The 288358-nt window shown below is 43.7% G+C and overlaps 6 protein-coding genes, 1 long non-coding RNA gene and 4 other non-coding genes across 21 annotated transcripts; 6 read left to right on the forward strand and 5 right to left on the reverse strand.

Moving 5' to 3' along the window:
- The first annotated feature begins 4553 nt into the window (after positions 1 to 4553).
- GPM6B (glycoprotein M6B) lies at positions 4554 to 107413 on the forward strand. Of its 6 annotated transcripts, none has more exons than XM_038757310.1 (8): positions 4569 to 4615; positions 82966 to 83085; positions 93851 to 94037; positions 96938 to 97094; positions 99803 to 99974; positions 102428 to 102501; positions 102961 to 103026; positions 105557 to 107413. In XM_038757310.1, the coding sequence occupies exons 1-8, from the start codon at positions 4612 to 4614 to the stop codon at positions 105704 to 105706; spliced, it is 930 nt and encodes a 309-aa protein (XP_038613238.1). In that variant the 5' UTR covers positions 4569 to 4611; the 3' UTR covers positions 105707 to 107413. The 6 variants fall into 6 exon arrangements, with proteins under 6 accessions (XP_038613241.1, XP_038613238.1, XP_038613237.1 ...); XM_038757309.1 differs by lacking the exon at positions 4569 to 4615 and adding an exon at positions 74957 to 75051; XM_038757311.1 differs by lacking the exons at positions 4569 to 4615; positions 105557 to 107413 and adding exons at positions 74957 to 75051; positions 103955 to 105116.
- Positions 52596 to 52733, reverse strand: LOC119937906. The gene has a single exon (XR_005454277.1). It is a non-coding gene; the product is annotated as a small nucleolar RNA SNORA7 (small nucleolar RNA).
- A 2016-nt stretch (positions 107414 to 109429) lies between the features above and the next one.
- Positions 109430 to 145386, reverse strand: OFD1 (OFD1 centriole and centriolar satellite protein). Of its 3 annotated transcripts, none has more exons than XM_038757308.1 (24): positions 145333 to 145386; positions 142106 to 142204; positions 140766 to 140966; positions 139984 to 140052; positions 139864 to 139894; positions 137187 to 137294; positions 135636 to 135772; positions 135165 to 135338; positions 133325 to 133431; positions 126924 to 127043; positions 126177 to 126250; positions 124508 to 124599; positions 123166 to 123355; positions 122069 to 122199; positions 121779 to 121890; positions 119546 to 120055; positions 118619 to 118766; positions 117282 to 117335; positions 114354 to 114451; positions 112018 to 112155; positions 111411 to 111565; positions 110429 to 110590; positions 109865 to 109950; positions 109430 to 109570 (listed from the first exon to the last, which is right to left on the reverse strand). In XM_038757308.1, exons 2-24 carry the CDS (start codon positions 142196 to 142198, stop codon positions 109528 to 109530), a joined length of 3033 nt encoding a protein of 1010 aa, XP_038613236.1. In that variant the 5' UTR covers positions 142199 to 142204; positions 145333 to 145386; the 3' UTR covers positions 109430 to 109527. The 3 variants fall into 3 exon arrangements, with proteins under 3 accessions (XP_038613236.1, XP_038613234.1, XP_038613235.1); XM_038757306.1 differs by having other exon boundaries at positions 119546 to 120157; XM_038757307.1 differs by lacking the exon at positions 117282 to 117335 and having other exon boundaries at positions 119546 to 120157.
- On the forward strand, positions 117134 to 117271 carry LOC119937883. The gene has a single exon (XR_005454254.1). It is a non-coding gene; the product is annotated as a small nucleolar RNA SNORA7 (small nucleolar RNA).
- On the forward strand, positions 120290 to 120421 carry LOC119937897. The gene has a single exon (XR_005454269.1). It is a non-coding gene; the product is annotated as a small nucleolar RNA SNORA7 (small nucleolar RNA).
- On the forward strand, positions 122274 to 122411 carry LOC119937898. Its single transcript, XR_005454270.1, has one exon. It is a non-coding gene; the product is annotated as a small nucleolar RNA SNORA7 (small nucleolar RNA).
- On the forward strand, positions 122673 to 140871 carry LOC119937717. Its single transcript, XR_005454189.1, has 4 exons — positions 122673 to 122712; positions 127468 to 127647; positions 135689 to 135862; positions 140792 to 140871. It is a non-coding gene; the product is annotated as an uncharacterized LOC119937717 (long non-coding RNA).
- Positions 145387 to 146195: 809 nt separating the features above from the next.
- Positions 146196 to 156606, forward strand: TRAPPC2 (trafficking protein particle complex 2). 3 transcript variants are annotated; one of them, XM_038757261.1, is made up of 5 exons: positions 146196 to 146264; positions 151071 to 151182; positions 151800 to 151944; positions 154157 to 154242; positions 155307 to 156606. In XM_038757261.1, the coding sequence occupies exons 2-5, from the start codon at positions 151090 to 151092 to the stop codon at positions 155403 to 155405; spliced, it is 423 nt and encodes a 140-aa protein (XP_038613189.1). In that variant the 5' UTR covers positions 146196 to 146264; positions 151071 to 151089; the 3' UTR covers positions 155406 to 156606. The 3 variants fall into 3 exon arrangements, with proteins under 3 accessions (XP_038613189.1, XP_038613188.1, XP_038613187.1); XM_038757260.1 differs by having other exon boundaries at positions 146259 to 146422; XM_038757259.1 differs by lacking the exon at positions 146196 to 146264 and adding an exon at positions 146433 to 146516.
- Positions 156607 to 159662: 3056 nt separating this feature from the next.
- On the reverse strand, positions 159663 to 173909 carry RAB9A (RAB9A, member RAS oncogene family). 2 transcript variants are annotated; one of them, XM_038757103.1, is made up of 3 exons: positions 173823 to 173909; positions 162036 to 162063; positions 159663 to 160893 (listed from the first exon to the last, which is right to left on the reverse strand). In XM_038757103.1, exon 3 carries the CDS (start codon positions 160862 to 160864, stop codon positions 160259 to 160261), a length of 606 nt encoding a protein of 201 aa, XP_038613031.1. In that variant the 5' UTR covers positions 160865 to 160893; positions 162036 to 162063; positions 173823 to 173909; the 3' UTR covers positions 159663 to 160258. The 2 variants fall into 2 exon arrangements, with proteins under 2 accessions (XP_038613031.1, XP_038613033.1); XM_038757105.1 differs by lacking the exon at positions 173823 to 173909 and adding an exon at positions 166245 to 166263.
- Positions 173910 to 190707: 16798 nt separating this feature from the next.
- TCEANC (transcription elongation factor A N-terminal and central domain containing) lies at positions 190708 to 195004 on the reverse strand. The gene is made up of 2 exons (XM_038757470.1): positions 194970 to 195004; positions 190708 to 191906 (listed from the first exon to the last, which is right to left on the reverse strand). The coding sequence occupies exon 2, from the start codon at positions 191894 to 191896 to the stop codon at positions 190817 to 190819; it is 1080 nt and encodes a 359-aa protein (XP_038613398.1). The 5' UTR covers positions 191897 to 191906; positions 194970 to 195004; the 3' UTR covers positions 190708 to 190816.
- An 8797-nt stretch (positions 195005 to 203801) lies between these two features.
- Positions 203802 to 240103, reverse strand: EGFL6 (EGF like domain multiple 6). Its single transcript, XM_038757124.1, has 12 exons — positions 240012 to 240103; positions 229275 to 229387; positions 227533 to 227625; positions 225005 to 225124; positions 223499 to 223618; positions 221927 to 222061; positions 220040 to 220162; positions 215094 to 215414; positions 211809 to 211889; positions 209364 to 209465; positions 207192 to 207457; positions 203802 to 204654 (listed from the first exon to the last, which is right to left on the reverse strand). Exons 1-12 carry the CDS (start codon positions 240101 to 240103, stop codon positions 204544 to 204546), a joined length of 1677 nt encoding a protein of 558 aa, XP_038613052.1. The 3' UTR covers positions 203802 to 204543.
- Between the last annotated feature and the right edge of the window lie 48255 nt (positions 240104 to 288358).

A 288358-nucleotide genomic window follows, 5' to 3' on the forward strand; every position in this document is an offset into this window, starting at 1 on the left:
AGTGGCAGAACCGGGATTCTGACTTTCAGGCGCGTGCTCTATCCACCATGCCATGCTGCTCTTCACTTAATCCAGTGCTTTGCACACAGTGAGTGCTCAATAAATATGATGGATAAATGAGTGAATGGAGCTATTAACGCCGCTGGAGGTGTTCCATTAGAGAACCCAATGGACATAGGAGGAAAGGAGTGCCCAAGAAGGGTAGCAGTTTCATCATTCATTTGGTAATAAGATAATAATTCTCATAGTGGCATGTGTTACTCACTTACTATGTGCCAAGCGCACTAATCAGATCAGACACAGTCCCTTTCCACAATAATAATAATAATAATAACGGTATTTGTCAAGGGACTCACAGTCTAACTGAGGGATAACCAATACTTCGCCCTCATTTTCCAGATGGGGAAACCGAGGCCCGGCGGAATTAAGTGACTTACCTAGAATCACACGGCAGGCACGGGATGGGAACCCAGGACTCCTGACTCCCTGCGGACCATGGCTCAGTGGAAAGAGGCTGCGGAGTCAGAGGTCCATGGGTTAATAATCATAATGATGGAATTTATTAAGTGCTTACTATGTGCAAAGCACTGTTCCAAGCGTGGGGAGGTTACAAGGTGATCAGGTTGTCCCACGGGGGCCTCACAGTCTTAATCCCCATTTTACAGATGAGGTAACTGAGGCCCAGAGAAGTGAAGTGACTTGCCCAAAGTCACACAGCTGACAATTGGCAGATCCAGGATTTGAACCCATGACCTCTGACTCCAAAGAATCCCGGATCCGCCACTTGACAGCTGTGTGACTTTGGGCAAGTTCATTCATTCATTCATTCAATCGTATTTATTGAGCGCTTACTGTGTGCAGAGCACTGTACTAAGCGCTTGGGAAGTACACTTCACTTCTCTGAGCCTCAGTTCCCGCATCTGTAAAATGGGGATGAAGACTGTGAGCCCCAAGTGGGACAACCTGATCACCTTGTACCCCCGCCCAGCTCTTAGAACTGTGCTTTGCACATAGTAAGCGCTTAACAAATGCCATTATTATTATTTTGACACCTGTCTACATGTTTTGTTTTATTGTCTGTCCCCCTTCTAGACCGTGAGCCAGTTGTTGGGTAGGGACCGTCTCTATGTGTTGCCAACTTGTACTTCCCAAGCGCTTAGTACAGTGCTCTGCACACAGTAAGCGCTCAATACATACGATTGAATGAATGAATTATTATTATTACTGGAGGAGTCCAGTAACAGTGATTATAATGGTATTTGTTAAGCGCTTACTATGTGTCAAGCACTGTTCTAAGCGCTGGGGGGGTACAAGGTGATCAGGTTGTCCCACTAGGGGCTCGCAGCCTTCATCCCCATTTAACAGCTGAGGTACCTGAGGCCCAGAGAAGTGAAGTGACTTGCTCAAGGTCACCCAGCAGACAAGTTGCGGAGTCAGAATTAGAACCCATGACCGGGCTCTTTCCATGGAGCCTCGCTGCTTCAGGAGGCCACAGTGCTCCCTGGCATTGGCAGGCGAGGCCACTGAAGGGTGCAATAATAATAATAATAATAATAATAATAATAATAATAATAATAATGGCATTTATTAAACACTTACTATGTGCAAAGCAGTGTTCTAAGCGCTGAGGGGGTTACAAGGTGATCAGGTTGTCCCACTAGGGGCTCGCATGCTTCATCCCCATTTAACAGCTGAGGTAACTGAGGCCCAGAGAAGTGAAGTGACTTGCTCAAGGTCACCCAGCAGACAAGTGGCGGAGTCGGAATTAGAACCCATGACCGGGCTCTTCCCATGGAGCCTCGTTGCTTCAGGAGGCCACAGTGCTCCCTGGCATCGGCGGGCGAGGCCACTGAAGGGTGCAATAATAATAATAATAATAATAATAATAATAATGGCATTTATTAAACACTTACTATGTGCAAAGCACTGTTCTAAGCGCTGAGGGGGTTACAAGGTGATCAGGTTGTCCCACTAGGGGCTTGCAGCCTTCATCCCCATTTAACAGCTGAGGTACCTGAGGCCCAGAGAAGTGAAGTGACTTGCTCAAGGTCACCCAGCAGACAAGTGGCGGAGTCGGAATTAGAACCCATGACCGGGCTCTTTCCATGGAGCCTCGCTGCTTCAGGAGGCCACAGTGCAACCCTGGCATCGGCGGGCGAGGCCACCGAAGGGTGTAATAATAACAATAATAATAATAATGGCATTTATTAAACACTTACTATGTGCAAAGCACTGTTCTAAGTGCTGAGGGGGTTACAAGGTGATCAGGTTGTCCCACTAGGGGCTCGCAGCCTTCATCCCCATTTAACAGCTGAGGTACCTGAGGCCCAGAGAAGTGAAGTGACTTGCTCAAGGTCACCCAGCAGACAAGTGGCGGAGTCGGAATTAGAACCCATGACCGGGCTCTTTCCATGGCGCCTCGCTGCTTCAGGAGGCCACAGGGCTCCCTGGCATCGGCGGGCGAGGCCACTGAAGGGTGCAATAATAATAATAATAATAATAATAATAATAATGGCATTTATTAAACACTTACTATGTGCAAAGCACTGTTCTAAGCGCTGAGGGGGTTACAAGGTGATCAGGTTGTCCCACTAGGGGCTCGCAGCCTTCATCCCCGTTTAACAGCTGAAGTAACTGAGGCCCAGAGAAGTGAAGTGACTTGCTCAAGGTCACCCAGCAGACAAGTGGCGGAGTCGGAATTAGAACCCATGACCGGGCTCTTTCCATGGCGCCTCGCTGCTTCAGGAGGCCACAGGGCTCCCTGGCATCGGCGGGCGAGGCCACTGAAGGGTGTAATAATAATAATAATAATAATAATAATAATAATAATAATAATAATAATGATGGCATTTATTAAGCACTTACTATGTGCAAAGCACTGTTGTAAGCGCTGGGAAGGTTACCAGGTGATCAGGTTGTCCTACATGGGGCACACAGTCTTAATCCCCATTTTCTGAGGTAACTGAGGTAACATTTTCTGAGGTAACTGAGGCCCAGAGAAGCGAAGTGAGTGGCCCAAAGTCACCCAGCTGACAATTGGCGGAGCCGAGCGGGATTTGAACCCACGACCTCTGACTCCAAAGCCCGGGCTCTTTCCACGGGGCTCCTAAAGGTTTGTAGAGCAAAGCCGGCCGGGCTGGGGGCACGGGGGCGGGGGGGGGGGGGACACTATACTGAGCGCCCCTCACGCTCTCCACGGGCCTGACGGGCCGCCCTCTCCTCAGCCGCCAGGGGGCGGTGGGGGCGGTGACGTCATCGAGCCCCCACCCCCAACGGGCGAGGCGCGGGGGGCGGTGCGAGCGCTCCAGCCTCCGCGCGCCGGCTCCGGCTTCCCGCCCGCTCCTCGGGCCACCCCCCCACCACAGGCCACGCCCCGCTCTGACCACGCCCCGCTTCAGGCCACGCCCCGACGCCGGCTTCCCGCCCGTGCCGTAGGCCACGCCCCCGTTCCGGGCCACGCCCCGACTCTGTGTCCCCGCCCGCTCCTCTGGCCACGCCCCGTCGCCGGCCGCACCCCATTCCCGGCCACGCCCCCTCAGACAGACCACGCCCCCCGCGCTCCCCACGCCCAAACCTCGGGCCACGCCCCCGTTCCAGGCCACTCCCCCGACTCCGGCTCCCGCCCGCGTGATAGGCCACGCCCCATTGCCACGCCCCCGTTCCAGGCCACGCCCCGACTCCGGGTCCCCACCCTCTACTCTGGCCACGCCCCCATCTCTGGTCACGCCCTGTTTCCGGCCACGCCCCTCTGAACAGACCACGCCCCCTGCTCCGGCCACACCCCAATCTCGGACCACGGCCCCGCACCAGGCCACGCCCCCGAGTCCGGCTCCCGCCCGCGAGTTAGGCCACGCCCCTTCGCAACGCCCCCGTTCTAGGCCACGCCCCGACTCCGCCTCCCCTCCCTCTCCTCTGGCCACGCCCCCATCTCCGGCTACGCCCCGCTTCCGGCCACGCCCCTCTAGATGGACCACGCCCCCCGCTCTACCCCCACCCCACTCTCGGACCGCGCCCCCGCTCCAGGCCACGCCCCTCCCCAGCCCCACCCGCGTGTTAGGCCACGCCCCCTCAGGCCACGCCCCGTCCCAGTCCACGCCCCGACCCTGGGTCCCCGCCCTCTCATCTGGCCACGCCCCGTTTCAGTTCACGCGCCAAGCCACGCCCCTTACGAAAGGACCACGCCCCCTGCGCTGTTCGCGCCCCATTCTCGGGCCACGCCCCAGACAGCGCCTTGGGCCACGCCCCCCTTGGCCACGCCCCGACTCCGGCGCTGGCCACGCCCCCGCCCTGGCCGCGCCCAATCACAGTCCACGCCCCCGTTCCAGACCACGCCCCGACCCACCCGCCCTCCCGCGGCTCAGGCCACGCCCCCTTTCAGGCCACGCCCCCCGCTCTAGCCACGCCCCCTCCCCTGGCCACGGCTCTTACTCCGGCTTCCCGCCCACCCCGGGCGACACGTGCGCCCGCGCCCCTCCGCCCCAGCCGCCGGACGGAGCGGCCCGAGCCCCCCCGGAGCCCCCCCGGAGCCCCCCCGGAGCCCCCCCGAAGCCCGGCCGAGCCCCCCCGAAGCCCACCCGAGCCCAGCCGAAGCCTGTCCCGGCCCCCTGAGCCATGGGTAAGCCCCTCTCCGACCCCCCACCCCTCCTCCTCCCACACCGGCCGTGGGCTTTAATTCTACTCGATTTCTATTAGGAACCCGGGCTGGCCAGTCGCAGGTCCTGGGTTCGAATCCCGCCCCCCTCCCTCATTCATCCCGTCGTCTTCCTGGACCGCTTCTCGCGTGCACAGCGCTGGACTGAGCGCCTGGGAAGGACAAGTCGGCAGCGCAGGGACCCCGGGGGACCCCACGGTTGGGTAGGGACCGTCTCTAGATGTTGCCAACTTGTCCTTCCCAAGCGCTTAGTACAGTGCTCTGCACACAGGAAGCGCTCAATAAATACCATTGATTGATTGTGCACGTCACTTAACTGCTCTTTAGCGCTTAGCACAGTGCTCTGCACACAGTAAGCGCCCAATAAATACCATTGATTGATTGTGCACGTCACTTAACTGCTCTTTAGCGCTTAGAACAGTGTTCTGCACACAGTAAGCGCTCAATAAATACCATTGATTGATTGTGCACGTCACTTAACTGCTCTTTAGCGCTTAGAACAGTGCTCTGCACACAGTAAGCGCTCAATAAAGACGATTGATTGATTGTGCACGTCACTTAACTGCTCTTTAGCGCTTAGAACAGCGCTTGGAGCCCACTAAGCGCCGCTTAGTACAGTGCTCTGCGCACAGTAAGCGCTCAATAAATGCGATTGATTGATTAACAGATGCCGTCGTTACCATTTATTTTGTTAGTAGGTTTGGTTTTGTTGTCTGTCTCCCCCTTCTAGACCGTGGGCCCACTGTTGGGTAGGGACTGTCTCTCTATGTTACCAACTTGGACTTGCCAAGCGCTTAGTCCAGTGCTCTGCACACAGTAAGCGCTCAATAAATGCGATTGATTGATTAACAGATGCCGTCGTTACCATTTATTTTATTAGTAGGTTTGGTTTTGTTGTCTGTCTCCCCCCTTCTAGACCGTGGGCCCACTGTTGGGTAGGGACCGTCTCTATATGTTGCCAACTTGGACTTCCCAAGCGCTTAGTACAGTGCTCTGCAATCAATCAATCGTATTTATTGCTCAATAAGCTCAGTAAGCGCTCAATAAATACGATTGATTGATTCAGCGCTTAGAACAGTGCTTGGAACATAGTAAGCGCTTAACAAATGCCGTCGTTACTATTATTATCTTCTCTAAAGCGCTTAGAACAGTGCTTGGAGCACAGTAAGCGCTTAACAAGTGCCGTCATCATTATTATTATTATTATCTTCTCTTCATTGCTTAGAACAGTGCTTGGAGCACAGTAAGCGCTTAACAAATGCCGTCGTTATTATTATTATTATTATTATTATCTTCTCTTCATTGCTTAGAACAGTGCTTGGAACACAGTAAGCGCTTAAATGCTGTCGTTACTATTATCTTCTCTTCAACGCTTAGAACAGTGCTTGGAGCACAGTAAGCACTTAAATGCCGTCGTTGTTATTATTATTATCATCATCATCAATCGTATTTATTGAGCGCTTACTATGTGCAGAGCACTGTACTAAGCGCTTGGGAAGTACAAATTGGCAACATATAGAGATAGTCCCTACCCAACAGTGGGCTCACAGTCTAAAAGTTATCTTATTATCTATCTTATTATCTATCTATCTATAATCTATTATCTATCTTAGTTATCTATTATCTTCTCTTCAGCACTTAGAACGGTGCTTGGAACACAGTAAGCGCTTAACAAATGCCATCGTTATTATTATTATTATTATTATCTTCTCTTCATTGCTTAGAACAGTGCTTGGAACACAGTAAACACTTAACAAATGCCGTCGTTACTATTATTATTATCTTCTCTTCAGCGCTTAGAACAGTGCTTGGAACATAGTAAGAGCTTAATAATAATAATAATGGCATTTGTTAAGCGCTTACTATGTGCAGAGCACTGTTCTAAGCGCTGGGGGGATACAAGGTGATTAAGTTGTCCCACGTGGGGCTCACAGTCTTAATCCCCATTTTACAGATGAGGTAACTGAGGCTCAGAGAGGTTAAGTGACTTGCCCGAGGTCACACAGTAGACATGTGGTGGAGTTGGGATTCGAACCCGTGACCTCTGACTCCAAAGCCCCGTGTTCTTTCCATTGAGCCATGTTGCTGCTTCTTATTATTATCACCTTCTCTTCATTGTTTAGAACAGTGCTTGGAACACAGTAAGCCCTTACCAAATGCCGTCGTTACTATCATTATTACTTCTCTTCAGCACTTAGAATAGTGCCTGGAACACAGTAAGTGCTTAACAAATGCTGTCGTTATTATTATTATTATTGTTTGAGCCTCAGGTAGCTCATCCGTAAAATGGGGATTAAGACTGAGCCCCACGTGGGGCAACCTGACCACCTTGTATCCCCCACAGCGCTTAGAACAGTGCTTGGCACATAGTAAGTGCTTAAATGCCATCGTTATTATTATTCGTATTATTTTCTGAGCCTCAGTTACCTCATCTGTAAAATGGGGATTAAAACTGTGAGCCTCACGTGGGACAACCTGATTACCCTTTATCCGCCCCCCAGTGCTTAGAACAGTGCTTGGCACATAGTAAACGCTTAAATACGATAATTATCATTATATTATGTGTCAGCAATGTGACTTTTGGACAAATAACTTCACTTCTCTGTGCCTCAGTTCCCGCATCTGTAAAATGATTAAAGTGTAAAATGATTAAAACTTTGAGCCTCATGTGGGACAACCTGATTACCCTTTATTTCCCCCCCCCCCCCCAGTGCTTAGAACAGTGCTTGGCACATAGTAAGCACTTAACAAATACGATAATTATAATTATTATATTATGTGTCAGCTGTGTGACTTTTGGGCAAGTCACTAAACTTAGCTGGGCCTCAGTGACCTCAGCTGTAAAATGGGGATTAAGACTGTGAGCCCCACGTGAGGCAAACTGATTACTTTGTATCCCCCCCCCCCCCTGCAGGGTTTAGAACAGTGCTTGGCCCATAGTAAGTGGTTAACGAGTGCCATTATTATTATTATTATTATTCGCTTTCTCTGGGCCAGTTACCTCACCTGTAAAATGGGATGAAGACTGTGAGTCCCACGTGGGACAGCCTGATTACCTTGTATTTCCCCCCAGCGCTTAGAACAGCACTAGGTACGTAGCGCTTAACAAATACCATTATTATTATTATTATTAATTATTCTCTGTGCCTGTTACCTCATCTCTAAAATGGAGGTTAAGACTGTGAGCCCCACGTGGGACAACCTGATTACCTTGTATCTCCCCCAGCACTTAGAACAGTGCTAGGTACATAGTAAACACTTAAAAAATACCATTATTATTATTATTACTATTATTATTCTCTGTGCTTGTTAACTCATTTGTAAAATGGGGATTAAGAGTGTGAGCCCCACGTGGGACAACCTCATGACCTTGTATCCCCCACAGTGCTTAGAACAGGGGTTCGCACATAAGCGCTTAACAAATACCATCATTATTATCATTATTTATTATTATTCATGTCTAATTACTCGCAGTGATGTCAGTCCCCACCCGCCCTCTAGATTGGGAGCCCGTTGTGGGCAGAGATTGTCTCTACTGCTCTGTTGTACTTTCCTACTGTATTGTTGTACTTTTCCAAGCACTCAATATTCATTCAATCATATTGAGTGCTTTCTGTGTGCAGAGCACTGTACTAAGCTCTTGGGAAGTACAGTTCAGCAACAGAGACAATCTCTGCCCACAGCGGGCTCACAGTCTAGAAGGGGGTGGGGGTGGAGTACAGTGCCCTGCACACAGTAATAGTAATAATAATAATAATGATGGTATTAAGCGCTTACTACGTGCCAAGCTCTGTTCTAATCGCTGGGGTAGATACAAGGTAATCAGGTTGTCCCACGTGGGGCTCACAGTCCTAATCCCCATTTTACACGAGGGAACTGAGGCACAGAGAAGTTAAGTGTCCAATAAGTAATAATAATGGCATTTGTTAAGCGCTGACTGTGTCAAGCCCTGTTGTAATCACTGAGGGAGAGTCAAGATAATGAAGTTGTCCCAGGTGGGGCTCACAGGCTTCATCCCCATTTTACAGATGAGGTAACTGAGACCCAGAGAAGTGACTTGCCCAAAGTCACCCAGCTGCCAAGTGGCAGAGTCAGGATTAGAACCCATGACCTCTGACTACTAAGCCCGGGCTCTTTCCATAAAACCGTGCTGCAATAAGTAAGATTGATTGAATGAATCAAGTCTGCCACTGCCAATTGGGTGGACATGTTCCCCCCCCCCCCCTTAGCCCTCTTAGTGCAGAGCACTGTACTAAGCGCTTAGTACAGTGCTCTGCACACAGTAAGTGCTCAATAAATACAATTGATTGATTGATTAGCCCCCTGAAATGATTAAGATCTGGTGGGGGCTGTTTGAGTAAAAGCAGCATCGTTCGTTGGAAATAATAATAATGGTACTTGTTAAGCATTTACTAGGTGGAAAGCACTTTTCTAAGCACTGGAGTAGATATAATTCATTCAATCGTATTGAACGTGTGTTGTGTACAGAGCACTGTACTAAGTGCTCGGAAAGTACAATATTGCAATAGAGAGTCCCTGCCCACAACCAGCTCACAGGGCAGAGGGTGGGGAGATGGGTATCAATATAAATAAATGGAATTAAAGAATATATACATGTGTGTGTGTGTGTGTGTATAGTACAGTGCTCTGCATACAGTAAGTGCTCAGTAAATACGATTGAATGAATGAATATATAAGTGCTGTGGGGTGGGGAGAAGGGGAGAGTGAGTTAATCAAGTTGGAAATGGTGGCAGGCATCTGGCTAATGCACTCCAGCTGTACAAGGTGAAAATCCAGAACCTGGAAACACGTGAGATTCATTCATTCATTCATTCAGTCGTTTTTATTGAGTGCTTACTGTGTGCAGAGCCCTGTACTAAGCGCTTGGAAAGTACAATACAGCAATAGAGACAGTCCCTGTCCCCAACCAGTTCACAGGGCAGAGGGTGGGGAGATGGGTATCAATACAAATAAACAGGTATCAATATAAGTACATAGAATTAAAGAATATATACATGTGTGTATATATATACAAGTGCTTATATATATATATGTGCTGTGGGGAAAGGAGGGGGAGAAGAGTGAGTTAATCAAGTTGGAAATGGTGGGAGTCATCTGGCTAATGCACTCCAGCTGTACAGGGCGAAAATCCAAAACCTGGAAACTCGTGTGATGCATTCAGTCGTATTAATAATAATAATGATGGTATTTGTTGAGTGCTTACTATGTGCAAAGCACTGTTCTAAGCACTGGGAGGTTACAAGGTAATCAGGCTGTCCCACGGGGTACTCTCAGTTTTAATTCCCATTTTACAGATGAGGTCACTGATGCGCTCAGAAAGTACGATACAGCAATAAAGAGAGACAGTCCCTGCCCCCAACCGGTTCACAGGGCAAAGGGTGAGGGAGACAGGTATCAATACAAATAAACAGGCATCAATATAGATAAATAGAATTAAAAAATGTATACATGTGCGTGTATATAATATATATAAGTGCTGTGGGGTGGGGAGAAGGGGAGAGGGAGTTAATCAAGTTGGAAATGGTGGCAGGCATCTGGCTAATGCATTCCAGCTGTACAGAGTGAAAATCCAGAACCTGGAAACTCGTGAGATGCCCGCCTTGTGAATTAAAGCTGGTGGAGGGTTCATCCTGTTATTTCCTAAAGAGCTGAAAACCGGCCAGTCAGTGGAATATCTTTTAACACATGCCGGGTGTTTAAGGGGGAGAAAAAAACAGCGCTTCATAAATAATGACCTGGCATTCACCGCCCTCCAACAACTGGTTTTGTGTGGAATTTGCTTTCTAACCACAATCGCCACGAAAGCCATTTGGGTCTTTCGCAGGACAATTTTAAAGCACCGCTAACGAACAAATTGAAACGGCAGCAGTTAGAAATCAGAAATCAGGAGCGGTGAAATTGAAGTTCAAGGGAAGAATGGTGGTTGGAAGTGCAGGAACAGTCGTCAATCCCCTGTTCTATACACGTTGGGCTCAAAATAAGAAGAGGAATGCGAATTTGGAGTTGAGGCTCTGAATCTCAAAGGAGCATACTCTTGAAAAAGTAAAAACGATTGGGTAGGAGAAGTAAATGCACTCGGAGACTCCTCAGTAGTAACATGTAAATCCTGCAGGTAGCTTTCTCACTTTGCATACCAATGGTTTAATCTTAACTATATTATGCATTTTTATAACAGATCAGATAGAGACGGATGAAATGGGGTAAGCTATTGTGCTAGCGCAATGAGATATGTTGAAGTTGCGTACAACTGCTGAACAAATAAAGTACCAAATACCTAGAGACATGGACTATTGACATCAATTCTGTAATTGAAAGTCAAGTTAACATCTGGTCCAATTCTGGTTTTAAAAAAAAAACCCTCAAACTCTGAGGCCAATTCTCAGGAGTAAATTCAGAAACTAGAAGAGTTCCCCAAGGAGTCTGTAAAGTTACCTTTAGCATTGTCACAGCGTGAACATCACTGCTTATAGAAATGAACTGTCTATGTTAATTTGCTGTACTAAGCTGATTTTGGCAGTGTCCTTAGAATTAATTTGAGGGAGGAAACAAAAGTTTCTCTGTGCCAGAAAGGAAACAAACTAAATTCCTTTGGTTAATGTTGGTAAATGCATTATAAAACAGTGTATTTATTTTTCCAGATGTGTTTAATTAGTGAAAGTATAAATTGATAAATATTTTGTGTGGATTGGATGCTGAAAGAGTTTGGACCTGAGCTTAATCTTGGTGTTTATTCGTATAACAATACTTATCAAGAACTTGAACTATTACATCTGCAAATACTCTGATGTAACAAGCAACAGTATATTGTTGCCTTCACGTTCATGCTAAAACCTTTAAAATATGATTGTACTTTTTAGTTTTCTTTCCTTTAGTAAAGTGCTTGCTTTGATAATTACAATTTAAAGCCCTCCACCACCTTTCCCCTCCTCCCTCATCTCGCTTTTCTTCTTCTACAACCTAGCCCTCACACTTCACTCCTCTAGTGCTAATCTTCTCACTGTGCCTCGATCTTGCCTGTTTTGCCGTCTGCATCACCCTGACTTACTGATGTAGTAATCAAATCCAGGGGGGCTAGGATGAGTGATTGTATTAACAAAGCAGTTTGGATGGAGAGAAAATGGAGGATTTTAGCGATGTTGTGAAGGTGGGACCAACAGGACTTAGCGATGGATTGAATATGTGGGTGGAATGATAGAGAGGAGTCAGGATAACATCAAGGTTGTGGGCTTGTGAGACTGGAAGGATGGTGGTTCTGTCTACAGTGATGGGAATGTCGGGGAGGACAGGGTTTGAGTGGGAAGATGAGATCTGTTTTGAACATGTTAAGGTTGAGGTGACAGGACAGCCAAGTAGTGATATCTGGAAGGCAAGAGGAAAGGTGAGACCCCAGAGAGGAAGATCAGGGTTGGAGATGGAGATTTGGTTGGTAGTTGAAGCCATGGGAACCGAATGAGTTCTCTGAGGGAGTGGGTGTAGATGGAGAATAAAAGGGGACTCGGAACTGAACTAGTATTTATATGTTTCAGGTCTGCTTATTTTGGGAGCTGAGTTGAACATTTTAATTACAAGTAATTTGGCCTCAGTCATGATAATCAGATGTTTTCCATTCAAAGAGAAAAAGTGGCGGAAGGGTGGTGGAGAACGGTGTATTTATTTCAGTAAAGGCAGTGGCATTTTTAAGAGGTTCCAAGTTCCATTTACTTTACAGTGAGAGACCATCCTTTGCTCTGGCCTCAAAGGGTGGTTCAGGAATGTATTTCCACTTGGCATAGTAAGCACCATTGTGTAGCATCTGAATGAAGATGGGTTTGTGCTTTGGTTTTGGTTATTTGTGATCTGCTCCAGTGCTGTAAAACTGTGCTCTCTTCTTTGAAACAGCTGGAGACAAATCCCAAAAGAAAAGAAGTCTCTCTCCCTTCCTATTTTTTTCTAGAAGGGATTTAAGATCTTTTGTGTTGCACAATATTATAAAATCTGATTAGTACTGCTCATTAAAAGCTTGGTTGGGTGCAGCTCCAGGGTCCGGGAATCTCTGCCAATGTGAAATGTGTTCCTCTTAGTCTGGGAGCATGTGTGATGTGAATTTCCTAATGAAAGGAAGGGTCTGGGTTGTCTTATTTCAAATTCACCCTTGAATCCTAAGGACAAGCATAAGTCAACTTTCCTATCCTGTTCCACCTTAGAAAGACTGAACCAATACCAGAGCCAGGAAATAGATGCGTCAAATGAAGGCTTATAGGTTAGGGTCTCTTCTCTTGCCTTTTTGTTCATTCATTCATTCAATCGTATTTACTTATTCATTCATGCAATCGTATTTATTGAGCGCTTACTGTGTGCAGAGCAATGGACTAAGCGCTTGGAAAGTACAAATTGGCAACATATAGAGATGGTCCCTACCCAACAACGGGCTCACAGTCTAATCAGTCAGTCTATCGTATACAGTACCTGAAATATAGTAAGCTCTTAATACCGTTAAAAAAAAACAAAACACAAAACAACAACAACCCATGGCCCCCTCCAAACCCACAGGCCCTAGGACCAGTTCCACCCAGGGTTCATTTCTCTGCAGAGACACACCTGGAAGCTACTTGCTAATCCTGGTTCCCGCCTCTGGCTCTTCCCAACCACAAACCCATTATGTGGTCAGAGGAGAGGAAGGGGTTAGTCCATGGCGGCCTCAGGCTCTGACACTTTACACCACACTCTGGCTTACCTGACCACACCAAGGACTTCTAGGAAAGCGGTCAATGCGCTGCCTGGCACATCAGTGCTTAACAAATACCATAATTATTTATTATTAGGAAAGAGCACCCCATTGCCATTCTGTTTCCCTTACTCATCTCCCAGAGGGGTTCATTATTCCTTTTTTAAGGGTATCGGTTCATTCATTCAGTCTTATTTAATGAGGATGGTATTTGTCAAGCGCTTAGTATGTGTCAAGCACCGTTCTAAGCACTGAGTGCTTACTGTGTGCAAAGCACTGATAAGCGCTTACTATGTGCCAGGCATTGTTCCAAGCCCTGGAGGTCATCCAAGCTCATAATAATGATAGTAATAATTGTGGTACTTAAGTGCTTACTAATAATAATAACGATGGTATTTGTTAAGCGCTTACTATGTGCAAAGCACTGTTATAAGCACTGGGGAGGATACAGGGTGATCAGGTTGTCCCATGTGGGGCTCACAGTCTTCATCCCCATTTTCCAGATGAGGTCACTGAGGCCCAGAGAAGTTAAGTGACCTGCCCAGAGTCACACAGTTGACAAGCGGCGGAGCCGGGATTTGAACCCACATTCCTCTGACTCCCAAGTCCGGGCTCTTTCCGCTGAGACACGGTATTTGCCAAGCACTCTTCTGAGTGCTGGGGTAGATCCCAGCTCGTTGTAATAATTGTGGTATTGTCAAGTGCTCACTGTCTGCCAAGCACTCTTCTAAGCGCTGGCGTGGATCCCAGGTTGGCCACAGTAAGTGCTCAATAAATATATGTATATATATTTATACAGATTTATTACTCTATTTATTTTACTTGTACATATTTACTATTCTATTTATTGTGTTAATGATGTGCATCTAGCTTTATTTCTATTTATTCTGATGACTTGACACCTGTCCACATGTTTTGTCTGTCTCCCCCTTCTAGACTGTGAGCCTGTTGTTGGGTAGGGACCATCTCTGTGTTGCCAACTTGTACTTCCCAAACGCTTAGTACAGTGCTCTGCACACAGTAAGCGCTCAATAAATACTATTGAATGAATGAATGAATAAATATGATTAAATAATAATAATAATGGCATTTATTAAGCACTTACTATGTGCAAAGCACTGTTCTAAGCGCTGAGAAGGTTGCAAGGTGATCAGGTTGTCCCATGGGGGGGGCTCACAGGCTTAATCCCCATTTTACAGATGAGGGAACTGAGGCCCAGAGAAGTGAAGTGACTTGCCCAACATCACACAGCTGACTGTTAGCGGAGCCAGGACTTGAACCCATGACCTCTGACTCCAAAGCCCGTGCTCTTTCCACTGAGCCACGCTGCTTCTCTAAATTAAATGAACGATTAAATGAACGAACGATCCAAGCACATCAGGTTGGACAAAACCCATATCCCCTGTGGGGCGCTCAGTCTTCATCCCCATTTTACAGATGAGGGAAGAGAGGCACCCAGAAGTGAAGTGACTTGCCCATGGTCACACCGCAGTTGCGTTAATTGGGTTCACCAGCGTGATTACCATTCACACCTTGATTGTGGTTGTTATTATTGAGAGAAGCAGCGTGGCTCAGTGGAAAGAGCCCGGGCTTGGGAGTCAGAAGCCATGGGTTTGAATCCTGGCTCTGCTACTTGTCAGCTGTGTGACCTTGGGCAAGCCACGTAACCTCTCTGTGCTTCAGTTACCTCATCTGTGACCAAGACTGTGAGCCCCACGTGGGACAACCTGATCACTTTGTATCCCCCCGGCGCTTAGAACAGTGCTCCGCACATAGTAAGTGCTTAACGAATACCATCATTATTATTGTGGCATTTCTCAAGCATGGTGTCAGGCACTGTTCTAAGCGCTGGGGTAGATGCGGGGTCATCAGGTCGGACGCAATCTCCATCCCACGTATGGCTTACAGCTAAGAAGGAGGGGGAATAGGTACTGAATTACCATTTTACAGCCGAGGAAACTGAGGCCCAGAGAAATGACCTGCCCAAAGTCTTACAGCGACCAATTGCAGAAGACGGGACTAGAGCCCAGGTCCGGGCTTTTCTTTCCTTTATTTTTTTAAAATTATTTGTTTAGCACTGACTATGTGCCAAGCACTGTTCTAAGCACTGGGGCAGATCCAAGCTAATCAGGTTGGACCCAATCCCTGTCCCACATGGGGCTCACACTCTTCACCCCCCATTCAGCGCTTAGTACAGTGCTCTGCACCCAAGAAGCGCTCAATAAATACGACTGAATGAAAGAATTTTCCAGATGAGGGAACCGAGGCCTGGAGAAGCGAAGTGACTTAATAATAATAATAATGATGGCATTTATTAAGTGCTTACTATGTGCAAAGCACTGTTCTAAGCACTGGGGAGATTACAAGGTGATCAGGTTGTCCCACGGGGGGCTCTCAGTCTTAATCCCCATTTTACAGATGAGGCAACTGAGGCCCAGAGAAGTAAAGTGACTTGCCCAAAGTCACACAGCTGACAATTGGCGGAGCTGGGACTTGAATCCATGACCTCTGACTCCAAAGCCCGGGCTCTTTCCATTGAGCCACGCTGCTTCTCAAGTCACGGGTGACTTGCCCACGGTCACCCAGCAGACGAGCGGCGGAGCAGGGATTCAAACCCATATGTCCCTGGTCCCCCTTTACCATTGCCTCCAAACCAACAAGGGGCCTAGTGAAGGCCTTATGGTGGGACTTGCTTTGCTGTTAAGGTTTCTGGAATTCATGGTCCCTGAAATTGTTATCCGAAGACTGGGCGTTGTTTCTAAGACAATAGAGGAGTGGGCAATATCAGGGACTGCAGGTTCCTGGGGTCTAGAGGATGAGACCTGAGACTGCAGCTTCTCCCCCTTCCCTCCCCTCGCACCCTCGTGGGAGAGAAGCCCCTTCTTGCAGAAGTCTTTGGATTTAGATGTTGGCAAGGTTGTGACTGCTTAGACCAAGGATGCCGATGCCCCAAGTCGCTAGGAGACTAGCCCGTAATAATAATGATGGCATTTATTAAGTGCTTACTATGTTACTATGTGCAAAGCGCTGGGTAGGTTACAAGGTGATCAGGTTGTCCCACGGGGGGCTCACAGTCTTCATCCCCATTTTACAGATGAGGTAATTGAGGCCCAGAGAAGTCAAGTGACTTGCCCAAAGTCACACAGCTGACAATTGGCAGAGCTGGGATTTGAACCCACGACCTCTGACTCCGAAGCCCGCACTCTTTCCACTGAGCCACGCTGCTTCAGTCCATACACACCAGTGATGGACTGCTGCTTTACTAGTTGTTGTTTTTTATCAATTACCTTTTTGGTTGTTGTTGTTCAGTGGTGTTTTTCCCCAGTGTGCTTGTCCTCCCCTACCCATTGAGATTGAGCGCCCCTGAGAGCCAGGGACTGAGTCTGAATTAGTATCTTTGCACCATTTCCTAGCACTTAGTACAGTGCTTTACACCAAGGAAGGATGTGGACAGTGACAAAATTATCAGTCAGTAAACAGGATTCATTGAACACCTATGGGTGTACAGAGCACACTGCATTAAGCACTGGAAAGAATGCAATGTAATTTCTTTCATTCATTCATTCAATCGTATTTATTGAGCGCTTACTGTGTGCAGAGCACTGTACTAAGCGCTTGAGAAATACAAGTCGGCAAGCTATAGAGATGATCCCTACCCGTACATACTTATTACTCTATTTTATTTGTACATATTTATTATTCTATTTCATTTCCTCAAGCATCTTATAACCTAGTGTGGGAGAGAGCCGTAAAGTAATTATCAATAGAAGATGGATATGGGGATGAAGAGGTAAAGAAGTATATAGTTGAAAGGAAATAATTATCCCAGAAGTAACTGGAAAAGGGATCCAAGGCCTCACTTCCTTGGGGATGTTGTGGTTTCTTGGCTGCCACCCCCAGTTTGGGCACTGCAGAGTTTGGGGCCAATCACACCTGATCACAGCAGTGGGGGCCAGTGGAGTCATCCCAAATAGGTGGGTGCCCCTCCTGATGATGGTATTTATTAAGCGCTTACTATGTGCAAAGCACTTCTCTAAGCACTGGGGAGGTTACAAGGTAATCAGGTTGTCCCACATGGGGCTCAGTCTTAATCCCCATTTTACAGATGAGGTAACTGAGCCCCAGGGAAGTGAAATGACTTGCCCCAAGTCACACAGCTGACAATTGGTGGAGCCGGGATTTGAACCCATGACCTCTGACTCCAAAGCCCGTGCTCTTTCCACTGAGCCATGCTGCTTCTGGCTCTGGCCACCCCTAGGGATGGAGAGTCCATTGCTGTGATAGGAATCCATTCGCCTGTTTCACGAACCCTACTGATAGGTGTTTTTTATGCAGTGAGTCACTTAACTTCTCTCTGCTTGAGTTTCCCCTTCTGTGAAATAGGGATTAAATACCTACTCTGCTCCTCTTTAGACTCAGAGCCCCAGGTGGAACGGGAACTGTGTCCCAACTTATTGTCCCGTATCTATTCCAGAGTTTATTATAGTACTTGGAATATAGTAAGTGCTTATCAAATACCCCAGTTATTATCATTATTGTTATATAGTGTACATACAAAAATCATTTGCCTCTTTCACTACATGCGCTACTCCTTGGGGAATAAGGAGAGTGGTGATTCTTTACACTTCTCACAAGACAACACAATCATGACAAGATAATGATTAGTAATTTGACCTGAAATTGTTGTAAGAATTTCTCACATGAGTGGTTGTGCCAAGTTTAGAATTGGTCCCTAACCTGTAATCCAGTATTCCCTGATGAAATACCAGGGGCAAATTTACAGGAGGTTTGGTTTGCCCCACTCTGCTATAATGCTGTCACTTGTGTTTTCCGTGTGTCCAGAATGGATGTGGGCGAGAAAGAGCTTCTTTTTCTCTTGGAATTTCTTTTTTAAAATACAGTTAATTTTGTCCTCCCTGGAGGTGGGTATGTATCCCAGAACATTTGATAAATAGTTCTTGTCTAAAAAGGGATGGACTAATCGGGAGGGGAGATGGGGACTCCCAGAAAATCTGCTATTTTGTATGTGTGCCATGGCACCTCTTTTTGTTGAGGAATGTGGTGTTTCGCAACGTCTTGGTGAAAAGGATTAGGCAGTGGAGGGCTTTAGAGACAACTTGGACTTAATCATCTGTTTCTTTAAATGACTAGTTAGGAATGTGCTAAAATGGAAAGGCCAAAGTGAAAGCACTTGAGATGAATTTAAAAAAGCAATGCAGTAATTAAATTTATTTTTGTCGTCAAACGTTTTTAGTTTTCTTATTTAGCATATCCTGACAGTTTCCATAGTAATGAAATAGGATTCAGAGCTCTAGTCTTTAAAGCAATGCATTTTCTTTTGATGAAGAGTTACTGTTACCTTGACAGTTGTCCGTAAAGTCATTTGGAGCTAGGAGGTTAGGACGCGTGTTTCAGAGCAGGCAGGTGAAAGCTGGGATCCTTGGGCAGGGACATTCTGGGTGGCCGGCTGGTCAGCTGGCCGTAGCAGGGAAACTCACTGGGCCATCCTAGTGCCCTTTGTAATCCACCCTCTATATCATGCACTTGACTCTGGGCAGACTTCTAAGTGTCTTGGGAAGATGATTCCAAGGACCATCTCTGTTTTGGTCCCAAATCTTTCTAGAGCAGAAGCAATCTTCAACACCCACAAACATATGCAAAGGATTATTTTGTAAAAGCAAAAGGCACGGGTTTTGAGCCCTCTCTACCACCAATCCTACACGGTGCCACCCTGGGTATCCGTGATATCAACCCCCTGTGTGAGTTAAAGGTTGCATTTCAGTTTTTTTGCCTTCCCCGCTGTTCCACCCCAGCCCCATCCCTTTACGCTGCTGCTGCCCTTCAGATTGACAGTCCTGTATGTAGGAATCAATCAATCAATCGTATTTATTGAGCGCTTACTGTGTGCAGAGCAATGTACTAAGCGCTTGGGAAGTACAAGTTGGCAACATATAGAGACGGTCCCTACCCAACAGTGGGCTCACAGTCTAGAAGGGTCACAGTCTAGAAGGAACAAAGCAGCAAAGGAAGAGCTGTTTTATTTTCAAACTCTGCCTACTATTAATTTAATCCAGTTTATCTGAATGGCCAGCTTGTTCTGGTTTGGTATCGGGGTCCCTAGTGGGTTGGGAAGAGTAATCAGATCCTGGAGGAAGAGTGTGTAGGTGAGAAACGAGATCAGATACAGAAGAAGTAGCATCTCCACTGAAGCTGTCAGGCAAACCCTGGCATCAGTCACGTGCCCGCCAAGGAAGAAAACTGGTTTTAGATCATCAAACTGATCTGCATACACTGTTGGAAATCACCCTGGCAATTTGCTATTTGTTCCATTGAAAATGAGGCTGAAGCCATTTGTCATCAGGAACTTGCAGGGTGAATTTTTTTTCCTCCAAATGGAAAGTTCTGTTCAGTGCAGAGACCTCCACTGAATTTCCCCAAGGAGCAAAGCCCTGTATTTGCATAACTATTCCCGCTTCAAGAATCCTGCATTTAAGCCTTCCTTTCCTGAAAGAAAACTAGATCCACTATCATGTAGAGGAACTTAAATTGGTTCAGTTTTATATGTTATTTGCAAGTCCTTTTCAAAATTTCCTCTGAATGCGCTACTGGTGCATAATGATGGCAAAAGAGAAAACTCTCCTTTTAATGCATGGAGAAGTTATTGCGTACCAGAGGAGGACAGTCTGTCTCCCCATCCTTCTGTCTCCCAGGCCCGTGCTCTGTCCACTGAGGCACGCTGCTTATATGCCTGTGCCACGTAGGCTACACCTTCCTCAAGCAGCATGGCTCAGTGGAAAGAGCACGGGCTTTGGAGTCAGAGGTCATGGATTCAAATCCCGGCTCCACCAATTGTCAGCTGTGTGACTTTGGGCAAGTCACATAATTTCTCTGTGCCTGTTACCTCATCGGTAAAATGGGGATGAAGACTGTGAGCCCCCGTGGGACACCCTGATTATCTTGTAACCTCCCCAGTGCTTAGAACAGTGCTTTGCACACAGTAAGTGCTTAATAAATGCCATCATCATTATTATTATTGAGTGCATTGTCCTTTATACTTCCATCGAGGTAATTCTTTCCACGGAAGAATTCTGTGCTTGAAGTAAATAAGGTGCATTTGGAAATTAGATGCCTAGTCGTCTTTCAGAATGTGTTAACGTAATTGTCTTGAAAGGTCAAAGAGCTGTGTGTGAAGTTTTTATTATACAGTTGCAAAATCGGTAGTCATTCAAGAGAATAAAAACCAGTTTTTCAAAATGGTCATTTCAGTTATTGGCGGCAAGCGTTTCAATCAATGGTACTTATTTCCAGTTTCATCTTGGAAAAAGTCTAAAAAGCATGACATATGCTCTTGGTCTAGGGAGGAAGGAAAAAGTTAGATTTTTAACCGATACATCAGAAAAATGCAGCCAAGATTTTTATAGTAGGATGGAGAAAATGAGGTTATTCCATCTTGGCATTTCTTCTGCTTTAGGTAATGCTACAAGAGAAAACAGAAACTTTTAAGATTGATTCTTGATTAACTCATGTTCCTGTGCAACTAAGTAGAATTATGGACAAGTTTAATTTGAACCTTGTCCATAGTTGCCTACCAAATCATGACAAGATAATGATTAATAATTTGACCTAAAATTGTAGTAAGAAATTCATTTATTCTGGTGGGGAGTTCAAGTCAGAGGAGAGATTAGTGCATCTTGCATTTGGCCTATGTTATATATCAGGACACAAAAATATTCTTGTTCCAAGTAATTTTTCATAATTTTAGAGATTATGTGCAACAGCAGACAAAAATAGTAGGGTTTCCAAGTTATCTTCTGGCAAGCGTGTTTTTATTTAATTGTTCCTTCTGTCTGAAATGACCCCACCATAGGGCTATTCTTCATAATATTTGTATTGGCTTTAGTAATATCTGCACCTTTGCAAGTCATTTAGCTGAAAAGGAGCAGAAAGGTAATCTCTGCCTTGTCATTTCAGGATTCAGGGTCTTGAGCAGTACTTTGGTTTCTGTATTCTAGCAAGATTTCAGCATAATGGAGTTCTTGAAGAAGCTGAAATTTCTAATGGAAAGAGCCTGGTGAAAAGACCTCGGGCCTGAGAGTGAGAAGACCTGTGTTCTAATTCCAGTGCTGATACTTACCTGATGTGTGACCATGGGCAAGTCACTGAACTTTTCTGCACCAATTACCTCATCTGTAAAATGGGAATTCAATGCCTTTTGTCCCAGTGAATGATGTTTGTTCATTCAATCGTATTTTTTGAGCACTTACTGTGTGCAGAGCATGATTGCTTTGTGCAGAGCACTGTATTAAAAGTAGGTATAGACAATACCAGGCCACAAGGAATGTACAGACTAGAAGGGGAGACAGACATTAAAATTAATTCCCGGCAGATATATATATATAAGTGCTGTGGTGCTGGGGGAGGGTTGAATATGGGTTTAAGGGGATCAGGGCCAACTGGAGGGCTTAGATACGGAAGAGATGGCTTAGAGAGGGGGAAGACCTTTTGGAAAAGATGTTATTTAGAAGAGGTTTGAAGAGGGTGAGAGAGGTACCTGTTGGTGAGCCCTTCTAGACTGTGAGCCCACTGTTGGGTAGGGACCGTCTCTATATGTTGCCAACTTGTACTTCCCAAGCGCTTAGTACAGTGCTCTGCACACAGTAAGCGCTCAATAAATACGGTTGGTTGATTTGAGGGGGGAAGGAGATCTAAGCCAGAGGGAGTTTGGCCAGAAAGACAAGATTGAGGTACAGTGAGAAGGTTAGTGTTAATTGGGCTAAGCGTGCAGGTTGGACACCAGCGAGGTAGGCCTCCTGAGAATGGGAGAGCCCATGTGGGACAGGGACTGTGTCCAACCTGATTATCTTGTGTCCACCTCGGCGCTTAGTCCAGTGCTTGACTCATAGCACTCAACAAATGCCAAATTATTGTTGTGGGAGTTGAGAGTTCCAACTTGTGGACTTGGAAGTGACTTGCAACTGCTCCTCTTGCCTGGCCAGCTCCTCTGGGCTAGACAGGTGTCGAGACCAAAGATTCCCTGGGCATCAGGTGAGCTGATTTAGTCTCAAAATGAGAGTGCAAAAAGAGTTCGAGGAATCCTTCTTCAGTTGTGTTTTAGGGCCAGAGTGGAAAGGCTCTGGCAAAAAATGCAATCAGAGGTACCTTAGTCCTGTAGAATTCTCCATCTAAACCCAAATGCCAAAATAGATTCTGACAAGGCTGCTGGCACTAAAATTCAGTAACCACTAAAGGAAGAGTGTTGTAAGAATTTTTATGAGGGATGTTTGAATATCCAGACTTGATCAGAAGTCTCCCCCTTCTAGACTGTGAGCCCGTTGTTGGGTAGGGACCGTCTCTATATGTTGCCAACTTGTACTTCCCAAGCGCCTAGTACAGTGCTCTACACGCAGTAAGCGCTCAATAAATACAAATGAATGAATGAATCAGAAGTAATTATTTTTATTCTTGCACAAAACTGTCAAAATCAATGGTTCTGGTATCTTCAGGATCTCTGGAAATTACCAATGGTAAGAGGTCTCTAAATACTTCATTTTTTTTCTTTTCGATGTTACTTGTGGGTAGTTTAGTTCTTTGGTTAGGACATGGAGATAGTTGATTGTGGAAATGCATTGCTCTACAAAAATGCACACAAAATTCAACTAAGCCTTTTTGCAAGTCTTTTCTTCGTAACTGGATTTTAAGTACTTTCTAAGTGATGAGAATGAGAATTACATCCATCATTTGCATGCAAAATACTCTAAGCAGATTTCTTTACTTGCGCTGAGTCAATTCTTGGCTACTCAAACACACTTGTAGGGCTCTACATTTTTCATTTCCCTGGTGCAAGAATTCTGTCTCCCCTGTTGAAGTGTAAACTCTTTGTGGGCAGGAAATGTGTCCCTTCTCTGTTTGTATTTCCCAAGTGCTTAGTTTGATTCACCGCACCCCAGTAACCTCTCAGTAACATTACTACTATAAAAGGCATATGTAATAGAATGTATGCTCTATACTCTTTGGTAGTCCTTTAATCCATGGCTCCAACTTCTTGGTTTGTAAGTGTAGTTTTCCTAACACAAAAGCAAGCTTATCTTGCTTTTGGAGAAAAGGATTGTAAATGGGGAAGTTCATGTCATTTGATTAATTTAGTTATTATTTTCCTTAAATTTTATAATACCATTCAATTTTGTTCCATTATTGCTCTCATTTAAAACTTTCTCCCAAGCTTTCTCATATTACTCTTATACACACAAAAAACTTTTATTTATTCTGTACTTTTTCCATGTAACTGGCACATGGTGTCCATGAAATAAGAATATAATTTGAGAAAGTATCCCACCTTGAGTACTGTACCGACCTCCCTGCCTCCTCTTTCTCCTCCCTCCAGTCCATACTTCACTCTGCTGCCTAGATCATTTTTCTACAAAAACATTCAGGGCATATCTTCCCCACTTCTCAAAAAGTGGTCACCCATCCACCTTCCGCATCAAACAGAAACTCCTTACCTTCGGATTTAAAGCACTCAATGGCCTTACCCCCTCTTACCTCACCTCGCTACTCTCTTTCTGCAGTCCAGCCCACACTTGGCTCCTTGAATGCCAAACTACTCACTGTATCTTGATTTTGTCTATTTAGCCACCAACCTCTTGCCCACATCCTGCCTCTGGCCTGAAACATCCCCTCTCTTCATAGCTGACAGACAATTCCATTAAAAAAAAAGAATCGACTAATCAATATTAATCTTTTGAATACTTATTCTATATATTATTGAAGTTTGTGATGTTTTCTTATAGCAAGGTAAAAAGTTATGTTATAGTAGATACCAAAACAAAAGTTGGAAAACAGGTGACAGTTTCTAATATATTTTTGTGGTAGTATAAAAAATGTCCCATGTCCGTAGAGTGCAGTATATTGTATTCGGTATGACTGTACAGTATAGGTTCAGTTACATGTTATGATATAAGGGTGCATTATGGTTCCAGTGAAAGTTACTATGCTTTTGTGCTGAGTTTATCTGGCTTCAAAAGAACAGGGATAAGTTTGATTTTGCTATCAAACTTATTTGTATTAGTTAACTTACTCATAATGTATAAATATACATATAGGTCAGTTTGTTCATACTGTATAAATGTTTGATACATCTATTTGATACATTAATCCCTTCAAGATTCTTAATATGGTTTTTGTACCTTGGTATGCAATTTATTTTAACAAATGACAGGTTCTAGGAAATGAGAATAATTTATCCATCAGAGCCAAAGACCTGATGCCTTTAAGGCCCCATATCCTATATGAAAGGTTGTCATGGCAAGAAAATGTCCTGGACATGCCAATTTCAACTTTGTTTTTCAAACTTTAGAAAATATTTGGAGAGTTTTGTCTTTGCCCAGGTTTGAAGTTCTCAAACTGAACTGCCTTTAGCCATTTCCACACCATGATAATCGTACATTGACAGATGTTTGATATTCCTTGTTTTTCCATTTTTCTTTTCTTGATTCCATAAAGTTCCCGTGATAATTAAAAAGGAGAGAGAGGAGGAGGAAAAAAGAGAAAGTTTGTATATCAGAGCCAACACGAATGAATCACTCAGGCCTCCATCCCTGATCTACCCTGCATGTTGTCCTCCCTCGTTTACTCTCCCTGGCACCCACCCACTACCCTCCAGAAGTATGGAAAGATCATCTAAAACTGAGAAAGCTTTTAAAGAGCTGAAGAAATATTTGTGACAGATTCCTTCTCTTAGTATGTTTCAAATGTCTGAGAACCAGCTTGAGAAAGTTCAATCCAAATGTCGTTATTTGAAAATCCCTTTTTGCTTTTAAACAGCGAAAGCCCCTTGAGGGCAGGGGTTTGTGTCTTCTGATTTTTATAATAATAATTATGATCTTTGTTATATTTATTAAGCCCTGCCCATAATGGACTTCCGATTGACTGATTGGTTACTTATGGACAGGATGGCTTTCTTCCCCTTTCACTGGGTTCCACCTCCCAGTTACATGTACCTGAATAATAAATAATAAAGATGGTATTAAGCACCTACTCTGTGCCAAGCACTATTCTAAGCACTGGGTTAGGTACAGGGTAATCAGGTTGTCCCATGTGGGGCTCACAGTCTTAATCCCCATTTTCCAGATGAGGTAAATGAGGCCCAGAGGAGTGAGGTGACTTGCCCAAGGTCACACAGCAGACAAGTAGCAGAGCTGGGATTAGAACACACAACCTCCGACTCCCAAGCCTGTCTCTATCCACTACACCATGCTTTTATAAACCCCAAGTGCACAGTACAGTGTTCTACACAGACTAGGTGCCCAATAAATGCTTCTGATCGGTGGAGTGCCCCAGGGATAATAATAAAATAATAATAATGACATTTGTTAAGCACTTACTATGTGCAAAGCATTGTTCTAAGTGCTGGGGCAGGTACTAGATGATCAGGTTGTCCCATGTGGGGCTCACAATCTTAATCCCCATTTTCCAGATGAGGTAGCTGAGGCCCAGAGAAGTGAAGTGACTTGCCCAAAGTCACACAGCTGACAAGTGGCAGAGTTGGGATTTGTGCCCGGGATCTCTGACTCCAGAGCCCAGGCTCGTGATGTAGAGGAAAGAGCACAAGCCTGGGAGTCAGAGGACCTGGGTTCTAATTCCAGCTCTCCCACTTCAATCAATCGTATCTTTTGAGCAGTGACTATGTGTGGAACACTGTACTAAGCGCTTGGGAGAGCACAGTACAGTAGAGTTAGCAGACATGTTCCTTGCCCATAACAAGCTTACAGCCTAGAGGGGGGATACTCCTTAATGACTTCTGCCAGGTTACTTAACTTCTCTGAACCTGTTTCCTCCTACTATGAGCTACATGTAGGACAGACGGTCTGACCTGATTATTTTGTACTTACCTCAGAGCTTAATATAGTCTTGCTACATAGTAAGCACTTAAGAAATATCACAATTATTACTATTCCCCTTGGAGCTCTGAAGTACTTGGAATATAACCCTTTTGAGGCATTTTCATATTCATTTTAGAGCTGGGATAGCAGAGTTACAGGGTGATCCAGCCCATAGAATAAAGAGTGCAATCCAACTCTTTTAGACTTAACATCTCTGCAATAGCCGGAGAGGTAGGTCAGTCTTCACATACTCTTCTCAGGAAAAAGAGCCCTGCATGCTGTGTCTTAGCTCTTGAATTGAATGAGCTCATTGCCTCAACCAGCTATTTGCCTGGCTAATCACTTAACTTCCCAGGGACTCAGACCCCCATCTGTATAATGGATGACAATATTTTCAAGTTCTTAGAAGAAAGTGATTACATTAAAGCCCGCTGCTGTGTTTCTGTTACTCTTCAGAGTTCTCTAGAAGGGCTATCTTAAAGGTTCTTTTAAGAACTGTCCTATCTACGTACCAGAGTTTATTGTGTACCCTGTAGCGCAATTTCATTTCTTTTGGGTCACCCCGTTTTCTGGAGAGATTGTGAGGTGAGTCAGCAAAGGGAGGTGACTGCTTCATCTCCTCACAATTTATAGTCTGGTATGGGGATCAAGAAAATGGGGATTAAAACTGTGAGCCCCCCGTGGGACAACCTGATCACCTTGTAACCTTCCCAGCGCTTAGAACAGTGCTTTGCACATAGTAAGTGCTTAATAAATGCCATTATTATTATTATTAAGATTCCTGCTCTCTCCACCTAGTAGACTGTGAGTCCTTTGTGGGGCTGAGCCTGATGTCATTATCATTCAATCGTATTTATTGAGCACTTACTGTGTGCGGAGCCCTGTACTAAGCACTAGGGAAGTACAAACCGGCAACGTAGAGATGGTCCCTACCCAACAGCGGACTCACCTACCACAGTGTTTGGTACATAGGAAACACTTGGTAAAGACAGTAATTATAAATTGGTGGGCCAAAGAGATAATATAACAATAATAATGGTATTTATTAAGTGCTTACTATGTGCAAAGCACTGTTCTAAGCGCTGGGGAGGTTACAAGATAATCAGGGTGTCCCACAGAGGGCTCCAAGTCTTAATCCCCATTTTACAGATAAGGTAACTGAGGCACAGAGAAGTTAATGACTTGCCCAAAGTCACACAGCTGACAATTGGTGGAGCCAGGATTTGAACCCATGACCTCTGACTCCAAAGCCCGTGCTCCTTCCACTGAGCCACGCTGCTTCCCTATGGCCTTGCCTTTACAAGGGTCCTTGAAGCAGAATTTTCAACTTGTAGAAAAATATACAAATAAGTAAAAGATAAATCTGGTGAACCCTAATGTAAATTTTCCAAGCTGATAATGAGTCAAACATTGCATTTTTCCATTTGTCCTGTTATGCAGTGATGAGTAGCCAGTCAGGCCCAATAGGATTTGTGGCCCATGATGACTGCAATTTATGTTTAAAACTTTGTTAAAACTAAAGGTTCAAATTTTTTTGAATTTAAAAAAGGACTAGAGAAAATGGGGGAAAAAAGCTGAAATGTGCATTATTTGCTTTTATAAATTCCATTCGCCCACCTCTTTTTAGCAACTGTTTTAGGAATGGAAGTTGAGAAACACAGCATAATATCATGAAATCATTATATCAACTTGCTGCTATATTTAAAACTTGGGCTCTGGAACTTGAGGCAAAATTCCACCCCCAGTTTAATAATGATGCTCCAGAAGGAAAACAAAATGCAGTTCATTTAATGGAATCTATTTTAAGACTTCCTGACTTCCCACTGTACTTGAGAAATTGATGATTATTCAGTGAATGGTGACTACTCACAATAAACACTTCCAGTTACAAGTATGCTTCTCAGAGAGCCCTGAATCCTTTACAATTAACAATAAATACTTAGCCCTTTTCAACCAAAGGTATATAGGCACTTAAAATGTGCCATTAGAAATTATTTCCACTTGAGGATAAAATGCAACATCAATTGTTACTTTCTCAGTGATACATAGGGTGCTAATAGTAAATCAAAGAAGAAACATGGAGTATGTTTAAGAAACCAACCTGGGAATCAGTGCGGGGAGGGAAAGTTGCATTAAAAATGGAAAACTTCATGAAGAAATAACTTCTTTGAGACACTTGGCCAAAACTTTTAATAATAATTATGATGGTATTTGTTAAGCGCTTACTACATGTGAAGCACTGTTCTAAGCACTGGGGGAGGATACAAGGTGATCAGGTTGTCCCATGTGGGGCTCACAGTCTTCATCCCCATTTTACAGATGAGGTAACTGAGACACAGAGAAGTGAAGTAGCTTGCCCAAGGAAACAAAGCAGACAAGTTGCAGAGCCGGGATTAGAACCCACATCCTCTGACTCCCAAGCCCATGCTCCTGCTTTTAAGTTGAAATAGAAAATGCTATGTTCCTTTCTATTTTTCTTTTGAAGACTCCATTTCTGGCTTGTGAAATTCCTAACCTAGTGGAATCCTTTAGAATTGATAGTTACTCTGGTTAAATAGCACTTTAATGGGCATAAATGAACCTTGTTCCTTCAGTTTAAAAACAGGAGATTATTTGGAACGTCTCTTGGTAATTAGTGCTTATAAAACTGACTGCAGTGAAAGTAACTCCAGTATTTCCCCTCAGCAGTTCAGTGTATAAACCTTACAACAACAGCAGAATAATTAGTAATGAGAGTGTACTGGTTCAGGCATTCCCAGAGGGCTAAACTGATATTTATGTTTTTAATTCAAGCATAGGAGCTTTTTAATTGACTTTTGTACCCAAAGTGTTCTGAGTCTATACAGGTTCAATACAGCAGCACCAACTCATGGCTTTACTGTATTCCCGGCCAGGTCAGACCATATTACCTGTGAATCAGTAAAGGTGGAGAAATGGCAGAATCCGTATATGTTGGCGGAGGGGCTGGAAGAGGCCCCCTGAAATGAAAAATGAGATGGCAGGTGTGTTTCAGAATCTGATCTTGGATAAGTCACTGCACTGCTTTGAGGGATCTGACATCCTTTTGGACAGGGGACGTGAGTTAAAAAGTGATGGAGGAGCTGGGAAGGGGTGGAGATGGCTAACACCATCAGGTTTCTAGTGGAAAAATCATATTGGCCATCACACTCTACCAAGCAGAGTACTGCTGGAAAAGATTTGCTATCTGCCCCGAGAAATCGGGGAGGAATTTCTTGTGGCCGGGAAGCGTGTCTGCAGACTCTGCTGTATTGGACTCTCCCAAGTACAATCAATCAATCGTATTTATTGAGTGCTTACTGTGTGCAGAGCACTCTACTAAGCGCTTGGGAAGTACAAGTTGGCAACATATAGAGACGGTCCCTACCCAATAGTGGGCCTTGCACATATTAAGCACTCAGTAAATACCACTGATTGATGGATTAAATGGGACATGGGGTGGGGAGAAGAAGCTCCTTTAATCCTCTCACCAATTGTTATGCCCTGTTCTAGCATATTTCCCATCAAGAATATACCAAAACCCATCTATAAGTTCATCCTATCTATCTGGGTTCCAAAGAGGCTTTGCATGTAAGCTTGGTAAGCAAAGTTGGTCACTGTGGTAAATCCTTCTTCGTTTAAAACCAGTCTTTTAATCACATTTTGCATCGTGACCATTTATAGGAGTTTGTGTTCATAACCTTCCATATCATTTTGTTGTAGAAAGACCATAACTCTCCCTACATATGAAACCCTCCTAAAATTCTACCTCCCACAACAAGCCTTCCCCAATTAGTATCCCAGAACCCTAAGCCATATAATTTCATTGGCCAACTCTAGCGCTTTTGAAGTATTTATGCTCATCCTTAGCACTCACGAATATATGTACACTAAACTTTTTAATTTCACCACTCAAGTTGTAAATATTTTTAGGTTTGTCTTTCTCATTAGAGTGTGAGCGCCTTGTGGGCAGGGAAGACGTCACTTCTTTAATCTCTTTTTCCCAAATGCCTAGTTGCAGTAAGTGGGTGCTCGGTAAAGACTGCTACTGTTTGAGTTTTAACTGGATACTTAACAAATATCTACTGATGCTGACTGTGATTGATCATTTAATAGGAGCATGTTTTCCATTTGTTTTCCCTGAATGCCACGTGGAGAAAATTCAAAGGATTTCAATTTTAATATGTTTTAGGACATTTAGTCGCTTTTCAAATTCAACCTTCCTGGGCAGCTCTGAGGTCAGTTAGGCCTTCTGACTCTTTGTAGCTGTTTTTTCTAAAAGTGTGGCAACTGCTAGGGACTTTCAGTAATTGCAGGGTACAGACATTTCCCATCACCCAGCCACCACCCAGCGAATGACTGTGCTTATTAAGCTGGAAATTATTGCTGAACACTGGATACATTCAGTTTCCAAGGAGATGGTGATCCTTGTGTTTTTCAGAACACAGAAGTGACAAGAAGAATGATGTCAGTCAGTCATATTTATTGAGCACTCACTGTGTGCAGAGTACTGTACTAAGTGCTTGGGAGAGTACAATATAGCAATAAACACACATTCACTGCCCACAACGAGCTTACAGTTTAGAGTGGAAATGTACAATCCTAGAGTGGCAGACTTCCTCCAAGTGTGGGGTATCCCGTATTGCTGTGATTCCCAACCTTCTGTTTTCTACTTCCCTCCTTACAGTCTGTCTATGCGAAGCGGTTAAGCTTTGCTTTTAACGTGTCTGAAAGCTTAAAAGTATAGTGGTCTCTGAAACTAAATTAAGTTCTTTTGCTCTCCCTCTGTTAGAGACATGGTGTCCTAGAAACAGATAGTCTAGGGCCATATTCCATTTTAGAACTGGACCACTAACAGGGGTCTTTAGAATTGAATTTGGCTATTAGCCCAGATTTATTCCAATTTTAACAAATGCTGCTTTGTGCCTCAGCACACTACCCTCCCAACGCCCCGACCCAACTTTGTAACTGGCTGGGGGAGGAGCGGTGGAAAGGGGTGTGCGAACAAAAAACAAAAGCAGTGACTAGAAAGAAAACAGAATGAAAAGAGATGAAGGAAAACAATTCTTCCATAGCAGCTGTTAAAATTTTAAAGAGAAGGAAGACTTCATTCTCAAAAATAACCTCACACATATCTTCCTTTTATTTAAAGCATTTCTGGAATGTTTCTAATTTTTGAGTAATTAAAATGATGTTTTCACAGGCTCTAATTCACTTGCCAACTGTGGCATAATTGAGTTGAGACTAAGACCTTCAGAAACACACCAATTGCTGTGGTCTGGATATTGAACTTTATATTTCAACTTGCTCAGCAAGGATCAGCAAGAGGAGATAATCTTAAATCATATTTCGAGCACTGGATGATATGTATATCGATCAAAAACCTAACAGATGAGAAGCTAAAGGCAGGGGTTAAACTTTGTGGGCTGATAAGAGTTCGGGGCAACAAATACATTCCATACACTTTACAGGTAGCTCTTTTCTCGGATAAATTTTCCATTATGCCATTGGAAGAGGAAAAATGTGAAGAATCCCTCATTAATCACCACCTTTCTGGTCTTGATACCCCACTAAACACTTTAGCGGTTTTGGGTACTTTGTTTAACTGCCTTTTTAAGAATCATTTTATCTTCTACTTACTCTTTTCATTCATTCAATCGTATTTATTGAGCACTTTCTGTGTGCAGAGCACTGTACTAAGCGCTCGGGAAGTACAGGTTGGCAACATAAAGAGACGGTCCCTACCCAACAACGGGCTCACAGTCTAGAAGGGGGAGACAGACAACAAAGCAAAGCATGTGGACAGGTGTCAAGTCATAAGAATAAATAGAAGTAAAGCTAGATGCACATCATTAACAAAATAAATAGAATAGTAGATATGTAGAATATTTTACAAGCCCATTAGACTGCAAACTCTTTTTTTCCTTCTGTTGTATTTTCCTCGGGGTTTAATATTTTGCTCTCCCCATTCAGTAAGTGCCATTGATAATAACATTGATAGTATCAATGAAGAACGTGAGTGGGCTAAGTTTTCTCTTTGAGTATGATGCACTCTGAGGCAGTAATGATAATTGGTTACATTTGTCAGGCACTGACTATGTGCTAAACACTGGGGTAGATAAAATATAACCAGATCAAACACACCCCCTGTTTTAAATGGGGGTTATAATTGACACAGAACAATAGTGGAAGTGCAGTGTGTCAATAATAATAATAATACTGATGGCATTTGTTAAGCGCTTACTATGAGCAAAGCACTGTTCTAAGTACTGGGGAGGTTACAGTGTGATCAGGTTGTCCCATGGGGGGCTCACAGTCTTAATCCCCATTTTACAGATGAGGGAACTGAGGCCCGGAGAAGTGAAGTGACATCCAAAATCACACAGCTGACAGTTGGCAGAGCTGGGGTTTTGGGGTTTGAACCTCTGACTCTAAAGCCCGGGCTCTTTCCACTGAGCCATGCTGCTTCTCAGTCAGTGGTATTTACTGAGTGACTGTTGTGGGCAGGGCATAGTGCTAAATGTTTGGGAGATTACAGTAGAGGTAGACTATAATCCCTGCCCACAAGGATTTATAACTGTAGTTTATAAAGAGAAGGAGAAAGTGCTCAAATGGAGTATGAAAAATGACTTGTATTCTAGTGCAACAGTTGGTTGTTGAGTTGAGAAGTGCTGAGATGATTGTAGGACTAAGAAAAATTAAAGAAAGCCTCCTGGAAGAGGTGGACTTTCAGGAGGACCTTGAAGATGAGGCGAGCTATGGTCTGGTGGATTCTAGGCAGGAGGAGGTGATTATGAGGCAGGAGTCTGGACAGGAGAGGAGAAAAGGAGGCATCACAAAAGTGAGCTTGGGAGGAATAGTAAACTATCACATCGGCATTTCAAGATGACAATGCAAAATCAAGGATTGAGATACCCTCCCCACTTCAAATGGGCCTGCAGGTTTTACCTCTCCCAAGGGAAGACCTGAATGAAGCTTCCAGCCATATAGTTGCCAGTGATTCTTTTCATTCATTGTCATATTTATTGAGTGCTTACTGTGTGCAAAGCACTGTATTACGCGCTTGAGAGAGTAAAATATAACAATAGACACATTCCTTGGCACAATGAGCTGCTTTCCTACCACTACTTTTCAGCAAGGTGGATTTCACTAGGACCCTCTCCTCATACCCATCAGGGCTGCACAGCTGGGGAGTGCTTTGCACACAGTAAGCACTCAATAAATACGATTGAGTGAATTGAATGAGTGGTTCTACTTCCTCCTTGCTGGTCCATGTTCAGGAGACCACAGGAGAGCACTAACCTGTGCACTTCTCAGCCCAGTGGGAAGAATTGAGCTGGCATATGTGCAAGAGCACAGGACTCTTTTCCTCTATCACTTTCTTGTCACTTTTTCTATTGGCATGTTTAAATGTTTGTATTCTTAGTTTAAGATGTAGGCTCTTATTTCATGAGGCAGCCTTGGTAGCAAAGTGAGAAAAACAAAGAGTCTTGATTCGCGCGAGGATATAATGACAATATTCTTCTCTCAGCCGGGTAGTTGGAGACAGATTTCCTTTTCTTTTGTGTCTTTCTGTTTTCAAATAGTTTGGAATTTGGGAGCAAACAAAAGCCCGTCAACAACAATATAGTGGTTCCAAATTTGGTGGGTCAGTGGGTTAAACAGAAGGCATTCTAGAGATAGTAGCTATCAGGAGCTTTTCCTCCACAAGGTAAAGTGATTCAAGAAGACCAGTGTAAAGAATCCTCTTCCTTCTTTCCCTTTTCCATAAACCCCTCTGCCAAAACACTTAATAGAAAAAAAGTTTTACTTTGTTCTGCTGAAAGCGAAGGAGCTCCTGTGGGTTTGATCAGTTGAGGGTTAGAGAGATTATTTTCCTATTCTACCCTCAGGTCTTATAAAGTGCTATCAGAGGCAATCTGGTCTAGTGTAAAAAGCATGAGTCAGGGAGTGAGGAGACGCAGGTTCTTGGTCCTGGTTGTGCCATTGGCCTGCTGGGCGACCTTGGACATTGGCTGTAAAATGTCAGAAAGAAACTTACTCTCCCTACTTCTTGGATTGTGTCTCCCAGTTGGAATAGGAGCTGTATCTGGTTTGATTTCTAGGATCTACCCCAGTTCGTAGCATGGTGCTTAATAAATACCATCATTCTTCTCATGACCCTGAGGATGGTTCAGGGATCGTCTGTTGTAGTGTTGCACCACAGGAAGCTGAGAGCCACAGCCTAGACCCTCCTAGGGACAGCCCAGTCCACTGGTTTCAGTCCCGACTAGGCCGCCACGAGAATGCCGGCAGAGAGGCTGCTTGCAGAACTTGAATCTCGGCCTGTCTCAATCAATCAATCAATCGTGTTTATTGAGTGTTTTCCTTGTGCAGAGCACTGTCCAAAGTGCTTGGGAGACTGAAGTGCAACAGATTTGGTAGACACATTCCCTGCCCACAGTGAGCTCACAGTCCGACAGCCTGGTCAAACCAGATCAATTCTGTTCTTTCTCCTTCACCCCTCACCCCTCTCCATCATCTTACTTTAGCTAGGCTTATGAGTTTGGGGACACCCCAGGGGAAGCCTAGGATCAGCCTGCCTCTCCTCAGCCTTGGGAGCCAGGTTTCTGTAGAGATAGTTTGAACTCCTGATGAGCACAGATCTCACCAAGGGAGCCCTGATCAGGAACAGGACAACTTGAACCCAATCAGTTTGGGACTAATGATGTCAGTAGCGGGGTGGTCTGGAGCAAATCAGTTGCTAAAAGAGTTTGACACTAGGGCTTCAGCTTCCCTTCACCCAGGATTGAGCTTCTAGTAGGTTTGAGCCCAGGAGGGAGTAGTTATTTGTTTTAGAAGCTGGTGTAACTGGCAATGATATCCTAGCTACTTGAATGTGGCTGGAAAGACCCATACCTGACCAACAACCCATGTCACACCGTGTGACGGTCTTTTGTCACAACGGATGTTTTCATCTCTCTTCCCTCCTTTTTAGAGTGTGAACCCAGTGAGGGACAGGGACTGTGTCCATCCTACCTTGTATCTCCCCAGAGCTACAGTGCTAGGCACATAGTAAATGCCTCAAGAATGCCATTATTAGTATTATTTACAACTTCTGGAGACTGCCCCTTTCCACCCTCTTCCAAAATTTGCCAAGGCAACTTTGCATTTGGAGCTGATTTTCGATCATTATCGTCTTTATGTACAACAGCATGGTGCTTGTTCTAAAGATGAACAGCCTTATTCCACAGTATCATCAAAAGCTTACAGGTAGCAAATAATCCAGTTTAGTTTGTGGGGAGGCTACAGAACTTTGAAGTGAAATTATTTATCCAAGTCACCGGAGCAACCTCAATTAGAATCTGTCCATGCTCCTGATTTATGGGTCCTTAAGAAAGTCATCGGATTGGCTTTTGTTTTCTTCTTAGTAACTCCACATCCGGGAAAATGAGGAGAGCATAATTGCCCAGAGGCAAGCAGAAGGAAACCAACTGTTGAGTAGAAAATGAAGTCGATTTTGATTTAATAGTCTACAGTGTTTTGTTTATCTTCTTTTACTGTAGGGTAAGGGAAAGACATTGTGTTTCCACCTGTTTATATGTAATGCTGGTTTGTTAGTCTGCCCTTGTCATGAAGCAGAGAGTGATGTGTGAGTGAACACACGTGAGTATTTTTGGAACAAACTTAGGAAATTCTTCCTGATTATTGACTACAACTTCCAGCTGGGCAGAAAAGAGGTGTTGCATTGTTGAGTAACAGCATTTTAATATTGTTCCTTGGAGTGCTAAAAAAAATATCCTGGGATTCCTGACAACCTTTTTTTGTCACTTTCTCGTGACATTTTAAGGACATCTCTACTTCATATTTCATGAGAACTAAGCCCCACAGTTTGTACCACTAGTTAAAAAAATCAAGGGGGCATTTCATTCATTCATAAAATATGGAACTACTCTGAGATATCTTAAAAAGATAATGCAGCATCCACCAAGGTTGTAATTTTTGTTTTCTTAAAGCCATGGGTGTCTTGCCAGATTTAATTTAGCAGACTAAATAAAATGTCTACGTGGTAACAACATAAGAAACACTCTTCTGGGCTAGACTCATGCTGTCTGTCTGCAAACTCTTTTGTACTCTCCCGAAAACTTAGGCTAGTACTCTGCACTGGTGCTCAATACATACTATTGACATTGACATTCATTTGTAAGGTTAAAGATGTACCTTTTAGCATCTCTAACTTCCCCTCTATTCTTTCTCTATCCAAAAAACGTTTCTTATTTGGAACCTGTAATTAGCTTCATCCAGATGGTATCTGCATACAGTATTTCATTTAAATCATTTTGCCCATTGTACAGTGCACATTAGGTTCACACTAAGAATAGCTTAAGGAGTCTTCCTGCTGGGAAAATGAAAACTGTATGCTTCAGCCCATGTTTAATGCTCCTAAGGAAATCAGATTGCTAATATGACAAGTTTTAGTTGACAGTTCACTACACTAATTACAAAAGATTCGACCTGCAGATGCCATTGTGTCCATGGTGTGTCATTGCTTTGCTGTGGAAAAATACCAAATCTGATTATTAAGAAGCTTAATGTTAACTCTGAACTCTTTTAGCATCATGTTTACTTTTAAAAACTATGTAACTATTCATGTACTTTGGTGATTACTTTGTTAGAGAAGCAGCATGGCTTAATGGAAAGAGCACGGGCTTGGGAGTCAGAGGTCATGGGTTCTAATCCCGGCTCCGCCACTTGTCAGCTGTGTGACTTTGAGCAAGTCACTTAACTTCCCTGGGCCTCAGTTCCCTCATCTGTAAAATGGGGATTAAGACTGTGAGCCCCACGTGGGACAACCTATCACCTTGTATTCCTGCCCAGTGCTTAGAACAGTGCTTTGCACATAGTAAGCTCTTAACAAATACCATCATTATTATTTTAATGAAATCTTTCATCAGTATCTTGTATCTACCCCAGCGCTATGTGCAGTGCTTGGCTCATGGTAAGCACTTAACATATACCATAGTAATTATTATTATCAGGCATGCATTGTGAGTGGATGGTTTGTTTTCAAAGTGATACCTAAAGCTGTAGAATGACATAAGCAGATATCCTATGAGGACCAAGGGTCCAAAGTGACTTTTTCAGTAAGTTTTCTGACCTTACTATTTCTTTTGTAACCGAGAAAGCAACATTGTCATATTTTAAGGAGAGAGAGTGTGTGTTGGCTTCCATATTCACACAGTACTGTCTATGGACCTGTATGTCACTGAAGTTTTTCTGATGGTCTAATGGTTGATTCTAAAGAATACACATTATTTTCCAAAAGATGATTATGGATAGTTGTCACACATTTCACCATATCTTGAAACCTATGCAATTATTTCCACTGACTAACATAGTTATTGTCCAAAATTTGACTTCAGTGTATAGTGAAGTTAAATTTTGGACAATAACCATGCTAGATTATGTGTGTGTGTGTGTGTCTGTGTGTCTGTGTATTTGGAGTTTTTATGATAATTGGTTAGTAAGGAATTTTGCAAACTAGTTATCTGGTGTTAAGAGGCTTGAATAGAAATGTAACAGTTCATTATACCTCTACCTCTAAACAGTTCCTTTCAAAGATTGTGGGTAATGTGTCATCTCATTTGCTTAACAGGGCCACCATCCTAATCATCATTATAATTATCATTGTTTGTAAGGATTCTAATACTGATTAGTATTTACTGAGTGCCTCAGAATGCATATGTTCAATGTGTGTCACCTTATTCAATCTGATTTTTGGAATATGATGGTGGAGAAATGATCACACCCCCAATTACAAAAAACTGGCAGAAGGTACAGAAGTGGAAGTTTCCAAGGAAACCAGTGTTTACTATATAAATAATCACATGAGGCTGTAAGGTCCTTATGGGCAGGGATCATGTGTACCAACTCTGTTGTCCTGTAGTCTCCCAAGTGCTTAATACATTCATTCATTCAGTTGCATTTATTGAACACTTTAGTCTGTGCAGAGCAGAGTACTAAACACTTAGTACAGAGCTCGGCACACAGGAGTGCTCAATAAATGTCAATGACTGATTGCTACTTGAGTTTTCCACAATTTTGGTTTCTGCAAAAATGCCATCCCTGTGAAGTAATAATAATTATTATGGTATTTAAGTACTTACTGTGTGCCAGGCACTATTCTAAGCACTGGAGACCTGGGTGTATAATATCTTCATGTCCAACCTAACTCGCTTGTATCCACCCCAACGTTTAGTGCAATGCCTGGCACATCATAAGCGCTTAACAAATACCACAATTATTACTTTATGCACTCTTCCCTTCACCAAGGATAGGAGGTTGATTTATAAGAAGATTTTTCTTGAGATGATTTAACAGAATGAAAATCTCAGAACTGCCAGTTCACACAGCTTTCTCAGCCTTGACAATCAGGACGCGAGATGCTAAAGACACTTCCAGAAGTTCCTTCTGCCAGGCAAGAAACATCACATCCTGACTTTACCACATTCCCATCATCTCAACTCTCTTTCTGGCAATGGTGGCATCTTATTTAAAAGCTTTCTTGAAGAGATGCAGGAAGATTGTTTGGCATCTCTGCCTCGTTGTGTGTGACCTCACAAAGGCAAGAGGCTGGGTAGTGCAGTAGTATCCAGCGCTTAGAACAGTGCTTTGCACATAGTAAGCGCTTAATAAATGTCATTATTACTATTATTATTATCACTCCTTGACCAATGCCATGTGTGTGCCCACTCCTGTTTCTTCTTATACCAACTCTGTTTTGTGCCAGCCTGTGGATTGTGTTCTGCTGGAACTGACTTGGGTTATGGCTTTGGCCCGGGTTTGGGAGTCAGAGGTCATGGGTTCTAAACCCGGCTCTGCTGCTTGTCAGCTGTGTGACTTTGGGCAGGTCACTTCACTTCTCTATGCCTCAGTTAGCTCTTCTGTAAAATGGGGATTAAGACTGTGAGCCCCATGTGGGTCAACCTGATCACCTTGTATCCTCCCCAGCACTTAGAACAGTGCTTTGCACATAGTAAGCGCTTAACAAATGCCATTATTATTATTAGTGAGGAACATCTGAGATCCAAATGTGAGTAACTTCAATTTAAAGGCCGATCTCAGGTAAGTAGACCAGGTAAGTAGACCTCACCTTGTATCCTCCCCAGCGCTTAGAACAGTGCTTTGCACATAGTAAGCGCTTAATAAATGCCATTATTATTATTATTATTATTATTATTATTATTATTGAGGAACATCTGAGATCCAAATGTGAGTAACTTCAATTTAAATGCCGATCTCAGGTAAGTAGCATCCCCCTTTCTAGCTCACCAAAGACTCAAATATTTTCCCCTCCTTACCTCTCTCCAGATCTGGGAAAGTCATGAGGGAATGAAAAAAATGCCTAACCCAAAATGAGAAGGGAAAGGAGGGAGAACTGAGGAAGATGAGCCTAATAGGGGGATGCTGGGGAAAAGAGAATGAGGAGGAGAAAGAAGGAAAGATCTGGGGAACGGGAAGAGAGGGGGAAAGGGCACAAGGAGGCTATTTTCATTTTCTGCCTTGAAATAGGTGATTTGAAACCCCTGACCCTGGAAGCCCTCCCAATGACCTGGCATCCAGCATTTTCCCAGCCCCCCCCAAGTAGGTCATCAGCCCTGCTGCACATGAAGTTTGCAGAGCTTTTCCCTTCATCTATTGAGGTGGCTGGCCCGCCTGCCGTGGACCAATGTCCTGACTGGTCTATAGATTACCATGGGACCGTGTATTACTTTGAGAAGCCGGACAGCCCAAGCTGGTGCTTGTGTGTGTATGTGTGCATGTGCACGCGTGCACACATGCACACACATACACACGGATCATGAATTCCATTACTTGGCATCTCTTTTTAGAATTGTCAGAGTCTGGAGTACCAGCAAACTATATTAAGCGAAAGAGGCCTCCCTCAGTGACTCCTGGTGAGTCAGTGTTCAGCTAACAAAGCTCCTTTCTCCATTTTTTAAAAATAGAAATTTAGATCAGACTTTCCAATTATCAGTAAAAGGATAATTTTCCATATGAATTCACTGTTGATCCTTACTGTTTAAAAGGATGTGCTCAGGGGCCAAAGCACTCATATTTTTAAGTTAGTCTTGAAATCAAATGTTGCTTATATAACCTACACTGGAAAGTACTGTGAGTCCCTTGAAGAGAGATTTACAGTATGTTACAGGCAAAAAGTTCTGCTTCTAGAAGTTTAAAAGACTGCATTGTCAACCAGGGGTAGCTTAAATTGTCCATTGTCCTGTGATTTCTAGTTTGGCAGTCAGATGCGAATTCACTGTGTGGTGATTGGCAAGCTTTTATTCTGTTTGTTTGTGTCAGGGGTACAGTAATGCTCTATCTGCCATCTACAGCCTACCATTTAACTTCTTGCTACAGTGGTCCCTCCTCTCCTTCCTGTCTTCCATTAGCTTTCCCTTCCCATAATTGAGCCAGATAAAGTTTGGGTTTGCTTTGTCTTGAATTCAATTAAATTTGGTTTTGTAAATTTTCCTCAGTGCCAAAAATAAGCTTCAAATCGGAGACCAGTCAATCATCCAGTACTCATTGAGCCTGCACTGAAAGTACCGCACTGAACTGTATTTCTTTGGGGATGGTTGAGCTTAGAGAAAACTGCAACATGGTCACACTCCCACGAGAAGCAGTGTGGCTTCGTGGAAAGAGCCCAGGCTTGGGAGGCAGAGGTTGTGGGTTCGAATCCTGCCTCCACCACTTGTCAGCTGTGTGACTTTGGGCAAGTCACTTCATTTCTCTGGGCCTCAGTTACCTCATCTGTAAAATGGGGATTAAGACTGTGAGCCCCACGTGAGACAATCTGATAACCTTGTATCTAACCCAGCGCTTAGAACAGTGCTCGGCACAGAGTAAGCGCTTAACAAAAACCATCATTATTATTATTATTGCTATTCGCTTGGTCGGGAGATTAGAGAAGCAGTCTTTTCTGAGTTACGAGTCCCAGGCCTTTTGGATTTTTATCTGCAACACAGCGCAGATGAACAACTGATGAGTGCTTAGAGGCAGAGTAGTGAAGTCAAATGCTGCTTTAAGGTTTTCATATGTTTTCATGTTGGGGCATGGACTCTGTTCCAAAGATAAAGTGCCTTTGTTTATCGACTTCCACAGTGATGCCAATTTCAAGTGTTTAAGAGATAGTGTTTTTTCCATTAGGGAGGGAAGGGAAAGCTCACTTGTTGATCCCGGAAAAACAGTTCACCTTTTCCTGGAGACAGGCTATCTGAGAGCGTTCTCCAGCCTGGGCACCACAGTTTTCCTATCCTACCAAGCCAATTAGTTGGAAGTATTTAAATGTTTTCCCCTTTCTCCACAGTATGTCAGTCAGTGGAATAATACCTTGCATTTGTGGTACAACGCTTTCATTTTCTGAAGTGCTTTCACCTCAGTTACCTCAGAGAAATTGAAAGATTGGGGAAAAACTTATCTCCCCTCCAGACTGTCCTTTTTTTCATGATGGAATTTTTTTTTAATAGCATCTGAGAAATATGAAAAATGCCTCCCTAGGCAGTTATGGTTTTCAAATACTTCTACGGTGGCCCTTTGCTCACCCAGTCACTTCTAATCAATATATAATGTGAAGATATTGATGTTAAACTGCCTAGTATTAGCTAAGTAAAAGAGACTATGATCAGGGGCAGCAGTGTTGTCGAGGAGGGAGAGGAGAAAGGGTAGCCATGATGTAAAGCTACAGAGGAGACAGGAGGTTTGGGACCATTAATAGCTAATTAGGGGAACTTATAGGAGTAGCAATGGGAGAACAAGGAATGAAGTGTTACATAACAAGTGGCCGTAATCTTAGGGATGTGAGAAAAGTTAGAGCTGTTAGAACGTTGTTTCTCTTTATGAGTGTATTATACTTTCCAAACGCTTAGTACAGTGTTGTACACACAGTAAGCGCTCAATAAATGATTGAATGAATGAACATCCCTAACCTTTAGGGTGGCTGCTAGGGAGGCAGATTCTATACTATACTTTTCTCTAGCATCCAGTTGCCTGTTAGAATTTTTTTTTAAAGTGTAATTTTTATGAAATACTTCCTTTTAGGAGATGAACAAATGTAGTCGCATGAGACAGGCAGGGTGAATTCTAAGAAAGGAGCCTATCTGTGTTTTGTTTGCTGACTTGGTGACAGCCATTAAATATGGGGAGACCTAGAGGGTCTGTCAGTTCCAATCAATCAGTGGGATTTATCAAACACTTACTATGTGCAAAGCACTGAACTAAGTACTTGGAGAGTATAATGCCACCTGATTTAGTAACCTCATCAGTAGGTGGGCTTGAAGAATAGAATCGGACCACTTTTGAAGAAGAGCTGGGAATGGTGAGGGCTGCCCTTGGTAAATCGTGGGAAAGTCATTACATAGGGAAGTGGCTCTGTCGTGTTCTGTCCCAAGACCTCAGGTTGAGTGACTTCTATCTCTCTCTTGTCCTTGTCTTTCCATTGGCAGCAAGACGGAAGGAAGGCAGAGATTTGTGTCTTTGGACTTAGGTGAAGGGGGACTAGGGGTGTGGACTGAACTGGATTGTGCATTAGTAGGTCTCAGATCTGGCCGTTTTGTGCATCCTTTTCCGGCTTGAGGAAGGGAGTGGAGGGCCATTGGACATGCGCAAAAGACTCCTGCTTATGCAGTTTTATGGCTCTGGGCCCTCTCTGGGATGAAAAGTTCCGGCAGCCTAAGGGAAACAGTGTTTGTATGCCTTCAAGGGCAAGGGTGCCCAGGCTCCCATTAAAGTTACACTGGGGGTTCAGGGTACATATGAAATGTCTTCCTGGGACTTCCCTAGTGCAAAGTTCTGGCGGGGTGGGGGTGGGGGTCTCCGCCAGAAGGAAATGTTTTAAATTGAGAGGCGTGTTATGATTCCTCTTTCAAGAGGTACCTTGGAAGAAACGGGGCAGACAACGTTATTTTAAGTTCAGTTTTGGCTTTGACCATCAACAGAGAAAAAGAAGCCTCAGTGACCAAATGGAAAAGGATAATCACCTCGTTGGTAGCAAAAGAAAGTGAAAAGTTACATCTTTTTCTTTCCTAGAAAAGAATGCGCTTCCTGTTTGCCATCCCTGAGAGCCTCTGTAGGGCACAATGGTTCAGTGTGTGCAGATTGCGGGAACAAAGACTATAAGAATGGCTCGAGAGGACAGTTTTTTCTGCCAAATATTAGCTCAGTTCAAAATCATGTGACTAGTTCAACGCCTGACTTCTGCTTCCAAAAGCCAAAGAAGGAAAGAAGTCTCCCTAGCACCTTGGGTTGCCATCAACAATATAGAGATCTATATACGCAACACAAATTCATCCAGAGGATGTGTGAATAGATGTGAACACTGGGCATTGTTATTGCTTTGAAAACTTGGGCGGAGCCTGGAATCCTTCTGTATTCTGTTGATGATGGTTATGTTATCTGTTAAGCACTGTATTTGCCAAGTACTGAGCTAAGTGCTGGAATAGATATAAGATAATCAGGTGGTACATAGTCTCTGTCCCACATGGGGCTCACAGTCTGGGTAGGAGGGACAGCAGGTATTTAATCTCCATTTTTCTGACGAGGCAACAGGAGCACAGAGAAGTTATGTGACTGTACCAAGGTCATACAGCTGGTAAGTGGCAGAGCAGAGATTAAAACCCAGGTCCTCTAAGTCCTAGGTCCCTTCTGTTTCAACTAGGTCCCGCTGCTTCTGCAGTATAAGAACTTTATGGTTTGCATTCTGCCATCCTTTTAAGAAGAAAGCCCATCACCATCATCCTTGAGCACCCAGGAATCCGTAGTCTGGTTCTGGTTTGGGAAATGATTCATTGTTGGTATGGAAGTGCCTGGTTTCCTCAGGGATGGAAAATGCTAAATCTCTAATGACAAACTCTTTTCCTAAATTGGGGGTCTTCACTTGAGTTTGGAGTACCTGCCCCTTGAAGTCTTGGCAGCTGTCTGGGCCTCAGGAGTCATAATGCTTCGGAAACCCTTACAGTTCACTGCAGGTCAACTGTATAATGCAGTGAAAACTCCCTGCCTTGGGGGAAATGAGTGGTTATATCCTGGGAGGTGGCTTTGGCTGCGGTGGTCACATTTGCCAAAGTGTTATGGTATAACCGACAGGAGCCAGCCACTAGAATAACTCCATGGACTGGCATTGTCAAGGCCCTGAGAACGATTCATCTTTTGTCTGACAAATTTATAGCCGTTCCATGTTTTCTAGCTCTTTTATTAATGGTTTTACGTAAGGGAAGCCGAGACTGAGTGAAGACTGATTTGAAGACCAAATATTCCCTTTAAAATTGACTCCATATGCATTGCGATGACAGGACTACATAAATTAGCATTCACTTGCCAGTGTGCGCTGAAAAAGACCACGCGTACAACAGTGGGGCTATTCTTTGTTTTGGTTGGAGAAGCAGCATGGCTTAATGGTTAAAGCATGGGCCTGAGAGTCAGAGGACCTGGGTTCTAATCCCGGCTCTGCCACATATCTGCTCTGTGACCTTGGGCAAGTCACTTGAATTCTCTGTGCCTCAGTTTCCTCCACTGTAAAATGGAGATGATACATGTTCTCCCTCCTGTTTAAACTGTGAGCCTTGTGTGGGTTAGAGACTGTCTGACCTGAGTAACTTCATCTACCCCAGCTCTTAGAAGAGTGCTTGGCACATAGTAAGTGCTTAACAAATACCATTTCAAAAAAAGAAAAAAGCCATTCTTATTCTGAATTTCTCCATCTGCTTGTGGACGTTAGAGAGATTTCAGTTAGTTGCCTAAAGGCACTGATTGGGTTAAATTAATCATTAATTAGATAATAATAATGATGGTATTTGTTAAGCACTTACTATGTGCCGAGCACTGTTCTAAGCACGGGGTAGATACAAGGTTATCAGGTTGTCCCATGTGGGGTTTACAATCTTAATCCCTATTTTACAGATGAGGTAACTGAAGCCCAGAGAAGTTGTGACTTGCCCAAAGTCACACAGCTGACATGCAAGTATAATTGTGAGGTTTAAGTGCTGGGGTAGATACAAGATAATCAGATCAGACACAGTCATAGACACAGACATAGTTTGGGTAGAGGGAGGAAAGTAAAGTCCTCCCCATTTTACAGAGGAGGGAAATTAAGCCACAGAGAAGTGAAGTGAACTGCCCATGGTCACACAGCAGGCAAGTGGAAGAACGAGAATTAGGACTCAGGTCCTCTGTATCCCAGGTCCATGCTCTTTCCACCAGGTCATGCTGCTTTTGGAGGGTGAAAATCGTATTTCATCACACGTGAATTAATATGCATTTGAATTAATTTTCAGTAATAAAATTTTAACAAAAAAAAATTTGAAGCCGCACAAACCCAGGAAATGTTGTACTTATAAATGGTAAAGATTGGGAGTATATCAGGATCAAATACAAATCCTTTAAATTACAAACTTCTCTTTCCAATTTAAAGGCCACGTCCAAGAGGCTGGGGACAGTGGACGTCTTATCCCAAATAAATCGATCAGTCATATTTATTGAGCGCTTACTGGGAGCAGAGCACTGTACTAAGTGCTTGAGAGAGTGCAGTTTCATTTCTCAGATGAGAAAACTGAGACACAGAGGAGATAAGGACTAGTCCAAGGTCGCAGAGCAGGCAAATGGCAGAGCCAGGACTAGAACCCATGGCTCATGACTCCCAGGCTTGTCTTCTTTCTGGCAAGCCACACAGCCTCTTTCATGGTTCTAGGAGCAAACTTGCCAGGAGCTCATCCTGTGATCTGATCTGCTGACTCTCCATTCTTAGAGAATGGTTCTTATCTTGGTCTACATTTTAGAAGAAAATTTCAACTCCCATTGTTGTACCAGGCACAGAAGTAGAAGACCTTTTTCCAGCCGTTATACCAACCATTTATATTCGTATTTTATGTTGTAATTATATTCTTATATAGTCTTATTACAATCTTATTAATAATAATAATAATAATAATGGTATTTGTTAAGCGCTTACTATGTGTGAAGCACCGTTCTATGTGCTGGGGGGGATACAAGGTGGTCAGGTTGTCCCATGTGGGGTTCACAGTCTTAATCCCCATTTTACAGATGAGGTAACTGAGGCACAGAGAGGTTGTGACTTGCCCAAAGTCACACAGCAGACAAGTGGCAGAGTTGGGATTAGAACCCGTGACCTAGATTTAGAACATTGAAGGGAAGTAACTATTCTTTTCAAAACGAGTGATAGATTCTATTCGTAGAAATAAGATTGCATCAAATTTTTACTCTGCTTGGAATCTTATTTAATTCCATTCTTTGTATAAAAACAGTAGTCATTATATCCATTGTGCTACAAAAATTGGCAGTTGGATTTATGATGTGTTTTATCGTGTGGTAGGATTAAGTATTCATAAAAAAAAGATAAATATTACTTTTTGAGGAAGTGATGGTGTTCTGTGATTGAAGGGTCTAATCATTTCCATCAGCATTCTGGAGCTCATCGTTATTTTAATTTTAAGAGGGCTTTACAAGGAGCTGCTGAATTGTTACTTAGAGAAGCTTGAAACTAGTGCACTAGGGAAGTATGGATAACAGGGAGAAGTGAGCTTAAGTACCTCTCTCCTATTAGGTGAATTGCAGTGTTCATTTAAATCAATCAATGGTATTTATTGAATGCTTATTTTGTGCAGAGCACTGTACTAAATGCTTGGAAGAATACAACAGAGTTGGTAGATATGTTTCCTGCCCGGAAAAAGCTGACCTTCCAGCGGGGGAGACGGACATAAAAATAAATTATGGCCCTGTACATAAGTGCCGTTGAACTGAGGATGGAGTGAGTATCAAGTGCTTAAATGCACAGGCAACACAGAAGAGAGCGGGAGTAGGGGAAATGAGGGCTTAGTTTTAGTCAGGGCAGGCTTCTTGGTGGAGATGCGATTTTAATAAGGTTTGAAGGTTGCGAGGGTGCTGGTCTTTCATATACCAAGGGGGTTTGAGAAGTTCCAGGCCAGAGGGAGGATGTGGGCAAGGGGTTGGTGACGAGACCAAAGTACGGTGAGTTGGTTGGCATTAGAAGAGCAATGTATGTGGGCTAAGCTGTGCCAGGAAATCACTGAGATACATGGTTAAGCCCTCCTATGCTTCTTGAGGAAAAATAGGAGTGTCTAGTCCATCCACCAGCTAACTCTTAAGTGAAGCTAGTCAGGATAATGGATTTCATCTCAAAGTTTCTTTCCTGGGTTTTTTTTTTCTTTTTAAATCCTTTACCCAAATCCAGTTTTGCATTTAAATTACATTTAGCCTGTTTCTCTGAACATCAGTCCTGATCATGGTTTTCACATTTTTACTCTTTCTTTTGTATAGCAAATCAGGAAACAATTGCACATGTAAAGACTAAAAATATTTTTTTAAGTATTCATTAAGTACTTTACTGTGTGCAGAGCACTGTACTAAGCGCTGGGAGAAAATACCCAGGAGGGAATTAAACAAGATCCCTGTCTCTCACAGTCTAAAAGTTTGAGAGGTGAAGGGATTGGAGACAGACAACACAGGAGTGATGAAACATAAAAAACACAACTTAAACAGGGTGGCCTAGTGGATTGAGCATGGGCCTGGGAGCCAGTAGGACCTTGGTTCTAATCCTGGCTACGCTACTTGTCTGCTTTGTGACCTTGGGCAAGTCATGTAACTTCTTTGGGCCTCAGTTACCTTATCTGTAAAATGGGGATTCAGAGTGTGAACCCACGTGAGACATGTACTGTGTCCGACCTGTTTCCTAGTGCTTAGTTCAGTGCTTGGCATGTAGTAAGTGCTTAACAAATACCATAAAAAAAAATAAAATAGGCAAATGGCCAAAATAAGCCCCAACTCTCAGCAGTGATGGGGAAACCTGAGAGCGTGCAGGAGCAGGGACACTTAGTGGCCGGAAGGAAGGGGACAGTTACAGCCTTTCTTTTCTCAGCAGGGCTGGAAGAAGCCGAGAGTATGTGGAAGCAGCTTTTATTTCCATTTTTGAGTACTGAGGTATTCCAGTTGGTGAGCCTGTGTTTACATAAATCAAAAGTATCATGTTACTGAGCCCCAAACACCTGAATTCAGGACCCACACATCTGGGAGGAAATAGATACTGATAGTGAAAACTTGTTTTGGTAGGTATAGATGTCATCAAGATTCCACAGGCTTCTGGCTGGGTCTTTTAATTCCACTTAATGTTCCTGGTAACCCCAGTCAGTTAGTGGTATTTATTGAGCCCTGGCTCTATGCAGAGCACTGTTCGGAATGCTCAGGGGAGTTCAGTAGAGTTAGAAGACATTATTGGGTAGGGACTGTCTCTATATGTTGCCAACTTGTACTTCCCAAGCGCTTAGTACAGTGCTCTGCACACAGTAAGCGCTCAATAAATACGATTGATTGATTGATTATCCCTGCCAACCTGGGAGCCACAGTAATAGTAGTAACAGCAGTATCAATTGAGCACCCAATTGTTGGCTTGCCAACCAACAGAAGGAGAAAGATGGCGAAAGGGTAGAAAGCAGAATCGGGAATGGGACATAGAGGTCTGATTAAACACAGAGCTTGAATTTGAGAAAGTCTTGGATTCCATAAAGTATTTTATTTCTATGGACAATATATTTTCCAAGACACTTTACCTTCTCTCTTTTCCCATCTCTCCCCGTACTGGGTGGTCTGCTTCAGTCCCTAGGTAGAGTTCCTAAATTCCTTCATTTTTCTCTCCATGGAATACTAGCATCCCTGGTTGGTTTGGTCCAGGAGCCAAGGGAGATTCTTGTTGAAAGTAAAAGCCTCCATCACATAACTGGTTCCAGGGGTTTTGAACAGCCATTAGCAAACACCTCAGTGTAGGGAAGGGGACAGTCTTTAGGTACACATGGTGTAGAATGCGCACAATAGAGTCTTAGTGTAGTGTGACCCAGTTTAAGGGAGCTAGCAACCCATATCCTACAATCATATGAGTAATCACTTGGGAATTTCATCAGGAGTGAAAGAAAAAAAAATTATCTGGTCCCAGAAAGGGCAAAAATTTTTGTGGTATGTGCAAATAAGTCACAGAATTTTGGAACAGCGCTTGCAATGAATTGCTCCGCTTTACAAGTATGAGAAAGGATGGATGCGAGCTGGCCAAGAATGTCACTGCCAAACTTTAGGGAAACCGAATCCTTTCCGCAGAAGCAGGCGAAGGCTTAATCTTTGCCATGGAATTTTCCCTCGTTTGACCCAAATGGATAAAGGAAAACTATTATATAACTCAAACTCTGTAAGAGTTCATCCTTTCTAACTCAACTGGATTTGTCTGGGGGGAAAAAAGCTTCTCCCCCCTCCCTGCCGATTCTCAGAAAAGCAGCATGGTTCAGTGGAAAGAGCCTGGGCTTGGGAGTCAGAGGTCATGGGTTCTAATCCTGGCTCCACCGCTTGTCAGCTGTGTGACTTTGGGCAAGTTACTTCACTTCTCTGTGCCTGTTATCTCATCTGTCAAATGGGCATGAAGACTGAGCCCCATGCAAGACAACCTGATTACCTTATATCCCCTCCAGCGCTTAGAACAGTGCTTGGCATATAGTAAGCGCTTAACAAATGCCATCATTATTATTATTATTATTATTATTACTTAAAGGGCAGGGAAATGTGTCCTTGTGCAAGTGTGTGACCATGGCCCTCATCCCCCTTCTACTTTACAGCATGGCCTAGTGGAAAGAGGAGTAGTAAATAGTATTATTAAGCAATTACTGTGAGCACAGCACCGTACTAAGCACTGGGAGATAATAAGCAAGCAGTAATTAGACACAGTCTCTTATGTCAGGGAGCTTAGAAGAGAGAGAGAGAGAGCCCAGCTGATCAAATCACTCGGGAGGTCATTAAATTTCATACTCTATTTTTCGAGTGGAAGTTCTATTTTTGCACAGTTTGTCACCCCAGTTGTAGGCTCCTTGAGGACAGGAATTTGGATCTTCTGCCTCTCTTTTACTCTCCCAACCACTGTGCTCTCCCCTCAGTCGATACTATTCATTGATTGGGTTCAGCAGGTTTGGCTTCTTTGGGAGGCTAATGGGACAGGGCCTTTGTGTAGCCACATTGGTTCTCCTGCCTGTGGAGGTGAAGTTGAGAAGTGCTGTTGAACTCCAATGGTTTATTTAGGTTCGATTGGAAGTCACAATCCTTGCACTTCCCAGTTATTGCAATTACAAATTCTGTCTTTGAAAATGGCTTTATACGCTCAGCTTTCTGAGAGTCACTTTTATTTCAAATGCTTTTAATGTTTATTGCTATCTAGGATCATTTAGTATCCATTTATTAATTCTGATTACTGAGCATCTACTGGATGCTGAGCACAGTACTAGCCCTTGAGTGAAATACAGTAAACATAAAATGCACAAACTTTGCTCTCTAGGGGTTTCTCATCTCATAGGAAAGACACCCAGATATAAATTATGTACAAGGTGGGAGACGAGGAGGAGGAAGGCTGCAGATCGAACTAGAGAAGCATCTGTTAGAAAAGATGGATAAAGGAATAAATAAGTGAGCAAAAGTGAACAAATACCTAGAGTATGAAGGTGGTTACATCAGTAATGATGAGATGACATAGGCTACTGGGATTTAGTTGAGGAATGTTTTCTTGAGGAGGTGGGATTTCAGGAGGATTGTGAAGTTAGGGAGAGATGTGGTAGTAATAGTAAAGGTGTTTATTGAGCACCCACTGGGTTTTAATGTGCTATATTAAGTGCCCAAGAAAATACAACAGAAGCACAGTACACATTCACTGTCCACCAGGATCTTCCACTCTGAGGAGGAGACCAACAGTAAAATATTTAAAAATGGGGTAATCAGAATAAATTGACTGTGTGATTGAACATGCATATGTGAACAAGTACGGAGGGAGGCTATACATAAATGCATATGGATGTTCTAGAAGTTGCTGATGGGTTGCTGGGACATGGTTTGGGGACTTAATCGGTGAAGACTTATTGGAAGAGGTGGGAGTTTTAGGAGGATTTTGAAATTAGCGAACATTGTGGCCTAGTGGATTTGAAGGGGAAGGTGGAAGGATTTGAGCAATGGATCAGGTGCGGCAGAGGCAGAGAATGGGACAGAAAGAGGATCTTGGAGGAGTAGGGAGCATGACCTGGGAGTAGTGGGTGAAGAGAGCAGATATGTAAGAAAGCTGTTGGACAGTCTCAAAGCTGATGGCCTGGAGTTTCTGCTGAATGTGGAGGGAACTAGGTAGCCAAGGAGGCTAGGGAGAGAGAATGCCAACATTTTTGTAATCAAGTAGCCCTGCAGCTCTGTCTCCTAAACCCTCCTCTCTCACTGCTTTTTTCCTGAAAGAATCTACCTGCTTTGGCATATGTCTCCTCCTTTTTACCAATTCTTTACTGCAGGGGAACTAGAGTAGTAAAAAGAATTGGGTAAAATGTTGAAACATTCTAGTCGTGGAAATAGGATCCTGAAATATAAAGCCTCACTTTTCAGCAGTTTATTTTGCTTTTCCATTTCATTCAAGAAAAGAATGAGAAAGGAAAGGGACAGGACAGAAAGGGAGCAAATTTCTCTGCCTCTTTGCCAGATTCTTCAGTTCTTTTTTCTTTCAATAACTACACATCCGGGGCTTCTGAAAGCCACTGAAATCATTACAGAAAGTTAGTTTCCCAATGGTTGAAATGGTCCATCAGCTTTGCAACTGAAGGTAACCAGAAAAAAGGGCTCAAAGCTCCATTCATCAGCAGCAAAAGGAGTCTATGCCACTTGATGAAGCCAGGGTAGCAGCCGGTGAGGAAAAAGTCTTCGAACTGGCAGTGTGGGACTTCTAAATCATTTTGTTTTATTTTATTTTGGCACAGTTTGGGGTTTCTGCTGCAAATTTGGTCCCTCGTGTCCCTGGGTAAAATTTCCAGTTGTGGGTAGTCTGGCTCAATTTATAATGCACCATAACCTTGGGCCTCCCAGATTAATGTTTTTTTTTTTTAGGAAATGCCAGCTAAAAAATGTGGTAACAGACAAAGCCGTGCTAAAGTATAGTTTTCTTTTTAAGAAAATGAGACCTCAGAACATGAGGAGTAGTGTGGCTTAGTGAATATAACTTCAGTCTTAGGCCGTCGAATCATTTCCGACCCATAGCGACACCACGGACACATCTCTCCCAGGATAGTAATGATGGTATTTGTTAAGCGCTTACTATGTGCAAAGTACAGTTCTAAGCGCTGATGCCCCGCTCTCCTTCAGCAATCGTTCCGGTGGTGGATCCGTAGAGTTTTCTTGGTAAAAATCCAGAAGTGGTTTACCATTGCTGCCTTCCGCCCAGTAAACACGAGTCTCTGCCCTCGACTCTCTCCCGTGCTGCTGCTGCCCAGCATCGGTGAGTTTGACTTGTAGCAGATTGCCTTCGGCTCGCTAGCCACTGCCCAAGCTAGGAATGGAATGGGTAGGCTTCTGCTTGACTCTCCCTCCCGTAGCCGAGACTGGTAGAGGACTGGAAACTCTCCAGGTGTGACCCTGAGAGAGGCGGAGTCAGAGGACCTGGGTTCTAATTCCGGCTTTGCCAGTTCATTTCTGTGTGATCTTGGACAAGTCACTTAACTTATCTGTGCTTCAGTTTCCTCACCTGTAAATTGGGGTTTCAATACCTGTTCTCCCTCCGCCTTAGACTGTGAGCCCTGTGCGGGCCAGGGACTGGGCTGACCTGATCATCTTAAATCTTCGCTGTGCTTAGTACATAGTAAGTGATTAACAAATTCCACAGTTGTTATTGTTTCCTTTTTCTGTGTTTGGAACATATTTAATGGTTTTTGCCATCCCTGAAGGGATGGGCTTGTTTTTAATTTGAGACTTTTCTGCTGGATAATTTTTTCAAGATTTTTTTAAAAAATTGAACAGTATTTAGAAAAATTCCACAAGAGAGAGAAAGGGAAAAATCCAGGAGGGTTTCCATTAAGGCATTTTTTAAAAAACTTTAAAATATGCCTGTGTTCCAACTTCTTATGGGTAAACCTTACCTCCCCCCATTTCTCCATTTGCAGCGATTCATACAAAAATTAACTGAGTAATAACACTGCATGGTAACATTTAACAATTTTTCTTTTCTCCCTTGGAGAAGGAGCATGGCCTAATGGTTAGAGCACAGGCCTGGGAGTCAGAAGGACTTGGGTTCTAATGCCAGCACCACCACTTGTCTGCTGTGCAAACCTAGGGCAAATCAGTTAACCTCTCTGTGCCTTAATCCCTCATCTGCAAAATGGGGATTTAGACTGTGAGCCCTGTGTGGGACAGGGACTTTGTCCAACTTGATTAGCTTGTATCTACCCAAGCACTTAATACAGTGACTGGCACATAGTAAATACCATTTAAAAAAAAAAAAAAAACTAACCCAGCAGTTAGAGGAGCAGTGCATTTGGCAGAAATCTACTCTTCTTCACAACAGCAATCTGGCATTCTTTCAATTTTGCGTTAGTGATTTCCAAGCAATCTGCATAGAGCATACATTTCTAAAGACCTTTCCCATCATTTCTTCCATGTCATAGATAATTTACTGGCAATATTTTCCCCAGAATTAGCTAACATAAAATGCTCATTTCACAGATCTTAGGGATTCCAGAAAACTCAGCTTCTGAAAATTTCCATTCCACAAAATGAAAAGCAGCATGGCCTAGTAGAAGGAGCAGGGCCTTGGGAGTCAGAGGACCAGGTTTGCCATTTGCCTGCCCTGTGACTTGGGGCAAGTCACTTCTCACACTTCGCTCTTCTAATGCCTGCTTGCTCACTGTGCCTCACCCTCATCTATCTCGCTGCTGATCTCTCACCCACATCCCACCCCTGGCATGAAACATCCTCCTTCTTCATAGCCGACCAGTAGTTACTCTCCCCTCCTTCAAAGTCTTCTTGAAGGCACATCTCCTCCAAGAGGCCTTCCCTGCCTTCTTTTCTTTTTCTTCCACTTCCTTCTGTGTTGCCCTGACTTGTTCCCTTTATTCATGCCCCCGTTCCAGCCCCACAGCACTTGTATCTGTAATTTATTTATTTCTATTAATGTCTGTCTCCCCCTCTTGACTGTAAGCTTGTTGTGGGCAGGGAATGTGTCTGTTATATCGTAATCTCCCCAGTGCTTAGTACAGTACTGTGCACACAGTAAGCACTCAATAAATATGATTGATGGATTGATTGAGCCTGCATTTCCCATTTTACAGATGATAACACTGAGGATTAAATGCCCGTTCTCCCTCCCCAATAAACTCTAAGCCCCTGTAGGACAAGGACTTCTGACTTGATTATTATTTATCTATGCCAGCACTTAATATAGTGCCTGGCGTGTAGTAAGTGCTTGATAAGTAGTATTATTATAATGACTATTAACAATAGCAAGAATGATAATAATAATGAAAACCCAAACAAGCAGTGCAACAGAGACAAAATAGAGAATGCTATTAAAGAAATTTTTGCAGGTCTGTTATAAAATGTATGATCTTGCAATCTTTTTTTAAAAAAATATATCTAGTACGAGTATCATTATGTGTATTCATTCATGTTTGTGGATCTCTAGGGAAAGAATAAGGTGATGTTTCTCTTGTTCGAGTTGATACGGCCATCCGTGACCTCATTTTTCTGAGTTAATGTTTCCACATTGTTGTGTTCATTTAGGGAACTCTCTGTAGCTTTATAAAGGAGGAGAATGATCTCTCCCCACTGCTCCCATCTTCCCTTTCCTCACTGTCTTCTGCTGCTGTCTCCCACTGAAACATGAAGCAAGCCATCACTCTTATTTGCCTCTTGGGCTCTGCCCAGTTCTGTGGGAAAAGAAAAGGGGTCATTTTGGGGAAGCAGATAAAAAGCGAGTAAACTTGTTTGAAAATGATTTGGTAATGCCAGACACACATTCCTGCAGCTCCAGCTGGCAAGTAGCAATAGTTCAAGAGAGGCTGTGTACAGTGATTCAAGGCAGCTGACCAATCAAAACATACAACTGCAACCTAAAGTTTAAATCAACAATAGCCCCCCTCTCCCCACCACCCTTCCAAAAACACACATCTCCACTGTTTCCAATAACTAGCTAAGCCATGCTACCATCTTTCTTCTGGCTTTCATTAAAAGCTTTTATCAATTGTATTTATCGAGTGCTTACTGGGCGCTGAGCACTAGACTAAGCTTTTTGAAAGAGTACAATATTATAGTTATATTTTTTCCCTGCCCACAAGGAGCTGACTGTAGATTCATCTAGGTATACCTATCTGTGTAAATCTACTTTATCCCGTAGTATTAAAAAGGCTGACTGAATAATAATAATTGTGGCATTAGATAAGCACTTACTATGCGCTATGTGCTTGAGTAGATATAAAATCAGATCTGACATTATTATCAGTCCCATAAGGGGCTCACAGTCTTAGAGGGAGGCATCTCATACCCATTTTACAGATAAGGAAACTGAAGCATTTCCTTCTTGATTTCATGATAATGAAAAGCCCATTCTACTTGGATAGTATTCTTACCAGAGTTCTATAAGGTAATTTGCTCCCTATTGCTTTAGGTTTAAAATGAGAGGGCATGCATTCTCTTCTCATGTGCATGTTAAATTGCCTCCATTTTATTTTGCCTTTCTGAAATTGTCGCAGTTTTCAGTTATATTTAGTTCTCTTTATGAAAATTGTATTTCATGTACTAGTGCAGTTAAGTGCTGGAATAGTCTCCCTTACAATACTTTTTTGATCAATTAAAGATGAGAACTTAACATAGCTGCATCTTATTGGGTTAAACCAGTGGTGGCAGTAGAAATGGTATTTACTGTCTTCTGAGTCAACACACTGTAATAAGTGCTTTAGAGAAAACAACTATCACTGCCCGTGTTTACATTGTAGTGGGGGAAACAGATGTAAAATACCTGCGAATAGTGAAATCAGGAAAATAGTTGAATATACAATTTGTTACAGACATTAATTTATTTTATTGTCTGTCTCCCCCTTAAGGCTGTAAGCTCTCTGTGACCCGGGAACGTGTCTACCAACTGTTATATTTTACTCTCCCATCACTCTACTCAAAGAGCTCAGTAAATACCATTGATTAATTACAATTGGAGATTGAAATGCACATCAGGGCTCTGGGTAGTTATAAGTAAATAAATGTGTAAGTGCTAGAGAGGGCTGTTGGGGTTGATAGAATTTGGGGTATTGGGAATTAGTCCATCCAGACCAGCGTTCTCACTCCAACAGTGCTTGGACGAATCTTGTGATACTTGCTGTTGTTAACGTTCATTGTTCCAGTTGTGGATATACTACCTAACATCCCTAACTTTCACTCTAATGACCCATCCTGAATCTACCTTTCTTGATCCTCGGCACCCTAACCTTTCCCTCAAATACCCCTAGCCTTCTCTTTAATAACTCACTATGGACAGTTATTTTTCCCCAAGCGCTTCATGAAGATGGTCTGCAGAACATTTTGGAATTCCATATGTTCTTTTCAGATTCATAGCACATCAGTTCCAGAACATGGCACAGTAGCTGAAACACCACAGATCCTTATTCAGAAAGGGTAGGGGTTTTATGTTATCATTTTCTGCTAGAGTACAATCTGTCCTGATATCTGTGCCTCGCTAGTAGTATTTTTGTGGTGGTCTTGTGGTGGTTCGCGGAAGCTGTTCCCAGTATGACCTACTTTACATCTTAACAGCCGAAATGAAATGCTATAATTTGGCCTGTTGCCAGATCTTGTGGTAACAAGCTCAACTGTCTCCCTCCACAGGATCTGACCCCCAAGTCAAAGACCTTCCTGGAGTTCCCGTTAGTCATCTCCTGTTTCCCACTCTTAAGGGTCTACTAGCGAGGAGAAATCTTCCTGTCTGGCTTGCGTATTCATCTGCTCATGCCACATCCTAGGAGAGAGCGAGCACGAGGAGCCATGGTCCACTTCTTTTGGGGTTGGGATAAAGAAGTCTTATATTGCAGTAGGAAGGAGATTGGTTTAGATACTGAATTACAGGTAAAAATCTCATGAAAACAATTACCATTAAGATAGTCACTCACTAAAATGAACTTTGGTAATGACCTGGCCAACTTCCTACTGCTTCTCAGGTCTCCCAACTTCATGGTCTTAAAGCAATCGCAAATGGACTGGAATGAAAGTGTCATGATTCAAAGCCAATGGCTTGTGCCCGCCCCTGGGCCACAGGGGCACTGGTTGTTCTTCCCCTGGTCTGCTGCAGGGTGTGAGCTGGGTTGTTCCATGTGGTACTTTTGTGCGTCCAGCTCGCCCTGTCTTGGCACCCTTCCCTGTGGTTTCCGAAGCTGGGTAGGTGGGACGAGCTGATGGCAGGATCATCATCATCATCAATCGTATTTATTGAGCGCTTACTATGTGCAGAGCACTGTACTAAGCGCTTGGGAAGTACAAATTGGCAACATATAGAGACAGTCCCTACCCAACAGTGGGCTCACAGTCTAAAAGGGGGGTGGCATCGGGCCCTCCGTCCCAACAAGCCCTCTCATCTTGCCCCAGTGGTCTCCACCGTGGGCGGTTTGAGGCAGGAGAGAAGCAGTGCTGGATCCTTTGATGATGGAAATCCTCTGGACTGTAAACTCTTTGTGGGCAGGAAGCAGCTCTACCATTTCTGTTATGTCCTCTCAAGCACATAGAATGGTGCTCTCTACACCCAGTAAGTGCTCAGTAATTACCACTGATTGATTGAAAGTCCATCATCAGGAGGGAAATCACAGGTTTACGGGCTTGTCTCTGTCTCCCACCTCCGCCCCAGTGAGTCCTGAATTGAATTATAACAGATTTTACCATTATTCTCCCCTTTCTTTTCTCCCACATGCCCACCAGGCAGGGAGATTTTAACCATCTGAACAGAGGACATAACGGATGGGCTGCCTCAGGCGGCTGGGATCTTGGAATGTATTTATGATCCTATACCTAAAGATCAAATCTTCCCTGGGAATTTGGATGAAGGGGAGAGAGTTTTGAATTTCTCCAGATCTGTCCTGTAAGATCTATAGGTGCTTTGAAGAGGAAAACAGAATTTACTTTTGGGTGAAACATCTTTGTCATTTTCCTCAGGAATGACAAAAAAAGGATTTTCCTTAAATAAGCATAGGGTGTGCTGTTTCAATTCTCGCTTTTCCCGGTCATCTTGTCTCCATGCAACAGGGAGGCCATCTGTCATTTCTGAGAGACCCACTGGGTAAAATCTGTTTTACTCTTCTCTGCAGTTGGTTGCTGCTGAGAGAACCCTCTTAAGGAAACATAGGGAAGGCACATTACCACCCTACCTCCTTCCCCTGCCCACAGCACCTGTATATATGTTTGTACAGATTTATTACTCTATTTATTTTACTTGTCCATATTTGCTATTCTATTTATTTTGTTAATGATGTGCATTTAGCTTTAATTTTATTTGTTCAGACGACATGACACCTGTCCATGTGTTTTGTTGTCTGTCTCCCCCTTCTAGACTGTGAGCCCATTGTTGGGTAGGGACCGTCTACATATGTTGCCAACTTGTACTTCCCAAGCGCTTAGTACAGTGGTCTGCACACAGTAAGTGCTCAATAAATATGATTGAATGAATGAATTAATTAATTAATATCGCAAATATCGCAGGCAAGAAGGTAAATCAATGATGGTAAGATCTCACTGCAGTTTGGCTGATGCGAGAAGGATAACAAACTAGGGGTAACACCATCACTCCCTCCAGCTCCTCCTGGGCCACAGGCCAGCGTCAATTCATTCATTCATTCAATCGTATTTATTAAGCGCTTACTGTGTGCAAAGCACTGTTCTAAGCGCTGGGGAGGTTACAAGGTGATCAGGTTGTCCCACGGGGGGCTCACAGTCTTAATCCCCATTTTACAGATGAGGTAACTGAGGCACAGAGAAGTTAAGTGACTTGCCCAAAGTCACACAGCTGACAACTGGCGGAGCTGGGATTTGAACCCATGACCTCTGACTCCAAAGCCCATGCTCTTTCCACTGAGCTACGCTGCTTTTCAATGCAGAGAGGCAGCTTGGGAGGGGAGGAGTGAGCAAGGTGTCTTCCTGCAGCCTGGAGGGGAGGGAGTTGAGGGTGGAGAGAGGCAGCTGCCAATCCCCACACAGCTGAAAGCGGGAGGCAGGGGAGGGGGAGACCTCAGCAGTCGGGGGCCAGAAGGGGTGCTTAGCCCAGCTGAGATGAGTGGTGATGCTCTGAGAAAGGGAAATGTGGGTGGCAGGGACTTGGGGTGTGAATGCATGGCATTAGTGTGCAGCTTTAAGCTATGGCATTACTTCCTTCAGTCTGGTGGTCCATCTAGCCCAATAATCCGTTTCCAAAAGTGACAACGAAAAGTGCGTGGAGAACGCGTCTGTCTTCCTCTTGACTAGAGGTGTAACTCTTAACATCCATAATGTTTTCATCTAATATTACACTGTGGACTTCTTGCCCTTAAATACCCTTCAGGAAGGGATATTTTCAGCCCACACATTTAATGTGGCCACAGATGCCAAACACCTACCAGGTGAAAAAGTGGTTCCTTCTGTTTGTTGAGAACGTGCCAATTCCGTTTCCCGGTCCTGCACTCCCTCTTCGTCCCCAGAGTGTTCCTGGTCCAGGTTTCTGTGATCCTGGTGAGATAAGGTCCAGCGAAGGTACAAAGCTCCTCTCTTGCCCCATTTCCTCTCATCCTTACAGGAACTCAGGAGACTTCCAAGGCTATTCCAGCCGTCTCCTTGCGGAAGGAGTGCCGAACAACTCCATGGAGAGGAGGAGGTGGGGAGGGTGAAGAGGGAAAGGCCTCAGAATGAAGGGAAAGGAGTTGGGAAGGAGGGCATAGAGTAGGAAGGAAAGGGAAGTGAGAGAGAGGTGTGGGAGAATAGAAGGGGAGGAATAAATGTTTCTTGGAGTTACAGTGCTAATGAGTGGGTCTCCAGTGGGACAGGGACAGTGGGATATTCAGTCAGTGGTATCTATGGAAAGCTTACTGTATGCAGAGCACTTTAGGCTTGGGAGAGTACAATAGCGTCAGTAGACACAATTTCTGCCCACAAGGAGCTTACAGTCTACGGTTTAGAGAAGCAGCGTGGCTCGGTGGAAAGAGTACGGGCTTGGGAGTCAGAGGTCATGGGTTCTAATCCCGGCTCCGCCACTTGTCTGCTGTGTGACTTTGGGCAAGTCACTTAACTTCTCTGGGCCTCAGTTACCTCATTTGTAAAATGGGGATTAAGACTGTGAACCCCACGTGGGACAACCTGATCACCTTGTATCTATCCCAGCGCTCAGAACAGCACTTGGCACATAGTAAACGCTAAACAGATACCAACATTATTAGAGGTGGAGGACAAACATTAAAATAAATTACAGCTGGGGGAAAAGGGAGAGTATAAGGATCTATACACAAGTGCTGTGGAGCCAAGGATAGGGTAAATATCAAGGGCTTTAAAGCTTACATATCCTTTCCACAGGCTTAGTGGAAGGAGCACGCCATGGAATGCCAATGGTGACTTACTGTCATTGAACATGGGCTATATTTTTACGTGTTCAGTGTAAGTGATGTTTTTCTAATCACTTGCTTCTTGTTTATGGTTGGTTTTGAGTGTTAGTATATTTGTATTTTTATGGTAAATTGGGAAGTTTGGGGGAAAAACACCTATCAGTCAGTTGTATTTATTTAGCATTTGTGCAGAGCATTGTACTAAGCACCTAGGAGAGTACAGAGTAACAATAAAACAGAGTTAGTAGACCTGTTCCCGGCTCACAGTGAACTTACAGTCTGAAGTTATATTTATAATGGAGCATTTAATGTCTTCAGAAGAGATCGTCATTTTAAAACAAAGCTATTTTTAGCCTCGAAGTATGTTGCTTTGTTTGAAATGCTTTTTCTTTGGCTTTCCATGCAGTGTTTCCAACTTCTCCAGGTGTTGTAATGGGGAGAAAGCAACACTTTCTCAGAAATCTCTCTCAGTATACTTCCTGGAAATCTTTACTGCTAAGTGAAGTAGAAAATAATATTGATCAGCACTGAATTCTTTTTGCATTAAATTGGCACACATCTTCGCAACTATTAGCTTCGCAGAGAAACCCCAGGCACTGATTCAGGATTTACCAAAATGTTCCCCTTTAGGATTACAAGGAAAAGGGGAGTGGTTTCGACTGATACTTCCAGTACTTGGGCACATTTGCTCAAGTTTATTAGTCCCAAATTTATGTTTTCTCGCTTTTTTAGGGGGTGTAGTCCAGAGAAGGGTAGATGTATGTAGTGTCAGTACCATAATGTGATCCATATTTTCCTGCTTTTTCTCCCAGTCACATTTCGTTTCTTTGGAGGAAGAGATGGAAAAATATATGTGCCAGGACTTTTCAACACAGGATTCTAGGCTCAGTTAATCCAGGGAAAATTACACAAAGTGACTTTTTTTTACAACTCCACATTTATTGCTATTTGCTCTCTCAAATGCTGCTTTTTTTTATGCTTTTGAAGTGCTTACTATGTGCCAGACACTGTTCTAAGAGCGCTGGGGTAGATATAATTAGGTTGCACACAGACTCAAACCCCACTTTACAGATGTGGTAACTGAGGCATAGAGAAATTACAACTTAATCCAGGTCACACAGTCATGTGGTAGAGCTGAGATTAGAACCCAGGTCTTCTGACTCACAAGTCTCTGCTCTTTCCAGTAGATTATGCTGCTACTTTTGTGAAAAACGCCTTTTTGTCCTTGCAGTTGTTAAGAAGGTGTGAGATGTTCCCTGGTTTCCTGATTTTATCAGATGCTGAACAATTTCAATCCCTGTTTTATCAGCCCAATATAAAAGTGTTGATAGTTTTGTAGGGGATATTTCGGCAACACACTTAGTAATATATTTATCAGTCATGATATGAAATTTATGTTTATTATTTGGAAGTAGATTGGGAACTCCTTGTCTCTTATGGACAAAGTGTAAATAAAGCAAGGTCAGTGAGAAGAGAAAAGTCTAAAATGTGATTCAAAACTTTGAGATTGAAGAAGTGAGCCAGTATTAAAATGCAGTAAAGCCTGCAATTTGGAGGATTATTTCATTTTACCTAAAAGTCTAATCTTGGAAATTGCTCATATCAAGGCATAATCGGCATTTCCGATAAGAGCTCTAATCCACTTTCATTTTTAATAGCTAAAGGATTTGCTAACACTACATTTTCTGTTAAAATGGAGACCGGGGGTATTGTAGCCTAGGAGAAGCAGAGGCGGCACACAATACATGTATTCAAGTTATATGAAAGTGTAAGTGGGATAAAAATGATCATGTCAGTAGAATTTTAAGAAGGGTGTTCGTGCATATCCTGGACAAGTGCTACATTGCAATTTTGGAAAGAGAGAACACTAGTTTTCTTGAGGATAGGAAATTTCACAAGAAGACTTCACGAGTAAATGCAGAATTGAGTTTTACTGTAAATGTAGGGCAGTCGTTTTGGGGAATTTTTTTTCTTTTTTTCAAAAACTCTCCTTTGTGGGGTGTTTAAAAATAGTGGTTTTCATCATTGCATTTCCCACTACCTATGGCCACATGCTGTCATAGAACCTGCAAGTTGTTGTGTCAGTGTATTTCAGAATGGCTTGTTATGGAACTCCTGCTGCTATGACATGTCCATTAAGGAGGTGGTTTGGGTTTGTTTAGGGTGGAATTCTTTTTGTCTTTCAGGTGATGTGTGTGAGTTGAAAATGTAAGCATTTGAATTTTTGAAAATCTTTGCAATGCAGGGTTCTCTGACACCTGAGAGTGACATAGAACAGTGCTTTGCACATAGTAAAGTGCTTAATAAATGCCATTATAATTATTATTATTATATCCAAGGGTTGCTGCAGGGCAAACCCCTACAACCCCCAAAGGCTTGTAATTATTATTTATATAGGGCAAAGAACAATGGTTCGAAACTTGAACAGGAAACCCCTTTGGCTGCTTCTCCACCCAGACACAAACAGCGGTGGTGAGAGCAATGGTCATTACAGTTTTAGTCCCAAGGATCTATGTGAAATATACCCCTTCTGCTGTGGATCTAAGGATAATAATAATAATAGCAATAATAATAATGTTGGTGTTTGTTAAGCGCTTACTATGTGCAAAGCACTGTTCTAAGCACTGGGGTAGATATAAGGTGATCAGATTGTCCCACGTGGGGCTCACAGTCTTCATCCCCATATTACAGATGAGGGAGCTGAGGCCCAGGGAAGTTTAGTGACTTGCCTAAAGTCACACAGCTGATAAGCAGCACAGTTGGGATTTTAACTTAGATGCATAGCAGTGAGTTGTACCATGCCCTTACTTTTCCTTTTCAAGTGGAATTGAAATGAAGAACCTGTAAACCTCTCTGTCTACTGCTGTGGTGAGAATGGGCTTGAAACAAATCTTTGACAATTGTGAACGGTTGAATCATGCATCAAACCCATCAGAGTTGCAGTGCTTCGCAACCCGTCAAAGCTGTGCTTCCAGAGCAGAAAAGGTTGTAACATCTGGGCTTCCCCTGCTGGAGTTGAAGGATCTAACTCTGTCCAATACAGTTCTTTCCACTTCAGTAGTATTTATTGGGCACCTTCTCTACTAAGTGCTTGGGAGAGAAAACGAGTAGAATTGATCCCTGCTCTCTGGGAGCTCGTAATCTACTGTGTGCAGAGCCCTGTGCTGAGTGCTTACTGAGAGCAGAGCACTGTACTAAGCTCTTGGAAGAGTACAGTAATAATAATAATAGCATTTATTAAGCACTTACTATGTGCAAAGCACTGTTCTAAGTGCTGGGGAGGTTACAAGGTGATGAGGTTGTCCCACAGGGGGCTCACAGTCTTAATCCCCATTTTACAGATGAGGGAACCGAGGCCCAGAGAAGTGAAGCGACTTGCCTAAAGTCACACAGCTGACAAGTGGCGGAGCTGGGATTTGAACCCGTGACCTCTGACTCCAAAGCCCGTGCTCTTTCCACTGAGCCACGCTGCAGTAGTAGAGGTACACAGACCTGATCCCCACCTTTGATGACTTTTTTTTTTTATCTAGCAAGATTATAAGCCACTCTATTTTTACAATCTACACCCCTGAGGGAGCAACAGGGATTGCAAAAAGAATATGAGCCAGGAGGTGGCTCTGCTGCCAACGAACAAAGAGCGGGCTTTCATTCCAACTCTCTGAGAAAATACCTTTGCAGCCAGAATCATAAACGGTAAAGCCCTAAAATCTGATGGCTCCACTGCCAAGATTTACGACTGTCAGTTGCATGAGCAGGCGAGAAGATGTACTGCTTTGTTGTCGGACCAGTCCTCCTCCTCCTTGACTGTGTTGTCTTATTTTGTTGTTTTTGGAGGCTGGCTTTTTTTCCTCTTGCCTTTGCCTTGTCTTGTCTCTAACTTCTCAGAACTTCTCCTTTCTAGATTGCAGTGTTCTACGATGGTCCTTCTGTCCCAGTTGCCAGTTCTCAGTTGCGTTGCCCCATTGTCTGAGTCATTGTTCTGATGGATCGTTGGTAGGGATCCTCGATCTTCCTTGCTTTTGGTTGCCCCTTTTCAGCACTCTGTACAAAAGCTCTTTGGGCATCCTTCTACCATTCATTCCCCTCACATGACCCACACAACAAGGTTGTGTCGAGGTGAGTGTAGCTTTAATGCTATTATCCAGACCTTTCTGTCCAGGGACTTTGTCATTTATGATTGTGGCATATCTCTACGTAGTAAGTGGGGCTTGTAAGTCATTGTGGTGCAATTTCTGAAGGACTTGCTGCTTCATTTGTGGTGGGTTGAGATTTCATGTCCTCATAGTGAAAATACTTTGGGTCTGTAGACCGATTTGGCAAGTGACCTCCACACTCCAAAGCTTCCTAAGAGGTGTGCTGGCTATCTTGACTCAAATTTCTGTTTTCTCATCTATTCATTGCATCTTTGGACAGTGTGCTTACATTTAGTTCCGTGTTGAATATTTTTGACTTGTGTAGTCTCTCCGGTGCAGGGAGATGAGTTAATTCAGTCAGTCAATCGGTCAGTCATATGTATTGACCGCTTACTGTGCTCAGAGCACTGTACTAAGCCCTTTATCATCAGTCCATCTCTTGTGTCAACTGTACCAGTAAGGTAAGGTAGGAAGGAGAGACCTGACTGGGTGCCTTAAAGCCAGTGTCTGCTTGATGCAGAGCTGGATGTGCGACCAGTGGATAGTTTGGAGGAGTGGAGAAATAGGGCTTGAATAGTCTTTCAGAAAAATGATCAAAGCAGAAGAGTGAAGGATGGACTGGAGAGGGGAGAGACGAGACAAAAAAATACTCGTGTACATATCCGTAATTGATTTTGCTGTCTATCTCCCCCTCTATATTGTAAGCTCCTTGAGGGCTGGGAAAGTGCTTACCAACTCTGTTTTATTGTACTCTCCTAATTGCTCAGAGTGTTGTGCACACTGTAAGCAGTCCTTAAATACTATTGATTGATTGAAGGTGAGGTTGGATAAATGCTTGGGTCAGCGGGGTAGCAGTTTGGACGGAGTGGAAAGTGTGGATTCTGGAGATGCTTTGAAGGCAGAAACAACAGGATTTGGTGACAGATTGAATATGTGGGTTGATGGAGAGAGATGAGTTGAGGATAGTGCCAAGATTATGGGTTTATGAGATGGGGAGGATGGACGTGTAGCTTACAGTGATGGGAAAATGCAGAGGAGGACAGAACTTGGGTGGGAAGGTGAGGCATTCTATTTTGGACTTGTTTGAAGTGTCAGTGGGACTTCAAAGTAGAGATGTCTCGCAGGCAGGAGGAAATGCAACACTACAGAAAAGGACAGAGGAAGAGACACGTCACTGGAAAGCTAGATTTGGGAATCATTTGCATAGAGATGGTAGTTGAAGCCGCAGGGACTTGGGAACCGTATTGTACCACAAGGCTAAGTGGCCCTCGATTTCTGTAGTGGGCACAGTAGAAAGAGCCAAGATGCAGTCTGAGACTAGATTGGTGGAAGGGATTGGGTTTAAAGGGAAAAAAAAATCAAGAATCATAAATGCTCTTATCCTTGTTGAGAGGGTCCTTGTCATTTTGCAGTGACCAAATGAAAACTTTTCTTGCCGTCATGATTTTCATGCTCTGTTTTGGAAAAGTGAGAGCACTTAAAGATGGGCAGATAATTAAGTTTGAGATCTTGCTGCTGCTAAAAACAGCTTTGCTCTATTCCCACCCCCGCTCTTTTTTTTTTTTTCCAGCCTTCAAAATGCAGAGGCTTAAAAGCCTCTTTTGTACGGAGGGGAACTATGCTAATTCAAAGTCCATTTCCCATCAGAGTCTTTTTTTCTCATGTCATAGTTGAGCTATGAATGATGCTAAAGGGGAACAGGATGGAACTGTGCTTTGGGAGAGCCTGCTGCTGAGCACTGGGCATTGAAAAGCAGGGTGAATGGCCCAGCAGCGTCCGGTCACCCATGGAGATCGCACCGGCTGGTTGCCCAGAGATGAGCTGGGACCTGTGAAGCTGACTCTTCTTGTCTTCTTTCCCCTTTCGAAACAGACCCAAGTGGGGTTCACGCCCCCTGCTTCCCCATTTCGGGCTGCTGTACACTTCGACATGATTCAGTCATTGGGGAGGGGGAGTGATCTGAGGGACTTTAATCCAGGGCTTCAACATCCTTGGCCAGCCCCAAAATAAACAACCAGTCAATCAGTGGTATTTATTGAGCCCTTACTGTGTGCTGAGCACTTGGGAGAGTACTATACCACAGAGTTAGTAGACTTGTTCCCTGCCCACAAAGAGTCTAGAAGGAGTTTACGATCTCAAATAATAATAATAATGATAGCAGCAGCATGGCTTAGTGGATGGAGTACAGGCATGGGAGTCAGAAGAACCTGGGTTCTAATCCGGACTCAACCGCTTGTCTGCTCTGTGACTTTGAGCGAAGTCACTTCTCTGGGCCTCGGTTACCTCATCTGTAAAATAGCGATCAAGTCTGGGAGTCCTCTGTGAGACGGGGACTGTGACCAACCCGATTATCTTGTATCTACCCCAGTGCCTGGCAAGTAGTAAGAACTTAATAAATGCCACAATTATTACTAATGATAATTGTGATATTTAAGCACTTTCTATGCAACAAATGCTATAGTAAGTACTGGGATAAATACAAGATAATCAGGTTGGTCACCGTCCCTGTCCTACATGTGGTTCACAGTCTAAGTGGGAGGGAGAACAGGTATTAAAGAGGAATGTCCATCTGAGAGAAACAAGCAGCTCCTTCGTAAGTGCCGGCAATAGCTTGTCTCCACTGAGACCCTAATTTGAAAAGTATCAGTGACTGCCACCAAGGCCCCATCTTGGCCCGTGTTCGTGATGCTTGGGTTTCTGCTACCACAGTCCACCTCCAAACCAGCCTCACAACTAGAGGTATTCCTGACTTGATTATGACGCTCAAAGGCCAGATTTGGCATTCCACTTCTTGCTAGGCTCTTTCTAAGCCCCTGGTGATTCTCAAGTACTACTAGGGGCTGAACGGGGCAGGCTGGGAGCCAAACTGCCATGGCTGCTGGCCCCACCTTCAGGGCCATGGTAGTAGAGGTCTTCTAAAATAGTTTATCCACCCACACATATGTGCTTGAATATTGGGAAAGCTCCATTTTCTATTGAATTTTCTCAAGACTGTGAAACCAGCGTGATTTAAGGGAGTTGGGGGAGGGATCATCATCATCAATGATATTTATTGAGCACTTAATATGTGCAGAGCACTTGGAAGAGTTAGTACTACAGAGTTGCTAGACCTCGTCCCTGCCCACAATGAGCTTACGTTCTGGTGGTGGAGAAAAAGAGGATCTAGAGCAAGCGGGGACCTCTTTGTGGTTCCGGGGTGTTCTCATCCCAGAATCAGAAATGCGAGCCAAACATCCCCTCACTCCCCTGCAGCCACAGGGAAGAAGGGGAGAGGAGAGGAAGAGGAGAGAGGAGAAGATGGGGGGACAGAGAAGCATAGGACAGTTGGGAAGAGGAGGACAAGAAAAGAACAGAGGAGGGAGAGGGAGAAGCTGATAAAAAGTATAACGGGAAGGGTTTGAGCTAGGACAACAGAGGGGAACAGAGGACTATGGAATGACAAGGAAGAAACACGGAGGCAGCAGTGGAGGGGGAAGGAGAGGAAAAGACAGATGGAGAGAAATGTTAAAATCTCATGCGTGTTTCACAGAAGTCAGCTAGTTTTTCCTACTTATTTTGGTCACTTGGAATCCAGAAAGTGGAGCGCTGGTTCATCCCAGAGCAGTCCAGCATTGCAAATTGCCAGTTGTTTGAGCATGTAAGCACCTATGTCCTTCTCAGCCCTCACCTGCTCTTGGTGACAGAAGGCAGGACTGGCCTTATATGAGCCAAGAAGTTCAACCTCGTCCCCAGTCGGTCTTTCCCCGCATATTGCTGGCCCTTGCTCCGCTGCTGGGGAGCCTTGGGCATCCAGGCTGATGTCTAGCCTTGGCTAGGCCCCACGGTTGGGAAGAGGAGGTCGGGAGCCCCATCTCCGGCTGAGGGAAGCCTTCCTCCTCCAAATCCCAGCCGTCTGCTGGGGGTGGCAGAAGGGGAGCAGTGCCATCCCTTGTGGCTTTCCCAAGACAGGGGCAGTCCGATTTGGCTCAGTTCAGTTCTCTCCTCATCCCTCCTGTCTTCCACAGCTTCCCTTTGGTCATGAATGGGGGTTGTGACTGGTGGCCCGGAGGCACCCCAGGGAGGCCTGGCTATCTTTCTGCCTCAAAGGGACTTGGCATTTCTCTGGGATCTCCAGCACATTTATGCTTGGTCTGATGAAATAGCTCAGTGTAGCAGAGCCTCTGAGCAAGACCTGGGATTTTGTGTAGAAGCCACTGGCCTCAACCAATCCAGACCTCTCCTTCCCCCTCGACTGCTGCCTCCGTGTTACCTCCTTGCCATTCCATAGTCCTCTGTTCCCCTCTGTTATCCTAGCTCAAACCCTTCCCGTTATACTTTTTCTCTGCTTCTCCCTCTCCCTCCTCTGTTCTTTTCCTGTCCTTCTCTTCCCAATTGTCCTATACTTCTTTTTCCCCCATATTCTCCTCTCTCATCTTCCTCTCCTCTCCCCTTCTTCCCTGTGGCTGCAGGGGAATGAGCAGATGTTTGGCTTTCATTTCTGATTCCAGGATGAGAGCATCCCGGAAAGTGGAAAATGGGGCATTAGCAATTCCCACCTGTGGTCAGTGTGTGGGTGGCTTCTGGTCTCCCCAGATGACACCATTTCATTGTCAATGGTACTTTCTGAGCACTTACTCTGGGCAGAGTACTGTACTAAGTGCTTGGGAGAGTAAATAAGCCCTTAGTGGAGTTCTTAGTGCAAGGTAAGCACTCCTTAAATCCCACTGATTGATACAGTAGAGACAATAGTTGGGCTGCACACTTCAGCAACGGGAAGCTCCTCAATTAACTTTGCTCTGGGAACTGAGAACCTGCTTAGTGTTTGGATGTGAAGAGAGATGTGTCAGAATGCTCACCGCTCTCCCCAGGCAACAAAATGAAGCAATGGCCAGTTCTCTCCCTTCACTCACTAGGAAGGTTTTGTCAGCACATCGGAGAAAAGGGGAAGATTTCCAGACTGAAGTACGTCAGGGAGACTGAGGCAGATGAACCTGGGACATTTCCAAACAGACTGCTCTCTCGTAATTGGGGTTTGTGGAGACCAACAGCTGATGCGATGATGATGGTAATGTCTTTAGTAACCCCTGGGACCCGATCCCAACGTGAAGGGCCTTTGCAGCTGTTGTCTTCGAGGCCTTTCCTCTTACGTATTTTCTTCCTCTTCATTCTCCATCCCTTACTCCATCTTCTCTTCTCCTTCCTCCCACCTCTTCCCTTCTCTCTCTTTTCCTTTTCCTCTTCACTACATTCCTCCTCCTCTTCCTTCTCCATGGCCTCTCTATCTTCTTCTTCCCCTAATAGAGCATTTGTAAAATGTTTTAGGTATAATTAACCACATATAAAGCATAATCTTAACCTCTATTCTATACGTACTAAGATATAGGTTTGGTAATAGTTCTTGTATCTTAGCATGTAGTGGTCAGGTGAGGTCCCCAACTGATAGAGGTAAAACTTGGAAATCATGGAAAAAGCAGTTTCCCCCGTATGTTCCTCGATGATTAATGTTCTGCAGGTTGAGGGTCACAGACACTGAACAAACACAGGCCTGGGTTTTGGAGTCAAACCATTCTGAGGGCAGGACCCCGGAGCCAGAGGCACCTTGATGCAAAGTTCCCGGGGCTGCAACTACAATAACTCATTAATCTTCACATCGGCGCTGACTCAGTCTGAGTTAAGCGACGTCTTCTCCAAATGAGGGTGGGAGGGATCCCAGCTGAAACAACATGCCCCGAAGAAAAGGGATTTTGGCAGAGCTACACATTGAGAATGGAAACGTTCAGACTTGCTCGATTGAACGCTGACCTTTCTCCCCGAGGCAGGGACCCGTCCGCTAGTTCTGAATTCGCCAGATTCAGGCACAGTGGAATCTACCCTGAATTTGGATTTTCTAGCTCAGGTCCACCAGCCAGCTAGTTCTCACTTCTCACCGTCAGATGTATTCTTTCAAGACTGTCCACCAGGTTTCTCCCTCTTGCATAGTGGCTCTCTTTTTCTACTACTCACCAGCTTACATTCTTCACTACTCCCCAGGTCAACTAAGAGAACAAACCTTGCCTGGAACTCTCTCCTCTTCCAAATCTGCCAAACCGCAGCTCTCCCGGTCTCCGAGCTTTCCTGAAATTACAGCCCTCCAAGAAACCATCCCCAATTAATGACCAATACCACGTTATATCAACCCAAAAGCCATCCTTAGCATTCGTGTGTTTCAAATCCACCCTCAGCACATATATGTACATATGTAGGTTCAATTAGGCATTCAACTTTTTGTACTCCTGCTGTTAGATCCTTATTCTTGCTCCCATTCCCACAATTGGTAAATAATTAAAGCCTGCCTGTCTCCCACCTTAGAGTGTATGTCTTCGGAGGCAGAGATGGTGTCATCTCGTTCTGGTTACTACAGTACTCACTACACAGTCCAGCGCTTAGAACAGTGCTTTGCACATAGTAAGCACTTAATGCCATCATTATTATTACTCAGTACATACCATGGATTGCATTGTACTAAGTGCTTGAGGGAATGATTTTGCACTCTTTTGCCCTTAGATCTTGTATTTTAACAGGGGAAAGAGAACAGAAATATAGTACATCCCTCTGTGCATTAAAGCCACTGCAAATCAGGCATCAATCAATCATCATCATCAATTGTATTTATTGAGCGCTTACTGTGTGCAGAGCACTGTACTAAGCGCTTGGGAAGTACAAATTGGCAACATATAGAGACAGTCCCTATCCAACAGTGGGCTCACAGTCTAAAAGGGGGAGAAAGAGAACAAAACCAAACATACTAACAAAATAAAATAAATAGAATAGATATGTACAAGTAAAATAAATAGAGTAATAAATATGTACAAACATATATACAGGTGCTGTGGGGAAGGGAAGGAGGTAAGATGGGGGGGATGGAGGGGGGACGAGGGGGAGAGGAAGGAAGGGGCTCAGTCTGGGAAGGCCTCTTGGAGGAGGTGAGCTCTCAGTAGGGCCAATAATCATATTTATTGAGCACTTACTGTGTGCAGAGCACTGTACTAAGTGCTTGGGAAGTACAAGTTGGCAACATATAGAGACGGTCCCTACCCAACAGTGGGCTCACAGTCTAGAAGGGGGAGACAGAGAACAAAACATATGAACAAAATAAAATAAATAGAATAGATATGTACAAGTAAAATAGAGTAATAAATACATACAAACATATATACAGCACACAATACACTATTTAGTGCCTAGAGCAAGGCACTTGTATGTCAGATCCCTGCCTGCAAGCAGCTCCCAGGATGAGGGGGGCAGTTGTACACACACGTTTGAGAAAACACTCACACACACCCCTCTGGAAACCAACACACACGCCACCCCTTTCAGGGAAAACAGGTTTCCAGTGGGCCAGAGACATGTTCAGCCAGCCAGAACGTGCACACACACAAAATCAGAGTGATCACTCTATGTTGTGGAGGAAGGGTAAAACAAGAGAGAAGGCTAGTAGCTTGGCAGCCAGGAGGATCTAACCAGGAGAGGCTTCATGGAGGCCGGAGGAACTGAGCTCTCCTTCAGAGGGGGAAGCGTGTGGTTGGGGGTGTATGAAGAAGTAGGTTACTCTCCCTCTGTTGTCGTAACTACAGGGCTCCCCAGTGCCCTCTGGCCTTGTGTTCTGCCCTCTCCTTGGGACAAGCGCGAGGGAACTTGAGCGTCCCCGTTGTGTGCCCAGTGGTGCCGTCCGCAGCCACTTGGTGAGTCGCAGAAGGGACTGTTGGTACATGACCAGGATGTCAATAGGTGCTGTTCAGAGCTCAACAAAGAGCAACTACTGTTCAATTGCCCTAGGATGTCCCGAGGAGACGAGTTAATTGGGAGCCCTCGGAATAGAGGCCCTTGATGGCTCTTAATGAGGAAACCGAACCCGCAGAGAGGATGATAATTAATTGGATCAGCTGTGTTGCTTGTGATTTATACCTTTATACCAGGGAGGAGTGGGAAAAGGGCTTTAAAATGCTCTTTGAATGCTCCTTGTTTTACCAAGGGGGTAAAAAACCATCGTACTGCGGTGAATGACTGGCAAGCAAAACGCCGACAACATCCCCGGGGATGAGGGGGATTACCAATTATTCTTTCGAAGGGAGGTTTTCCATTAGGAAGTCAATCAGTAGCGTATACTGAGCACCTCCTGCCTGCAGAGAACTGTACTAAGCCCTTGGGTGAGTACAGTTGAGTTAGAAGACATGATCCCTGTGGTCCAGGTTGCATTCATTGATCGAAGCTTGAGTCGTTGTGTTTGTGCTGCTCGGAGGTCATCCGGATGAAGAATAGTTTGATGGGTAACCGTCGAAAGCTTTTCCGGAGGCCCGGCTGGGGCTGCATAAACAGTAACAGAACAAAGCCACAAATGGCTGGAGAAGCAAAGTAGCCTAGTTGAAAGAGCTTGAGCCTAGGAGTCAGAGGATCTGGGTTCCAATCCCAGCTCTGCCACTTACCTGCTGTCTGACTTTGGACGGTTCATCCAACTTCTCTGTGCCTCAGTTTTCTCAGCTGTACAATTTTAAAGTATACAGTTTTCTCAGCGTGTACAGCTGTACGTACTGAGCGGCAGCATGGCTCAGTGGAAAGAGCGCGGGCTTGGGAGTCAGAGGTCATGGGTTCAAATCCCGGCTCCGCCTGTTGTCAGCTGTGTGACTTTTGGCAAGTCACTTAAGTTCTCTGTGCCTCAGTTCCCTCATCTGTAAAATGGGGATTAAGACTGTGAGCCCCCCGTGGGACAACCTGATCACCTTGTAACCTCCCCAGTGCTTAGAACAGTGCTTTGCACATAGTAAGCGCTTAATAAATGCCATTATTATTATTGTTGTGTGAGCCCCATGCGGGACAGGGACTGTGTCCAACCTGCTTCATTTGTGTCTTCCCCAGTGCTTAACAAATACCGTCATCATCATCATCATCATTATTATTATTATTAGAATGTGCGACTCTCTTTGGTCCATACACTGTGTGAGGAGAGCACGTGTGAGAGAAGCAGCCTGGCATAGTGGTAGGGACTGTCTCTATATGTTGCCAGCTTGTACTTCCCAAGCGCTTAGTACAGTGCTCTGCACACAGTAAGCGCTCAATAAATACGATTGATGATGATGATGATGATAGTGGATAGATAGCACGGGCCTCCTGGGAGTCGGAAGGTTGTGTTTTGTAATCCCGGCTCAGTCACTTGTCTGCTGGGTGACCTTGGGCAAGTCACTTGCCTTCTCTGGGCCTCAGCTCCCTCATCTGCAAAATGGGGGTTAAGACTGTGAGCCCTATGTGGGACAGGGACTCTGTCCAACCCCATTTGCTTGTTTCTACCCCTGCTTTTAGTACAGTGCCTGGCACATAGTAAGCGCTTAAAAATACCATTATTATTATGATGATGATTACTTAAGACGGTGGCATTTATCAAATGCTTCCTGTGTGCAGAGCACTGTACTAAACACTTAGGAGAGTAGAGTACAACAAAGTTGGTGAAGAGGATCCCCGCCCGGAGAAAGCGGAGGTGATGGGCAATCCTGCCGGTGTGCTCTGCCAGAGCAGAGGGCACAGGGAATAAATCAAAACGAGCGGCACAATAACCGGGTCCCATGGGAAAGTGAGCCTTGTGATTGTGCGGTGACATACACACTCCTTAGAGACCGTGTCGGAGCCGGGTGAGCTTCATAGCTGAGTCATGCGGCAGGCGGGGAGGGGGCACCTCTTTTCATTCTCATACACTTTCCCTCTTCTGATGTCACAAATCTATTCTTCGCCCCGGAGAATTGATTAACATTCACTGGGAGGCTTTGGAGAGGAGAAAGGAGGGGAGGTTGGGAGCGAGCTGGGGACAGAAGAAAGGGGAGCGAGGGGGGCGGTGGGGAAAGGGTGGTGAGGAAGCCCCTTTGAATGCAGCTGGGATGGGAAGAAACTCCAAACACAATCTGAGCCCAAGGGCTATTTCATAGCTGGGATCCTCTATGACATACGACTGGGTCCCGCGCTCAGCAGGCATCTCTATGGACCAGTAAGCAGAGTGAAATCGAAGCTGACAAGACTTGGGCATCTCGGAGAGGACCGCAACCTACTGTAGCGACGCGCCGAGCTACTCAATCACCGCAGCTGTAAAGAAGAGAGTCAGAAAGAAAGGGGGGCGGGGGGAGAGAGGGTTTGCTTTTGGGGGGAGGGAAGTTGGGGAAGGCATTTTTGGTGGATGGTATGAAGCCAGCCATGGAAACTGCAGCAGAAGAAAACCCAGAACAAAGCCAAGAGAAAAAAGGTATTCCGGGCTCTTAACAATAGCCTGTTTAAATCTTTTCACCCAGGGCGCTTAAAAGGGGTAGGGGTCGTTTGGGTCTGCCTTTTAGAGCAGCTCTTCAACAATTGTTTCTGCATCTTCCAGCTGTCGGAGACCTTTCGCATTCATCTGGAGGCAAATTAATAGGGCAGCGGTCCTTTCCCTCCGCGTTCTTGTTTTCTTCAAACCTACATGCATCACAGTCGGATAGCGGTGTTTTGCAGGGAGGGTGTGCTACTCCACTAGCTTATCACAATGGGTAAATAGGTTGAGGAAGAAATATCTATTAAAAAAAGAGAAAAGCTCTCTAAACACAGCACACTGGGGACGAACGTCTTCGCAGGGTTGGTGATGGAATTGCATGTGATTCTCCGCTAATGTTCAACAGTACCTTTGGTGAAGGGCAAGCCAGGGAGTGAGGGGATGATTTTCCTTTGTCTCTTTGGGCCTTTTGGATATTTCGCCCCGCAATGCTTGGCGGGTTTGGCTTTTTAAAGAAAGGGGCGTAAGGCACAATGGACCATTTTGGTCATCCGTCATAAATGCTGCTTCGATGGGGGCCAGGGGTGGAATGAGAGCTGTGATCAGCTAATGATTTCAATGCAAGAAAATGGCAGGGAGCGGAAAGGTTTAATGAATCTGTGGGCTACAGGTGACTTTACTGACAGAAGTTTAGTGGGCCCAGGATAGATTCAAATCCACAAGAACCATTAGATTATAGCCTTTACCGACCACAGCAAAGTGTATCATTTGCGGACTGGCAGATCATGGAAGATTAGAGTAATACCAATAAGTCCTACGAAGAGATAAATCTCTGGTAGAAAAGAAGTCCTGTTCGCGTTATTTATCCTGTTAACGGCCTTCTGACGGTAGCTAGACAATGGCTGTCTTTAGGCCCCAGTCACAAATATGAATTATTTATCAGCCCATATGGTCCTGGCGAGAGGGCGTAGATTTCAATTTGCCATTTCAGAGTTTCCCTTGTCTAGAACAAATTCATCAAAATTGTTGCATCATTATTTTTTACCAAAGCAAAAAATATCCATCAGAGTGGACAGTTTAGCCCTTTATTTTCCTACATAAATCAAAAGATATTCAAAAACAGTGAAACCTGGCACCAGATCATCATGGATGGAAATGAACCATCAGGGTCCCTGTATTTCCAGTGTTGCCCAATTGAGATCAGACTTAAAGCTCACTGCTGCAGGACTACAGAACCAGGATTTTATCATGCAGGTAGCATGCTTGCCAAATGCACCGAAACGACTCTGATGGAGCCAGCCCTGTTAAGCTCTCTGCCGGGCAGTGGGAGAGGAGAAGGCAAACAGGGAGAAGAGGCAGGGAGGATGGAAAACATGGATTGCATTTAGAAGCTAATCTGTGTACAAGTGTAAATTTTCCCGTTACAAATAGGGAGCATAGAACTATTCATTAATGCAGTTGAGAGCCGTTAGTCTGAATCCATTTTTGACGGGAGTTATATAATATAATCAAAATCAAGGTGGCTTTGAACAAGTTATGCGTCGGTGTCACAATTTTAAAGTATTTGAAGCTTTTTTCCCCATCATGGTAGCAATTTTGGCCATTGCTACATGCTAGGAAGTTTGATTTCATGCAGTCATAGCACCTGTCACAAACCGAAGCCTTTTCCCTGACAACCTGTCCTGGAAAATGAGGGCTGATATAAATCTAGCACTCATGTCGATTGACACAACGATGAGTTTTGAAAGTCTAGAAGCAGAATAGTCTTGTTTTGCTCCCCATGGAAAAGCTGAACTAACTTAGTAAAGTTTTGTCCGATATTTGCCTCAGTGATAAGCACGCCGGGGGTTTGAAGCAGTGTTGAAATTCTGGATGTAGCCACTGCAACCACTGCAAAATGGAGAAGGACAAAAGTCTATCTGCAGACATTATATTGCATGCTTAAGTGCATGAAAGAGGGCACGTAAGTCTCTGGTCCCTAACAATGGCGATGGTGATCATGGTCCAGTCACCATAAATAGTGAACTGGACAAGGTTCTGGTAATTTATCTTCAGTTAGATGAACATGATTATATGCCAACTGCCCAGAGCCAAATCTTACAGAACTACTTGATCTACAGAATTCTGAGTTTCCATTTCAAGAGAAACTAATTATTTTCCTTTTTTGACTATTTAGACTTAGTATATACATACCAGTCACATTCTCTCACAAACTGGGTTGCAGGAGGTATGCAAGTTTATGTTGCCTCTTTTTGAGGTTAAAGGTTAATGAAGTTTTCTAAAGATGGGAGACAGTTGCACACAGAGCATGCATTGTTCTAATTCTTGAACAGATAAACTACTCTTTTTTTTTTCTTTTTTCCCGGGGGGAAGTGATTACCAAATGTAATCCTTTAAATCTTGTCCATAAACATCCATTCTCCTGCTTGGTTCCTCCTCCTTTTCGCTGGCCATTTCCTCCTGGTCAGTGACTGCATTGACTTGGATGTCACATTCTTCCTCTCTCCAATGACCTCGTCGTCCGTCCCCCCCCCCCCCCCCCCCCCCGAGTAGACAGACCCCCAAGGAGTGATTTCTGATGGCCAGCACAATGATTACAAGCCACGTTCAAAATTAAATACTTTTTTTTCAGTCAGGATGACATCAGGTGAGTGACTCCTTTTCCTGTTTCCTCCTCATCCTCCTGCTCTTCTTCCTTCCCCTCCTGTTCCACCTTCTCCTTTCCCTCCTCCTCTTCTTCCTCCTTTCCCTCCTTCCTCTCTTCCTCTACCTCCTCCTTCCCTCTTCTTCTACTTCGTCCCCCTCCTCCTCCATTGCTTCTCTCCCACTTCTTGTTTCCTTCCTCCTTTACTTCTTCTTTCCTTCCTCTTCTACTTCTTTCCTTCCTCCTCTCCTCCTCTTTCCTTCCTCCTCTACTGTTTCTTCCCTTTCTCTTCTACCTCCTCCCCCTCTTCTTCCTCACCCACCTCCTCTTCCTCCTTTCCTCCTTTTTCCCTCCTCCCTCTCCTTCACACCCTCTTCTTTTCCCCTCCTCCTCTTCCCTCTCCACCTCCTCTTCACTCTCCACCTCCTCTTCCTACACTTCCACTTCCTCCTCCCGAGTCGTCCCCCAAGCCAACTTCAACAGGATTCCTAGTCCTCCTGTGGAGTTCATAGTTCTTCACAAAGACTCCCCACTGCCCCACAAACCACCCCCACAAAATGGCTGCTGCCACTTTTACAATCAAAAACTAAACATCACCCAGACAAACTAATAATCCTTAATAAGTGCTGGGGATGTATTTGTTTTTCTTTTATTAAGTTCCTGTAGCCCAGATGACAAGCATCAACAAAATGGTAAAAACCAAAATAGGTGCATGTCTTCGTTTTTCTTTTATTAAGTTCCTGTAGCTCAGATGACAGGCATCAACAGAATGGTAAAAACCAAAATAGGTACCAAGTTCAAATATTTTTTTCAGAGTGATGTGGGTGAATTCAGAGTTGGGGCTGAGAAAGGGCAAATCACTGCATGTGTGACTGTTTCTATCCTGTAGGTGTAACATTAAATCAAACCACAAGGATCGAGGGGCCATTGATTCACTGACATGCAATCAATAGGCAATGGGAAAAGCTACTTTTAATCAGTAACAGAAGGAACACATCACGCTTTGTTAATACGGAGCAGAGGTGCTCATTTTTCGTTTATTTAAACAAGATTTTGAAGTAAATAAAAGTCAACATATGGAATTGTTAGGGAGAACAGTGGTGCCTACTTAGAATGTCAAAGGCAAACCCTAAGGTAGTTTTATGGTATTAGGGCATAAAATGATACCAGATGGAAGTTTCTAAGAGTTGTTAATACAGGTGACAGGTACCAGATTGATTTTTCTAGCCACAGAAAGGTAAAATGTGGAAGTAGCACGCTCAGAAGAAGCATGGCCAACTAGAAAGAGCCTGAGCCTGGGAGCCAGAGGACCAGGGTTCTCATTCCAGCTCCACCACTTGTCTGCTGTGTGACCTTGAGCAAGTCACTTCACTTCTCTATGTCTGTTACCTTATCTTTAAAAGGGGGATTTAAGACTGTCAGCCCTATGTGGGACAAGGGAGTGTGTCCAATCTGGCTCAGTACAGTGCCTGGCACATATTAAGCACTTAATAAATACCCCCCTTCATACCCCCCCCCCCCCCCCGCCCCACCCAAAAACTACAAATACGGCCTTTTAAACGGGGAATTTTTTGTGGAAATGTCATTTGCTCCACTTGTGGAAAAAACCGAGGTGAGAATATAGACTTTTGCCCTTTGATTCAGGTTTTTATTTATTCATTCAATCATATTTATTGAGCGCTTACTGTGTGCAGGGCACTGTACTAAGCACTTGGGAAGTACAGATCGGCCACAGATAGAGACGTTCCCTACCCAACAACGGGCTCACAGTCTAGAAGGGGGAGACGGACAACAAAAGACAAGTAGACTAGATTTAATGCTAGTACCAGAGGGCCTGGCCACGATTCACCATCCACTCTGTCTCATCTTTGCCATTTTATCCAGCTTTCAGATTTTATATGCTTAATTAAGGCGGGAGAGAGGTGAACGGAAGAAAGGAGTAAAACGCTACTTTTTTACCGCAAGATTTCATCTGCGGTGCTTAGCCGAGGTGACCACCGGAAGATAGGACATATGGACCCCCCCTTGAGCGAGTGGGACAGAGTACCAGATGGTGGTGGGCATATGTGGTGGGTATGAGCTGGCTTGGTTTCACAGCTCTGCGTTGAAATCTGAGGTGGAAAAGCTGGCCTATGCCAATCGGTGCAACATTCACTTAGCCCCACTCCTTTCACCTTAAATGTCCCACTCTACCGCAGTTATTCCATTCCCATTGGGAATAGTTCTGCCACCTTTAAGGCATTCAGCGTTGTTTTATCTTCCTTTATTTGACTGGAGTAGAAAATGCTCAGTCTATAATTTTCTAGGCTCCCTAGTTCCTCGTTCTCCTCTCTTCAACACGTCTACGTGGCAATTTAGGCAAAATAAGAAAAACCGAGTGTACCATTCCTCCGGCTGTGTCTGCGAACAGGTGGAAGAGCTGATGATGGCTTTGGCAGTGAAATGAATGCCCTCTTTTATAGACTGGCTTTGCCTTAGAGTTGCTAAAGGATGTACACCATTCTTTGAGCAAATCCCATGTGGAGAGTGTTGTGTGATCCTAACTAGAACAGGAGTTTCCTTCACATAGTGACATATTTAAACGGCAATAGGTAATACTAGAGTGAAGGATGAGCTCTCTCGCAGAATGCAGGAATGCCGTGCTATTTCTGGAGGGTATCGAGCCACGGATTTCTTTTTTTCAGTCAACAGAGACGGTGTCTAGTAAATTCATTCAGTCGTATTTATTGAGCGCTTACTGTGTGCAGAGTAAATAGAATGGTTCTGTAAGAATCAGTTTGCTGTCCTTCCATGCTTGCGGCACAGTAGGACTCCAAGACGTACTTGCAGATTTCTCAGGCTACACTGGGGTGTTACGGCCCTTTCCTAGAAGAAGTGCTCTGCACATAGTAAGCGCTCAATAAATACGATTGATGATGAAGAAGAACCCCAACAAGGATCCAAGAGGAGCCAATTGCGTGGCCAGTGACTGTCATTACCAAGATGGGGTAATGATAGTAGCAATTTTATTATGGTGTTTGTCAAGTGCTTACTCTGTGCCAGGTACTGTACTAACCTCAGATGAGGGAACTGAGGCCCAGAGAAGTGGGTTCTAATCCGGCTCCGTCGCTTGTTTGCCGGGTGACTCTGGGTAAGTCACTTCACCTCTCTGGGCCTCAGTTCCCTCATCTGTCAAATGGGGATTGAGACTGTGAGCCCCACATGGGACAGGGACTGTGTCCAACCTGATTTGCTTGTATCCACCCTAGCTCTTAGTACAGTCCCTGTCACATAGTAAGTGCATAGCAAATACCGTAATCATTATTTTTTTTGTTACGGCCCTCGGCAGCCACCCCAGTCTTGGCCTGGCGCCCCGGTGCACCAGCGGGTAGGGACTGTCTCTATATGTTGCCAACTTGTTCGTCCCAAGCGCTTAGTACAGTGCTCTGCACACAGTAAGTGCTCAATAAATACGATTGATTGCTGAGCGAACTTCCCCTCTCTGCCTCGGGGCCATTTGCCGGAAATGAGAATGACTTTGACCCTTTCTTTGGGGTCAGGACGGATGGGATGTCACCTTCGTCCCGGGGCTCGTTCAGGGCTCAATCTCCCCTTAATGGAACATCAGCACACCCTCCCCGCTTTCATCCCTCCAGGGCCTCGCAGCCCACCGCCCCCAGATTGCTCACAGGCCACAACACATTCAGCTGAACCCTCTGTTCCTGCTGCCGCCACCAACACCCCAAGGCCCCCGGGCTGCTGCAAAATCTTTGCCCGGGCTTGACAAATTGTAGCCTGCTTTTACAGACCGCCTGGGAATCCGTGGGCAATTTGCAATCCCACTGCCCGAGCTCCGGCCCAATAATAATAGTGATAATAATTCTCATGATAATGGTATTAAGCGCTTGTTTTGAGTCAAGCGCTGTACGAAGCGTTGGGGTAGATAAAAAAGTGTCTGCAGATTATATACTTGGCAGCTACCCTGGCAACCCAGTATTCTACCACATGGTCCAATTGAAGATCTCTTGAATCCTGAGGGATTTACAGAGAAGCAGCGTGGCATAGTGGTTAGAGCACTGGCCTGGGAGTTAGGTCACGGGTTCTAATCCCCACTCCGCTACTTCTCTGCTGTGTGACCTTTGGCAAGTCAATAATAATAATAATAATGATGGCATTTGTTAAGCGCTTACTATGCGCAAAGCACTGTTCTAAGCACTGGGGACGATACAAGGTGATCAGGTTGTCCCACCTGGGGCTCACAGTCTTCATCCCCGTTTTACAGATGAGGTAATTGAGGCACAGAGAAGGTAAGCGACTTGCCCAAAGTCACACAGCTGACAAGCAGCAGAGCTGGGATTTGAACCCACGATCTCTGGCTCCCAAGCCCGTGCTCTTTCCACTGAGCCACGCTGATTCTTTGTGCCTCAGTTACCTCATCTGTAAAATGGGGATCGAGACTGTGACGTGGGACAAGGACTGTGTCAAGCCCGATTGGCTTGTATCCAACCCAGCGCTTAACACAGTTCCTGGCATATTGTAAGCATTTAACAAATATCATCATTATTATTATTATTATTATTATAATTATCGCCAGGGGAAACCGATCAGCAGACACCCCCTCCTGCTTACATCTCCTAATGTCGGGGAGGGCTGAAGCTTTAGGTGCTCTCAGTTTACAGATCGCTTCAAGTCTGCGAAGGGATCAGCCACTGACATTGGGGTCCTGGGAAAGCAAAACTATAATTTCCTTATTTCCTTCACCATGGAGAGAACCATGAGTCTTTTCAGCAGGCAAATCTTTAGGCAACTCTGACTCCACAGCTGCCAATAATCATCTGGGTCTGTTGGCTTTAGAGATTTTTAAAATAAAGCAGAAAAGAAAACATTATTGTGAGAAGCCACATATTTGTTCCAGAACAAGTGTCTGCCAGAAGTGGGAGGGGGAGGAAGAGAGGAAAGATTTGGAAGAGAATTTTAATGATCGCTGTGTTTGCAAAAGCCTGGGATGTTTATTTGCTTAATTTAATACAAGAGCGTAGAAGGAGATGTAAACACTAATAATTGCACCAGCAGTGGGGTCTGGACAGTAGAATGGGAACATCTGTATCGGTTGATTTCTTTTTCTTTTTTTTCTTTCCCCTTTGGTTGCTACAGATGGACTATAGTTCAGACACGAGACAACAGCATTTTTTGTTCAGGATGCTTTACTCTCATTTTCAAATAAGCAAATGAATATACTGAGCAGAAGTCATTGCTGGGGACACTGACTTTTTCTCACCTGAAATTGGCAGTGATCACCAGAGGAGAAATGGAAATTGGCAGGTACCGCTGGCTGTACCGGAGCTCAAGGCCACACCACTACCATCGTGGGCCAGCAGTGAGAGGCAGTGTTAGTCCTTTGGGAACACCAGGTAAATAAGTTGTGGGGGTGATTTCTGAATAGAAGCCCGAGGAACTGATTTGCTCTAATGCTTCTGTTTTACCTCCTGTTGTGCTTCGTCCCTTAGACATCACTTATGGATCGTCCGATGTGGGTCTCCCTCCTTCCCCGCACTGTGCTCCGTGGTGGTGTTCGGTAATCCCGCTGATTCCCCGGCCCACCGTTTTGGAAGAGAGCCCGTTGTGTTTATCCCCCCAACCCCACAAACAAGTTTGCCAGGCTGGGTCATGCAGTTACAGGGGCTAACTGACCTGAGCTCAGAAAACAGACTAAATACATGGAAGTACACAGGCAGTCTTTGGGCGCCTCCTGCCAACTGCTCCTTCACCCCGATCCATTTTGAGAGAGAGCCTGCTTTGTTTTGAAAAGAGACAATTTTATCTTGTGGTCCACTGAGAGAGAGGGATGGTTGCTGTAGAATCAAGAGGGAAATAATAATAATAATAATAATAATAATAATAATAATAATAATTGTGGCATTTGCTAAGCTTTTGTGATGTCCCAAGCATTGTGCTAAGGACTGGGGTAGATACGATCAGGGTGGACATGGCTCTGAATTAGAGAAGCAGTGTGGCCTAGTAGATAGAGCATGGCCTAGGAGTCAGAAGGACCTGGGTTCTAATCCCAGCTCTGCCATTTGTCTGCTGTGTCATCTTGGGCATGTCACCTCTCCGTTCCTCAGGTACCTCATCTGTAAAATGGGGATTAAGACTGTGAGCCCCATGTGGGGCACGGGCTATGTCCAACTGATTAGCTTGTGGTGTCTACCCCAGCGCTTAGTACAGTGCCTGGCACATAGTAAGAGCTTAAAAAGTGCCATTAGAAAAATAAGTAAATACCACTGATTGATTGGACCCGTTGACTTAGCCTTGACTGCTGTTTCATCACAGCATGGGTGGCATCTTGGCAAGAGTAATGGTGCTCAGTCAACCAGTGGCATTTATTGGGAGCCTACTTTGGGTAAAGCATGGTGTTAAGTGTTTGGGAGAATACAGTAGATTAGGTAGACAAGATCCCTGTACAGTGGAGCATATATACAGTCAAGCTGGAGAGGCACACAACTAAAATAACTTCCAGGTAGGGGGAAGCAACAGAGTTTCAATTTATGTACATAAGTACTGTGGGAATAAGAGGGTTATGGGGAGCTCAGTGCTTAAGGGGTGAGTATTCTAATGCATAGGTGAGATGGAAGTGTGGAAGTGTCAGTAGGGTGGGAAATAAGAGGGGGAGATGAGGTAATTAGTCCCTTTAGAAAGGTTTTGAAGAGGAGGAGAGAAAGTAGCCTGTCAGATGTAAAGGGGGAGGGAGAGCGAGATTATCCTGAGTAGGTTGGTGTTAAAGGAAGGAAGAGTGTGGGCCGAGTCCTGGTGGGAGAGGAGTGAAGGAAGGAAGCTGGGAGAACTGATTTAGTGCCCTAAAGTGCCTTTAACTCAGAGCAAAACTTTTGGCAGAGTAGTTAACCCCGACTCTCTTCTACCATCCTGCCTCCGCCGAAACCACCGGCCTCCTCGTGCGCTGTGTTCCGATCCGGAATGCCCATTCCGGAATGAGACTGCCGGGGGCAGCTGCCCGATTCCCTGTCTGGGGAGCGGCTTCTTTCCTGGGATTCCTTAAATGGGGACAGGGGGAGACCTGGATATGACAGAGCGCTGGCACTGATTTCCGGGGTCTCGTCACTTTACGGGATGAACTAGGGGGTAATCGCTGGGCAGAGGCCGATTCCAGCAGGTCTCAGTATTCCTAGTTCCTGTTGCAGGTGTGGCGATGTCCTCTCGCTGGGCTTCCCCTTGATTTCCTGCCCATATGAATTCCTTCCATTGGAAACTACCTGCCATAAAAATACAGTGTATCTAAGTTGTGGGATTGAAAAAGCCCCTTGTTTATATTGGAATATTTGGTAGATTTAAAATTCTTTGAAAAATGCAGTTCAGGGGAGGTGGGTTTTAACTATTTTTTTCATGAGTGGACAGTAGGTGGAATTGGATTTTTCAGAGCCTCTGGTCTCTTCCCCCTGCCACCATATTCATCTCCTTTTTGTCTCCTTCTCTGCTAGTTCAGTGGGCAAAGGGAGGGAGATACATCCCGGTATTATTTAGAGCAGCAAAAGCTGTGCTGTTTGTGTGTTAAACAGAGGAATTACATGCAGTCCCACCTTCCCCGGGTACCGGTTGCCTTCCTGTTACGATGTGAATTGGGAGGTAGAGGATTACGTTCAGACCATCAGAGAGAATGGGACCCGGAGGTGGGAAAGAGCGTTGGAGCTTCTCCCAAAGTGCCAGAGCCATTCCCAGAGAGGAAACATAGGCCCGGCGAAAATCGGGCTCTGGGATTTTAAAATTGCTATACTGTTTTGCCTTCTACAGTTCTACTGATGCTGTATAGCTCAACAGTAAGTGTCCATCTTTCATTCATTCAATCGTATTTATTGAGCGCTTGCTGTGTGCAGAGCACTGTACTAAGCGCTTGGGAAGTACAAGTCGGCAACATATAGAGACGGTTCCTACCCAACAGGCTCACAGTCTAGAAGGTGGAGACAGACAACAAAACAAAACATGTAGACAGGTGTCAAAGTCATCAGAACAGGTATAATTAAAGCTATATACACATCATTAACAAAATAAATAGAATAGTAAATATGTACAAGTAAAATAGAGTAATAAATCTGTACATACAAATACAAGTGCTTGTGGGGAGGGGAAGGAGGTAGGGTGGAGAGGAGGAGAGGAAAAGGGGGGTTCAATCTGGGAAGGCCTCCAGGAGGAGGTGAGCTCTCAGTAGGGCTTTGAAGGGAGGAAGAGAGCTAGCTTGGTGGTTGTGCGGAGCGAGGGCATTTCAGGCCGGGGGAAGGACGTGGGCCGGGGTTGATGGCGGGACAGGCGAGAACGAGGCACGGTGAGGAGGTTAGCGGTGGCAGAGGAGCGGAGGGTGCGGGCTGGGCTGGAGAAGGAGAGAAGGGAGGTGAGTTAGGAGGGGACGAGGTGATGGACAGCCTTGAAGCCGAGAGTGAAGAATTTTTGGTTGATTCGTAGGTTGACAGGCAGCCACTGGAGATTTTTGAGGAGGGGAGTAACATGCCCAGAGCATTTCTGCACAAAGATGATCCGGGCAGCAGAGTGAAGTATAGACTGAAGCGGGGAGAGAAAGGAGGATGGGAGATCAGAGAGGAGGCTGATGCAGTAATCCAGTTGGGATAGGATGAGAGATTGAACCAGCAGGGTAGCGGTTTGGATGGAGAGGAAAGGGTGGATCTTGGCGATGTTGCGGAGATGAGACTGGCAGGCTTTGGTGACGGATTGGATCTTAATGGTGTGATTGACCTACTATCTGGATGCTATGTTATTCCCAATAAAGCGTGCCCAGGTCTTCCTGGTACCATGAATTATTTCACTTGGAAGGGAAAAAAGCTTAGCTAATAGGAGGTCTAGGGGACTGTTCCCAGTTTTCTTTTGATGTGGTCTAATTCCTTCTATTGCTGGTACATTTATCACAGCTGTATCAAAGACTAACAGTTTCTCTCTTCTCTGGCCATGTGTTGATTTATTTATTTTTGAGGTATGTTCCTTTTGAAATGGTTGAGATGTTTTCTGTTGTTAGCCACGGTCAGAATGTGTAAATGCTAGCTTAGATCCCAAATCCAAGGCCATGGGGAGCCTGGGTTCTGTTTCCCAGCCTTGGTGACGGTTTCTGGGACCTCCCCGGGCTTTCAAAAGGGATCTGATGGCTTTTGTTTGGGGTCCTGTGCCGGGCCTGGCTGACACAAGGTTGACACACAATACCCTCTCACCTCTTCTTACTGTTTGTTGATGCCTTTAGACCTTTAAACCCACCTGCAGAGGCATTTTTGGTATTTGCGTGGACTTTGTAGCAGATTTGGTTTCTTACTACAACCCAAATCGCACACTTGGCTCCTCTAATGCCAACCGACTCGCTGTACCTTGATCTCAGCGTGGCTTAGTGGAAAGAGCCCGGGCTGGGGACTCAGAGGTCGTGGGTTCTAATCCCGGCTCTGCCACTTGTCAGCTCTGTGACTCTGGGCAAGGCACTTCACTTCTCTGGGCCTCAGTTCCCTCATCTGTAAAATGGGGATTAAGACTGAGCGCCCCACGTGGGACAATCTGATTACCTTGTATCCCCCCCAGCGCTTAGAACAGTGCTTTGCACATAGCGCTTAACAAATACCAAAATTATTATTATTATTATTCTCTGGGCCTCAGTCACCTCATCTGTAAAATGGGGATTAAGACTGATAACCTTATACTTATCCCAGAGCTTAGAACAGTGCTCGGCACATAGTAAGCGCTTAACAAATACCATCATTATTATTATTATTATCACTCCGCTAACCCCTTGCCCTGTAACTTCCTCCCTCTTCACCTGTGACAGACCACCACTCTCCCCATCTACAAAGCCTTATTTAAATCCCATCTCCTCCAAGAGGTCTCCCCCGACTGACACCGTGTCCTCTATTCCCTGTCCCATCGGTGCCAGCTATACATTTGGCTCTGTACCCTCTAAGCACTTGATAGTCACCCCACCCTCAGCCCCACAGCACTTGTGTACACATCCATAATTTATTTATTTGTGTGCATGTATTTCCCCCTCTATTGAACTCTTCCAAGCACTCAGTGTAGTGGTCTGCACACAGTAAATGCTCAATAAATACCTTTGATTAATGATTCAAATCCAAATAGGCCCTCTTTTCAAACCCTGTTTTCCTACTGTAGATAGAAGCAACAGGTTCTCTCTCTTCCCTGCCTCTTTGTGTCTTGGAGAGAGATTGGAGCTGGAATGGCCATCTTGCAGACTTGCTGTGATAATAATGATAATAATAAGTGTTATTTGTTAAGCGTGCGCAATGTGCCAAGAACTAGGGTAGATACAAGATAAGGAGGTCAGACCCAATCTCTGTCCCACATGGGGCTCACAGTCCTGGGTAGGACTGAGAACAGATATTGAATCCCCATTTTCTGGGTGAGGAAACTGAGGCCCAGATCATTTAAGTGACTTGCCCAAGATCACACAGCAGGCAAGTGGCGGAACCAGAATTAGAACCCAGGTCCTCTGATTCCCAAATCTGGGTTCTTTCGTCTAGGCCAAAGTGCTCCTCGTTGCCATGGGTTCATCCTAGGCAAGGCTTCGGGGGCAGTCGCGTGAAGAGGACAGACGGAGCCATAGGTGAGGTGGGGCAATGATCTCTCTGGGGAAGACAGACATTCCCGAAGTCATCTCCATGTCAACTGTTATTAACAAGGAACGACTTGTTCAAGTGTCGTTTTATCCATTCTTTTGCCTTGTGATTGGCTGTCTTCCTCTTCCTTCTCTTTACCCTGTTCCTTCCCTTTTTGAAATATTCAGGCCATGGCGGTGGGTGGGGAGGAGGGGGGAAGCGGGGCGCCGGTTTGGGGAAAGGGAGGCTGTGAGCTTGGACGGGGGGGTCCAGGGGAGGATGTATTTGTGTGGACGGCTAGTAGCATTCATTCCCGAGGGAATAATCTGCACCCTTGTTTAAACTGGCCGTTCTTCTAAGGGTGCGTTAAATCTGTAGCCAGAAACATAGGCAGCTCCGGGCACATCACTGGGCTGTTATTAACTCGTTTCCATGGCAACCTCAGTCCACAAGCCCGAGGACAAAAAATGTTTTTATTCTGCCTGTTGTGTACAAAAGGTTCTAGGGATGCTTTGGACCAAATGAATACTCCCAAGAGCTAGATGCATTGATGTGTTTTATTTTGTGTGTGTGTGTGGTTTAAATGTAACTGCCTCGGGAGTATTTGTACAAATCAAAAAACTGCTACTCTCTATACAGTGGTTGGTTGGCTTAATATTTTGTGTATTTTTAGCACAACAAAATTGTCTCATGTTTTTGGAGTTGTTAAGAATTAGTTTAACAGTGAACCGGCAGCCCAGGCACTGACCGTACAGCTTTCAGGAGGAAATTCTAGTTTAATTATCCAGTTCACGTTTGACGTTATTAACTCGGCTTTTGGTTTGGTGAAGCCTGGGGAGGTTCGTGGCTAAGAAAAGCACTGATCAAAGCTGGAACCTACCTGTGGACTTGTTCAGCTCTCAGTGGTTTTCACTGAGCGCTAGCACTGTGCAGCACACACTGTTCAGAGCACCTGGGAGAGAGAGCAAATAGACTCTAACGATCCTCCTTCCAGCCTGGGGCGGGCACGGCCAGGAGGGAGGGGCATCTGAGAGGCTGGACGACCCAGCTTCGGACCACTCGGAGGGAGAAATGCCATTTCCCCGTTGCCACGGAACTGAGCCCGAGGAGGCGGTCAACTGTCCAGCAGCCTTTTCCCATCAACTTTCCCTGCCCCAAGCTTAAACCAATCGTGGCTGTTGGCAGGCATTGAAAGGGGTTCTCTAGTTGTGCCGCCCCCGGCCGGGAGACCCCGCACGGTGGCCAGGGCTCCGGCGAGCCTTGACCCGGCCAGCTGTAAATAAGCTGCCCGCGGAGGCCGGGACTTGAAAGCGTTGGCTTGAGTTTCAAAATCCGGGAGGAGGAGCGGCTGCTGAGAGGGTGTGATATGTTTGAGTTATCCAGGAGAACTCCCGGATCCTTGGTCTTCCCTGCCGGTTGGCCGGCTAGGCCCACGGCATGGGGTGTCCTGTCTACCGTACAGAAGATCCAAATTGGGAAGTGACCTTTAGCTTTGCTCGGGGGAGAAATTAGTGTTCTTCAGTAGCATCTTTCTTCCAAACCCACTTTGCCTCCTGCTCGGGAGAGCGGCTTTGATGTTCGCTTTGAAGGGAACTGAACACCAGGACCCTCCGGGACCAAAGACTGTGTTGAAATGGCAACAGAACAAGTCGCTGGGCTGAGGACGATCACCCCTAAGGGGTGACTGACACTCAGCTGTTTCTGTCGGAGGAGTCCCGAAGGAACAGGACTTGTACTTGTGGCCGACTGATTTCACGGTACAGCAGAAGGAACCCAGAATCCGAAAGGTTCTCCAGCACTAAGGTTTCCCGGCTCTGCCTCCCGTGATCACCAAAGCATGGATTGCGGGGAGGAAGCGGGGAAGGAGTGCCGAGACTAGGAGCCAGGCTGGCCCTGAAGCCGGTCGGTTTGGCAGGAGTGGGGCGGCGAGGAAGAGGACGGCTGGCAGACCTAGAGAGGAAGGAAAGGGAAGAGGAGGAAGAGGGTCAAAGCTCCTCCAAAATTCGAAGCTTTTTACCCGTCTCTGTGTTAAGTGGGGGTAAAATGAGGGTAAAGTCAATCACTGGTGGTTATTGAGCACCTATTGTTTCTGGAGGACTGTACTAAGCACCTGGGAGAATACAATAAAGTTAGTGGACATGTTCTCTGCCGACAAGGAGCTTCTAGCCAAAGGGATGGGGAGAGGAGGCAAGATAGGGACAGAGCAGGGGGTGTGGGCGCTTCTACCCATCACTCTGTCCACCACCACCAGGCCCAAAGTAGCCCTTCAGGGACTGCAGAAGAGAGACCGGTTGTGCCGAAAACTCCCACCTGTTCAGGAGTGACGGTGGCAACCTCAGCGGAGCCTGAGGGTTTCTGTGCTCCGCTTCCCGCCCCTCAGCCAAAAGCAGGATCCTCAAGCCCGTTCTCACCCCCAACCCTCACCTATGGCCGTTGGCTTTGTCACCTGAACCAAGTTTAGGACTGTACCATCTTACATCTGGTTTTGAACCAGCTTCCAGGTTCAGGCTGTGTGCATTTCACAGACTGCTCTTCTCCAGGCTCATTCCGTATGCTAAACGTGCCGGTCATGGGGGCAAGCAGGATGGTCAGATGATAAGCCTGATGGGCAAATCTTGAGAAGGCCCCTGGGACTTCCTCCTTATTGTTACCTGGAACTTGCAAGGATCATTCACCGTGAGGCCAAAAGGATCTGCCTCTCTCTGGAGGTTCAGCTCCAATTCCTCCGATTGGCATTTCTAGGAGGGGAGATTTTACGGAATGGTGAATTTGGTCAGTTTGATGGGGCCAGGTCAGAGAAGTGGAGACACGAAGCACGTGTGCTCGTAGTGGATTTTCCATCCCGTGTATGAATCCCAGGCACCGGGGACACTGACCTGGCGTAATGCCCTTGCTCCCGAGTAATGAATTGGCATTGATCGCCCTTAAACGTCATAATGTAGTTAAGCTTGAGTTGCTGGAGAATCCATTTACTTAAAGGTCTGGAGACTCTAAACAGATGGTGGGGGCAGGGGCGGTCAGACCCACTGAAGAGTTGCCGTGCTTTATCCCATCATTCTCTTGGCATTTAACTCCTACAGGAAGGAAATGTCTATTTAATTGGGAAGTAACAATTTCTCCCCAAGCCCTTCTTAGATTGCGAGCCCTTTGGGGGCCAGGGACTGTGACCATCCTGACTGCAGTGCTTGGCACGCAGTAAATACTGTTGAATGAATGAAAACCCAAGGCCGGTTTCTGTCAGGGCCTTTCAGGAACTTTAAATCAGCCCCCGGCAGATTGAGCATCTCTAAAGGAGATTTACTTCAGATGTATGTTTGATTCTTGTGGGAGCTTTTCTCCCCAATTTGAGAAGGGTTTCATTTTAGTTGACTTATCAAGTTCTCATGGTGGGTTTTTTTATTTGTTTGTTTTGGGTTAGCTTTTCTCCCCAATTTGAGAAGGGTTTCATTTTAGTTGACTTATCAAGTTCTCATGGTGGGTTTTTTTATTTGTTTGTTTTGGGTTGGGGTTTTTTTTTTTTGGTATTTGTTAAGGGCTTACTATGTTCCAGGCACTAAATGAATTGCCGGAGTAGATAGTAGATAATCAAGTTGGACACAGTCCCTGTTCCACATAGGTCTCCCAGTCTTAATCCCCATTTTAGAGATGAGGTGACTGAGGAAGAGAAGTGACTTACCCAGAGCCATACAGCGGGCACGTGGTAGAGCTGGGATTAGAATGCAGGTCCTCTGGCTCCCAGGCCCGGGCTCTTTCCCCTAGGCCATGGTGCTTCTCATTTTTTCCTATCATGTTTTTAAAGCTGTTTTTCTTTCCCACCTTCAGTATTTTCCTCCACTTGTATGACTTGGGTCCCATGCCTCCAAACGAGTAAAGTATAAGTAAACCAGATCCAATAACTGTCAAATGAGAGCCTAATCATTAACTAGTTGAGGGAATTTTTGTAGCTAACCTGAATGTGAGTATCTGATTGTTAAAGACTGAGCCCATTTACCTTAAGGTTCAAAAATATTAGTTTTCTGAAATTATTATTACTTATTATTATTACTTATTATTAGTAGTAGTAATAGTATAATAACAATAATGGTATTTGTTAAGTGTTATGTGCCAAGCACTGTTCTAAGCACTGGGATAGATAACAAGGTTATCGGATTGTCCCACGTGGGGCTTACAGTCTTAATCCCCATTTTACGGATGAGGTAACTGAGGCTCAGAGAAGTGAAGTGACTTGCCCAAAGTCACACAGCTGACAAGTGGTGGAGCCGGAATTAGAAGCCACAACCCCTGACTCCCAAGCCTGTGCTTTGTCCACGAAACCAGGCTGCTTCTCATTACATTGCACGACAAGAAGTGAACAACAGCATTTGATTCTCCGTAAGGGCAAAGGCTCCGGGAAAGAGCGAAACAGGAGGAATTTGGGATTGGGAACTTCCTTGTGTTCCCACTTTTGGCGAACTCTGCTGCCTCATCACTGCCCATTTTGGATTGTGCCAGGGATCATCATCATCATCATCAATTGTATTTATTGAGCACTTACTATGTGCAGAGCACTGTACTAAGCGCTTGGGAAGTACAAATTGGCAACATATAGAGACAGTCCCTACCCAACAGTGGGCTCACAGTCTAAAAGGGGGAGACAGAGAACAAAACCAAACATACTAACAAAATAAAATAAATAGGATAGATATGTACAAGTAAAATAAATAAATAAATAGAGTAATAAATATGTACAACCATAAGGGATCTGAGCCTTCTACTCCTTCTGCCTTGGGCATAAGAGTTAGGGGGGTTAGGACCCTGAACTGGACAGCAAAGCGTGGCTCAGTGGAAAGAGCACGGGCTTGGGAGTCAGAGATCATGAGTTCAAATCTCGGCTCCGCCAACTGTCAGCTGTGTGACGTTGGGCCTCAGACTTCACTTCTCTGTGCCTCAGTGACCTCATCTGTAAAATGGGGATGAAGACTGTGAGTCGCATGTGGGACAACCTGATTACCTCGTATCCACCCCAGCGCTTAGAACAGTGCTTTGCACATAGTAAGCGCTTAACAAACGCCATCATTATTATTATTATTCAGTTGCCTTAGAGGTTTTCCACAGAAGTCGCTGCCAGTTGAAAAAAAGCAGAGACGGCAGTGTGGCTCATCATCATCAATCATCAATCGTATTTATTATCAATCGGACACTGAACTGGACAGTGAAGCGCGGCTCAGTGGAAAGAGCCCGGGCTTGGGAGTCAGAGGTCATGGGTTCTAATCCCGGCTCCGCCACCCGTCAGCTGTGTGACTTCGGGCAAGTCACTTCACTTCTCTGGGCCTCAGTTCCCTCATACGTAAAATGGGGATTAAGACCGTGAGCCCCACGTGGGACAACCTTGATTACCTTGTATCCCCCCAGCGCATTAGAGTAGTGCTTGGCACATTGTAAGCGCTTAACAAATACCACCATTCAACGTTAGAGAAGAAGAATGAATGTGCTCCCCCCCCCCCCCCCACCCAACACACACACACTCCCTAAGAATCACGTGCTGTTCTGTTCAATGACGGTGCCTTTGTTTTCTCTTTCCTCCGCTCAGGTTGCTTCGAATGCTGCATCAAGTGCCTGGGAGGAGTTCCGTATGCTTCGCTGGTGGCAACGATCCTCTGCTTCTCGGGGGTCGCGCTGTTCTGCGGCTGCGGACACGTGGCGCTCACCGGGACCGTGTCCATCCTGGAGCAGCACTTTTCCACCAACAGCAGTGACCACGCCTTGCTGAGCGAGGTGTAAGTGCCGGGCCAGCCCCTTCCCCCCGGCCCCGGCGGCTCAGCCCCTGTTGTCGGATGAGTTTCAGCTTTCTGTAGCGTGAGGAAAGAGGTTCACCAGGTTGGGAGAGAGGCAGGAGGAAACTGGGATGCGGATCACCCCCCCCCAGTGGAACTGAAACCATGGCATCTGTGTGACTTTGGGCAAATCACTTCACTGTCCCTCAGTTCCCTCATCTGTAAAATGGGGATGAAGACAGTGAGCCCCACGTGGGACAACCTGATTACCTTGTATCCTCCCCAGGGCTTAGAACAGTGCTTTGCACATAGTAAGCGCTTAATAAATGCCATCATCATCATCATCACCCCAGCGCTTAGAATAGTGCTTTGCACATAGTAAGCGCTTAACAAATGCCGTCATTATCGTTATTGCTCAGTTGCATTAGAGGTTTTCCGCAGTATGGCCTAATTGGTGAGAGCCCAGGCCCGGGAGTCACGAGGCCTGGGTTCTAATCCTGACCCTGCCACCACTTGCTTGAGGTGTGGCCTTGTGCAAGTCACTTTTAGCTTCTCTGTATCTGTTTCCTTATCTGTAAAATGGGGATCCCGTGGACTGTAACCCCCATGTGGGACTGGGACTGTGCCTGACCTGATTGCATTTTATCTACCCTAGCGCTTAGTACGGTGTTTTGGCACATAGTAAGTGCTTAACAGATTCCACAGTTATTCATTCATTCAATCGTATTTATTGAGCGCTTACTGTGTGCAGTGCACTGTACTAAGCACTTGGGAAGTACAAGTACATATAGAGACAATCCCTACCCAACAGCAGGCTCACAGTCTAGAAGGGGGAATTTACTAAGTGCTTACTCTGTGCAAAGCACTGTTCTAAGTTATTATAGCTGAGACCTTCAGGAGAGACCTATTCCCCTCCCCAAACCCCCTCCCTCCCCTCCCCTGCCATAATTGGGCCCAGGGGAGGGGTGAGGTGAGTTGGCTGGCTAACATAATCTTTTTTGGTCCCCATGACAAGAAACCATTGCTGGTTTATAAAGAATGTATTCTATCAAGTCAAAACGAAAACTAAGGGACGTGAGTTAGGGTAACTTCCACTAGTCAGAAAAGTATTTGAGGACTTCCACTTATCAAAAGTAATAATAATAATGATTATTATGCTATTTGTTAAGCACTTACTGGGTGCCAAGCACTGTACTATGCACTGGGTAAATACAAGATAATCAGGTTGGATGCAGTCGCTGTCCCACGAGGGGCTCATAATCTAGGGAGGAGAGAGTAGGATTTAATGGTAGAGAAGCAGTGTGGCCCAATGGATAGAGCATGGGCTTGGGAGTCAGAAGTACCTGGGTTCTAATATGGGCTCTGCCACTTTCCTGCTGTTGGACCTTGGCAAGCCACTTAACTTCTCCGTGCCTCAGTTACCTCATCTGCACAATGGGGATTAAGACTGGGAGCCCCTTGTGGGACAGGCGACCTGATTAGCTTCAATCTGTCAGCGCATAGTACAGTGTCTGGCACATAATGAGTGCTTAACAAGTACAAAAAAAAAAAATTCCCATTTTTACAGATAAAAGTTAACAGGCCAAAAGCCGGTTTTAAAGAATCCCAGTTTGGTCAAAGGTTCCACCTCCCAGAACCCGGCCAGAGTAACTGGGAGGAACCGCTGGTCTCCACAAGAAGCGTACGACCATTGCTGGTGAGATGATTTCGGCATACAAGTTTTTGCAAGACGGAGATGTCTTCTCATGACCCCTGTGACCCCTCCTTCCCTTTGTCGTTCTTTCCTTTCAGATTCTTTTCCCCTTGGAATCCTGGAGTTTCATTTGGTCCTTTAGGCCAGAGCCGCTAAGAAAGAAGTGCTTTCAATCAGCCGTATTTTGCATGCCTACTGTGTGCGGAGCATTATACTAAGTACTTGGGAGCTTACAGTAGAATTTGTAGACCCTTCTGGGGACATCCTCCGTTCCTCCGGGCCTTGCCCTTGAGGGGTTTATCTGTGGTTCAGGTTGTTGCTGTTGGCAGGTACCCAAGAAGCCAGTAATGTTTCTCTCCAACGATGCGGTCTAAAATCCAGGGAGCTCACGGGGCCTGTGGGCTTTGTTGCTCTGAGGTAGGTCTGGAGCCCACTCATTTACCGAGAAAATGGGTTTTGAGCACCCCAGACTCCATCCTGTGGACCAAGGTCCTTACCGTGGCCAGAGTGGAACAGATACCACAGCTGCTAACAGCCCTCACTGGGCCTTGCTCGCCTTCCCTTTTCAAATCTTCCGGACCCCAACCTTCCTTATCTTTAAAAACCTTCCGAAATGCTCCCCCTCCTCCGTGACATTCTCCCCAATCACCTTTTCTTCTTCCAGGTCCTCCCTTCTGTCATCTCGGCACTCTTAAGCTCACTATTTCTCCTTGCATCTTTGTACACATTGCTTTTCGACCACTTCTTCCTCCAATTTGTAATTACCATAGTGGCTGTTTCCCCAGCTTGATTGTAAGCTCCTTAATCAATTATGCAAAGGCATTCGCTGAGCGCTTACAGTGTGCAGACTGTTGTACTAAGTGCCTGGGAGAGTACAATAAAATAGAGTCGGCAGACACTATCCCTGCTCTGAAGGAGCCTGCGATGCACTGGGGGAGACGGACAATCTAAAAGTAGGGATCGTTTCTTCTAGCTAGCTCTGTTGTACTCTCCTGAGAACTTAGCACAGTGCACAAAGCAGTACTGAATAAATTGAATTTATTGATGGAAGAGAACTCTCAGGATCCCTTCTATTTCTCACTTGTTCTTTTCAAGGACAAGACTAGGAAGATGGCTTTTAAATAAATAATCTGACCTTAACTAGGAGTTTCTTTATTGCAAAGTGGATGCAAGTTTTCACTTCCTATTTTTTATTTTTTATTTTTTGCAGAATACAGCTGATGCAGTATGTTATCTATGGAATTGCATCCTTTTTCTTCTTGTATGGGATAATTCTGTTGGCGGAAGGCTTTTATACCACAAGTGCCGTGAAGGAACTGCATGGTGAGTTTAAGACGACCGCCTGCGGCCGCTGCATCAGTGGAATGGTGAGTCCAGTTCTGTCATGGGAACCATTTGCTCCACTTCACACTGCCTGGTCCCTGATAACAATAATAGTAATAATAATGACATTTATTTAATAATGACATTTATTAACTTGATGCCAATGCAAGTTTCGTCTAGCATCTCTCCTTCCTACAGTTGGCCAACAGCCATAATAATTATAATTGTGGCACTCTCCAAGCACTTAATTTCTGCAAAGCACTGTACTAGGAACTGGGGTAGATCCAAGATAATCAGGTTGGACACAGCCCCCGTCCCACATGGGGCTCACAGTCTAAGTTGGAGGGAGAACAAGTCTTGCATCCTCATTGTAATAATAATAAAAATAATGGCATTTATTAAGCGCTTACTATGGGCAAAGCACTGTTCTAAGCACTGGGGAGGTCACAAGGTGATCAGGTTGTCCCCCGGGGGGCTCACAGTCTTAATCCCCATTTTACAGATGAGGGAATTGAGGCCCGGAGAAGTGAAGTGACTTGCCCAAAGTCACACAGCTGACAGTTGGCGGAGCTGGGATTTGAACCCATGACCTCCGACTCCAAAGCCCGGGCTCTTTCCACTGAGCCACGCTGCTTCTCTATTATCTACTGATAACGGAGCCAGCCCCCTCCTCCCGCCCAATGTCGTTATAATGCCAAAGGACACTGCCATTGCAGCAAAATTCTTGTTCGCAAGCTATGAACAGGAGAGCCCTCCCCACCCCGACCCCTCAGTGGAATATGTTGCCGGAATACTTGCTCTTTAACGGAGCGATGAACCTGGAAGCGTTGAATTTACTGAGAACATCTCAGAGACAGAGGGCTTCCGGAGAGGCTGTCTCTGGAAGTGTGGGACGTGGTTGTGACTCGGAGTTAAACCCGCAAGTTCCCAGACCAAGATGAGATGAGGCTTTGCACTCTTGCGTCCTTGCCATCATCTCCAAAAAAATCACTTATTGAAGAGACACTAAGAATTAAAATTAAAAAAAAAAAAATCCAACAAACTAGGGAACATGACTCTTCTTCAGGCAGGTTATGGGGTAAACCCTGGACAAGTGAAAAGCAATGCAGGACATGTGGCTCATTGTAGGTTTCTTTCAAGAGATGAGCGATTATTTTGTGTGAAACGCGAGCAAACCAAAGTGTAGACTTCCTTAAATGGACCAGAGAGCGGTTTCAGGTTTCCGTCATCTAAACCCCCTCCCATAATCCAACTTTCTTAATTATGTAACAGCACGACTGTGCCATGTCTGAAAAGTTATAATCATAAGGCTTTTGCCCTCATTCCCATCTCTTGGAAAATGGCAGTACTGAAGTTACACTAAAAGAATTCATGGTCGTCGCCCACATGCTCTCTGGAGGCGTACATTTGGAATATAAATACAGCAATGTTTTTGAGGCAGCTTTTCAAAGCTCTCTGAAAAGTGGTAGTCAAGGCTGAAGGTTATGAAAAAATGTGAAGCAATATGATTCTGTTCTCTGTGAAATCGCCCCCGAGAAAGCGGGGGTGCACGGTGAGGAGGGTTTTTTTTCTTTTTGTCAGGGGCTGCTTGCTTGCAAAGCTGCTCTGAAATGTAAAGATGGAACAAGGCTAAAAGGAAATAAGTATTTTTATTGAATGTGAGGGAGGGGATTATTTTTACGTTTTCAAGCATCCAGCCATCTTTTAGAGTTTAGAATAATTACCACTAGTGAATATACCTTAGGTGTCTTATACTTTAGAAAATCAGTGTGGCCTTGTGGATAGAGCCCAGGCCTGGGAGTCGGAAAGACCTGGGGTTCTAATCCTGGCTCTGCCTCTTGTCTGCTGTGTGACCTTGGGCAACTCACTTCACCTCTCTGTGCTGCAGTTACCTCATCTGTAAAATGGGGATGAATAATACCATGAGCCCTTTGTCAGAAATGGACAGTGTCCAACCTGATTAAACTTTGGAGTCAGAGGTCAGGGGTTCAAATCCCAGCTCTGCCAATTGTCAGCTGTGTGCCTTTGGGCAGGTCACTTAACTTCTCTGTGCCTCAGGTACCTCATCTGTAAAATGGGGATTAAGACTGTGAGCCAATTTGTACTTCCCAAGCGCTTAGTACAGTGCTCTGCACATAGTAAGCGCTCAATAAATACGATTGGTGATGATGATGATGAGCCCCCTGTGGGACAATCTGATCACCTTGTAACCTCCTCAGCGCTTAGAACAGTGCTTTGCACATAGTAAGCGCTCAATAAATGCTATTATTATTATTATTATTATACTAGTATCTTCCCCAGTGCTTAGTACAGTGCCTGCCACATAGTAAGCAGTTAACAAATACCATTAAAAAAAAAAAAAAATTCACAAAAGCCCTTTAGAAGATTTTACTTTCCAAAAAAACTCACAAGATGAAATTCAAGAAATGGACAATCCCCCACAAGAAATGACCACTGGAATCTAGGTTTCAGATATACGGAGCAGGACTTGTACAGTGCAGTTCCTCAACGTGGATAGGGTTAATGAGAAGAAAACCTCTCTTTGACCCAGCTGGCACTACACAGGACAGGGATTTAACCCTTCTGGCTAGAAACTCAAGGGAAGAAGAGGTTTTCATTGCAGGGGCTCCTCTACTCACCCTCTTCCTTTAGCCGGTGTAAAACGGACTGCTGTGAACGGTAGGCCCCAGGGCCTCCCTCCATTTAGGGATGGTGTTTGAGATTTGAATGTGTCTTTTTCCCCCCCGCTCAGTTTGTTTTCCTCACCTATGTGCTCGGAGTGGCCTGGCTGGGCGTGTTTGGGTTCTCCGCTGTGCCCGTCTTCATGTTCTACAACATATGGTCATCTTGCGAAGTCATCAGATCCCTCCAGACAAACATGACGGCTCCCGGCGACCAGATCTGCGTGGACATCAGGCAGTACGGTGCGTACCGGATCGCGACGAGCCTCTTCCCTCACGTGGGCTCGAGGGCAGGCGGGTGGACGGGAGGCCTCGAGAAGCACCGTCGGGGGCCAGTGGCCCAGCTGATGGCCGGCAGGACGGCCGGCCGGGGCCTTGGCCGACCCAAGAGAAAAGTCAGTGCCGGGAGCAGGCCCATTTCCTACTCCTGGCTCTTCCTGGAGTCATTAAGAAACAAAAAACAGAGTACGGGCCTGCGAGTCGGAAGGTCCTCGGTTCTAATCCCAGCCCCGCCACTTGGCTGCTGTGTGACCTCGGGCAAGTCACTTGACTTCTCTGGGCCTCCGTTCCCCCATCTGTCAAACGGAGATGGAGACTGTGAGCCCCACATGGGACAGGGACTGTGTACAACCCGAGTTGCTTGTAGCCACCCCAGCGCTTAGTACAGTGCCTGGCACATACTAAGTGCTTAACAAATACCATAGTGATTATCATCATCATCATCAATCGTATTGAGCGCTACGTGCAGAGCACTGTACTAAGCGCTTGGGAAGGACAAATTGGCAACATATAGAGACAGTCCCTACCCAACAGTGGGCTCACAGTGTAAAAGGGGGAGACAGAGAACAAAACCAAACATACTAACAAAATAAAATAAATAGAATAGATATGTACAAGTAGAATAAATAAGAGTAATAAATATGTACAACCATATATACATATATACAGGTGCTGTGGGGAAGGGAAGGAGGTAAGATGGGGGGGATGGAGAGGGGGACGAGGGGGAGAGGAAGGAAGGGGCTCAGTCTGGGAAGGCCTCCTGGAGGAGGTGAGCTCTCAGCAGGGCCTTGAAGGGAGGAAGATGATAAATATTAGTGGAAGTAGTAAGTGCTGAGCATTCTTCTAGACTGTGAGCCCACTGTTGGGTAGGGACTGGCTCTATATGTTGCCAACTTGTACTTCCCAAGCGCTTAGTACAGTGCTCTGCACACAGTAAGCGCTCAATAAATACGATTGATTCTGCTGGTTCCTCAGAGCGCAATCAACTTTTCAAAGCTCCAGGGCCCCCTGACAGCATTCCCACTGCCTCCTTCAGGGACCAGGTCTCGGTGCTGGCCCGCCACGGCCATGGCTTTCAAAGTCAAGTGGATGAGCTTGCAAATTATTCTGAAAACATGCCCGGTCCCGTAAGCTTCTCCCGCTGATCGAGCTAATGACCAGTGTGGCTTAATTGGTGGGGACCTGTAGCCATAGGTGACAAAGAATCATGAACCAGCAGGACACAAACAGGAAAATCAATCCATCACAGGCAGTTGTTTTTCTTGCAGTGCTCCCCCAAACCATTATTGTGCTTCTGTTTCTTGTGGAGCCTGCTCCTCACCACTCTTCTTCCAAAGGCCCTCAAACCCTTCTCTCCAATGCAGATGAAAAGTGAAGCAGCCATGATTGTCCCAAATATAAAATTGGATTAATGTCAATTGGGGCTGGATTAAGCCCTCAGGGATCCCACGGGACAAAACCTGCCTCGTCTCAAGCCTTGGAGTGACCATCTGGGACCCTGCGCTCCCCGCCCCCCCCCCGCTGGGGCTGATTTTAGTACCTGGATATTTCCCCTCAGAAGGGAAGGCTGGGAAAGTTTCCAGGACTGGCAAATCTTGGTTCTGATTTGCACAGTGGCTTTAATGTCAATTTTTTTCAATGTCAGAAATATCGCTTTTGGCAGTCCTTTTTGGCTTTGGCTGACATTTGGAGACATCATTTTGAAAATGAATCTGTGGGGGTAGGGGGCGAGGAGGGAGTGTTGGGGGGAAGCAGCGATATTTCACACTGTTGCACAATCTTAAAATGTAACCAAGATGTGGCCTTCCTCCCCCTCCCTACCTTACAGAAATGTTTCAGCTCCTAGCATCCTCTCGGTAGTGGGTGGGTGGGGAGGTTTGGAGCACACTTTAAAAATAAAAGCCTGCGTAGGGTGTAAAAAACCTGTACCAAGAGAATGGTTATGGGAGATCAAGTTAATAAGCCCAGTTGCAGTCTGTCTTGGCTTTTTCAATACTGGGTAGAGGGTCTGCCCTAAAAGCGTCAAGATTGTAACCTTGTATTTGTCTAGGATTTTCTATGTATTTTAAGGCAAATGTTTGACCTGCAGTTTCTACTTCCAGATTATCTCTGTTTAAAGACTTTGCTTTTCAGGAGTAATTAAGAGATGTGGGAAAGGAATGTTATTGCAAATTCCTCGGCTCCAGTACGCAATCGATCGATCGCTTAGGGTAGAGGGCTAACCTTAGCGTAAACACTGTCCAGAAGGCAGTTGGACGAAGTCAAACTATGCCTCCAAAATGTGGCTTTCCTTGAAAGAAGGCATTATATATATTCAAAATGACAGGATCACTGTTGTTATTGTTCTATGGCTAGAGGAGGATATATATCTTTGCGGTTTGCTCTCTCCATCCCGTGGCTGGACTTTATTGTTGCAGGTATCATTCCTTGGAACGCTTCCCCAGGAAGGGCTTGTGGCTCAACTCTAGAGAGCATCTGCAACACTAATGAGGTACATCTGTCCTTTCCGACTGTGGGCTTCCGCGGGGGTGGGGCGGGGGCAAGAGAGGGAGAATGAGCCAGATAAAAGGAATAAGTGTTTGGAGAACTCCTCCCAGGAGCGGTTTGAGGCAGTTGAGTCTCATGTCCGAGCTCGCCAGAGAGAATGGACCTACTCCATCAATCAGTGGTATTTACTGAGAGCATATCATGTGCAGGGTACTGTACCAAGCACTTGGGAAAGTACAATATCATAGAGGTGGTAGATATGTTCCCCGCCCTTGAGCTTAAGAGTCTAGAGGGGGAGATATGTTGACGACGGGCCCCAGGACAGTGGCCAGTGGGTGCATCCCGTGGGAACGAGGAAACAGGAACTTGGAAGGAAAATAAACCTTCCCTTCCCTGCGGGCCTTTCCTCTGGCATGTCAAGGTCTGGATCACACGTGTATTTCCCTGTGCTGTTCTTTTCTAGTTCTACATGTCCTATCACCTGTTCATCGTGGCCTGCGCCGGAGCAGGGGCCACTGTCATTGCACTGGTGAGTAGCGGTCTCTGACTCCCCCACCACCAAGAAAAAACCCACCACATTTTCCTTTCAGCCTGATAGCATCTCATGGGGGGGGGAGAAAAAAAGTAAAGCTTCCACTTAGGAAGTTGTTTCGTGCTGTGGCTTGGAGTGTCAATCGACCACCTTGGCTCTGTGTGTGTGTGTGGTTGCCTGATGAGGACAATCTGGGAGGAAACAAGCTAACAGAGGCTTCAAGGGCCGTGGCCTTGGGATTTTTAGCTCTAAGCGGGCTCACTCAATTTTAGCTTTCCACGGCCAGTTAGGAGGGACTCGAGTTGGTTCACTTCTCGGCAGGGACTGGTGAATGGGGAGAAGGGTCGCCGCTGACTGAAATGAGCCAGGCCCAGGATTTCACCCTTGGGCCCTGCCTCCCTCGGAGGGTCCACGGAGACCGGCGTGCGACGCTGGGGGTCTTCTGGGAAGTTGGCTGTTGCTCCCGGCTGGGAGAAGCTCAGGCCGCGGAGGCGGAGAGGGGCCGGTTGCCGCGAAATGGGCTGTTTCTGGAAGATTAGGGAAAGAGAGAAAGACGGTAAATGCGCCACGTCGTTTTTCAAGGTGCTGCCGGACCAGACTTTCCTAAGCCAAAGTTGCGACACCCTCGTTATTAAACACTTGAGGCTCGGCTCAGTATTTTTATAGCCCCAGCCGAGGCCCCGCCGTGCGGGGCACTGTCGCTTTATTTATCAGAAGGGGCGGTGGTATCTGCTTTCAAATTGAAGACTGCGTAAGTACTTGGACCACCACAGATCCTGCTCCGTTATTTTACTCGGAAGGATTTGGGCTTTGGCCACACAGGGGGACGAAGGGGACGAGTAAATGAGATTGAAAGAAATGTCGAAGGCTTCGGCTGTCAGCCGCCTCTGATCTTACCGTCCTGTATTTTGTTCTCTTCCACCAGCTGATCTACATGATGGCTACTACATATAACTATGCCGTTTTGAAGTTTAAGAGTCGGGAAGATTGCTGCACTAAATTCTAAAACGCATTAGCCCAGTACAGGCTTTAGAGAGCTGCACTGTGTACTTTGAACTACCACTGACACCCTAGACTAAAGCAGAGTCTAGCTTTTTGGAGTCTCGTTAAAGTAATCTGTAAATAGCTTCAGTAAGCCTCCTGTAGCGTAGCAATCAAGTGACTTACTGTATATGAATTACCAGCGGTGAGATCTGGCTATCTTTTTGTGAGGATTCAGTTATTTACTAATACTAGATCAGCTGCCTTGGAAGATCAGAGTTTCTGCCTTTTAAACACCTGTTATTTCCTAAGGATAACCTGTAAACTAAGGACTGGAATTTTTGAATGTTTGGCATCATTCACTTTTTTTGCTTTGCTTGTTAACCGACGTCAAAGCCAGTGGGACACAATTGCTTAAAAATGGGACGGAAGAGAACGGCCTCAATCCCGAGATGCATTTCTCATCTTCTTGATATTTTTACAAATACGTTTTTAAAACCTTAAAACAATTTTACTGTTCCTTTGCAGACATTTCAATCTTAGGGTCCGTGACTAATAAAAAGCTTCCCAAATACTTGCCAAAAATATGCCTTGGAGCAAGGAATTAATACTTCTACTCTTTTGTGCAAAACAATCATTTTCCTTTTGGGACTCCCCACATTGGATTTAAGAATTGTTCTTTTTTTCTGGTGCGGTAGTAACTGATTTCTCAGTAGCCAGTTTCTCAAAATGTACCGATAACTTTGCCAGGAGGAGAAATTGTGCAGATAAGCCTGAAAAGCTAAAAGATGTTGAAAATCAAACCCAGGGAAGTAAGTGTTTGGATGGAGACTTTTTGAACGAAATCCGATGAAAAGGAATTGGAGGCAGAATTGTTCTTTCCTCCATCAACTGTACTACTCTGGGCTCCAGCATTTGCTCTCAGATGAGAGAATGGAAGTTACAAATGGAGTTACAAAAGTTGTCGTTTAAAATGTTAACCCAGAGACTGCATGCTTTGCTTATAGTTCTTAATTTTGGTTTTCACATTTCACTATTTAATTTTTTCATGTTAAATTGTAGCTTTTTTCATTACTTTCACAAAATAAACATCATTTACAACTTTAGGCTTTTGGGGGGGATTTGTCATCTGCCTGTGAGAAACGTTTCTGCACTACACCTATTTTAAAAGTCAGACACGAACTGATACATCCGCGACCTTCTGCACTGATTTAAATTAACCTACGAACTACCCTCCGCCAAAAAAAATTACAAAAATCCAGACCCTTTGGGGGAGGGACTTTTTTGCTAATTGTTCTGCCAGACACATTTTCTAAATTATTTTTGCCTACTAACTTTCCCTTCGGCTTTTTAACATTAAGGAAACTAAAAGAAAAGCATGCTTGAAATTGTAGGAACTGCTCTTCTGATTCTTAGCTGCAGGTGACTTATTAATATAGAATAACTTTCTGCCTTTTTTTGTTTTTAGACAGCTATTAATCCGACTAGCAGCTTGCTTTTCCTCTTGCCATGCTCACTCGCCATCATGCTCACCCTTCTCTTGCAGATCCACTTCCTCATGATACTGTCTTCTAACTGGGCTTACTTAAAGGATGCCAGCAAAATGCAGGCCTACCAGGAGATCAAAGCAAAAGAAGAACAGGAACTTCAGGATATCCAGACTCGGTCAAAAGAGCAACTCAATTCTTACACATAAATGTTGGCCAGAGCCATTCGCAACGAGAGAGTCTGTAGCTCTGACCGATCATCAAATGGCTGCTCTGCAGTACGGATGTCTGTTCACCAAACTAACCCGGGAGTAGAAAAGCTTCCCTCTCCGACTCCTAGGAAAATCTTCCCCGTGGGTAAATCTTTTATCCTTTAGACCAGATAACAGAGGGAAACCTTAGCCATTTTAAAAAGGCAACACTTTGTCCGGATGATCTTTTGTCCTTTGAGAGCGGGGGACTGACCACATTCGACTCGGACGGCCTCTGATCCCGTTGTGATGGAAGGCACTCCGGCGAAGCAGTGGTTGTGCGGTAGCTAGTCCCGCCTGCCCTTTAACAAAGGCTCCGAATACAAATCCACAAGCAAGGGGTCCGATTTATAACAGCTGATAGTAAGTGAGCTTCAGGGTGCCTGATGTCCCGACTGGCCCCAGCCTGGGCCAGGTGAATTCTCTGGACCGGTCAGAGGCAGCTCTAAGCTAATCCTATCGTGAGCCATTAATTCTACTGTACTTACTATTGGAATAAGCTGATTTCTGCCTTGCCTCATTGGCCAGCCCCGCAGAATCTATTTTATAAATCATCAGATGTAATGAAATGGTGCAAACGGTCATGGTCTTCTTTCTTGGGGGCGGGAAACAGTGTCAGCTTTGCCTTAACGTTTATTTCCTTTCAATGTCTCAGCATTTCTATGGCAGCCTATGGAAGACCATGACTCCACAGTATTTCATTCCTACGTTAAACCGTGTTACCTTGTTAAAATGCAATCCAATCCTCATTAAATGGTCTGGATAGAAAACTTGCAGTTTCCCCACAGATCACTAGCCCACAGACTTCCGGCCTCTTTAGAACATGATACTTAAATCGAAGCGGTATTGACTTTCACGTAGACGACTATTAGTTATTCCCTGAAATGTAAGATTTTTTTGACGAGAAGTTACTTCAGTGGAAGCCGTTTTCATCAAAAACTCACCTTCTGAATCATTGTTTTCCAGCAACCTTAAGTGATTATATCTATTTGGTATTAGTGATGGTAAACTTTGTGTTGTTCTTTAAAAAAAAAATGATCTAATTGTTGGGTACATCATCAGTGCTTTTGAAAAGATTCTACCTAATTTAAAGTTAGCCATGTATATCCATGTTAAGAGTTGAAGACTTGTGGTTTGACCGTTTCCTGGATATTCAGACGCGTACGTGTGGAAATGCATTCAAATGAAACGAAGCAAAAATGTACTTAGAAGCATACGTTTCAGGTATCGCATTCCATTTGAATTATTTTTTCTGATTAAATGCCTAAAATACCTAATTTGACTATTTTTAAGTAAGGGGAGGGGGAGGGGGAAAACAGGTGTAATGGAATAGCCTAGTGTTTGTTTTCCTGTTGCATGAAGGTGATTTAGATATTACATATTTTTTACAGCAGAGCAGGTGCTGTTACGTAGTCCAGTGTTCTCAGACCAGGGTTTGGGAGGCAGCGTCTTAAAGCCTAATTCTTTTCTAATTCTACGTAGCTATTTCTGGGAGTTTTCGAGTTTTGTTTTCGTCTTAATATTTTTTATGTAAAGAGCATTAAAAATTTTGCTATGTACAAATTTTTGTAACCTAACAGTGGATCTCAATCTTTTCTATCAGTGCCAAGGGCTTCCTGTAGTTATATTCAAGTGTTCCAATAAATATTTGTAGATAAGAGCCAACATTTTGTGTATGCTTACTTGAGAAATGTTTAGTGGCTAGAGCGCTGGTTTAGTGTTCACTTGGCTTCTGAGCACACAGAAGTAGAGCTTCTTTAGTTTTGCCTTTGGCTGGCTATTTTAAAGTAACAGTGCTGTAATCCATAGGAGGGTGTTTGGGAATTAGAGATGTTCCGTCTGAGCCATAATCCTCTGGCTTGTTTCCAGTTTGGAAGTGAACTATTTTTTTTTACTTTGTCACGCACAGCAGCCTAGGTCCCCCAAACCAGGCAAACGAAGAGCTAAATTGGCACCTGGGGTGCTTTATTCCAAGGCCTGCCACAGACTTGGTGAGTTATTTGAACTAAAGTACCTGCCTGAACACTTGCTTCGGTGTCTTCTTTAGGGCTACGCACTTCCCACTTTTAACTGGCGATCATTTGTAGCCACAGATGCCATGGCAACTTCACCCTCGGACCGTACCTTTTTACAATTTTTACTCTTACTTGGGAAACTTTTACTGATGATGGGGGGGCAAGGCTAAAGTACTTGTGAGGCCTTTTTTAAAAATCAGTCCATCAGTGGTATTTATTGAGCACCATATTATGCGCACAGCACTGTACTGAGCACTTGGGAGACTACAATGCAACAGAGTTGGCGGTCACATTCCCTGCCCACAAGCTTACTGTTTAGAGGGCTACTGCTAATTCCTCAGCCTCCAGAGCAAATTTTTAATCCATTTTTAAACATATTCCCATGTTTAGCCTGTAGTGCCCATTTCTAAAATTTAGTGTATGAGATACCGTAGATTTGTCCTTTTTTAAAAAACACCAGCTACCTTTCTAAAATAAGCATTACATTTATCAAGGAAGACTGATTTAAAAATACTAAATCAAATAACTGCCACTGCCATCTCAAATGACGGGCAGAGATAATATTACCAAATTGAGAGACGGTTAAAACAGGGAAGGCAAGACGATTTGTCTTCACCATCATGCAAGTCAAACTGGGGAAAAAAATCCCTTTTCCTAGTGTTCTGACATTGGGAGAAAGGATTAACTTGTCCTCTTGAAGTTCCATGTAAATATTTGGATTTCTTCATATCAAGATGATCGCAAGCAGCTTGGCTTAGTGGATGGAGCTCGGGCCTGGGATTTAGAAGGACCTGGGTTCTGATGCTGGCTCTGCTACATGTCTGCTGTGTGACCTTGGGCAAGTCACTTAACTTCTCTGGGCCGGTTACCTGACCCGTAAAATGGGGATTAAGAGCATGAGTCTCATGAGGCACAAGGACTGTGTCCAACATCATTAACCTGTACCTGTACTGGCGCTTAGAACACTGCTTGGCACACAGCGCTTAACAAGTACCATAATTATTATTATTACCTATTCGTATCTGGAAAGGGGTGCAATGAATTTAAAGTATGTACAAAAAATCCCTCCCACCCCCCTCGAAAAAACCCCCAAGGTAAATCCGAATCGGCATTTGAAATGGCCAGGAATTATTAAGCTCTCATGGCTTAATAATTAAATGTTTCACTATTACATTGCTGGGGATGGGGGGGCTTGGCCAAATTATGATATGAAGCATCCAACTTTTGGTGATACTGTTTAAAAAAAAAATGTCTCACACTTCTGCTTGCATTGCAGGATGAACTGGGGTCAGTGCCGGGTCTGAGCCAGTCCTTGGGACTTGCAATTAAGGGCAAACAAGGCAGATGCTACAGGGCAGGGTGGAGCACAGCAGATGGTTAGGGGAGCAGAGCAGGCAGCCCAGCGAATAAGTCTGGGTTAAGAAGGACACCGTTTATAGGACTGCTTACTTTTTTGCTAGATGAGGTAAAGGTACAAGGGGGATGGAAGTTCACGGATTTTAAAGTGAAAGCAAACAGTACCCCTATGAAGACTGAATAATATCATTGAAATTCCAGTTTGGGAGGCTGGAGTCGCTAGAGATTTTGTGCTAGCATTAGCTGTATTTACGGAAGGGAGGTCTCCTAATATTGAAGTTGCAAACCAATACATAAGTGACGCAGAAACTGAACGAAAACATCTTTATTAAGTAGTCTGACTTACTCGTGTCAATCGATAGGAAGTGGTTTTCAAGGCAGCAAGAGCCTGGGCAGGAACAAGTCCCTTCACCAGAAATCGTCGGGTTCTTCGTGAGAAAAGCCGGCAATGCTAGATTGAGGGAGATGGGGATTAAACCCAGGCAGGGGTTATTTCAGGAAAAGCAACTAATTAGTCCAGGGAATTAATTAAAATAAGTTTGCATTTTAGGGGGTGTTTTTCTTCTACACGACCTCCAGGCAATAGTAAAAAGAACCCCTAACACCGAAAACCCCCCACGCTTTATGAACATTTTTAAACATCAGGTACCTGAAACAGATGCTCTATTTGAAACCCGAAAGGAAAGCTTTTCACTTGATACTGGTATTTGTTAAATAAAATGCAATGCTTGTCTTGGGGCCTTACCTTTCATCATTTTCATTAGACAGCAAAGTCTCCATTATCGATGTTCCTTCCACTTCCTTTTTTGAGTTCTGGGGTGTGTGAGACACCTGCACCATGAAACATTTTGCAGTTGAGATTATTCAAATGTTACCAAACAGCAGATTGATTGTCACCATAACAAATTTAAATATTTGAAAAGTTTATCCCTTTGGAATGTGAAATGCATAGTATTTTTGGATTTCCATCAATCACAAGCACTTAAATGAAGCTCTTGTGACTGAAGAATAGGGCACGGAATGCTTCCAATAAGACTCTGCTCTTAATTATTTACTTGGTGAGTTCACTGAATAAGCCAGCAACTAAAGAGATCTTCACTAAAATTTATGCTGGAAAATAACTCCTTAGGGAAAGAACTGAGGAATAAGTAATGCCATCTTAAATATAAAAAAATTCAGACCCGTCAAACCTTGATCACAGGATCCCCTTGCTTCCTCCTCCCCATTGTTTTCTACCAGGCCACAGTGCAACTCTGTACCACTTGCAACTCTGCCAGCATATTCACTTACTCCTAAAAATCATCCTCACCTTCTCTGCTAAACCTTTTTCTCTGCTCTGCTGGATTATTTTCATGTATTTTTCCAAGGGATTTACTTCTGCTGGTTTCTCTTCCGTTTCAGTGATGTCGACTAACTCTTCCCCCTCTCTTTCCTTTTGCTCTTCGATTTGCAATGCTTTCTCATTTAACTTCTGTAAGACAGACAAGCCGAAAAACAGGATCGAGCACTGCCCCCGGCCATTCAGAACTGTCTGAAACCCTAAAAGCCGGAAATCAGGCCGAAGAGTAGCCCGTGTTAGGGCGGATTTTCCAAAGATGACTTGAGAAATAACTCAGTTGTAAGCTTTGGGATCAAGGAGAGATTCAGACAAGGTAAAACGGCTTGTGTAAAATGACTGATTTCTTGTTGCCTCCTTCCTATCTCTGGACTTGGGCTATGCATTTTTTGATCTCCACGGTGGGGGAGGTAATGCCAATCAAGGCTGAAACAAACTCCAGTAGTAAATACACGATGCAGGCAATGTTGATTTTAAACTGAGTGCAAATGGACTGGGGTGGCCCTCCCATCTAATTTCTGTGATTGCCAGGGACAGTACTAGCATGTACAAAGGCTGGAACCCCCCATCCCCCCGATGGAGGAGCCCGTCCCATGACCTGAGCGATTACAGCGTTAAGAGTTTATTAGCCACAAACCCAGCGAGATCGCGTAGTGATTTTTCTCTGGGCTCTGTACAAGGTGTGGCCTCAGCTATGTGTTCTTACGGATTCTTCTCTGTCTCCCACACTGGCTGACTTCACATCATTTATCTGCTGCCCTGGACCAGTGTGGCAAGACACAGAAGGCGAAGCAGCAAAAGGCCGGGGCTGCGCCACTGGCACCTCAGCTCCTTCCTGGAGACAGAACATTATGGCTAGCACCAGGGCAGAAGGGGCAAGTGACCCCAACCTGTGTCACTACTGAAATTACCATCTAAGAGGGAGTTCATTCTACTAGAATAAGGCATCAAGTACCATCTCTTGCTCCAGCTTTTCCAGTTCTCTTTGTTCCCTCTCAAAAGCTTCCTGCCTTTCTCGCTGCCTTCTTTCTTCTCTTTCTCTCCGTTCCATTTCCCACTTCGTTTCCTTCTCTTCATTCTGTTCTTCCAACTGGTCCTGATTGATCACTTCTTCATAAAAAGGAAAAAAAAAGAAAAAGATCAGTAGTCAGTTCCTGGAAAGTGAACTAATGATGTACGGCATCTCAAAAGCTCTCTCCAGAACTGCTGCCAGGTAGCTAATAGCTACATTTGAGTTCCATTTCTATGATTTTTCCTGCTCCCCTGTAGGAACAAAATTAGAGAATAAGGAGCAGAGGGGAGAAAAGGGAGCAACAAGGGTCTTGGATAATTGGTCCCCAACTAATAAGGATGATGACATGGCCAGAATTTAAATAAAAAATAATTATTACTATTGCGGTGCTGTCAGTAACGGTGTAAAAATCGATACTACTCAGGCCATAAAGTAGGTCTTAAAATAAAATTCTGCAGAATAAAGTAATGGCTGTCTCAAGAGATTCCAAATCATTTTCCATCCAGAATCAACATAAAACTATTGGTTTCCCCCCCACCGCCCCCAATACCTGGGTCTTGTTGGTGAACGAAGCGTTCAATTATGCTTCGCTGCACTGGGGTTGCTGCTGCGACATGGTTCCCACTGGCAGTATCTCCATCTGGATGGAACACATCCATTTCTAGTTGCTTTGGACTGTTCCCTTCGACTAGAAGAAGTGTGAACAATTGCTTCATTATTCCCTAATTATAACAGTGTGGGAATAGCTGGTCTTCATTAAACTGAAGCCAGCATATTCATTTAAGCAGCCTCTCTCTGCCCCCCAACCCAAAAATGCACATTCATAAAGACAACACTCCACTTCACTCATAATTACAAGGTTGGCTGCCTTTGAAAGCAATTTTTTTGCCCACATATTTCTCAAGATCTTCTCATCATTGAGAAATGAATTCTGTTCACAAACATCCAACATTTCAACCAAAAGACACATTTAAAACACATCTCAATCAACCCGCCGATGTAAGAAACCGCTAATTTATAGCAACGCAATGTTTAAATATGCTCCTCTACAGGGAGTAAGGAAAGTTTTAACATGTCAATTCCTTTTTCACACTTTCTGTATGTATTTTCTTTAGTAGGAGCAAAATAACCATGTCTAATTCCAGCCAGTATCTTCTTTCCCAGCGCTTCATATAGTACTCTGCACTTAATAAACACTGTTACACTAGGAAGTCCAACACTGGCAGTTTTACAGAAGACATTAGGAATAAGTGGGCCTAAAGTGACGCTGGTTAAACATTGACAAACTAATCAATACAATTTTGTCACTCATCAGACCAATCGACACAAGGAAGAAGTGGAGGAAAGATGTACAGACCACAGTCCCATATGCAGATGACAGCACCCCAAAAATCAGGGAGGCAGGTAGGCCATAAACGATCATTAATAGAGGTAAGGGAGGGCAGCAGCCAGAAGAGGCAATCTGGTTGTCAGAATCCATCCCTAGGATCTCACCCCCTTCTCGGAAGTTTACCACCTCCACCAATCACAGCTACTATGTTCAGGAGGATGTGACCTGGGGTCAAGAGGCCTGGTCTAAACTGCCCGAAATGTTTCAACTGTTAAGGTGATAAGTACGCTGTTTTACTTTTTTAAAACACTTAACTAGAGATTCTTTTTCTCTCTTGCCATCTCTATGCTTTCCTGATATTTCTCTTATCGTTGACGGATTGTGGTATGCTCTTTTTGTCCTCCCGTGGTCTTGCCTGGGTTGGAAAATTCAATTTATAAGTTGCAGAAGGCAAGTAAGTCTTTTCAGGGCTATGGCACCGGCAAAGAAGGAAAATGGAGATTTAAGAAGTCATTTTTGTAGATGAAGGAAATGAATCTGATCATATTTTAAAGCTGCAGAGTGAAAACAGTGGATGATCTCCTAAATCAGGTTTTTTTCTTCATAACTAACTGCTTGCTTAAACAAACTTAAAATCAATCTTATTGAGCATTTATTACATGCAGAGAACTGTACTAAGCACTTGAGAGAGTACAATACAGCTGAATTAGTAAACATGTTCCTGGGCCAAAACGAGCTTACAGTCTAGAGGGGGAGACAGACATTAATAAAAAGTTACGGTATGCCCAGCCCAGAACTTGGAAATGTCAAGTAGAAGCATATTTTACTGAACACTGAGAATCTTCCTTCTTTGCCTTAGCTACTTTCTACTTTGCCACCAGTTTTCTGATGTAGTGCTTAAATGCAGAAATCTTTTTAGAAGGTGAGAAATCAGACTAAACTATAAGGGCTGGAGCTCATTTTACCATCTGAGCAGACAGCTCCGGAAGAAAAAGTTAAAAGAGAATGTTCCTCAATCTAGAGTATTTATTGGGCATACTGTGTGCAGAGCGTTGTACTAAGCACTTCGGAGAGGGCAACAGAGTTAGTAGATATGATCCCTGCCCTCGAGAGAAATTAATACATGAGTGCTCAGGTGGCAAAAAGTTCTGAAGTGGCAGATGTAGGGAGTAAGGTCAGGGGGTGTGAGAGATGAATTAAGTAAGGCCTCCTGGAGGAGGTGTGACTTCTGAACATGGAGCAAGTGAGCTCCGGCCAGAGTGGAGAAGAGTGAGCCAGAGTTGGTGGCAGGAGAGGCAAAGAACAGGGAAACAAAGCACGCGAGCTGGAATACAGCAGGAGAAGGGAGTGGGTAAGCAGTGTGGGGAATAGGTGATTATGTGCCTTACACACAATAAAGCCTTAATTTTGTCCCCAAATACACAAGTCTTAGAAGGCATTTGTTCCATGCTTTACTGTAGGAGATCGGGCTACAGAAACATCAGGTAATCTAAATTTTCTATTATTAAAATAATTAGCAATTACTCTTAGAAAAGTTACTTTAAATAAAAACTTACGTTCAGGAGAAGATTCAGGTTCCTTGAGGTCTTCAAATTCTAGCTTCTCTGGTTTTGAAAATTCAGTTGTATCTTGCTCAATTGGCTTTCGAGAGAGACTGGAAAAAAGGAATACGGGTCAGTGACCAAAAGTTTAATTAGAGTAGTATTCGTGATGACATTTATTCAGGATTTACAACAGATAAAGCACTGTACTGTTTAATACCGGGAAAGGCACGGCATGATGCAGGATCCTAGGAGCTCGTGATAATTCAGTCGTATTTACTGAGCGCTTACTGTGTGATAATCCTTTGCAAGCTCATTTAATTTTCAAGTCTACACTAGCAATTTCCAATCAAAATGTGTGTGGGTGCTTCAGTACCATTCAGAACTGAAATCCAATGTCAAGTGAATGCTGGTTGGGTTCCCGCAACTTTGCCGCCTTCGAGCCTGCCCGAAGAATTATCGCATCGATACGGTGCCCAGATGGACAGCCTTTTGGCCCTTTCCCACCTGTCCCCAACCCACTGTTGCCTCGGGAAGCCTCCAGCGTCCAGGCTGGCTCTAGAAGGAAGGGCCACGCTACCAGTTCCCCTGGAGAGCAGCAGTAGTGTGGACTTCCTTGCCACGCAAGGAGCCTACAAGGGAAAGCACACACAATGGACCAGCAGCCACGGCGTCCACCAGTTCAACCGGCCGCTCTCAAGACCTTCAAGGAGAAGCGTCACCAAGCCCCCTTTGTCTTGAAAACGAGGCAAGAAGTGCAATGGCTATAAGGCAGGAGGGAGGTTTGCATGCAAATTCTTTTTATTTGTTCTGCGGTTGGTCTGGTAATGTAACACTGTAGTCAACCTACTTTGTGGCGGATTTTTTTTTCCCCCCCAGAAAGGACTTCTTTTGGATTATCACATGAAAAAGTCTGACACTGGGCCCACTGAATGGAATTAAGGAGCACTGTAAGAACATTTTCAGCACGAGTTTGTACAATCTAGTCTTTTGCCTCTCTAATTGCAAAAATGTTTGTTAGCACCCTAAGGAAGACATTAACGGCATAAAGTTAAGAAATAAAGTACCCCCGCCCCCCGCCGAAAATCCATTCAGCTACCATGAAGTTTTGATCATTAGTCGTTTTTGTAAGTCAGGTTAAATAATTTACAAATGACTTAACGGAGAAGAAAATTTGATTTTAAATCTACAAAAGAGCATTATAACATTTTACTGTTTAAAGCCTCAAATAAAATGAAACTATGAGCTATTTCCAAGTATTTCCTGGTTGTATTTGCTTCCTGTTTAGCTTTCTGAAGATTTGGAAGGGAGATGGGGTGAGGGGGAGCTCTGCCATTAACCCTTCCCTCCCCCCTACCCGCAATCCACACTCTCCCAAGTGGGACTTGAGTTCATTATCGCAACTGCCTCAGCACCTTTCCAAGGACACTGGGCCCAGTCCCTCTTTGCTTCCCCCTTCCCCACAGCTCTATGGAAGGGAAAAGGCCTGGGTCCCAGAGTTTTCTGGAGGGATGTCACTCCTTGACCCAAACCAGAACGATCTGTTACCACACAGAACAGCAGGCAGAAGAAGCCAACAGGCAGAAAGTTGGAGAGATTTTGGCAGGCACTTGCCCATGATAGACTTTTTCCCCTGAGGTTAGGTGTTCCTTAACAGCCTCATGCTGAACACTAGCATATTTTTAACTGTTGATATTTTTAGTTGGTTGAATTTTAGCTGATCTTTTTCTTGTTCTGATTATACTATAATCATTCCATGTTTCTAGCCTCCTCCATTTTAGACTTGAGGTCTGAGACTGTGTCTTCACTGAGTTGACGTAATTGCCCCAGGTGCTTGGTCTTGAGCTTTGCAGTAGCAATTACCAGTACTAATAAGATTAATGTTTTCAATCTCCCATTCTAAGGGGACCTACGGCCAAACAAGTGATGACAGCTTCCTCCACCCGGAGACATTTTTTGGACAGTCAAATGACTCTCAAAAGCCATGTTCAACTTAGAATTTGCATTAAGTAGGGGTCCATGAAATGGTAACTGATGCAAAAAGATTAAAATTACTAGGTATTCAGCTTGCTAAGAAAGGAATCTGGACAGACTACATTTACGTTCTGTGATTCTAATTAACTATGTGAGCAACTAAGCATAACTCCAGTAAAAGTTAGTAGCACAGAGGTTAGTAAAATTTTGAACTAAATGATGTACAAGTACTTATGGAATAAGCAAAGAATGAAATTTATTTTTTCATATTAATGTCTTTCCCTCTAGCCTGTAAGCTTGTTATGGGAAGGGAACGTGTCTGCTAATTGTTGTACTGTACTCTCCCAAGAGGGTAGTACTTTGCTCTGCACATAGTAAGTGCTCAATAAATACGACTGGTTGATTAAAGACCAACTCCTGTAACCTCGGTGTATTCAATTTGCATGGATATCAAAGAGTTTTGGATCCCTAGGTCAAATCAGAGCTATCTGCAGCTTCCTACATAAATTGTGCTTATGTGGATAAAGGTCAAAATAAAAATGAATGACTTTGAATGGAGAATAATCGCAGAAAGAAGACTCTTGTTTTCAAATCAGTTGAAATAATGACAGCAGTAATTGCACTGAGATGTGGGTACAGATTTAAAAAAGCCTTTCACAGCTGCCTTTGACAAGAAGATGCTCCGGGGCTAAGCCCTCAGAGGTTTCTGCCGGAACCAAGTTATGCTGCTGCCATAGAGGCAGCAGTTGCAGCTATTCCAACAACTCTTTTATCTTCTTACTGTAATAACTGTTCTGTACTGTACTGTTCTGTACTGTAATAACTTCTCAGGGTCGCACCTGGAGAGTTTTCAGTCCTCTACCAGTCTCGGCTACGGGAGGGAGAGTCAAGCAGAGGCATACCCACTCCGTTCCTAGCTTGGCCAGTGGCTAGCGAGCGGAAGGCAATCTGCTACAAATCAAAACTCACCTGTGCTGGGCCGCAGCGGCACAGGAGAGAATCGAGGGGGGAGGCTCAGGTTTACTGCGCAGAAAGAGAAAATGGTAAACCACTTCCGTATTTTTACCAAGAAAACTCTTATGGATACGCTACCAGAACGATTGCAGATGGAGGTGGGGCGTTCCGGGAGAGGTGTCCGTGGCATGGCTATGGGTAGGACACGACTCGACAGCATAAGACAGCAACAATAATTGTTATTTTCAAGGCCAAGAATTCTGTCAACTAACTTTACTGTACTCTCCCAAGTGTTGACAGTGCTCTGCACACAGGTGCTGGTTATTTACAATTGACTGACTCAAAAGAAAAAAAAAGTTACAAATGGACTGGTACTGAACAGGATTGAGTCTGATCTAATTAGTACTTCACCCAGCATTTAGTACAGTGTTTAATAATATATGTCTAATCTATTACGAGCAGTAAAGAACACTCATAAAGGATCAAATCAAGCTAGGTGGCCTGTGACATAATTAGAACTGATTTAAAATCAAAGTCCATTTTGGCAGTGAAACTTCTAAGAACACAAGTTTTTAAAAAACTGACTTGGGAAGCGTAGAAACTGGATGAATTGAAAAAAATCAATCCTAAGCCTTAACTATAGCTCTTGGGGGGGAAAAAATCACTCCCACAGATGTGCTCATAATAAGTGAAGTATGGAGACAGTGGGAGATAATTACTTTCCAAAGTTTTTTTTTTTTTCCAGATAACTTCAAACTTCTGCTAATGGCTTTTATCTTTGAGAAAGGTGCCATTTTTGGTAACGTCTATTAATATGTTCAATATGTTTTCCTGACTCAAAAAGCTTAAGTTTAAAAAAATAAGATGGGAACTAGTTTTACAAGTTTTACCAGAAGCTACAATTGATTGACTCAAAAGAAAAAAAAAGTTACAAATGGGAAGTTTTAGAGAAGCAGCGTGGCTCAGTGGAAAGAGCACAAGCTTGGGAGTCGGAGGTCATGGGCTCTAATCCCATCTCCGCCAATTGTCAGCTGTGTGACTTTGGGCAAGTCACTTAACTTCTCTGTACCAGTTACCTCATCTGTAAAATGGGGATGAAGACTGTGAGCCCCACGTGGGACAATCTGATCACCTTGTATCCTCCCCAGCTCTTTGCACATAGGAAGCGCTTAACAAATGCCATCATCTTATTATCACCAAGATCTATTTGTAATGCAATTCAATTTGTAGAAGGTCAAAGCAATTACTCCTATACTGCTATGCACTGAAAAACCTAACTCAAGGCTCAAAATTTTCACGTAAAATGAGATTCAAGTGAAGCCAAAAAGGAAAACAAAATGATTTTACTTTACCCCAATTTCTGCTCCTGGCTGACAGGTCCGGAAGGCAGTGAGATATTGGGAGCTGAAATAGCGGAAGAAAGATGAGCTGCTCTTGGAATGGGAGAGGGGGGCTGGTCAGGGCTGGGATGAGGAGTGGCAATATATGATCCACTGTTACCTGCAAGAAAATAGCACAATGTAAGCTCAAACACTCTCTCTATTTCACTTTGAGGTCATCTACTGCCTCAGAAGGATACGTAAGAACATAATACCAAAACACTGCACATCCATATGGAAGAAATATTTTAAAATTTTTTCAGATCTTTTTAAAATGAACCTTAAGATGAAGGGGTTTTTTTATATACTAGGAAGAGTAAAAAGGGAGTAAAACACCCAGAAACTTGTATCGTCTACATTAGAAAAGCCAATACTGAGTCTGATTTATGGGCCATCCGATCCAAAATTCTGACTCCAACAGAGGCAACTTGATGCTCAGGGTAACCTTGGGAATCGCTGCCTTATCCCTTGACCAACTTGGACGGTAGCATGGGCGGTAAAGCTATTTCTTCTAGTAACAAGCAACAAAACTGATTAACATCGCAGAAGAGGAATTGAGCTAAATTGTATTTTTTTCAAGCTAGGGATATCAGCTGCAAAACACATATCCATTTATACAAAGAGTAGAAGCAGAGCTGCAGTTTTAATCCTACTGAGATAATTTCTGTAACAATGTTATGGTGCAGTGTTCAATTTTGCTCTAACTCAAGTTAGGCCAAATGGCTTAATCTGAAGACAATAAAACAGACTCCAACCGTGACCTACTCTATTTCGAAAGACTGTTGCTATAAAATGCTGCCACGTTTCCTGTCATTTCTAGAGAGAAGAGAGGTTATGTAGACTTCACTACTCAACTAGTATCTTACAGTCACAGAAGATTATAGTGAAAAAGGGGCTTACCTTCTAAAAACATTTGGTTAGTGAGGCTTCTCCTTGCTTTTGGGAGTGGAGTGGAAGAAAGGCGTCTGGGGGAAGAAACTCTCCTTTGTTGAGGAGTTAGGTTACCTGTCGGCGAATCGTGTTTGGCGTTTGCAATACCGTTCAAGCCGCCGTGAGCCGGCTGCTCTGCGACAAATTTACTGTCTACGAACACAGTTCTTTCTTGGAAGTTCAAGAGCCCACTCCTCAGCGACTCTGGTAAAAGTGAAGGGACTTGAGTCTTAGCTGGTAGAATGCTGACAACTGAGGCCTGAGTAACTCTTTGTTGGTAATTTCTATAGGCTTCTTCCAAAAACGCTGCCTCTTTCTCTAGTTCCTTTACCCGGGCCTTGGTATTAGCCACAAACTCAAGGTCAGAATCGGGGGAACTGCTTTCAGTCCTGGCACGAGGGAAATACCTGGTCCTTGGAACACCATCTTCCTGAACAACTGGACCGGATACAAGTCGGTCCTTCACGAGATCGTCGCCATCTATATAAATATCAGGAGGTACGATCTTGTCACGGGTAAAGTCAATTACCGACCGATCGACCAAAGAGGGCTTTGGGTTGCGATATACTTCATTCTCTAGAGCTGAGGTACAAAGAGAAAAAGAATGAGTACAAGAAGAAAAAAATGACACGAACCCCATTAAGGGCAAAAACGGGTCTTTTCGGAGTTATCAATATTTGCTCAATTTGAAAATGGGAACCGTACTGAATAGGGACCCTCTCAGGGTCACAGCTGAAGAGTTTCCAGTACTCTACCAGTCTTGACTACGGGAGGCAGAGTCAAGCAGGGGCATTCCATTTCTAGCTTGGCCAGTGGCTAGCAAGTGGAAGGCAATCTGCTACAAGTCAAGACTCCCCTGTGCTGGGCAGCAGCGGCAGGGGAAAGAGTCGAGGGCGGAGACTCAGTTTTACTGCGCAGAAGGACGCAATGGTAAACCATTTCTGTATTTTTACCAAGAAAACTCTATGGACACACTACCAAAATGATGGCAGATGGAGGTGGGGCGTTCTGGGAGAGACGTGTCCATGGTGTCGCTAAGGGTTGGAGACGACTCGACAGCGTAAGACAAGACTGAATAGGGGATCTGTAGCTGGCGGCGAGTGGCTTTAAAAAAGTTCAATCGGTATTTTTCTGATTCCGAAAGTCAGAATATTAGCCAACATATTAGACAGTTTGGTGAGCCACTGTTCATCTATTGACAAAGTATGTAGGAAACCTAAGCTACAGGTAAGTCACCCATGTCCTCTGCCCTGCACCTATGAGCTGTTTGTCATCGTTAAGTAACATCTGAGTACTGACTGGGGCTGCAGAAAAACATAACGAATATATCCATCCCTCCCAAGGGCACCCCAATTCTCCTCTCAATCACTAAATGCTCCTCTGAAGAAGGGGGAGAGCAGAGTGATTAAAGTACTATCCCAATTTTCTTTCCCACCTCCCATTTTGCGCCTTCTTTTCAACAACGTGTCACGATCACCAGTTGCACGCCTTACTTTCTGAGTAACACTGAATCCGTCAATCAATCAGTGATATTTACTGAATTCCTCGTGCACAGGGCACTGTACTAAGCATTTGGAAGAGTACATCAGGATCAGAAGTTTTAGTAAAATATGCATTGCCTCCTTTAATAAAAGAACAAGGGCACGAATCTACCTAGTCACAAATATACTGAAATAAAACACAAAACTGAAAATCTTCTCCAGATGAGATTAGATCTAGCATGAGGATTAGCAGCTAACATACATACTAACCAAAAAATCAACATTTTCTGGCGGCTCTTGTGGTAAAATGCCAGGCTTTCCTATCGAAAGCACCTGGAGGATAGGGATCATGTATTCCAACTCTATTGTACTGTATTGTCCCAAGTGCCTAGTACAGTGTTCTGCTCACAGTAGATGCCCAATTAAAAATCCACTGATTTATAATTAAGCGATCTTTAAATTATCAAATTGATTCCAACTCCCATAATACCACATTTGAGCCCCCTCTACAATAGACTATACTTGCTCCTGGGTTTGAAATGAACACATTAATAGAAATAATCGGGCACTCCCCAAATATGTTGAGACATTTCTTCTAAGAGGAAACAAGTTTTACTTGGCTCCTTCCAGAATTTGGCCCAGTAAAGACTAGGCAATAATTCCACTAAATACATTTAAGTAGACAATGATCATCTTTACAGATCTTTAAAAATTCTTCAAACCTGTTTGTGTTTGCCTTAGTTGCACTTTCAAGTCTTCAACCTGCATATTTATCCTCCGTAAAGATGTTTCAGAGTCTAATAACTGGATCTTCAGCTGTGCACAATGCTCAACCTGAAAAACGTTTAGCGTAATATTATGTAGGTGTAACTGTGTGTATACACGCACACCACACCCCCAGTCATTGAGTAATTCTTCTCTATCGTTTTAAAACAAGTGAAATCACTTGACTGAGAGGTGTGCGCATCTACAACAACAAATCACTGATTAAAAAAAAGAAAGGATAAGTCACCTCATTTTGTAGCTGCTTTTCCAGAACTTGTTTTCGGGTTTCAAATTCCTTCTGTTCAAGTTTTCTAGCATTTTCCGCTCTCTTTAATTCTGCTTGTAAGGCCACATGCTCAGCTGATGGCTGGGTTAATCCTAGCACAAAACGAATTTTCATCAATACTAACAGTATTAGAATATTCTTATTTTAGGACTGTGAGCCCCACGTTACCCTCTCGGGGTCACACCTGGAGAGTTTCCAGTACTCTACCAGTCTTGACTACGGGAGGCAGAGTCAAGCAGAGGCCTACCCACTCCATTCCTAGTTTGGCCAGGGGCTAGCAAGTGGAAGGTAACCTGCTACAAGTCAAGACTCCCCTGTGCCGGGCAGCAGCGGCAGGGGAAAGAGTCGAGGGAGGAGACTCAATTTTACTGCGCAGAAGGAGGCAATGGTAAACCATTTCTGTATTTTTACCAAGAAAACTCTATGGACACACTACCAAAATGATGGCAGATGGAGGTGGGGCGTTCTGGGAGAGATGCGTCCGTGGTGTCACGATGGGTCGGAGACAACTTGACAACGTAAGACAAGACAAGAGCCCCACATGGGACAGGGACTGTATCCAACTTTGCTTGAATCCGCCCCAGTGCTTGTTACAGTGCGGCACAGTAAGTACTTCATTCATTCATTCATTCATTCAATCGTGTTTATTGAGCACTTACTGCGTGCCGAGCACTGTACTAAGCGCCTGCAAATATAATTATTATTACTAGGGACTTAAGTAGAAAATTTCCTTTACCATCTCCTCACATACTGGTTTCACTCTGAAGCAAAACTTCCTGATTCAATTTGCAGCTCTCTCTGAATATTTCAGTTTTTTAAAATACAATATGTATGTCAGGAAACTATTTGTGAAGCACAAGTTTTAGCTCTATTGGTACTACACAAGACCAAGGTTAGAGGCAAACAGAAAGCAGCAGCAAAACCCTGCACTGAAAAATTACACTAAAAATATTTACTTTGCGCTTTAACCACTGCAAAAACCTTTTTAAAAGATAGAGATTAAATGGGAACCCTGTGCTGGGCATCCAAAAGAACGGTACAAGGTATTTCATACTAACTGTTTTGGAGATGCAGATTTTCATTTCGAATCTCTTCAAGTTGTTGTTTAAGTAATTTATTTTGCATCTGAAGCTCCAGTTTCTCCTCTTTTAAAAGTGGATAGTCGGTAGTCTCCCTTAGTTTTTCAGTTAGTAAGTGATTCTGCTTTGTCAACACCACAACTTGGGCCTTAACGGAATCCAGTTCCAGCTGAAGACAGATAAGCATGTTAGATAATAGGTACCATAAAGTGTGGCAGAGCACTTATCACAAACTTAGACAGTAGTTACTCCTGATTAATAAGGTCATCACAATATCAAAAAGCAACAGGACGATCCAGGGGAAATCTGATATTGCGAGACATTTTGAGATTGTGAGATATTGGCCAGCGTACCACCTTCCGGCTTCAACGGCCACACTACTGTCCAAGCCAGTGGACTGCCCAGAGCCACGAGAAGCAGCGTGGCTCCGTGGAAAGAGCCCGGGCTTTGGAGTCAGAGGTCATGGGTTCAAATCCCGGCTCTGCCAATTGTCAGCTGTGTGACTTCGGGCAAGTCACTTAACTTCTCTGGGCCTCAGTTACCTCATCCGTAAAATGGGGATTAAGACTGTGAGCCCCACATGGGACAACCTGACCACCCTGTATCCCCCCAGCACTTAGAACAGTGCTTTGCACATAGTAAGTACTTAACAAATACCAAAATTATTATTATTATTATTTATGACCTACTTTCACCTCTTCCAATCAGAGTCACTGATGCTCTGAAGCAACCTTGGGATCAACTACCCTCTCATCACCATCTGCTCAGGGACACTACGGAAAACCTGGATCTATGGTACGGGCTTACAAGGGCAGCGATCCAAATGCAGACTCCAACCGCCGATCGTTCAATGGTACTATGTAATACGTGCACAGCACTGTACTAAGCACTTGGGAGAGTATCACTCAGACTGTGAGCCCCCTGAGGGACAGAGACCATATCTAATTCCCACCTGTGAAGTCTCTCCCAGTGCTCAGAACAGTACTCTACAGGCAGTAACCACGGATTGTGATTAACACTATAATACGACAGAGTTGGTAGACAGGTTCACTGCCCTCAAGGAGTTTACAGTCTAGAGGGAAGTAACAGTAGGTGTAGCTGTGATTCAGGTCAGGAAGCTGTAGCCAAAGTGCTGTCACCCCAGGTTGGCCCAGAGTAATATTCTGAACATGGCAGTGGCTGAAATACATCAACCCCTTCCGGGGGTTTGGTACACAACTACTCTCTTTCATGGTTCCCCTTTCCCTCCATCTCTTAGGAAAACTACATAGAGTTGCTCGTCTTCAAAATTTTCTCACTTCATTTTGAGGTTCATAATTACCTTGAGCTCACTGGCCTGAGCAACAGCTTGCCTGAGTTCTTCCTTCTTTGAATTGAAAGCAAGAGTCTCCTCATGCAAATGCATAGCTCTTTCTGTAAGGCGAAAAGACCACACTCAGTGAAATGAGAATTAAAAAGTGCCATTTCTGAGTCAATCAATCAATCGTATTTATTGAGTGCTTACTATGTGCAAAGCACTGTACTAAGCGCGTGGGAAGTACAAGTTGGCAACATATAGAGACAGTCCCTACCCTCAAGCCAATGATTTCCCAGATCAGCTTTCTCTGTTTGACACTGCCAACAGGATGCTCAGAGAAACTGTGAGAGTTGTCACCTTATAATTAGAACTGTATCATGGTACTTTTTTCTAGAATCCCAGAAAATTTTTTTTGGTCCATGAATTTATCTATACCTCCCTTAAACCTACTGACATTTTTGGTCTGCCAGCTTTCAAACTGAGCCTTGCTCATCCCAAATCTCCGATAAGACTGAGTTTCCAAATAGGGATTAAAAAGACCCAAATTGTGCCTTTCTGGTCAATTAGCTCTTTGAAGGCTTCGCCTTCTCAGTTCTCATACTCCCCTAGTCCCCACCCCTTTTTGGGGTGAAAAGTTGGTTCTTCTGATTGGATCCCTGGCTCTCTAGCCACAAGATCAGGAAAACCTAAGCTTTTAGCTCTCTCATGAGACTAGAAAACCAAGGATCTAGTGGTAAGACGGAAGTTCCTAGAAACACTCAGACCTGAATCATTCCCTGTAGTCACTGTGGATTTTCGCAGTTCCCAGAAATTTCAAACTCTGATCAAGGACAATTTCCTGAAAGCAAACATGGCCTTTAGGTTTAGACGACATGCCTGAATATAAACTAGACCATATGCTAAATATACCAAGGATCAAACCTATTGTTCCTCTGAGCCCTCGTAAAAACTATCAGATGAAAAATGGCTTTCTATGTTTCATTTATCTACTGTATGGCTATGTAAGAGGGTAGGGGAGCAAGAGAGGAGAGGGGAGAAAGGAATGAAAGATGGAAAGGGAAGGCGGGGAGGGGGAGCGAGCGTAGGGCAGGTTAGCACATCCATATAGGAGACAAATCAGCCAGAATTCTCAACAAAAAATGTCACCAGTCACCCATGTAGATGCTCATATCCATCACCCACAAGAAAGGAGGGGACTGTAATAGGGCCAGTGATCGCAGATTAGCAACTGGGATCACAGATCAGGAATCGGACAAAGGGCACATTCCTGCTGGAAGCAGCGGGTAATCTCATTCTTTCCCCTCCAGATGAAGTATCAAAAGTCAAGCGTTTAGTACAGTGCTTTACACACATTAAGCACTCAATAAATACGAGTGAATGAAGGAATGAAAGAGTTGGCAGGAAGCTGACAATCAGAGATATTTACTGTGAATATACTGTGTTCGGCACTCTAAGTGCTTGGAAAAGTACAATTACCACAGAGTTGGTTGGTGTGATCCCTGCCCAAAATGATTTTACCTTCTACAGGGAGAGACAGACATTAAAATATATTAGGGATAGTGGAAAGACTTATGAATATTTCATAGGTTCAACTCCCACTGCACAAAATCAGAATTAACCAGATCCCTGCCCAGAGGACTAAATAAATCTATTCAAATAACCGAAATGCTTTGGAGCAGAATATAAAGGTCACCTTTATTCTTTCTCTCTTCTTCAGTAATCCTATTAGATCTGATTGTATACTCCTCTTTCAGTTCAAGTTGATATCTAAAAAAAAAACCCCCACAAATGTAACCACTGTTATCAGTTTTCCACATAAGAGGGCATTAGATCACAGATAACGGCATTGTGGCATTTGTCTGAGGTCCGTGAAATGCCCCAAGCTTGGTAATAAAGGGCATTTGAAGTTTTAAGAATTAGCGCTAGCCACCTGGAACTTGAACGACTCCAGAACAGGAAAGATGCACTCAACCGCAGTTCTCTGCCTACAAGATGGTTTGGATTATAAAGTGTGTGTACGTGGGGTGAGAATGAAGGGGGTGGAAAATGATGCATGTTTAACACACTTCCTTGCTCCCAGTACCCTCTGAATCCCATTAACTGCCAAAAAGACCTGCCCTGGCACTCTGGTATCTCTTGGGAAACCCCCAAATTGCCACCATTTTAAAAACTTAAAATACTTCATCTGCATGAATGCTAGATGTCACTGCCCACACTGCAATCTTTCGCTCTTCAAATGATTGCCCGAATGTATTTTCTTTGATGCCCAAAGTACTGAAAGCCATTTCGATTCATTGACAAAATTTAGGAAGAGGTCAAAAAGACTGAAGTTAAGAGTCCTGTCAAAAACCAAAGGCTCTCTCTCCTTCCTCAAACTGCACTTCATTTGGTGGTGGACAAGTTGATTTCCTTGTGTGAAATTATGAAAAATAGAAATTACCTTAGCAGTTCATTTTTGAGCTTTTGCTCATACGTATCCTCAATGTTCTTTACACTCAGCTCCCGTCGCCGAAGGGCATCATCCACACTTTTATTTTTTTCTTCTTGCAGTCTTTGGGCCCTGAAATAATCAAAAATGCAAGTAACGCAGAAGAAAAAATAATGCTTTTTAAATTTTATATGAAAAATTTAAAGAAAGCAAAAAAGTGAGAATTTCAGCTTGAGAATTTAACTATTTAATGGATGTGGCTCACATGGAGAAGCAGCATGGCTCAGTGGAAAGAGCCCGGGCTTTGGAGTCAGAGGTCATGGGTTCAAATCCCAGCTCTGCCAATTGTCAGCTATGTGACTTTGGGCAAGTCACTTCACTTCACTGGGCCTCAGTTACCTACCTCATCTGTAAAATGGGGATTAAGACTGTGAGCCCCCCGTGGGACAACCTGATCACCCTGTAACCTCTCCAGTGCTTAGAACAGTGCTTTGCACATAGTAAGTGCTTAATAAATGCCATTATTACTATATAATGATTCATTTTTGCCCACTAGGCAGTCCATCTTTGCAGTAGGAAAGTGAGAACTGGTTTAATGATGCTGCCCAGCCTAGCACACGTACAAGATCACTTGGACCCACCAACTGGAAGACAGAAGGAACACGGAAGATGGGAAGGAAGCAGCTCCAACTTGGCCCCTTTTAAGTCTGAGTCACGCCATGGGGAATACCAGCAGGTTTGTTGTCATTTTTAAATCTAGTTGCTGCCTCAGAGGCAGTCAGTGCCTCTGTGGGCTATAATCCACCCTCCCCCTCGAGGAGGGCCACCTTAGAAGCTGGGGCCATGACAGGACTGGCCTCGTTTGTGTGTATTTGCACCGAGGGTGAGTCCACCTCCCCGGGCACGAACACATATGTTCCCTGGTCCCACGCGTGGGACATGTCCTGCTCCTATTCTTCTTTCCTCTCAGCTCTGATAACCTTCGAGCCCCACTTGGAATATACATCTGTACTTTTATATATGTGGAAGTGAAAAGGCATTACCTCTGGTGCCAGTTATGAAAAAGGACAACACAGACAAATTGCTTTTGCTGCAGAAATTACTCTGGAGCCCTCCGCTCTGGAAGACAGGGACAGGGAAAAGCAGTCACCGCCTCCCTTCCTCTCCCTGAAGGTACAGCGCCAGTTAGGGCCTTTGCTCTTACCTGTTATCTGTGCTTTCCTTGGACTACGGACGTCAGGTTAGAGAGGAGAGAGGGGCTGGTGTGGGGGAAGAGTGAGAGAGAGAGAGAGGGGAGGGAGGATGGAATGGGAGGGGAAAAAAATTAGAGGGCAGAAAAAGTGAGGAAAGGAGAGGGAAGAAAGGAGGGAAGCTAAGGTAGATGAAAAGAAAACCCTTTGAAGGCTATTCATCATCATCATCATCAATCGTATTTATTGAGCGCTTACTATGTGCAGAGCACTGTACTAAGCGCTTGGGAAGTACAAATTGGCAACATAAAGAGACAGTCCCTACCCAACAGCGGGCTCACAGTCTAAAAGGGGGAGACGGAGAACAAAACCAAACATACTAACAAAATAAAATAAATAGGATAGATATGTACAAGTAAAATAAATAGAGTAATAAATATGTACAAGCATATATACATATATACAGGTGCTGTGGGGAAGGGAAGGAGGTAAGATGGGGGGGATGGAGAGGAGGACGAGGGGGTATTAAGAAAGAAGATTCCATATGATTTTATGAGAATATTTAAAATGTATTCCAGCCTCCTGAAACAAAAAGCCCTCTGAAAAATACTCATACCAAAAATTATAAAGCAGGCTAATTATTAGACGGGAAGGATTAAATTAACCACGTTATCCCTACAAGCGAAGAATCAGGCCTACAACGTTGAACCAATTCAAAGTGGAAAGTAATGTCCAACATTGGGTCCTTTCAGAGTTTCAAGCAACACAAAATCTAAAGGTTTTTCTTATTCGGCGCCCTCTTGTGGCAAATCTGCGGACAAACTATAAATTACTCTTCAGCAAATTAAAAAGCTCAGTGAAGTTGCTAATCATCATCATCATCATCATCATCAATCGTATTTATTGAGTGCTTACTATGTGCAGGGCACTGTACTAAGCGCTTGGGAAGTACAAATTGGCAACGTATAGAGACAGTCCCTACCCAACAGTGGGCTCACAGTCCAAAAGGGGGAGACAGAGAACAAAACCAAACATACTAACAAAATAAAATAAATAGGATAGATATGTACAAGTAAAATAAATGGAGTAATAAATATGTACAAACATATATACATATATACAGGTGCTGTGGGGAAGGGAAGGAGGTAAGATGGGGGGGATGGAGAGGGGGACGAGGGGGTATTAAGAAAGAAGATTCCATTTGATTTTATGAGAATATTTAAAATGTATTCCAGCCTCCTGAAACAAAAAGCCCTCTGAAAAATACTCATACCAAAAACGATAAAGCAGTTTAATTATTAGACGGGAAGGATTAAATTTACCACGTTATCCCTACAAGCGAAGAATCAGGCCTACAACGTTGAACCAATTCAAAGTGGAAAGTAATGTCAAACATTGGGTCCTTTCAGAGTTTCAAGCAACACAAAATCTAAAGGTTTTTCTTATTCGGCGCCCTCTTGTGGCAAATCTGCGGACAAACTATAAATTACTCTTCAGCAAATTAAAAAGCTCAGTGAAGTTGCTAATCATCATCATCATCATCATCATCAATCGTATTTATTGAGCGCTTACTATGTGCAGGGCACTGTACTAAGCGCTTGGGAAGTACAAATTGGCAACGTATAGAGACAGTCCCTACCCAACAGTGGGCTCACAGTCCAAAAGGGGGAGACAGAGAACAAAACCAAACATACTAACAAAATAAAATAAATAGGATAGATATGTACAAGTAAAATAAATGGAGTAATAAATATGTACAAACATATATACATATATACAGGTGCTGTGGGGAAGGGAAGGAGGTAAGATGGGGGGGATGGAGAGGGGGACGAGGGGGTATTAAGAAAGAAGATTCCATTTGATTTTATGAGAATATTTAAAATGTATTCCAGCCTCCTGAAACAAAAAGCCCTCTGAAAAATACTCATACCAAAAACGATAAAGCAGGCTAATTATTAGACGGGAAGGATTAAATTTACCACGTTATCCCTACAAGCGAAGAATCAGGCCTACAACGTTGAACCAATTCAAAGTGGAAAGTAATGTCAAACATTGGGTCCTTTCAGAGTTTCAAGCAACACAAAATCTAAAGGTTTTTCTTATTCGGCGCCCTCTTGTGGCAAATCTGCGGACCAACTATAAATTACTCTTCGGCAAATTAAAAAGCTCAGTGAAGTTGCTAACGATACCGCCAACTCTCAAATATCTGGCGGCAACTTATCTGTACCCTATGCTTCTCTTTTCCCCTCCTACTCTCTGCTACTGACCATTTTCGCTGGTCTTTTATAATACTTGTACCAGGGAGGGACCAGGAAAGATAACTTCAAAAATCCATCTTGCTATTTCATAGCAGTTCTGGTAAAAAAAAAAAAAAAAAAATAGGGGGGTGGGGGGTGGGGGGGAAGTTGGCAGCTACTGAATAAAATTCTTTTTTTAAATATCCATACTTCTGTATTATCCATATGGCTCAAACCCCTTAAAGAATTCAAAGCAAATATGAACATGAAAACTAAAAGCAAATACACTCAGTTCAGTAACTACACATGTTTCCACTATACATTTTAGCTAGAACAGGATGATAGATTCAGAAATGTTCCTAAGACAATGCATATATCTCTGGATATAGTGAGATTATAGGAGAACTGGGACTATACTGACAGATCAGTGAAACCCAGAAAAGGGATGTAATAAACATGGATTACCGGCAAAGCCTGCTTTAAGAGCAGGTGGACCCAGTGGTTGCCTGGGCTTTCCAAACACTGTATGAAAATACTAAATAAAAAATACCCCTAATTTGAGGCTGTTTCTGATATGCATTATTGACATGCATTACTGATCAGGACAGTCTCAAATTCTGCAGCCGAAATGGATAGGAGGCATAAATTATTGTCCCAGAATGATTTTCTTGAAATATAGCTACGTATACGGTAGCCACGGCTACTGTTTATCTCTCTTTCAGTTGACTGGGTGACGGATGAACAGAGCCACATACATTGTAGCAAATGTTTGTCCTTTCAGTCATTGGCCACTGGACAATGTGAACACATGATTTTCAAAAGTGAAAGATGCATGTACCATGTAAGATTCTTGTACACTCACAGTGTTGCAACTTCATCCCACTTGCCACCAGCTTTGACACTGCAAAGTGAGGCAGGTGTCTGTCATGAAAAATGACCTGTTTCTTCTGTCATCTTGGGAAACTGTTTCCAATGTGCCGGATGACTTGTCGGTTGACTTGCAAACCAAACAAAGCACGGTGGAGAAGCAGCATGGCCTAGTGGAAAGAATATGGGTCTGGGAGTAAGAGGACCTGGGTTCTAATCCCAGCTCTGTCAAATGCTTGCTGTGTGACCTTGAGCAAGTTCCTCGACTTTTCTGTGCCTGTTTCCTCAACTGTAAAATGGGGATTCAATACCTGTTCGCCCTCCTAAGACTATGAGTTCCATGTGGTACAGGGACTGTGTCCAATCTAATTGACCTGTACCTACCCCAGTGCACTTGAAGAGTGTTTGACACACGGTAAGTGCTTAACGAATACCAATTACAAAATAAAAAGGAAAAAAAAGCAAACTCAAGCCAATTTCCCTGCTGGAGTAGAGCCACGTAACATTTTATCTGCACCAAACTCTAAAAGTTATTTCTAAAAACTGCAATATTCTACATAGGGTGAGATAGAAAAAGAGAACACCTCCCAAAAGCTCTTCTCCCTCCTACCCCTACCTATCTCCCACCAACAATTCATTTCCATTGTTTTTTGCATAGAAGTTACTTTGCTAACTCATGCAACTATCCCGTCACCCATTTCCTCACAAACATTAAATTTATAAATGTTCCTCTCTTTGTAAACTTTTGGTGGGCAAGGAATAGGGAAGCAGCGTGGCTCAGTGGAAAGAGCACGGACTTTGGAGTCAGAGGTCATGGGTTCCAATCCCGGCTCCGCCACTTGTCAGCTGTGTGACTTTGGGCAAGTCACTTAACTTCTCTGTGCCCCAGGTCCCTCATCTGTAAAATGGGGATTAAGACTGTGAGCCCCCCGTGAGACCTGATCACCTTGTAACCTCCCCAGCGCTTAGAACAGTGCTTTGCACATAGTAAGCGCTTAATAAATGCCATCATTATTATTATTAATATTATGTCTACCAACTCTGTTGTATTCTTCCAAGTGCTTAGTAGGTGCTCTGCATACAGTAAATGCTCAATAAGTAAACTGATTGACTGATTTTAAACATTAATTTGAGCTGAAAAGGACTAATCTTCCCTTCCCACCCTACTCTTCACCTTCCTTCTCCACTTCTGAGAAATGAAAACGGGCTTGAAAAAGAGGAAAAAGGAGGATGTTTGATTGATTTAATTGTATTAGGGGAATTTCATTTTAACTAGGTTTGTACATCTAAGTTAAATTAGAAGTTGAATGAAAATTTAATCCAGTTATTTTTGAACTACACTCAGTTCTGCCATAGGGTCTGTTTTCACTTATGGATTTGGTTAAAACACTGCTAGGGTGACGGTCTTCCAGCAACGTGACTCTTTGAGGATGTCTGTCCTCAAATGCGACACACAATTCGCTCCCCCTTCTCTTCAAGGCCTCATTGAAGCGCTTAAAAGAGTGCTTTGCACATAGTAAGTGCTTAATAAATACCATCATTATTATTATTATTATTATTGAAGGCACATCTCCTCCAAGAGGCCTTCCCTGATTAAAACCCACTCTCTTCTTCTCCCACTCCCTTCTGCGTCGTCCTGTGGAAACTGCTGAGTATATAGATTCACACTGAATTCAACTGAACTGAGTGTTCTTCGCCATACAAAATGCCTAACATTCTTCTACAAGCCATGAAAAACAAGTCTGCCCAGAGTCACAAGATTAAGCTGTATTAAATTTCAAAATGTTTAAATTTTAAAATATATAACGCACGCCTCATATTAAATTTATAAATGTGGTTTTTCATGTAGTGCTGGGGAACTCTTATTAGATGGTTTATAGATCTTGAAATAATTATACTTTTCAGTTCTGAGTCCTAATATTCTAAGCAGAAATCCCTTTTTTGTTATTTTAACTGGTACTAGAAAAAATAATAATACTTATTGCACGATAATTCTAAAAACATATATAAAATACCTCATCATTAATAAAAACATTTTTTACATTCTCAGTCACTTGAAAGGTCTCACAAGTCAAATTTCTGAATTCCCAAAATGCAGTTATTCGTACTAATTACTCACAATTCGAAAGCTTCGATTCTTTGCTTCAGTTCTGCTTCTCTGCCTCTAACTATTTCAATATCTTTCAGAAGATCCTGCCTTTGTGCATAAACTTCTTTCGCTTCAATCTGCGTGAGAAAAAGTGCATTCTCATCAATTTGACATGAATCACAGTGTGACCAATTATTTCCACGGCTCAGAATATATAGAACAGGCAACTTTTCAAAAGCTCTAAGTTTACAAAATGTTGTGTCAAAAAGACCTCATTCCAAATTATCCGGACTCTGTTTTCCTGGGATGAGCTTGATAGAAGTTATTTGTACAACCTGAACAGTCAGTCTTTCCTAACAATGATTTTACTGAACTATCTGAACTGCACAACAGTTGATTGCATCAATCGATACTATTTGAGTGCTTACTATGTGCAGAGCACAGTACTAAGCACTTGGGCAAGTACAAAACAACAGAATTATCAAACACGTTCCCTGCACACAGTGAGCTTACAGTCCAGAGGGGAGCTTACATTTATTCCCTTTGCCTTGTCTCAGTGTTTCTTTTGTCCAAGGCTGCCTTACAATCTGTTACAAAACACCCAAAAGAACTGTCTACTCACAACATCTTTTCGACGACAAAAGATTACTCTTTATGTTGCATGGTAAACAACGTAAAAAGTAATATTATTTAAAATATTTTCCCTGACTATACTAGACCTCAAGATCAAAACATACGTGATCCTCCTAAGAACATGCAACATCATTTTTAAAATACATTTTTGAAAGTCATTTCTTTTAACAGGGGAGCAATGCCAAAGAGTTTTCAAGCATGGAAAATATTTAGTTAGAGTGGGGAAAATTGCAAAAGCTCTTCAAAACGAGGAAAAAAAAATTAGAAAGGAAAATTAAGAGAATGACTAGAAGTCAAGAACTCTATAGGAGAAATTTTGGAGTCAAGAAAGGCCTAATCAACATCGACGAGCCGTACTTGGTAGGCTAACCAAATTCGTACTTACAAATGAAATAATTCCACGGCCGATGAACTGAAACTATAAGGCTAGGAGAGGTAATGCAAGAATGCTAAACACCTCAGAGATTAACAGAGCCATAGAAGGACCCTTCACCGATCCCAAATGGGCAAAAGCCCCGGCAGAAATCTGATTCTAAAGCTGGGCCTCAGGAGGTTAAGTTCCTCACAGAACCAACCCCTGGTTTTCCTTATACTGGGAGAATTTGCTGCCAATTTGTGGCCTTCTAAAGGTCCTTTTAACAGAGCACGATGACAAGGCCCACCCTAGTCTGGACCATCACTCCTCCTAGGCTGAACTAGACCCAGACTGGCCTCCAGGCTTTAGGACCAAGCCGGACGACTCCATGACAAGCTTTCTATCACAACAGGGCTTTTAGAGTCTCCTGTGAGTATGCTATTCAGAACTACCCCAAATTTGCTGCATTTTCTGTTTCCTTCACTCCACCGGGACTATGGAAGTTGTGCAGAATAAGTCATCTGCTGCCTGGACAGGATCTCCCCTCCTGCCCAAAACCGGGGCCAACCCTGCCTCTCCAAAATTGAACTTGACCGCTTTTTTCACTCCGTTTGCTAGACTGTTCTTTTGCTCTGCGCGTCTATCCTGTCCCAAATGGATCTGAAGGCACCTGGGGGCCAGGAATTGGGTCTTCCTGACTTTCCTGAAGCCAACCCAGCACTTACAACAGTGCCTTAAACACTGTAATCATTAAATATCAGGAATAATAATGACCCAAGTGGGATATCAGTAAGTCACCTTAAAGCTCACAAAGTATCTAAGAGCTCATATAGTTTAGCTAATAATTCAATTATTTCAACTGCTTTAAAATTTAAACATTACCTCTTGATGTTTTTGAAGTCTTTCGATAGCATTCTTTTCCCGACACAATAGGGCTTCTGATTTTGCTTGGTGTGTTTTCTCAAATTCTTGACGCAATTCAGATATTTCTTTCTGAGATCTTCTCTTTTCTTCCATTCTAATTTTAGCTATTTCAACTTCTTTAAAATGATTCAACTAGCACATACAAAATTAAGCTTTAAATATATAATGCACTATAACACCCTAGGAACATTAACAAGTTCTTTTTCAGTGGTTAGATTTTATATTTTTTAGAACACTCTTCAGGTATTTTAGTTTTCAAACGGCTACTATACAGGAAACTGCCAATTAAATTTAAAATGGGTAATTATGATAAATTGGACAGAAATTATTTCACAAGAAAGGTTCAAAATGTTAATTAAAACCTCTGGATACTTTAGAGTCAACATAGGCAAAAACATTTCTTATTTTTACTGAACACCAAGAACTGACCTTTTGAGACATTTCTGTTTGAAGTTGCTCTTCTATTCCTTTCTTGTATTCAGCTAGCTTAGCTTCCAAAGATTCTGCTTTATGACGCTGGGGATAAATATCTGCAAATTGCTCATCAATGAGTTGAAGCTTCTCAGCTATGAAAAAAGATTATATCGTCACACAAATATCTTCCAGATACACCCCTTCCTCTCCACGCAAACAACCACCATTCTGTACAAGCTCTGGTAAGAATAATTTTATTATTATTAAGAATAATAATAGTATTTGTTAAGCTTTATGGCAAGCACTGGAATAGATATAAGATCATTAAAGCAGACACAGTCCCTGTGTCATATGGGGCTCACAGTCTAAACAATGGAGTGGGATTAAATGACATTCAAGTGGGATGGTTGTAAAGTAGTATACTTGGGAACAAAAAGTGAATTGCACAAATATAAAAATAACTGCTGACTAAAGAATGATGAGAAAATAATACACTGGAGTCTCCAAAGCCGAATATGACTTTAAGTAAGAATTTTTCTGAATAAAAATTCATAATTTGGGGGGCAACTATCAAGCTTCTTCTTTTTAAAATTTCAGTAAAAGTCAGGTTTAGATTTCAAAAATGGAAAACCTTTCAGATTCTACCTTTTTTAAATATGGTTTACGTACAACAAGGTTTGCACGTCACATGTATTGATAACATTGTTCCTTTCTGGAATAGGCACATAATGCAAATGGGTAAATGAGCATTTGATCCATCACTGCTGCCTGGTGGAACTTTTGGCAATATATAACCTTAATTTAGGATACTGGACTCCCAGTGCCAATCAAAAATTTAACAATATCCAAATCTGGATCTTGAAGTTGCAAGCCTTAAATTAAGGAAAACACACAGAAGCCTTCGCCATGCCACCAGATCATGCACGGGAGCAGGCATTTTTCACCAAAACCAATTCTGTGCTGTAATCAAAAAAAAAAACTTGCACTGTCAGATGAATATTCCCTAATTCCTTAACCGTGTTCTAGCCCAAATTCAGGGAGAAAACACATTTTGGCAATCGTGGATCACTTAAAAAACTACATGTTCATATTGCTATCACCAACTTTTTTGATCTTGAAAATACAATAATGAACTTTACATATTTCCCATGGGGAGCTGTACTTCACAGAATATTCCTAATGATCTGTGGCTCCACACTGATAGTCATGCCTAAAGATAGAAAGATAGAAAGAAACACCCTCTTGAGAGTCCTTCCAGAGCTGGGATCTTATGGAAACCATATCCATTCAAAATCTGTAGAGTCCCCTTAGGTCAGGAGGTCAACATAATCAGGATGAAATACCATGCAAATCTTTAAGCTCGCTACAGGCAGGGAACTTATCTGTTAATTCTGTTGTACTGTATTCTGCCAAGCATCTAGTACAGTGCTCTGCCCATAGTAAGCATTCAGTAAATACCGTTGATTTTTTGATTGATTGATTCCCCTCTCAGGATGATCTCCTTCCCCACACCCATCTGAAAAAGGCACTTTTACAAATGCTAGCTTAAATAACGGGAAATCCTACCAAGAGATTCCCCATAAAGTGAGGCTGCATTTGTTTGGGTCCCAGTACTGCAACTTTCCTTGGACAGGTGGTATTCAGCCAACTCCATTAAAATCTGCATGAGAAACCCTGAAAGGTACAGCATACATATTATTATAACCGTTACCAAGAATTAAACTTCTTTGGTACACAAAAAGAGAAACACTTTCAGATATTTACACTGGTCCTACAGCTTACAGGATGATGCTTACTGACCACTCCTCATATCTTCATGAAGAGAACTGGAATTTTAAACTGCCCTGGGGTTCATAGTGAACCTGCAGGACTTCTTTTGGGACTGGTCTTTGTAATAATAATAATAATGATGATGATGATGATGGCATTTATTAAGCGCTTACTATGTGTAAAGCACTGTTCTAAGTGCTGGGGAGGTTACAAGGTGATCAGGTTGTCCCACGGGGGGCTCACAGTCTTAATCCCCATTTTACAGATGAGGGAACCGAGGCCCAGAGAAGTTAAATGACTTGCCCAAAGTCACACAGCTGACAAGTGGCAGAGCCGGGATTTGAACCCATGACCTCTGGATTCTTTCCATTGAGCCATGCTGCTTCTCAAACATGTTTGTAAATCAAACATGATCATGCCCAAGATATCCAAGGCGCAACTCGGTGGCAGCTGAATCATTAATTTAGAATACTGGACTCCCGGTGCCAATCCAAAATTGAACAATACCCAAATCTAGATATTCAAGTTGCAAAACCTCACATTAAGGAAAACATAAAGAAGCCTTCACCATGTTACCAGCACATGCAGGGGAGCAAACATTTTTGACCAAAACTGACTCTGTGCGATAATCGAAGAAGTAATGGTCTGGCTCACCCTCAGTCCGGACTTCCAGTCCAACTCTTTGGTTTCCCATGAAGCAGCAATAGCTACAACAGACAAGATCCTTCCGGCAGACATATCTGCTGAGTGCAACTCATTTCTCTGTTGCTAACCAACTCTCCCACCCCTGCTTTCTGCTACAACCTCCTGTAAGGAAACTCTGTGGCATCACGGAGGCAGCAAAAGGGAAGTTGAGATCAAGTGATAGACTGTGAGCCCGCTGATGGGTAGGGACCGTCTCTATATGTCGCCTACTTTTACTTCCCAAGTGCTTAGTACAGTGCTCCGCACACAGTAATCACTCAATAAATACGATTAATGAATGAATGAATGAAGTGATAATATCAGCAGCGTAGGGGCAACTAAAGAGGACAAAATCAAGACAGATCTTAAATTAGGAATATCTACTGGACAGTCATTTATATGGGCATTCAAACCCTAGTCATTCATTCATTCATTCAATCGTATTTATCGAGCGCTTACTGCGTGCAGAGCACTGTAGTCATTACAGCAGCCATGACCCTGGCTTTTAGGGGCCCAAGTAAGGGTTTTGAACTTCATGGGCCCTGAGTCACCATCAGGGAAACCTGAAGTGTGATTCAAAATCCCGGGCACTGGAAATACCTAGGTCTTAAAACTGGAAAGGAAGTTTACCGCTTTAAAAAGAGTCCGTCTCTTTTTAAAGCGCTTAAAGTTTCACTGGGCACAACTGCCAGGACACATCACATCATCATCAATCGTATTTATTGAGCGCTTACTATGTGCAGAGCACTGTTCTGTGAATACACGGAGGAGTTTCTTGGTCTCTATAATCCAAAAAACACACACTGAAAATTCTTTCTGGAATCAGGACTTAAAGCAGAGTGACATTCAAAGCTATTCTCCCTGACTCCAATGTCACATGCCCAGGCTTTTGCCCTTAAAGAACAAGACCCGAGTCCAAGTTCCAGAGGTAACGGTAAGAGGCGTCCTTGCCAGGCCCACTTTGGTCCCACGCCTACCGAGTTGCCCGGAGCTTTAGGACAGGGAGAGGAGAACAGTTTGGGTGGAAGACAGAAGGGGAGGTGGAGAGATGTCAGTGGGTGCCCTCGACAAGTTTCTCAGAGGCTGCAGAGTTGGTCGGCCTAGCGAGGAGGTTAGGAGCCAGAGGCAAACATGTGAGCATGAATGGTGAATTCAGGTTTCACGGTCCATGGCAGGAGGGCTCGAGAAAAAGTCACCCCCTATCATCTCGCCTACAGGAACAGAATCCGGGAAGATGGCTAAAGTTGGGAAAATGGACAGTTTATCCAGATGGCTTTGCTAGGAGCAATATGGAGTAAAGTACCACTCATAATATAATAGCCCCACAGCACTTATCCTTTTAACCCTGCCACTTCCCTATCTGGAATTTATTTCAATGAATGATTCCCCTTGTAGCCTATAACCTCCTTGTGGACAGCAAAGTTCTCATCAACTACCGTACTATACTCTTCCAAGTGCTTAGTACAATGCTCTACATGCCAAAAGCGCTCGATAAACTCATAACGTTTTCATTTGTTCACTCCTGAATTGTTCAATTTAATAGGTGTTGTTTGTCCTCTGTCTGCCCTACTAGTAATTCTTTAACATTCTTGCACAGTAGTGCCAAAAAGATATTGAAAAACCTAAAACTTGGGGAAAGAGCTTTAAGCTCTTCAGAACTACTGAAAATATGATTCAGATAATCAGAAAACAAACCAACCAACCAGCAAATCTGGTACCTTAATGCTTCCAGAGAAAGAATAATGCAAACATCATGCTTGCAAGGGTTAAAGAAAGAGGGGAAACCTACCTTTCTGGTTCTCTTTTTGAACACTCGAAGTCTGAAAAGAGAAAGAAATATAGCATCATGCAGTAATTCAAACTTGAGGGGTAAGCTAATTAAGACTTCTAAAATCTAAAACAACTATACCAGTGATTTGTAGAGACTGGATCTGGGGTTGATTTTAATCAACTGCAGAAGATCTTGCATAGTGAATACCTTTAAAAACAACCATTGGAAAACAAATTACAATTTTACAGTATTTGAGTCCAATTAGGAAAAAAGATGATTTTAAATACATATATGATGCTAATGAACCATTTTCAAGTTGAAAATCTTTCATGCAGTATTAAATAGAAAGATGTAGGCTTGACGACAGCCCAAGCTTAAATGTGCATAACTTTTCCCTAATAATGGTGCTTCCAGTTGTGCAATATTTTTTCAAGAGATCAACTATGGAAAATGATGAGCAAATAGATGAAACCTAGAAAAATAGTATTCATATGTCAGTGGGGTATAGATATAAATTTTTGAAGGCAATTTTAAGGTTTCTACTTAGTTCTTATTTTCACAAAATACCAATAGCATGTTTATTGATATTAGGTAGGGATACAAATAACAGAATAGCTGTGAATTAAATGACCTAGAGCTATCAATTATATGAACTCCTGTTATCTCAACACTACCTGAGGTACCTGGAGGTGAATGAAAAAAAAATCTTGGACAAACAAAACTGTGCCCCAGATAACCAAAAGTTCAGGTATCTGAACAAAACTGATTTGGTGCTCTGATCCAATTCGTTCAGATGAGCAACTTTCTGTTATCCCCTTATCTAAACTAGATCACTTTGTAGGCATCCCTAAGGGTTGACGGAAGGGTGAGGTAAGGGATGAAGCATCCCCATTTTAGGGGCAAGAGACTATAACAGTTACCTTTTCTTTCTCCAAACCACTCTCAGGGAAGAAAACAGAAAGTGAATATTCATAGCCACATCGGCGGAGATGATCTGCCACCAAGCTATTTGAGGCTCCAATTAGCAGTGAGCTCCCTTCGACTAAGATGGACTTTGGCTGAAGTTCTCCATTTAAAACAGGATGCATCAATTCATGTATGAGCTGGTTTCGGAGTTGCGTCTAGGTCAAAATAGACGGGAATAAGAAAAGGTGCAGGAAAAAAGGTTTTCTCTTGAAAGAAATAGTTCATTTTAAGTAGGCTCCGACCTCTCCATGCAACACACGCACCCTTCTGAAAGAAGAGGGAAGAGACCTTCCCTCCGTCCCATACGATCGTCATAATCATAATCATTATAGGCACCTATTGGGCCCCAATTCTGAGCAAAGCACAGAAGAGATTTTACAGGTGGAGAAAATGCCAAGGTCCCCGGCCTCGGCTTGTTCATAAAGGAGAGATAAACATACTGCAGAAAAATTCAACGAGTCAGAATTTTCAAACAGCTCAAAAATGTGAAAAACAAAAATGAATAAGCATTTTCACATCCCGAGAGTCCTTGCTATTCTAAAAGCCCTCTTGCTGGCTGTAAATACCAGAAAATCTATATTGGCTATACTTATTTTAGATCATCCAGAAATTCTAAAATTGTTTTTATCTGGGACCACATATCATTGTTTGCATCTTTTCCGTGGCTTCCACTCTTCACTACCCTATGGTTATTTCCTTCTGCTGTGGGGCTCTGCCCAGGGGGGGCCCTCCATGGCCTGCTCTCAAGGTAAAAGCTGGAAAATGGGGGCAGATGGGTGCTGGATACCAAGAGCAGCAGCAAAGTAGAATATTCAGATATACTGTAAGCTGGCTGTGGGGAGGGAATGTGTCTGTTTATTGTTGTACTGTACTCTCCCAAGCGCTTAGTACAGTGCCCTGCACACAGAAAGTGCTCAATAAATACGACTGAATGAATATCCATGGGTAGCTGAAGCAGGTCACAGCTGTCAAAAGTGAAAGCTCTACTCTGAAGCTAGGAATTTTTGTGTTAAAGCTTTAAATCTCATTCGACCCCAGCAACAGAAACCAAATTTACACTATTTAATTTTCTCACTTCTACAACACCAGTTTAAAACGTCGATTTTTGAATAGTTTTTAAAATAGCGTGAGACGTGCTATATCCCTATTTACACTACACCCACGTATGGCAGGGACTGTATCCGTTCTGACTCTCCCGCATCACGGTGCTTGGCGCATGGTAAGAGCTTGAGAGATACCACAAAATTACTATTATTCTACTCATTGCGGTTAACCAAGATTTCAGCAGAGATACCTTGAGGGTGTCCAAAATGCCTCGGTTCTTAAAAGTCTGGTAAAGCCTTTTGCGGAGCTCATCCGGAGACAGGGCTTCGGATTCCAAGGACATTGTCAACTGAAACGGGAGACGCGGGAGTTAATAAAAGGGATTACGGTGAACCACAACCCACCCTCGCAAACCAAGCGGCACCGCGCTACCACCGGGATTTCAGAATGAACTCCCTCGCCCGCGGGGGCCGAGGCATTTCCCAGGTCTTGGAGGGGTCCCAGTCACTCCTGGCAACACAACAGCGGTTCCACATATCACTTGACCCTTCGCACGGTGGATAGCGAGCACGGGCTTGGGAGTCAGAAGGTGGTGGGTTCTAATTCGCCTCCGCCCACTTGTCTGGTGTGTGACCTCGAGCAAGTCACTTCACTTGTCTGTGCCTCAGTTGCCTCATCGGGAAAATGGGGACTGTGAGACTCCGCGTGGGACAACCTGATTACCTCGTATCTACCCCCAAACTTAGAACAGTGCTTGGCACGTAGTAAGTGCTTAACAGAAACCGTTATTATTATTATTCGCTGGGCCTCGGTTCCCTCAGGTGTAAAACGGGGATTCAAGCCCCATGTGGGACAAAGACTGCGTACCACCCGGTTTGCTTGTACCCACCCCAGAGCTCAGTACAGTGCCCGGGTCACAGTAAGCACTTAAATACCACAACTGGTATTATTTTATTAGAAAGCCACAGTCTTGAAAAATCAGACCAGCATGGCCCAGCGGCAAGCGCACGGGCTTGAGAGTCAGAGGTTCTAATTCCGCTCCGCTACTTGTATGCTGTGTGATCTTGAGAGAGTCACTTAACTTCTCTATGCCTCAGTTAGCTCATCTGGAAAATGGGGCTTAAGACTGTGAGCCCCACGTCGGACAGACTTGATTACCTTCTACCTATCCCGGCACTTACAACAGTGCTTGACACAGAGTAAGCACTTAACATAGTCCCTTCTAGACCGTGAGCCCGTTATTGGGTAAGGACCATCTCTATCTGTTGCCCATTTGTACTTCTCAAGCGCTTAGGGAGAAGCAGCGTGGCTCAGTGGAAAGAGCCCGGGCTTTGGAGTCAGGGGTCATGGGTTCAAATCCCGGCTCTGCCAACGGTCAGCTGTGTGACTTTGGGCAAGTCACTTCACTTCTCTGGGCCTCAGTTACCTCATCTGGAAAATGGGGATTAAAACTGTGAGTGCCCTGTGGGACTTGATCACCTTGTAACCTCCCCAGCGCAGCGCTTAGAACAGTGCTTTGCACATAGTAAGTGCTTAACAAATACCATCACTATTATTATGATATTAGTCCAGTGTTCTGCGCACAGTAAGCGCTCAATAAATACGACTGAATGAATGAATACGACTGAATGAATGAATCCGCCAAGCTAGCTCTCTTCCTCCCTTCAAAGCCCTACTGAGAGCTCACCTCTTCCAGGAGGCCTTCCCAGGTTGAGCACCCCCTTGCCCTCTGCTCCTCCTCCCTTCCCTCCCTCTGCCCTACCCCTTCCCACACTTGTGTATATTTCTACAAATTTATTACTTTATAATTGCACATGTTTATTTTATTAATGATGTGAATATAGCTCTAATTCTATTTATTCTGAAGGTTTTGACACCTGTTTACTTGTTTGGTTTTGTTGGTCTGTCTCCCCCTTCCAGACTGTGAGCCCGTGGTTGGTAGGGGCCGTCTCTATCTGTTGCCCATTTGTACTCTCCCAAGCGTTTAGTCCAGTGCTTTGCACACAGTGAGCGCTCAATAAATACGACTGAATGAATGAATGAAAGCAGGCCTTCCCAGACTGAGCCCCCCCCTTTTCCTCTCCTCTTCCCCTCCCCACAGCACTTGTGTACATTTGTACATATTTATTACTCTATTTACTTTATTAATGATGTGAATATAGCTCTAATTCTATTTTTTTCTGACGGTTTTGACACCTGTCTACACATTTTGTTGTCTGTCTCCCCCTTCTAGACTGTGAGCCCGTGGTTGGTAGGGGCCGTCTCTATCTGTTAACCATTTGCACTCTCCCAAGAGTTTAGTACAGTACTCTGCACACAGTAAACACTCAATAAATATGATTGAATGAATGAATGAAAGCAGGCCTTCCCAGACTGAGCCCCCCTTTTCCTCTCCTCTTCCCCTCCCCACAGCACTTGTGTACATTTGTACATATTTATTACTCTATTTACTTTATTAATGATGTGAATATAGCTCTAATTCTATTTTTTTCTGACGGTTTTGACACCTGTCTACACATTTTGTTGTCTGTCTCCCCCTTCTAGACTGTGAGCCCGTGGTTGGTCGGAGCCGTCTCTATCTGTTGCCCATTTGTACTCTCCCAAGCGTTTAGTCCAGTGCTCTGCACCCAGTAAGCGCTCAGTAAATACGACTGAATGAATGAATGAAAGCAGGCCTTCCCAGACTGAGCCCCCCCCTTTTCCTCTCCTCTTCCCCTCCCCACAGCAGTGTGGCTCAGTGGAAAGAGCCCGGGCTTTGGCGCCAGAGGTCAGGGGTTCGAATCCTGGCTCCGCCACATGTCTGCTGTGTGACCTTGGGCAAGTCACTTACCTTCTCTGGGCCCTCAGTTCCCTCATCGGTAAAATGGGGATTAAGACTGGGGGCCCCCCGGGGGACAACCTGATCCCCTTGTAACCTCCCCAGCGCTTAGAACAGTGCTTTGCACATAGTAAGCGCTTAATAAATGCCATCATTATTATTATATTTGTACGTATTTATCACTCTATTTCATTTATTAATGATGTGAATATAGCTCTATTTTTTCTGACGGTTTGGACAGCTGTCTACACGTTTTGTTGTCTGTTTCCCCCTTCTATTTATTTAACTAGTACATATGTATTCTATTTATTTTATTTTGTTAAAAGGTTTGGTTTTGTTCTCTGTCTCCCCCTTCTAGACTGTGAGCCCACTGTGGGTAGGGACTGTCTCTATATGTTGTCAACTTGTACTTCCCAAGCGCTTAGTACAGTGCCCTGCTTACAGTAAGCCCTCAATAAATACGATTGATTGTTTGATTGATTGATTCTAGACTGTGAGCCCGTGGTTGGTAGGGGCCCATCTCTAGCTGTTGCCCATTGGTACTCTCCCAAGCGTTTAGCACAGTGCTCTCCACACAGTAAGCGCTCAATAAATACGATCGATCGATTGATTGATTGATTGAATGAATGAAAAGAGGGAGCGAAGCGGGAAATCCGTACCTCACGGACTCCCGGATCAGCCCTTAAGCCGTCTTCGAGCCCCTCCAACGGCCGACTGTTAAAGCCGCGCGCATGCGCGGCCCTCCCTGCCGCTTACGCCGCGCGCATGCGCGGCGCCCCTCCCTGTCGCGGGAGCCGCGCGCATGCGCGCCCCCCCTCCCTGTAGCGGACGCATGCGCGCCCCTCCCCCTGTCGCGGACGTATGCGCGCCCCTCCCTCCCTGTCGCGGACGCATGCGCGCCCCCTCCCTCCCCGTCGCGGACGCATGCGCGCCCCTCCCTGTCGCGCGCGCATGCTCGCCCCCCTTCCCTGCAGCGGACGCATGCGCGCCCCTCCCCCCTGTTGCGGACGCATGCGCGCCCCACCCTCCCTGTCGCGGACGCATGCGCGCCCTTCCCTCCCTGTCGCGAGCCCATGCGCCCTCCTCCCTGTCGCGCGCGCATGCGCCCTCCTCCCTGTTGCGGACGCCGCACGCATGCGCGCCCCTCCCCCTGCCGCGGACGTATGCGCGCCCCTCCCTCCCTGTCGCGGACGTATGCGCGCCCCTCCCTCCCTGTCGCGGACGCATGCGCGCCCCTCCCTCCCCGTCGCGGACGCATGCGCGCCCCTCCCTCCCCGTAGCGGACGCATGCGCGCCCCTCCTCCCCCCCCCCCCGTTGCGGACGCATGCGCGCCCCCCCCTCCCTGTCGCGGACGCATGCGCGCCCCACCCTCCCTGTCGCGGACGCATGCGCGCCCTTCCCTCCCTGTCGCGCGCGCATGCGCCCTCCTCCCTGTTGCGGACGCCGCACGCATGCGTGCTCCTCCCTGTCGCGCGCGCACACGTCGCGCGCATGCGCGGCCCTCCCTGCCGCACCCGCCGCGCCTCCTCTCGCGAGAGGCAGCGGTCACGGTCTCGCGAGAGCGGCTCCCGAAGTCGCGGGTTCGGCCGGGTGAGTGACAGTGGCCGCCATTTTTCCCCCCTGAGGTACCGCTCTGCGCCTGAAAGGCCTCGGATTTGAACGTTGCTCCCCCGCCCTTTAACGGTCGATCCGTGGTGTTTATTGAGCGCTTACTACGTGCAGGGCACTGTACTGAGCGCCTGGGAGAGGTAAGCGGGGGGGCACACCCCCCCAGGCGAAAGAGGGAAGGGACTTGGACAGCTCATCTGGGCCAACCCACTGCTAATATATTTAAAAGTACATGTGTGTATAAGTAACCAAGGGGTAAGGTTACTTATCCCTTGCTAATCCTAATTATGGTATTTATTAAGCGCCTACTATGTACCAAGCATGCATTCAGTTGTATTTATTGAGCGCTTACTGTGGGCAGAGCACTGGGCTAATATATATAAAAGTACACGTATGTATAATGTATGCATAAGTAACCAAGGGGGAAGGTTACTTATCCTTTGCTAATTACAATTATGGTATTTGTTAAGCGCCTGCTATGTACCAAGCCTTCATTCAGTTGTATTTATTGAGCGCTTACTGTGGGCAGAGCACTGGACTAATATATTTAAAAGTACACGTATGTATAATGTATGTATAAGTAAGCAAGGGGTAAGGCTAACTTATCCCTTGCTAATAATAATTATGGTATTTGTTCAGCGCCTGCTATGTGCCAAGCATTCATTCAGTTGTATTTATTGAGCGCTTACTGTGGGCAGAGCACTGGGCTAATATATTTAAAAGTACATGTATGTATAATGTATGTATAAGTAACCAAGGGGGAAGGTTACTTATCCCTTGCTAATTATAATTATGGTATTTGTTAAGCGCCTGCTATGTACCAGGCATTCATTCAGTTGTATTTATTGAGCGCTTACTGTGGGCAGAGCACTGGACTAATATATTTAAAAGTACGTGTATGTATAAGCGACCAAGTGGTAAGGTTACTTATCCCTTGCTAATAATAATTATGGTATTTGTTCAGCGCCTGCTATGTGCCAAGCATTCATTCAGTTGTATTTACTGAGCGTTTACTGTGGGCAGAGCACTGGACTAATGTATTTAAAAGTACATGTATGTATAATGTAGTATAAGTAACCAAGGGGTAAGGTTACTTATCCCTTGCTAATCATAATTATGGTATTTATTAAGCGCCTACTATGTACCAAGCATTCATTCAGTTGTATTTATTGAGCGCTTACTGTGGGCAGAGCACTGGGCTAATATATTTAAAAGTACATGTATGTATAAGTAACCAAGGGGTAAGGTTACTTATCCCTTGCTAATTATAATTATGGTATTTGTTAAGCGCCTGCTATGTACCAGGCATTCATTCAGTTGTATTTATTGAGCGCTTACTGTGGGCAGAGCACTGGACTAATATATTTAAAAGTACACGTATGTATAAGTAACCAAGGGGTAAGGTTACTTATCCCTTGCTAATAATAATTGTGGTATTTGTTCAGCGCCTACTATGTGCCAAGCATTCATTCAGTTGTATTTTTTGAGTGCTTACTGTGGGCAGAGCACTGGACTAATATATTTAAAAGTACACGTATGTATAAGTAACCAAGGGGTAAGGTTACTTATCCCTTGCTAATAATAATTATGGTATTTGTTCAGCGCCTACTATGTGCCAAGCATTCATTCAGTTGTATTTTTTGAGTGCTTACTGTGGGCAGAGCACTGGACTAATATATTTAAAAGTACATGTATGTATAAGTAACCAAGGGGTAAGGTTACTTATCCCTTGCTAATAATAATTATGGTATTTGTTCAGCGCCTACTATGTGCCAAGCATTCATTCAGTTGTATTTTTTGAGTGCTTACTGTGGGCAGAGCACTGGACTAATATATTTAAAAGTACATGTATGTATAAGTAACCAAGGGGTAAGGGTACTTATCCCTTGCTAATAATAATTATGGTATTTGTTCAGCGCCTACTATGTGCCAAACATTCATTCAGTTGTATTTATTGAGCGCTTACTGTGGGCAGAGCACTGGACTAATATATTTAAAAGTACATGTATGTATAAGTAACCAAGGGGTAAGGTTACTTATCCCTTGCTAATAATAATTATGGTATTTGTTCAGCGCCTACTATGTGCCAAACATTCATTCAGTTGTATTTATTGAGCGCTTACTGTGGGCAGAGCACTGGACTAATATATTTAAAAGTACATGTATGTATAAGTAACCAAGGGGTAAGGTTACTTATCCCTTGCTAATAATAATTATGGTATTTGTTCAGCGCCTACTATGTGCCAAACATTCATTCAGTTGTATTTATTGAGCGCTTACTGTGGGCAGAGCACTGGACTAATATACTTAAAAGTACATGTATGTATAATGTATGTATAAGTAACCAAGGGGGAAGGTTACTTATCGCTTGCTAATAATAATTATGGTATTTGTTCAACGCCTGCTATGTGCCAAGCATTCATTCAGTTATATTTATTGAGCGCTTACTGTGGGCAGAGCACTGGACTAATATATTTAAAAGTACATGTATGTATAATGTACGTATAAATAACCAAGGGGTAAGGTTACTTATCCCTTGCTAATAATAATTATGGTATTTGTTCAGCGCCTGCTATGTGCCAAGCATTCATTCAGTTGTATTTATTGAGCGCTTACTGTGGGCAGAGCACTGGACTAATATACTTAAAAGTACATGTATGTATAATGTATGTATAAGTAACCAAGGGGGAAGGTTACTTATCGCTTGCTAATAATAATTATGGTATTTGTTCAACGCCTGCTATGTGCCAAGCATTCATTCAGTTATATTTATTGAGCGCTTACTGTGGGCAGAGCACTGGACTAATATATTTAAAAGTACATGTATGTATAATGTACGTATAAATAACCAAGGGGTAAGGTTACTTATCCCTTGCTAATAATAATTATGGTATTTGTTCAGCGCCTGCTATGTGCCAAGCATTCATTCAGTTGTATTTATTGAGCGCTTACTGTGGGCAGAGCACTGGACTAATATACTTAAAAGTACATGTATGTATAATGTATGTATAAGTAACCAAGGGGGAAGGTTACTTATCGCTTGCTAATAATAATTACGGTATTTGTTCAACGCCTGCTATGTGTCAAGCATTCATTCAGTTGTATTTATTGAGCGCTTACTGTGGGCAGAGCACTGGACTAATATATTTAAAAGTACACGTATGTATAATGTATGTATAAGTAACCAAGGGGTAAGGTTACTTATCCCTTGCTAATAATAGTTATGGTATTTGTTCAGCGCCTGCTATGTGCCAAGCATTCATTCAGTTGTATTTATTGAGCGCTTACTGTGGGCAGAGCACTGGACTAATATATTTAAAAGTACATGTATGTATAAGTAACCAAGGGGTAGGGTTACTTATCCCTTGCTAATAATAATTATGGTATTTGTTCAGCACCTACTATGTGCCAAGCATTCATTCAGTTGTATTTATTGAGCGCTTACTGTGGGCAGAGCACTGGACTAAGCGCTTGGGATGTGGAAAGAGCCCGGGCTTAGGAGTCAAAGGTCATGGGTTCTAATCCTGGCCCTGCCACTTGCCAGCTGGGTGACTCTGGGCAAGTCACTTCCCTTCTCTGGGTCTCAGTTCCCTCATCTGTCAAATGGGGATTAAGACTGCGAGTCCCAATTGGGACAACCTGATCTCCTTATATCCCCCTAGCACTTAAAGCAGTGCTTTGCACATAGTAAGCGCTTAACAATACCATTGTTATTATTATTATTATTATTAAAAAGCACTGTTCTAGGCACTGGAGCTCCACCATTGAAGGCTCCAATCTGCACTGGGCAGGGGAAAAGGAGAGGAAAATTGCCTGAAAACTCACTTCCTCCATTCTGCAGATTCCTTCATCCTCCCTGTTGGTAGAGTCGTTTAATAAGTAATAATAATGATGGTATTTAAGTGCTTAATATGTGCCAAGCACTGTTCTAAGCGCTGGAGCCCCACCGTTGAAAGCTCCAATCTGCACCAAGCTGGGGAAAAGGACAGGAAAATTGCCTGAAAACTCACTTCCTCCATTCCGCAGATTCCTTCATCCTCCCTGTTGGTGTTGTCGGTTAATAAATAATAATAATGATGGCATTTGTTAAGCGCTTACTATGTGCCAAGCACTGTTCTGTGTGCCGGGGTAGATACAACAATAATAATAATAATGGGATTTGTTAAGCGCTTACTGTGCGTCAAGCACTGTTCTAAACTCTGTGGGTATACAAGGTAATCAAGTTGTCCCACAGTCTTAATCCCCATTTTACAGATGAGGGAACTGAGGCACAGAGAAGTGAAGTGTCTTGCCCAAAGTCACACAGCCGACAATTGGCGGAGTGGGGATTAGAACCCACGACCTCTGACTCTCCAGCCCTGGCTCTTGTCTCTAAGCCACGCTTAGTTTCTGGCCCTTCCTCCCTTCCTCGTGCCCTGATAAATTACTCCTCAACCTGACGCTTAAACCAACATAATTCACTCTATTCCTGTGAAGGAAGATAGGAGGAAGTTGAGTATCTCACTTTTCTGTCCCACCCAAGTGAACTCCTCGTCTAGAAAATGTTTGCTTCGTACAGTTATCTGCATACAGAAGCACTCGAATACTTTTTATTGATTGGCGTTGTTTCAATTTACCCCGAAGAGCTGTTGTTTTTCTTAAATTGATCTTTTTCAGCCCCGGACACAGTACATCCAAGTAACAGAATGTAAAATCCCCAAATGGCTTAGTTTCAATCACAGGATAATGACAAATTTTGTTTTTCCGTCTCTAAAGTCTATTTCTGGAAATGTTCTCTCATTTAATTAGGGGCCGTATTTTGCAGAGAATGTCAGGAAGTTTCTATTTTGTGGTTGTTGGTCACCATGATAATCCAGTGTTTGAAATGGAATTTTTGCCTGCTGGGAAAGTGGAATCCAAGGTGTGTATATATATATATGTATATATGTCATCTATATATAGATGATTTTCAGATGCTGTAACGTTATACTGAACCTTGTAGTTTACCGTTTGAGGGGTGTCATTTGCTGCCTTTGAAAATATAAAGAAAGCCCCCTATGCCATATTTCGGCTCAGCTCAAAAAGGTTGAGCCTTTATAGAGAGCAAAGAGAGTGAGTTGGATATTTACCTTCACTCCTGGTAGATGCAAAACAAGAAGTAATCTTAAAATTACTTCTTCAGTACTTCCTGGGGCGAGTATCCCAGTTTTAAATTTTCATTTAGAAGACAGTAACTCTCCAGCCCTCACAACAGCAACACTGTCCTGGGAACTGAGCAAAAATAGAAAGCAGCAGGAAACAAATATAAGCGGAGCCCTGCCCTTTTCCTTTCACTCCATCCTTCCCTCAGCATCTCCTCTTATTTAAAGCATCGCTCCAGATAGTTCTCTGTGTGTATTACTCCTTTTTTGGCAGCGACAAGTATTTCTAACATTAAGAAACTAGAACTCTACGACCATTTTTGTGCATAATTATAGCAAAAGAGCACAATATGCTTTTTTTTATTCAGCCTACTGTCTTTTGTATTTTTTTAACCAGGATGATCACCGTCATTTGAATCAGTTCATAGCACACGCTGCCCTTGACCTTGTAGATGAAAATATGTGGTTGTCTAACAACATGTACCTGAAAACGGTGGATAAATTCAATGAGTGGTTTGTCTCTGCTTTTGTTACTGCAGGTCATATCCTTTTTGTGCCGTCCCCCCTCTCCTCCCATTTTAGTGTTGATTTAAAAAAAAAAAAAAGGTTGAAAAGGAGGGCTTCTTTACTTTCAACCTCACGTGCCAGAATCTAAATTATGGAGGCCAGAGCACAGTTTAATCATAGTTTTTGGAAAAGTAGTAGTAAGGAAGAAATAGCACATCCCTGAAGGTTACCCAGCATTATTCTGAAACAGCAGCATAAGAGAAAAGGCAATACAGCATTTTAGAGAGGGGTGATATTTAGTTGGAGATCATAATGCTAGGACAACTGTTCAGTATTTTACAGAGTTATTCCCGTAAACTGAAGACATTCTCTCCAACTTTCCAAGTAAAATACAGCTTTTAAAATACAGCTTCTGTTAAACACTTGAAGATTTAGGAACAGAATTAGGAAATGAAAGTTTTTGTTAAGCTTACTGACTAATGGCTTCAGAAAGTAGTAATAGTAAAAACACAATTAAAAATTGTGTTTAAAGTTTTCTGTGGGAATGTTTAAATATCAGAAATGGCCTGGGTCACTTCTGGAAACTAAAGTTTACAAAAATTGTAGAAGGTACATTTCCATTTACCTTATTTTCAAATTATAGGAATACTTATAGAAAATGTGTCATTCATTCATTCAGCCATATTTATTGGAGCGCTTACTGTGTGCAGAGCACTGTACTAAGCGCTTGGAAAGTACAAGTTAGCAACATATAGAGACGGTCCCTACCCAACAACGGGCTCACAGTCTAGAAGAGGGAGACAGACAAGAAAACAAAGCCTGTAGACAGGTGTAAAAATTGTCAGAACAAATGGAATTAAAGTTATATTCACATCATTAACAAAATAAATAGAATAGTAAATATGTACAAGTAAAATAGAGTAGTAAATCTGTTCAGTATATACAAGTGGGAGGGGAAGGAGGTATGGCGGGGGGATGGGGAGGAGAGGAAAAAGGGGGCTCAGTCTGGGAAGGCCTCCAGGAGGAGGTGAGCTCTCAGTAGGGCTTTGAAGGGGGGAAGAGAGCTAGCTTGGCGCATGTGTGGAGGGAGGGCATTCCAGGCCAGGGGAAGGACGCGGGCCGGGGGTCGACGGCGGGACAGGTGAGAACGAGGTACAGTGAGGAGGTGAGCGGCAGAGGAGCGGAGGGTGCGGGCTGGGCTCTAGAAGGAGAGAAGGGAGGGGAGGTAGGAGGGGGCGAGGGGATGGACAGCCCTGAAGCCGAGAGTGGGGAGTTTTTGCTTGATGCTTAAGTTGACAGGCAGCCACTGGAGGTTTTTGAGGAGGGGAGTAACATGCCCAGAGCGTTTCTGTACAAAGATAATCCAGGCAGCAGAGTGAAGTGTAGACTGAAGTGGGGAGAGGCAGGAGGATGGGAGATCAGAGAGGAGGCTGATGCAGTCATCCAGTCGGGATAGGATGAGAGATTGAACCAGCAGGGTAGCGGTTTGGATGGAGAGGAAAGGTGGATCTTGGCAATGTTGTGGAGGTGAGACCGGCAGGTTTTGGTGACGGGTTGATTGGGGTGAACGAGAGAGTGGAGTCGAGGATGACACCGAGGTTGCAGGCTTGTTAGACGGGAAGGATGGTAGTGCCGTCTACAGTGACGGGAAAGTCAGGGAGAGGGCAGGGTTTGGGAGGGAAGATAAGGAGTTCAGTCTTGGACATACTGAGTTTTAGATGGCCGGCAGACATCCAGATGGAGATGTCCTGAAGGCAGGAGGAGATTCAAGCCTGGAGGGAGGGAGAGAGTACAGGGGCAGAGATGTAGTTTTGGGTGTCATCGGCGTAGAGATGATAGTTGAAGCCGTGGGAGCGAACGAGTTCACCGAGGGAGTGAGTGTAGAGAACAGAAGGGGACTAAGAACTGACCCTTGAACCTCTACAGTAAGGGGATGGGTGGGGGAGGAGGAGTCCACAAAGGAGACTGAGAATGAACGGCCGGAGAGATAAAGAGGAGAACCAGGAGAGGACGGAGTCTGTGACGCCAAGACACAGACTATGTGTCTGTCTGTGTGTCAAATTGTTTAACTGAAAGTTTCTAAAAAGAAGCATTTTACAAAGATAGTGTTCTTTGACAATATCTGATAGTTTTTAAGATTCAGGAAATTGATTTACAAGGGTTGGCTTCACATGTTTAATTTCTCATCATCATCAATATCCTTTGAGAAGCTAGGTAAAAAAAAAATGGTTTCCTTAATTGTTTCACATATGAGATTCATTATGCTTCATGATGTACGGCAAGAAGATGGAATAAAAAACTTCTTCAGTGATGTTTATGATTTATATATCAAGGTATGTTTTTTTTTTTTTCAACTTAAATTTTGGGTGTCAGAATGTTTTGTATAAAGGGAGGAAGAATTCAAACTTGATTTGGACAGGGATCATGCAAAGTAAAAAGTGAAAAATTATAAATGTGGAAGAAGCATTTTGTAACTGACTTCTAAGGGAAATAATAGTAGTTGAATTCCTGAATAGTTAGTAGACTGAATGCAACACCTTAGGGATCATATAGGTTGAAAATGTTATATGGGCAGAAATTTAGACCATATTTGAAAAAAAACACTGGTATTTTTGTAGCTTCTGGGGAGGGGAAATAAGGTTCACACCCTTCAAGAACTTACAGTCTTAACCAACATGAATCAGCCTGACCTTATGCTCCTGTGAGGCGGGAATATCTTTAGTTTGTAAGTACAGAAGTATAAAATAATATACTTTATATATATATATATATATATAAAATATACAGAATAAATCATTAGGCTACTGGAAAGTAAAAAAAAATTTGCAGCATTGTAACTATTCCATTCAGTACTATCACTTTCTTTCAGTTGTGTGCTACTATATAATATTTAAGTCTCTTGCTTGAGAAACTGGTTTATTATATCCTTGCCTTTAATTAGTAACCTTAGGATCCTTGGTAGTTACAGGCATTTGGGGGAACAGCTTCAGAATTGCTTTTGTGATGATCATTATGTTAAAAAAGACGTATTACATTTCTGGGTCTGATGCCTGTTCCAAGTTTCCTCAAGAAGGGAGCCATAAAAACAAGTGTACTGAAAGGAAAGCATCTAGTTAGACTTCAGGATGTTTCTGGTAACACATTGAGCAGTTATCGCTGCCTGAACTGAGACCTTGCCCGGTAGTTTATGGTTTTACTCATAAGATCTGTGATATTTAGTAAGGATATTCTTGATAATGCTTCTGGTCAGACTTCAGAATGTATCTGATAACACAGTGAGCAGTTATCGCTGCCTGAACTGAGACCCTGCCCGGTAGTTTACGGTTTTACTCATAAGATCTGTGATATTTAGTAAGGATATTCTTGGTAATGCTTCTGGTCTGTCTTCCTCCTTCAGTTTGCAATGAATCCATTCTATGAACCGAATTCTCCAATTCGATCAAGTGCATTTGATAGAAAAGTCCAATTTCTTGGGAAGAAACATCTTTTAAGCTGATTCCAGAAGACTTCTTAATGTGTGCATTGTAATTGACTAAATAGCCCAGTAAATATTTATCTGTTCCACTATCACAGTAAATACATTCTAGACCAAAAGAGCTTTCAATCTCTTTAAAAGTGGGACGTCATTTTTTGTTTTCTGCTGGCAGAAAGGTCACACTAACTCCTGCTTGTGAAGAATATACTTCTAAAGGCATTTATCAAGTACCTTTGAGGGTTTCTGTTATTGTACAGATTGAGGAGTATCTGGATAGTTTGACCCCAAATTTTCAGGTTTGGGGTTTTTGATGTGGGAACCAATTTGGTAAATTGGACTGAGAGATGTGATAGAACAACTGAAAATATTGTTTCTCTAATCACAAATAAAATGTAATTAACATTTTGGTTTTTGAAAATAGGTTGCATAGCCAAAAAGGTGAACCAATTAGAACAAGGTAGATTACTTAATGCAGCAAAAGCCCGGCCAACAACTTTACAAGAAAAAATCACTGCTGAGTTCAGGGAGCGGGGGATTAGTTGTGTATCACCTTAATATATATATTTTTTAATTTAGACTCAAGATTCCTAAGTTCCATTATCTCCCTTTCTAATGTGATATATGTGTTCCACATAAAACACTCATGTTAAGAATGAGCAGTTGGGCCTTAAGCATCTTTTGATGTGCTCTTAAGTTTTTTGGCTTGATGCTTTGATGGTGGGACATATTCCATTAGTCCAAAAACAATAATTAGGAGTTAAAATTGAATTACATTCACTTTCAGTAGTTAAGCAACTTACAGAATAGATGGGAGAGCTGTTTTATTGTACAAGACGTCCATATTTCTTGTTCTAAAACTTAATGGGTTCAGTGTTCTTAGATGGGTTCAGTAATGTCTTAACTAAGTTTAACATGCCAGAAGTCTGGGGTGGTAATTGTGAATATCAGTTCCAAGTTTGTTTGTGATCACAGTTGGTGTTTTACACACTAATATAGCAAAACGCTAATGAGAATATTGTTGGCCATACGGCCTTAAATGGATTTGGGGTTGTTTCCTAAACAAGGCTTATAAACAGCATGTTTATCCAAGCAAGTCGAGAAATTTAAACTCAAAGACTGTACTGTGGTGCAATCCATAACCCAATAAAATGTAAAACCATTTCATTTGTGCTAGAAATTGAATAAATTGTAAAAACTGCTATTCTGTGGTAAAAAAAAAAAATACCTTGTGAAACAAGAGTAAGTTCATTTCCAGCTTGGGTAAACTTGGGATTAAGGAAACAAGGATGGCACAACACAATAGTGTTCCTTTGGAACACTCTGGCTGCGTTCTTTGTCCTTTCCGATTTCCCCATACCTTTTTCATCAGGGCCTTAGCCTTTTGGCCCAGTTGTAACTAGACTTGTTAAGGTTAAGGAGGCTGCCTTTGAAGACCACTTCACTGCTCCAGGGGGTCATCTCCTCTAGGATAGCTACTTTTAAAAGATTTTTAAAAGATGTTTAAATGTCTAGATGTCTTTTACTTTTAAAAGATGCCCAAAGGGTATTTTTAACATTTCTAAAGTGAATCCCATAGGCTTTAAGGGCGGAAGAGGGGAATGAGGGATGAGTTTCTACTATTCAGAGGAAAACTGCAGTCTGATTGAATTTGTCAGATTAGATTGGGTAACAAGGTTTTGGCTTGGCATTTTACAAACTCTACTGCAGTGAGTACCACTACTTTGACACTAACGAGGCATTAAAGCACTGATGTTTTACTTGCCTTTCCAGAATACCTAGTAAGCACAATTTCCCACACTGCTGATCTGTTCTAGTCTGCTTACTTTTCTGACCTCAAATATCCCAGGGACCCTAAAATCAACTATTGCTTTTCCATTCAGTGCTTAGAACAGTGCTTGGCACATAGTAAGCACTTTACAAATACCATCATCATCATCATCATAAGATGCCTGTGGGTTCACTGTACTTTTAAAGAACCAGGTGCAGGTTTGGTTCATCTTCACCTAGTCCAGCAGATATATATCTACTTCTCCATGCACATGTATTTTTCCCAGGTCAACACTACCAGAACTTCCCTTAGGCCTCACACGTTTTTCCTGTCTTTGGGTTATTGCCTGGCCTGGGACATACACAGTGACTGCTCTCCTCCCCCTCAATTCTTTCTCTTGGGGGGAAAAAGGTGGTGGGGTTCAGTGACCTTTCCAAAATGTTTCAAATGTATGTGTGTGTGTGTGTGTATATATATATATATATACCATAACAGAGACCAGGTACATTCAAACCGGGGGGGGGTGGGGGGTGGGGGGTGCCAGATATAATAATGATGGTATTGGTTAAGTGCTTACTATGTGCAAAGCACTGCTCTAAGCACTGGGAAGGTTACAAGGTGATCAGGTTGTCCCATGAGGGGCTCACAGTTTTAATCCCCATTTTACAGATGTGGTAACTGAGGCACAGAGAAATTAAGTGACTTGCTCAAAATCACACAGCTGTCAGTTGGCGGAGCAGGGATTTGAACCCATGACCTCTGACTCCAAAGCCCAGGCTCTTTCCATTGACCCATGCTGCTTCATGTCTTGTCAAAACATTCCCTAAAACCATTGTATCGAAATCAGGTAGTGGAAATACACATGGAAGAATGAAACATTACTACCCGAAAGAAAGTGGAATGATGCTCTCAGATAACCAAGATCCAGGAAAGGGGAAGAGCAAAACATTAAATAATGATTCTACCTCCCCAAACTATGTTACATTATGTTGAACACAAACTGCTAACAGCCAACTGGCAATTATTTTTAGTGTCAGAAGTTTGAAGGCTGGGATATCATATGCTGCTTTTTGCAAGGGGCAAGTATTAGAAATTGAGGAAAGAGGAACCAGGGAAGCAGGTGTGGCTAGAAGGAAATCAGAATGAACAAGCAAATACATCACAGGGCAGAAAATCAACTTTTGCTTTTAACTAGTAAACAGGAGAGGAGTACATTGTCAAAGAGACAGTGAATCAAACGTTGGTGAATTTACTCTTAGTTCTGATACTTTTAAAATGTATTTAGAATAACCCATCGTATCTGTCAACACTACCACAAGTAAAGCAACAATTTTTTTGCTTCTAGAAAATGACCTAACAACACATAATTAATAGTGCTGTTTATTTCTAAAACAAAGCTTTTTCTAGTTTCCTGACTCTGAAACTAAAGGTAAGACACTAGCATATAATTTTAAAGTGCTTTAGTTATGCAGTTCAGTCAACTGCAGACTTATGCCACTCTTAGTTTTATAGTTTGGGTGTTATATTAACCAAGTCAACTACACAAATTGCCCAGACTTCCAGAAGAGAAACACTGTAAGTTTCATAAAGAGTAGTGACTATACAATACACATGTAACAGTAATGACTGTAGAATATGTTGCTGACAAAAGCCCAATTTTGATATTGTAATTTCTCTAAAGTATGAGTGACAACCGTTTCTGAATCTTTCACAAGGAAGATTAACAGGAAAATTCTGTTTTCAAAACTTACAGTCAATTTCTAGGATGTTTAAATCTCAGTATCAGCATCTTGGTATTCAAATCTAAGTAAAAAAATCAGTCAAGAACTGGCTATATAATTTTCTATTTGTGTACCTCAAAATTGCCCTGCTCCAGCTATGCAGGTAGATGAGAGACTGTACTGCATTTACAGCTATATTCCACCAGCCTTCCCCTGCCTAGGGTTTTAAAGATGAATTTAAAACATACTAAATCCCTCTGGCCATCGGTTCTGTTCTGTTCATCAAAGGTCCACGTAATTTAATCCAGGTAAATATAAGAAAAGATAGGCTGTCGTGTGTGAGGGCCATGGTTGTCTGAGGTTACTTACAACTAAAGTTTGCACCTGATCATCCCCAAAAGACATCAGATACCACCTGGTGAGACACTGCCTGTATTTTGTGAGTGCAAGCATAACAACAGATCATTCCATTTGATCCTCCTGAAGGCTGTTAGTAGTGTGACTGCCAGATGGTAGGCTGTGCAAGTGAAACTAGAGAAGGCAAGTGAAATTTAAGTAAAAATTTGTAGAAGAACGGTTACTCTATTCCCAGGTTTGGTAAACTCCTTCGTGAAGAATGGAGACTGTCTGCCCCTTCGAGAGACTTCTCCAGAAATGAAGTTTTCTAGAAGAATTCATGCAGGCAACTAAAAGTATAGCTGTGGTGGATGTGCATTAAAAACTTCTCCAAATTTAAGACTAAACATTGTACCTCGTTAGCCTAAAAAAGCCCATTAGCCCTTTCCAAAATGAAGCAAATCTAAAGACTTTATTCAAATCTAGACTGTTTTTCAACCTAAATTACCCCAAATGCAGCGGCATATAGAAGAGCAAGCAGTAGGAACAGTAAAACCACGTTCTGTATCGTGAAGCACCACTAAATATAAGGGTCTGTTAGACTTCAATTTTCAATTCCTATCACTATTGCTTAATGAAGTGGACGTTCAGTGGGATGGAATTCTATTTTCATAAAAATATATACATATAAAAATTTGTTCTCCATTTAAATTCCAAGAAAAAGACAACCCATAGTGCTTCTAGAACATTCAAGTTTTCCTTTTAATTACAACTAAAGTATTTTATTTGTGATTCATTATCTCTGCAAGTTACTCATTTAAATTAAAGATGCACTGTTAGACACTTTTGTAAGTGTAAAATGCCACCTTAGGTTACTCATACTCAATGAACGGATGCTTTCCTTTCCCTAAAGGAAGCAGCAATATATTAGTTTTACTATTATTAGAACGGGATTTGCTGTGCCTCCTTCATGCAAAGTATATCCTCCTGCCTCCCTTCTCAATTTTTAGATGAGTCGGTTAGCGTCCTTTTGACAAAATTCTGGACGGTCAACAACAGGACGAACTAGGCTTGGGCTTTCGGTGAAGATTGACTGTATCTGTTTGAATGAAGTGATCTGACCGATCTTCAGTAGCGAGCACTCTTCGAACGGCTTCTTCAAAGGCTGCCGCCACGTTAGTGGCATCCTTGGCGCTGGTTTCAAAGTAAGGATAATTGCCATTGTCCCTGCACCAGGCCTGGGCTTCTTCTGTAGACACTTGCCTTTCACTGATGTCGATCTTGTTACCCAAAATTACAAAGGGAAAGCTGTCAGGCTCTTTGACATCAGCGTAGTAAATGAATTCTTTCTTCCAGTTGCCCAGGTTTTGGAAGCTCTGAGCGTCATCCACACTGAAAGTAAGGAGGCAACAGTCAGATCCTCTATAAAAGGGTGTCCGCAGGCTCCTGAATCTTTCCTGACCTGCCGTGTCCCATATCTGCATGGTTACGAAATGTCCATCCACTTCCAAGTCTTTATTTAAAAATTCCACACCTATCGTGTGGAACAGCTGGGTATCAAATTTGTTAGTGACATATCTATTCATAAGGGAACTCTTCCCAACTCCACCATCGCCTAGGAGAATCACTTTAAAGAGTGATGATTTTCCAGCCATTGTTGGTTGTTGCTTGACTTTTAAGGCTCCTGTTTGAAAAAGAAAAGGAAAGTCAGGTTCCAGTCTTTTCGTAAATGAGCACCTTAACTGTTTTTATACCTCTATATTCAGAACTAAGATGAAGATAGGTAGCCCGACTTTATAGTAAGTATTGTTACTTCTTAGCCACTATTAATAAATTCTGACCTCCTGCTTCTGAAGACTAGGAGTCATGCTCTATAAAATCATCCCCAAAAGACATGGGACTGGGATGAATCCGAAAAAAGTTCCCTGCCTCTAGGCAGGATAACGAAACATCCAAGCCAGACAAGTGTCTATTCTTACCTTAAAAATTACCATGGATAGAGACTGCAAACCTCCCTTGGTAACCTATTCCAGTGTGTTATCTCTCTGATAAATAATTCTCTTCACTATGTTCAATTACCATCATTTTTCATTTAGGCATACTTCATCAGTATCCTCCTCATTAAATTCCTTCCTGTAACTTAGGTTACATGTCCCCTAAGCCTTCTCTTCGAGTTAAAACAACCCCAATTTCTTCCAGCCTTTCCTCCTAGGATCTATTTTCCACCTATGAATAATTTATGGCTCTCAACCCCAAAGGATGTTCTATTCCCAAATTAATGTATGTTAATAGGTAATAATCAGCAAAATAAATAGAAATATTACATGAATTAAGCAACAAAAGCATTAGACTTGCAGCATAAAATTTAAGACTCCTTTGTAACTTTTCACAAAAACGTGTACTGATTTCCCATCTAGTAAAACTGGGAAAGAACTCACATTCTATTATCAGATTTCTTAATTGTTTAAATATACTAAAATCTGTGTAGTGAGTTATTTAATTCTCCAGGCAAGTCCCCAAGGAAATAGACATGACTTCAACTCCAACTTTGTAGTCATGCTAACTGGCTCTCAATGCAAACTGAACCAGACATAATAAAGTTGGTATTTGTTAAGCTTCAGTAATGATGAAGCCCAAAGTTTTGGTGTTCTACAATCACATTTATGTTTATCTTTTCTTAGAACAAGTGCAGTGTTATATCTTTTTCTTACATAAAAAAAGCTTTGGGCAGTGTTTCTCTCTGCCTCTCAATCTGAACACTAAAACATTTTCATAAATGACATCAACAGGAAATCTAAAGAAAAAAATACAACCCAGAAATATTACCTCAATTGTTCAGGGTAAGCACGACCATCTGCAGAGGGGAAAACAGACAAAATGTTATTTTTTAGTCAATGTTCAGGAATGTAATATGGCAAAATATACAATGGCCACATTTATTATATAGTAAGTGAATCCCTGACATCTCAATCAGCTATCCGCGATCGTTCACATGCCTTCCTACCCGTGCGGCTACAAATCTGCCCCTTAAACCCTTTCCCTGATATTCTGTGTCCACCGGACCCCCCAGGCCAGCTTCCCCAACACCAGCTGGAGGCATGCTGGCTTAAAAGAAAGTATGACTTTTGTTGATGCTTCCGAGTTCAGTGCTCTGTGTTCAATAAATACCACTGATTGATTAATCGTCCAGTGGCTTGGAAAACATCTGGGTGAGCTACCAGACAGTTCTAGTCCTAGGTTATTTTTTTCCATAAGGTTTCTCTCAAATGATCTTGAAGAATGGAATTTTAACTGGAATGGCATTTTCATCCTTTTCCTAAAGAGAATTTTTCCCACCTCTTAAATGAAGTAATGCCGAAATTACATGAGGGGTAATCCAAAGACTCAATTATTTTTCCTTAAGAATAAAGGAGTTATATAAATCATAGGAATTTATGATTTATATAAATCACAGGAGTCATATTTGATCTGAAAATACAGCTGATGTCTTGCCCAAGTTCTCAGGAGTAGTCCACCAAAAAAAAAAAACCACAAAATGAAAAAAAAACCCTGGCACACCTGACTCTCCCTGTTTCATGAAGTTATTAAAGACGGATAGAGGCAGAGCTGCATGCTGTGAGCTGAGACACACCTACACAGTCATGGACAGAAATGAATCAGAAGTGTGGCTGTACAGGGCAGTGCTCTATTATACTTTAGGCAGCCACTGGACATGACAGCTGCCATGCTTCCACATGGCAGATCGGGATGTAATTTACAGGAAAATGGAAAGACGCTCAAGTGCTTCCCAATATCTGAGAGAAGTCAGCAGGAGGGGGACGCAGCTGTTTTATCTTCTGGCCAGGAAAATGACTAAGAAGCCCTTTCAAAACATAACACATAGGGATATCTTACTGTAAACAAGGGCCCAATCCAGACCTCTGCCAAGATCCAATCAGGGCTGAAAAATCCCACAATGGTGGCTTCCTGGTCTAGGAACTCTTCAAAGCCCCACTCTTCCAGACTTGTAAGGCAGTGTGTCATTCTATGGTTTCATACTGTGTATAGCAGGCCCTCGGCAGCCCCGGTCTAATCACGTGCAAAAAAAGGGGACCCACCAAACTCCTACGCTAGGCATGCCAATCTTGCAAGGGTGTGGCCTTTAAGCATTGGTTGGGCTGCTGCTTCTTGTGCTACACTCCCCTGTCATCCTGGGTCTTGGCTCCGGAGGGTCCTATGAAGGACATGGAACAAGACAGCAGTGACCCCAATCAATCATTGGTATTTATCAGGCACCTACTGTGTGCATATATGCTTGTCCACCTCCCTCAGGCTCCTGGCCAGCTGAGGCACAACACTGCCAAAATATTAACAATACGGTCCTCACTTTCCAAGCCTTACCTTTCCCACCTCTAGTACTTAGCAAAGTGATCTGAATTGTTCCGAAGAACTAATATCATTCCCATTTCTCCCTCCCCACCACAAATAGTGCAATGAACAGGGAGTGAGTGTGTGAAACAAGCAGCAGGTGAAAGACTCCGTGTGTGTCTCCCTCTCTAAAATCTAAGCTCCTTGTGGGCAAGGATAGCATCTTGGTAAATTTAAAAATTTTTTATGTGCATCTCGCAATGAGCTGGACCCCTGCCCGCCTACTTGATGTTCACACCCTCAGCCTCGGCAAAACACGAGTGTGCAGGTGGCTCTGTGCAAACCACTAACACTAGTCGATTCTTTTCCACAAGGTTCTCTATCCTCAAATCTTTTTCACTCCTGAAAGCCAAATTATACTTTAAATAAAGCCTTAAAATAAAAATCCCAAGGTAGAGCCAAATCCAAACTTCAAAGCACAGTCATTTCCCTTTCAAGCCAATAGATTTGTGACTACTTTAGGTTACCCTGAGAACCACAAATATCAGAACCAGTATTTTCTGCTTTTCCATATGTAGCATTCTCTTTCCCCACTCTACTTTTTTTCCTTTCCACAACTCAATTTTCTCTTCACAACTTCGGTACTATTTCCCACCTTGATTTTAAACTGCTTCTCTCCTTCCCTAGTATTTCACTTCTTTTCCTCACCTGATTTAAGGCTGTTTTTTGTATCCAAATTGTTTTCCCTAAGGCAGCAAAATTGGTGCTCACGAAGCTCTTTATCCATGCAACGTCTGCTGCCTAGACATCATTTTTAAAACAGCACTGATTGCAAGGGAAATTAGTGTGGCTTGCAAGATCAGAACCGCTGGCCAAGAGGAATTGCAGTAAAATCCTCAATTGCCCAGCAAGCTGAATAGCTGCCCAGATGTGTGTATTTTTGAAATTGTCCCTACAGGCCCCACCAGTCTGAAGCAGCCTTCCGTGACCCCTCTCTCAGCATGGCACTTTCTAAAACTTAAACTGGGACTAACATTTCCAATTTAAATTCTGCACCTGATACTCTCTTCCAAGGACTTAGCGTCTTTTTTACACGAGTTCGACATCCATTATTACTCTTTCTACTTTACAGATCGAGGAGGCAGACCCAAAAGAAATGAATTACCTTGGTACATCAATCAGCAGTAAAACCCCAAAACAAACAAGTTTCCCAACTCCCGATCCAGAGCTTTTTTCAGAGAGAGGGGAAAAAAAAGTCCAGAAAAACTAATCTTAAAACGGTGCACTAATAAAATTCTAGATTAGTGTATATACCTAGTCTGTTAGGGACCTCTTCTCTTGGCTTCTTCCTGTAATTGTGTACTCACCACTGTTCCAGTGTTGCTGTGTCACTCTCCTCCTCTACCCTTATGTCCCTTATTTCCCTTTACCTCTTGTATTCCCCATTTACCTGCCTTATTTACCCCTCTTTCTGTCTCTGTTACTCCTTTCCCTCTAGTCTCCTCCCATTGCTTCTCACTTCCCCTTTCATTCTTTTATTTGGCACTCAAAAGTTCCTCTTTTGCCTTTCCCTGTTCCGGTAATCTCTGGTTCCTGTGTGTCCCGCTTTCATTCTTCAAAGTGTCTTTCAATAAAAGGGATTGGCAAGAGGGGAAGTGGCTGCTCAAGGAAAAGGAGAATGAAATCTGCCAAGAGATGGTAGTCCAGCCAACCTGTCAAATCCCATCAGCATGCCTCTGCAATGAAGAGGCACAATGCCTGTGAAAATCTTGAATCCCCATCATTTTAGTTCCTAAATATTTTAGTGGTCGTAATAGATACATGCATACATTTATAACACTGTAGTTCCATAGGAGCCAAAAAAATAGGAGGTAGGACACTTTTTTCCCCATCAGGAGCAGTTTTGCCTAATGGAAAGAGCATGGGCCTGAAAGCCAGAGGACCTGGGTTCTATCTAGTCCCTGCTCTGTGCCTCAGTTTCCTCATCTATAAAATGAAAATTCAATGCCTGTTCTTCCTCCTACTTAGACCATGAGCCCTAGGTAGGGCAGGGACTTTGTCCAACCTGATTAACTTGTATTTACCCCAGCACTTAAAAGAGTGTTTGGCACATGGTAAATGCTTAACAAATACCATAATATCATTATTTCTCCTACTCAAATACAAGTGAAGTTGAATCTAAACACTAATGCTACATAAAAGCATGCTGAAGTATTCAAGGGAGTATTTTGCAAAACAGACGTGACCGAAAACCCCAAACTAAGAGGTGTCAGACAAAATTCTGAGACCCCCCCCACCAAAGGCTGATTAAAAGAAGCCCCATTTACAAGGCAGCCCTTATTCGTGAGAGCCTTATTCTAGTCATGAAGGATTACAAACTAGAGACCTTTAAACTCACAATAAACACGAGGCAGAAGCAGAACACACAGACAACGAAATCCACAAACACCCAAAGCGATAAACATAAGCCTAGCCAACTTTATATTTTTCATGCTAATAGAAGTGACAAACAGTAAAAGAATAGATAACAAAAGATGAGAGAAAAGAGGAAATGGCCTAGAAATAGCTAACTGTTGCAGCTTGCAAAAGGTTGAACACCAAGGGGGGTGAAAATCCGTGTCAGCGTTTAAAAATCTACTGCGGATGATCCCAAACAGAGAGTTGAAAATTGAGAATTTAGTCACTTACAGCTGAGGAGAAATGTACATAAATGCTCGAAGCATTGCCAAGTTAACATGAGACACTGCAGCCAGGTTGGGTTAATCCGAAAGGCATTAATGGGGAACTGAGTAGATTTGGAAGGAAAGTACACTATTTGGAAAACTGGGAGGCCCAACTAGGGCAGAGGTAGGAAGTTTTTTTAATTGGTACTAAACATTTTACTAGTGTTTAGGTGATGAATGAGTGTATTCATCAAATTGGGAAGATACAAAGCTGAAAGGATTTTTAAAAAAGGATAAATTGGGTAAGTGGGCAAGCACAAACTATGAAGTTTAAGTGACATGGACAGAGTAATACAAATTCAGAAAAAAGGCAGGAGTCTGAAAATTAGTGTGCCTTGTGTAAAGTGCATAGGTTTGGAATCTTTCTAGGCTCAGTTCTGCTCTCTGTCTCTTAAGGTCTCTGTTCCTCAGCTGCCTCATCTGTAAAACAAAATGATAGAATTCAGAGTATTGTATAAATGGCAAATCTTTAAAAAGAAAAGAAAAAAGAAGAAATTGAGTCTCCCTCGCCCCCCACCCCATCAGCATGTGGGTATCTCCAGATATAATGAATACTTTTTTAGAATGAGCAATTCTTGCCTCTTGGAATTCTGATATACCCTTGCATCTTGGGATTTTGGAGATTTGGCAGAATTGCTGATTCAAGTTTAGTCTTGTCTGCCATTTTCATCTAACATATTCATTCAATCGTATTTACCGAGCACTAACTGTGTGCAGAGCACTGTACTAAGTGCTTGGAAAGTACACATTCGATCATGGTTTTTATAAACAGCTCAAGCCTCGTTACCACAGTTTTGAGCACTATAATGAAATAAAAATATGAAGAATCACAAAAACGGCCCCCAAAACAAAACAAAAAAAGACAGGGAAAAAAATCCAGGTGAAAAGGCTGACATTTAGTTTTGAGCAGAGGTTCCTGAGATTGAATGAATGGCGGTGGTTTTTCTGCATCTACTGTGGCCAGGATAAAAGGAAGAGAACAAAATCCATACTAGGAGGAATTTAGTACAGGGAAGACCTTCTGAAACGAATGACTACAAGGCTTGCCACAGCAGTAACTGAGTATCAAAGGAGGGTATGGACTTTCCTTCCCTAGAGATTTTTAAGAAAACGATGGGTAGTTATTTCCTTCCAAATAACTATCTTCTGAAGAAGGGTTAAAAATGTAGTCCTGTCCAGGGTCAGAGTCTAGTTAACATGTTAGTTTCTTTCATCACTTTCACTGTACAACTGGGGATGGTGATCAGACACCCCAGTTGACTTAAGGTGGAAAAAATGAAGGAGCAAATTTTATAAAAAAAAAAATGCATTGGGTGTTTGGTTTACAGTGATCAGTCAATAGTATTCTTTGAGTGTTTACTGTGCGCAGAGCACTATAGTATGCACTTGAGAGACTGAGTGAGTACAATATGACAGAATTGGTAGGGATGTTCCTTGCCCACAGGAGCCTGCCTCTAGAAGCAGTCCCCACTCAAAGGAGTTCACAGTCGGGGAAGAAGAGGAGGTTGAGGAGGGCAGCCTAATAACTCTGACAATAAACACCTATGCATTTATCCAGCTTGTTTTCTGGGATCCACCCTGCCCACGAATGTCCCCAGGAGGCATGCCACAGCTCTGAGTCACAGTCCCCTACCCACACCGTGCTTCTTCCTGGAGAGGAGGCAGTGGCAGCAGCTGGAAGAAAGCCACCAGCCACTTACTGCCATTTGGACACAAAGCCACCTCCCTGCTGCCCAAACTGATTTCTCAAGCACCCCAGGTTAACCCACATTATTTTCTGCAGAGCCCTATTATCTTCTAGATGGCATTCTGAAAATCTTGGAAATTTTTATTTAGAATTTCATCATGAACTCCTCACACACACTCCCAACCCTTAAGCGTTCAGACTTCAAAAGCAACCTATTAACTAGCAAAACAGAAAAATCTGTTTTATTAAAACAAACAAGCCTGTCCTTCAGGAAGTTAATGGCCCTTCCCTATCCCCCCCATAAAAGAATCTCTTTAATGAATATTGTAACCAAAGAAACCTGATTAAATTGACATCACTATTTTTTGTCCTTTGGAATTTAAAGAAAAAAAGTGTTAATTTTTTTACCTTTGCAATTCACCCATAATAGTTGATTCCAAGTATATACTAAGCAGTCCAATTGAACTCTGACTTTGTAATCAAGCCATGTTTCAGTAGGTCACGTGTGTTTTTGTGGGTTTTTTTAATGGTGTCACAGCTAAGCACCAACTCCCTGCAATACCCTAACCAATGCCAAACATGTAAACAAACCGGAAACAAATTGCCCCATGTCTGAGACTGCCAACAACAGGCCCATTTGGACTCTCTGGGATGTCTTCTTTTATATACTATCTATCTCAACCTCAGGTACCGCCCAAAATTCCCTTCTAACTTTAACGATACATTACTGCTCAGGTGGAAATCCTGGTAAGGTAATGCCACAAGTGTGGCCACTACCAAACATGCTTCCACTGCCACCTCCACCTCCCACCTCTAATTCCCAACCCTACCCAATACCTGCCACCTCCATGAGGTCCTTAATGCCACCTCTGTCTGCACATCCTAGCTTCCCACCACTGCCTCTGCAAAGTAATTACACTAAATTTATCTGCAGTTTAAAAATAAAAATCGAGAAAAAGGGAACCTATCCTACTTGTTCACACAGGGCAAGACCATTTAAAACCAAAACTGCAACAAATGAGTCCATGATCAGTAGGCAGCCCTCACTTGAGTAAACCGATCCTTACCACTATCATTAAATCTAAATTACGGATTTGTAAGGAACATTCAGTGCCTTAATTAGAGATACTCAATCTCTTCCCTTCCACAGACTATGGGTGGCTAGATATGTTACATGGTGTGGTGAGTTAGGGTTGATTAAATTTTTTAAAAGTGTTCTACAAGTACCAGATAAGCAAATTCCCTCCTCTTGAGGCATCCCACCCCTGGCTAATTTTATATCTTCCTGTTACCCCAACAGCCCCATAAACTAATTCACTACTGGACCCAGAAACTGTAGAAGTTTACTTGCAAGAGAGCTGTTCATCAACATTTCAAAAAGACACCCTAACCCCCACAAAATATTTTATATAATCAAGATTCTACAGGGAGAATCAATCAATCAATCGTATTTATTGAGCACTTACTGTGTGCAGAGCACTGTACTAAGCGCTTGGGAAGTACAAGTTGGCAACATCTAGAGACAGTCCCTACCCAACAGTGGGCTCATAGTCTAGAAGGGGGGAGACAGAGAACAAAACATATTAACAAAATAAAATAAATAGAATAGATATGTACAAGTAAAATGAATAGATATGTACAAGTAAAATAAAGAGTAATAAATATGTACAAACATATACATATATACAGGTGCTGTGGGGAAGGGAAGGAGGTAAGGCGGGGGCATGGAGAGGGGGTTGCGGGGGAGAGGAATGAGAAATGAGAGGGATTTTAGGGTTATTGCTGACTTTACTATGGATGCCTTAAGGTGAACTCTGTAACAACACAATTTTTTTAGGGTATTTGTTAAATGCTAACTAAATGTCAGGCACTGTACTAAGCAGTGGGGCAGATACAAACTAATCAGGTTGGACAGAGTCCCTATCCCAAATGGGCTTCACAGTCTTAGTCCCCATTGTACAGATGAGGTAACTGAGGCACAGAGCAGTTAACTGACTTGCATAAGGTCACACAGCAGACAAATGGCAGAGCAGGGATTGGAACCCAGGTCTTCTGACTCCCAAACCTGTGCTTCTATCCATTAGGCCACGCTGCTTCGCAAAGCTGCTTTTCTCTAAAGTCACCAACTTCCTCAAATCTTAATAGATATTTCCCTCTCACAATCTGCTAGTTATGTTTAACTTGTTTCACTCTCTCCTCGATTGCCACATTCCACCCCTTCCACATCCCTTAGACCATTTTTTCCTCTCCATCCCAGGTGGCTAAATTTGTTCTTACGGCTTCGCATCTTGCTGGAGTGTCTTTCCTTCTCGGCAGCTTCGGCCTACCTATCAACTGCCCACACCACCGCAAAAGTTTCACTGCAAATGCTAGCATGTTACTAAATTCTACCCTTCTGCTCTTCTAGGCTGTAAACTCCTTATGAGCAGGGAATGTACTCTACAAAGCGCTTAGTGCACTCCTCTGCACACAGTAAACACCACTGATTGCACCCTGTCAAAGGCTGCTAAACCAATAATTTTGGGAGTGGAAGCAGAGTGTGCAGAAGGGCTTAAAGCAAAGAAAGAAAAGGAGAGATAAGGCATATTTTACTTTAGTTACTTCCTTAGTAAGCAGGCAGATAGGAAAAGGAACTATTCTCATCCAGACCATTTTTTCCCTGAAGTACAGTGAAACGCAAGAAGTTACTTTAAAAAAGCCAAAACACTCAAATCCCACTGCTGTGTTCCCAAATCATAAGGCTTTTAAGGTGAACAAGCCATCAAATGTTTACATTTTGTAACGGAGGGAAGGGCAACAGAGGACTTCTTGGACTGGAACGTGTGTACCCAGAAAAAAATAAATACAAAGCACAGTAGGGCCGATGTTCTTGGACTTGGAAATTTGGGAAGAATGAGAGGCAAGGTTCTGATTTCCATAAAGGCCATTAAGAAAATACAAAAGGCATCGAGTTGGCACAAGCAGGAATTGTGCCCCATCATCATCATCAATCGTATTTATTGAGCGCTTACTATGTGCAGAGCACTGTACTAAGCGCTTGGGAAGTACAAATTGGCAACATATACAGTCCCTACCCAACATTGGGCTCACAGTCTAAAAGGGGGAGACAGAGAACAAAACCAAACATACTAACAAAATAAAACAGAGTAGATATGTACAAGTAAAATAAATAAATAAATGGAGTAATAAATATCATCATAAATCGTACTGAGCGCTATGTGCAGAGCACTGTACTAAGCGCTTGGGAAGTACAAATTGGCAACATATAGAGACAGTCCCTACCCAACACTGGGCTCACAGTCTAAAAGGGGGAGACAGAGAACAAAACCAAACATACTAACAAAATAAAACAGTAGATATGTACAAGTAAAATAAATAAATAAGTAAATAGAGTAATAAATATGTACAGACATATATACAGATTAACCTCATCAAATGGAACTGCCCAGTACAGTTTCGGGCGATGATAATGATAAACAACCTTGGCTAAGAAACCCCTTTTTCTGTATTTTCGGTCCTCCTCCCTCCGGGAGCCCTCTTTTTGGACCGAATTAGAGATCACGGGAGGTCTTAATAATGATGGTATCAGTTAAGCGCTCGCTATGTGCCAAGTACAGTTCTAAGCGCCGCAGTTCTTCCAATGCGATCAATCCGAGGGTTAAAAAACCGGAATCGCGCTTTAACCGAGGGATTTTTCTGATCGGGATTCGTCGAGCCGGCGATCACATGCCAAGGAGGAAACTCAGAGAAGTTACTCCTTAAAAGAAACAGAGTCTGTCCCCATCACGGGATCTGTCACCACACCATTTTTTATTCCTTTTTCCAGGGCTGGGGAGAGAGGGATTTAATCAGCCTGTGGACTACCCAAAACCCTGCCTCCGATATGTTTTTAAAAGTTGGCCCGCATCTTTCCCCAGATCGTTCACTAGGCCAGAGGCAGACTTTGGTCCGCACCTGAGGGGTGACTCCCCCCCCCCCCCAAATTCCGCCTCGACCGTCATCATCATCATCATCATCATCAATCGTATTTATTGAGCGCTTACAAACACTCCTGAGGGCATGATCAATCAATCAATCCTATTTATTGAGCGCTTACTGTGTGCAGAGCACTGTACTAAGCGCTTGGGAAGTCCAAGTCGGCAACATATAGAAGCAGTCCCTACCCAACAGTGGGCTGATCAATCAATCAATCGTATTTATTGAGCGCTATGTGCAGAGTACTGTACTAAGCGCTTGGGAAGTCCAAGTCGGCAACATATAGAGGCAGTCTCTACCCAACAGTGGGCTGATCAATCAATCAATCGTATTTATTGAGCGCTTACTGTGTGCAGAGCACTGTACTAAGCGCTTGGCAACATATAGAGACAGTCCCTACCCAACAGTGGGCTGATCAATCAATCAATCAATCGTATTTATTGAGCAATTACTGTGTGCAGAGCACTGTACTAAGCGCTTGGCAACATATAGAGGCAGTCCCTACCCAACAGTGGGCTGATCAATCAATCGTATTTATTGAGCGCTTACTGTGTGCAGAGCACTGTACTAAGCGCTTGGCAACATATAGAGACAGTCCCTACCCAACAGTGGGCTGATCAATCAATCAATCGTATTTATTGAGCGCTTACTGTGTGCAGAGCACTGTACTAAGCGCTTGGGAAGTCCAAGTCGGCAACATATAGAGGCAGTCCCTACCCAACAGTGGGCTGATCAATCAATCAATCGTATTTATTGAGCGCTTACTGTGTGCAGAGCACTGTACTAAGCGCTTGGGAACATATAGAGACAGCCCCTACCCAACAGTGGGCTCGCAGTCTAGAAGGGGGAGACAGAGAACAAAACCAAACGTATTAACAAAATAAAATAAATACAATAGATATGTACAAGTTAAATAAATAAATAAATAATAGGGCCTCCCCCAAAAAAAAAAACCCAAAATGGGTCAACCTCCCCCCAAACCAAAAATAGGGGCGGTCGGGTCGGTGTTAAGAGCCATCATCATCAATCGTATTTATTGAGCGCCTACTGTGTGCAGAGCACTGTACTAAGCGCTTGGGAACATCTAGAGACAGTCCCTACCCAACAGTGGGCTCGCAGGCTAGAAGGGGGAGACAGAGAACAAAACCAAACGTATTAACAAAATAAAATAAATAGAATAGATATGTACAAGTAAAATAAATAAATAAATAATGGGGCCTACCCCCGCACAAAAAAAAAAAACCAAAATGGGCCAACCTCCCCCCAAACTAAATATAGGGGCGGTCGGGGCGGTGTTAAGAGCCATCATCATCTATTCATTTTATTTTGTTAGTATGTTTGGTTTTGTTCTCTGTCTCCCCCTTTTAGACTGTGAGCCCACTGTTGGGTAGGGACTGTCTGTAGATGTTGCCAACTTGTACTTCCCAAGCGCTTAGTACGGTGCTCTGCACACAGTAAGCGCTCAATAAATACGATTGATAATCGTATTTATTGAGCGCTTACTGTGTGCAGAGCACCGTACCTTATAAGCGCTTGGGAACATCTAGAGACCGTCCCCACCCAACAGTGGGCTCACAGCCTAGAAGGGGGAGACAGACAACAAAACCAAACATACTAACAAAATAAACAGAATAGATTTGTGCAAGTAAAATTAAATAAACAGATTAATAAATATGTACAAGCATATATACAGGTGCTGCGGGGAAGGGAAGGAGGTAAGATGGGGGGATGGAGAGGGGGACCCCAGGGCAGGCCCAATTCCTTCCCTGAGGTAAAAGTCGGCGGCCACCTTTCCTCCCGCCCCTATATATAAAGCGTGAGGCCGGGGGCGGTTTGGGCCGGTTCGATCCGGTTCGGTCTGGGCCCGGCCGGCCCGCTCACCTTCTCCTGGGCCGAGGCTGCGGGGACAAGGAGGAGGACAAGGAGGAGGAGGAGGAGGCAACATGGCGGCGGCCGCCCAGATGAGGGAAACTCCCGGCGTCATGTGACCTCCGCCCCTCCTCCTGCCATACCCGCCGACCCGGGGAAGCCCTCCTCTCTAATAATAATAATAATGATAATAATAATAATAATAGCATTTATTAAGCGCTGACTCTGTGCCAAGCACCTCTGTAAGCGCTGGGGAGGTTACCAGGTCATGGGGTTGGCCCACGGGGGGCTCACAGTCTTCATCCCCGTTTGACAGGTGAGGGGACTGAGGCCCAATCAATCAGTCAATCAATCGTATTTATTGAGCGCTTACTATGTGCAGAGCACTGTACTAAGCGCTTGGGAAGTACAAATTGGCATCGCATAGAGACAGTCCCTACCCAACAGTGGGCTCACAGTCTAAAAAGGCCCAGAGAAGTATATATATATATATTTGTACATATTTATTACTCTATTTATTTATTTTACTTGTACATATCTATCCTATTTATTTTATTTTGTTAGTATGTTTGGTTTTGTGCCCCCTTTTAGACTGTGAGCCCACTGTTGGGTAGGGACTGTCTCTAGATCATCATCATCAATCGTGTTTATTGAGCGCTCACTGTGTGCAGAGCACTGTACTAAGCGCTTGGGAAGTACAAGTTGGCAACATACAGAGACAGGCCCTACCCAACAGTGGGCTCACAGTCTAAAAGGGGGAGGCAGAGACCAAACATACTAACAAAATAAAATAAATAGAATAGATATGTACAAATAAATTAAATAAATAAATAAATAGAGTTAAAAAATATGTACAAAATGTTCCCAAGCGCTTAGTACAGTGCTCTGCACACAGTAAGCGCTCAATAAATACGATTGATTGATTGATTGATTGGGCCTGTTTATTTATTTTACTTGTACATATCTTTTTATTTTATTTATTTATTTATTTATTTTACTTATACATATCTATTCGATTTATTTTATTTTGTTGGTATGTTTGGTTCTGTTCTCTGTCTCCCCCCTTCATCATCATCAATCGTATTTATTGAGCGCTTACTGTGGGCAGAGCACCGTACTAAGCGCTTGGGAAGTCCAAGTCGGCAACATATAGAGACGGTCCCTACCCAACAGTGGGCTCACAGTCTAAAAGGGGGAGACAGAGAACAAAACCAAACATGCTAACGAAATGAAATAAATAGAATAGGTATGTATAAGTAAAATAAATAAATAGAGTAATAAATATGTACAAACATATATACAGGTGCTGTGGGGAAGGGAAGGAGGTAAGATGGGGGGGATGGAGAGGGGGGCGAGGGGGAGAGTCTTCATCCCCATTTGACAGGTGAGGGAACTGAGGCCCAGAGGAGTGAAGTGACTTGCCCAAAGTCACCCAGCCGACTGGTGGCGGAGGCAGGATTTGAACCCGCGACCTCTGACCCCCCCAGCCCGGGCTCTTTCCACTGAGCCACAGTGCTTCTCTAAACACTCAGCCAGGAGGCAACAACGAGGAGGGCCGGCCGCGAGCCCACTGTTGGGTAGGGACTGTCTCTATATGTTGCCAGCTTGTACTTCCCAAGCGCTTAGTACAGTGCTCTGCACACAGTAAGCGCTCAATAAATACGATTGATTGATTACCCCCATTCATTCATTCAGTCGTAGTGATTGAGCGCCAACTGTGTGCCGAGCACTGGGCTAAGCGCTTGGGAAGTGCTTCACGGAGAAGCAGCGTGGCTCAGTGGCAAGAGCCCGGCCTGGGGAGTCACAGAGGGTGTGGGTTCTAATCCCGACTCATCCACTTATCAGCTGCGTGACTTTGGGTGTGTCCACTTCTCTGGGCCTCAGTTCCCTCGTCTGGAAAATGGGGATTAAGACTGTGAGCCCCATGTGGGACAACCTGATCACCTTGTATCTACCCCAGCGCTTAGAACAGTGCTTGGCACATAGTAAGCGCCTAACAAATGCCATCATTGTTATTTATTATTGTTCTCTGCTTCAGTTACGTCATCCGTAAAATGGGGATTTAAGACTGCGAGCCCCTCTTGGGACAACTTGATCACCTTTTATCTACCCCAACGTGTAGAACAGTGCTTGGCACGTAGTAAGTACTTAACAAATACCATTATTATTATTATTACTACATTTCAGTAACAGAGACAATCCCTACCAAACAACAGGCTCATTTGTTCATATTTATTGAGTGCTTACTATTAATAATTTATTCATTCATTCAATCATATTTATTGAGTGCTTACTGTTTGCACAGCACTGTACTAAATGCTTAATAATAATTATGGTATTTGTTAAGTGCATACTATGTGCCAGGCACTGTTCTAAGTGCTGGGGTAGATACAAGATGATCATGTTGTCCCACATGGGGTTCACAGTCTTCATCCCCATTTTCCAGATGAGGTAACTGAGGCTTGCCCAAGGTCACACAGCAGACAAGTGGCGGAGGTGGGATTGGAACCCATGACCACTGTGTGCAGAGCACCGTACTAAGTGCTTGGAAAGAGCCCTGGATGTGTGCAGAGCACTGCGTTCCCTGCCCACAGGGAGTTTACAATCTGCAGGGAGGGCAAAGGGAGCCAGTCGAGGTGACGTGGAAGAGAGGGGGAACTGAGAAAAAGCGGAGCTTAGTCTGGGAAGGCCTCTTGGAGGAGGTGCGCCTTCAGTAGGGCTTTGAAGGGAGGAAGAGAGCTAGTTTGGCGGATATTTGGAGGGAGGGCATTCCAGGTGAGAGGTAGGATGTGGGCCAGGGGTCGGCGGTGGGACAGGCAAGATCGAGTGAAAGTTAGCAGCATGCCCTGCCCGGGACCAAGACATACAAGCGAGACAGGTCAGACACGGTCCTTATAATAATAATAATAATGATGGTATTTGTTAAGCGCTTACTATGTGCAAAGCACTGTTCTAAGCATTGGGGGGATACAGGGTGATCAGTTGTCCCATGTGGGTCTCACAGTCTTAATCCCCATTTTACAGGTGAGGGAACTGAGGCCCAGAAAAGTTAAGTGACTTGCCCAAAGTCACACAGCTGACAATTGGCGGAGCCGGGATTTGAACCCACGACCTTTGACTCCAAAGCCCACGCTCTTTCCATTGAGACAAGCTGCTTCTCGGGACTACAGAGGAAGGCGGTCAGATCACCAAATGCCCATTCTGCAGTTGAAGAAACTGAAGCACAGAGAAGGTAAGTGACTTGTCCAAGGCCACACACAGCAGGCAAACGGCAGAACTGGTATTAGAGCCCAAGTCCTCCATCGGCTGGGGCCGGGCCCTTTCTATTTGGCAATGCTGCCTCTTGATTCAGTTTGTTGAACACTATACTAAGCACTTGGGAAGTAACTTGCAGTCTAGCAGAGAAGACAAGAGTTTAAAATAAATTCCAGAGAGGAAAAAATAATCAAGATATATACGCAGAAGACAGGGCACCACCACACACAGTGGATGCTCTGGGATATTATCTTACCGATTGACTACTTACCCCCAGCACTTGGTTCCGCAGAAAATGGATGTCTTGCTGCTGTTTAACTCATCCAAGCAACTCATATAGTCCTTTGCAGTCAGTAAGCATCAAAAAATACTGCTGGCTGACGGTATATTCGCTGTGAAACAGAGACAAGAGAAGAGCAGGAGGTGAAGATCCTAAAAGGGTCACTTTCCCTCTCCAGGCCACAGAAGTCACTGGTGAACCTGGAAGCCACCTGTGGGGCTCTTGCTGCCTCTTAAACTGGCTCTTCATCAGCCCAGAAGTCACTTCTTCTCAGGCTGATTAAGTTTCAGCAAATTCACCCTGCCCAACTGTCCCTAACCCAGCCCCTCTCTTTCAGTGGCTTTCCTGAATCATCCTCCTACAAGCACACCAAAGAAGAAAAAAAGAAACCCTCTTTCGAGCCACTGGTGGAGGCAGAAGATATCAAAATATGGGAACAGGCAGAGAGCCAGAGCACCAAAAAGCGCTTATAGCTATGATTGAGTCGAAGATAAATACCACAGATTGCTATGCGCACCCCCTTCACGTTCACAGCTTGTAACCCTGCCCGTCCGTGGTCTCCCATCTTCCTTTTGCAGGTCGGGTCTTAATGGTTTCAAGGCATTTGCGCCTCATTGGCCAAAATTGACATGTCAAGGCCTCTCAACACACCAGTCCTTTTACGCCCAGTTTATCCACTCAGTGATGAATAGTCCTGGGCTTTCCCCCAGGCCAGGGTTCATGGGAAGGGTCTCAAAAGGGCACATCACAGCATTCAGAACTGGCCTGGGAGGGCTGTCCTGGTGCCAGCAGGGCCTTTTCTGGGTGTTCATGTCTCTATAACGTGTCCTTGTCTTTCCTCCAAACTGCTACCATGCTGATCCAACCACTTATAACATCCCCCCACCCCGTGATTAGTGCAACAGCCTCCTTGCTGACCTCCCTGCCTCTCATCTCCCCCTTTTCCAGCCCACTCTTCACTCTACTGCTCAGATCACTTTTCTGACAAACTGATTATCTAGATCTCCTCACTTCTCATAAACCTCCAAAGGATGCCCCTCGACCTCTGCATCCAACAGAAATTCCTTACCATCAGCTTTAAAGCACTCAATCCGCTGTCCTACTTACCTCATTGATCTACGATAACGTAACCTGCAGACTTTGCTCCTCTAATGCCAATCTACTCACTCATCGCCAAGCCCTTGCCCATGTCCTCCTGTGGCCCAGAGCTCCCTCCCCCTTCATAGCCATTAGGCCACCACTCTCCCCTGCCAAGCCCTCCTACAATTACATCTCCTCCAAAGAAGCCTTCCCTGACTAAGCCCTTATTTCCCTTTCCCACCCTCCACTGTGCATCACCTAACCACTCAGATCTGTACCCTTTAAGCACTTGATAGTCATCTTACCTTCAGCCACACATAGCATTATTCATTCATTCATTCAATCGTATTTATTGAGCGCTTACTGTGTGCAGAGCACTGTACTAAGCTCTTGGGAGGTACAAGTTGGCAACATATAGAGACGGTCCCTACTCAACAACAGGCTCACAGCCTAGAAGGGGGGGGGACAGACAACAAAACAAAACATGTAGACGGGTGTCAAGTCGTCAGAACAAATAGAATTAAAGCTAAATGCACAACATTAACAAAATAAATAGAATAGTAAATATGTACAAGTAAAATAAATAGAGTGGTAAGTCTGTACAAACATATACAAGTGCTGTGGGAGGGGAGGAGGTAGGGCACGGGGGATGGGGAGGAGAAGAGGAAAAAGGGGGCTCAGTCTGGGAAGGCCATACTCGGCCATTTCCCTTATCTCTAGTTTATCTGTAGTTGTCTTATTTATAGTTTATTTTAATATCCATTTTCCTCTCTAGACTCAAAATTCCTTGTGGGAAGGGATCATGTCTGCCAGCCATATTGTACCGTACTTTCCCAAGTGCGTAGTACATGCTCTGCACACAGTAAGCTCTCAAATACCATTGACTGACAGCCTACAACTGCCTCAGCCCCTTCTGTGCTCTGCAGTCCCTGCCTCCCACACCTGCCCAGTTGGAGAAGACCAGTGAGGGAGGGCTTGGGCAGGACCAGGAGGGAGGTGGAGGCAGGGCAGGGGGCCAAAGTGGAAGAGGAAGAAATCAGTGGAGTCCAGGGGAGCCTTAGGTCTCTTTTGTCTCCTCTGGCTTCCCCTGCCCTGGTCCTGGCCACCATCGATGGGGACACTGTGGCTGCAGCAATAAGGTCTTGAATGTTGGCGCTATAAAAAAAAACAATTACAAAAATAGATATACGGTAGAGAAGGGTGTGAAGGAACTGTGGAGATGGGGCAAGTTCAGGTTGCAGATACGAGGGTGAGGAAAACCGAAAAGCTGTGAAACCTTGGGGAAGTATGGGGAGAAGGAAGCCCTGGGGACTAACCCATTTGGGGCAGTTCTTTTTATTAACAAGGAGGTTCTGATGGCATTTTTCTGCCTGGAGTTGACAAACACAGTAATCAATCGATTACGGTGATGTGAACTCATTGTGGGCAGGGAATGTGTCTGTTCATTGTTATACTGTACTCCCCCAAGCACTTAGTAAAGTGCTTTGCACACAGTAAGCGCTCTATAAATACAACTGAATGAATGAATCATGAGGGAGACTATATGGCACAATATTTGCTCTTTCAGTCCTGCCCTACAAATTGAATATAGTTTGCACAGCACTACTTACTCGCTCAGTCCTGGAGCACGGATGCAACAAGCAAGAGCAAGCAGGCAGGGGTGCCTCACATTTCGGAGCGTATGTGTTTAAGAGCACGACCCATTTACAGCCAGAGTGATGGCAGCGTAGGGCCAATGCTGTGCCAAAGTGCCATGGCCCCGGAGACTGTTTCCTTGGTAACTTCTGAGGGCTTTGCCACTGTGTTGGTTGACAATTTCTCAGTATTTCTTTTGAGTCTATTTCACAGAATGCCCTTGGTGGCCCTTCGCTCAGAAACCTTAACCACTGAGGCACAAGCCTGAACTGGGACTAGAATCCAGATGTCTAGATTTCCAGAGCAGAATGAGTAGTAATAGACTTGTAGGGGAAAAGACTTACATAAAGGCCTGGATAGAGCACAGGCCTGGAAATCAGAAGGACCTGGGTTCTAATCTGGGCTACCATGTGACCTTGGGCAAGTCACTTAACTTCCTTGTGCCTCAGTTATCTTCTCTGTAAAATGGGGATTAAGACTGTGAGCCTTACACCTGCATTTAGTACAGGGTCTGGAACAAAGTAAACGTATAGCAAATTCTTAAATATTTATCAAATACTTAAAAAAAAAAAAACAACCCAAAACCACCAGCAACCCAATCCAGAGTTGTTGTTGGGAGAAAATGTGTAGGTTTTGTTTTGGAGGCCTGGGAAATTAGGAGAAATTTGAACTCACCATTCCTTGCTAGCCCTGCCCCTGATGGATGAATTTGGGCATTTGTGCTACGTTTTACCCAGTTAAATTATTTGATCCTGACTACCGCATTGCTTGGCCACAGGCACGTTAAGCTGGACCTTGAAAGCCCCTAAATGGATAAAAATGAATAACTACCGAACCAAACTTTAAACTTTAAAAATAGATCTGGGTGTTAATTTTCAAAACATTGCTAGCTAAAACTAAAACAGAGAAAAATCTATAGATATCATGACTACAAGGGTACAGCTGAGGAGTACAGAAAGGCAAGTGCAACAACTAAATAGGAGACAGTGGTGTCGTCCAAGGGCCGTGAAGACAGAAATTCATCCACTACTCTCAACTTCTGATACTCTTCCGCCCTATCGTTTCCAAGATGACTGATCGCCAACCTGGACATCATGACTTTAATGAACTTTCAGTCGTCCCTGACGTGGTTTCATTAATGAGTTTACGGTTAATCAAAATGTTGGTTCCGTATCAATGACTCATGTTCAAGAACAACTACTTTTTAATTATTATTTACATGCATCATCCTTAGAGCCGTGGAGAGATTGCCTCTGACAACTCAGGGGATTGTGTCACACAAACTGTGTGGATAGCTGGATGGGGACAAATTAACTGGACTTTTTCAGGACAAAAAAGGAAAGCAGTATATGATGTGAGACTTTACTGATTTATACCGGAGGAGTTAGATGGTTAGAATAGGGGTGGAAACTTATCATAAAAGACTCTCTCTCTCTCGCTCTCCCCCCCTGCCCTCCCCCTCTCTCTCTCCCTCAAGGCCAGGCAGACATTCCCACAGGGCGGGCAGGGGTGAGGGGGAATGCAGACAGATAAGGGCTAGAGAGCGAGACATGGAGACATACACAGAGTTAGAGTTTAGCAAGGAATCTGTTTCTTCTTGGGACTGGAACTGGGCAGGACTCAGAGTGTCTGTTTCCGTATGTGCTTGCTCATTCATTCAGTCAGTCATTTATTGAGCGCTTACTGTGTGCAGAGCACTGTACTAAATGCTTGAAAAGTACAATTCAGCAATAGAGACAATCCCTCCCTAGAGCAGGTTTACAGTCTAGAATGGGGGAGACAGACATCGAAACAAGTAAACAGGCATCAAAAGCACCAGTGTCAATAAATAGAATTATAGCTATATGTGCATCAAAACAAGTAAACAGGCATTAATATAAATGGAATTATAGATCTGTACATGTATACCCAAGTGCTGTGGGGTGGGGGGGTAGAGCAAAGGGAGCGAGTTGAGGCGAGTTGAGGCGATGATCCCCCTTTTAGACTGTGAGCCCACTGTTGGGTAGGGACTGTCTCTATATGTTGCCAATTTGTACTTCCCAAGCGCTTGGTACAGTGCTCTGCACATAGTAAGCACTCAATAAATACGATTGATGATGATGATGATGGGGAGGGGAGAGAGATCTGAGGGGGGCTTAGGCTGGGCAGGGAGTGTGTCTGCTAATTCTTTTGTACTGTACTCTCCCAAATGCTTATTACAGTGTTCCGCACATAGTAAGCGCTCAGTAAATACCATTGATGATTGAGCCGGGGTAGGAGAAAGCCAGGTCCTGGAGGACTGTTACAGCTCCAGTTTACAGGAAACCCCTATTTTACAGTGCAAAAGGGCAAGCAGCCTCACCGCCCTCAATCCTAATCCCAAGGGGATGATAGCCCCCCACCATCTCTGCGTTGCCACCCCTAGGCCTGATACTGCTTTGGAGTAGTAATCATGTTTATTGAGTGTTTACTGTCTGCAGAGCACTGTACTGAGCACTGAATTTGGCCAAAGGTGCATCTTAGTTTTGAACATTTCCTAGAGATATGAGAAAGTGTTTCATTTTATCATTAACTGCAAAACAACAAAAAGTAATTCACCCAGGAAGGGGAAACATAGGTGAAAACTCCAAACTAGTTGCCATGTCTGAGACGGAAAAACTTTTGCTGTGACGTTGCTATGAACCTAACCTTGAGCGATCCCCAAGAATGTGAGATGGATAGCAACTGAGCCTTGGAGTTTATTTCCATTTTGAGTTTCAAATGTTTGCTTTGGCCCAAACTGTTACTTTTTCAATCTGCTTATCCCCCCACCCCACCATCAAGAAAGCTTTTAAAACGAAGTATGTTTCATGCGGGATTGAAACAAAGCTCCTACCTTATGTCTGAAATCATGCATGTAAAATTTTATTGCATTGAAACAGCCCATTGGTTTGGACATAGTCAGGCAGCTGACTTGGGTACTGTTTGGCTCTGGAAATTCCAACACTACAAATGCTGCATTCCCTTTAAATCCAATACACCCAAATTTCACTTCTAATCAGAGCTCAGATCCCTTTGGAGTTTCTTTGCAGGATGTTAACTGTGGCCAGAACTTCTCCCTTGAGTCCCCGATGTCACCTCCACCAGGCTTTCATTGTTTGCAGGCTAAGACTATTTCCTCAGAGCAGGATAAATTTTCAAGACACTGTGCTCAGGCTATTTCAAGGGTGTAGAGCTAACAGTACAGGCCATGACTTTCTCTCCACCCTTTAACCCCAAGCTCTGTAATCCCTGTTTCCCTTGAGCCAATACTACTGAAGGTGTTGCCACTATGACCACTACTATAATGGCCCCAGGTTTCTGGATTGGAGTTAGAGGGGACTCAGAAAATTGGGAGGGAAGATAGGACTGATGTTGGGCCAGCAGGAACCCTAGGAAGCTATGGGAAAGAGCCAGATTTTGTCTGTGCTTGTGCACTAGAGCCCCAGAATCTCCTTTCAGAAGCTGCGACTTCATTAATCATCTTGCTTCTCTTTTATTCAAAAGAATGAGCCTCATAAAAACAATGTTAGAGCTGCTACTCTAATATTCTCTCCCTTTTATTTATTTATCAGCTCCTTTCACCCACTCCCCTGCCAGCCTTCACTCTACATTCTGCCTAAGTGAATCTGGTCACTGTCCCTTGGTCATCATCATCATCATCATCAATCGTATTTATTGAGCACTTACTATGTGCAGAGCACTGTACTAAGCGCTTGGGAAGTACAAATTGGCAACATATAGAGACAGTCCCTACCCAACAGTGGGCTCACAGTCTAAAAGGGGGAGACAGAGAACAAAACCAAACATACTAACAAAATAAAATAAATAGGATAGATATGGTCTCACCTCTCTTGCCTCTGGCTCCTTGTCCATGCCCAGTCCTTCGCCCGGAATTCCCTTCCCCTTCAAATCCACCAGGATAATCAATAGATCAATCATATTTGTGGTTTGTTTGTCTCCCTGAGTAGTTATTTGAAGGCAGGACTAGATCTTTTACCTCTAAGGAACTCTCTAAGTGCTTCGAACAGTACTCTGCCCACAGTAGGCACTCAATACATAATACTGATTGATTAATTGATCTCAGCTCTTATCCCCCTTTTCCTCTGGCCAGGAATGATATCTTCCCGGAGTTCCTGACTCAGAGTTTAGAGCCCCGGGTCATCAACTGAGCAAGGGGAACCAGGGAGCTGAAGTAAGATACTGGGCAGTATTGCCCCTCTCTCTGCCAAAGATGAAAGAGAGTTTCTGGTGAAGCACTGAAGTCTGCCTCTCCTGGGCCCTTCATATAAGTATTGGGCTTTTATTGTTGTTCATTTTCTCGAGGACATGGAGGGGAACTGTAATCTTTTGGAGAGGATAAAACCTTTCTATTAAGGGTAATTTCCCTTTGAAATAACGGCACGGTTTTCTCTAGAAGGACCTGACTAGACAATAGGAGAAGCCCAGTTTTGTTGTGGGGAAAAAATACGTTTGTCTCACATCTCCTTTTATAATGTATTCACAGGAAGAATGAACTCTTGTGAGTAACGACTGGCTCACACATGTAAGAGGGAAGCGATCCTATGACTTAGAGTTTAAGTGAAGATCCTGGAGGGGTCTGAAAGGTATTTATGGTACTTTCCTATTTATGATATTTGACTTTTGCGGGTAGCAAAGAGATAACATGGATTCATACTGTGACCTGCTTTGGAAACTCCCCAACCTATCATCTGGCATTTCATAGATACACTATAGCTACTTTTATAATATCCTTGAAACTCCCCCAAGATTTCTTTTCTTTCTTACTGCAGTGGTCTTGGAACAATAATATGTTAAGAATACTTGCAAAATAGAATAGGAATAATTGGCAAAAACCCGCCCAAAAAAGATGGGCGTTGCATTTCACCTTGAAAGTCAACATACAGTCTTTTGTGAGACCATGAGATAATAATAATATGTTTGTTAAATCCTTATTATGTGCCAAACATTGTTGCAGATTAATATCCAATCAGAATAGACACAGTCCCTGACCCACTCTAAGAGAAGAAGGCAATCCTAAAGGCGCAGGCTGCCAGTGAAATTTTTCTGCCTCCATTCATAAACAGTACAAATCCAAGAACAATCGTAAACTATTCTTAGGCATCCCTCCCCACCTTGTCCCAACACCACTGTATCTCTTCTTCCCAGCTTTCTGTTCACAGAGGTGCCATTTCCTCTTTCCTCCTTGGGCTGAGAACTTTTAGTGAAGTTTTAGTTGTCTCCTCCCACGGAGATTGTGTCCTGAGGCGGTTGCCTTCCCATCAGAGGCCAGCCACACTTACATTCTCAGTCATGGGTTCCGCCTGGACAGGTTACCTCCCAAGTAAGAAAGTGTTAAACTCAGTTTTAATGCCCCGTTTTCCAAACTTCACTTTGGGCTATATTGTTTCTTGTGTGGTTTACCACCATCTGAATGCAACTTTATCCAATATCTAAAGTTAGAAATCCCTTTGTGCTTAATGCAGTCAGAACCCTCTAGTGACCTTTACTTAAAAATGCCTCTGTGAATGTGAACAATTTAACATTCAGGTCTAATGTTAAAAAAAGCACTTCTTCAAGCTTTCCTGTCAGTAATTGATTGGCCACATATTCAATTTGACATTTTAGAAGTAACACACTTTTTATTTACCAGCACATCCTTAAAGGTCACAAAATTTTTATCTATTTGTTTATTTTTTATTGTTATTTTTTCCAGAAAAAGGAATGGTAGGAAGTTTTCCCCTGGTTTCTCAACGCATAGTTGGCAGGGAAAAGTCTCTGTAGTTTTATAAGCACCACTTCAAAGCCTCCACCTCTAGTGAGAGACCAGCGTGTCATAGTAGATAGCAATCAGGCCTGGGAGTCGGAAGGTTATGGGTTCTAATCCCAGCTGTACCATGTCAGCTGTGTGACCTTGGGCAAGTCACTTTATTTCTTTGGGCCTCAGTTACCACATCTTTAAAATGGGGATTTAGACTGTGAATCCCACATGGGACAGGGACTGTGTCCAACCTAATGTGCTTGTAATAATAATAATAGTAATAATAACAGTAATGGTATTTAAGCGCTTACTATGTGCCACACACTGTTCTAAGCGCTGGGGTAGATACAAGGTTTTCAGGTTGTTCCCCGCGTGGGGTTCACAGTCTTAATCTCCATTTTACATAGGAGGTAACTGAGGCACAGAGAAGTTAAGCGACTTGCCCAAAGTCACACAGCTAAGTGGTGGAGGCAGGATTAGAACCCATGACTTCCGACTCCCAAGCCCATGCTTTTCCACAAAGCCACACTAGTTATATCCACCCCAGCGCTTAGTGCAGTGCTTGGCACATAGTAAGCGCTAAACAAATACTACAATTATTATTATTAACCCTGGAAAGCTTTACTCCCAAATCATTTTTTGAGGAAGTTATAAGTTTGTAGTAACAGAGGACATGAAACTTTTTAAACATTGTAAGATGGGGGGGGAGGAAGGGCTCTGCCATCTCAGATGTCACGGTGCATTTATGGGTACAGCCCAAAGTTTTGGAGAGTGCCCGCCCACACATGGAGGATATCAAAGGTGGCAGCAAACTTCCAAAGTTCTTCACTCAAAATCAGTTGGGAAACATTGATTAGGCCAAACTATAGAGGCTCATTTGTTTATATTCCCCCTTCCCCCTCTTGCCCCGGCCACCAAGTTACCAGAACAATATGCCATTTGTTGGCAGGGTGGACAGAGAAACTGAGATCTGAAGTGATTGAGCCATGACTTTCACAACCCGAAGCCCTGGCTCACTGACCTTGCCCTCACTACTGGCTCTCCTCTGTTTCATTTCCAGCTTCCCAACTGTTACAGAAGCACAAAGCATTTCTGCAAAAGTTAAAAATGCATAACTATGGCACTGTTCACATCTATCTCAAACCTTTTTCCATTTCACTCAACCCAAAAGCGAAAGAATTTTTTCTCAGAAAGGAAGTCAACATTATTTTAATAATTTAGAATTTGTGGTAGTAAGTTTGAATAACAGCAGAAAGTACTGATTTGATCCACCGCAACAACCCACGCACAATACAGTGGAACAAGCATGACTCCATTCTTCAGAGTTGAACTCAGTCAACCAAAGTTATTTTTTGAGTGATTCTTGAATGTGAAGCACTGAGCTAAGTGCCTGGGAGAGTTAGACAGAAGCAAGAAAACATTACTGGCTCTCAAGGAGTTTACAACTGATGGAAACATACAATCTGAGGAAGAACACTGTTGTGGCAATATTATGTTTCAGCCTTGTCCTGCATTTTTGTTCAGAAGTAGTCCTGATTCCCGATTCACTAGTAGGTCCATTGAATTCTGCGTGGGTAGATATGACTAGATCGGGAATTGACAGTTTGCTTTCAGTTTATCAAGAATTTTGGAAACGTGGCCAGAACTTTTTAGTCAGTGCTTACCTAAGGCAGCAATCTCTCATCATTCATCACAAAGGTGAGAGGGTAGATATGACCTCTTGTGGAAACTGCGCAAGCCAGGAACTGACCTGATGTCTATTTTCTATTAGTTGGTGGCAATCTAGTCAATAATGACTCTCACTGGTGAAAGAAGGTCTTTGAAAGGAATATGGAAATTATAACCATATTTCTGTCTTGCTGAGACATGGAACAAGAGATTCCCATGTCTTCAGGACAACATAATAGTCTTTAGATTAAAAAAAAAATTAACAACCGAAACACACACACACACACACACACACACACACACACACACACACACACACACACACACACACACACACACACACACACACACACACACACACACACACACACACACACACACTGTGCCCCTCCGCCCCCCCAAACTTGAGACTGATTGGTTTGCCGTTTTAGTAATGGTTTCAGATGGTGGATGAGGGCCACAGGAGTGAAAGAATAATATATCTTGATGTAAGCCAAGTTTTTTTTCCCCCATCTAGTTAGGAACTAATATTTAATCAGTTTGTACTTTTAATGCAGGTTTGGAATTACTTTTGAGAAAATGAAATTAGCTAAAACCTCAAGCAGAAACAGTTACTGTGGAAGTTTCCCAACAAAGATTTGCTAACCCACCGGAAGAATATGGAACCAACTACACACCACTGAGCCTTTCAGAAGCAGAAAAAAGTCCATCACACAAAATCCACTTTGTTGTCGTCATAGTAGTAGTGATGGTATTTGTTAAGCGCTTAATGTGTGTAGAGCACTGTACTAAGCATGGGGAGAGACTGAACAGTTGGGAATTACACCTGATCCCTGCCCTTTGAGGGGCTCACTGGCTTAGGAGGTGCAAAAATGGAAGGAATTAGTAACCGTGTTCTAAATGTAATTTTCAGAAAACAAATGCAAATAATCAACCTGGCCTAAAAGCACTATACTCACACTCCACAACCCTGCAGATGGAAGGACTAGACAGCTGAGTATTCAAAATCTGAATTTGCTTACTGAATTATTTATTCTTTTCCCATGATTTTGGAGTAGTGATTTATGTTTGATTTATTTAGATTGGCAGAGACTCTGAGACAAACTTACCTAGGGCACCATAGAACTGGAGAGGAACTCGAGAGCCCCTGCCTCAAGATAGATGAATAATTAAACCATTCAAATCAGAGGAAGGACTACAGTGGCCTCAAGATCACCAAGTGTGGGAAACTCCGTGAGAAATCCATTTCAGAGCTTTGTCATACTTCCTCCCACCCAACCAAAATCTTTCCTGCTTCAAGTTAGGTTCATTTCCTCCTGTTCAGCCACGTGGACCCTGGGTGTTTACCAGAAGGTACCGAGGGCATTATGAGGTTAAGGGGCCAGAGCAAAAGGGTTGGATTTTAAGACCGGATTTACTAAACTATTCCTGATTAGGTCCCCTTTTGAAAGTGCTGTATGAAAGGTAGAGAGAAGGCAATGTTTGGGAATTCTTACAGTCTATTAATAGAGTCCATATTCACTAGTCTCCCAGAGTTGGTTTAAGACTCATCATTAATAGAGGCACACATTTATCAGGCAGTGACTTGATTTTACTGGTTTAAGTGAAGGACCAGTAAAAAGTGGGGCTACATTTCTCACCTCACTACACTCTGCTTTCTTACACAAGAGCCCTCAAGGCTTTCTCTGTGGTTACTTTTTTATAGAGGACTTTGGTGTCTGAACAGTTAACTTTTCATTCTCCTAGGCCACAAACTCATGCCCTGTTGTAGTGTAGGTCATATCCATGAAGGGGCTCTGCTAATCTGGTAAAGTAATTCCAATGCAAGTTTATAAGGGTGCACATTGATTTTTGAACCCTTCTGTCATTTCAGTCAGAGCTTAGAATGAAGGGGTAAGGAGCAGGGCCAAGAATTTATAGCATTTTCTATAAGAACAATTCATAAAGGGGATCTGTAAAAGGGAGGACAGGGAAGAGCAATGAAGAGAGACCGATGAGGACATATTTGAGGCATTAAGCAAATGTGTTTTAGGCCAAATCCTAAATCAAGCAGTCAGTAATTGCATTTATTGAACATCTACTGTAATGAGCATTTGGGGAAGTACAACACTTTAACAGCCTTGAGGGCAGGGATCATGTCTACTAACTTTACTGTAGTCTCCCAAACATTTAGTTCAGTGCTCTGCCTGACCTGACATTCAATAAATACAATTGGTTGGTACTAAAAAATCAGTATACACAATCCTTGACTTCAAGAAGTTTATTTAGAAAACAATAAAGAAAAAAAGGATTCTGGCTTTGGGAAAAGCTTCTTTTTGAGGGTCAATCATATGTATTGAGTGCTTACTTGTGCAGAGCACTATACTATTGTCAGCTGTGTGACTTGGGCAAGTCACTTAACTTCTCTGTGCCTCAGTTACCTCATCTGTAAAATGGGGATTAAGACTGTGAGCCCCATGTAGGACAACCTGATCGCCTTGTAACCTCCCCAGCGCTTAGAAAAGTGCTTTGAACATAGTAAGCGCTTAATGAATGACATTATTATTATTATTATTATTACTAAGCACTTGGGAGAGTACAATATAACAAACACATTCCCTGTTCACAATGATCTTATAGTCCAAAGGTGGAGACAGACATTAATAAATGCATTACTGATATGTACGTAAGTGCTGTGGGACTGGGAGGGGGATGAATAAAGGGAGCAAGTCAGGACAATGCAAAAGGAAGTGGAAGAAAAGGAAGAGAATTTAGTCAGGGAAGGCCTCTTGGAGGAGATGTGACTTCAATAAGGCTTTGAAGACGGGGAGAGTCATTGTCGGTTGGATGTGAAGAGGGAGGGAGTTCCAGGACAGGGGCCAGACGTGGGTGAATGGTTGGCCGCGAGTTAGACGAGGTCGAGGTTCAGTAGTAGGTTAGTATTAGAGGAGCGAAGTGTTGGGTTGTTGGAGAGTAGCGAGCTGAGGTAGGAGGGGGCGAGGTGACTGAGTGCTTTAAAGCCGATGGTGAGGAGTTTCGGTTTGATGCAGACGTGGAAGGGCAACCACCGGAGGTCTTTGAGGAGTGGAGAAACACGGGCTGAAGTGTTTTGTAGAAACATGACCCGGGCAGCAGAGTGAAGTATGGACTGGAGTGGGGAGAGACAGGAGGCAGGGAGGTCAGCAAGAAGGCTGATACAATAATCAAGGTGGGATAGGATAAGTGATTGGATTAACGTGGTAGCAGTTTGGATAGAGAGGAAAAGGCGGATTTTAGCCGATTGAATTCTTTTACCCGGCAGGCTGGTCGCTAATGGCGTTTATACTCGGTTAACTAACCATTTGCTCAGTGTCACAAACAAACCCACTTGCTATGGTACCACTGTTCCCCACATTCATTACAAATGACGTATGTCATCATTTGCTCATCTGGGTTTGCCCTCCGCACCCAACTTGGGAGGAAGAGGGTCCCTCTGGAAATCACGGTGACCTTGCAGTCAAATTTCTCACAGCGCCTACATTTGATTTTGTTTGTCTGGGTGCCATCAAGTACTTGAGGAAGATGATGCTCTTGCACACAGGTTTCTGTGTACGAAGCCCTCAGCTGCTTCAGTTCGTCACTTGCCATTTCCATGACCGTCATTTCAGCAAAAGCCTTGGTAGTCAGGCTCCCGGAGATAAGGTTTTGTTGCAAATGCACGTTTTTTGCGTTCCTCAAATTGGAAACTTTGCTTCTGATGCAATTTTTATACTTCTTGATAGTTTTAGAATACATAGCATAAATGTGTTCTTCAATTTCTCTGGCCAGTTTTTGCCCCTGATCAATTTCTGACTGGTCAGAGGAAGGATCAGTTAAGGCTTCTTGCAGAAGCCCCACAGCTTTACGTCTTACAGATATCACGGGATCCTGACTCGAGCTCGATTCACCACCAACGGGGAAAGGATCATTGCTACGAGGTTCCAGAGCCCCAACTCGCGTCTCACTGACTTTTGACACGACCCCCGCAACATCCGCCGGAACACTCTGGGAAGGCAGCAAAGAATTCAAACTCTCCACGCTTAACATTTCATCCTTACTTCGCTGTTGTAAGGACCCCAAAGTTTCTTCCTGAACTGCAGTAAAACGTCCAATGTCGTCATCACCGCTTTCTGGAGATAACCCTGTAATGCTTGTTGCTTGAAGGTGGGTATTCTTATGAAGCGCTTTCCACTTTGCTAATAAACATTTGGCTTTCTTCTTAAAAGCCACTATAGGGCAATTTCTGCGAACCGCATACACAACTTTGATAACATTGGTTTCCTGGAGAATCGCTGTGGTCATGTGCATGGTTTCTAGTTCAGCAAGGTGGTCCCCGAGCTCTTGAAATTTCTTTCTGGCCAGGAGCTGTTCAAGGAGAGAAGCTCTGGTTACCACTTCCTTCTTGCCAGACATCTTTACAGCTCTAAGGAAAGGAAAAATAATAGTTAGCACTTTCTCAAGTCTGCTAGTCAGTCAACAACTTCTTTAAAAACAGTAAGAGCCAAAGTTTTTTGGGTTTTTTTAGTAGTTTGGGTTTTTTTTTTTTTTGGGCCAGTTAGCCTTGTTCAGTTATGTACAAACCGCAATCACCTATAAAAAAAAGTGTTACATAACATGATTAACTGCAACAATACTTTAGAAAGAGATCTGAAACCAAGTTCTCGAGTTTCAATAGGATCTCATTCACAGGAGCACAGTAACATTAGAGAGAACTTTAGCATTAACTCCTGAAGGATATTTTTTCCAACTCCGATTCCTACAAATCTATCATCTGAATGAAGCTGGTTATAATGAAGAGGGTTAAACTGATTTTTAATAAGGAGTGTGCCACAAGAGGGTGGTGGGAAACAAATAACCCATGTACAATTTTTAAAAAATTGATACTGTATCCCATGGTTGGCTCCAGAATTGTAACTTCGGCACCTATCTTTTTCTTATACCTGAACCACTGCTTAAAGCAGATCCCTAGCTTTTCAGGTGAGCAGTTTAGGCTCCAACTCCACTGACATCACCGAAAATGTATCATCCTAAAGAGAACAGATTTGTAGTCTGTATGGCAAAGGCCAGTGTCCTGAAAAGTAGTACACCAGCATAGCACAATAAACCTCTAGTGAAAAGAAAGAAAATAAAGTAAAAACACTTGGTATGCACCCCACCCTCACCCTCAAAGCACTCACGTTCATATCCATAACATATATTATTGCCCCCTCTAGACTGCAAACTAGTGGAATTTACAAAAAAATTATCCAGAATTTGCAGCAAAGGGAGTGCCTGAAAGAAAATGTTTGAGAATTTGAGGTTAGTGTGGATTTAAATTCTTAGCGTCACATCCTTTACTACTAAAGGCTAATATAATTTTCTTGCATTTGGGTAAGGACAAGAATCTGCAGGGCTAACTCTCCTCACGGGGGTACTCCAAGATTTGTATATATGTTCTGAGTGCTTAGTACAGTGCTCTGCACATCCTTAAGGGCTCAATTGTTGAATGTTTCCTTGGAAGTGAATGTGGAATGTGTTCCCAGTGACTTAAATGTCAATTGTTGGTTTGCTCCTTCAGAGCCAACCCAGTCCTAACACCGAGACTTTCTAAGAAATTATAAAGTACACCATGGATCACTCAATCAGTGGTATTTATTGAGCACTTACTGTGTGCAGAGCACTGTACTAAGCACCTGGGAGAGCACAATAGATTATGTAGACACTCCCATGGGCCTGTCCCCTCCAATATCAATCAGTGGTATTTATTGAGTGCTCACCGGGTCCAGAACACAACATTTAAGTGTTTGGGAGAGAACCGTTATTAGTAATTAGTATTACTAATTATATTAGTATTATTAGTATTATAATACTATTAGTAATATATCAGACTCTAGGAATATCCTTCCCGCAAATGGCCCCATCTCCAGAGTCCAACTGGGAGGGAGGCACAGGCCATGAAGAATAATAATAGTAACTGCGATCTTTGTTGAGAATCAGCGTGGCTTAGTGGCAAGAGCAAGGGATTGGGAGTCAGAGGACCTGGGTTCTAATCCCGCCTCCGCTACTTGTCTGCTGTGTGACCTTGGGCAAGCCACTTAAGTTCTCTGGGCCTCAGTTCCTTCATCTGTAAAATGGGAATTAAAAGTGTGACCCCAATATGGGACAACCGGATTACCTTGTATCAACCCCAGTGCTTAGAACAGTGCTTGGCACATAGTAAGTGTTTAACAAATACAATGATTATTATTATTATTACCTTGTATCTACCTCAACGCTTAGAACAGTGCTTGGCACATAGTGAGTGCTTAACAAATCCTATAATTATTATTATTATTACAGTGAGCACTCAATTAATACCACTGATCGATATTGGAGGGGACAGGGCCATGGGGAGTGTCTACATAATCTATTGTGCTCTCCCAGGTGCTTAGTACAGCTAGAGAAGCAGAGTGGCTCAATGGAAAGAGCACGGGCTTGGGAGTCAGAGGTCATGGGTTCAAATCCCGGCTCCACCAATTGTCAGCTGTGTGACTTTGGGCAAGTCACTTAACTTCTCTGTGCCTCAGTTCCCTCATCTATAAAATGGGGATTAAGACCGTGAGCCCTACGTGGGACAACCTGATCACCCGGTACCCTCCCCAGGGCTTAGAACATTCATTCAACCAATCAATCAATCGTATTTATTGAGTGCTTACTGTGTGCAGAGCACTGTACTAAGCGCTTGGGAAGTACAAGTTGGCAACATATAGAGACAGTCCCTACCCAACAGTGGCTTCACAGTCTAAAAGGGGGAGACAGAACAAAACCAAACATACTAACAAAATAAAATAAAAAGAATAGATATGTACAAGTAAAATAGAGTAATAAATATGTACAAATCAATAGTATTTATTGAGCGCTTACTGTGTGCAGAGCACTGTACTAAGCGCTTATAAGTACAAACATATACGTATATGCAGGTGCTGTGGGGAAGGGAAGGAGGTAAGATGGGGGGATGGAGAGGGGGACGAGGGGGAGAGGATTCATTCAATCGTATTTATTAACCAGTGCTTGACACATAGTAAGTACTTAATAAATGCCATCATAATTATTATTATACAGCCCCTGTCCCACAGTGGGGACACAGTCTTCACCCTCATTTTAAATAATAATAATAATATTTTCCGATGAGGGAACTGAGGCAGAGGGAAGTGACTTGTCTAAGGTCACACAGTCCCCCCTCAAGCCCCTTAGATAATCAACCGTATTTATTGAGCGCTTACTGTATGCAGAGCACTGTACTAAGCGCTTGGGCAGTACAAGTTGGCAACATATAGAGACAGTAAGCATTGTGGCTCAGTGGAAAGAGCCCCGGCTTTGGAGTCAGAGGTCATAGGTTCAAATCCCGGCCCCGCCAACTGTCAGCTGGGTGACCTTGGGCGAGTCACTTCACTTCTCTGGGCCTCAGTTCCCTCACCTGCCAAATGGGGATGAAGACTGGGAGCCCACCGGGGGACAACCTGATCACCTTGGATCTGTACAATGGGGACTGACTGTAAGCCCCCTGTGGGCCAATCTGATCGCCCTGTAGCCTCCCCAGCGCTTAGCACAGTGCTTTGCACAGAGTAAACGCTTAACAGGTGCCACCCTTATTACCTCAGAGCGGGGCGGAAAGGGGTCCAGAGGCCCGGCGGCTCAGCCAATCAGGAACCGCGCTCCTCGGCCGCCAATGCGCATGCGCATAGGCCACCCGGTCCCCTGGCCCGCAAGTGCGCATGCGCATGGGCCGCCCGGGTCCCCTGGCCCGCCAGTGCGCATGCGCATGGGCCGCCCGGGTCCCCTGGCCCGCCAGTGCGCATGCGCATAGGCCGCCCGGTCCCCTGGCCCGCCAGTGCGCATGCGCTGGCCCCTCCCTCGGGGTCACGGGCCGGTGAAGCCAGTCACCGCCCCATCCTGTAACGTTAGTGTGCGTTCGGCCCGACGCTTAGTAATAATAATAATAATACTAATAATAATATTTATTAAAAGCTTACTGTGTGCAAAGCACTGTCCTAAGCGCTAGGGAGGATACAAGGCCATGAGGTTGTCCCACGTGGGGCTCACAGTCTTCACCCCCATTTCCCAGATGAGGCCCAGAGAAGTGACTTACCCAAAGTCACACAGCTGACAAGTGGCGGGGGCGGGATTAGAACCCACGCCTTGCGACTCCTAAACCCGGGCTCCTTCCACTAAGCCACGCTGCTTCTCTGTCCAGCGCCCTGAACGTAAGGAGCGCGCCATTCAAACCAGTACTACCAAATATGTGTATGATAATGATGGCATTTATTAAGCGCTTACTATGTGCAAAGCACTGTTCTAAGCACTGGGGAGGATACAAGGCCATGAGGTTGTCCCACGTGGGGCTCACAGTCTTCACCCCCATTTTCCAGATGAGGCCCAGAGAAGTGACTTACCCAAAGTCACACAGCTGACAAGTGGCGGGGGCGGGATTAGAACCCACGACCTGCGACTCCTAAACCCGGGCTCCTTCCACTAACCCACGCTGCTTCTCTGTACAGCGCCCTGAACGTAAGGAGCGCGCCATTCAAACCAGGACTACCAAATATGTGTATATTTAGAAATGTCAAATAGTCTATAATAGCCCTCATTCTACTTATAAATAATTCTAGACTGTGAGCCCGTTGTTGGGTAGGGACCGTCTCTATATGTTTCCAACTTGTAGTTCCCAAGCACTTAGTACAGTGCTCTGCACACAGTAAATGCCCAATAAATGCAATTGAATGAATGAATATATAACTCTAATTCTATTTATTCTGATGGTATTGACACCTGTCTACTTGTTCTGTTGTCTGCCTCCCCCTTTTAGACTGTGAGCCCATTGTTGTTGTGTAGGGACCGTCTCTATGTGTTGCCCATTTGTACTTCCCAAGCACTTAGTCCAGTGCTCTGCACACAGTAACTGCTCAATATTCATTCATTCATTCATTCAATCGTATTTGTTGAGCGCTTACTGTGTGCAGAGCACTGGACTAAGCACTTACAATGCTTGTGTTGTTGTCAGTTTCCCCCTTCTCTGTCTACTTGTTTGATTTTGTTGTCTGTCTCCCCCTTCTAGCCTGGGAGTCCGTTGTTGGGGGTAGGGGCCATATCTAGATGTTACCCATTTGTGCTTCCCAAGCACTTAGTCCAGTGCTCTGCACACAGTAAGCACTCAATAAATACAATTGAATGAATGAGTGAAGTACTGGGGTTTCACTACAGCATTGGGGCTCCAAAGGGATAGGTAATAACAATAGTAATAATGATGGTATTTGTTAAGCGCTCACTATGTGCCAAGTACTGTTCTAAATGCTGGGGGAGGTTCAAAGTATTCAGGTTGTCCCATGTGGGGTTCACAGTCTTCATCCCCATTTTCCAGATGTGGTAACTGAGGCCCAGAAAAGTGAAGTGACTTGCCCAAAGTTACACAGCTGACAAGCGGCGGAGGCTGGATTAGAACCCATGACCTCTGACTCCGAAGCCCAGGCTCTTTAATGAAATACTGGGGTTTCACTATATGGCTTTGGGGCTACAAAAGGGTAGGTAATAATAATAATGATGGTATTTGTTAAGTGCTTACTATGTGCCAAGCACTGTGCTAAGCACCGGGGTAGATACAGAGTATTCAGGTTTTCTCACGTGAGACTCACAGTCTTAATGCCCATTTTACAGATGAGGTCATTGAGGCCCAGATAAGTTAAGTGACTTGCCCAAAGTCACCCAGCTAGCAAGTGGCGGAGCCGGGATTAGAACCCATGATCTCTGGCTCCCAAGCCCGGGCACTTTCCAGTAAGCCACATTGCTTTTCTACTTCCCAAGAGCTTAGTACAGTGCTCTGCACACAGTAAGAACTCAATAAATATGATTGAATGAATGAAATACTGGGGTTTCACTGGGGTTTCACTGGGGTTTCATCATCATCATCATCAATCGTATTTATTGAGCACTTACTATGTGCAGAGCACTGTACTAAGTGCTTGGGAAGTACAAATTGGCAACATACAGAGACAGTCCCTACCCAACAGTGGGCTCACAGTCTAAAAGGGGGAGACAGAGAACAAAACCAAACATACTAACAAAATAAAATAAATAGAATAGATATGTATAAGTAAAATAAATAAATAGAGTAATAAATATGTACAAACATATATACATATATACAGGTGCTGTGGGAAAGGGAAGGAGGTAAGATGGGGGGGATGGAGAGGGGGACGACGGGGAGAGGAAGGAAGGGGCTCAGTCTGGGAAGGCCTCCTGGAGGAGGTGAGCTCTCAGCAGGGCCTTGAAGGGTCATGTCAGAGTAGAGGCAGAAAAGGGCACTATTAGGTGTCAGTTTTTGGATTTTTTTGTGAATGACAACCTGAAAACGTTGCTTTTGTACTTTCAGATTGTTTCTTACCTCAGATGCGAGTGGCCCAGCTGTGGCGATGGAAATCCCGGCCGGCAAGCCCAAGGCAGCTTCAAGCCCTTGACTTCTGATGGCCCGAGCTGATTTTCTCAGTGAAGTGGCCCACTGGCATCCACAGGTTGGTTTTCCCCATCGTAGGCCTTCAATCAATCATATTTATTCATGGACATTCTATACTTTTTATGTTTAGTTATCTCCAATAAGATCATGATGCATCGGTGAAGCACAGTGAATCTTTCCTCTCTAGCCCCAAGAGGGAGAGACTCACAGGAGAAGTCTGAGAGAGAAGATGTTAGAAAGAGAAACTTGTTTGTGCAGGAGAGATGGCAGGTAATCCACGATCTATGTGACTCTTTGATTGTATTTAGCCAACAGAGATGGGGTGGGTTTTTTTAGATTGTCCTGAACATGCCCCAAGAGTTTCTGAATAAGCAGACTGTGAGCCCACTGTTGGGTAGGGACCGTCTCTATATGTTGCCAACTTGTACTTCCCAAGTGCTTAGTACCGTGCTCTGCACACAGTAAGCGCTCAATAAATACGATTGATGATGATGATATCCCGCTGGCCCCTTAAGGCGTGAGAGAAGGGCTAGGTAGTAAGCTCTTCCCTGGGAACCTTTGGGAAGGAGCCGGGAACAGCTGGAGCTGAGAGGAGGCCGTAGAGACAGGCTGGTTTTCTCTCTCTCTCTGCCACAGCTCCTACCCCACCACCTCTCTGACCGGCTCTTCCCTCCGCCCTGCCACAATTTTCCCCAACTCTCACCCATCACTCTGGCTGCTTCTGCCCTCCTCAGTCATCCCTGCTGTGGCTCCTCATGCTACCACATTTCACTCGAAAGACTTGATCATTGTGGTACTTGTTAAGTGCTTACTATTAGAGAAGCAGCGTGGCTTAGTGGAAGGAGCACGGGTTTGGGAGACAGAGGCCGTGGGTTCTAATCCTAGCACCGCCACTTAGTTGTGAGACTTTGGGCAAGTCACTTAACTTCTCTGTGCCTCAGTTACCTCATCTAGAAAATGGTGATTAAGACTGTGTGCAGCCTAATAAACTTGTATAACCTTGTCTCCCCCAGCGCTTAGAACAGTGCTCGGCACATGGTAAGCACTTAACAAATACCATCATTATTGTTATGATGCACTGGGGACGATGCAAGATAATCAGGTGACACAGTTCTTGTCCCATGTAGGGCTCATAATCTAAGTAGGAGGGAGAATAAGTATGAGGTAACTGGGGCACAGAGAAGAACAGTGCTTTGCACATAGTAAGCGCTTAACAAATGCTATTATTATTATTATTATTATTATTATTATTAAGTGACTTACCAAGGTCCTACAGCAGACAAATGGCAGAGCCGGGATTGGAATCCGGGTCCTCTGACTCCCATCTCCGTGCTCTTTCCATCAAGCCCTTCTTCCCCCACTCCCATTCTCTCACCTACCGCACAAACCTCAGACTGCCTTCCCTCCACTACCTCCAATTCCCTATCCCTAATTTAATAAGGCCATTCGCTAGTCAAAACAAGATCTTCTCTAATGCTCCCAAAAGGTTCATCTTAAGAGTTCCTGAATACAAATGCATTAATGCCAGGCAGTATATTAGCTGGCTTGAACAATGCAGGTGGGTAAAAAAACAAAAACATCAAAGTCTAAGATCGTGTCATGAGTTTCTGAACTTTTAAAAACATGGGCCTGATTGCTGTAACAGTAACAGCAGTAACAGTAACAGTTTGGGTAAAATTTTCTACTTTTTTTCATAACAGTAATACAAAATAAGCATCTGTTGCATTGCAAATGGGCATTCACAGTGGAAAAATCCAACAGCTTGCCCCAATGCCCGTTGTCACCTACAAGTGCCTGGTTAATGGGCACAGATGATAATTTGGAGATAGAGTCATCATCATCATCATCATCATCAATCGTATTTATTGAGCGCTTACTGTGTGCACAGCACTGTACTAAGCGCTTGGGAAGTACAAATTGGCAACATATAGAGACAGTCCCTACCCAACAGTGGGCTCACAGTCTAAAAGGGGGAGACAAAACCAAACATACTACTAAATAAAATAGAATAGATATGTACAAGTAAAATAAATAGAGTAATAAATATGTACAAACATATATACAGGTGCTGTGGGGAAGGGAAGGAGGTAAGATGTGGGGGGATGGAGAGGGGGACGAGGGGGAGAGGAAGGAAGGGGCTCAGTCTGGGAAGTCTGCACAACATGCAGTAACATTTTTACAGTTTTATTTACTCACTTTTGGATTTAAACACCAGGATGAAAGCCTCATTTGCTCTGTTACTCTAAAACAATCATAAATGAAGTTAAGAGTTTGGAAGAAAGTGGTTGAAGGGAGCCAGAAGAGGTGACAATTCCGAATGGCATGTCAAAGTGCAGCCTTTGCTTTGTAAGGAGGTTAGAGGAAATGTGTCCTAATAAGAAACCAAAACTGGGCCTCTCTTTCCGCTTTTTTAATGCTGCTTTTATGTGTTCTCCAGTAGGGTGGTCTGTTTGAAGTGTGGTCAGTGCTCATTAGTCCTTTAAGGAGAAAGTGAAGCGCAACTTAAAAAACATGCATTGTAATCAGCAAGGTATTTTTGATCCATATGTAGCCAGACGTGGCTCAGTGGAAACAGCCCGGGCTTGGGAGCCAGAGGTCATGGGTTCTAATCTCGGCTCTGCCACTTGTCGGCTGTGTGACTTTGGGCAAGTCACTTAACTTCTCTGGGCCTCAGTTACCTCAGCTTTAAAATGGGGATTAAGACTGTGAGCCCCACGTGGGACAACCTGATCACCTTGTGTCCCCCCAGCGCTTAGAACAGTGCTTTGCACATAGTAAACGCTTAACAAATGCCATTATTATTATTATTATGCTCTTGCATCCTTCACAGGGAAGAGCTAACAGAATATGGGGAGTCAGTCATTTACTAAGAATAGCTCAGATAGTAAGCCCAGAATAAAACAGTTCTCTTTGACAGTGGCATTCTGTGGCCTTAAGTTTCCTCCATTTCAAAATTGGATTGAGGTTACATTTGATCGGAGAGTGTATGAATAGGAGGAAAAAGTTATTATTACACTAAGGTGATGACAGAACACTTCCCTACCCCTTGCTAATGCATCTGAAGCCTTGCTGCTGCTCATTTTCAAGGAAGACAGTCAAGATGGGTCCTGCTCTGAGAGAGTTTTATTCTCCCCTTTCTATATATCTGCGGTCACGCTGCAGCTCTCTTGTTTTAAGGTTACGAGTAGTGGTTGAGCATTTGAGAACTCTAGATCAAATAACTTACTGTCCAAAGTTCACCCTCAGCCAAGCATGCTATGGATCTATCCATCAAATGATTATAATTAGGTATTTAAGGGTCTACTATGTGCCAAGCACTGTTCTATGCACTGCGGGAGATGCAAGGTTATCAATTTGGACACCACCCCTGTCCCCGCCTGAGACTCACAGTCATCTTTGTGGCCACCCACCTATACTTCCGTATCTTGGAGGTAAACATGCAGAGGATGTAGTTGTCTAGGACTTGTTGAAGTTCAGGGCCCATGCACATGAACCTCCTGGACAGTGCAAGCCCTACATTTTCACTCAAGTCCCAGAAACCGTCTCACTCTTCCCACTGCCCGTGTCATACCTTGTTTTCAGTAGCAAACTTCAGTCCCCAGGGCTGATGATCGAATAGCTTTCACAGGCATGACATTGAGTTTGAAATGATTCTAAATAGTTCTTTTCCCATTCCATTTGTCAGATTCCTTGAGCAAAATGACTTATGGAAGCAGTCTGTCATCTTGTTCAAAGCATTGTTTTAAACTGCAAACTACTTGAGAGCAAGGGTATTTGACAGGCAAATAACCACTTTTGCAGTAGAATATCACACTAAGCATGCACTAAAACTTCAGTAATACCACCCAGAACAACTCAGGACCTGCAGTTTTATAGTTGAAAACAATAAACACATTTGAGCCAAAGTTATTTCAGAAGTAAAAGGATAGAGCTGATCTCATTGGAACAAATTTTAACTAGGGAGCTAGAAAGGGAAACTACAGAAGATCATGGAATCAGAGTGTAAAAAGAGGCCTCCTAAGGGTCAACTGGTTCAGTCTCCTGCCTCAGGCCTCTGATCATCATCACGTGTCCAGGAGAGTTGGACATTTTTGAAGGCCTTTACAGCTGGTTGTTTCAAAGTATACCCTTTCAACCACTTTGAGGGTTAATCACCTTTACAGGCAGGAAACCGAACTTTCTCAAAGCAGTTGAAGGCCACTTCTTCTTCTTTGGCCTTCTGTAACATGGGACAGGACTGTGTCCAACCCAGTTTGCTTGTATCCACCGCAGCGCCTGGCACATAGTAAGCGCTTAACAAATACCACAATTATTGTTGTAAACAGTGGTCTCCTCAAACTAACCACATGTCTGCAGATGATGTCACCCTTTATCCATCTCCAGTCTAGGTTAGATAACCTTAATTCCTATAATCTTTCCTCCTAAAATGAATTTTTCACCCTGTGAAAGTTTTGTTGTTCTTTGATCAATCTAGAATTTACTGAGCACTTAGGTGCTGCTAAGTGCTTGGGAGAGTACAGTACAATAGATTTAGTAGACAGGATTCCTGCCCTCAAGGAGTTGAAAGAGTATAGGACTGTGGTAATTGAAGAACCAAGCCTTCCTGGGGCCCTTTCCCCTCCTGTACTCTTCTTCTCTCGCTCTGGGCAGCGTTAATGCCAAGTGGGGATTCAGTAAACACTGACATTCAGTAAAAACTCCTCACCCTGGGCTTCAAGGCTGTCCATCCCCTCGCCCCCTCCTACCTCACCTCCCTTCTCTCCTTCTACTGCCCAGCCCGCACCCTCCGCTCCTCCACCGCTAATCTCCTCACTGTACCTCGTTCTCGCCTGTCCCGCCGTCGACCCCCGGCCCACGTCATCCCCCGGGCCTGGAATGTCCTCCCTCTGCCCCTCCGCCAAGCTAGCTCTCTTCCTCCCTTCAAGGCCCTGCTGAGAGCTCACCTCCTCCAGGAGGCCTTCCCAGACTGAGCCCCTTCCTTCCTCTCCCCCTCGTCCCCCTCTCCATCCCCCCATCTTACCTCCTTCCCTTCCCCACAGCACCTGTATATATGTATATATGGTTGTACATATTTATTACTCTATTTATTTATTTATTTTACTTGTACATTTCTATCCTATTTATTTTATTTTGTTGGTATGTTTGGTTCTGCTCTCTGTCTCCCCCTTTTAGACTGTGAGCCCACTGTTGGGTAGGGACTGTCTCTATGTGTTGCCAATTTGTACTTCCCAAGCACTTAGTACAGTGCTCTGCACATAGTAAGCGCTCAATAAATACGATTGATTGATTGATTGATTGATTGACATGAACACTGCTATCTCTGAATGACTGACTAGTGCCTGGGAAGAAAACACAAATATCCCACATATCCCACTCCATCCCAGCCCGCACATTCCGCTCCTCTGGTGCTAACCTTCTCACTGGGCCTCCATCTCGCCTGTCTCACTGCCGACCCCGGCCTACATCCTATCTCTGGCCTGGAACGCCCTCCCGCCTTAAATCCACCAAATCATCATCATCAATCATATTTATTGAGCGCTTACTGTGTGCAGAGCACTGTACCAAATGATCTCTCTCCCTTCCTTCAAAGTCCTACTGAAGGCACACCTCCTTCAAGAGGCCTTCCCAGACTTAGCCCTGCTTTTCCTCAGCTTCCCCTCCCTTCCGCGTCCCCACGACTCACTCCCATTGCTCTTCCCCCGGCTCCCACCCCAAAACACTTATGTATATAGCTAGAATTCTCATTATTTATATTGATACCTGTTTACTTGTACTGATATCTGTCTCCCCCGCGCAGACGCTTCAATTTCCCCCCCAAAACACAAACTCCCACAAAAACGTAGTAAAAACAAAACAGAGGTAGAGTTTATTTACTTTCTGTTTGTCTTTCTCCTTAATTTCTTTTGCCTGCTCTGATTTCTTGTAACCTGGAGATACGTAGGCCTGCATTAATTTGATAGTGGCTATATGAGGATAAAACACTTATGCTCTTTTTTTGCTAGAAATTAGATAGATGTATTCCCATGAATTAAAAAAAGTTTTCCATAAGAGTAAAAAATCATAGACATAACTGACTATAAAGTCACAACATATGAAAATATTAAAGCATGGTACAGCAAAATGATTATTTAGGGTGGATTTTCAAGATAAAAACATGCTCTCAAAATCAGGACAAACCACGTAAGTTAAAATCTAGTATCAAATATCTATATAGTCACAAGCTCCCAGACGAGCCTTAGGGGTGAAACAATTCACTTGAGTATTTCTTATTAGTGTTCCTACGTAAAGTGGAAAAGTCTCACATGGAAATTCATCAGCTTATAAAAAGAAATCACCTGTCCTGAAAGCACCACAGTCATTTCCATTCTCGCTGAAATAGATTAGAATGATAAAATGCAGTAGTACTATATTAAAAGCAAGAATTAAAGCAGAGTGTATCAAAGAGTAAGTTCAACCAGGGTACTGTCCTCAGAGCATGCTGATTTTTCCATGCGTATTAGGTTCAAGATTTTCCAAGATGAATAGCTATCTAGGTCACAATGAAACAGTACAGTACTAGCATAAAGTCAGACATTAAAAATATAAAATATCCGTTTCAAATGTCCGCAGATAACAGATCTTCAGGGCAGAAGCCTGAAATCAGAAAGACAGCACCTATTCCAATTTCTCCAGTTTTGCTCTCGCCACGTTCTGATTCAAAAATGATCTGACAAACAGAGAGGGGAAAATCATTTAGAACAAAAGATTCAAAACAACCCAAAAAGCACAACAAATAATTTACCAAAGAGAACATCAAGATCACGATCCAGGGTAATTTGGAGGTTTTTAAAGTGGGGCGGGCATGTTATTTGGCTGCCAGACCGAAACTGCATTCATTCATTCCATTTTATTTATTAAACACTTACTGTGTGCAGAGTACTGTACTAAGCGCTCGGGAAAGAACAATAGGATAATAAACAGTGACAGGCCCATTCTGAGGAACCTGTAAGCTCCTTGTGGGCAGGGAACGTGCCTACCAACTGTGTTATAGTGTACTTTCCCAAGCACTTAGTACAGTCCACTGCACACAGTAAGCGCTCAAATGCCATTGTAAATGATCAAAATGTGGAGATGTGAGACATTTGGCAAACTCACTTCTTCTATAACATAAGGGATGTGTTTGTGTGAAATGGAGTTAAGGAAAACCGGTGCTATATTACTTACCCATTATAGTACTTACCCATTACCACATCTTGCAAATGTAGTTAATCTGATAACTCAGCATGCTAAACCCTTACAGGCTTCTGTTGTTGGAAGAATGTTCCCTAATTCCTTAATATGCTCTCCTTCCCTTTTAGACTGGAAGCCTCACATGGGACAAGGACTTCTTTTGACCTGATTACCTTCCATCTGCACCAGTGCTTGGCCCACACTATGGGCTTAATGAATACAACAACTACTACTATTCTTATGAGTTAAAAGTAATAATAATAACAATGATAGCATCTGTTAAGCGCTTCCTATGTGCAAAGCACTGTTCTAAGAGCTGGAGAGGATACAAGGTGATCAGGTTGTCCCTCATGGGGCTCACAGTCTTCATCCCCATTTTCCAGATGAGGTAACTGAGGCCCAGAGAAGTGAAGTGACTTGCCCAAAATCACATAGCTGACAAGTGGCAGAGCCGGGATTAGAACCCACGACCTTTGATTCCTGAGCCCGGGCTCTTTCCACTGAGCCACGGTGCTCACTATTAATGATAATAAGTTATTATTATTATGGTATTAGTTAAGTGCTTACTATGTGCCAAGCACTTTTCTAAGCACTGGGGTAGATACAAGGTAGGTTGTCCCAAGCCGGGGTTCACAGTCTTCATCCCCATTTTCCAGATGAGGTAACTAAGGCCCAGAGAAGTGAGGTAACTTGCCCAAGGTCACACAGCAGACAAGGGGCGGAGCCGGGATTAGAATCAATCAATCAATCGTATTTATTGAGCGCTTACGGTGTGCAGAGCACTGTACTAAGCGCTTGGGAAGTACAAGTTGGCAACATACAGAGACAGCCCCTACCCAACAGTGGGCTCACAGTCTAAAAGGGGGAGACAGAGAACCAAACCAAACCTACTAACAAAATAAAATAAATAGAATAGCTATGTACAAGTAAAATAAATAAATAAATACATAGAGTAATAAGAACCCATGATCTTCTAGGTTTCAGTTTACAAAAACTAACAGTCACAGTAATAATAATTATGGAATTTGTTAAGCACTTTGTGCCAAGCACTGTACTAAGCACTGGGGTGGATGCAGGTTAATCATGTTCCACATGGGGCTCACAGTTTAAGTAGAAGGGGAAACTAGTATTGATCTCCCATTTTGCAGGTGAGGGAACTGACGCACAGAGAAGTTAAGTGACTTTCCCCAGGCCATACAGCAGAGCCAGGACTAGAATCCAAGTCCTCTGCCTCTCAGGACTATGCTCTTTCCACTAGGCCATGCTGCTTCTCTAATAGTTACCGGGTTTTATCCTAAACAATAAATCAGTACTTACTGGGTGCCCCGCACTACACTAAGCTCTTGGGAGAGTACACTCCAATAGAGTCGGTAGACACAAGCCTTGCCTACAAGGAACTTACAGCCTGCGTGTGTACAAAATACATATAGAAAACACATGCTACGGTAAAAGCATGTGAATGCTTTTGAATTAAGGCTCTAAGAAACTTAATTTACTGAAAACACCCACTCTTTTCCAAAAAGACATAAGGGGCTGGGGAGGAACTGCATTCTATAATAATAATAAAATAATAATAATGGCATGTATTAAGCGTTTACTATGTGCAAAACACTGTTCTAAGCACTGGAGAGGTTACAAGGTGATCAGGTGGTCCCACCGGGGGCTCACAGTCTTCATCCCCATTTTACAGATGAGGTAACTGAGGCACAGAGAAGCGAAGTGACTTGCCCGAAGTCACACAGCCGACAGTTGGCAGAGCCGGGATTTGAACCCATGACCTCTGACTCCAAAGCCCGGGCTCTTTCCGCTGAGCCACGCTGCTTCTATAAAGAAGTGTGAGATTTGAAGTGAGGGAAAGCTCAGTAGTGATGAAATAAGGACCAAGAAACAAAAATGTGGAAGTCTCTGCAGAGCAGCATAATAGAGAGGAGACAGGCATAAAGCAGATTTACGTAGAAAATCCTATTTGAAAAAGATCTGAGGCCAGAGCTGCGTCACTGAGCGCGAAGGAGATGCTATTCGGGTGCCACTCACCCGCTTGGTTTTGTCGATTCCATGCGGCAGTTCCACTGCTCCAGTTCTCCATCTTCCATCTTTGCTGCCTGTCTGTTCCCAGGCAGGAATGTTGTTGCCGCTCTCCAGGAACACTCGGAGGCTGCCGACCCTGTCCCCGGCAAGAAGGTAGTCAAAAAGCAAACAGAAGCGACTCTCGGGCTGGAGGTTGGTAAGGAGAAGTTTCAGCCGGCCAACATCATTCTTGTGTCCCACAGTCGCCGGTACTGCCACGTAATAGCCGTTGGCTGTAGGGAAAGAAAAACTCAATTTTGCATTTAACTGTAACTGTCGTTATTTTAAAATACTCGGACTGACGGTCTCCTTCAAGGAAGCTCTCAAGGACCACCCTGTGAGTCAGTCGTTCAGTGCTACGCTGCGGGATACGCCCATTCATTTATCCTATAACGCGGGCACCGTGTTCTTGACGAACCTCACATTAGGGAAAGTTCCAAGTTTTAGAATGCCGTGGGTTCGAATCCCGGTTCTGCCACTTGTCTGCTGTGTGACTTTGGATAAGTCACTTAACTGGTCTGTGCTTCCGTTACCTCATCTGAAAAATGAGGATTAAGACTGTGAGCACTACGTGGGACAAAGACTGTGTCCAACCTGATTAACCTGTAGTTAATCAGCGCTTGGTATAGGGTCTGACACATTGTGAGTACTTAACAGTTACCATTAAAAAGCCAAACTAATAATAATAATAAGGGCTTACTATGTGCCAAGCACCGTTCTAACCGCTGGCGTACTAAAAAGATGCTCGGGTTGAACCACATCATCATCATCATCATCAATCGTATTTATTGAGCGCTTACTATGTGCAGAGCACTGTACTAAGCGCTTGGGAAGTACAAATTGGCAACATATAGAGACAGTCCCTACCCAACAGTGGGCTCACAGTCTAAAAGGGGCTCACAGTCTTAATCCTCGTTTTATAGATAAAAATAATAATAATGATGGCATTTGTTAAGCGCTTACTATGTGCAAAGCACTGGTTTAAGCACTGGGGAGGATACAGGGTGATCAGGTTGTCCCACGTGGGGCTCATAGTCTTAATCCCCATTTTACAGATGAGGTAGCTGAGGCACAGAGAAGTGAGGTGACTTGCCCAAAGTCACACTGCTGACAATTGGTGGAGCCAGGATTTGAACCCATGACCTCTGACTCCCAAGCCCGTGCTCTTTCCACTGAGCCACGCTGCTTCTCTTACTGAGGCCCAGAGAAGTTAAGTGGCTTTCCCAAGGTCACACAGCAGACAAGTGGCAGAGCCGGGATTAGAACCCACATCCTCTGACCCCCAAGCCACTAAACCAGGCTGAAACTCTATATTGTTTCATCCGACACTGGCATTCTTTCCAGATAGTCTTGTGTTGCCGGGTGAATATCCCTAAATTCCCTACCAGAGTTCTAGGCAAAACATGTAGTGAAAATATACACTGTGGATGAACTGAGCATTTTAAAGAATATAAATGCAGGGAATAAGAGGGTCGACCCGCCCCCCACCTCTGGCCACCTAAAAGAAGAGGTTGTAATCGCCGTACGCTTCCATTGCCACCTGACAGAGGAAAAATGCCAAAGCCCCAGACGGCCAACCAATCACTACCCCTCAATCAATCAATCGATGGTATTTATTGAGTGTTTTTTTGTGTGCAGAGCGCTGTGCTAAGCACTTGGTTACTCCAATTCCATTCAAGACTGCCTTTTCATCTATCCCTTAATTTGGCTGGACACTCAAAGCACCTGAGTGTCTTGTTTGGATCTGGTGGCGAGGAGACAGAGCAAGGTTCTAAGGAAACTACATTTCAAAAAGCCTCCCAATCTCACCGAGGGCCTTGGGCAAGTCACTTAACCTCTAGACTGTAAACTCACTGTGGGCAGGGAATGTGTTTATTGTTACTTTGTACCCTCTCAAGCGCTTAGTACAGTGCTTTGCACACAGTAAGGCTCAATAGGTCTGACTGAATCAACTTCTCTATGTCTCAGTGTCCAGAGTTATAAAATAAAGGTTATCTGTTATCTCACCCTTAGACCGTGAGCCCTAATGGGATAGAGACTGCGTCTGATCTGATTACTTGGTAACTATCTCATTGCTTAGCACGGTACTTGGCACAGAGCAAGCTATTAAATACCACAGTTATGATTAATATGACATACCGTTATCTCGATCTGCAAGAGTCCAGTCAAAATCGTCTTCTGGGTCCTGTTTCCAGTCACATATTCCTTGATCGAAGGTGCAGTCAAGTGAAATGTTGAAGTCTATTAAGAAGAAAATGACATTTTACTTCCATTTGGAAATTTAAAAAATAAAGGGCATCCTTCAGTGAGTCAACAGCAGTATGCCTTCCCCCGAATAGTAGATAATTGAAATAAAAATACCAGGAGTGTAATGTAGTCCCACGTGACAGATTCCAGTGTTCAACACATGAAGCATCAAATCAACTTCACAGTACTTTATGTACATATCCTTATACTGGCTTTCCTCAACTGTAATTTATTTTAACCTGTAATTTATTTTAAAGGCTGTCCCCCCACTAAATTGTAAACTCCTTGAGGGGAGGGATCATCTCTTTACCAACTGTATGGTAGTCTCCCAAGTGCTTAGTACAGTGCTCTGCACACAGTAAGTACTCAATAATTGCCAGTGATTGATTGACTGAAAGCACTGCTGAGAATTGAGTCAGCTTTTTGGATGTCTACAGAAAATATTCTAGTGGAGATGTATCCCAGATGTTCTACATGATGTGTGGAGAAAGGTCTTCTTTGTGGGGTGTGAGAGGAGATCGGAGGCAGCGGGGAAATGATTCCCAATCGGAGTTAGACTTAGTCCCTTTTCCTGGCTTAATCATCATCATCATCAATCGTATTTATTGAGCGCTTACTGTGTGCAGAGCACTGTATTAAGCGCTTGGGAAGTACAAGTTGGCAACATATAGAGACAGTCCCTACCCAACAGTGGGCTCACAGTCTAAAAGGGGGAGACGGAGAACGAAACCAAACATACTAACAAAATAAAATAAATAGAATAGATATGTACAAGTAAAATAAATAAATAAATAAATAGAGTAATAAATAAATAAATAGAGTAATAAATATGTACAAAATAATCCTTCTGCCAAACCAGAAGCTCTGCTCATCTTCCTACTCTCCCCTTGCTCCCTAATCTCCCTATCATTCCCTGTATTGTCCATCAAAGTCTATGGATTTCCATCCACCTTTCTGGCCTTAGTTTTCTCATCTGTAAAGTGGGAATAAAAATACCCATTCTTCCTCCTTCCTAGATGGTGAGCCCTGTGTGGAGCACAGGTGTTGGCTGATCTGATTATGTTGTCTCTACCACAGTAAGCACTGTACTTGGTCCTTAATAGCTACTAATTTTACTATTATTATTACAACCATAGAACTACACCCAACTGTAAAACCGACTCAAAATTATGGTCTGGAATGGCACCCCGGTTCATGCAATTCTACGTTCGGAAATATGGCCATTGAGCATTCAAATGCTAAAAGGTACGGTCCCAGTTTTCCAGTAGTTTGTGTGTGTGAATTCATTTGTGCAACCTGATTTTTGGAACTTCTCAGTAACTGACCACGTCCCTTGCCTATTAACTCCACCCTCCTGATGTAGCCAAAGCCCCAGTGTAAGACACAAAAGCAAAAGAAAAGGAAAACACCATGAAGGGAAAGAAAGTTTAAGTAGACTGCCAAGATCTTGGAAATGTTAGTGTAGCACTGGCCTGCACGGCGGCCTCAGATCTTCAGAACAAGCATCTCAGGAGAAGTTTGGAGGAATAACCTGCAGAAGGTAGAGAGAAGATTTGTTAGATGGGTTGGGAAAGTGATCCAAGCGCTGAGGTTACAATGAAGAACAGGGAAGGCTGGGGAACAGGAGAAGAGAAAGCCAGTTGCGGGAAGGAAGGGCAGACAGGGAGGCAAGAAAGGACAATGAGTGCCGGAGAACCTTGTAGGAAGGAAGAAATGGGATGAACTTTGAAACGCTGTTTCGGTAATGCCATGAAATTATGAGGGACTCAAGAAAGAAAGGCCCAACTTTTGGTCAGGTAGAGAATCATGATCTTTCTGACTGACTAATGCTAGATCAGTGTTAGAGAAGTCTAGTGGAAAAAGCCCAGGCCTGAGAGTCAGAGGACTTGCCCAGAGTCACACAACAGACGAGAGGTGGAGACAGGATTAGAACCCAGATCCTTCCAACTCTCAGGCCCTTGCTCTAGCCTAGTGCTCCCCGGCTTTTCAGGCCCCACCTGTTCGGGGCAACTTCCACCCACGGTCAGCTCACCGCCCAGCTGCCACACATCTGGAAGCTTGTCTACCCATCTGACAGGCCCGTGCTTTGATGAAAGGGAGGAAAACTAGAGGGGACGCTCTCCCTTTTGTGCCCGGGAGTGAGAAATGTGCAGGTCTTTCCAGATGAGAAGGGGAAAGAACAAGTTCAGTATGTGTAATCCTTGGCATTCACCAAGTCAGCCTTTGATACTTAAATATTACCCCCACACTATTAAGTAACCCACAAACAATGATCTCATTCTAGTGTGTGATGAAAAGACAAAACCAAAGCATGTTGGCAGAATAATGATCCGTTACCTTTTTGCGCTAATTTGGAAGCCGATTCTCTTCTGTGGATGAGGAGAGGACCAAAGGCGGCTGTTTCATCAACTTTAGGAACTAAATCAGGTCAAATTAAACATGTGGATTAGAGAGACCCTCTTCCTAATGTATTGCAAAGAGGATGCATGTTTTATGGACTTCAAATTTTGTCCACCTTATTACATAATGAGTTTTCCTTATTGAACAACTTAAAAGTAAACCAATTGCACTCCATAATCATATAGGATGATCAAATGGAAATCAATGTTTTCCATCACTTCCTTTCCAAACAGCACAGACTTTACAAACTCAGACATTGATCTGAGTTTTAAATGGGTTGCCCGCCATTCAACAGCCAACAGCAGAATTTATCAAGGATCTATAAGCAAAGCACTATTCTGAGTGTAGCAGGAATTTAAACAGGACGCCGAAGTACCTAGTCTGCAGATGCTATGACCCCCATGGGCTTGGCAACACTATTTTTTAAATGGTATTGTTAATAATAATGATGGTATTTGTTAAGTGCTTACTATGTGCCAAGCACTGACCTAACAAGGTAATCAGGTTGGACATAGTCCCCATCCCACATGGGGCTTCCAGTTTGAGTTTTGCCAGCAGGAAGGGTATCAGAAAGTGCCAGCTCTGCCACCTCTTGTCCCTGACTGTGAGCCCGCTGTTGGGTAGGGACCATCTCTATGTGTTGCCAACTTGTACTTCCCAAGTGCTTAGTAGAGTGCTCTGCACACAGTAAGCACTCAATAAATATGATTTATTGATTGATTGATTGATTTCATCCGCCGCCAATCTCCTTACCGTACCTCGTTCTCGCCTGTCCCGCCATCGACCCCCGGCCCACGTCATCCCCCGGGCCTGGAATGCCCTCCCTCTGCCCATCCACCAAGCTAGCTCTCTTCATCCCTTCAAGGCCCTACTGAGAGCTCACCTCCTCCAGGAGGCCTTCCCAGACTGAGCCCCTCCCTTCCTCTCCCCCTCATCCCCCTCTCCATCCCCCCCATCCTACCTCCTTCCCTTCCCCACAGCAGCTGTATATATGTATATATTTTTGTACATATTTATTACTCTATTTATTTTACTTGTACATATCTATTCTATTTATTTTATTTTGTTAGTATGTTTGGTTTTGTTCTCTGTCTCCCCCTTTTAGACTGTGAGCCCACTGTTGGGTAGGGACTGTCTCTATATGTTGCCAATTTGTACTTCCCAAGTGCTTAGTACAGTGCTCTGCACATAGTAAGCGCTCAATAAATACGATTGATGATGATGATGATGATTGATTGACAACTGGGGCTGGAATCCTCATGGGTGTCACAGCGGAGGTATGCGGACTGGGGTCTTTAGGAACTGAGCAGTTGTTAGGATTCTGGAGCTGTGGCAGGTTCATGGTTGTCGTGGTGATGGACCTTGTGTGGTCCCCTGTGGGGCTGCAATTGGGCAGAGCTCGTGGGGCAAGCAGGGCAGGGTGCTTGTCATCATCATCATCAATCGTATTTATTGAGTGCTTACTATGTGCAGAGCACTGTACTAAGCGCTTGGGAAGTACAAATTGGCAACATAAAGAGACAGTCCCTACCCAACAGTGGAAAGCTTACACGGTGCTCTTCGCAAAGAGTACTCATGGCCTAGTAATCAGAATGATCCTTTTTAAGCACTTACCATGTGTCAAGCACTGCTCTAAGCACTGGGGTAGATACAAGTTAGAGTATAAGCCTGGGAATCAGAAGGACCTAGGTGCTAATCCCGGCTCCACCACTTGTCTATTGTGTGATCTTGGGCAAGTCACTTCACTTCCCGTGCCTCAGTTACCTCATCTCTAAAATAGGGATTAAGTCTGTGAGCCCCAAGTGGGACAGGGACTGTGTCCAACCTGATTTGCCTGTATCCACCCTACCGCTTAATACAGTGCCTGGAAGATAGTAAGTGCTTAACAAATACCACAGTTATTACAATTATCATCATCAATCGTATTTATTGAGCGCTTACTGTGTGCAGAGCACTGTACTAAGCGCTTGGGAAGTACAAATTGGCAACATATAGAGACAGTCCCTACCCAACAGTGGGCTCACAGTCTAAAATTATTATTATTATTGACTGAAAGAGAATAAACTGAGCTGAATGTTGGGAATTTTTATTTCTACCCTCTGTCTCTTACCTTTCTCCTTCTTCCAGTCGTACCCTAACGTCACCCCTATTGTGTTTAATTTTGCAAGATGCTAATATCAACTCATCTGCATTCCATGTGGACATACATTTCTCCTGAAGTCTAATCCACCTGAACCTCAATGACCCAAGTAGATCTGGATCTTTAGTTATTCTGATGCCTTCCTTTCTCAGCTAAATGCACCTCCATCCTCAGCTGGAGGCTGTCCAAAGAAAAGGCCTGTCAAATCCATCTATTTTTCAAACCGCGCACGTGTGTTCACGTGCGCGGTCTGAAAAATAGATGGATTTGACACATACACACACACACACTAGGAATAAGCACCCCCAGCCCCTCCACTGGCTAGCACAGCAGACCACCTAAGTTAGTGAGAGGAAAGAATTGTTTGAGGCAGGCAAGATGCTGCTGCTTTCCCCTGCCTGACCCCATGACACACGCAGTCTGGCCCAGTGGTAGCCTGCTTTTCGTAAAGATGTCAATACTGATGATGAGAGCAAGGGCAGGCGGTTCATCTCTGTTGATATTAATAGCTCCAGTTTGAATGCTGACAAACTGGGTTGTTTCCAAGAGAGGAATGAAGCCGGAGTTCCTTTTAATGTTTCACTTTTAAGACCCAATAACCAGTACAAACTGGAGGGAACGTGCCCTTTTCTTCTATAGAGAAGCAGCGTGGCTCAGTGGAAAGAGCCCGGGCTTTGGAGTCAGAGGTCATGGGTTCAAATCCCGGCTCCGCCAATTGTCAACTGTGTGACACTGGGCAAGTCACTTAACTTCTCTGTGCCTCAGTTACCTCATCTGTAAAATGGAGATTAAGACTGTGAGCCCCCGTGGGACAACCTGATCACCTTGTGTCCCCCCCCCCAGCGCTTAGAACAGTGCTTTGCACATAGTAAGCGCTTAATAAATGCCATCATTATTATTATTACAGCACCCACTCTGTCTTTGTCCCTTAGCAGGAAAGGAATGTTTTAAGGACTTTCTCTTTCGGAGTTTAATCACTGACTGCCTTTCTTGTGTGTACCCATTCTTGCCCCTCTGCTTCCGCTGCAAGGGTGTGTACCTGCAAAGCCTTTCCAAATTAGAAAACTTCTCAGGGTACTTACAAAACACATCTCCTCTGAGGCTCTGTTCATGATCTACTTGGTTCTCCAAGTCATCTTGTTCTCTTTCCTCCTCCTCTTCTCTTCTAGGATCCTCAGACTCTTTGTCCTTTCCATCAAAGCTCCCACCAACGAACGTACCATCTTCATAGTCAAATGGTTGCAAGTGAACCTTAGGGGCAGGTGTATTAGTTGGTTCTGGGATCACATTCTTGATCTCTTCATTCCTTTTCTCACTGTTCTTATGTGCCAACAACTTCTTGATTGTGTCTTTGACAACTCCAGGCACCCTGAGGACTTCCTTCACAGAATTTTCAGGGATAACTAAAACGACCCATTATTAAAAAAAGGCAAGTGACCGAGTTAGTAGATGCTTCTTTTCTTCAATCACCAAAACCCACAGCATTTTTTTATAATGATCTGTCAAGATAATAGGATTTTTTTCCCTGCAAAAATATGTCCAAACTAAATTTTGCTACCCTTGCTAATGAGTGAAGTGACTATCAATCAATCAATCGTATTTATTGAGTGCTTACTGTGTGGACAGCACTGAACTGAGCGCTTGGGAAGTACAAGTTGGCAACATATAGAGACAGTCCCTACCCAACAGTGGGCTCACAGTCTAACAATCAATCAAAAATATTAAATATTGAGTGTTTACTCTGTGTAGTGCACTGTATTAAGTCCTTGGGAGAGTATTCCCATCATACAATCAACTGTATGATCAGAAGGGTGAATATGTCTGGGTTAGAAAAAGACCAAGAAAAATAGTGAAGTTTTTTTGTTTTATTGTTCGGCCCTGTCCCAGCTGAAACCAAATGGCTGTGTAATGTCTCCCTGGTCTGGTCTCTGGAACCAATATCGAGTAATCTTACAGTCCTTGCCCTAAGTTCATAGTTAAGCTAAACCCAGAAACTCAACAGTTCTGGGCTCTTAGTTGGGTGGGCAGAGGAAAGCCACTGCAAATTTTAAATAATGAAGCTCTCCAGCCTCTATGTATTGTTCTGTTCTACAGAAAGAGCATAGCAATTACATTTGCAGTAATTAAAAAGTAGTCTTCAGGAGTTATGGTGAAGTTCTACTCTTACAATTTAGGGTCTTTCTAGCTCAAGAGGATTCTAGTGAATCCACTTATATCTACAAAATTGTCCTGCAGATTTCACATGGATGAGCTTTGTAGAGAGCCTATGAACTCTGCTTCTAGGCTGGGAAATATTTCCACAGCCCAGTCTCTTCAGCCTGAAAAAGTGTCCTTGGTTTCACGTACTTATGATTACCACAGCCTCATCCTCTTCTTCCTGGTCATTCCCATGAGCTTCTACTCCTCCCTTTAGCAATTAGGCTATGAGGATACCTGTGTCTGCTAACCGCTCTCACCAACCACAAGTTTAGGAGTGGTAAAAATAGTATTTACTGAGCATCCAGTGAGTGTAGTTCACTGAACTAAATGCTTGGGGAGAACAAAATAAAGACATGACACTTTCTCTGCCCGCGTTGACAACCTAGCCAAAACCTCATGAAGTTTCCTTTATTACAGTATTTTATTTTATTTGGCGGGGGTGGGACAGGGAGGAGCTAGTCTGAGGATTTGGTGGAGGAATGCAAAGTAAATTACCCAAAGGGTTGGTTTGGACTGGGTAGATTTCTTTTAGGCTTTGGGCCTTGGACAGTGCTAATTTTCATGGCTGCTTACATGATTTTTGAGGATTTACATTTCCAGTTAGAGCTACAAAAGGTAGCAAGAAGCATAAATGTAAAAACAAACAAAAAAAACCCTCAAAATTGAGCCAAGATCTGTAGACGCTTGACTAGAAATTGGAGAAGCCGGGGGAGATTTTTATTGACCTCAACCTATTACACTATTGTCTAGAATATCATTTAGAAATATGAGATACACACATTTGGAATATAAAAGGAACCTTACAAAGGGTAGGGATTAATATTTCAAAATGACAAATGTGTCTTGGTTATGCAAAGAGATAAATGCAGCCGGACCTGTTTAATGTGTTATATTCTTTTTGAAGTCTCCCTCTTTATTCACAAATAATCTGCATTTTCCTTCAGTTAATACCCCAGATATTTACCACTGAAGAAGTCCCACTGAATTCCACTATGTTAAAATCTAGTTATAGATAGAAACAAATCAATGAGGACAAATTAGAATTATCCATTTGCTTTCAATTTAATTATATTTAATAAGTGCTTACTGTGTGCAGAGCACTGTAATAAGCTCTTGGGAGAGTACACAGAATTAGCAGAGACCATCCCTGCCCATAATGAGTTTATAGTCTAGAGATTCATTCATTCATTAATCGTATTTATTGAGCGCTTACTGTGTGCAGAGCACTGTACTAGAGATAACGTGTTCAAGCTAGAATGCCAATCAGTTTTCAGGTTTGAATTTTGATATAATAGACTGTTTTCAATATAATATATTGTTTTTAAGATTCTTCTTCCAGGGAGCGGGCTACAAAAGACTCACTGTAAAATTAGGCCTTTATGGTTCACAGTGACCCTCTTTCAGAATACAGAAAGACAAATGAACAGCAAAATACCAGTCCCTAAGAATTTCCTTTCTACAGAATGAAAGGAGGGGGTTTAATAACCGAAGAGTGAAAGTTTTGAGCCCAAGCTCAGTAATGTAAACACCTGCTTTTGGTTTTCCGTCTTTGTTCTCTGGTGTCAGAAGCCTCAATCCCTCTGAAAGACCATAGAGAATGCTTGGTCAAAATATGAGATGAAGGTGTGAATGGATGTGAATGAATTACTAGATTTTCTGCCTGGCTAACTCCCAGCTGGGTTTCCTGGGGCACGTTTTTCCCTCTGGATGGGTTTTGGGTAACAGAAAAATGGAGCCTGCTAAACCTATATGCAGATGAAGCATTGGCTCCAGAGCAACCCCTCAATGTCTTGAACAAGCCAGAATCCGGCTTGTCCAGGTTGTCGCATTACATCGAAAGCAACATAGGGCAGGGAATAATAATAATAATAATGGCATTTGTTAAGCGCTTACTATATGCAAAGCACTGTTCTAAGCGCTGGGGAGGCTACAAGGTAATCAAGTTGTCCCACGGGGGGCTCACAGTCTTAATCCCCATTTTACAGATGAGGTAACAGGCACAGAGAAGTCAAGTGACTTGCCCAAAGTCACACAGCTGACAGTTGGCGGAGCCGGGATTAGAACCCATGACCTCTGACTCCAAAGACCGGGCTCTTTCCTGTCTCCCTCTTTTAGACTGTGAGCCCACTGTTGGGTAGGGACTGTCTCTATATGTTGCCAATTTGTACTTCCCAAGCGCTTAGTACAGTGCTCTGCACACAGTAAGCGCTCAATAAATACGATTGATGATGATGATGATGACTGAGCCACGCTGCTTCTCTTTGAGCCACACTTTCCCAAGCACTTAGGTCAGTGCATTTCACTCAGTAGGTGTTCAATAAATACCATTAGTAGTTACTTCTACTGTCGAACCATCCTGCCTTCGAGAACCACGGAAACACTTTGGCATTAAAACTTCTGTTAAGAAGATTATATATCTACCCTCCTCTAGGAAAACAGGTCATTATCTGAGGGAATGTTGAAGAGCAGGGTATGGTGCTTGCCTCTTTTAAATGGTCGAGAGCCTCGAAGCCTTGAGCATGTTAACTGGTCCCAGTAACGGTGCCCGCTGAGCCCCAAATCCAGCACTTCTGCAGAAAGTAGGGAAAGTGGCCGAGCTGGAGATCTCCTGTGGCACCTCTCCCCGGCCCACCTCTAGCCTCGGTGCATTTGTATTTTGATATTATCCCTATTTTGAAAACGTGCCCCAACCATGTTGTTTCCTTAGACCTCCGGCTCAGAGACCTTGCTTAACGTCTAGCAAGGTCTAGCACCACTTGCAAATACAGCTGAAAAAGTTAATGGTAAAAAGCCCCACATAAATTCGATCACTTATACACTTGCTCTATTCTTCCCCAACATCTACTTTCTGTATTTATAAAGGAGGTGCCGTGGGGAGAGGGGTTTCTAATCACTTATACACTTGCTCTATTCTTCCCCAACATCTACTTTCTGTATTTATAAAGGAGGCGCCATGGGGAGAGGGGTTTCTAATAGTAGTAGTGGTATTTATTGAACACCTCCTGAATGTAGTACACTGTGCTAAGCGCTTAAGAAGTACAACAAAAGCATAAGACATGTTGCCTGACCACAAAGGGCTTACGCTCTAATGGAGACAGACATAGAAAAATTGGCTGTGCAGTGTCCTGAGAAACTCCTTGATTTCCCTACACCTCAGTTCTTCCTTGGGAATACTGATTTATTTTTATGAGACAGAGAGAGATACACACACATGTTGGATGAGAGAACAGTTAGTTGCCAGAGTGCAGGCAGAAGAATCGTTATATTATTGAAGAGAGACTAAGGATAAAAAAAAAACAAGATAGCCAACCAACTCTAGGTTCTTGGAAGAGAAATTATTATGGGACTGAAACTCAACTTGACCCAGTTTTTCCCTATCTTTATTTTTATGACTCTTATAGGCACCTCACATGTGGACTTCTGCCAGCCATTCTTTGAAACCTTGAGTGTATGACCCCATTAAGGAAGAGATCAGTTTTCCCAAATTATCTCGACTTTAATTCCCAGGGTATTAAAACCAAAAAGCTGTGTAAGCAATTATGCTGGTCATCTAAAGATAAGGTTGTTCTAGCAACAGTATTTCTGAACTATGAGAAGACCAAGGATATAATTCAATAGTAGAATAGCTAAGCAACCAAAGATAGATGGAAAGAATGTTTGGAGGTTTGTGTGTTTTTAAATGGTATTTGTTAAGTGTTTACTATATGCCAGGCTACTGAACTAAGCGCTGGGCTAGATACAAGCTAATTAGGTTGGACAGAGTCCATGTCCCTCGTGTAACTGTTCATTTCAGACACAGATTAAAGAGACCTGAGGAAATGCCACGTACCAGAACATTCAAATCCATTGCCTCGGTATCCCTGTTTACATTTGCACTTGAAGGACCCTTGGGTGTTGAAGCACTGAGCATGGAGGCTACACTCCTGGGTAGTCACAGTACATTCATCTATGTCTAGAAAGAGAAACACTGTCGTGAAAATGAGTGGAAACCAAGTCTGCCCTTAGTCTCTCCCTTGCCCTCCTGAACATTCGGTCCTTTCGCACTCTGGATACTCAACAAAAAATTTGCAGGATGCCATTTGATAACCAGGAGACATTTGAGCCAGAAACAATACAAGGGTATTTGGTCAAGGGTCTTAACTTCAGCCGCCAGGTTCGTGTGTAAAGCAAATGTGTCTAAACATGAGCGAAGCCTCCAAATAGTCCATCTTATGTTTAACTATGATATGCTTGATTGGACGAAGTTAAGACAAACGAGTACAAACAATCACGTGTGTTTAGCATGTAGGAGCAGCATGGCTTAGGAGAAAGAGCGTGGGCCTGGGAGTGCTGTGTACCCTTGGACAAGTCACTTCTCTGTGCCTGTTTCCTCATCTGAAAAACTGGGAATAAATTACCTCTTCTCCCTCCCCTAAACATTGGGAGTCTTGTGTGGGAGCAGGGTTTTGTCTGACCTATCAAGGAATAATAGTAATAATAATAATAATAATGGCATTTGTTAAGTACTTACTATGTGCGATGCACTGTTCTAAGCGCTGGGGAGGCTACAAGGCAATCAGGTTGTCTCACAGGGGCTCACAGTCAATCCCCATATTACAGATGAGGTAACTGAGGCACAGAGAAGTTAAGTGACTTGCCCAAAGTCGCACAGCTGACAATTGGCGGAGCCGGGACTTGAACCCATGGTCACTGACTCCCAAGCCCGGGCTCTTTCCACTGAGCCACCTCTCCTAGCACTTAGTACAGTGCTTCACACATAGTAAGCACTAACTACCACTATGTGTATGTATACACCCATGTATATGCATACTCAAAATTAGGAATAAGGGGCCTTGTCCTATTGCACCCAAGAAGAATTCAAAGTTAAACATCTCTTTGTTCAGAAGATATCAGATGGTGGAGAATTCAGCAGCCTAAAGGTGAGTTCAGGCTGGTTCCAACTTGCCAAAAGCTCCAGACACTCAGGCTTACTGAATTCTGCCTATCTGCAGGTCCACTAAGCCACATCTGTTTTTACATCTACAATTCCACACATACTAAATAATCTATTGTTTTCAGTTTTGAAGGCTTTGGGGTTTAATTACAAAGGAGGCCTAGTTCTCAGTCTTCCTAATCGGCTCTTAAAAGAGAAAGATTAGAGTCCCCCTTTGAAGGTGCATACCCCAGAGTCTTCCCATACTGTATCATTAAAGCTACATTTTTTCAGTGCTAGCAACATGAACAAAATAAGATTTAGCCTTCCCAACTCAGGTCTGCACCATTTCAGGGCTTTCCGATTTCAAGGAAGTGGAGAGAAAAGGGAAAAGATGTCTTCGCCTATGAGCAGGATGTGGATTTTCATGTATTTTTGTCTGTCTCTGGCTCTATCTGGGCTTAATGACCTTGTCTTTTTCAAGCCAACTGGTGGTTCACTTTGGGCTCCAGAAGGCAGAGTACCATCTTTTGTAAAAAGTACGGTCAATTCCTGGAAATTGCTTTTAGGATAAATGTTCATTGACCTGCTTGAGGAAGTTTGCCTTTCATCAGGATATGCTGAGGATTTTGTCTCCCTCACCTTTTATCGGTGTTTTAAATAGAGTCTTCTACCTGTTGAAGGAGCCAGGATCTTACACTAGAGCCTCAGTCATCTTTTAAAATTATTGAAGCTTGTCAGAAAGGCACTCATGGACAAATCTCATATTTGAGGGAGGAGGGAATGTTACAGGCTAACTCTTACCTACACAGTCATACCGCCTGTTGATGTATTTCAATTCATAGCCAATCTGGCATTTGCAGTAGTAACTCCCAAAAGTGTTGACACATCTTCGGTTGAAGGGGCAGATGGCCTTGCCGGTGGAACACTCATCGATATCTGTTTCATGGAAACAGAAGGGAAAGAAGTCATAAGGTTTGTGTGAGGAACATCTACTCAATACAAGTAGAAGTCAACCCGCATCCACCTGAAACTCAAGTCAGCTGTTTCCCTGGCGTATTTTCTCCCTTATTTTAGTCCCTGGATGATTTTATCAATAAATGGTATTTATTCAGCACTTACTATGTGCAGAGCACTGTTCTAAGCACTTATTTTATCTCTTAAAGATACATCCTAACACTAAATATGCTATGACCTAGGTGTAAGGAAATACTCTGGAGGGTGGCATTTGTTCTTGGATGCCACTTGGCACCCTGGAATAGTGATTTACTAAATCACAGAGTCATAGGATGTGAAGGCACAATTAGAGGCTCTCTACAATCCTGCACCTGGCTTTCGGCGGGAGCTGGAATTGGAGTTCAAATCTCCCTGCCAAAATAACCAGTGTAGTCCCCTGAAGTTACTTACTGAACACGGAATCTATGTGACCAATGAAAGTGTCAGAATAATGGATCCTAAGATTGATCTCCTAGATTATAAACTCCTTGTGGGCAGGAATCATAGTTCCTACATCTCAGGCAACCCCCAACAAGTGCTCAGTATAGTGGCCTGCACTCATTAAGCACTCAGTAAATTATATTAATTTTCATGCACCCTTTAGAGGTGGATGGGCGATACACATCCCAGGTTTGCTCCTGGCTCTTTCAAAATTATAAGATGCATTTAACAAACCTCCCTTGACAGGTCCTACATGAAGACTCTGGTAAATTCGCTTTCTTTGCATTATCACTTATTTCATAATATCCAGCCTAAACCTGTCTCTGCTTCCATTCCATTGGATGCTTGCTTAGCTTTGCTAGACCGCAGGAGAGTCTACCTCTACGGGCTAGCTATTTCAGGAAATGTATTTATGGTGGTTTGGCCAGTTTACATCACTTGTGCAAATAGTAGAGTATAAGATTTAGGTTTATCCCAAATACCTTCAAGCCAAAAAGCCATTTTTAGTCTCTTTACAAGATATAATAGCCCAATGCAGAGAGAACCACTATATTTTTAGGTGCCATATTTGGGTCTCGGCCGTGGTGGGGTGGAGTCTGGCCAGGGCCACATTTCCCCTTCGACTGTTCAGGCTTTGAGGCCTGGGAACCCTGGACTGCTGGACCCAGGGGGCAGGGAATGCTGTTAACAGGGTGCTTGGTTTGTGCTGTTGGCCGTGGGTTCGTAATTTATTGTTTATATTAATGTCTGTCTCCCCTCTAATAATGATAGTGAGGTATTTGTCAAGCGCTTACTATATGCCAGGCACTGTTCTAAGCACTCTGTTATATTGTACTCTTCTAAGCGCTCAGTGCAGTGCTCTGTACAGAGTAAGTGCTCAATAAATGATTGACTGAGAAGGAAAGCGAAATGCAGGGGAGGAGAATGCACACCCATTACCTATGCAGGTCCTTCCATTTGGTCCCAGCTGAAGTCCAGGTGATGGGCAGAGACATCGCACTTCCTCTTTGGTGACTTCACAGCCATACTGGCAGTTGGACATTGCACAGGTTCTAGAGTCTGAGAAAGTCATTAATAATAATAATATAATAATAATAATAATAATGATATTTATTAAGCACTATGTGCAAAGCACTGTTCTAAGCCCTGGGGAGGTTACAAGGTGATCAGGTTGTCCCACATGATGCTCACAGTCTTCAGCGTGGCTCAGTGGAAAGAGCACGGGCTTTGGAGTCAGAGATCATGGGTTCAAATCCCAGCTCTTCCAACTGTCAGCTGTGTGACTTTGGGCAAGTCGCTTCACTTCTCTGTGCCTCAGTTACCTCATCTGTGAAATGGGGATTAAAACTGTGAGCCCCCTGTGGGACAACCTGATCACCTTGTAACCTCCCCCAGCGCTTAGAACAGTGCTTTGCACATAGTAAGCGCTTAACAAATGCCATCATCATCATCATCATCATCATCCCCATTTTACAGATGTGGGGAACTGAGGCCCAGAGAAGTTAAGTGACTTGCCCAAGGTCACACCGCTGACAAGTGGTGGAGTCGGCATTTGAACCCATGACCTCTGACTCCAAAGCCTGTGCTTTTTCCACTGAGCCACGGTGCTTCTCTCGTGGCTCAGAATGTCAATACACTCCTACCTCAGCCCCATACAATCTTGTCCCATACAGATTTGGTTCATAAAAATTTTCCCAGTGGAGAATATTTCCAGAAATAAGTCCACTCTGTGAAGAGTTGGTTGAGGTACACTGCTTGTCTGTTGGACTGGCTCAGCTTAGTCGTGGCCAAACTCGGATAAGCTCGTGAAAGGCAGCTCACACAGGACGTCTGTGCTTGGTAACAGAAATAGTACCCGCTAAGTGAAATTCAATGTAATAAGTACTTGCGATCCCAGCCTGGGCTAAGGCGTTTATGCAAAACCTCAAATGCCCCAGGAGAGCCCACGTGGATGGAGATGCCACTGATAATAATAATAATAATGTTGGTATTTGTTAAGCGCTTACTATGTGCCAAGCACTGTTCTAAGCGCTGGGATAGATACAAGATAATCAGGTTGTCCCACGTGGGGCTCCCAGTCTCCATCCCCATTTTCCAGATGAGGGAACTGAGGCCCAGAGAAGTTAAGTGAGTTGCCCAAGGTCACACAGCTGACAAGTGGCGGAGCCGGGATTTGAACCCATGACCTCTGACTCCAAAACCCGGGCTCTTTCCACTGAGCCACGCTGCTTCCCCAAGATAGGTTTAGACCAGTGACACACCATAGCCCTCTACAACAAAATAATCATAAAGCACATTTTCTAGCTTTTGCCCATGACTCACTCAGCAACTGAACTGGAGGAGCCATTTGGCCACCTCTGTCCTTTGCCTTCTACCTGTAGCTCCTGACTTGGAAGAGCCAAAGCATCAGCCAAGCAGGGAATTGCTCTTCTTGCATGTACGTACTTGCACAAGTGCCGTCTGCCATGAGCGTGTAGCCGTTGAGGCAGTAGCATTTGTAGCTGCCGTTCGTGTTCATACATCTGTGCTCGCATGGACGTGGCTTCAATCCGCATTCGTTCATGTCTGCAGAAATCATTTGGGGTATTTAAAAAAAAAAGGAAGGAAACTAGTAAGTGTCTTTTCTTTTTTGACAATGTAGTGATAGGTTGCCTAATAAAATAATAAGCTTCTTCTCAGGAATTCAGTGTGCCATCCAGCGCTCAGAACAATGCTTGGCACATAGTAAGCGCTTAACAAATGCCATCATTATTATCTGGCTAGGTGAACCTTGGAAAAGGAGCACAGAAAATGGCTAGTTTTGTCCCAGTGAGCTGAAATCTCTTGTCTCTTCTTCCGGGAGGCCAATATGGTGAAACTTCCTCCTCTTTCATATCCTACAGAACACTCCTCTCCCCATTTTCAAAACCCTAATTAATCACAATCTCCAGGAAGCTTTCCCCGACATCTCTCCTCACTGTAGACTGTAAGCTCCTTATGGGCAGGGATCCTCCCTACCAGCTCTGTTGTACTGCACTTTGTTATTGTACAACGCTCTTCACTAATAATAGTAATTGCGGCATTTGTTAAGCACTTATTACGTGCCAGGCACTGTCCTAAGCGCTGGGGTGAGTACAAGCAAATCGGGCTGGCCACAGTCCCTGTCCCACACTGGGCTCACGGTCTGAATCCCCATTTTAATAATAGTAATAGTAATAATGACATTTATTAAGTGCTTACTATGTGCACTGTTCTAAGCGCTGAACAGATGAGGTAACTGAGACACAGAGAAGTGAAGTGACTTGCCCAAGGTCACACAGCAGACAAGTGGCAGAACCGGGATTAGAACCCAGGTCCTCCTGACTCCCAGCCTGTGCTAGAGCCACGCTAGTGCTCAATAAATACCACTGATTGATCTTCACCCTCTCTCCCTCCTTACTGTATCACCTATGCACTTGAGTTCTCCCTCCTTAAGCATTTGGAGAAGCAGCGTGGCTCAGCAGAAAGAGCCCTGGCTTTGGAGTCAGAGGTCACCGGTTCAAATCCCGGCTCCGCCAATTGTCAGCTGTGTGACTTTGGGCAAGTCACGTCACTTCTCTGGGCCTCAGTTACCTCATCTGGAAAATGGAGATTTAGACTGTGAGCCCCCCGTGGGACAACCTGATCACCTTGTAACTCCCCAGTGCTTAGAACAGTGCTTTGCACAGAGTAAGCACTTAATAAATGCCATTATTATTATTATTATTATTTTGGTATTCCATGCTACCCACCCACCATCTCACTTATGGACGTGTCATTAAACTCCCCCCGTCTGTAATTTATTTTCATTTGTGTCTGCCTTGCTTGATTATAAGCCCCAGGAGGGCAGGGATCGTGTTTAACTCACTTGTGCTCTCACAGCTTCTTAATACAATGCTCTGCACAGAGTAAGCACTCAGTAAATAATATTGATTGATAGAATGGGATTAACAACTACCTGTGTATTGCCCAGTTTGGGTTTTCACCGCTGGATGTGCCTCAGAACAGCTCCTTTCTCCTCCCCTTTATCCCCAGCACCATGCAGTCCTCCCACGTGTCCCATCCATCAGAAACGGAGCCCTGCTCCGCGGAGCTGCCTGAAACTTTTGGATGGATTTTTGTGGGAAAGCTGTAACTGGTCATAATTAATGGCCATTAGAGCTGTAATCTGGCTGCACAAGAACCAGAGGGGCCAAGTAGAGCAAGATAGATTATCTGCTGATTCAAGGAAGTCGGTGCAATCTCTCTTTCTTAGGCTTAAAAACCCCATATATATCAAAATCTTTCTAGGGCCACAGAAATGGCCATGAAGAAATCTGCTTCTTCACATTCTCTGAGGACAACTTTTGGTCTTTCCAACCTATGCCGAGAAGCCTGTTTTACAGCAGTAAAACCCAACTTTGGCAAGATATCGCTGTCTGTTCTTGCATGTGAATACAATGACTCTCTACTCACCTCCCTTCATGATGCCTTGGGTCGGTGGCAGGGGAGTGAATGTTTATTTTCCTGGAATATCTGAGTCAGTTTCTGTTTTAATGCTATCAACACTCACAGGGAGAGGCCTCTAGGTTAGAGAAAATACCCTGGGCCAGAGAACACAAATTTTAACCAAAGAAGTCCCACCCCACAAAATGCTTTTTACATCACTGCTTAAGGTCACTTTTCAAATTTTTCAGGAAATAGTCTAACATCTTCAGTGCCAGCAAGGACATTATGACACAAGACACCCAGAATCTTGTCTGACCTCTGGGAGTCTGTGCCTCATGAGGGAATCTGGGAAGGAAAAGGATAATGGAGAAGACATTTCACTGTGGACTCTCCTTCAATTTAATTCTGACCCTCAGAACATTTCTGCTGGAGATGTCTAGGTGAAAAGAGATCTCAGTTCCTAAGTCCAGGTATACAACCAGTTTGCAAAGGATCTCAGGAACCCCAAGTCCTTTAGGTGAAGTTCTCCTTTGGTAGGCTGTACGCACCTTGGTGACAAGCTTTCCCTGTAAATCCTGGAAAACACTTGCATTTGTTGGGTCCTACACATTCACCATGTTTGCATACAGGTTCACAAATGGCTGTTGAGAGAAGAAATGTAATAGAGGTGCTCTAAAATCGGAGAAAATACTTGTGTGTTAAGACAAAACTATGAAGCATAGACATATTTTCCGGGCACCACATAACCTTTGATCCCATAACTCAAAGGGCACATTCATTTCCATTCAATCATTCAATTGTATTTACTGACTGCTTACTGTGTGCAAAGCACTGTACTAAGCACTTGGGAGAGTACAATAACAATAAGCAGACACATTCCCTGGCCAAAATGAACTTATCATGTCCCTAATGTCTGTATCACCTGTTCAGGAACACAAAGCTAACATTTGGGCTCTTATTTACCACATTATCTCTCTTATGTGCTCACTCTTAGTTTGGCCAGAGTACCAGATTTAAGAGAAACTGCAGTCGGCCCATGCCTTAATTAAACCCCACTAAAGGAAAATAAAATGATCATTTTAGTATTATACCACTGTGTTTCTTTGGGCATTTGGGATGGTTTCTGGTACTGAGCCTCCATCCCCTTTTGGGCCATTCCTGGACAACTGTCCCACCTACCTGCTATAATTGTTTCCAAACGTTAAGCTTCAAGCTTATGTCCCTCTTCATAATATACAAAATTAGTGACTCTGGCAGCTAGAACAGCCGATCATCTCTACCATCAGGAATGCAAAGAGAAATTACAAGCCTGGGAGTAAGGAGACCAGGGTTGTATTCCCAGCTCTATCACTAGCAGTTAAGGGTGGCAAACTGTGTTATAATGAGGAATTAGTCATCTATAATCGGTGATAAAGTAATAAAATTTGGAGACATGTCCGTGTGTGTGTTGGAGGGTTTGGGGGGTGACGATCTGCCAATCAGGAGTGTACAATTTCTTGGATAATGCAGTATGCTGAGTCCAAACCAGCTTGAGTTTTTTTGAAGAACATTACCTGACTCTGTAATTGGGTTCTAGTCGGTATGTGTGTTTTTAATGCATGTTCTAGGGCAGAACTGAGAACTATCCAACAGCAAAAGTAGCCACATACATTGAGCGAAATAAAGGCAGGTTTGGTAGGCCAGGGAAGAGAGTTTAGCAAATGCAAAAGCAAAGACTGTTGTAAAAATCTCAAATGGAAACAAATGGATGTGCTTACTCTTGCCACTTATTACACATTCTTTGATCTTTACTCTAAAATATTCATAGATTGTGAGCCTCCTGAAGGCCAGGAAATGTGCCTAATTTTCTGTCTCTCTACTCCCCCCACCCCAGCTTAGTACAGTGCTTTGCATACAGAGCGTGCTTAATTAATACTATTAATTCTGCATTCTTTAAGAACAAGTTTAGGATATGAAAATCATCAAAAATGGTTAATAAACATTTCTTCCTTTGAAATTTTTCCAAGTATTAATTTTTATTAAGATGAATACTGATACATTTAGAAAAAGACACATGTGTCTGTAACATTATTTCCAGACTCACTATGTTTTGCCAAATTTTGGAGGAGATGAGAGCCATTAAGGACTTTTTCCATAATATTTAAATACATTTTATCAGCTACAAGTCTGGACTCCAGTGATTTTTAGTTAGACCCCACAGCTGGAAAAACAATCGGCAAAGTTCTGTTCTATTGGGCTGTTAAATTTTAAAAATCTCCAAAGCTAGTCAATGATGAGTGTGCAAGATTACCTTCACAGTATCCTTTGCTGTTTTTTCTCCAGCCAAAACAGCACTCCAGCTTAGTTCCGTAGTGACAAACTCCAGGCTGATTTGTAAAAGCCAATGGTCTGTAGCCTCTGGAGCTGTAGAACAAAATACCAAGTCAGCATAAGCAAGTCAGGGAATGTATCAAATCCAGGGCTTATGCATAGACCATATTTAATGAGCCAGAATGTGTCAGTGTGTAAATCGTTGCTTGGCAATGGGCACTTTGCATCACCTCTTCTAGGCTGACAGGGTACCACTTAATGCACTGATTTCTAGATTAATAGTTAACTCAATGGTACTGCAATTGTGGCCTAAATTCACATTTTTTTTCCAATCCCATGTACTTTCTTCATCATCAGTGGTATTTATGGAGCACTTACTGTGTACAGAGCACTGTACTAAGCATTTGGGAGAGTACAATACCACAAGAGTTGGTAGACACATTCCTTGCCCACAATGAGGTTATTGTCTGGATGGGGAGACAGACATTAATGTAAATAATTATAACGCTATCATCAGCACCATCTGATAGCATTCAGATCTTTGTGCATCTAGTGTAGCATCTATAATAGTATGTGTTAAGTGCTTATTATATGCCAGGTAATGTACTAAGCCCTGGAATAGATAAAAGACAATCATGTTGGGCACAGTCCTTGTCCCACATTCATTCAGTCATATTTATTGAGCACTTACCATGTGCAGAGCACTGTACTAAGCGCTTGGGAAAGTACAATACAGCAACAAAGAGTGACAATCCTGGCTCACAACAAGCTCACAGACTAGAAGGATGGAGCTCACAGTATAAGCAGGGGGGAGAACAGATGCTTAATTCCCATTTTAGGCTCACAGTCTAAGGGGGAGGGAGAACAGGGATCTTAACACCATTTTACAGATCAGGGAATTGGGGCACAGAAAAATTAAGTGACTTTCCCAAGGTTACACAGCAGTCAAGTGGCAGGGTCAGGATTAGAACCCAGGTCCTCTAATTCCCAAGACCATGCTCTTTCTGCTAGGTTATAATGCTGTTTGTGCAAGGAGAAAGGAAAACTTCCCATTATTGTCTGTAGTTATTGACAGTGATACTATATACTAACCTAGAAATAAAAAAAAACTTGTCGTAATGAAGTAGTTCTGCTTAAATTATCACAGGGGCCAAAACTTCAACTTTCTTTGGTACTTAGTTTAATCTAAAATACATGTAGCCGTTAATTAAGACATCAGAAGCAGGGGGAACTGCTGAAATTGGGTGGTCTTTGAAAGCAGAGGGCTGAAGACCCATAGACTATAACCATTCTAGGGACTAGTTATTTTCTCTGAAGTTTCTTTATGCTTAGGGTGAACAATGCATTGCACTTCAAAGAAGCGGGGAAAAATAATCAGACCTACCATTTCCCCAAGTATTAATGAATTTCTAACAAGCAGTTAGACAAAAAGCTGACCAAGGATGTGACCTTTGTTTGAAAACAATTTCACTGATGGCCGAGGGCAGATAATTGTTTCATTTTTCATTCTGCAGGGGCAGCCTGAATGCCAGCAGAGCCAAAGCTGGCGGATGCAGAGGCAATTGAACAAGTCCCATGGGACTCTCGAAATTTTGCGGAGTTGAAATTACACAGGAAGCTAATTGTAACCCATTGAAATATGATAAAAAACTAATTGCACGTTTATACTAAAGACTTAGTTGACAGTTTCCAGGCTCCGTCAGACAGATGGCCAAACCTACTTCTTTAGCACAGGTCTTTCTCATATAAATGGTTATGACAGGCATTGAATAACTTCTGTATAGAGGCTACTCAAGTGTAAGAAACTAGATGCTAAAGAACTTTCTCACGTTTTGAAAATCCCCTATTCTCCAATGGAAAGCATCCATCAGAAAATCTATTTTTCCTTCATGCTTTATTGTTTTCACAGCCCTACTCCAGGGGAGAGGTGAAGTGTGTAAATCTGAAATCGTATTGGTTTCTCCAAGGACTTGTTTTATGACGTTATAAAAGGTGCCAAACTCAAAGCCCCCCAAAATGTTAACTGCAATCGCTTGGGGAATCAAAAGTGGTTTAAAAAGCAGGATCCATGACTATACTCCTAATAAGGGGGCCCTTCTTTGCCCCCAATGAAGAGGTTGGGAACCCTATACCAGAGAGCAGAAAACTCCACACAGTCACTGTCCTGGGGTTCTTTTGGCATGAAAGGCATCCTAACAGTGGCTATCAAAATCAGTTTGGTCATACATAATTCAAGCTAATGTAAACTAAAACAAAAAAAAATAAAAGGTTCTTGGGAATCAGTTTATAACAATGATGGATTACTTTGGATACTTTGACCACTTTACAAACTAGCAAGAGCAAAGGGAGAATTTGAAGCTGTGGTTCCAATCCAGCTGCTAGGCAGGTGAAGTACATTTCTCTAACAATATTCTTAAGGATAGCTGTCTATTGAATCCATGCTTTACTGAAAGTCATAGGAATTCTCATAAAAATAACATGTTTTCTATTTAAAGAGGTTCAGCCAATTTTCAGAAACAGCTCCAAATGGCGAAATACAGATGGAGTTTTACTGATTCAACTTCAGAATGCCACAACTGGCCATTTATTTAACTGAACCTGAACATAATTTACTTTGCATAGGATTAAAATGAAATCGTTAATGGCTAGAGAACTGCAAACAAAATCACCAGGTAATTAATGTCAGACTGAGAAAAAAGATCACATTTCTAACTGAAACTGTCCACTTGCAAAAAGTCAAAAAAACTTTGTCGCTGTATATACATACATACACACACGTTCACTCTGGCTGCTTTTTAAATAATTTAAAAGTTGTGGATGGAACAAATAATTACAATGAAATCCTATATTCAGAATTGTTTTTATTGCCTGGAAAAATTCTCCTTTTGTTTTTTGACCCTGTTTAAATTTCCACCGATGCTACTTTCATTCTCCACAAAAGACCTCATGAAGGAGATGGATTCTTGCAGGGTGTATCCTCCCTTGTGAAGAGCACAGGAATTGGGAGCAGGGTGGCAGGGAAAGAAGGGAGAGCAGGTGAAAGAGGTGTCCCTGAAGCCCAGCAAGAATGTGGGAATCTGTTCTTGGGGAGTGGGACTGATGAGAAGAAAGAGACTCATGGAGGGCAATATCAAGACCCTGCTGAGAAGAAGGTGGATGGGAGGAAGGGTAGATGTTCCTCTTTACATTTTAGAGATTTCCATTCCCAGTTCGCAAGAGAGAGAAAATGATTGGTTTCCAATGTTCCACCACGAGTTGAATCAGTTTATAATAATGACGGATTGCTTTGGATACTTTGACCACTTTACAAACTAGCAAGAGCAAAGGGAGCAAAGGGAGAATTTGAAGCTGTGCTTCAAATCCAGCTGCTAGGCAGGTGAAGTACATTTCTCTAACAATATTCTTAAGGATGGCTGTCTATTGAATCCATGCTTTACTGCACACAACTCCATTCCCCAGTCTGCTCATCCTTCACCCTGAGATGGTCACCGGGATTGCTGAAGGCCTAAGTAGAGAAGATATCTTATCCTTCTCCTTCCTTCTGTCCCATCTCCTCCAGGCAGTAGCATCCAAGTCAAAGCCTTCCGTCATGCCTCCTTATGAGGGTGAAGAAAGTCTGTGACCAGTTCATTATATTTCACCTGGGACAAGATGATGGGCTAAGAATAGAGTCTATGAAGATGCCCTCAAAGCTAGGTGAGTAGAACATGTTCTTCTACCTCGGTTTCCTCATCTGTAAAACGGAGATTCAGTACCTTTTCTCCCTCCTATTTAGACTGTGAGCCCGATGAGGGACAGTGACTGTGTCCAGTTTGATTACCTTCCATCTACTGTAGAACCTTGGTACAGTGCTTTGCACATTGTATGCACTTAAAATACCATAATTATTCATGTATAGTCTTTGGGCAGGAGCTCCTGAACTAGTGACCATTGGGAGCCACTTCCCCTGGGCGCCCTCAGCAGCCATCCTGGCAGTCACTCCCTTCTCTACCCTGACTTTTAACTCCATGATAGCCACTGTGGGGCAATTTTGTGTTAGGAACTGCATGCCCTCACTGCCTAGGTCATGAATGGATGCATTTTGACTTGGATTTCCACTGGACTTCCTTTGAGCCAGAACTCCAGAGCCTCAGTCTGGCCCTGGGTCTCCTATGTCAGAGCAAGCACGGACAGGTAATATCTTAGTTCATTCATTAAGCTCCCATTTTACCACGTGGGGAAGTGTTTCTTCTCTCTCCAGAAGAGGGTAAGAGTAGGGTTTCAGCAGAGCAAAGTGCTATTTTATCCATTCATTCATTCAGTCGTATTTATTGAGCGCTTACTGTGTGCAGAGCACTGTACTAAGCTCTCGGGAAGTACAACTTCTGCAACATATAGAGACGGTCCCTACCCAACAACGGGCTCACAGTCTAGAATGGGGAGACAGACAACAAAACAAAACACGTGGATAGGTGTCAAGTCATCAGAACAAATAGAATTAAAGCTAAATGCACATCGTTAACAAAATAGAATAGTAAACATGTACAAGTAAAATAAATGGAGTAATAAATCTGTACAATCATATATACAGGTGCTGTGGGGAGGGGAAGGAGGTAGGGCTGGGGGGATGGGGAGGAGGAGAGGACAAAGGGGGAAGGCCTCTTGGAGGAGGTGAGCTCTCAGTAGGGCTTTGAAGGGCGGAAGAGAGCTTTTATCTCAGTATATTATGCTGAAGAAAAGCTGTGAATTTATTAAATCGTCCTTGAAAATTTCAATAAAGCATGATTTCATCAGTTGGAGCAGCTCCCTAAATTCTAAAATCTGTTTGGAAGTTTGCTTTAAATGTTAATTCCTAAAACCATGAATTAAGGTTTCAGGCTATATCTTAGGAACTTATTCAACCTCTGCAATTCCCCAAATTCATACTCACCTTAGTTTGGAAGTCCTGGACATTCCATTATATAATAAAAGACGACTCATAAGAGGAGGAGAAAAACATAAGTAGGAGGGTGACAATTAACTGGTTACTCAATATTTGAGATGGATAGTTAATTCACTGGGGAAGAAGGCAATGGTAAACCACTTCCATATCTTTACCAAGAAAACTCTATGGATACACATACCAGAATGACTTTATGGTAGAAGATGGGATGTTCTGGAGAGGGTGTGTCCATGGAATCGTTATGGATCGGAAACGATTCGACGGCATTTCAGGAAGAAGTTACTTCACTTAAATGAAACTCTGATTTTCAACGGGGCAAATCAGAGAAACTGATACGAAAAAAGGTTGAGAAAGGAGAGGCGTACAGGGGTCTTGAGAAAGAAAGACCTTGTAAATCCATGGTGGACAGGAAACGTGTCTGTTGTGTTATACTCTCGAAGTGTTTAGTACAGTGCTCAGCACACAGAAAGCATTCAATAATACCATGATAAGCGGGAGTGAATATTTCCATTTGAGTCTGGAATAAAGGGAAAGACAATTATGGTGCTAGGAGATGAGCAGCATGGGATCTCAGTTTTGGAAATTTCAAGCTCATGAAGCCTGGATAATGGAAGTTAAATTAAGGAAAAATTGGGACTCTATCCAGCCCAACGCTAGGATAAGTAAAGATAGAATGTTCAAGAAAGGATGATGGTGATGATGATGGCTTTTTTGGCTTTTGTTAAGCAGTTACTATGTGCCAAACACTGTTCTAAGTGCTGGGTGGGGCGGGGGGGATACAAGGTAATCAGGTTGTCCCACAAGGGGCTCACATTCTTAATCCCCATTTTACAGATGAGGTTACTGAGGCCCAGAGAAGTTAAGTGACTTGCCCAAAGTCACACAGCGAAGTGGCAGAGTCGGGATTAGAACCCACAACCTCTGACTCCCAAACCCGGGCTCTTTCCACTGAGCCACGCTGCTTCTCTGCTAACCAAAGTCAAAGGTCAAGAGTGATTCTAAAATCAGTTTAGAGACCAATTGTACTTCAGGCCATGTAGGTAACTTGCTTATAAATACTACAACTCATGTTTTCCCTAACAAAGGATATGTTAGGGATAGGAGCCCTAGATTGTGGGAAAATTGAGTATATGCAAGGATTACATTCAACTGAAACTGTGTGGAACAAGGAGGGTGGAATGAGAAAGAATCAATTTGAAGCCCATGACCCTGATATTAGTTATCCATGCTTTCAGTTCACCAGAGAAATGCAATGTGTCTTCACACGATAGAAGAATGGCTCTCTCCCCTCTTAAACCCCTGAGCTGATTCTAAATGTTCTGAAACTACAGAAACAATCAAAAGTGAATTCCAGTGATTATGTACATGGTGCAGTGTATATTCATTATCTTGCTTTTCTGCAAAGGTCACTGTATTCACATTCTTAATATACTGGTTTATGGTAGAGTTCCCAGAAAATTATTTAGAATCGCAAAGAAAGTTTTTAGAAGTTGCACAATTTTTGCTGGCTTCAGTGCCAAGCTTAGGGGCCAACAGACAACTAAGCAGAAAAATGATCAATTAAAACATCTGGGCTCAGGTTGTGAAAGTTTTTGTGGATGACTGCAAGTTGCGGATCTGCTTCAAGGCTTACATACAGTGCTGGTTCCCAAGGTTTGGGGTTTCCTTGTAGCGCTTGGAGGAATGATTCCCCAACAAGTTTCCACCCCATCTTCCAAGTCTGTAATTGGTTGTCCTTTGCATCTGGCAGTATTTAGGTACTTCAATAAGGATCTTAAGATACAAAAAAACCCACATAAACGAAAACCTCTTCCCCAGCATAGCCTAAGAAACTTGTGGGTGGGGAATATATCCTCTTTCTGTTGTATCTGCCTAAGAACTTAGTAATAATAATGGTATTTGTTAAGTGGCCTCTATGTGCCAAACACTGCATTAAGCACTGGAGTACATACATGACAGGCAGATTGGACACGGTCCCCATCTCACATGGGGCTTGCACTGTAAGAGAGAGAAAGGTAACAGACCCCCAGTTTAGGGAGGAGGAAACAGAGGCACATAGAAGTTAAGGGATTTGCCCAAGATTACACAGCAGACTTAGATTAGAACCTAAATCCTCCAACTCCCAGGCCTGTGCTCTTTCTACTGGGCCATGCTGGCTCCCACTGGGCACTCAAATTCCATTACTAATATATATTCCATATGTTTCATAAAAATGAAGAAAGATTTTCCTTCAATGTTTACTTTTACCTGGAGGTTTGAGGTCATAGAATTTGAGATTGTGATGAAATTTAGCCATTGCTGAAATTGGAACAGAACAGCCCATTGTTGGGTAGGGACCATCTCTATATGTCGCCAACTCGTCCTTCCCAAGCGCTTAGTACAGTGCTCTGCACACAGTAAGCGCTCAATAAATACGATTGAATGAATGAACAGAAGTTGGGTTAGGAGCTGGTGTTGACCTTTGAATTCCTTTGAATAACTTTTCTTGTTATAATGATAGCAACTCACTGCTTCAGTTTGCCTAATTCGTAGGGCTGGATTTCTCTGAAATAAGATACCGCTTGAACACAGAAAGAGTTTGTAATATAATGCCTGAAACTTCAAGAAATAACCAACACACACCAAAACTCTGCTAAGATCACCTGGCTTTCACCCAAGTGTGTTTTCTGTAACTGCCAGCTTGGAGTTTTTAAAGCCTTGTCCCTGTGCAGTTCCTGAAAAGCTGAACCTTGGCGGTTCTGAACCTGTTGGAACAGCGTATTTCCATTTACTGATAATAAGCATACCAGTTCATGAACCTGATACTAAACAAATAAACCACTTTACATCTTGAAGAGAATATAGTGCAGATTTTGCCGTGGATTCCCTAGTTTATTTTGGAGTTTAACGGCTCTTAATTTAATTTTAAGGCACTTTGCAAATGAAACCCTGGAACTCTCTAGGCCCGATCTTGCATAATTCCATTAATCTCCTCTCAGAAACTAACTCTGCATCCCTTTGGTTTTGTTCCTGGTTTGAGGAAAGTAAGTCCAACTTTTAAGATAAATATAAAATGCTTCTGCTAATGGTTTTTAATAGTTAAATAAAACTAAGACCTGCAATCACACATTTCACTAGTCTTTTGATTTTTGTATTCAATCTTTGGAAAAGCTTAACAGAATGGAAGGAAAAGTCTTTCCCCCACACAACAAACAGCACGTATAACATAAGGAAACCAGAAGCAGAAAAGGAAAAAGAAATAAACCCTCTTATGACCAAGACATTTCCCTGAGGGATCAGATTCTTACTCACCCCCCCCCCCCCTCTTTTTTTTAAGTAGGGAAAAAAGGCAAATGGAAGTTTATAGGCATGTGAAAATGGATTTTAAATGTGAACTTTAATACTGGAACTCCTGCTTTTACTTTCATGCACTCTCCCAAGCTTAATGCAGTGCTCCACACAAAGTAGATGCTCAGTAAATAGTCTTGACATTGATTCAACTGAAGCTCTTGGCAGTTTGGGGGTTAGGGAGAGGAGGAGGTGGGTTGTTTCAGGAGCTCTTGGGCTAACTCAAACAGACAAGGATTTGTACAACAATAGTGAACCTATTATCTTTCCTGTGAGCCCACCCCAAACATCCTTACCATACACAATAACCCTGAGGCAGCTATTTGTTTTTGTTGTGGAAAGTCAGTAATGGTCCACTTCCCTTGGGCTGGGAACACTTTGACCAACTCTGCCATACTGTACCCTTCCAAGTGCCTAATACAGTGCTCTGTATACAGTGCAATTAATTGATTCAGAGAAGCAGTTACTGGAAAGACATAGGACTAGCAGTCAGGAAGCCTGGGATGGAATCCGGCTCCTCTGCTTGCCTGCTGTGCGACCCTGGGCAAGTGGTTTAGCTTCTCTGGTCCTCGGTTTCCTGAATTACAGGAAATACATACACATTTATTACTCTATTTATTTATTTATTTATTTATTTATTTATTTATTTATTTTACTTGTACATTTCTATCCTATTTATTTTATTTTGTTGGTATGTTTGGTTTTGTTCTCTGTCTCCCCCTTTTAGACTGTGAGCCCACTGTTGGGTAGGGACTGTCTCTATGTGTTGCCAATTTGTACTTCCCAAGCGCTTAGTACAGTGCTCTGCACATAGTAAGCGCTCAATAAATACGATTGATTGATTGATTGATTGAATTGAAAAATGGCCAGATTTACATATCTGTTCTTCCTCCGACTTTGTGAGCCTCATGTGAGACTGGGGCCTATCTGATTGTACCCTACCTTCCCTAGCGCTTAGCCCAGTGCTTGCCACACAATGAACGTCTAACAGATGGCAAAATTTTTTATTAAAGTCAGCTACTGTCAACATTCATTCATTCATTCACCTGTCAAGTGTGCAGGTCTCACACACACACACACACACACACACACACACACACACACACACACACACACACACACACACACACACAGAGCCCCCCATGAACATCCCATCTCCCCACCCCCAAGAGCAGGGGCAGTAGGAGAGGAAATCACCAGCCCCCCAAGATGCAGCATGGCCTAGTGACAAGAGCGTGGGTTTGAGACTCAGAGGTCGTAGGTTCTAAACCAGCCCCTGCCACTTGTTTGCTGTGTGACGCTGGGCAAGTCACAACCTCTCTGTGCCTCCGTTACCTCATCTTGGTAAATGGGGATTAACAGTGTGAACACCATGAGGGACACGGGCTGTGTCCAAGCTGATTACCTGGTATTCATTCGTGCATTCAGTCGTATTTACTGAGAGTTTACTGTGCGCAGAGCATTGTGCCAAGCCCTTGGAAAGTACAATACAGAAAAAAAAAAGGGAGAGACAATCCCTGCCCACACCGGGCTTACAGTGACAGACATCAAAACAAGTAAACAGGCATCAATCTACCCCAGCGCCTGGAACAGTGCTTGGCACGTAGTAACAAATACCATCATAATAATAATTATTATTTTGGCTCAGTGGAAAGAGCACAGACTTTGGAGTCAGAGGTCATGGGTTCAAATGCCGACTCCGCCAATTGTCAGCTGACTTTCGGCGAGTCCCTTAATAATAATAATAATGATGATGATGGCATTTATTAAGCACTTACTATGTGCAAAGCACTGTTCTAAGCGCTGGGGAGTTTACAAGGTGATCAGGTTGTCCCATGGGGGGCTCACAGTCTTCATCCCCATTTTCCAGACGAGGGAACTGAGGCCCAGAGAAGTGAAGTGACTTGCCCAAAGTCACACAGCTGACAATTGGCAGAGCCGGGATTTGAACCCATGAACTCTGACTCCAAAACCCGGGCTCTTCCCAGCGAGCCACGCTGCTTCTCTGTGCCTCGAGTTAGCTCACCTGTAAAATGGGGGTGAAGACTGTGGGCCCCCCGTGGGACAACCTGATCACCTTGTAACTTCCCCAGTGCTTAGAACAGTGCTTGGCACAGAGTAAGCGCAAAAATAAATGTCAACATTATTATAATCATCATCATCATCAATCGTATTTATTGAGCGCTTACTAAGCGCTTGGGAAGTACAAATTGGCAACATATAGAGACAGTCCCTACCCAACATTGGGCTCACGGTCTAAAAGGGGGAGACAGAGAACAAAACCAAACATACTAACAAAATAAAATAAATAGAATAGATATGTACAAGTAAAATAAATAAATAAAGAAATAGAGTAATAAATATGTACAAACATATATACATATATATAGCACCAGCTATTCGCCTGCACCCGAAGATCCCTCCAAGTGGGCAGCCCCGTCTTCGCCCAGCCCCTGGCCGGACACTCACCTGCTGGCTACTGCCTCCGACCCACCTTTGGCCAGGGCCAGCCAGAGCCCCAGCCAGAGCCCCAGGCTGGAGGGGCGGGGGGCCAGCACCATGTCGGAGCAAGGTGAGGGTCCCGACGGTCCGATTTGGATCGCCCCGGCCCCTCTGCCCATCGCCCCGGGTTGGCAGGAGGCGGAGATGCTCCCGTCCAGCACCAGGGACCAGTCCTTGGCTCACACTGCAGCCCCCTGCCCGCCCTCAGCCCCGGTGACATAGACAGGAGGCGGGAGAGGGCGAGGATCCGCCTCCTCCTTGACCTCCCTGCACAGCCCAAATGCTTGTTTCCAGCCCTTTCCGCTTTCCTTCCCACTAGGAACGGGTTAAATCTGCATGCATCGTATTTTCTGAGCTCCTACCCTGGGCAAAGCGGTGCACTAAGACCTCCCTGCACAGCCCAAATGCTTGTTTCCAGGCCTCTCCGCTTTCCTTCCCACTAGGAACGGGTTAAATCTGCATGCATCGTATTTTCTGAGCTCCTACCCTGGGCAAAGCGGTGCACTAAGACCTCCCTGCACAGCCCAAATGCTTGTTTCCAGGCCTCTCTGCTTTCCTTCCCACTGGGAACGGGTTAAATCTGCATGCATCGTATTTTCTGAGCTCCTACCCTGGGCAAAGCAGTGCACTAAGACCTCCCTGCACAGCCCAAATGCTTGTTTCCAGGCCTCTCTGCTTTCCTTCCCACTAGGAACGGGTTAAATCTGCATGCATCGTATTTTCTGAGCTCCTACCCTGGGCAAACCAGTGCACTAAGACCTCCCTGCACAGCCCAAGTGCTTGTTTCCAGGCCTCTCTGCTTTCCTTCCCACTAGGAATGGGTTAAATCTGCATGCATCGTATTTTCTGAGCTCCTACCCTGGGCAAAGCGGTGCACTAAGACCTCCCTGCACAGCCCAAATGCTTGTTTCCAGGCCTCTCTGCTTTCCTTCCCACTAGGAACGGGTTAAATGTGCATGCATCAGATTTTCTGAGCTCCTACCCTGGACAAAGCGGTGCACTAAGACCTCCCTGCACAGCCCAAATGCTTGTTTCCAGGCCTCTCTGCTTTCCTTCCCACTAGGATCGGGTTAAATCTGCATGCATCGTATTTTCTGAGCTCCTACCCTGGGCAAAGCAGTGCACTAAGACCTGGGGAGAGCACAACAGAATAAACAGACACATTCCCTTCCCACAAGAAGCTAAATAATAATAATGGTATTTGTTAAGCACATACTGTGTACCAAGCACTGTTCTAAAGGCTGGGGTAATAATAATAATGGCATTTATTAAGCGCTTACTATGTGCAAAGCACTGTTCTAAGCGCTGGGGAGGTTACAAGGTGATACGAGATAATCAGGTTACTATCAATCGTATTTATTGAGCACTTACTGTGTGCAGAGCACTGTACTAAGCGCTTGGGAAGTACAAGTTGGCAACATATAGAGACGGTCCCTACCCAACAGTGGGCTCACAGTCTAGAAGGGGGAACCAGAGAAAAAAAACAAATATATGAACAAAATAAAATAAATAGAATAGATATGTACAAGTAAAATAAATAAATAGAGTAATAAATATGTACAAACATATATACATATATACAGGTGCTGTGGGGAAGGGAAAGAGGTAAGACGGGGGGGATGGAGAGGGGGACGAGGGGGAGAGGAAGGAGGGGGCTCAGTCTGGGAAGGCTTCCTGGAGGCCTATGTACCAAGTTCTATGTACCAAGAACTGTTTTAAGCGCTGGGGTAGATATGAGGTAATCAGGTTGTCCCACGTGGAGCTCACAGCCTTCATCCCCATTTTACAGATGAGGTAACTGAGGCGCAGAGAAGTGAAGTGGCTTACCGAAGGTCACACAGCGGACAAGTGGCAGAAAAGAGATAATAATAATTACAATAATAACGGTATTTGTTAAGCACTTACTATGTACCAAGCACAGTTCCAAGCCCTGGGGTAGATACGAGGTAATCAGGTTGTCTCACATGGGGCTCACAGCCTTAATCCCTATTTTACAGATGAGGTGCCTGAGGCACGGAGAAGTGAAGTGACTTACCCAAGGTCACACAGCAGACAAGTGGAGGAGCGCAGATTAGAACCCACATCCTCTGACTCCCAAGCCCGTGCTCTTCCCACTAAGCCACATGAATAAATAATCAACGTTGAGGATGTTAAAGGGGTTGGGCCAAAGTTTAGGGGATGGGAAAGATCAGAGGCAGCCTTCTTTGAGTCTCAGTTTCGGCAACGGAAATTAATCAATCAGTAGTGTCTCTAGGCTGTAAAGGGTCTACCAACTCTGTTGTATTCTACTCTCTCAAGTGCTTAGTACAGTGCTCTGCACACAGTAATCTTTCAATAAATGCCATTGATTCAGCACTTACTGGCCCAGAGCACTGGACTAAGTGCTCAGGAGAATATATGTGTAAAAAGAGAACAGCACAAGAACTCTTCACGGCAATCTCACTCACTCAATGAATCAGTAGTATTTATTGAGCACCTAATGTATGATGAGAAGTATTCTAATCAATCAATCAATCGTATTTATTGAGCGCTTACTATGTGCAGAGCACTGTACTAAGCGCTTGGGAAGTACAAATTGGCAACATATAGAGACAGTCCCTACCCAACAGTGGGCTCACAGTCTAAAAGGGGGAGACAGAGAACAAAACCAAACATACTCACAAAATAAAATAAATAGGATAGATATGTACAAGTAAAATAAATAAATAAATAAATAAAGAGTAATAAATATGTACAAATATATATACATATATACAGGTGCTGCGGGGAAAGGAAGGAGGTAAGATGGGGGGGATGGAGCCAATTTGTACTTCCCAAGCGCTTAGTACAGTGCTCTGCACATAGTAAGCACTCAATAAATACGATTGATGATGACGATGATGGAGAGGGAGATGAGGGGGAGAGGAAGGAAGGGGCTAGGCACTTCAAAGGGTGCAATAGAGAAAATAGTCCTATCCCTGCTCGAAAAATGCTTCCACTCTAGCTGGGGAAGACACATTAAAATAAATTAAAGATAGGAAGAAGTACAAAGATATGTGTAACTGCCAGGGAGGTTTGTGAGTATTTTAGTGCCCAGGTAGTGGAGAGCCATGAGGCTGATGGCTAAGAATTCTAATTGAGAGAGGCAAAGAGAGATTTTGAAGTCGATGTGATTGGATCAGCACTAGAGAAAGATGATGCTTGCTGGACTAGGGAGAGCCTGCAGCAACGTAAATAATAATTATAGCCTTGACTCTACAGTACTCATTTCAAATGAACCCCCCACACACACACTCTTCCATTCAAAAATGGGGTCCCTCAGTGAGTTCCCTCTGAGTGCAAGTCAAAGCACCAATTTTCTGATAAGGCCTGTTAAGGTCACTCAACCAATGGTATTTTTTGAACACTTGCTATGCACTGAGCCCTTGCTGTGTTCAGAGCACTGTACCAAGTGCCCGGTGGAATTCACTGTCATTAGTAGACGTGCTCACTCCCTACAAAATATTTTCCCCACAAAATCTAATCCATACCTCATCGTACTGTAGGGGTGAAAGCTCCCCGCATTCCAGAAAACTGTTGTACTGAGCTGTAAGTATCCCAGATTCTAAAGCATTCTAGAGTGATTTAAGGAAATATTAGTAAAATCTATGAAACTCAATGAGACCCCACAAAATCTAATCCATACCTCATCGTACTGTAGGGGTGAAAGCTCCCCACATTCCAGTAAACTGTTGTACTGAGCTGTAAGTATCCCAGAGTCTAAAGCATTCTAGAGTGGTTTAAGGAAATATTAGTAAAATCTATGAAACTCAATGAGACAATGAAAATACTCTGTCTCGATGGAGGCTGAGTGAAAATTCCCCAAATGACAGATTCATGCTGCTGGCACATTCTATCACATCCTTCCTTTGCCAAAAGCTCGGTACTTTATTCATTGTCTGCATAAAAAAAATTAATGGCACCACAATGTTATCACGTAAACACATTATGGCAGACATAAGTGTCATCAATTAATATATAGTTCCTGGATACCGTCTGTTCTGTCCACATGCATGCATGATCTCATATTCAGTAATTTTTTTGATGGTGAAATGGCCCATAGAGGATTATAGTAGTAAAATGCCTCCAGTCTCTCTGAAAAGTCTCAAAAGTCTCCATTAAGAAGGCAGTATTTACTGCATCTTTTGATAAATCACCTAAAACAGGTAGAAAGACAAAAAGAGAATCTATGGTTCAGATATAGTCCTGATGGAAGCATTTAGCAACATCCAACTTGTACTTCCCAAGCGCTTAGTACAGTGCTCTGCACACAGTAAGCGTTCAATAAATATGATTGATGATGATGATCCCAAACTGGTGTTAAGGATTGTGAATGGTCATGTTCCTGAAAGTATGTTTATGTTTACCAAATATCGCATGTTGTTTTCTTCGCTTGGCCACATATTTACTATAAAATTGAAGTAAGAGTTTGTAGAAAAATCACTGAACAATGTTTCACTTAACAGATCATTTACTTAAACAATAGCTGCTGTACTAAAACATACTTTTCAAAGCAAAATTGCTTTCAAAGACTTTTTTATAGCACACTCAATCCCTTTTGGGGAAATGGCTGAATGCAGTTTTTTTATTGGTATTTGTTAAGTACTTATTAGGTGCCAGACACTGTACTAAGTGCTGGGGATACACGTTAATCAGGTTGGACACAGTCCACGTTCCACATGAGGATCACAGCCGTAATCCTCATTTTACAGATGAGGTAACTGAGGCGCAGAGAAGTGAAGTGACTTGCCCAGGGTCACACTGCAGAAAAGTGGCAGAGGCAGGATTAGAACCCAGGTCCTTCTGACTCCCAGGCCCGCCGTGCTCTATCCACTAGGCCACGCTGCTTCGCAATTGCATAGCTCTCTTGGAGGACATTTTTTTCCTTATCTGTTATGAGAACGATTTCGGCAGAAGAAAAAAGTTGCTGACCTTAGGGTGGCCAGTGGGTATCAGTGGGTAGGAGAAGCAGCGTGGCTCAACGGAGAAGAGCAGGGGCATTAGAGTCAGAGGTCATGGGTTCAATTCCCTGCTCTGCTAATTATCAGCTGTGTGACTTTGGGCAAGTCACTTAACTTCTCTGTGCCTCAGTTGCCTCATCTGTAAAATGGGGATGAAGACTGTGAGCCCCCCGTGGGACAACCTGATCACCTTGTAACCTCCCCAGCGCTTAGAACAGTGCTTTGCACATAGTAAGCGCTTAATAAATGCCAGCATTATTATTATTATTATTATTATCATTCATTCCTTCATTTAGTAGTATTTATTGAGTGCTTACTGTGTGCCGAACACTGTACCAAGTGCTTAGGGACTGGCTACTCTGGTGGATTCAACCGGGCGCTTCTTGGCCCGAGAAAGAGGAAGACTTTCTTCTCCAACTGTGAGCCACAAGGGTAGTGAGCTCCAATTCTACCTGAGCTTCAGGGGCAGGGGAGACCCCATGCTGGGCCGTCTTCTCCTCAGTCCAAAGTCCCAACACCCTAAATGTGGGTGGTGAGTAGGAGAGTGCCTCTTATCTGGTGGAAGTGGTCCATGGACTCGACACATTTTAGACTGTGAGCCCACTGCTGGGTAGGGACTGTCTCTGTATGTTACCAACTTGTACTTCCCGAGCGCTTCGTACAGTGCTCTGCACACAGTAAGCGCTCAATAAATACGATTGATGATGATGACACATCCCATACTAACGACTGTAGCAGCCTCCTTGCTGAACTCCCTGCTTCCCACCTCTTCCCTTTCCAGTCCATACTTCATTCTGCTGCCCATATAGTTTTTCTAAAAATATTATTCTGTGCACATCTCCCCATTCCTCAAAAACCTCCAATGGTTGCCCATCCAGCGCTTAGAACAGTGCTTTGCACATAGTAAGCACTTAATTAATGCCATTATTATTATTATTATTATCCTTCTCCATATTAAGCAGAAATTCCTCATTGTCAGCTTTAATTCATTCATTCATTCAGTCGTATTTATTGTGCAGACCGCTGTACTAAGCATTTGGAAAGTACAATTCAGCAATAAAGAGAGGCAATCCCTGCCCACACCGGGCTTACAGTCTAGAAGGGGGGCGATAATAATAATAATAATAATAATAATAGTAATAATGATGGCATTTGTTACATCCTTACTATGTGCAAAGCACTGTTCTAAGCACTGGGGGGGATACAAGGTGATCAGGTTGTCCCACGTGGGGCTCACAGTCTTAATCCCCATTTTACAGAGGAGGTAACTGAGGCTCAGGGAAGTTAGATTTCCCTGAGTTAAAGTTGCACTTTGGGCAAGTCACTTAACTTCTCTGGGCCTCAGTTCCCTCCTCTGTAAAATGGGGATTAAGACTGTGAGCCTCCTGTGGGACAACCTGATCACCTTGGAACCTCCCCAGCGCTTACAACAGTGCTTTGCACATTGTATGCACTTAGTAAATGCCATTATTACTATATGAGGAAACTGAGGCACTGAGCAGTTAAGTGATTTGTCCAAGCAAGGGACAAGGGGACCGGTGTGGTTTAGTGGCTAGAACTTGGGCCTGGGAGTCAGAAGATCCTGGGTTCTAATCCTCACTCCACCACTTGTCTGCTGGGTGACTTTGGGTAAATCACTTCACTTCTCTGTGCCTGTTAGCGCATCTGTAAAATGGGAATTAAGACTGTGAGGCCTACATGGGACATAGATTGGGTCCCATAGAGTGATGCTTAACAAATATGATTTTTAAAAAAGTGGCAGAACCATTCATTCATTCAATCATATTTATTGAGCACTTACTGTGTGCAGAGCACTGTACTAAGCGCTTGGGAAGTACAAGTTGGCCACATATAGAGACAGTCCCAACCCAACAACGGGCTCACAGTCTAAAAGCAGCGTGGCTCAGTGGAAAGAGCACGGGCTTTGGAGTTAGAGGTCATGGGTTCGAATCCTGACTCTGCCACAAGTCTGCTGTGTGACCTTGGGCAAGTCACTTAACTTCTCTGAGACTCAGTTACCTCATCTGTAAAAATGGGGATTAAGACTGTGAGCCCCACGTGGGACAACTTGATCACATCGTATCGCCCCCACTGTGCTTAGAACAGTGCTTTGCAAGTAGTAGGCGCTTAACAAATGCCATTATTATTATTATTATTAGAAGGGGGAGACAGACAACAAAACAAAACATGTAGACAGGTGTCAAAGTCGTCAGAACAAAATCGCTTAGAACACTGCTTTGCACATAGTAAGCACTTAGATGCCATTATTATTATTATTATTATTATTATTATTATTATTATTAGAACAAATAGAATTAAAGCTATAGGCACATCATTAACAAAATAGAATAGTAAATATGTACAAGTAAAATAGAGTAATAAATCTGTACAAATATCTATACAAGTGCTGTATTAGAACCAGGTTTCCGGATTCCCAATCCTGTAGCCGTTGCAATTGGCACACTGCTTCTTGGGAAAGGAAGTCCCTTGCAAACCACATTCACCCCAGGCCTTTTGAAGGTTAAACGGGAGTCAGAAAGCCGCAAAGAATTGATAATTGTGTCTCTCCCACCCCGCCCCCCAAGTTCCTTTGTATTCGTTTCTAATGGTTATTCTTTTCTTTTTTTTTTTGCCCGGGGTGATAACCAGTTTTCTACTGGTAACGTATTTTTTTTCTTCTTCCCGGGGAGGTGGAAAGCCCCTTAAGGATGCAGCTGGTGGGAATAGAAGCTGATTGTCAGTTGGTGGGGCCCGCTGTCCACTCCACGTGGCTGCTTCCTTCTGGCTTGAACATGCCCAGGTGAGCTCCCTCGCCCTCCACGTGCTTACTGGGGGTTGAATTAGGAGGCAGCTGTGGCTAGTGGCCCTTTTCCCCAACTCCCGCCTTCCTTCCCAGTGGCCCTTCTCTAAAGCCAACGGGAAGGACGCCGGATCCGGGAGGTTGTTTGAGCGGCCTGAACTGTCCAGCCTCCCTCCTTCTTCCCTACTCGGATCTGCCTTTTCAGTGCCAGGTACTTTGCAGGAGAGGGAACAACCCACTTCTCATTTACTTCCCCTTCTTGGCACCAGGGTGGTCATTTTTTTTTCTAAATACGTTATCCGTGTGATTTTCTGAGTCCCCTTCCTGGCACCAGGGAGGGCCTTTTTTCTTCTAAATATGTTATCCATGGGATTTTCTGAGTTGGTGGTGTGGTGCTACTTTGAACAAGAGTTGACACGAGCCCACTGTTGGGTAGGGACCGTCTCTATATGTTGCCGACTTGTACTTCCCAAGCGCTTAGTACAGTGCTCTGCACACAGTAAGCGCTCAATAAATACAATTGAATGAATGAATGAAAGAGTTTTCAGTTAGCCAAGTGAGCCATTCTCCAGTCTTCTTACCAAAATGCTAACAAAGGCTTATCTAAGTGAAGCTGCATGATGGCCTTAGGGAAAGAGCCCGGCCCTGGATTCCAATTCCTGACTTGCCAATTACAGTCTGTGGGGCCTTGGGCAAATTACTAGATTTCTTTGTGCCCAAATTCCTCAACTGGAAAGGTTGAGATTTAAATATCTCTTCTCCCTCCCACTTAAGCACTGGGCAGGGACTGCCTAATCTGATTAATTTGTACCCTCCCCGGTGCTTAGTACAATGTTTGGCACATAACACTTAAATGCTGCAATCGTCATTATTCTTCAGTAAAATTGGGCAAGTTTATTGTCTCTCAGGGAGCTGAATCCCTTTTAAGACCCTCTCCTCCCACCTAGCAGGGGTATTGAAAAAGTCTAGGACAGGTGGGGCCCACCAATTCATTCATTTGTATTTATTTTGCATTTACTGTCTGCAGAGCACTGTACAAAGCGCTTGGGAGATACAGTATCTGGAGGGTGATCCATCCCTGTTAACCACCCGCAGCTCAATGGAAGTTGGACTTGAAGAAGCTGACTCCTGGGCCAGTGGGGCCAGAGCTGCAGAGAGGGAACTGCCTGAAGACAGAGGAAGCCCAAACCACCATCAACTCTTGGAGCTGTTCAGTGGAGTGCAAGAAAAGCCACGTGGGATGTGGCAGAACCAGCTGCAGACCGTGAGGGAGGCACCTGTTGCTTCAGCATTTCACACTGAGAGGGCAAGGTGGTGGGTTGCCCCTGCGAATCCCACTTCTCTCCAAGATAAACACCTTGTGTGCTGTGCAGATATCTTGGAGTGTCTGGTTAAGAGATGACAGTGGAGGTAAGAGGGATGGGACACTGCCATAGGGGAGAAATGCTTTTCCCCCACTCAGGATGTCTTGTAATACCATTATGTGGAATGGGTGAGGGGAGGGAATTGCTTCATTCATTCATTCATTCAATCAATCGTATTTATTGAACACTTACTGTGTGCAGAGCACTGTACTAAGCACTCGGCAAGTCGGCAACATATAGAGACGGTCCCTACCCAACAATGGGCTCACAGTCTAGAAGTTTCCTTCTCAGGGTGGTTAGGTATCTGAATCTGGTCCAGGATGTGGGTTGTTGGTATAACAGGGGTACGATATACAGTCTTCTGTCCAGAAGGAAACCCAAATCATTTCCTTTTCACTTAACTATCTGAGAATAATAATAATAACGATGGCATTTATTAAGCGCTTACTATGTGCCAAGCACTGTTCTAAGCGCCGGGGAGGTTACAAGGTGATCAGGTTGTCCCACTGGGGCCTCTCATTCTTAATCCCCATTTTACAGATGAGGTAACTGAGGCTCAGAGAAGTTAAGTGACTTGCCCAAAGTCACACAGCTATTTGGCGGAGCAGCGTTTTGAACCCGTGACCTCTGACTCCAAAGCCCGGGCTCTTTCCACTGAGCCACGCTGCTTCTTGGGAAGACTGCTGAGCCTTGGGGAAGGGGCTTGAAGTAAAAGTAGTATTTTGTTGTGGGGCTGAATTGGCCTGCCAGCATGCCTGGCCGCTCACTTAACCTTGCAATTGGGCTGAAATAAAGGAAGACACCGGCCTCTTGTGCCAGTAAAGCCAGTGTTTTTAGGTGGCTTTCCCCAACTAAACCCTCATTTCCTCATCTCCCACTCTTTTCTGTCACCCTTGCATGTGGATTTGCACCCTTTATTAGCCCCACAGCACTTACGTACATATCTGTTGTTTATATTGTTTACCCCTCTGTACTGTTAACTTAAGGCAAGGGTATGTAATTGTACTGTCTCGATTTCTTAGTACAGTGCTCTGCACACTGTAAGCACGCAAATACCACTGATTGACTGATGCCAGGAGGAGGAAGTGGCTTTCTGAGAAAATCAGCCATGTGTGCAGAGTACTGTGGAGAAGCAGCGTGGCTCAGTGGAAAAGAGCCCGGGCTCGGGAGTCAGAGGTCCTGGGTTCTAATCCCTGCTCCGCCAATTGTCAGCTGTGTGACTTTGGGCAAGTCACTTCACTTCTCTGAGCCTCAGTTCTCTCATCTGTAAAATGGGGATTAAGACTGTGAGCCCCCTGTGGGGCAACCTTGTAACCTCCCCAGTGCTTAGAATCAATCAATCAATCAATCAATCGTATTTATTGAGCGCTTACTATGTGCAGAGCACTGTACTAAGCGCTTGGGAAGTACAAATTGGCAACACATAGAGACAGTCCCTACCCAACAGTGGGCTCACAGTCTAAAAGGGGGAAAGGGCTTCTTCTTTCTTCTTCTTTCTTCTAAAGAAGAAAGGTTCTTCTTTAGAAGAGTGCTTTGCACATAGTAAGCACTTAATAAATGCCATTATTATTATTACGAAGTGCTTGGAAAGTACATTTCAGCAACAGGATATGCCTGTTCTTCCTCACCCTGGTAGGAAGGTGCCAGGGAATTGTTCCAGAGGCCGTACCCTTCACTCAAACTTTGTTAGGGAGAGGGTTGACAGAAAAACATACGCTGGGGAGCATTACTGAAGTGGAGATAACTTTCATTCAGTAAAAAGTCCTGTAACATTATCAGAGCTATCTTATACTCCTGTGAGAAGCAGGTTTGTTCCTAGCTAGTTACCAGCCTTTGTGCATCTCTTCCTGCATAAATTGCTTTCTTAATAAGGCCTTTCTCTCCTGCTGTCCTCTGAAGTAGTAATGTCAGCCAGCAGCTTGTTCAGGTTAAGCATGGAAATCAGGCCTGTTTTTAATTTCCGCGTTGCTGTCTGTCACCCTATTCAGTACACCAGACCTGCCCAGATGGGGTCATTAGCCTTGTGACCACCTAGTCATCTGTTATCTCCTTCCCTTCCCCACAGCACCTGTATATATGTATATATGTTTGTACGTATTTATTACTCTATTTATTTTACTTGTACATATCTATTCTATTTATTTTATTTTGTTAATGTTTTGTTTTGTTCTGTCTCCCCCTTCTAGACTGTGAGCCCACTGTTGGGTAGGGACCGTCTCTTTATGTTGCCAACTTGTACTTCCCAAGCACTTAGTACAGTGCTCTGCACACAGTAAGCGCTCAATAAATATGATTGATTAGATTACCCCAATCACTTGATGAAACCACAAGAAAAGAAAAATCACTAGCTCTAGGCCATCAGTAATCTTTAAGACTTCCTCGTGATCTTCCTTCTTTCCTCTCCCCCTCGTCCCCCTCTTCATCCCCCCGTCTTACCTCCTTCCCTTCCCCACAGCACCTGTATATATGTATATATGGTTGTACATATTTATTACTCTATTTATTTATTTATTTATTTATTTTACTTGTACATTTCTATCCTACTTATTTTATTTTGTTGGTATGTTTGGTTCTGTTCTCTGTCTCCCCCTTTTAGACTGTGAGCCCACTGTTGGGTAGGGACTGTCTCTATGTGATGCCAATTTGTACTTCCCAAGCGCTTAGTACAGTGCTCTGCACATAGTAAGCGCTCAATAAATACGATTGATTGATCTGATTTTTTGAGGAGCCCTCAATCTGTAGAACACTCTATCCACAGTAGGACAACTGATTTTTGATGAGGTTGGATTTTATAAATTTCTCCTCCTGCATACCTTGAGAAGTTGATGGAACTTGAAAATACAGATCAAGTGGAAGGGTCTACTAATTTTCATCTTAGGTGCATAAACTTTTGTGACTGACCAGACGAAAACCTTACACTAGATGTGTGTCTCACCTGTTTTACAAAGAAGCAGTGTGGCTCAATAGAAAGATCACAGGTCTAATAATAATTCTTAATAAAAGAATACGGGTCTGGGAGTAGAGACCTGGGTCCTCAATTTGCCTGCTGTGACATTAGGCAAGCCACTTCCTGTGCCTCAGTTTCCTCATCTGAAAACTGCAGAAATACCTGTTGTTCCTCCCCCTTGGACTGTGAGCCTCGAGTGGAAAAGAGACTGTCAGATCTGCTTAATATTTTACCTGCCCCAGTACTTAATACAGTTCTTGGCACATAGCACTTACATTATTATTACTATTTAAGATGTTTGGAAGATTAGGGTGGCAGGATGGGGAAAAGTCAGCACTGCAGCTATCATTAGGGAAAGACTCCTCAGACGCCTCCATTTTGACAGGCGACTATGCAGAAAAGAACAGGTTTCACGAGCTAAAATGGAGTTAGAGTGGCATGGGGCAGGGGCCTGGTTAGGCAGCAGGGCACGCTGAGGGGAGGCCGCAAGTTAACACATCTTTGTGAATGGGGAGGCGGTGTGCCCAGTGGTCAGAACATGGCACTAGTTCCAGCTCTGCCACTGGTCGTCTGGGGAACCTTGCGCAAGTTGTTTCTTGTCTCTGCACCCCTCACATCCAATCCGTCACCAAAACCTGCTGGTCTCACCTCCGCAACATCGCCAAGATCCGCCCTTTCCTCTCCATCCAAACTGCTACCCTGGTGGTTCAATCTCTCATCCTATCCCGACTGGATTACTGCATCAGCTTCCTCTCTGATCTCCCATCCTCCTGTCTCTCCCCACTCCAGTCTATACTTCACGCTGCTGCCCAGCTCATCTTTGTGCAGAAACGCTCTGGCCATGTTACTCCCCTCCTCAAAAATCTCCAGTGGCTACCAATCAACCTATGCATCAGGCAAAAACTCCTCACTCTCGGCTTCAGGGCTGTCCATCCCCTCGCCCCGTCCTACCTCACCTCCCTTCTCTCCTTCTCCAGCCTAGCCTGCACCCTCCGCTCCCCTGCCACTAATCTCCTCACTGTGCCTCGTTCTCGCCTGTCCCACCGTCGACCCTCGGCCCACGTCCTCCCCCTGGCCCGGAATGCCCTCCCTCCGCACATCCGCCAAGGTAGCTCTCTTCCTGCCTTCAAAGCCCTACTGAGAGCTCACCTCCTCCAGGAGGCCTTCCCAGACTGAGCCCCCTCCTTCCTCTCCCCCTCCTTCCCCTCCCCATAGCACCTTTATTTATTACTCTATTTTACCTGTACATATTTATTCTATTTTATTTTGTTAATTTGTTTTGTTGTCCGTCTCCCCTTTCTAGACTGTGAACCTGCTGTTGGGTAGGGACCGTCTCTATATGTTGTCAACTTGTACTTCCCAAGCGCTTAGTACAGTGCTCTGCACACAGTAAGTGCTCAATAAATATGATTGAATTAATGAATCTGGGATAAGGCATGTGATATCACGAGAGTCTCAGTGTCTGGCATTTTGGACTGTTGCCAGTGGCTATCCTAAAAGGATGACGATAGCAACCTGGAAATGTAAGGCAGTGAGATTAAAGGCTGCACCCCTCCCCAGCCCCATAAATGAGCTTTAAAGAACCTCCTAAAGGATATCAGACTTTCCAAAACTACTAAAGACCAAGCCAGAGAGTCTCCACTAACTGAGACCCCTTCCGACTGATGATAGATAATGTAAGAACCTAAAAAAGCAGTAAAACCAGTTCCTCAGAAGCAATAAAATAGTTCAATTCAGAATCTTCTGGGCCGTACATTGTGCACTTGAATTTAGCTATGTACAGACATATGGAGAGGAAACAAAGACAGGACCAGCAGGAAGGGGGTGGGGAGGAAGCTGCATTTGGACTTTTATAGTTCTGGGTTGCCAAGACCTTCTTTTGGTCCAAGCACGGAAAGCCCTGCAATACCAAAAGATTTTGAGGAATGTAGTCAGGGCATTCTGGGCAAGGAAGTCTTTTATAAAGTGTCTGTGCCAGCAGGAAGTTCACTTTGCTCAGAAATTAGGTACAAACAGGGCTAAATATTCCTTCAGGAAAATCAAATCAATGGTATTTATTGAGCACTCACTGTGTGGAAAGCACTGTACTAAGTGACGGGGGAAGTATGATACAACAGAGTTAGTAGACATGGTCCCTGTCCACAGGGAGCATATAGTCTAGAGGGACAATCCTGTGGCCAACAGCTGTATCTATTATACTCCTATTTTGCCAGTTTGGCATGGAAGAAATATCTTTTTTTGACACCCTGTACCTGCTCTTTGAGACTTCCCCCTCCAATCCCCGCCCACCACCCTCGAGGATACAAGGAACAGGGAAGAGGACACAAGAGCAGATGCAATATATGGCTTCAGTCCGCCCTTGCCATGGGACTACCGAGTCGTGCCTAGGACATGCATTATCGTAAGGAGTTCTGAACTGCTTGCTATAGCAGGATCAGGGGAGACTGAGCCAGGGTAGCTGCCTCAGATTTTAGGACACGAGTCACAGCTTTCTTCATAACTGCTGGACTCTGGAGAATCCTGAGAGGTGAGTACTCCAATAGTGACTTCAACTGCAATGTTCTGGCACGTTTACTGTGTCCGTTAGGCCAGAATGCCCTTTAATTTTTCTGTAGTCTAAACTCATATGCCCATGGTCAACCTTCCTGTAGCCCCATGTTAGATTTACACCCACAGCTCCCAAAGGACCGTGAACTGATTCTTACTTATCTTTTTTTTTTAATATTCTTCCCCAGGGCCTAGTGCAGTGCTCTGCACCAAGTAGGTGTTCAATAAATAAGGAGCGGGGTACATGGGCTATTTATACAGATGTCGTGTATGTGCTGCATCCAACTAATTGCACTTGAATGGGAAGATGCTCAATGGAATCGTTCTGTCCGCGCATGGCTGAAGTGTGCAGTGCTAAAATGTGGGCGTGTGTTGGGGTGGGCCTGGAAGTTGCAAATAGATGATAGTTTGGCTGCTCACACTGAAGTGTAAGTCTGCACCTTTTAATAAATGCTGGGGAAGACAGAAGACAGAGAAGCAGCGTGGCTCAGTGGAAAGAGCCCGGGCTTTGGAATCAGAGGTCATGGGTTCAAATCCCAGCTCTGCCACTTGTCAGCTGTGTGACTTTGGGCAAGCCACTTAACTTCTCTGGACTTCAGTGAACTCATCTGTAAAATGGGGATGGAGACTGTGAGCCCCCCGAGGGACAACCTGATCCCCTTGTAACCTCCCCAGCACTTAGAACAGTGCTTTGCACATGGTAAATGCTTAATAAATACCATTATTATTATCATAAGGTAATCAGGTTGGGCACGGTCCCTGTCCCACATGGGGCTCATAGGTTGGTGGAGGGAGGAGAATTTAATCTCCATTTTACAGACAAGGTAACAGACACAGAGAAGTTAAGTGCCATGTCCAGTGGCAGAGCTGAGATTAGAATCCCGGTCCTCTGACTGAGAGGCCTGTGCTCTTTCCACTAGGCCATGCTGTATTTCTCACCAATCCTATAGAAGGGCTCTGTCACAGGAATCTTGGCATTTAGCTCCTTTGCCCTATACCCAATGGGAGGGATACAAATCGGTGGGAAAGGGACATTGATGCTTGGGGAGTGATTAGAGTATGGAATAGACAGGCCAAATTTAAATATTGTCCACCCACCCCTGGCCCAAAGCTGGAGTTCACCAAGGTGTTAGGAGGTCCTAGATCTTTCTTTCTTTCATGGTCACTGAAGAACTCTGGGGACCACATTTTCAGCTGACTTGGTTGCGGCATTGTGCGGGGAGAAGCAGGGGATTGTAGGAAATAATCAAGCTACCTCAGAATTAAGCTCCTTCTATCCCAGATGAAAAGCTGGCATGTCTGGGTTGCATATCTTAATAAAACTAAGGTTCCTCAGCACCTGGGATTTCAGTTTGACCCACTAGAGAATGTACAGGCTGGATTTTTCCAATGGAATCAGTCTGGCGGAGGGTAATTAAAGGTCCCTAATTTCTTGATCTCTCTAATCAGGTATTACTAATGACAGATCTCACAGGAGGCAATGAAGAAAGAGTTTTCCTTTTCTTTGAACTACTGGCTTCTAAGCTTGTTACTGAAAAAAAAAAATCATTCTTCTCAGAGTTTAAAATGGCTTGTGGCTGGCAGATGTACTGCTCTGCATTGTAGAAAATGCAGTATTGAGTGAAATGAGTGATGCTTAAAAGTCAGTCAAGGCCGTACTTCTAAAATAACTCATCAGTTCTCTGCAGTGTTAATTGTCTATCAGCCAACCTAGATAATTTGATTCTGACTTAATTAAATTCCATACTTTTTTCCCCCCTACTAAATGGATGGTGTGTTTCCATGTGATGGATAATTTCAGTTGATTTATACTTATAAAAGACTAATTTGATTTTTTTTTGTCTATTCCCCTACTAAATTAGATGCTTCTCCATCTAGAAGTCATCTGAATCGGTATCTTAGGGCAGTTTTGATAAGCCAGAAGTCTGTAATATTACAAGACCACCGAGAGTAAGGGGATCCCTTAGTAAACGCTCTACCACCTGCTCAATGTCACCGTATCCCTCCCACACACTTTTAATGGAAAAAGGTTACCGAATTCTGGGTGCGAAGACAATCTTAAACTGGTGTTTTCTTTAAAAAGTGGTACTCTGCCCTGTTGCTGCACTTTATTAGTTCCATGAAACTAGTGTTAAGCAAAAGATGGATGGAGTGTAATTTAGAATGTTGTACAGTGTATTAATGTCTTGGTTTCCTTTTTATTTTGGGGAACACCAGATACATACATTTTAAACAGTAATAAGGAACATGATCCAGTGGCAATGGAAAGTCCCAATAAAGAAAAATAATTGAATTATATTTTCTGTGTACATGCAGAAATACAGTACTTCCCAGGGTTATTCGTCACACGCTAGTCAGCCAAAAGCACATAACACACTAGAGATGAAAATATCTATGCTAAAATAAATCAGCCATTACCTCCTTTAGCACTTAAGTACATATCTTACACTTCCCAGTACTTAAGCACTAATTCACCAAAGCTTTCTCTTCTGTCCTTCCTTGAAGTAATTTCACAGTCAGTCTTTTTCTTCCCACCCATAGATTGTATACTCCTTGGGGGCAAAGATCATGTCCCACTAATTCTATTGTGTATTCCCAAGTGCTTGGTACAGTGCTCTGCACGCAGGGGCTTAATTCTGCTGATCTAAGCTAATAAATCAAAATTCATTTTAATCTTTCTATTCAGTCAAAATACTTCAAAGGGTGGCTAATGGAAGTGCTTAAGTCAAGAGAAAACGGCATGTTATTAAAATTCAATACTCTTACCAAAGAGTAACTAAAAGAAGAGCATTAAAGCGTTAAAATAAAATGCCTGCTCCTAGCCTTCAATAACTCCTGGTGAATTCCAGACGGTTGACTCCGCTACCTGTATGAAAATGCAGTTGTATCTTCATCACGGTTGCCTGAATTGTGGGAAACCCCTCTTCTTTTGTGGCTAAGCTTAAAGAGAGCTCTTTCCAAACTGTTAAATCCCTCAGTTTTGCTTAGTCGTGGAGGAACTTACATATTTTATATTGAGGATTGGAGGGTCATAAATGGCTTCTTCCAGGTGTGGTGTTGTGCTCTCTTCCAAGACAGGCAGTATGTCCTCCAAAATCATCATCATGGTATTTTGGAAGGGTAAATAAAGAGGCATATAAACAAGATGTGAATATAATTATGAACTGCCTAAGAAGATTGCTGTGGTCTGTCTCCTGAAAAAGGCTGTACCTTTCCACACCAAGGACTCCTTATACACAGCCAAGATTTTCACCGGAAATACAAAATTGGATCCTGGATTTGATTTTGCCATCTAATAAAGACTCCTTATGAAGCAAGCAACACTCTTACCAATTTTACACCAGTTTCATAGGTTGTGATCAGTATTTGAGTACTACATGCAGAGCACTGTTTTAGGGACTGGAGAGCATGCAATAAATATTGGGACTGCTTTCAACTGAATGAGTTATCTTCACCAATGAAATTCAAATCTTTTGAATGCAGAGTTCTGGACTAGTTACAGACAATAATCAATCAATCAATCGTATTTATTGAGCGCTTACTGTGTGCAGAGCAACAATAAGTAAATAGCACACTCTTTGCCCTCAAAGATCTTAAGATCTAAAAGTCTAAATACAGTCCTAACCCTTTCACAGTTTGGGGTAATGAAGGCTATTAAGCTTTTAGAAATACAACAAAACCCTAAAGAGTAAACAAAGGGGAAGGAGCTAGTAACCAGGAAAATAGTTACCACTGAAGTGAAAATAAATTTATATATAGCAGTATTTTTTCCACCTGAAGCACGTTAGAGATGGGAGTTCTGTTTTACATTATAATTAACCTGAAGAGGTATCATATGGTCCTATCGTAAGGATATCATCAATCTGTGATTCCTTTTCTCCTTCTAGAAAAAATATTAGCTATTGAGGTTGAGTTTATCGGTAGTCCATGTGATCTGAGACTTGGGGAATAAATACTCAAGATGAAGTGCAGTTCTTGTTATTATTGGGTATACCAGCCAATAAATGATCTAAACAGTACTTCACATTGAGGGGGGAAAAAAAAGAAACAACTCAGCCTTGAAATGATTTTGCAGTATTCCCAGATCTACATAAATTCTGTGGCATCCCCAGAGTCTCGGTGGATCCAGCTCATATTTTCCCAAAGTCCCTCCTGTCTCTTCTGACCACACTTTCCACCCCGACTGCGCTACCACTAGACTGTAAGCTCTTTGTGGGCGGGGAATGTATCTACCAACTCTGTACTCTCCCAAGCAGTACAGTGCTCTGCATGCAGTAAGCGCTCAATAAATACGATTGAATGAATGAATATAGTAAGTGCTCAAATTCCATTAATTAATCACATGATGGGAGCCACGTTTCTACTTGCAACAATCACACTCCTCACTCTTCCACAGACCTCTGAGTTCAATGAAGGCCAGCAGAAAAAGAATTTAAAGGTAGACACAAAAAATACATTTGACTGCCCTTAAACAGTTGAAATAAGAGTATCTTTGAGTTGAATATATACAAAAATAAAGATTAAAAAAATACGACGACCCCCTTCTCTCTCCCTCATTATCAGTGGTATTTGAGTGCTTACTGTCTGCAGATCACTGTCCTTAGTGCTTGGGAGAGTATAATGCAACAGAGATGGTAGACTTATTCCCTGCACCCAAGGTGTTTACAGAGGAAATTGATAATAAGTACTGGATTTTTTACACACTTAATATGTACCAAGCACTGGACTCAATACAAGATCATCAGGTTAGACACAGCCCCTGTCCCACTCGAGGCTCATGTTCTAAAATGAAGACAGAACAGGTTTTTACACCCCACTTTACAAAGGAGGAAAGAGAGGCATGGAGAAGTTAGGGGACTTGCCCAAGGGCTCGGAGCAGGTAAATGGCAGAGCTGGGGTTGGAACCCAGTTTCTCTGTCTCCCGGGCCTGCACCTTTCTTTCCACTTGGCCCACTGCCTCTGTCTTCTAGCCCCAGTTTGCGCTGTCCAAAATGACTGTTTCTCAGAGAAGAACTGATTAGGGCATTTGCATGGAGAGCATGCAATAAATATTGGGACTGCTTTCAACTGAATGAGTTATCTTCACCAGTGAAATTTGAATCTTTTGAATGCAGAGTTCTGGACTAGTTACAGACGATAAGTAAATAGCACACTCTTTGCCAGCAGAAATTCTAGGACACTGAGACTCTGGGTGGTGACCACAGTAGCTAACAAGTCCAGCTTCCTGCTGGACTGTGGTGCTACAGTATGGCATTGGCACTTGCATTCAAAATAGATCCTGAACGGAGCAAATGATGAGCTTCTCATTGCTTTATGCCCCTGCCTGCCTATTTGTTGCCCCGTGTACCCCAGTGGGGACTGAACGGGAAGTGATTTAAGGATGCATGAGCTTTTGCACAAATCAGATTTTCAGTCCCGGTGTTTCCGGACCGAATCCCAGCTACATTTGGCCAAGGGTGGTGGGAGGAAGAGGATTTATTTATAAGGCAGTTGTATTCCTTGACTTGTCCCTTTCTCCCTCCATCACTTCCTCCCAGATAAGCGACAGCATGAAAAGGAATCCAGTGATGGGAGAAAATCACATAGATACTACAGATTATAGCTCTGGCACATCTGCCCATCGTTCAGTGGTATTTACTGAGCACTTGTGTGCAGAGCACTGGGCTAAGCACTTGGGAGAGTACACTCTAATAGGGTTGGTAAATGCAGTTTTGAAATTACAGTGCTACATTTGAGATCCAGTGGAGGCTGTTACTGGAAATATATTATTTTCAGGGGAACAACGGTTGTCTCGTGTGGACGGTTTTGATGGGTTTGGCGAAAGCACGGTGTATTCTTCGGACTTAGTGTTTTGCTCTGAGGCTTAGTATTTTTTGACAGTAGAGTGAAGCATATGATCCCCCTCATACACGGATGTGACAGTTTGGTATTGAAGTATGAGAACTTCAGCACTTTGAGTCAGAACCGACTTTGGTCCTTATTGTGAGGCCAAAGGGTGACTCAGTATTATCAGTGTTCATACAGTATGTTTACATTCACATTTACCCTCCTTCCCCTCCCCACAGCACCTGTATGTATGTATGTACGTTTGTACATATTTTATTACTCCATGTATTTATTTATTTTACTTGTACATATTTGTTCTATTCATTTTATTTTGTTAATATGTTTTGTTTTGTTGTCTGTCTCCCCCTTCTAGACTGCGAGCCCTCTGTTGGGTAGGGACCGTCTCTATATGTTGCCAACTTGTACTTCCCAAGCGCTTAGTACAGTGCTCTGCACACAGTAAGTGCTCAATAAATACGATTGAATGAATGAATGAACGATATTTGGAATTCTTGGACACAATACACAGTCTGTGTAAGAGAATTTCTGCACGAGATTGAAAGCCAGGTTAATGCTTTAATAGCTGGCCTCCATAAATACATAGTAGCCCAGAAAAGCATATTGTGAATACTTATGGAACTATGCAAGTATCCGGAAGTAATATGACTCAGATGTGGTATTGGGGCAGTTGCTTAGAAAACTGTACGAAATGAAATATAATTATAGTTGTTGTATGATCAAAGGGTTTCCGTAGGGGCACCTCTAAGATTAATGATATTTCAAACCAAACAGTAATCGAGATCCTGGAGATCTTGCGTGCAACTTTCTCCAGTTTCATATTGTCCCTTTCTCTCCCATGGGAGAGATGGGAGGATGACGACAGTGTAATTGGAATGCTGCTTAATTGCACAGCTATTGATGAAATGAAAGGAGCTTTTCACATGAACAAATTTGTATTTACATTTCTCAGTAATTCTCCTGAGTTATGAAGTCCATCATCGACCACAAGAACATTCTCATAATCTTCATTATAAAACCAAACCCCCAAAAGTCCTAGTGAGACATTAAAGTAATTGCATTTTTCTTCCTTTAACATGTCAGATGGAGTGCAAAAGCTTTTTATGTGCCTGATGCCCCTTTAATGCATTGTTCTGTTTCCTCTTTTAATAATCAAGGGTATTTGTGGAGCGCTTACTGTGTGCAGAGCACTGTACTAAGCGCTTGGGAAAGTGCACTCCGAGCCGGTAGACCCAAAGTGAGTTTACAGTCTAGAGGGGAAAACAGTTGTTAATATAAATAAATAATTTAGCTGTGGGGCAAATATAAAATACCCCAAGGTCACAGATCCAAGTGAATTGGTGGGGAAAGGGACTGTCTTCCTGCAGGACCCAACCTCATATTATCAAATGAATTAATTCTGATATAGTGCTTACTTGTGCAAGGGTAGACACAGTAAAATTAGATCTGCACTTGGTACACTCCTGCCTCTTCCTGTGTAGGTGCTGCTCTGGAGATTGTCTTGTCTTATGCTGTTGAGTCGTCTCCGACCCATAGCGACTCCGTGGATTCATCACTTACAAAATGCCCCACCTCTATCTGCAATTCTGGTAGGTTTATCCATAGAGTTTTCGTGGTAAAAATGCAGAAATTGTTTACCATTACCTCGTTCTGCTCAGTAAACTTGAGTCTCCACCCTCAACCCTTTTCATGCCGCTGATCACTGATGTGATTTTATCTTGTATCTACCTTGTATCTATCCCAGCACATAATACAGTACAGTATTTGGCACATAATAATATTTAATTGCTTACTATTACTGTGATCATTATCATACTAAAAAGTGGGTGGTTTTAGAAAAAGTCAACATGCTGTTTGACTTGTCTGGATTCAGTCAAGGTAGAAGTACATGGGGTTACATTATTGGAGGACTTAACGGTTTAAAAAACAACAACAACAACAGCAACAAAAACCCTGCACTATAGTATTCATGGCTTGGCTGACCTGATGCTGTAAGTCCCCAGTGTAGGGAGTCGGGGTGATGATGAGGTCAGGGATGGTCAGGAACTTCTGGATTAGAGCAAAAGAATATTTTGTTGGAATATGGCCCAAACCCTGACTCTTCTCATATCTCCAGGCAACTGGACTTGTGCTGTTCCCTGGTGCAGCAGGGAAGAAACGGGGCACAGTGACTGAATAACACTGGGGCAGGGGTGTAGTTATATTTTCCCTCCCCACTCTGTAGATCTGTCCTCCCTCTAACTAGGGGTCAGGAGAGAGAATGCGGTTGGCGGCCCTGGAGTTTGTGGGAGGGTCTGAGGGTTAGGTTTCCTCCCTCGTTTTCATCATTTTTTTATGGTATTTGTTAAGTGCTTAATCCTCATTTTACAAGTAAGGTAACTGTAATATTCCCAACCCACCCAACCAGAGATGATTCCCTTACCCCGCATGCTCCCTTGGTCCCCCTAGCCCTGTAGTGGAATTCTTCTTGTGCTGATTTACACTGGACTCAACCCTTGGGAGAGTATAATACCATGTGAATAAAGCAGCAGGAACCCTTTATGTATAGTTTAGATCAGGGCTTTTAGGTGTGTTGGTTTTTGAAATCCATGTGGAATCTTCTGTGGGTTGTGAGGAATTTCAGCATTTTAACCCATCAGTAAAGTAATCTGCATCTGTGCACCATGTTTCACCAATAGGAGAAGCAGCGTGGTTCAGTGGAAAAAGCACGGGCTTTGGAGTCAGAGGTCATGGGTTCAAATCCCAGCTCTGCCAATTGTCAGCTGTGTGACTTTGGGCAAGTCACTTAACTTCTCTGTGCCCCAATGCCCTCATCTGTAAAATGGGGATTAAGACTGTGAGCCCCCCGTGGGACAACCCGATCACCTTGTAACCTCCCCATTGTTTAGAACAGTGCTTTGCACATAGTAAGCGCTTAATAAATGCCATTATTATTATTAATTGGAGTTTTCACACCCATGCCTGGAACCCTTCTGAAGTCTTTTTTTTGGTTTGTTTTCTGGTCCCTGGCATCTGGGCATATTTAGTGAAATTTAACAAGCCAGTTAAGCAGATCTTCTCAGCAGTATAGATGTGATTTTAATATATGATTTGTAACTCCTGTCAACTTGTATGATGCCTTAAATCTATTACTGTGGCGTTCCCTGTGAGAAAGTGCCCAGATTAGACTAGGATGTTTCCCCATTAAATCTGCAGTGCAGGGATTTTAGAGCTGCCTGATTCTAAGCCTTTCAAACCCTATCCACAGAGTTTCTGGGACACACAGAGCATGGATCCTGAGGTGTAAACACCTTGCAGTCAAGGAGCAGGAAGAGAGTGACCTGCAGAAAGAGGGGTGAGTAATCTGAAACTGGACGCTATCCTAAATTGAGGAAAGTACACCTTTCCCAAGAAATGGGCCCAGAGGGAGGGTTCACTGAAATCAGTGGAAACCCAATTGTTTGAATGTATTGTATTTTCCATTGGTTTTTTGGACCTCAGAAGTATTTATTGAGCATCTGCTGTGCGCAGAGCAATGTCCTAAATGCTTGAGAAAGCACTATAGAGGTAAAAGATACTATCCCGGAACCTACGGAGCTTCCAGTCTAAGGAGGGATTTCATCTTCATTCAGACAAACTGCAGATGGACACTGTGGGGAAAAAGGTATGTAGACTCAGAAACACATGAAGCATCTCAAACGGCTACAGGTTTAATGGCGAGTGGCAGAGCTTGTGGAATGTTTTGTTTTTGGTTTTTCCCCCCAGTTCCCCAATCCATAAAGCATTTTTCTATCTTTGTGTAGTAAATCTCCCCCTTGTTACAACTGTAACCTTCTTGAGGAGAGGGGTCGTCTTTTCTATCTTTAATCTTCTCCCCCAAGCACTTAGGACAGTGCTCTATGAACAGTAGGCACTCAGTAAACGTTATTGGTTAATTGCCATAGGCTGAAACTAGGAAGAGTTGAGTTTCCACGAGGGTAAGCTCCTTGAGGACAGGGGTGGTGTCTACCAACTCCATTGTAATGCACCCCCACAACTGCTCAGTACAGTGTTCTGTATTAATAATCACTCAGGAACAGTGAATGAATGAACCCCAGAGTCTTCTCCTAGTCAGATATCAGGGTCTATATATTTCTCTAATCATAAATAATTTTCATTTTACAAAGGCCAAGCAACCTGTACCAAGTCAGAGTGACAGTGCAAATGGCCAAAGTAGACTACCCACTGTAACATGTTTGGGACATGTGAAATAAATCAAGGGAGCCAGTTACCCCAATTCTTATAATTCCTGAATTCCCAGTAGGGGAAGTTTTTAATCAAAACCCAATATTGTTGATGTTTTCACAGAGAAGAGACAGATTGTTAGGGGGAAGACTGAAAACTCCTCAGGCAGGATTGTGTCTACTGACTGTGTTGAACACCCCCAAGTGCTTAGAACAGTGCTCCCTACACAATAAATCCTCAAAAAATGTTATTGATTGGGAGTACAAGAAATAGATACTGATCTCAGTTAATATGCTTTTGGCAATTTCCCTTTTTTATGGTTTACCATACCTGAGGGGAAAATGGTCAGGAGTGGCTCTTCATTCATTCATTCAGTCGTATTTATTGAGCGCTTACTGTGTGCAGAGCACTGTACTAAGCGCTTGGGAAGTACAAGTTGGCAACATATAGAGACGGTCCCTACCCAACAGCGGTCTCACAGTCTAGATGGTTCTTCCCCCACAATTAGGGACATGACTGTTTTATGAAGTCATTCATGTTCAACCTGCCTCTCCTCCTTCAGTGAGGCCCAGATTTAAGTGGGGCAACCTCTCAGGGATAACTGTTTATTTCTTCTTAGAGGGCTGATAGCCTCATTTTTCAGTGAGATCAAATAATGCCTGACGCCTTTCTTGCTGTGAAATACTCCCAAGTGAGAACAGAAGAGAACACAGTGCTGTACTTTTGTACCAACTCGTGTCTTTGAGAAAACAGACCTTTAAAAATTCCCATATTTCCACATTGTATTTAGGTGTGTGTTTGCATCCTTTTCCCCCACCGAACGAATGCAGGAGAGAGGACAAAAGATGCTGTCTGATCTGAATGCTTGGACTTTCTCATGACTCGGGTTGTGATATATCATTTGTAGTGTATGTAGCAAGACTGACATCTGATGGCTAGTTACAAACTTGCTTTTAGGTTGGAGTGAGGAAATGAGGAATGTTCCCTGAAGTTGGGGTGGGGGAAGGAGAATAATTTAGCCTCACTGTTTCTTTGAAACAAACGATGCCTTACGTCCAACCTATGGACACACTGTAAAGTAGAGATCTGATAACTGTTCAGTAGTTATCAGATGGAGAAGCAGCGTGGCTCAGTGGAAAGAGCGTGAGCTTTGGAGTCAGAGGTCAGGGGTTCAAATCCCGGCTCTGCCAATTGTCGGCTGTGTGACTTTGGGCAAGTCACTTCACTTCTCTGGGCCTCAGTTACCTCATCTGTAAAATGGGGATGAAGACTGTGAGCCCCCCGTGGGACAACCTGATCACCTTGTAACCTCCCCAGCGCTTAGAACAGTGCTTTGCACATAGTAAGCGCTAAATAAATGCCATCATTATTATTGTTATTAGTTTTGATCCATGTAACGAGCCCAGCCAAGCCAAAAAATCCACTGTAGTGTCTGAGTGATTGGAATAGGCAATCTTCATGGAGCAAATTACCTAGATAATGGCCTTGTTTCCACTTAACTCTTTAGGTTTAGGGTATGTAACAAATTATTTCCTTAGTTACCTAAAGTTCTGGAAAGGTGTTTGATCCCCATTACATTGGGCCCGGTTGCCAGTCGTACCTGACTTAGGACACTTTGATTCAAGTTGGCTTGTATTTGGAAATATGTTTTTCTATGTTTGGTTCATCATGCCATAGTGACCCACGAAGGTCTCCCTTTCCAGCCAGAGTTCTGCTGTGCTGTCTTATCTGTGTCTCACACAAATCATACATGGATTTTAAAATATTTTTTCATGGTATTAGTTAAGTGCCTCCTATGCGTCAAGCACTGTTCTTAGCACTGGAGTAAATACAAGTTAATCGGGTTGGTCATAGTTTCTGTCCTACATGGGGCGCATGGTCATAAGTAGGAGGGAGAAGAGGTATCAAATCCACATTTTATTGTTGAGGAAACGGAGGCACAGAAAAGTTTAGCGACTTGCCCAAGGTCACACAGCAGGCAAATGGCAGATCCAGGATTAGAACCCAGGTCCTCGTACTCCCAAGCCCACGATCTTTCCACTTAGCCACACTGCTTTATACGATAGGTTCAGTATGGGAGAGAGAGGACCATTAAGATTGCATCCATTTAGTTCAGTACTTATTTCACAGGCTTCTCAACCAGTACATTTGAAGTCCCTGAATAAGCTTCATAGCTATCCTCTATACACTTCTCCACAAAGCTTCCTCTTCACCTATATATACTATATAAATACCAAACAAATGCCATAATTATGTATATATATAGAGAGATAGATATAGTAGATCACCTATTTCTTGGATGGTATTGTAGCAGTCTTGGCCAAATAAAAGATGCTGAGCTTTTCTCCTCTTGAAACTCCCCATGGTATATGTAGTGAAAAACTGACAAGACTGTTAACTGTGGAACCTTTTTACTCACTTTTGTTTGGGAGTAGGGATTGTCTCCTCTGCTTGAAGAACCATAAACTGGAATACTTTGTGGGTCACACATGCAATATGGGGAAGGAACAAATATGACCTTTTAAGGTTGACCTTTTGAGTTTAGACCAAAGAAAGAATCAGGTACTTTTCTTTCCACAGAGCTCTTTGGGAGAAAGACGAGCAAAGAAGTGCTTTGTTTGGCTTGCTAATTGTGATCCTTCCAAGAGGAGGGAGATGGTTTAGGTGATCCTTTGGAAGTTCCTTCAAGGCCCATGATTCTCCAAACTCTTGCTCATCAGCTTGTTTTAGCAGTAGCAGAGAAGTGGGAGTAGGGAAAAAGTTCTTCCTCCTCTTCACAAGTCTGAGTGTCTGTCAGAGTCCTGGATTCCTAGTTACCGGAGTGCTGGGTGCCATGGAAACAGATGAAGCCGTAATTTTATTTTTTCAGGCTAGAATGTAAAAGGAACCTAGACCTGTTATTATTTTGTATCCCGTTATTGTTGACCAAAATGACTCAGAGGCTTCCCAGTGGATGGAGTCAAAGCCTTTTCACAGCTGGGTTCATTAGAACTCTGCTCATTGGCCACAACCTCCTCCTTTACCTGCAGCAGATGAAAATGCAGAGAAGACAGTTGACCTGTTCCTGTTCAGTAGGCATTTGTGATATGTTATTATGGAAATACTATGCTATTAACCAGTCAGGGCCAGTCAAAACTGCAGGGAGGACTTGTGGGAACTTTCCTTGTTGAGGGGTTTATTTTATTTCTTTTGAGGAAGCCCAGGAGGCCCCCAATCATGGCTTGGTAATGAATGAGGGAAGCTCTGGAGGTCCAGGAACTTTTCAGAAATACAGTCAATTCAAATCATCGACCTACTGGGGATTGCCGTGGGGTGTGCTGTAGAAGGCATGATTGCTGGGCTCCCCTTTGTCATTTTAGCTCTGCCCGGGGATCATGTGAGTGTCATTGCTTTGACTGTTAGGTGCAGAATGCCAAGGACTCGTTCCCAAATCCTGTCAGCAGGACTACTTGGAGCCGTGCTGCAATGGAGCATGAGAAAATTTTGATTGGAATCAAGGCACTCTTTTTGTCCTGGACAACAACCCCTGGACATAATGATAATAATCATTGTGGTATTTGTTAAGCACTTACTAAGTGCCAGGCACCGTAGTAAGCACAGATTGGGTTGGACACAGTCCCTGTCCCATATGGAACTTACAGTCTCAACCCCCTTTTAAAGATGAGGTAACTGAGGCATAGAGAAATGAGGTGACTTTCCCAAGGTCACACAGAAAACAATTTCTTTCCCAATTGCCACTCGAGCACTTTTAGGCCATCTAAGGACTTTGGTATTGCCCTTTCTATGTCCCTCACTCCCTGCCATGGCACTAGTTTACATTCTGTTTCTCCTGTCTGTCTCCTCAGCTAGATTGAAAGGTCCTTGAAGGCAGGGATCATATCTTTTCACCCTATTGTACTTTCCCAGGTGCTTACTACCATGCCCTGCACCAACAAGCACTCAATAAATATTATTAATTGATTGATAATCAGACTGGACACAGTTTCTGGCCCCTGTGTTGCTCACAGTCAAAGAGGCTGGGAGAACTGGGATCTTATCCCCATCTCTAAGGGTAAGGGAAATGCCAGAGGCCACCTCTGGAAGAGTTAAGGTAAATAACCAGGAGAAGGAGAGGAGGCAGTTTGATCTGCTAGCAAATGAACAGGCTCTGTTTGCTATACTTAGGGTAACTTCCACATGTTTATTTGGCAGCTTCTTCAATAGGTGTGGATAGTGAATGCATGTGTGTTTTGCACCTTCTGGTGATATTTGCTCTGAATTGTTCCTGCCTTGCCCTAGGAAAGGTAAATTTGCCATTTTCTTCCCTTCTTAAATCGAAGGCACCACTCCCTGAATAAATATATCCCCTCCTCATTAGGAGCAGCATCCTATAAGGGGTAAACAGTTTCTTTTTCAAATTAAAACAGATGGATAATGATCAACCAGTGGCATGCATTGAGCAGTTATTGTGTGCAGAGCCCTGTATTAAGTGTGTGGGAGAGTACGGTGCTTAGAACAGTGCTTGCACATAGCACTTAAATACCATTATTATTATTACAGTCCAGTTTTACTCCTCCAATCAGTTGCACAGCCCCTGGCTCCAAGGAACTCAGAGTATAGTGAGAGAAACAAAATAGTAGCTGTGGTTTGCTTAATTGTCTGAACCATTACAAAGCTCGGTGTTTTTGAAGTTGTGTCTTTAAATTAGATGCTGGGCATAACTCCGGCCCAACTCTCGTCTCATAGTTCCTTCTTTGCACAGTTCTAGGCCTGCACATTTTTTTTTCATCTGGGTGATAGAAGTTAACAGGGGAAGTCTCCTTCTCTTAGGTGAGGAAGACATGAAGCTAGGATCAGAACCCAGGTCCTCCGTCCCCCAGGCCCATGCTCTTTTTACTAGGACACACTGCTCCTTCTTCAGTAGGCCCTATTGTACTCCTAGCTGGAAGTGCTAGATGGTTTAGGGGAGGAGCAGTCGAAAACTGTTTCTTTTATTTAGTGAGTAGGTTAAGGAGGACCTATTGGGTGCCCAAGAATTGTGCTACTCACTTGGAAACATACAATAAAAGTCAGACACGGTTTTTGCCCTGAAGAGACTTGTTCGCATAAATTGTCTGGTCATGCCTCCCAGCATGTAATGTTTTCGTCTGTGATAGAATCGACTGTGATAGAATCAATTTGTACTTCCCAAGCGCTTAGTACAGTGCTCTGCACATAGTAAGCGCTCACTAAATACGATTGATGATGACTGCAATGGAAGAATAGTTGAACCAAGTGCTGTAATACAGCCGTGTGGCTCTGCCCCAAAATACCTTCATGTCACACTGTACTTTTTTTATTAGAAACACCATAGCAATCTATTAGCATTGCATAGAGAACTAATTATATGTCTTTAAAGTTCAGTGTTGCCATATGATTACTGGAAACAGTGAACTTGAAGCGATTACAAATTAATTCCCTATAAAACACTAGTGAACTGGTTCAGTGTTACCTATGCCGAATACATTGCAGACTGGCTTAGACAGATTTGAGAGGGAGAAGTCTCTTTGGGTATTGTTTCTGTTCTTTTCAATCTATCTTCCTCCTAACCCTTTTATTACCTTTGAAACAGTGGTTGAGGAAGCAATTTTGCCGGGGTTAGGCTGTGAGCTCCATTTGGGACAGGGACTGTGTCCAACCTGATTGTCTTGTATCTACCCCAGGACATAGCCCGTTGCTTGGTTCATATCAAGTGCCTAACAAATACCATAATTGTTATTTTTATTACTAAGGACAAGTGTCTGAGAAATGAATAAATGAATATGCATTTAAATGCTAGCGTTCTTAGGGCACTCAGGAAGCAAAATAACTACTTGGATCAGACCTGCAGAAACAGAGGCAAAGAGGCAAGTGAACCTCTGCCTCTTCTGTCCTTCTCTCCGCACTTCCCATCCCAGGGAGAACAGTTGTGTAGCACATTCTTGGAGGAGACCAGAGAAGGATTTTTTTTTTTTTAATTTCTTTCTCCTGTTACCTTCCAGCAGCGGCTGAAAGCAGAGTCATCCTTTGGATTCTTTGCTTTCTAAACAAACCATTGCCCACAGCTGTTCAAACCCAAACACAGATATTGAGTCCATAGAGTGACCTAATCTAGTAAAAGCCCAATCCCTAGCTCATTTAGAACATTGCATTTTGCTGCTCTCCCTGAGTTCTTGGCATTGACTTCCTGAGGCCTGCCTTGAAACGGTAGCCTACATTCTTTAGGTATGTGGCAACTGTGAAAATACCAAATAACTGTGATATTTGTTGTACGATTGCTATGTGCCAAGCACTGGGGCAGATACAAGGTAATTGGGTTGGACACTGTCTCTGTCCCACGTGGGGCTCGCAGTCTGAGGGGAGGGAGAACAGATATTAAATCCCCATTTTACAGAGGAGTAAATTGAGGCCTTAATTTAACATCTCTTAACATCTCTGTGCCTCAGTCACCTCATCTGGAAAATGGGGATGAAGACTGTGAGCCCCATGTGGGACTGATCACCTTATATCCTCCCCAGCACTTAGAACAGTGCTTTGCTCATCGTAAGCGCTTAACAAATGCCATCATCATCATTATTATTATTAACTTGCTCCCCCAGTTCACAGAAAATCCTCTGAGAGGCCCTGAAGAGGGAATCACTCGAGGAGGAGGGGAATTCGGTTCGTTGTCATTGTTGTTTTTATTCAGAGGGCAGAAAAGTCCTTTTGGGGGGGGGACTTGTTAAGTGCTTACTATGTGCCAAGCACTGTTTTAAACTCTGGGGTAGATGCAAGTTAATTAGGTTGGACACAGTCCCTGTCCCACATGGGACTCACACTCTTAATCCCCATTTTACAGATGAGGTAAATGAGGCCCAGAAAAGTTAAGTGACTTGCCCAAGGTCACACAGCAGATATGTAACAGGACCAGGATAATAATAATAATAATGATAATGGTATTTCTTAAGTGCTTATTATATGCCAAGCACTGTTCTAAGCGCTGGGGTAGATACAAGGTAATCAGGTTGTCCCACGTGGGGCTCACAGTCTTAATCCCCATTTTATAGATGAGGTAACTGAGGCACAGAGAAGTTAAGTGACTTGCCCAAGTCACGCAGCAGACAGGTGGCAGAGCCGGGATTAGAACCCACAACCTCTGACTCCCAAGCCTATGCCCTTTCCACTGAGACATGCTGCATGTATTTCAGACAGCTTTCCAAGGCCAGATGGAAAATCTGGAAGGAGGTCTTTTCAAAGAGAAATTTAGCCAAAGAATGCAACTGGGCAGGTAAAAACTGTAGTTTTACTTCTGTTCTATTTTTCTTTTAATAATGAAGAAATCCCAGAGGTCCCTGTTGGTGTTCTCCAATTTGCAGTCATTTCCATTTGCAACACACAATTAAACTGGTGATTAAGAAGTTCCTCACTGCTTTCATTCAAATTGAATCTCAGGTGAGTGTTTGGGTCAATTCTCATTGTATGCCAGCTAATCCATAATAATAATAATAATAATGTTGGCATTTGTTAAGCGTTTACTATGTGCAAAGCACTGTTCTAAGCGCTTGGGGGGATACAAAGTGATCAGGTTGTCCCACGTGGGGCTCACAGTCCTAATCCCCATTTTACAGATGAGGTAACTGAGGCTCAGAGAAGTTAGGTGACTTGCCCAAGGTCACACAGCAGACCTGTGGTGGAGCCGGGATTCGAACCCATCCATCCCCAACCCTGCCCAGTGAGGTCCATAGCTTTTTTTTCTTCCTTCTATATTCTTAGAAGCAGCAGATCTTTCTGAGCTTTATACGTATAGTCAGGGTTTAACTTCAGAGGCCTTTCGGGAACAGCAGCACTGTTTTTAAAATTATTATTATTGTTTTGTCTGCGCTTCAACCCCAACGGGTTCTCCGTGGATTGCAGAAGGAAACTAAGAGGAATGGAGTGAATAGCCGATAGCTACCCAACCGCACCTACCATCCCTTTAACGCCTAGAACATTGTACAGTGTTTTTTTTTTTTAAACAGAACTTCACGTGTAAAGCTTTCAAACCCTGTTGGAAGCCATGTTTTTATCAGAGGTAAACTGCTGAGATGGGGCGGGGAGAGTTGGGGCGTTACATATCACAACATTCATAGTCTAACATCTATCCACCTGTATGCCTGCAAAAACTCACATGCAAGTCATATTTTTTTTAAAAAAAAAACCCCTTCAATATCCACTTTTAGATTTGATATGCGTTATTTATGATGACTAGGTAATTTGCAAAATTTTTCTAGATTAAAAATGTACAATTTCGACAGGAGAGGGCACTCTGTGCTTTTCCCTGCAGCGCAGAAGGCCAATTTGGCTCACAAAGGCAGGATTTTGCTTTCTTCTTCCTTCACCCACAGGTGACGATGGCACAGCATTCCAGCGTGAGCCCCGCTACTGTTTAATATTCCTGCTCAGTATTTTCTCAGGGCAGGGTGATCTCATTGTCGACGGGACCCTTTTTTAAAAAATGACTCCTTTCGAAAATAGCAGCTATAATGCGGAAAGGCCGTGCCACTTTAAGTGGCACCAGAGCAGAGCTTGGACGAAGTGGGTGGGGCACGACCTCAAGAGGGGAAAAAAAAAGGAATCTCGTAGGCTGTAAAAATAAGGGGATGGGATTCTTTAGCTTCAACCCGGGTGTTCCCTCAAGTTCATCCCCATGGTGAACATGATTTCCCTCCCGGATGTTTGCAATTAAAGAATGCTTCACAATACACTCTAGGGTCATAATGGGGGGAGCAGCGTATCCAGAAAGTGCTGGTGAGTGGAATAAATATGTACTGTTTGAAGACCGAGCTTTATGTTGGTCCTGCCGGTAGCTAGCACACACTGGCTAAAAGGAGGGGGAAAAGGGAGGAATTTTCCCAACTGGGTGGAACCATTTTTAATCTATTCCTGTTCAACATGCTCCAGAAATATAGTGGTGATATTTGTCCCTGGCAGCATTCACTTTCTATATTTGTTCAAGATAAAAGGTCCACCCGTTTGACGCGATCGAATCCTGACGGTTTTTGCAATCCATTGTCCCCGGCGCAGCAATAGTCCCACGAGAGTTGAACACTATATGCTGTCCAAATAAGGCAGTAGGTTCCTGCTTGTCGTCATATGTGGTCATGGCTGGATTATGTGTCAGCGGGCCAAGGGAACAGAAAAACCACAGGGTTTTTTTTTTCCCCCAAAGATTCTTGCTTTTCTGCCTGGAGAAATGTGCAGGCCGCTCTAGTGACTCAGTAGGAACAGGGTTAGAGAGGAGAAGAGAATCTTTGGCATAGTGGATGTAGCATTGTCCTAGGAGTCAGAAGGTCATGGGTTCTAATCCCAGCTCTGCCGTTTGTCTGCTGTGTGACCTTCGGCAAGTCACTTAATTTCTCTGTGCCTCAGTTACTTCATTTGTAAAATGGGGATTGAGACTGTGTGTGAGCCCCACGTGGGGCAGGGACTGTGTCCAACCAATTTGTATCCACCCCAGCGTTTAGTACAGTGCCTGTCGCGTAGTAGGCGCTTAACAAATACTGCAATTGTTATTATTAATAATAATACGCCTTTCAGTTGAAAGAACTGAAAAACAAAGTTTGTTTACTCCCCCTTCAAATTCTGTTTTTCCTTTTGTTAGAAAAGAAAATACAACGTGCTTTTTGCCAGATTGCTCTATATGCAGAACTCCTGCTGTTCCATTTACTTAACATCAGAGAATTTACCAACAGAGGGAAGCAGATGAATTCACCTATTATCTTTTCTCTCAAATGTTTCAGCACATCTTCTAATGTTCCGCAGACCTCTGGAGGGGTTAAGGCATGCGCTTATCTGGAGGTGAACTCTTATTTTTATTTTTTGAATGAAAGAAGTTGACCTGAATAGCCTTTGATGTACTGTATCAAGGCAAGCTAGGGGTGGAGAGGAGAACGAGGAAGACCTGTAGCTGTGTCCGATCTGTGAACTGAGTGTTAGGTATCCAGTGTGGACTTCATACAGGCTTACTGAGGGCTCTGTGCATCGGGGAGAAGTTTTCAAATCAAATACTGAAAAGTTTTCACAAATGTTGACGCTTGCCACCCTTCAAGGTTAACTCTGTGCTCTGATGGCACTGTTCACCCCCTGTATTCTTGCTCGACTTTTACTTCTCACTCTGGTATAGACAGGCCTCACAAGCCAACAAAATTGGGCCCTCTTAAACCGAGAGGCAGGGTCATGGGGAAGCCTTTAAAGATAAAAGCTTCCACTTTCCCTTCAGTGCTCTGGCCCTCCTCCACCTTCAACTCCAGCTGAATGATGTGGGAGGGAGACCACTTTGCAACTATGAAGAGCTGGGCAAGCGCTTAAATAATTATTTCTGTTCTAATCCCTGGCCTATTAAGCTCTCCTCATGTCTTCCCTCAATCCTTTCACACCATTCTCCCCAAACTCTCACCTGCCTACCATATTTAACCTTGCTCAGTAGAATAACATCGGTGTATTAACTCGTGGTTTGGGGTTTTTTTAGCATTTATTAAGCATATGTTGTGTGTCAAGCACTATACTAAGTGCTGGCATAGAGACAAGCTAATCAGGTTGGACATAGTCCATGTCCCAGGTGGGGCTCATTGTCTTAGTCATCATTTTACAGATGAGGCAACTGAGGCACAGGGAAGTCAAGTGACTTGCCCAAGGTCACCCAACAGAGAAGTGACAGAGCTGGGATTAGAACCCAGGTTCTCTGACTCCCAGGCATGTGCTCATTCCACTAGGCAACATTGCTTCCCTAGCTCTTTACTAAGCCTTGGGGTAAATACGAGGTAATCAAGTTGGACCCACCCCTGCCCCTTACTGAGTTCACAATCCATTGGAAGGAAAACAGGTATTTAATCTCCGTTTTGCAGATGTTACACAGCAAGCGACAGAACTGGGATTAGAACCTAGGTCTTCAGGTTTCCGGGCCCGTCCACTCTCCTCTCTGGGCCCTTTTTTCCCCTCATCTCCTTTGGGCTGTGGACACCACTGATATTTTGATAGCATTTGTAGGCTCCTCTTCTCAGTATTTGGCCCTAATGATACCTGGAGCTGATTGGGCAGCAGACAGAGATAATGCAGTGATTCAGAACAATTAGTTTAAGTGTGGCCGATCCATGGAGGATGGAAAAACTAATAAACTTGCTCACAGTGTAGCAGAACAGGAGATGGGGGGTCCTGTTGCAGCCACCGAGAGTCATCCCTTCCATTCTAGACTGTGAGCCCGTTGTTGGGTAGGGACCGTCTCTAAATGTTACCGATTTGTACTTCCTGAGCACTTAGTACAGTGCTCTGCACACAGTAAGCGCTCAATAAATACGATTGAATGAATGTAGTGGGAGTGGGGGGACTGTGGGCGCATCCGCATGAGCTTTACCCACCCCCTTGCAGATTCAGGATGTAGTGCTATCCTATGTGAAACATCTACCTAATTTAGGTGGTGATTAAACTACTGAGAGAAAATTATCATTATTGAGCAGTGAGGTTCGTATCACTCGACTCTCTTACCTAATTTGCAGGGGCTATTTGGGGTGTCCTTCCCACCATGTGCTGCCCTAACGCTGCCCTAAAGCTGATGGTAAGGAGTTGTCATTTGATGCGGACAGAGTAACTGTCCTGATACTTTGCAACAGAGTTGCTTTGTTTTTTTAATCCCGGCTGGTATACAAGTTTGTTTGGGTGCTGATTAGGTTGGGTTATGCCTGGGCAGGCTGGTAGCAATTTTCCATCAGTGTGTGTTTGTGTATTTTGAGATGCATGAATTGTAGGCTGCTTCCTCAATAAGAGGAAGGGTGTAATTGAGCTGCTAGAATGATTTATTCAGCTGAGCTAAATGGCGCTAGCAACAGGTCAAGAGTACACGGGAAAGCTTAGGCGGACCTTAAGGAGCAGATTGAAGGTGTAGGGAAGTATAAGATGGAGCATGAAGCAGTAAAGAGAAAAACTGTGTGTGAGAGTGAGTAAATGTAAATCAAGGAAGTCTGAGTGTATCCTTTTTGGAGTAGCTGTGACAGACCCCTGATATGCGTGCCTCAGTGGAAAGAGCACGGGCTTGGGAGTCAGAGGTTGTGGGTTTTAGTCCCGGCTCTGCCGCTTGCCAGCTGTGTGACTTTGGGCGAGTCACTTAACTTCTCTGGGCCTCAGTTACCTCACCTGTAAAATGGGGGTTAAGGTTGTGAGCCCCACCTGGGACAACCTGATGACCTCGTATCCCCTCAGCGCTTAGAACTGTGCTTTGCCACATAGTAAGCGCTCAACAAATGCCATTATTATTATTATTATTATTATTATATCCGCGGCCCAGGAACTCTCTTGGATTCCACCATCTTGCTTTTTCAGGGCTGGTAAGTGAGTGGATTACAGAGCGATTGCAGGAATCACTGACCCCGCCAAATTCTGCCTAGAAGATCTGTTCCTTTATTCAAGCCTGTGCAAATGACTACATTAGTCATGCCCGAGAGCATTTTTTGGATAGAAATTACAGCGGATGGTGGAGGAAACTGCACAATGAATTGGCAGGCTGCTTGTTGATGAGGTAAAGCCCTTTATCTCTTTGCCAGGCAGCTTTCTTTCGGCATCACAAATAATCAGACAGGGCTGGTCTGGCCAGGAAATACTTCCCGGGGAATCCTCAGCTTGAAGACGTGCAAGTAGGAGCCCTTGGGAGCCTCTAAGGAGCCTCTAGCTCCATCTTCCCTTCTCCTCCTCCTCCAGGCCACAGAAGCTTCTAGATAGGCCTGCCACGGAACCACCCACTTGGATTTTGCTGGTGCCCAAGTGGGCCAACTCCAACCCCGAAACTCCGGGTGAGAATAATAGTAGTAGTAGTATCTCTTCGGTGTTTTCTGTGGGCAAAGTACTGTACTAAGCCCTGGGAAAAAACGCACAGGTAGGAATTAGACCCGATTCAGGTTCTTCAATGGGTTCAATCTAGTGACCTGGCTAGATTTTTGCCTCTCTCTTGAAAAATCCATTACGGAGAGCTGTTTTCTGAGTGTATACAAGGCAGAAAGTGATGATCTATACTCTCTGCCCGGTGGAAGGCTCATCCATTTTGAGCCAGTCAGTGTGGCCCAAACACTTGTCCGGTACAGCAGCCCCAGTCACTGACACTAGAAGAAGCAGCATGGCGTACTGGATAGAGCATGGGCCTGGGAATCAGGAGGTCATGGGTTCTAATCCCGGCCCCACCGCTTGTCAGCTGCGTGGCCTTGGGCAAGTCACTTCACTTCTGTGCCTCAGTTACCTCATCTGTAAAATGGGGATTAAGACTGCGAGCTCCATACGGGACAGGGACTGTGTCCAACCCGATTTGCTTGCATCCACCCCAGTGCTTAGTACAGTGCCTGGCATGTAGTAGCGCTTAACAAATACCACACATATTACTATTATAACATGCAGAGTACTATTAATTAATTAGTACTGTTAATCAATCAATCATATTTATTGAACTGTGTGCAGAGCACTGTACTAAGCTCTCAGGAGAGTTCAGATAAGAGAGTTGGTAGACTCGATAAAGAGGTTACGTTCTAGTAGTATTCATACCAATAATAGTTTCTACTGGTTGTAGTACACTCTACTAAGTGTTTGTGAAGGAGAATGGCAACACAAGGAGCTTAATCTCAGAGGGAGTCACACAGAAGTATTCACAAGCAGTAGAAACAGAAATGAAATCGGTCACTCGAATATGCACTTGTATACAGAAGTGCTAAGGGTGGACATACGTAAATAAGTAAGTGCGGAGAGAGGCCAAAGGGTTGATAAGATTCAGAGTTTAGGAAGAGGAAGGTTGCAGAACCAGGATGAGAATTCTGTGCCATGTCCCAGGCTTTTGAGTTACCACCCTTGTACTTAATGTAAATTTCAGTTATCTTCTAGCACGGTTTCTAGCCGGTTCAAAGCTGTTTTAACTTGGGTGGAATATCCCAGAAGCTCAGGATTCAGTTTCCATTGCTTGGTCAAGGCAGACAAGAAAACACCAACCCTTGCATGTCCAGTAGGTGGGCTCAACCCAAATCGACTCTGACTACTGAATAAGGGGACAAGAATCCTTTGCTCTTCAAACCTCTTTTATCTTTGAACTTTCCAAGACTGCCAGTTGAGAGAAAAACCCGGTGATTTGCATGATTTGAACAGTTGTCCGTGACAAATTTGACTGATAAAGCCACCTTTGAGGTCTCTGCCAATTGGAACTACTGTAGAGTTGAAAGGGGCCTTATCAACTGACCCACTCCTTAAACCAGCAAGTCTTGCGTATTTGATTGTTCCCATTATTTCTGTGCAGTTTTAGGGAGGCTGATCTCTCCAAAATCTAGCACGATGGACCCAGTCTCTATTTGCTTTTTCCCTTCTGGTTACTCCAGCTTTCCTTTCTGGGGTTTCAGTGAAGTCCTCCGGTCCTTTGTCTGAAATGTTTCTGGTTAGAGGAGAAATTAGCAAATTGGCTTCATTCTGCTTTATAGTTTCAAAGAACACAATGTAAGGCATTTTTGGCTTCTGCCATTTTTGTCATTTTGGGAGTTAAAGGATTTATAGTTCAAAATTAGCCATAGACCAGCAGCTCAATTTCAAATAAAGAAAATTAGTTGATTGCTCTTTCTTCATAAGGTGAACTGAAAATGGGTTTATTAAGGATGACAACCTTTTCAGTAACTCAGTTTTTATTTCTTCCCTCCTCCTCCCCCCCACCCTCCCTCCCTTCCTTAAAAGAGCTCTGGGAAACACAGGGAATTAAATTCTCATGTGTGCTTGGTCTAAATTGAAATCCCACCTCTCCTGCTTTGTAAGTGTCAATTTTTTGTGTTGAATTCTCGCCTCATCAACATATGTCTTGTTACTTCACAGTAGAAGGTGGGATTTAAAATCCTTTGCGACATTATAAATGTTGTTGTAGTAATTGTGGTATTTGTTAAGCGCTTACTATGTGCCAGGCACTGTACTAAGCGCTGGGATAGATACAAGCCAATCAGGTTGGACACAGTCCCTGTCCTACATGGGGCTCACAGTCTTAATCCCCATTTTGCAGATGAGGTAACTGAGGCACATAGAAGTTAAGCAACTTGTCCAAGGGCACAAGCAGACAAGTGGCAGAGCGGAATTGGAACCCATGACCACCTGACTCCCAGCCCGAACAACAACTGTGTAGAGGACCACTCTTATCCTCAGACTACCAGGTACTAAAAAAACAGTAATACTGTTAGATGTGCTGTCTACTTTTTCAACCCCACATTTTGCCCTTCTGGTAATCTCATTTCCCGATGAACAAGGAGTCGGCCTATGTTATTCACCGGAGAAGAATGAGTCCATTTAGACTACAGACTCTGGTTGATACGTAGAAGATGGGTGACTTAAGTGGATCCAGCTCTCTAAAATAATCAAGTTTTGGTGATTGAAATGTGGAAAAGTCGGTCTGTTAACGAGGCTGATGTAAGGTGGTTGTGATTTATGATTATATAAAGGTCACTTTCCTAGTGCCCATTTATGCAGACTCAAAAATCTATTAACCTTTCCACTGAAGAGATATACTGTAATTCATATTAAGAGACTCCCTCTTGGGCAGCAATGATAGTTTGTTTGGGTTACAGAAAAGATACTCACAGATTTTGGTATAGGCTTAACTTCAAATCAAACCGGATTAAAAACATTTAAGTTTAATTGTTTCCAGTGTATAAAGACAAAATTTTTGCATACTCACTCTTTTTTGAAGGGCAAAATTAGAAATAAATGGGGAACCATAATCAATAAATACATTTATTGAGCTTCTCCTGTATACAGAGTACTATAATAAGTGCTTGGGATCAAAAAGTAAAATTAGTAATCATCATCATCATCATCAATTGTATTTATTGAGCGCTTACTATGTGCAGAGCACTGTACTAAGCGCTTGGGAAGTACAAATTGGCAACATATAGAGACAGTCCCTACCCAACAGTGGGCTCACAGTCTATCCTCAAGAAGCTAATAATCTAGCAGGCGAGTCAGAAATTAAAATAAATTATAGGTAGGAGGAAACTCTGGAGTATAAAGATTGGTACATGTAAGTCTTCTGGGGATGTAAATCGCCAAGTGCTCAGTTGATGTGAAAGTGCTGAAGTGCCAGTTGAGGATACAGGGTGGGGATCGATGAGATTATATGATTTTCTTAGAATTTAGTAAAATCAGTGTAAATATCATTAAAAATAAGGATCTGTAAGTAGGATAAGATCCAGGATAAGCCTGGGCCAGAAAAACTCATTCATTCATTCAGTCATATTTATTGAGCTCTTACTGTGTGCAGAGCACTGAAAAATTCAAGTTAGACAATATTTCTGAGAGTCATAGTAAACATATGAATATCTATTTTGTAAAAAACCTGTCATTTTGTACTTTGCTTTCTAACATTCTTTTCTTGGCTAACTCTGAGGTAATATAGAGGACAAAATGGCCACTACAGCCAATGATGATATACAATAGCTTGTTTCATGAGTGTTTTCAAAATCTAGGCTGCAGTGCTCTTTCTGAAATTACGAGTTTATTAGTTTCTAAATATGAGCACTTGTATTTTTACTGCCCGTTATATAAATAATCCACTCATTAATGCCACCTCATTATGCATTCATGCTATAGTCCTTGACTACTTCAGTGAGGCAGTGATGGGCTATTGTCAACCACCTAAAGATCAAGGGGCTTGGTAGAGCTATGGAGGTGCTATGGCCTTTATGATGTGTCTGGTGGTGCTAGTTCATGGGATTAATGACCATCATTGTCACAACTGAACAATTTCAGTGGCATGGAACGACAGAATGTGTCGGGAGAATATGATTGCAGTGGCAATTTTTTCCCTTCCCTTCTGATTTCCTTTCTGAAACTCCTCCGAGTTTTTCCCACTTGGGCAACATCAACTTGATGGTCAGTTTCTGCTGTCGAAAGGCCCCTCCCCTATCCTTAATCTATTTTAATGTCCATCTTTCATTCATTCAACAGTGTTGAGCTTTTACTGTGTGCAGAGCACTGTACGAAGAGCTTGATATTCAAAAGCGACAATATTTTTTTGCTATACTAGTTAAGTGCTTATGATGTGCCAGGCACTGTTCTGAGCACTGAGGTAGATACAAGGTAATCAGGTGGGAAAGAGCCCGGGCTTTGGAGTCAGAGGTCATGGGTTCAAATCCCGGCTCCACCACTTGTCAGCTGTGTGACTTTGGGCAAGTCACTTAACTTCTCTGGGCCTCAGTTCCCTCATCTGTAAAATGGGGATGAAGACTGTGAGCCCCACCTGGGACAACCTCATCACCTTGTATCCTCCCAGCGCTTAGAACAGTGCTTTGCACATAGTAAGTGCTTAATAAATGCTATCATTATTATTATTATTATGTCCCACATGGTGCTCACAGTTTTAATCCCTGTTTTACAGGTAAGTGAGGCCCAGAGAAGTGAAATGACTTGCCCAGGGCCACACAGCTGACAAGTGGTGGAGTCAGGATTAGAACCCAGGTCCTTCCGACTCCCAGGATCGTTCTCTATCCAGTAGGCCACACTGCTCCAGGCCCCGCCACTTGTCTGCTGTGTGACCTTCGACAAGTCACTTCAAGCGCTTAGTACAGTGCTCTGCACACAGTAAGCGCTCAATAAATATGATTGAATGAATGAATGAATGAATGAACTTCTCTGAGCCTCAGTTCCCTCAACTGCAAAATGGGAATTAAGCCTGTGAGCCCCATGTGGGACAGGGACTGTGTCCAACCTGATTAGTATTTACCTACCCCAGCGCTTAGTATAATCATAATAATCAATCAATCAATTGTATTTATTGAGTGCTTACTGTGTGCAGAGCACTGTACTAAGCGCTTGTAATAATAATAATAATAATAAAGATGGCATTTTTTAAGTGCTTACTATGTGCAAAGCACTGTTCTAAGCACTGGAAAATGTCTGGTCCCACAACCTGGCCTAGTGGCAGGAGCATGAGCTTGGGAGTCAGAGGCTGTGGGTTCTAATCCCACCTCTGCCACTTGTCTGCTTTCATAGATGACCTTTGTCAGTGACGTCTTCTTCAAATGTAAAGGACAACTCATTTATATATAATGTGAAGGATTTTGGGGAAGTATTTTGTTCACCGGTGGTAGTGGTGCTTGATAGTCACGCACTGTTCAGGGCAAAGTTCGAGCTTGTATCTAAATCTCTGCTGCATCTTCTAAAGCGGGTTAACTGTTGAGGTAAGGGTCGTCCCAGATTGTTTTCTGGCCCACTATCCTCTAGACTGTAAACCTGTTGTGAGCAGGGGCTGTCTACCAACTCTGCTGTAGCGTACTCTCCTAAGTGCTTAGTACAGTGCTCTGCATCCAGTAAGTGCTCAATGAATACCAGTGATTGACTGATTTGCCTGAATTGGGAGCTTTCCTTGGGAGACCCTGATCCTCTGCACCTTTTGCAGAGCACTGTGAACCCAGTCACTACCTACGAGCCATGCAGTTCTGTGGCAAGAACTGCAGAGGAGGGAAGGCTGGGTGCTTAGGATAAAAATGTCAGATATAATGGCATCCAGGACCTTATTTATCATGGGCAGGGGACGGTCCAGCTGAAAACCCGGCTGATTGGCATAAAACCAGACGAATGGTCACCTTCGTTATGAAAAGTGCCAGTCAGAATGTTTTGGAAGCAGAAACTTAAAGACAGAATTCCCGTTCCAATCATCACTGAATCCCTGACCACTCCCTGCCCATGTCGAAGTTGACCTGCACTCCTTTGACCCTGGGTTGGAGCAAATTCTGAACAAGGAGTCAGGGGTAGGGAGTAGAGGAGGAAGCTCGAAGGGGATATGAGTGTCAGTTTAAAGTTGTTTCTTAGTCATACTGAGTGGACTTTTCCTCAGGGCAATGATTCTGCAGTGTTCAATTTACAAAAAACCAACCTCAGAAACCTGTCATCCAACTGTGATGGAATGCAAGTATTTGTTGGGACCTGTGCTTCACTGTGAGATGTTTGCCATTCTCAAGAAACCATGGAGGGATAGGCTCTGTGGCCCTGTGGTAGGAGAGTTCCTCATCCAGCCTTGCCCTGCTTGCTCATGAGGCGTTGAATGCTTGAATCATGACGAGGGTTGTGGTGGGTTTGAAGGTAGCTTCCTTCCATAGCGCACTCACGTTGGACCTCTGAGTCAACAGTTTGAAGCAGGGAATTATAGGGATTTCCTGGAAAATGCAGGCAGCGCAAGCCCCTGTGTTGAGAGGGTAAAAAAGGTTCTCTCGGGCTGGAAGATGGATAATTGCACAGCCTTCTGGGCTGTTTTGTTTGTAGGGCAAAGTTACAGTTTCTGGCCATGTCTCTGCTGCATCTTCCTAGAGCGGGTTTATTGTTTGTCATTATCATTGTTGAGAGATTTCAGGTCCACCATCTGACACCACCTTCCCCAAACCTCCCTACCCCTTGCCTTGCTGCTGCTACGGGTGTCTGTCCAGGGCTTAACATCCAAACTGGTTCCCTTGTAAGTATGTTTTATTCGAACCTCTAGATCAAGGCAGCATGCTCTTGGACTCTGAGCCCCATCTGGAACTCAAATGGTGTCCAACCAGATAATAATAATAATAATATATCTTGTAATAATATATATGAGATATAATACGTTATATTAACGATAATAATGACATTTATTAAGCACTTACTATGTGCAAAGCACTGTTCTAAGCGCTGGGGAGGTTACAAGGTGATCAGGTTGTCCCCCGGGGGGCTCACAGTCTTAATCCCCATTTCACAGATGAGGTCACTGAGGCGCAGAGAAGTTAAGTGAGTTGCCCAAAATCACACAGCTAACAATTGGCGGAGTGGGGATTCGAACCCGTGACCTCTGACTCCAAAGCCCATGCTCTTTCCACTGAGCCACGCTGCTTCTCATTATCATGAGAAGCACCCAGTAAGCGCTCAATAAATACGATTGATTGATTGACCATGTAGCACCCCCAGTGCTTAGTAGAGTGTTGGGCACCTAGTAAGCACTAAAACTATAGTATTTTTTTTTGTCATATTCAAGTCAGATTTTCCAGCCAGAATGTCTCTTTGCTGTGCACAAGCAGCCGGAACTAAAGTGTGTGCTGGAGAGAGTGAACATTTCTTGAATATTCAAAGGCAGAAACATTTTAACAAATCATTTTGGGCCCATCCCCGGACTCTTCTCACCACCCTCCACTAACCGCAGGGGGAAAGATGGATGCTGAATTTGAACCGGAATAGAAAGTCATGCAGTGAAGTATTTCGTCCGTGCTTTAAAATATGAAGACATGTGGCATTTGAGAGGCAGACCGAGGCGTTGGTCAGGAAATGCATCCTGTATGTAGACGGCAGCTGGAGAGACAAGCCCTGGAGGGTGAGAGGCGGGGCCAGTCAATTATTCAGAAACATAAGTAGTGTAACAGATGTGGCAAGTGGATCTGATGCAATACTCAGTGCTCAGATGCGTTCCGAGATGCCGGAGAAAATGGTTAGTGTATTAAGAACACTCATTTCGAAAGAGCAGAGGCGAGGAAAGGACTTGCTTACCCGTCTTGAAGTCTACAGATTTCCCTGTATTCAGCAGCGGCGGCGGCTACCAAGCTGCAGCTCGTGAACAGAACCTAAAAGCCATAAAAAGAAAATCCAAAAGAGGTATATTTTTAGAAACGGGGCAGACGTAGAATGACCTGGAATAAGACCTTTTCAAAACAGAGGTCCTGGCTAAATTTACTAAGGGCTTCCAGTCTGGAGACATGGTGGGAGAATGTGCAGTCACCGATGACTGAAGTCACTTTAGGTGCCTCCTGTGTGAAACAATGACTTTCTGCAGAGAGCGAGGAAACTTCAATTCATTCTGTTTCTAAAAACCTTTAAAAGAGACTCCACCAAAAACATCGTGGCCTCGCAGATAGAGTATGGGCCCATGAGTCAGAAAGACCTGGGTTCTAATCCCGACTCTACCACTTGTCCGCTCTGTGTTCTTGGGCAATTCACTTCTCTCTGTTTCAGTTACCTCATCTGTAAAATGGGGATTAAGACTGTGAGCCCCATGTGGGATATGGACTGTGTCCAACCTGATTATCTTGTACCCACCTTAATGCTTAGTACAGTGCCTGGTACATAGTAAGTAAGCACAATAAACAAATACCATTTAAAAGAAAAACCAGCGACAACAAAAAAGAACCCTCTCTTGGGCATCCATTTCAGTGTCAGAAACCATCAGTCCAAGGGAATTCTTCTCTACCACTGTTTCTTGAATCCCTTTTGCAGTAGGTAGCTTAGATCTCTTTTTTGGTGTATTATTTTCAGGGCCAGAAACTAAGCTGGTCACCATCTTCTGATGGCTACCTCTATCCTACAGGACAGCATGTCAGAGCCAAGTGATGCTACTGGTACTATAGTTGTGCCACAGGTAAACAATATTAGCGAGAGTATATTTGAAACGTGGCTCAGTGGAAAGAGCACGGGCTTTGGAGTCAGAGGTCATGAGTTCAAATCCCAGCTCCGCCAGTTGTCAGCCAATTGTCAGCTGGGTGACTTTGGGAAAGTCACTTAACTTCTCTGTGCCTCCGTTACCTCATCTGTAAAATGGGGATTAAGACTGTGAGCCCCCCGGGGGACAACCTGATCACCTTGTAACCTCCCCAGCGCTTAGAACAGTGCTTTGCACATAGTAAGCGCTTAATAAACGCCATCATTATTATTATTATTATTTGAGACTCTCCCTTTGCAGTGCCAAGAATCGTGTTTCTTAGAGACTGGTTTCCATTCAATGAAATAAACCTCATATTGTGGGCCCAGAGACTTTAAATGGAAACCAGCTTGTTAAAATTGTCTTTCAAAATGTATTTCATCTGACAAAACATTCCTCTTTTTCCTGTTGGTGTTCTCTCTTTTGAGGATTAATTCTCTCTTTCACCGGTCTGAGGGACCGGATTAATCACCAAAAGGTATTTAGCATGACCTTGCAAATAGTTTGGCATAATCATTAGTCATAAGAATTTGATTTTGTCTTTAAAACCCTCATAGCCCTTTCCCAGGACTGCACCCACTATTCCAGTCCTCTTCCTCAAACTTTATTATCACATACTACACAGCTACTGCACAGCTCACCATCAACAGGCTAAGAGCATGCAAAGTCCACCCCCAAGAAATTGTACTTTTTTTGCTCTGCAAATCTAGATCCCACCAAAAAGAGAAGAGGGAAGAGTGACAGAGAATGTAAGATTTAATTTAGGCCTCGATTAAATCAGAATTATTATTGTCTCCAATTGATGGGAAAAGAGGCCCAAAACTCAGAAGAATTGACCGATTCGTTCAAATGTATTTACTGAGCACTTAGTGTGTGCAGAGCACAGTACTAAGCCCTTGGGAGAGTACAATACAACGTCAGTTAGTTGGTAAATTCTGCCCTGGGCCTATCACTAAGACTCAGGCCACCCTAAGCCTAAATTGTAAGTTACGCAGCTTGTCTCTTTTGGATCATTGGGACTGTAAACATTGAATCATTTGCAGGGATTGCCTGCCGTTGCAATGGCTTCCTGCAGTGGCCTGGCCTAAACTCAGAGATACTCAGTTCAAGCTGCCTGTACGAGCCACTTTATCAGGGAAATGTGCTCCAAATTACAAAGAAGTTCCTCAGCAGGAAATATGTGTGTGCGTGTCTCTCCTGGTGAGTTTTTCCATCTTTCTCCTTAGGCTTGCTTGTATGAGATGATATTGGAGCCAAATATCATGCAGTATAGACACTGCAGGTTTTACAGTTGGCATCCCAGTGTTGTCTGTCTTTCTGGACCTGCTGTTGACCTTCAAAATTCATCGCCCACCACAGACACTCTTGATTAAAAAGAAGAAAATTGATCCAACAGTGGGATCCTTAATCAAGTCGTTTTTACTTGTGGTCTCCAACTGAGTCCAACACATGGAAGCAACAGGAATTTTCCCAACTGTATTAGAATATGCTGAGCAGGCAGCTAATGCAGAGGCTCTCGAATGGCAATTTAAAAGCAGACTAAAATCCCAGCAGGCACGGAGAGCCAGGGTTCTTTCCTTTGGGAATGTCCTGGGACAGATTTTTGTATGCAAAGGTAGAAGATGCCCAGTAGTAGTAGAAATAGCACTTACTGAGCCACCACTTGGTGCAATGCACTGCTCTGAGCATTTGGGGAGTACAAAATAAAGAATATGTTCCCTTTGCACAGAGAGCTCACATTTTGATGGAGAGATGGCCATAGAGATAGTTATGGCAATAGTTTAAACACTGTCACTTAATACAATTAAAAAAAATATATGCAAAAATGGCCGAGGTTGGGTATGCATTGTTAGAGTTTCATTCCCTTGCTCACAATGTTCAGTTGGTATCTCTACTAGTACTCTGTATGGGCACCACCACCGCGTATCAAAGAGAGTTGTTTATGATGTCTTTTAGAGTGGGTCAGAACCCATAGTAACACTCTAACCATATACGGCTTATTCATCTGGTCATTTCAAGGGGCAAAATCAATCAGTCGTATTTATTGAGCTCTTACTGCCTACCGAGCGCTACTGAGGACTTGAAAGAGTACGCTGTAGCAGAATTGGTTAGCACGTTCCTTGCCCACATTGAGCTTATGGTCCAGAGGGGGAGACCGATATTAATATAAATAAGTGCTGTCGAACTGAAGGAGAGATGACTAAAG

The sequence above is a fragment of the Tachyglossus aculeatus genome, chromosome 15 (assembly GCF_015852505.1).
Source record: "Tachyglossus aculeatus isolate mTacAcu1 chromosome 15, mTacAcu1.pri, whole genome shotgun sequence".
NCBI classification, from domain to species: Eukaryota; Metazoa; Chordata; class Mammalia; order Monotremata; family Tachyglossidae; genus Tachyglossus; species Tachyglossus aculeatus.

Coding starts and splice junctions, on each gene's coding strand:
- GPM6B (XM_038757309.1), top strand. CDS start 74,991: ATGAAGCCAGCCATGGAAACTGCAGCAGAAGAAAACCCAGAACAAAGC. Junction 83,086..93,850: donor TAGTCCTTTGGGAACACCAG/GTAAATAAGTTG, acceptor TCCTCCGCTCAG/GTTGCTTCGAATGCTGCATC. Junction 97,095..99,802: donor GCCGCTGCATCAGTGGAATG/GTGAGTCCAGTT, acceptor CCCCCCGCTCAG/TTTGTTTTCCTCACCTATGT.
- OFD1 (XM_038757306.1), bottom strand. CDS start 142,198: ATGTCCTTGGAATCCGAAGCCCTGTCTCCGGATGAGCTCCGCAAAAGG. Junction 135,773..137,186: donor ACTTTATGGGGAATCTCTTG/GTAGGATTTCCC, acceptor CTTTTTTCATAG/CTGAGAAGCTTCAACTCATT. Junction 127,044..133,324: donor AGAATCGAAGCTTTCGAATT/GTGAGTAATTAG, acceptor TGATTATTTCAG/GGCCCAAAGACTGCAAGAAG.
- TRAPPC2 (XM_038757259.1), top strand. Junction 151,945..154,156: donor TGCTTTTGTTACTGCAGGTC/ATATCCTTTTTG, acceptor TAATTGTTTCAC/ATATGAGATTCATTATGCTT. Junction 154,243..155,306: donor TTTATGATTTATATATCAAG/GTATGTTTTTTT, acceptor TTCCTCCTTCAG/TTTGCAATGAATCCATTCTA.
- RAB9A (XM_038757103.1), bottom strand. CDS start 160,864: ATGGCTGGAAAATCATCACTCTTTAAAGTGATTCTCCTAGGCGATGGT.
- TCEANC (XM_038757470.1), bottom strand. CDS start 191,896: ATGTCTGGCAAGAAGGAAGTGGTAACCAGAGCTTCTCTCCTTGAACAG.
- EGFL6 (XM_038757124.1), bottom strand. CDS start 240,103: ATGGTGCTGGCCCCCCGCCCCTCCAGCCTGGGGCTCTGGCTGGGGCTC. Junction 215,415..220,039: donor CAATGGATTTGAATGTTCTG/GTACGTGGCATT, acceptor GGGTCGTTTTAG/TTATCCCTGAAAATTCTGTG. Junction 211,890..215,093: donor CCTCAGAGGAGATGTGTTTT/GTAAGTACCCTG, acceptor GACCTGATTTAG/TTCCTAAAGTTGATGAAACA.